The 288,358-nt window shown below is 38.3% G+C and overlaps 5 protein-coding genes across 11 annotated transcripts; 2 read left to right on the forward strand and 3 right to left on the reverse strand.

Annotated features, from left to right (window-relative positions):
• Positions 1-3,031: 3,031 nt before the first annotated feature.
• sugct (succinyl-CoA:glutarate-CoA transferase) lies at positions 3,032-143,643 on the reverse strand. Its single transcript, XM_081352417.1, has 14 exons — positions 143,478-143,643; positions 142,790-142,841; positions 141,825-141,898; positions 141,255-141,340; positions 140,508-140,558; positions 140,251-140,371; positions 128,144-128,235; positions 125,679-125,822; positions 114,377-114,472; positions 89,636-89,707; positions 89,361-89,458; positions 85,640-85,742; positions 28,358-28,421; positions 3,032-4,154 (listed from the first exon to the last, which is right to left on the reverse strand). Exons 1-14 carry the CDS (start codon positions 143,593-143,595, stop codon positions 3,991-3,993), a joined length of 1,335 nt encoding a protein of 444 aa, XP_081208543.1. The 5' UTR covers positions 143,596-143,643; the 3' UTR covers positions 3,032-3,990.
• A 1,983-nt stretch (positions 143,644-145,626) lies between these two features.
• Positions 145,627-163,928, forward strand: gyg1b (glycogenin 1b). 4 transcript variants are annotated; one of them, XM_081353460.1, is made up of 7 exons: positions 145,627-145,814; positions 147,099-147,234; positions 147,315-147,489; positions 148,963-149,125; positions 157,626-157,752; positions 159,852-160,077; positions 162,166-163,928. In XM_081353460.1, exons 1-7 carry the CDS (start codon positions 145,712-145,714, stop codon positions 162,307-162,309), a joined length of 1,074 nt encoding a protein of 357 aa, XP_081209586.1. In that variant the 5' UTR covers positions 145,627-145,711; the 3' UTR covers positions 162,310-163,928. The 4 variants fall into 4 exon arrangements, with proteins under 4 accessions (XP_081209586.1, XP_081209587.1, XP_081209589.1 ...); XM_081353461.1 differs by having other exon boundaries at positions 159,867-160,077; XM_081353463.1 differs by having other exon boundaries at positions 145,714-145,814; positions 147,104-147,234; positions 159,867-160,077.
• Positions 163,929-165,440: 1,512 nt separating this feature from the next.
• bdh1 (3-hydroxybutyrate dehydrogenase, type 1) lies at positions 165,441-172,936 on the forward strand. Its single transcript, XM_081352488.1, has 5 exons — positions 165,441-165,702; positions 166,598-166,708; positions 167,458-167,593; positions 171,651-171,803; positions 172,348-172,936. Exons 1-5 carry the CDS (start codon positions 165,490-165,492, stop codon positions 172,812-172,814), a joined length of 1,080 nt encoding a protein of 359 aa, XP_081208614.1. The 5' UTR covers positions 165,441-165,489; the 3' UTR covers positions 172,815-172,936.
• A 4,529-nt stretch (positions 172,937-177,465) lies between these two features.
• nck1b (NCK adaptor protein 1b) lies at positions 177,466-241,902 on the reverse strand. 4 transcript variants are annotated; one of them, XM_081352484.1, is made up of 6 exons: positions 241,734-241,902; positions 201,930-201,981; positions 197,227-197,470; positions 182,292-183,010; positions 178,124-181,824; positions 177,466-178,007 (listed from the first exon to the last, which is right to left on the reverse strand). In XM_081352484.1, exons 3-5 carry the CDS (start codon positions 197,450-197,452, stop codon positions 181,624-181,626), a joined length of 1,146 nt encoding a protein of 381 aa, XP_081208610.1. In that variant the 5' UTR covers positions 197,453-197,470; positions 201,930-201,981; positions 241,734-241,902; the 3' UTR covers positions 177,466-178,007; positions 178,124-181,623. The 4 variants fall into 4 exon arrangements, with proteins under 4 accessions (XP_081208610.1, XP_081208612.1, XP_081208613.1 ...); XM_081352486.1 differs by lacking the exons at positions 197,227-197,470; positions 201,930-201,981; positions 241,734-241,902 and adding an exon at positions 191,375-191,501 and having other exon boundaries at positions 178,301-181,824; XM_081352487.1 differs by lacking the exons at positions 197,227-197,470; positions 201,930-201,981; positions 241,734-241,902 and adding an exon at positions 190,327-190,877 and having other exon boundaries at positions 178,301-181,824.
• Positions 241,903-247,568: 5,666 nt separating this feature from the next.
• slc35g2b (solute carrier family 35 member G2b) lies at positions 247,569-252,479 on the reverse strand. The gene is made up of 2 exons (XM_081352607.1): positions 252,345-252,479; positions 247,569-249,067 (listed from the first exon to the last, which is right to left on the reverse strand). Exon 2 carries the CDS (start codon positions 249,044-249,046, stop codon positions 247,802-247,804), a length of 1,245 nt encoding a protein of 414 aa, XP_081208733.1. The 5' UTR covers positions 249,047-249,067; positions 252,345-252,479; the 3' UTR covers positions 247,569-247,801.
• Positions 252,480-288,358: the final 35,879 nt, after the last annotated feature.

The following is a 288,358-nucleotide window of genomic DNA, read 5'->3' on the forward strand; positions in this document are numbered from 1 at the left end:
TATTGTAGTGATTTTGTGTCTTTCACGCTTCCTCAATACTGTTTTAATATTGCTGCTAGTCTATTGAGTCTAAGAAAAACATCAATTCTGCCTTGGACCAAGGAGCGTATCAGTGGTATGTATCATCGTCAGGGGAAGGGATTGGAGGTAAGAGCTTTCTGAATTTGTGCAAAGGAGAGGTGAAGGCTTTCATGAGGACAATCTTAATCTAGAGTAATTGCAGCTAGGTGAGATTGACAAGGGTTTGAGCTAAACTCTGCAGGCCAGATTTTGAGAAACCCAAAAGTGATCAGTTGAGTTAAAAATTGAGGAAATTATTAAGTAAATAAACTGCATGCTTAATCGAAAAAATTAAGTTATGTGGAATTGTCAAGTTCTCATAACTTATTTTTTTTTTTCAATTAAGCATTAAGTTTTGTGTAAGCGAACAACACTTTTTACATAGTGACACCTGGAATAAAATTTTCTGACTCATATCTGCGCATCACAAAATCATGCCAACTCTAATATAATGGCAGCAAGTTCTACCAAGGCACAATGTCAACTTCAGACTGAGACTTCCAACCTGGTACCTCTGACCTCAAGTGCTCAAGGAATCTCAGCGCTCCGAGGAACAAGTTCACGCCTGCTCCAGGCTGCCGTGCAGATGGTTTTCCAATCCTTCTCTTCAATTTCTTTGTCCTCCTTTACTTTTTCCCATCTCTAAAACCACAGGTTCACTCCAGGTCTGCTTAGTTCATTTCATTGCTCGCCGGTTGCTCCGGAAACCATCCGTCGGCATGGCAACGGCCTACACAGGCAAAACTGGAAGTGACGGCGGCATGGGTTCCTCCCATTGGCTGAGGACAGAGAGGGGCAGCGTGGGATGCAGGAGGAGGCTAATGTCATGTGCAGCTGGCCGGGCTGGATAACCCGTTTCCTTCTCCGAACGTGTCAGCGGAACACAAACTGAAAACAGGAAAGCACTTCCCAGAGCTCTCCCTGGACTTCATATCCGGGCATCCAGAGATTCGCCGTGCAGAGCGACGTCAAACATAAACAAACAACGGTTTCGTGGCGATAGCAGAAGAGATTGAGTACGGTTATCGTAACCTTCACACCTCCACCCGCTTTGGTGGGGAGTAATTGGCCTCTTCGTGATGCTACACTTCTAAAAGACAAACTCGTTCGAGTTTTTCCAGGGCTCTCCAGGGACGCCGTTGGAAGATGGCTGACCTTTGCCAAGTTCTGACCTTTACCATTACCGACACTCTCCGTGGCTGTCATTAAGACTGCCAACTTAAGCTGGAAAGTCTTCCCCAGCGAAGCCTTGGAGAGCTGACATCTGTTTCTTCATAGACACTCTGGGATTTGATCACACCATTATTATGTCAGCAAAAGGTTATTGGTTTGAGTCTTAATTGTCCGTTCTAACTAAATGGAAGGACCTTAGGGCTGAGTACACGACCTTGTGCAGATTATGATTTGAGAGTTATATCATCCAAGGGACTTATTTAAAAAATTCTCGGGTGAAATGAACTGGAACAGTATAAACAGATGACTCATTCAGGAAAACTCTCTTTAACTCTGGACTGAGCCGGGCAGCTTTCTCAACATGCCGTCAGAACGAGGCTCGGGACCTCAAAGCTTTCCAACCTGAGCAAAACATCGCCATCAAAAACACATTTGCACACCCTGCACCCGAAAACACGTACCTGCCCGATAGGATTTATGAAACAGGAGACGGAAAGTATTTGGTGACGTTACGTACTGCATCTGTTGAGATTCTTTGTGCGCAACCAGCTGACAGATTTTGGTATCCCACAATCTTATGGGATCCATCAGACTCTAAAAGCTTGAAAAATAATCATTTAATGTGTAATATATTTTTCTGGTTAAAAAAACATTTGTTTTTTTGTTGAATGAGTCTTAAATAGGGTGACCATTTTGAACTTGAATACACCTGATAAACTACAAGATGCTAGTCCTGTTTAAAAACAGCTGAACACAACTGTCATGCTACTGAATGTGGTTAAGTTAGTAGCACTGACTGTTATAGTCTAAGGGCTAGATTTACTAAACAGGAGAACGCAATTCCAAAACAGCGCCGACGAGAGTGGAAAGTTCCGCACATGATCTACTGACGATTCGCAAATTAAAGAGCACAAACACAGCCGGGTCATTTCCATAATGAACAACACAATCTAACAAGAGCAGTGCAGATTAGCGTCTGGTTTAAGACATGCCACTACATCGACTGCAGCAAACCTTTGTAAATCACCTTGCCTGATTCATTTAAATGCTACTCTAAATTTTGCGTCTGAAAGGGAAACTCCTACAAATGCATATGCAATAAGGTCAGCCGCAAAAATAACCCTGTCCGCGCCTTTTCGCCGCTAATTTTTCACTGTCTTTAGTAAATCCTGACAGACGTTTTTTTAAAGCCAAAAGTGGGTTTGCACTGACGCAAGCTGTAAGTAGATCTGGCCCTAAGACTGCTAAATACTCAAAAGGCTCAGAATGCAGATATATACATTAAAGTTGCGATGAAACTCAAGTAGCGGTTTCATGCATCGGTTGTTGATTAGATGGAAGTAGATCTGAATGTGAGCTTGCAGTCAGTTGTAATAAAGAGGTGGGGTTTAGGCGGACTAAATGTTTGGGGAAATCAAGGTTAAAAAATTAAACTTGCACAGATAAATCGTTCACTGTAAAAAGGGTGAATTTTCATTTCATGCCGACTAAGTTGAACCTTCTCCTCTGCGTTCACTCTCATTGCGTTGTTCTGCTATGAGTCAGTGTCCCAAGTCGCAGGAAATCGGACATGAAAGATTTGGCAGTTAGACATCAGAAATGGTGCTTATTCCTCTGCTCAACTAAACAACTCCACCACACATTAGTCCAGAGCTAAGAGCCTTGATAGGACTGTGAAGTGAACTCGTGCCTTGAACTCACACCTGCGACGGCTCACTACGGCCAATAAACGGGAATAACATCCTCGATGGAAGATAATGGCGCTTCTGGATCATTTCAGATTCAATGAGCCACAGATAAGACACATTGTGATTTTATTGAACATGCAAAATTTACTTTGTTAAATGTTGCATTATTCAAAAGACAAACGTTTCCAGAAGGCCCAAGATTTAAGATGCTGTAAAGCAAGGAGAATTAGTTTGCTTGCTGTCTTCTTTGCCTCTAATGTAAAAAAAGAAAAAGAAAAATCACCTTATCAAATTGGAAAAGGTGCCGTTTAATGAAATGATCTCAAATGTTTTATAACAGCATATTTTTTTACATTGCAAGTTGTTGAGCGTATGAAAAGATTGCTGAATAATTATTACAGTAACGGTATGGGTGAATCTCACAAATAAATGTCTCGGTCTTATTTCACCTCATAATGAAAACAAATGTATTTTTCATGGGAGTTTACCACATTTTCACAAATTCTGTGCTGTACTGTACATATGCTTACCATGATATATACTTAAAATTGTACAGTACACTTTATTATATTACACTTTAATTTTTATTTAGTTTTTTTTTTTCTTGCTACTGCTGAGAATAGTATGGTGCTGATGACATCAGAATGATGTCACAATGAAAAAAAAGCAAATCATAATGGTATTTAATCTTAAACAAAAGCACTTATGCAATAATTTTACACAATATGTATTCCTTTTGATTTCCGGGTTAAATCTGGCATGAGTTTTCGCGAGTAGTTGATACCATTATCCTGAACACGCAGTGCGGATATCTGCACGTTATTGATCATTTGAAGAAGCGCATCATTTGGCAGCGCACAATCTTTCGTGTGAACTGAATGCGTCGTTATGTCATTATTTTTACTTTTGCAGTTTCCTCTCTGATGGACATTCATCAGTTTAATCACAACCATTATTTCCACTGAGCCGAGAAGGAAGGCAGTATTTTTCTTTTCCCGCCTGGCCGATCCTGGCAGGATTGTTCAGAAATGTTTATCCCAGCCTGAGGAGTTCTCCCGTTTGACGTCTCTCACCGCACCTTGTTCTGAGTGACGGCCCGTGAGGCTAGCAGTCGGTCGATGACATCATCGCTGTACCCCAGGGTGTCTCGGAGAACCTGGACCGTGTGCTGGCCGATCACAGGGGGAGGGACCGGGCTGCGGGACTCAAAACTACTGAAGCGCACAGCAGGGCCTGTGTGGGAACAATAAATCAAGTTACTTTTTGATACCAAAAACCTCCAAAATCTCCAAGATCATTCAATAGACACCACTGTTCAAAAGTTCGGGAGATTGTGTAACATTTTTTAAATAAGTCTCTTCTGCTCACAAAGGCTGCATTTTTTTTTAGTACAGTAAAAACAGTAATATTGTGAAATATTATTACAATTTAAAACTTTTCCATGTGAATATATAGTAAAATGTAATTTATTCCTGTGATCAAAGCTGAATTTTCAGCATCATTACTCCAGTCTTCAGTGTCACATGATCCTTCAGAAATCATTCTAATATGATTTGCTGCTCCCCCCCCCTACATACTATATGTAGTCCATATGATTATTATTATTATTATTATTTGATACAAGACTGTATGAAGATTTGATTTTTATTTCTTTAAACTAGGCATACCAATAAACATGGGGATGACAGCCCTAAAAAAATACAAATTGATAATATATACAGTATATATATATATATATATATATATATATATATATATATATATATATATATATATATATATATATATATATATATATATATTAAAGAAAACATATCATGCTTTTAAATCATTCCTTTTTACATATAAATCATACATTTGTGGTCTATATAAAGCGGAACTGCAATGCTTGGGTCTGAATTCCTCATTATTATAGCTCCACAGGCCCCTTTTCTACCCCTTTTCTGATGTGCGTCTGAGAGCAACTCGTTTTGGTGCGGTCTCTTTAAATGCAAATGAGACACGTCATACCCCGCCCCCTCTCCAGGTTGTAGCGGTGACACTCGGTTCAACTCCACCCCGTTCGGCCATTTTTGTAGTTTGATAGCAGAGATACGATTATCTAGCGGCACAGAAACTTTTGGACATCCAAGATTTGTCAACACAGAAAACATTTCATCATTGGATAGTTTTTTCGTTTTATTAAAGTGTTGTTTTATGTCAGCTTAATGCCTGGAACGCTTTTCAGAAAAGATAAGGCAACTTATTTAGCACAATTCACACGGTAATTCAGGAAAAAAATATCTCCGAAATGCTCCACATGAAACTTTGGTCTTCCGACCTTTTACCACCATGTCGATTTATTTTGATTAATATGTGCACGAGAGAGAGAGAGAGAGAGAGAGACCGGGTCTCTCTCTCTCTGCTCGTTCTTTCAGTTAAACATGCGCCCTGTCACAAGCGCGGCAGTTCATCTACATTACTCACCGATCAAATAGGACTTTGGCAGGACAAAAAAAAAAAAAATCGCTTTGGCGGGCGCTAAAACAAGTTCAATGCAGGAAAAACCCTGTTGTTGCTGAAGTAGTTATCCTTGAAGTGCTTCGCGTTCGCGCACACAAAAATGACTTTATGGGTACATTTCCATTAAAAATAAAACTCAACCAGGCACTTCGAAGAGGTTCTGATGCTGGGAGACGGTGTAATGAAGCGTGTGGGTTACTACATCCAACAACCGAACATTTTGACCCTCTCGTAAGTTCTGCATCTTTGAGCTTGGACTACAAAATTGCAGCGAGAAATAACAATGGCGGATTGCTCGAAGAGTCGAGCCGGTAGTCGATGTCCTTATTTGGCAGTTCCGCTGCAAATACTGTGACGTAATTGTTCACAAAACGTCATAGAGAATAGAAAAATCGGAACAGGTTGAAAAATAAGGCCAAAACAGAATATAAAGATATCAACGAAACACCTGAAGAGACTAATTTCAACTTTTCTGTACTTCTAAACACTAAAAATATACAACAAAATGCATTTAAGGGCTAAAAAAGTGGATTTAGTATGATATGTCCCCTTTAAGTTTGAAAACTCCTGGCCTATGCCACGATCTGGCACAAAATAAGTGAAATGGAGCAGGAATGTGGTTCAACTTCGTTGTGGATCGTTCTAGCCCAATTTACCTCCTGTTAAACAGCATGACAGTCAGAATGCAAAACATTTACAATGAATTTTAAACAAAAACAACTAAGAGAAGTGTAGGAGGGGCCTTTGAGGAAATGGCTAAAAGCTTTTACTCACATACGTCAAACCTGCAGGAAAGTCCATAAGGCTACTGACTTACAATCATTGTGGAATATAAACACAGCCTACATATCCAAATGTGGCATTTACAGAAAGATGATGTCAAAATGGATGAGTAGGTCATCTGGGTGAGTCACTTCCTCAAAAACTTCAGATATTGCTATCATTAGGCAGTATTACCATTTCCTTCCCTTTTCTGGCTTCTCTTTTCTTCTTGCAACTACAGATAATTTCACAGAAACTAATTGTTTTTCCTCCCCCATGATTCTACGACAATTTAACCGATGCTCGTTCCATGAAAAAAGGAAAGAGACATTAACATTCATACACTGTTTTATGCAATAAGGGACATATACACCTACACACTTCACACGTTTGTTCCTCGTAGCGTTCTCCTACGCAGCTACAGGTCACATTCCCCACGAGTGCCGAAGCCAAACGCATCCCATAAATGTGTCTTGATTGCTTAACCTCCAACATCCAGAGCTTTTTCACATGTTTTCAAGGGCCTCACACAAAAGACATGCGGTTTTCGAAACAGAGACGGTGCGTGTCGACCAGAGGCGAGGCCTGACGCTCGTTATTAATGGCACTTTGGAAAGTCTCGTACTTCAAACGGACTGGAGAAAGACATGCAACAGATGACAGACGGCACGGATAACTTGGGCAACAGAAGCCCGAGTGAGAGCGCGAAATCACTTTCTTTCTGGTAAGATTCTGTCTCTAGTCAGGCAATACAGTACACAACCATTTCCACATGTTCTCTTTGATTTCAGTGTGCTTCTGATGAGACAAAGATGAGCATGAGACAGCCTGACGTTTAAAACTGTAATTTCTGGAGTGTCGGCCATAAATATTTGAATGCTGAAGATGCACCTAAATCTTTATTAATGGATAAGACATAAAAGTGGCATCTGCAAACAAATGCGGCATGAACTAACTTAACTTTCAGAGTCAGTTTTGCAATGACTTTTAATCAACTAGTGTTTCAGTGGATGTACTGTATGAAGTCAGATCTCCTCAAGCTCACACAGGAACTACCAAATGTCCAAATATTTCTTTCTTCATTGTCAACAGTACACCGTCTAATGTAGATGAACTGCCGCGCTTGTGACAGGACGCATGTTTAACTGAAAGAACGAGCAGAGAGAGAGACCCGGTCGCGCGCGCGCTCACTCTCTCTCTCTTCAGAGCCAGGCGAAAGTGTAAACAAGACTTCACCGTCTCCAAATTAGACGCTGTCTTACTCTCTCTCCCTCGCACATATTAATCAAAATAAATCGACACGGTGGTAAAAGGTCGGAAGACCAAAGTTTCATGTGTAAATACAGTACACACCATTGCGATACATCCATATGAAGACGTTGTTCTGCAGGTTCGTCGTCTTCATTTTCATCTCGCTCCGGCTCCGACTCTGGCTCGAACATGTAAGGCTGGCTGGACAAGTCTTCCGTTGTTGACATTTTGTTAATAACGTGTGACTAAAAAGTTTCTGTGGGGGCGGGGTATGAAGTGTCTCAATTGTATTTAAAGAGACCGCACCAAAACGAGTTGCTCTCAGACGCACATCAGAAAAGGGGTAGAAAAGGGGCCTGTGGAGCTATAATAATGAGGAATTCAGACCCAAGCATTGCAGTTCCGCTTTATATAGACTACAAATGTATGATTTATATGTAAAAAGGAACGATTTAAAAGCATGATATGTCTCCTTTAATACTCCAAATAGTTTTTGTTTTAAAAAGGCTTGGTTATCAAATGCCACTGTATTTTTCTGTATTCCACAGTCTCAGAAAGTTATTTTGGGGAAATAATAATAGGCAAACACAAGACAAATGAAAGTTATAAAATGAATGTGGATTATTTGGTTAAGAATGGTTGAAATTAAATAAGATTATTGTTTCTCAGGAGGAGGAGACTATGAAAAAGTACTTCCCTGTAGTACTGGGCTTGAACAGTCAATTACACACACTTATATGTCAAATTGCGCGTCTTTGTTAGTACCTCATAAACACAGTTGTTTTATGTTTTAAGTGAACATAAATGGTTGAGATAGAAAGCGCATGTATATCAGTATATTAGATCAGTACATTCACTCTTAAAGGGACAGCAGCCTAATAAACCCGCTTTGCTCTATCATAGTTTTTTTATTTCTAGTGCTTAAAGGTGCATTGCGCACAGCGGCGGTTTCTTCATTAGGGCGATCGGGCGACGCACCACCAAAGTGTGAAAGGGACTTTCTATCACTATCTCATTCAACCACAGAGTTACGCTAGCAGCAGAGAATGTCTAATATGGTTAGCAGTCACTCATTGTTGTTCTGCCTCTGGATATAGTCCAATCAGCGCCGAGTCACGTTCTGTGGAGTACCGCCTCTTTTTGGGCGATTTCACTCTGCCTGAGAATCGCCCAGAGTCTTCCCATAGACTTACATTCATTCATTTTTTTTTTCGAACTGCAGGCACTGCAATGCATTCTCTATGGGTTCCGGGAGGGCTCGCACTAACGTGATTTCGTCATCATACGTAACCTTAACTTGTGCAGCGATTGGTGGAAACAAGTGTACCTCTATTAGTATTTAGCCATAAGCTGAAGTGACATCCAATAATTTCCTCAGTGCATAACTTACATTTCACGGACATATTCTCCATCTGTAAATGTTAGAAAGTCCAGTTTGCTGTCATGAGTGGGCGAGCTTTCTGCAAGCTATACTTCCGTGAACGAGCGCCCCCGCGTGCATGCGCGCCGAACAGACGGAGCGCAATAGAATAGGAGCGCAATTATTCTGACTAAAATATACATTAGCACTAAATTATAAATATATTTATCTAAAACATTTGTTGTTGAATATTTGTTGTTGTTGGTGAACATAAATGTGCTAGATAATTTCAAACCTACCTGTGTATTTTTATGATATTAGCTTTTTTTTTTTTTTTTGGTTTAGAAAATTTAACTACTTCTTTAAAAAACATTTATTTTGTTTTTAGATTGTAATGTTGCAATGTTAGAATGTAATGTGATTCATTTGACCCCTTTTTTGGATAGACTGCAGATAGACAGCAAGGTTGCACTATGTTTGTTTTTATAACCTTCAATATAAACATTGTTTGTAGGACAATATCGATCAGGATATTAAATATTAAAAAAAAAAATTAAATACAGGGTTTTTTTTTATTCAAATAGAAAAATAATAATTAAATACTCAGATTATACCATTTATGCCATTTAGCCCAAAAATTCAGATTTATTTGGCAATTGGCTATTTCCCAACCCTACCGGCTGAAGTTTTAGCTAAACTTTAGGCTTATGATAGCTACATTATTATCACTGTTAAATTGTTATTTAACAATAAGCCTACATTCAGTCCTGAATTAAAAATTCAGTTTGTTGTGCCCCCCCAAAAAAATTTAGCACCAGCCGCCACTGATTGCGCAACATTTCATGTTAAAAATACCCGTTTTTCTAACCCATACATGCTTAAACAATTGCCTGATGGGCTGAATGAGCCCTTCTCTGATCACTGCGATTGCCTCTATAATCCTGTACAGTAAAATAAATAAGAGGGATTCGGGTCGGAATTTGAGACTGGGCGTGACGTCATGCGCGTTCAGTTGCAGTGTTGCAGTTTCGCTTGTCGCCAGAGGGGGCATAGTTCTGCAAAAACTCAGAGACTTGCGCAATGCACCTTTAAAGTTTTTATCTATTTAGATTTTTATCTGTTTTTTAGTCTCTTTATTTGTTCCTATTTTATCACTGGCTGTTTACTTGTCTTCAGTGAGTTTGGGGGGGGGGGGTATTTATTTTTTTACTTATGTTAGTTAGCCTAGTATTAGTTTTTTTTATTTGATCTTAAAATTGGTAATGAGATTCATTAAATTTCAATTAAATGTTCTATATCATAAAAACTTTGTCTAAAGCAAAAATAACTAATGTGATATATATAGTTATCGTGAAATAAAATTATTCACATCATGATATAAGATTTTGGTCATATCACCAATGCAGACAATGGTAATGGCGATACGACATTTTACAGTAAGATAAGAAATTCCAGTCAGTCGTTGGGAAAACTCCGCACAGGAAATGTGCCATCATGAAGATGAGAGTCAAACGGCCATTTAAATACAAGAAACATCCAAAAAAGGAGGGAACACCAGATCTCCAACACGATTGTGTGCGTGTGTGTGGTTTCGCAGCCTCAGCAGTTCGAAGCAATGCCTTCACCACATCCTCTTCCCCCCTCCCTCGCTTCTGATCGACTGGCCACAGGCTCCCACATCTGCTTCTCCTCAGCCGGTACCGAGGCGAACGAGGGAGCGGGACACTCTTCTCCTCCGCAGGCATGGTCCAAGGTTTTCCTCTCGCTCTACCGCAACAAAGCCCACTGTGTTCTTTCCTCCCATTCTGAACTTTATACATTCACTACTCCTGCTCTCCACTGCACACTTCAGAGGGCCGGCCGGATAGACACGCTGCTCCTAACATACAAAAAACTTAGGGCCCAATTCAGTTCGGACTCTTTTGTGGATGGGATTTCAGGGCAAAACCCTGTCGCTAATCACCCACACGTCAATTACAATGAAATCTGGGTTCTTTGGACAAATTCTTTAAAGGGGGGGTGAAATGCTATTTCATGCATACTGAGTTTTTTACACTGTTAAAGAGTTGGATTCCCATGCTAAACATGGACAAAGTTTCAAAAATTAAATTGTACGTTTGAAGGGGAATTTCTGTGCCAAAACCACTCCTTCCGGTTTGTCACAAGTTTCGGAAAGTTTTTTTCGAGTATGGGCATGTGTGACGTCAGATGGGGCGGAATTTCCTTATATGGGTCCTAAGGGCACTTCTCCCGGAAGGGCGCGCGCGCACCCGTAGACCAGAGCAAGAGAGCGAAAGCAGTTCGCCCATCAAAGCGCTGTGATCGGCTTTAGGGAAGTCAATGTCACCAAAGAAGTGGGTTTTTGGTTGCCAGGGCAAGACAACCCTGCACAGATTCCCAAAGAACCCAGCGTTAAGGGACCAGTGGATGGAGTTTGTTTTTCCAGAGCATCAACGGAGTTGTGCAAGTGTTCTTGTTTGTTCCCTGCATTTCGACGATGATTGTTTTATAAACAAGGCGCAGTTCGACGCCGGATTTGCAGATCGTCTAATGCTTAAGGATGGAGCAGTCCCAACGATAAAGGTTCACGGTCATGCGTTGGAACCGCAGGCGGTGAGTAAAACTGCTTCAAATGTCTGTGTGTTGTTAGCTAACGGCGCGTAAGCACAGCAAGTAAACAGTGAACAGCGCTCGTGATTCTTTAGCTCCGCCCACACGGCACACCTCCAGCCTATCTTTCTTTTATAAATATAATAAAACTAAAGACTTTTTGGAGATATGATGGATGCAATACTACTCTATAGGTACTCAAGATTAACATGAGATTGACTGAAACTGAGTGTTTCGCCCCCCTTTAATGTAATGATCAGTTCAGCATTAAATTAGATTAGATTAATAATGTAATAATGTTGTTTATTTAAATTGATTGTTATTATGAAGTGACACCTATGGATTGTTCCAGGGTTTCCTTTTAAATCATGAGTGTGAATTTGAAGTGAATTGGCCAGACCACGGTGGAAGTTAAATTGGAATTGGAAGAGAAAGGAATGCATTCTGGGAAATAATGTGTTTCATCCAAAACACTGTTAAAACAATTGCGGTCAGCAAGTACTGTAAAATGGACATTTTTAATGGAATATTGCAGTATTTATTATAAATGTTTAATCGGTGCAGATCTTTTCTTTTAAATGTGCCTCATAATCTTTCAGCAAAATAACTTCCCCCTCCCTCTTGTCTTCTCTGATGACGAGGGCGGGGCAACCTGTCACTCACATGAGATCAGCCAATAGCAAACCACAACCATTCAATCATCCAGTGAATTCGACATGGACAAAACCAAGTCCCGCCCTACATTTTTTCTTGTTCCAGAAGACGCGTCACTCAGATACCCGTCACAATAGAGAAGAAAAGACTTGTGCAATTTCCGTTTCATGATGACTTCAATACTTTTAATTAAGCAAGGATGCATTTAATTGATACACAAATCTGAAACCGCACAACTGTTTTCAACAATAATAATCGTAAATGTTTCTTGAGCAGCAAATCGTCGTATTAGAATGATTTCTGAAGAATCATGTGACACTGAAGACTGGAGTAATGATGCTGAAAATTCAGCTTTGCATAAAATTTTATTTTAATTCGTAATATTTCTCAATGTTAACGCTATTTACTGTATTTTTTATCATGAAGTCTTGGTGAGCAGAAGAGACTTCTTTCAAAACTATAATACAATCTTACTGACCCCAAACCTTTGAATGGCATCTATGGCCTATAAACAGTAAAACAAGACTTTGTCAATCCAACATAGCCATTTGAATTCATTTTAAGTACACTTCTTCACATTCAAATTTTAATTGTAATTCTGCACGCTGTTTCAAAACCAGGAGCTGAGCTGGAATGTAAAAGCCCTTCTCAGTTCAATTCTACTCAAATTTCATTCAGCATGTTTAGAGTGTGTTTGGGAATAAACAATGAAAAACAAATGTTCCAAAAGGGGGTTTTCACAGTGATGCCATAGAAGACCTATGAGAACCTTTCAGTCAACAGTTCTTAACCTTTTTTTCTTTTCTTAGTGTGAATAACATTTCTAAAAATCTAAAGAACCTTTTTCTACTATAAAGAACGGTTTGTGCAATGGAAAGATGTTATGAATGTTAAAGGCTCTTCATGAAACCATCAATGCCAATAAAGAACCTTTATTTTTAAGAGTGTAAACATTTTTTTTTTTTTTTGAATGCCCTGCACGTAAACATGTTTGGCTGGAACAGCTTAAAGTAAGATAGTTGTGAACATCAGTACACAGTTCAGAGAGATCTCAGACAGTTCAGATTCTCTGGGGGAGACAGGATTGAAAGATTACGGTAAACCACACTGACATGCTAAATATACAATTGTATCGCTGAGCTAAATTGCTTCTGACGTTTTCCGAGAGATATGATGCATGCATCCTGTGGGCCTCTGATTGCATGTAAATATCATCATCCAACCATAAAGCGCATTTTCCTTCCTGATTGAAAAAAAGATTGAACTTTGTTTTCCGGCATTTCCATGAAGATTCCCCTGAGCCGAACTTCATTTCATACAGCAAATATCAGTGACGATCGGACCTCATTTCCATTCCCTCAAAGATAACCGTTTCCTTGCTTCAGGAAAGACAAACCTGTTAAATCTATATCTAATATACACCACTTTATCTGACAAATAAAGGGAAATGCAGAACACAGATAGTTCCGGCTATAAGATCTGATGGGATGAGTCACATCTGAAGCCGAGATTCACACACCTGTGACCGCACACATCAAATGAGTGCTAAATTAATGCAGCAAGTTGCTTAGCAACTGTAAACGGTCTACAAGTTGGCTATGAACTTGGTGGGAAAACTGTTTATTAGTTTAGCTTACAAAACTTAGTGGAAAACTATCATCAGCTTCTCAAAAAAAAAAAAAAAAACACTTATAAAAAAGTCAAATAAATATGCATGGTTTAAAAATGTATTGGTCGATGTGAAAGTTAAATATATACAGTATACTTCAAAACCTTGCAGAGTTTTTTTTTTTTTTTTTTTGAAAGACTAACACTTTTATTCAGCAAAGATGCATTACATGGATCAGTGGAGAAATATATAATGTTACAAAAAAAATTTTTTTTCAAATAAATGTGATCTTTCTAAAAGAAAATATATTAAGTAGCGCAACTGTTTAACATTGATAGTAAGAAATGCATATTGCAATATGCATATTTATATACTTGTTCTGTCAATCAATAAAAAAAAAAAAAACGAATTAAGCACACATTTTCTGTAATTAATAGCGATTATTCGCACCTAACATGAACTGTTTTTTTTAATGCCATATGATATTTTTAATAATATCTCCAAATTAACAACATAAAGACGGGTTGTTTTAAATATGTTTAATGGCATCTTTCTAATAAGAACTATGAATGAAAGCCAGTATCACTAATGCTTAATGTTTTTATTAAATACATATTTTTCCCCTCAATTGAACCATTAATTATAGCAATTCAACATTACGGTATAATAGAAAGTCATAATTTTTAAACATCTAATAGGCTCTAAATAATATAACAACTTTTGATTTTAAGTGAACTTAATCCAAACTTCACATGAACCCATTATAATAGAGTGAAACAGTCAGGTTCTGGAAGTATTTATTTATTTATTTTTATGAATAAAGACAACCTTAGTTGTTGGTAATCGATGGTATTTGCTTCTGTTGAAGCTGCCAGCCTGCATTATTTCAGTTTAGATAATAAAAATAATCATGTTTAACAGCAGAAATCTTGGTGAAAAACTACATTACCCATGATGCTGTACAAAAAAAAAATCCACCAATCAGAGAGCTGAAAAAAGCAAAACTTGCCAAAAGAGCTCTTTAGCTCCGGCCACTCCCATGAAGCACCGCAAATAATACAATTGAGCCTCTCAAAATACTTAACTATTTGAATATATATGCATATTTTGCAATAAACCTGAAATATATTGTTTTATATATGTACCTTTTTGCTTCAAATAAAAGTTTGTAATGTAATGACTCGCCTTGAGCTGATTCGGTTTGGTTCATGGCTTAAAAAGCTTTAACAAAGACTTTTTTGAAATCCCTATGGGAGAAAAGAATGGAAAACACTTCCGGAACCAACGCGCTGTAAAAGTGGACGAGCTCTAATGCACTATATAAAGCAGGGCTCAAGACTTTTTTCTTTTACTGACCCTGTTGAGCCGGTTTTAGATTTTTCCTTACCCTGCCAAAAATTAAATAAATAAATAAAAAAGCTATTGTTTTTACTGTTTTTGACCCATGTAACCTTGTAAACAGTAACATTCAGGTAGGAAATATAAAGTAAACCACTAAATCACAGTCACTATACCACCATAGCAAGTGCGTAGCACTTTTCAAAAAAATATAAATAAATTGGAAATTCTTCCACTCTGTGTTGGAAACTCAGATTTACAACAGTCCAATTAATCGCAAATGTGTTCAGCGTCTACGGGTTTGTGTTAACTTTCTGTATGTAATGTGTATGTGAAGAGCATCTCCAGCTCTGCATGGTTGACAAAGCAGAGGAAAAGAGGGGAAGAGAAGAAAGAGAATTTCCCAGTGGAGATCTACGGCGCTGAGTGGAGTGAAGTGAAGAGAAACAGGTCTCAAACGCAGTGGGGACTTGAGAAAGAGTACAGATCATTTATCCTGAGTATTGTAAAAGAGTGATGGGATTTCTACAGGCAAAGCTATTACACATAAACAGTTCTCTAAGTGTACAGCATTTTAATTAGTTTTTTAATTAATGTACAGTTGTAATCGAAATTATTAAACCCCCATAGCAAATCAGGTTTATTGGCAAATTTTACAGACTTTCAGCTGTTTGCAATGAGCAAATCAAACAAAAGTAATTGAAATAGCTCAACACAACAAATTTCAAGTGGTTTCACAAAATTCAACTGAAAATTTAACTTTTAATGACTCTGCAGTCTCAAAATTATTCAACCCCCTGAAGAGAATCCCTCACAAACGCACAAATCTGCAAAACAGGTGTTGTCAAGCACACATGATGCAACTAATCAAGGGCTTCATTAGTTGCACCAGGTGTGCTTGAGCTAGAACACGTGAAATATCTGAACTGGCTAAGGTTTGTTGAGTGTTACATTTGACTGCATGTTAGAAAAGTAAACAAAAAATGGACCAAAAAGTTAAGAGAAGATATCATCGCCCTTCACAAACAAGTAACGGGATCCAAAAAGAAAGATAGCGGAGGCACTGAATGTTCCTAGAGACACTGTTAGAAGCATAGTTCGCAAGTTCAAAGTTAAAGGAACGGTGGTTCCACTACCTGGACGGGGCAGAAAAGAAGAAGCTATCAACGGCTGCAACCAGATCTCTGAGAAGGCAGGTTCAGAAAAGCCCTTCAGTGACAGCAAAAGACCTGCAGCAAGACTTGGTGACGACCGGCTCTGAGGTTTCAGCTGCACAGTATGGTGCGTACTAAACGCATGCGGTTTCCATGCCAGAACTCCAAGATGTACACCAATACTGACCCAAAAGCATAAGAAACGGGCTCAAAATCACATAAATAAGCCACAGAAATGTTAGGATTCTGTTCTGTGGAGCGATGAAACAAAACTGGAACTTTTTGGCCCTATGGATCAGCTGTATGTCTGGAGGAAGAAGAATGAAGCATATGCTGAAAAGAACACTCTGTCTACAGTAAAGCATGGTGGCGCTCGGTGATGCAGCCCCAGAACATTAAAAGTTGCATTTTCAGTTAAATTTAGGGGAACCACTTGAAACATTTATGTTGGCTATTTAAATTATTTCCGTTTGATTCGTTTATTGCAAATAGCTGAAAGTCTGAACATTATGCCAATAGACCTGATTTGCAATGGGGTTGAATACTTTCTATTACAACTGTACATATAGGCTCATGGGAGTCGTTAGGTGTGCAGGACCTGCAACTATGTTGTGACATTCATGCTCATCTATCTATCTATCTATCTATCTATCTATCTATCTATCTATCTATCTATCTATCTATCTATCTATCTATCTATCTACAGTATCTATCTATCTACAGTATCTATCTATCTACAGTATCTATCTATCTACAGTATCTATCTATCTATCTATCTATCTATCTATCTATCTATCTATCTATCTATCTATCTATCTATCTATCTATCTATCTATCTATCTATCTATCTATCTACAGTATCTATCTACAGTATCTATCTACAGTATCTATCTACAGTATCTATCTATCTATCTATCTATCTATCTATCTATCTATCTATCTATCTATCTATCTATCTATCTATCTATCTATCTATCTATCTATCTATCTATCTATCTATCTATCTATCTATCTATCTGTCTGTCTGTCTGTCTGTCTGTCTGTCTGACTGTCTATCTGTCTGTCTGTCTGTCTGTCTGTCTATCTACACTCACCTAAAGGATTATTAGGAACACTACACTAATACTGTGTTTGACCCCCTTTCGCCTTCAGAACTGCCTTAATTCTACGTGGCATTGATTCAACAAGGTTCTGAAAGCATTCTTTAGAAATGTTGGCCCATATTGATAGGATAGCGTCTTGCAGTTGATGGAGATTTGTGGGATGCACATCCAGGGCACGAAGCTCCCGTTCCACCACATCCCAAAGATGCTCTATTGGGTTGAGATCTGGTGACTGTGGGGGCCATTTTAGTACAGTGAACTCATTGTCATGTTCAAGAAACCAATTTGAAATGATTCGAGCTTTGTGACATGGTGCATTATCCTGCTGGAAGTAGCCATCAGAGGATGGGTACATGGTGGTCATAAAGGGATGGACATGGCCAGAAACAATGCTCAGGTAGGCCGTGGCATTTAAACGATGCCCAATTGGCACTAAGGGGCCTAAAGTGTGCCAAGAAAACATCCCCCACACCATTACACCACCACCACCACCCTGCACAGTGGGAACAAGGCATGATGGATCCATGTTCTCATTCTGTTTACGCCAAATTCTGACTCTACCATCTGAATGTCTCAACAGAAATCTATATCTAATATATCAGAAATCGGCCCATTCTCCTCTGACCTCTAGCATCAACAAGGCATTTTCGCCCACAGGACTGCCGCATACTGGATGCTTTTCCCTTTTCACACCATTCTTTGTAAACCCTAGAAATGGTTGTGCGTGAAAATCCCAGTAACTGAGCAGATTGTGAAATACTCAGACCGGCCCGTCTGGCACCAACAACCATGCCACGCTCAAAATTGCTCAAATCACCTTTCTTTCCCATTCTGGCATTCAGTTTGGAGTTCAGGAGATTGTCTTGACCAGGACCACATCCCTAAATGCATTGAAGCAACTGCCATGTGATTGGTTGATTAGATAATTGCATTAATGAGAAATTGAACAGGTGTTCCTAATAATCCTTTAGGTGAGTGTATGTGTACATGATGACCCTCCAAGTTTGATTAAACTATCAAAATATGAGGAAAATTATTTATATACTTTAAATATTTAAATATGAGGGAAGTCATATAATATGTAATATAATATGACTAAAATGTTCTATTCTGACAAAATTATTTGGCAACAGATTTGAGAGATAAATGTGAGATTTGAGAGATTTGTTTTACTATGCAGATTTAGTTTTTGCATGTGTTCATAATTTCTTTGTATGACAGCCTGGACAAAAATTATGTCTACACAATTTGGCATGTTTCATGGCATTATCACAAATAAAAGAATCGACTCCAATCACAGTTCAGGTCTAGCCTGGGAGAAGGGTTTCATTTCCCAAAGTAAGAAGCATTGTTAAACCCCTCTTAATTGTTTGAATCCGTATCCATTATCTAAACAATCAATTTTATAATTCACAATGCAAGCACACACACTCTAAGTGACCTGTAAACAAGCTAATACATCCAAATATTTATTTATGAAAATCATCTCTCATGCTAAAACATCCACATTTATCTCTCTTCCCATGCTGTTTCTAGTTTGAAATGAAGAGAAGGAGGGGAAGACAGAAAAAGAGTGGGTGAGATTGAGAGTGAATTCTCCAGCGTCCCGGAACGGCAGGCTTGAGCTGTCAAGCGGAGATGAACATCTTCATCTCCAGTGCTTTGAGCCCACGCGACAAGCAGCACCTCTCAGTCCTTTTATTAAACCTTTCAGCTTCTTTTTAACTACTCGCTGCATCTTTAATGGGCGAGGGAGAGAGATGATGACTGAAGTAAAAAAAAGGAAGCGCTGTCGGATAAAAGAGCCGAATGTGAAACACACATAAGAGTGGGAAACCTCATTATATTATGGCATGAGGAAAAAGAGCAAGGAATTCAGACTAGCTGGCAAGTACTCCTACTTAAATATGAATAAAATAATGTACGAGAGGTGATGCCTTTGTACACAGAGACGGCAAAGAGATGGTAAAGTTAGAAGCTGATCAATTCATTCAAAATCCCTGGAAACAATGAGTCACAGCTGATTCTTCTTTAAAAAGGCAGAAACAAACTTCAACTCATTCTGGCTGGGTTTGTATGCAACGACCAAATAAGAGAATATGTTAAAAAAATCAGTGGTAAAATCATTCATAAAACATTATGAGCCCCATCACTGTCCAAGTCCACATCCAGAGAAACCTGATGAGCCAAAACACATTTCCGACATAAAACTACAAACTGGCACAAGACGACACAGTCTAAGCCCTGTTTCAGGTTCAATACAAGTTAAGCTCTAACTACAGCATTTGTGGCTTAATGTCCATAACATTTTGTACCCAATTTATCTTTTTATTTTTTTTTTTAATGTGGTTGCAACAGTGCACTTACAATGGGGAGTCTATGAGGCCAACAGAAATGTGAAGCTCGTTTTAAAGCAGCAAAAAAGTCATCCTCTGTGATGCTGCATTCAAGCCTAACTAAATCATGTCTGCTTTGACCATCAAATAATATAATTGCTGTATAAATGCATTTATGCCACCTCCGAGCAGCATTAAACAGTCTGTGTAAAGACAACTACATTTCAGAAGCGGTTCTGTGCCATCTTTGCACTGTTAATTTGGCATATGTGAATGTCTTCTCTTAACTTGACCACAAATTCTCTGGAGTGAGCTTGATGTGAACCTTGTGGAAAAGCCCAGAGAGATGCTAAACTGAATACAAAAGTAAGATAATGTGTATCATCAGACCTGTGAGACCTTGCCACGCGACACACACACTCTCTATGAGAATTGGAAGGTGACCTGAATGCTCCTGAAATCAAAACAGCCTGAGGGAAAACTAAGCTTCTGAAAAAGAAATGCCAAGGCTTATGATTTGAGAGCAGTCCCTGCTGCATCATAGATGTTTATAGTGCATACTTCACTAAGTCTACAGGGAGAATTACGGCAATATCAGCGCTAACAACCCAAGATAGCTGGCTCAGGGTGACGTCAAAGCAGCTCTGTGTTTCAAGGGGATCTGACAGACTGTGAACATAAACGCTCTCATTCACACAAACTCAGGCCCCAGAGACATCTGAAACTTATCTTTGATGTGAAAAGGATCATCTGCAGCTTTACTGATCTACCTGTCATCTTGTCAGGGAGCCTTTGTGTCCGAAACGGCGTTTCCCTCTTGAATTCTTTCTGAAGAGTAAGTTTGTGTGTTCTAGCTGTGCGAATAGGCCATTAATGTACATAAAGCTACGCTAAATTGAAGAAACGATTGCTTTTATCTTCATAAAAATTAATTATGAATTATTTTATGGTCACACACACTCACATTTAAGTATGGGTATATGGAAAGTTTAGAATATCAATTAGGGATGAGAATCACAGGGTACCTCACGATACGATACATGGCTCACGATACCGATAATAACACAATACAGCAATTCTGCTATAGTCAGTATATATTGCTAGACAATCTAATAATGATAAATCAACATATCCGTCTATGAAAACAAAATGCCTGTGAAGTGCAGGTTTTCTCTCTTTATTCAAGCCCAAACTGTTAGAAAACAGCACAAAAAGTTTTAAGCTTATACTTTTTAAAAGCTTAAACTTTTCTTTGTGTGTAAACTGACACATTTAACTGCTTATCGACTTTTATATCATCTCAGTGTTTACCAGCTTCCTTAAAATAAATACCAAAATACATTTGGTATTTAAAAATTTTAAAATGTGACGATACCAGCATTTCCCTCTAACATTTCGAGCGCTGTTGAGTGGATTCGTAAACACCTCTGATTGGCCATTGTGTTCATGCGCTCAACATATATCTCTCTGATTGGCCATTGTGTTCATGCGCTCAACATATATCTCTCTGATTGGCCATTGTGTTCATGCGCTCAACATATATCTCTCTGATTGGCCATTGTGTTCACACGCTCAACATATATGTCTGTGATTAGCCATTGTGTTCACACCCTCAATATATATGTCTGTGATTGGCCATTGTGCTCACACGCTCAACATATATGTCTGTGATTGGTTACAATGATCATGTTGTAATAGACTTCTTTGACGCTCTTCACTGAGCGCTTACACACGGGAGTGTTTGAAAGAAGGCGTCTATCAGCGGATATACAGTATTAGGGATCCTGTTAAAAAACTATTTTTCTTAGGCTAGTTAACTTTTGTTCACGTTTCCCTCATTCATGTGTTGAGCGCCACCTCGAGGAGCCATGAAGTACTGTAGTGACGCTGTGAGCAGGGAAATCTATTTAGAGCGCCTTCTTTTAATAAATAAATAAAATCGATATTTGGCGCCAGCGTATCGATTCTCATATCGCACGGAGAAGGACAACAATATATTTTGTCCCAGCCCTGATATAAATACTATACGTTTTCCATCCACATGGGAATATTGCAAAGTGTAATTGAGACAGAAGTTGCGATAGTCTGTTGTTACGTATATCTGAGTGAAATGGCTTCTAGAAAAATACAGGGCAGGACTTAATTTTGTCTGTATGGAATTGATTGGATGGTTGTGATTTGCTATTGGTCGATCTCAAGTGAGTGACATGTTGTCCCACCCTCACGGACAGTGAACACATTGTAAACTGGTTCATGTTGCCTTCAACTAGCAACAAACAGGAAAAAATGTCCCATAAAGATTGCAATGTCACAACAAATGCTGAATAGTTGATCAGAACACGAAGCACAATGGGTTATACTTTATTTCAATAGTCTACTTTGGACATTTAAGTAACTTTTCAAAAACATGTCAACTAACTCAATAATTTGCAAACTAAGGGCCCTATTTTAACCATCTGAATGAAAGTATCAAGCACGAAACGCAAGTAACTTTGTGGGCGGGTCTCGGGCGCTGTTGCTATTTTCCCGGCGGGATAAATGACTCTTGCGCCCGACGCAAATCTAAAATGGGTTGGTCTGAAGTCGCTTCATTACTCATAGGTGTGGTTTGGGCGTAACGTGAAATAAACCAATCAGAGCGTCATCTCACATTCCCTTTAAGAGCAGGCGCGCTTGTTCCATGGCGGATTGCTATTATAACGGCGGATTTGCCATTTTCACAGCCGAGGAGACCGACGTTCTCGTCAGGGCCGTAAAACACAGACAAGTGACATTGGGGATGGAGAAACACACCCAAATTAGCTTCAGTTAAACAGGCTATAATAATTTGGGTAAATGTGTAAGCTAGATTTATGCCTATTTTTTCACATCTTCACGAACACAACAATGATTTCCCTCATGTGTTAATATTTTTCCTTGTAATAATGTATGGTTTTCTAAAAATGAGAACTGCTGCGTCTGTGTAGATGAGATAAGCAAAGTGTATGCGTGTTGTGCACACGCTACATTATGGCCAAGCATGCGCCCTTAAAATAGCAACATGGCGGAATTGATTTCTAAACCTGCAAAATACATTTGCGCCGGAACACGCCTCCTCTTTCTGCTGAACCGCCCAGGGAGCGCAAGTGTATTTCCTAGTTTACCGACGTGCGTCTGTGGAGGGAAAAGTCCACTTTGCGCGGGTGCAAAATAGGAATGATACATGCGTCGGTGTACAAAGTCAATTGCGCTGGGTGCAAGATAGGACCCTAACTCTGTTAGGTTAGGGTTAGTGTTAGTAGACAGAAAAGTTAGTTATAGTCAGAAGAATGTCTGTTTGGTAAACATCATAATGACAAGCAGGACTCCTTTTTGAGACCTGACCTTTCACCTGTCAATTCATATCACATTTCACTGTTGACTAGAGGAGACCGCTGGGGGAGTTTGGGAATATTACGTCAGACGAGATGTACTTTGCCTACAGCCTTTCTCACCATCTCATCTCATACCTTCTCATTCATAAAATTTCCCTCAGGACTACATTCCTACATCCTGCCCGGCTCCGAGATGGAGGACGGGGAAACTATGGGGAAATATGGGGAAAGCAAGTATGTTGTATATGTTTCAATAAGGTTACAGATGACAGCCACACATCTTGACAAATCATCTGAAGCCCACATATTATCAGTTCAGACCAAACTAACCAACCTCACTGCACAAGATGTGGAAACGACTGTAGGGGACATCAATGTTTATAGTATTACTTTCAGGACCCTTGACATCTCTTCAAAAAAGACTGTATACCTTAATGTGCTACTTTACTTCAAGAAATCTGAATTTATTCTTTCATGCATACAGTCACATTCATTTGTGTGTCATTTTTTGAAAGTATTACTTAGTACATTTATTTTAATGAAGGCTATTTTTATAATCACATCACAAAAAGGATAAATGTTAGTATTGACTGCAGTTGATGAATTTTAGATGAATAAACAAAGCAACAGGTTAATTCTATACAAGGAATAATGCACAGTCAGATGGTCATTCTTGTTAAACAAACTCTTGACAGGGTGATTGTATGACACTGAAGGGGTTTATTTTGTGATGAATGACTGACTGTATATTCTGGACACTTATTACACAACTATTTACCAAATAAATAAATAAATGGACATGGGATATATTACTTTTAAATGAACAGAAACTAAAGCAGTCTCACTGCAAAGCACACAGTCTTTTCACACTTGAGAAAGTTTAGATGTAGCGTTCAGAGCTGGCGTAGTTCTCTGGGAATGACAACTAAAGAGCATATAATGTGCATCAGCGTTTATGTGTTCTTGCGGAAAACATAGACAATTACATAGTGTTCTAGAAGATGGTAAAAATCAGTGTGTTATTATGGAACACATCAAACCCTCTAACGTCAGGAAAAGAACAATTCACAGCAGTGAGAAACTCTACGGGGTGGGCTGATCCACTGAACCGCTCTATAAAACCACACGCCAAGAACTGTAGTAGCAATTACTCTGATAACAGAATTACAGATGGTTAACTTTAATTGGTCATGAATCCTAACCATTATTTGTATTATTTGCTGACTGTTACTATAGCTCAAGTGGTGAAGACTTTTTAAATCAAACTTGTTCTTTTTTGGACATTATTTACTCGCCCATGCCAGTCCAAACCCATATGCTGTTGTTGTATGTTTTTTTTTTAGTGGAAAACTTTTGTTACACAGCTCTGGCCAACACAATAAAAGCCTGTTCGCTCAAAGCGTGATCATTACAGTGATGACTATTAACATAAACTTGAGAATTGTTGTAACTCAGAGAAAAGAGGAAGTTTAATGCCTGGTTCAGATTACACGATTTTAGCCCGATTTTGGCATGATCCATTTGACGTAGGGTGTCGTGGGGATTCGTAAACGACAACGGGCGTCGTGACGCAAGATTCGATCGTTTCATCTCGTATAGTGTGTCATAGTGTGTCATGTGAGTGCGCGAGAGAGTGAGTGAGTGAGTGAGCGAGCGAGCGAGAGAGAGTGTGTGTGTGTGTGTGTGTGTGTGTGTGTGTGTGTGTGTGCGCGCGCGAGTGAGTGAGCGAGCGAATGAGTGAGCGAGCGAATGAGTGAGTGTGTGTGTGATTGTGTGTGTGTGCGCGTGTGTGTGTGTGTGTGTGTGTAAGCGTGTGTGTGTGAGTGCGTGTGTAATATATGTGCGGGTAAATGTGTGTGTGAGACGGCTCGCGATGACTGGTCGTAAAGCAACGTGTAGTCTGACATGTTTCTTGTCCACAACATGACAAGATTTTTAGGAGTCAAAATCGTGTAATCTGACACAGTGACTATCGTAACAGACAAAAAAATCGTGTAATCTGAACCAGGCATAAGATATATTGCACACCTCCAGCAAGGACAGATTCTATGCCTCATCCAGACTCCAAAACAATGTCTAGACGCAGTTAATGGCAGAACGGCATTAGTTCAATTATGTATTTACTTAGATTCTTTCATGGCTAGACATTTTTGTGTGTGTGTGTGTGTCTTTGGGGGATTCACTCAAATTTCTTCACTTAATGTATGACTTGCAATATACATTAGTACAACAGTCATATAGACCACTTTTATAAAACTTTTGATAACACTTTATTTTGATGCTCCCCTTTAGATATTCTGTTGACTATACATAACATTGCTCTTACGTGTTAACTAACTCTCATTTGAGTATGTCTGTCTGCTTAATATCTGCTAACACTTTATTTTCATTGTTCACCAACAGACATTTTACTGACTAAGTAACTTTGCTAGTACATGTCAACTTATTCTACTAACCTGAACCCTAACAGTCTACTAATACTCAATGAATACTCTAATGAGAGTTAGTTGACATGTAGGTGCAACGTTACAACAGAATGTCTAAAGTGGACCATCAAAATAAAGTGTAACCAAACTTTTATGAAATTTAATTATTTATTGAATATTAATATGAAATTTAAAACAACACTTCCTATAGCTTTCCTACGGATATTTTAATGACCATTAACAGGAACAGATTCAAAATATATTCCTAATTAGTATGTTTTGTTTTATTACTTAAACATTTATCAATGGTCTCAGATATTAAGACCTGTTTTTAGAGAATATATTTTGAATTAAGTGTATCTTATACATGTTTGCCTCTGAAGTAAATTTATATTTAAGGATGTTTACATATTTCTTACTGGAGAACAGAAATACTGATCAAATGATATATATATATATATAAATATATATATATAAATTCAGTGTGGGAGGAAGTCACACAAAGAGTCTTTTGCAATATCGGACTGATTTATGCTTTAACTCTTCTAAAGAAGCAGAAATACTCTCTTAACGTTCCCACATCGTCAAATGTTCACCTTAGCTGGTCAGATTCCAGAGAACCGCAAACTCAGCTAACAAGAAGCTTCTGCCAAGGGCCTTTGGTTTAAATAAAGGGGTTTATTTTGGGAAGTGCCTCACAATACACTGTCCTGCACAATCGCTAATGAGGCAGCTTCTCGCAATCAGCGGCACAAAAACATCCTCTGAGCCCTTTTCGCTCTCGCTCTCTGGTGCCTTAAAAAAAGCCGGACGATGTTTCTTAACATGCATTCCTGTAGTTTTGCCCACACAGGCATCACTGTGAATGCCTGGTCATTAGCAATTTGCCGATTATGTAATCTGATAACCCTCATTGCTGTCCAATTGTTTAGTAAAAAGCCATTTTGGTCTCATTCAGCTCTGATACATGCACCCCTGACATCCATTACATAATACTTGCTAACAGTCGACGGCAGCTAATGGCCAATTTCGTGCAATTCATGTTGTCCGGGGCTCCATTTTGGGTTCTTTAGTGCCTCACATTTGATGTGAAGAACCACATTGGGGTTTAGAGGTAATAAATAGTGAGGTACAGACTGCAGTGCTCAAAAACGAACGGCTTATCTACTGTGAAATGTTTGATAACATCACAAAGTCACCAAAGGCGGGAAACGCTTCACATGTGCAGCTGCTGCTGAGAAAAAAAACATCTGAAAACATGGACAGACAGTGATGTTATGTAAATAGCTGTGCAAGATTAGAGGCCTCGAGTATGCGTTGTGGTGTTACAGCAAATTTATGGGTCAGGGACGAGGAATGCGGAATGGAAAAAGGTGTTTGTTGTGGTTTCTGCCCCTTCTTTTCTGAGAAATTCTTGACAATCATCCTTGATTTGGTTCGGATGGAGACAACAAACATGCTAACAATGAACTGGTAAACAACCGTTCGAGGCCATCAAAGGACCCGCCTGATTATCCCGGTATCACTCCAGAGACAGTTGACGAGGAATGCATTTGTTTTGTGGTTGTGGAAGCATGCAGAATTCGCTGGAGAACATTCAGAAACGTTTTTGGCGCACGTGAAAAAGATAAAATTGGGTGGGCGGCGAGGATGGAACTTTAAGGACTCTTTGTATAAATAGACAAAAGGATTAACCAACTAGCCATGACAAAACCATTAGCGGTCCTTTCCAGCCAGTTTTTGCTTTTTAGTCACTGAAGGGACAAAGCATAGATCATTAGCAGGGGTCGTTCACTGGTGTCTACGTACTTGTGTGTTTACAGAGCTGCGAACCGCAACTAAATTTACTGTTAGTAAAACCACCTGTCTGGAGTCAGTCCATCAGGATATGACATTTGAAGCACCACGAAAACAGCGGGAATCGAGTTGTTGAGAGAAAAATGACTGTACATTGTCTTGGCGACAGCCAACATCTGCATTTAACCTTTCTAAAATGTTGTCTTTCCGTTCAACATTGTTTTCTAGGGGCAAAAAGCTCACCAGACCGCAGACCTGTCCGTTTTGGGGATCAATAATGGCTTGTTTTAAATATGTGGACGATCAAACGAAAATTCGAGTTCAGAAAGCGTCTCTCTGGGACTCTCACACCGAAGAATGAAAGAGCATGGGGTAATTTTTAAGTCACCGGAGAAAACTTTACTTCATTGAACGGACAAAGACAAGTCAAAACAAAACATCAAAATAAATGTTCGATACAAGAGAGTCGCAAAGGGAATTAGACCTCTTCAAAGTCCAAGGGTCTGGGTGATGAGCGTGTCTAGGGATGACTGATAGGTGATTGTTGGAGAAATAGTATAGAAAAGCAATTGAAAGTTCAAGTGTAAAGGGGTTAAGGGAAGAGTTCACCCAAAAATTTAAATTATGCTTTTATTTACATCAACCTTATGTTGTTCTAAACCCGTTTGGTTCAGAAGACTTGGAATATACCAAAAAGGTTCAATGGGGTTCTAAATAGAATTCTAGGGCTCTTGACTCAATTTTAAAGAACGCTTTATGCCAAAAAGGTTCTATGTAAGGAGAAATGTGTTTGCATTGCAAAATATTTTCATGTTTCACAGGCTATTACAATTTTTTCTAGTGATAAAGTATGTTTATGAGCTGTTTTATTCATAAAATGTAATGACTGGAACCCCTAAAAAAGTTCTGTGTATGAAGTGCCTGACAGAACCCTTTAAGATTCTATATAGAACCTTTTCTTCAAGTCGTTGAATCTTCTAAAGATTTTCCTTTTGTTTTGCAGTAAAAAAGTTGCATACATGGTTTGAATAATGATAAAAGAATAGAAAGTTTTGCGCGAACTATTCCATAAACTGGATGCGTTCCCGATATGCCCAGTTCCACCTCGGAAATAGGTGCTTAAAAGTGATCAGACTGCAGGGAATGTTTTGCACTTCAGCGACAGCAAATTCTATACAAACCTGGCACTGCTATCCTTCCTGATGTTGGGTGGTCCATTTCCAGAATAAGGCCATTGTGAGCAACCTGGGAATGGAGACAAAAGAACGTGAGCCAGAGACAATTACTCATGCCATGTTTTTACACTCCTTTTCTTGAAGCTATTAACTTACTGTCTTCTCAAAGACCACACAAATTTGCCATCTTACCTTTGACTTTCCTTTTAACATCGACACATCTTTGAGTTTACCCAACAAAAACAAGGTTAAACTAACAGACATGATGACTCAAGATTTATGACCCTGACTCAAGATTTATGACGTGAAAACGCGTATCACGGTTTCCACAGAAATATGAAGCAGTGCAACTGCTTTCAACGTTGATAATAATAAAAAATGTTTCCTGAGCAGCAAATCAGTATATTAGAATGATTTCTGATGGATCATGTAACACTGAAGACTGGAGTAATGATGCTGAAAATTCAGCTTTAAAATATATTTCAATAGAACATGGTTATAGGGATAGTTCAACCAAAAATGAAAATTCTCTCATCATTTACTCACCCTCCTGCCATTCCCAAAGTATATGACTTTCTTTCTTCAGATGAACACAAATTAAGATTTTTAGGAAAATAATGAATCCATCTTTGAATCCATATAATGCCTTTGGAATGGCAGGCGCTCATTTGACGCTAAAAATCACACACAACGACAATGATTATGACAACGGTTACAATCCACGTGACCCCAGTGGATGAATCAATGTCTCGTTCATACGAGCGATCATGAGGTAGACGATGTGGCACGTGACGCAAGGACATTGTGAAGTTTGTGTGAGAAGTAGCGTGGAAGCACAGAGGACTGCCATTTCTCGCATGAACTTGAACACACTTCCGCCACAGCGTCACCCTCGTGATAACAGTAGACAGAAAGCATTGATTCTGAAGACATTTAGAAGACATCATTAATTCATTGGACTCACAGAGATGGATTCTTTTCCTAAAAATCTCCGTTTGTGTTTTTCTGAAGAAAGAAAGTCATAAGCGGTGCATGAGGGTGAGTAAATGATGAGAGCATTTTTATTTTGGGGTGAACTATCCCTTTAAGTTGTAAAACTATTTCAATAATATTTCAAATAAATGCAGCCTTAGTAAGCATACGTGATTTCTGAACAGTAGAGTATGTCATTATTTACTCATTCTCATCGATCCAAGCAGATTAATTTTTTTCTGAGAAATGCAAACGGTAAATTTTTGAAGAATATTCTTTTCCATATAATGAATATAAAGGGGACTGGGGCTGTCAAGCATACAAAGGACAAAAAACACCATAAAAGTGGCACAAAGCTTTTATGCACCCATATTTCTAGTTCAGCGCTTTATACAAAATAGATTGTTTCAATGCAGACATGCAACTCACACAATACACTCAGAGTCTTTTTAAGCCATACAAAAATACAATTAATGCCATTATTCTCCTGAAATTCTGCAGTAGCAAAACATCAGAATACTTGAGTATACACGAGTCATATGGATAATGTTGTGCATGTTTTTTTTTGCTTTTTTGTTGCCAGTTTGCAGACAGTATCTGTCCCATTTTATTTTCATTATGAGATAAACAGTGGCCAGGGTATTCTCAAATTCCAGTCTTGGGCTCCACGGAAAAACAAAGTCAAACAGGTTTGGAATGACACGAGGGTGAGTACATGATGACAGTCATTTCATTTTTGGTAAACTATTCTTTTAATCTACTGAATTGTGTGTGGTTGAAGATGAAAGGAAATGTATATGAAAACAGATGATGTGCCTGAGTTGGCATCTTTCTTTGTTGTTTGGTTCCGCTCATGAGACTCCAAATGCCACTCAAATTCTGGCATGTGTCCCAACAGAATCCCAGGCTCTATGTAGTCTGTCAAAGCGCATTAGCATCATTAGTACTATAGGTTCTCATGTCACTGAGCTGAAGCCAGACAGTTATGTAAGATGATGTCCAGACCACCAGACGTGGATGACACCCTTGTGCTCTTCCTCCCTCACTCTTTTCTTTTCTCCTCCACAATGTTTTCCCTCAATGCTCTGCGTACTTCTCTGACCCTTCAGGGGAAAGTTCCAGAAAGTGAGCGATAGAAGCTCTGCATCATGTCATGCTTTATTTAGAGGCAGTTTGGGTGTGTGGCAATGATGCGTTCATGGGTGATGTTGAGGATGGGGCTTCTGATTGGAGAGCCTTCTCCTCTCTTATATTTTTCCTCCAACCTTCCTTTCTTCAATGCCTCTTTAGCCGGATTTACACTAAATAATTTTTTGATGTCAGTTATGATTTTTGCTTGTCAAGATTGTAACGTAACATCTAAACATAAAAGGCATTTGAAAAATTATTGATGGTAAAAAAGTAAGTTTCATTGTGACCTTCATATAACAAAAAGGAATTGCTAAATGTGAAGAAACACTTGATTATGTAATCAACTGTGATTTTTGTTTTTTAATTTTTTTTCAACAAATCTCTTTCTTTAGTTGTTACCTGATAAATAGTCTTGTGTATCCAGACATTTGACTGAAGGTCTATGACTACTTCAGTTGGCCAAGGGCCGTCTAGGAAGAGGCCACCTGACTGACACATAAAGTGACCAAGCACAGTTAGCTTTGCTGGAAAGTCAGCATATAAGATTTAGACATTTTTTGGCTACTGCTGCATTATACATGAGTGTATGAGTGTCAAACTGCAGGAATGAGACCAACACATTTTGAGAGATGTCTGTCAAATGACAAGAGTAATTGCAAAGTCAGATAACATGCCATCGATGAGCATGCCACACTAATTCAATCCAAGACTTCCAATTTTGCTTTTGAAAACAAATGGTCAATGGTTTACAAATTTAGTCTCAGATGGCAAAAATCACTAAAAAAGTCCAACATGTGTGCTTAATGCTTTAGTCAGCCTGATCATATTCATCACAAAAGGCCCTGGGCTCATTTTGCGTATGGGAACAGTTAAATCAAGCTGAATCATTGGGCTCTTGGCTCTGAGCGTCCAGCCACCCGCCATACATTCATCTACCTCAGTCCAGTGTGTGCATCAGCCAAAACATCCGCCGTTTGCCTTTGAAATGCAAATAGGTGAAGTGAGGAAAGAGAAGTGGAGTAGACACACGGCAGCAGAGCTATTTTGTGGGCCGCTTGGATGATGCCCAGAATGGACACAGATGGCTCTGTTACACAACTGGAAGGAGAGATAATGGGGGAAAGCATAGAGTCAAAAAAGAAGAGAACAAGATGATGATGTGTTTTCCAGGGAAAACTTAGTAATGGATCTGGTGGAATGACTCCTTTCAGGAAAGAAGATTCTCCACAGTGCCAAACTGATGAAGGTGACCATATATATACACAGTGCTTGAGTCCATGAAGCTCTCAAAACTCTCTCTATTCTTTCTCTATTATTAGGACATGTATGTATGTATATATGTATGTATGTACAGTATATACTGTGCGCATCATGGCATAGTAAAACATCATCTGGTCCTTGGCAGGTCTTAAAATTAGGTAAATATGAAGAACAACAACACATGACATATTACATTGTGTCATTGTTTATTTGACAAAAACTAGGCCAAAATAGGCCAAAACCAAGTACACACTTACTGCTTCTATAAGAATGAAGAGGGTTAGTATCAGTCAGGCTCTGCTAATCAAACGCCTTTGATTAATTGATCATCAGCAAGCGTGACCAACTCTATAAAAGCAGAAGTTTTGCCAGTTTCAGGTGTGTTAACAATACCAAGGAGGAAAGACATCAGCAATGATCTTAGAGAAACAATTGTTCCTGCCCATCAATCTGGTAAGGGTTACAAGGTAATTTCCAAACAAATCGAAGTCCATCATACAGTGAGGAAGATTATTCAGATGTGGAAAACGGTCAAGGCGGTTGCCGGACGTCCCAGCAAATTCACCCTGAGGTCAGACTGTAATGCTCAGAGAAACTGCGAGAAACCCAAGAGCTACATCTCAGACTCTACAGGCCTCAGACAGCATGTTAAATGTTAAAGTTCATGACAGTACACTTAGAAAAAGACGGGACAAGTATGGCATGTTTGGAAGGGTTGCCTGGAGAAAGCTTCTTCTCTCTGAACAGAACATGGCAGCACGGCTTAGGTTTGAACAGTTGCATCTGACACAAGACTTTTGGAACAATGTCCTTTGGATAGACGAGACTAAAGTGGAGATGTTTGGCCATAATGCACAGAAAGCTAAACACAGAATATCAGCACAAACGCCTCACACCAGCTGTCAAACACTGTGGTGGAGGGCTGAGGATTTGGGCTTGTTTTGCAGTCACAGGACCCGGGCACCTTCAGTCGTAGAGTCGACCACAAACTCTGAAGTCAAATGTGAAGCTCGGCTGAAACTGGGTCCTGCAACAGGACAGTTATCCCAAGAACATCAGCAAATTTACACCAGAATGTCTGAAAAATAAAATAATCAAGGTGTTGCACCGGCCCAGTCAAAGCCCAGACCTCAACCCGACTGAAATATTGCGGCGGGACCTTAAGAGAACTGTGCAGAAACAGATGCTCACAAACCTCAGTGAACTGAAGCAACATTGTAAAGAAGAGCGGGCCAAAAGTTTTGTTAAATAAACAATGACACAGTGTAATATGTCATGTGTTGTTGTTCATCTGATGTTGTATTTACCTAATTTTAAGACCTGCCAAGGACTAGATGATATTTATTATGCCCTGATATGTAAATCCATATAATTCAAAAGGGTGTCCTTTCTTTTTCACATGACTGTATATACTGTGTACAGACTGGCTCGATTAAGTCTGGCCGTTCTCCTCTGACCTCTGGCATCAAAAAGACATTTTCGCTCACAGAATTGCCGCTCACTGTATATTTTCTCTTTTTTCGGACCATTCTCTCCATCTCTCTCTCTCTCTCTCTCTCTCTCTCTACATGTATTAGTACTATCAATTAAGCATTTTGGTAACACTTTACCATACGGTTCATTAGTTAACAACCTTAGTTAACGTGAACTAAGGAGGAACAATACTTCTTCAGCATTTATTAATCTTAGTTAATATCAATTATAACATTTACTAATACATTTTTAAAATCAAAGGTTGTATTTGTTAACATTAGTTAATGCACTGTGAACTAACATGTACAAACAATGAGCAGCTATATATTTATTAACTAATATTTACAAAGATTAATTAATACTGTACTCATTGTTAGTTCATGTTAGTTAGCACATTAACTAATGTTAACTAATGAACCTTATTGTAAAGTGTTACACTTTTTTGTAATTAATCGTGATTAATTGTAACTACTGTACCATTACAGTTTTTATGTTGTAATACTTTTTAAATTGAATCTCCAAAATGTAGAAACAACAAAGACAGTATATTTAAAATATTTGTTAAATAGCATCTTTTTACTAAGCACTATCAATGAAGGCCAGTAGATTGCAGCATAGTTAACTAATGTTTCCAAAACTACTTTTTCCAAAGAGCTTAACTCTAGTTTAGCTACTTTACATCAAGTAACTTAGTTTAACAAGCTACAATTTCTAAGTAGCCTCCAATTAAACTGAATTTATGTAAGATTACAATGTGCAAACAAGGTGTTTAGCGATTCACTGAACACAACATTAATAGTAAATCTCAAAAGCTGGCATAAAATGAAACTAGTCGTATTCCCAGTAAACAAATCCAAAACGTGGAATAATTCAGGAACTCATTAATCACACATGCTCACACATTACAAGCTGAAATTATTTCAGGAACAGACGTGATTCTGTCATGGTTTTAAAAGATAAATGGTTGGAAAGTTTCCTTCAGATGAGCTGATGTGCCTTTCAGTCTGTGAGAGAGAACAAGATTGCTTGCCACATCCTCCCTTTGCAGATTTGGAGGCTGGTTGGGTAACTTATGGCTTTTTCTTTATGAATTATTCGGTCAGTGTGACTTTCCCTAAGTATATGACGACCTGAGTGACGTCAGAAGCTCTGTGGATTGACATGTCAGTAGGAATAGATAGAGATGTGAAAGCTTCGTGTGCTCAAGCTCTCCAGAGTCATTAACTCTATGAGAGCTCACAGACAAATGAAGGAAGGATCGGATCAGATCAGAGGTGATGATGGCTGATGGATAAGAACAGAGATGGAAATGGAAATAAAGCACTCAAAATGCAGAAGAAAGATTCCTTGCTTACGTCACAGAATCAACTATAACATACACTAAACATTAGTGGTCTTTTTAAGGTGTTATGGTGGGTCTCCAGGCCATTGCTACAGAGGCGTCATGCCCATTCAATCCCACACGTGCCCACTCAGATTTATGAGCCAAATGGATTTTGAATGCGACTTCCAAAAGACTAAAATATTTATTTTTACATTTGATAATTAGGCTCCACAATTATTAGAGCCACCAAATCCGTCACCATTTAGTCATTTCACCGCTTTGATGCCAAAATATGTAGTTTATGTGATTCATGCAGGAGTTTTTGCATATGGGTGGTCGGCGGAATCCGTCTACAATTTTACAAAACATTCATTTGTCAACACAACACAACCTAAAAGTCGAAAAACGCTGCCTCCGCAAAAAACATATGGAGTTAGGAAGGCAAATACTTATCGGGCTTATGCTACTCTGAATAATGCCTGAACTTTGTATCTCGAACACTTCTTGCGTTGTTTTTGCCTCCTCATGATGACTCGCTTAATTTAGTCCTAATTTGGATAAAAGCGTCTGCTAAATGACTAAATGTAAATGTAAATAGGCAAGTCTGAATCCAATGTTAGCTTCACTTCCTGTCTCCGTAAATATGTATAATTTGTTGGCTTTGATATCCCACAATCCTGTGCTTCCATTCTATGACAGGTAAGCTAAAAAATAAAGATGGCATCTGAAAGTTGCGGTTGGCAGAGTCGGCTCTGTTTCAAACAAACAGTCGGATAGCCGAGTGCTGTAAAAGCTCTCACAAGCTTAATCTTATCAGCGATCGCATAACATTGTGTCCAATTGACATCTGGGTAAATTCGGACAGTCTTTCTTACAGCATGGTGGACCGCAAGTAGGATTTCATCAGCCGCAGGCATGAGATATAAATATAGAAGATGAAATGGTGGAAAGAATTTAATGAAACTAAAACTGCCAGTAGGTGGTGGCAAATCATTGTCTTAACGAGCGAGTCATTCAATCAAACGATTCCCTCAAAACATGGACTCATTCGGTTGCTCAGAGACGCGCAATGGCTCTACTGTGGATTTGTTGCAAAATAGAGCAAAAACAGAAAAGGTTAGGTCTAGTTAAAATGTAAGTCACCTGAAATTAACTACTTGTTTATTGAACTGTTGTATAAAATCAATAGGCTATCACATTTGCACTCTGCTGATATTCGGGAAAACCTCACTTTATATCCTATTATAAATATTAAAAACTCATACAGGGACTTTTTTGCCCCATATATGTTGCATTTTGCCCTTAATTTTTGTGACGGTGGGGGGCGGAGCTCTTTATCGAGTGCAAGCAGACGGAGGCTCCTTCTGATGTGAGACATTTCAACTGAAACGGGTGAAACATAGCAAAGGCATTTTTGACCAACGTTTTCCACTTTTGATGTAATTTTTACAGAGAAACTAGTATCATAGTAATTAAATATTAATTTAGTCATCACCAAAGCTCTCTCTATTTTGTTGTAGATCAATAAACCGTTACGCTGCCTCAGAACTTTCGTGAGGTCTCTTCATGCGCAAATGCTGCTTGCAAAGTCACTGGGCAGCAAGGCAACAAGTGAGCAGCCTAAGCTTTCAGACGCAGCCTGTGACGCAGGTGCCGTGCGTTTCTCTGAAGGGATACAAAGAACAGCCTCTGATTCGCAAAAAGAGCTTCCAAACACAGAGATAAGGTGTAGTTTAGCCTTGCGGTTTCCAAAACGGATTCATTTGTCACATTAAGCTACAAAAAACTTGGAAAACGGACTTTTAATGTTCTGGAACAGCGACAGTAAGCATTAAAAAGGCATGATTGATCTTGCTTTGGTTCATAATTCATAATTAAGAGTTAAAAATATATAATTGAACCTGAAAACACTGTAGTAATTATTACTTTAGATAATTATTTTAATGTGGGGTAAGGTTTTTACAATGACACAAATCAAAGTCAAAAAGTCAAATTTGCTGTTTTCCATTGGCAACATGAAGGGCGATCAAAAACATAGGCAAAACAAGGGCGATGTTTTGCTTGGGTTCATTATAAGATTCTTTCAAGATTTGAACCCAGTATCACACCACTATCATGTATCAGTCAATGCCAGAACGTCAATGGTGCCCTCTCAAAAAAAGAAAAAAAAAGAATAATAAACAAAAACACATGACGCCCCTGCCTTGCTAGGTGTTTGTTTGGGTGTTCTAGATGGTTTTACTAATCCATAAGTCTATATTCTGGTTTTGTGTGAGGGGTTTGAAGCTGGTATACACTAACAAGTTTCCCTTGATATTCCAAAAACAGCTTTTATTGAAACCAAGGCCAGAAAACGACAGGATCTGAAAAGTGTGAAATTATGACGTCATAGTGCAGCAAAAGACCGCCTTTGCAGAAGAATATCAACGCCTACATCACCATGTCTTTGGACAGGATCAATACCATTACCTACCAACGGATCCTAATGCTAGGGAAGTGGGTTTTCTTTCAACAATGCGAGTGTCTCAGCAGTGCATTATTTGTTTGTATTCGGTACATTTCTCTGTGGATTATTTGGTAAATCAGTCGCAATTTCGGCGCAGGCTTTGCAAACAGACTTTTACGATATGGATCTGCCAGCAACGCCAAAAACATGCAAGTAACCATGTTTATTCTAATGCCTGATCCGTGATCACTTATTTCTGATGTGCAATTATTCAAGTTAAGACAGATTTCCTTTCTCTCAAAATCGTTCAAAACTGTTTGTGCATCAGTAAATCAAGCCAGTGACTAAACTGATCAACTGTATATCGTTTCTCTTAGGATGAAAATAATCTGTTATTTAAACTGTGATTAAATTATATACAGAAAGCGATCAAAGACCACTCCCTTTACAATCGCCCAAGCTGTCAATCACACAGCGCAAGTTTATCTGGACACTTGCCAAAACTCCCGTTATGTAATCAATGACGCTGTTACACTGCAAAACGAAGCTCTTACTGTAGTTACATTGTGTTTTCATTGTTATTTGGTGAAAGCATTCGTGAGTGCGCAGAAATTGCATTGCAATGATGAGATCACTGCATTCACGTCATCTGCTTAATGCTCATTACCGCAACCTTTCATGTGATGGGAGTAGATCTAAATATAATGCTATAATCAACACTTTTCACGATTCGTTAATCTTGATCGATGATATAGTTAAAAACATAGTAAAAGATTTCGAGAGATTTCTACATGAAATTAGCTAGTTATACTAGCTATTTCACATGCAAACATGTCCACCAATCACAGCAGTGGGCGTTTACACTGAAGTCTTCAAACAAAGCATTCAAATCAGAGGGCTAAAATCAGGGAAGGAAAAATGCCATTTATTTCTAAATGATGACCATTTTCAATGTAAAAATCATACTAACATTATAAAGGCACCCCAGGAAACATCATAAAATAATAAAATAATCGAGTTCATGACCCCTTTAAGTGTCACTGGAGAAAAAACACTGAACATCCCAAATTATATTTTCATCACTCTGCCTGCTTGTGATGAAAAATCTGTTATAACCACAGGGATACAATTATGTTTCTCTGAACTGTAAAGTGGCTTTGACCTCAAACAAACCTCAAAATCAGCAGCCTTTGTAGCAAACGCTTATAAATTTGCAACTTAATCATAACTAAATATTATATCTGACAGTGGCTTCCGTCTTCTTGGTGGACAGCACTAAATAATCAAACGAAACTGGCGGGACCACAAAGTCATTTCAAGTTTTGTGAGACATGTGGACACCAAATCCGAAGCCCGAAGCCTGCAACCGTCTGTTAAACTCTCATTGTGCCGAGCAATAAAGGCCCATGTGCCAGCGAGCGCCTGGCACAGCAGCTCCATATGTGTGCCCTGTTGCCCCTGCGTGTGGTTTAAACCAGATCACTGTGTCTGTGCGCCGTAAAAGGCCTGTTTATTTGTGTTTCTCTCACGTTTAATGGCTGCCTCCGAGGCCTTCTTTCATCCACAGAACTCTTTTCTCCTCCCCCCGGCGCTCTGCGCTTGAAGAGACTACGCTTGGCAGTGCTGTGGTGGCGTAGGAGTAATAAAAAAATAATAAGGCTCAAACGTTGATCGATGGCTTTAATTTAAACATCATACATGTGTTATTTTTGGTCCATCAGAATTTATTACGCTTGCACTTTCCATTTTATGACAGTCAATGCAGCGCGTACGCAACCTGACATGAAAGTTAAAGCAATCAGCTCCTGCCTATGGATAGGAGGAGGAAGGAGCTATTACAAGGAGCCATTAGGTGTCAGGTTGTCAACCAGTAGTGATATATGCTATACTGTTCGCATGCTTGAGTTATGGGATTCAGAGTATTAAGTTGACTAGTGGAGGCTGGGAATTACAAAGAAAATTTGTTTTGTAACGTCACTTTAATGAGAGTGCTTGTGTGGCAGGATTGCATTGATATTCGCTTTTTTTGCAATTCATTTAGCTGGAAGCGCTTTACATAAAAATCTTTATGTAAAAATAGAATTGAATACATCTTATAATGCATTATTGCTTCAAGAAAAGTGTTAGCAAAATGCATTATAAGTATATTTAAAGCATGAATTAAGCCTTGTAATGCACCTTGTATGTATTGTAACCACAGTTATAGTACTTATCTATTCACTGTTACACCTTTAGAAAGTATAAAGCATTAAAACACATGACAAATTGTAACAAATATTATAATGCATTTTAACTTTGGTTACAGTTATTCATGACAATATACAGTATAATGCATTACAAGGTACATTATGAATACTTTATAATGCATTATACACAAATAAAGTGTTATAATTTCTCCAGGGTTATTTTTATTTTACTTTTAATATTAAAATCCAAACCGAATCTGTGGTGCCGCATCTAGAACTAAGATGAAACTTTGCCTGCCCTTTCTGAAAACAATGTAATTGTAATGACATAATCTAACACAGACGGACAGTGACTCACAAATGGAAGACAGTTCAAATTTAGATAGTTTTAACATGGACGGTGTGGTATGGAAAGTTTGCTTCAGAAGTGGGCATGGAGAAACAATTAGCTAAACCACCGGTCACTGGCAACGGATGAAATCAACACTGACAACGAGCACTGAAGGAAAAACACAAAAGATTTACATTGCCAGGGTGTTACCATGCAGCTGATTCCAAGGTGGTTGAAGCAAAATCAAAAAGCAGGGTTTTTTTTGACGACCAGCTAACATTTCATTTAAAAATGACCCATATCACAGATCTGCATTTACACTATCCATTTGGAGAATGTACTGATCAACATAGATGTACTGATCCAGAAAAGCTTAGGCCGAAAAGGAAGTAAAAAACAGTGTGATTTGCAATGGACACTGGTGAAATGATAATACAAGCTTTTGCTTTCTGCACCATCTTTAAGAGTCAGAAACACATTGGGCTGAACCTCCATCCTCCGTTGTGCCATTTAAAACAGTCATGTGAGTTGATGTCATTCGCCGCCATGGCTTTTCAATGACGTTCAACTCGCATTGACGGGAATATCAGATCTGTCCACTTACACGGGAGACGCAAATGCACATATCCGATTCATATCAGATTTATTTCCACATATTAATGAGGCTTGAAACCCATCTGAGAATATCAGAATCTATGGGCTTTTTTCCTGCTTACATGTTCGCCAGTCATTTCCAATCTGTGCCACATGGGAGGAAAACAATCAGAATTGGGTCACTTGAATCATGTATGCAATGTAAATGCCGCCCAAGTCTCTACTTACACTCGGTCACTGTAGTTGATTGATTATTCAATCATGAAAAGACCAAGTGTAAATGCTCTACAAGACACATTTGAGAAAGATATCAATTCAATCACTCAAAGCAGTCAAACTCAGGATGTGGTTAGAGATGCGTACAAGACGTGACTTGGCCAAGTGTAAATACCTTTGGTTGTTCAGGCCACATACAGTACATAAACTTTACATCTCCCAAATGGAGTTACGTCAGCGTTCTGAAGTTTGGGAGCCTTGCGCTTCACAGATGAGCAAGCAATCATGGATGAGACAGTATGGAAGGAACAACACCAATTGTCACATACAATGAATGTCATCGGGAAAGTCAAGACGGTCGAGGATAAGAGTTTAAAAAGGCCGGTCTCTAGATTGGCTTGAGAACTGACTTCAATAATTAATCTATGGGATTTGTTTCATGGTTTATCATCCACCATGCAAATACTGAACATCTGATTGCTTAGATTATGAATAGTGCACCTCTCCTCAGCAGTAAGCATGATTTGATGAATTGTTGATATTCTATTGTTAATGTTGATATTGTTGATGTTCTTAATTAACTAAGTAATTGACTAACTAATAAAAGTATTAATATTCACTGAATTAAAATGAACTTGCTCATGAAAATGGAATCTTCATAGATAATTTATCTAAAAAAAAGTTATAAAATATAAATAAATACCAATACAGATTACAATTATGCTAATGGGGTTTTAAAGTATCTTAAGTATCCATATACCATATATCCAAGTATTGGTATCACCAATGCTGCATTTATTTAATCAAAGATGAACTGTAATTTATTCCTGCGATCTAAGCTAAATTTTAAGCATCATTACCAGTCTTCAGTGTCACATGATCCTTCAGAAATCATTTTAATATGCTGTTTTGTTGCTCAAGAAACATTTCTGATTATTATCAATGTTGAAAACAGTTCAAGCTGCTTCAGATTTTTGTGGAAACCATGATACATTTTTTCAGGATTCTTTGATGAATAGAAAGTTCAAAAGAACAGCATTTATTCTAAATATTTCTTCTTTGTAAAATAATAAATGACTTAACTGTCACTTTTGATCAACTCAACCAGTCCTTTCACAATAAAAAAATGTATTTCTTAGCAGAAAAAAAGAGGAATACTAGAGTAAAAATGTCTAGGCTCAAAACTGTCAGATGTGGTTTTGTACAGTGTATTACCCTGTGAAATTTAGAACATGTTTGTTGCATATTTGCATGTTTTTTAGAAACCAAAATTTTATGAGCAAGTTACAAAACATGCAAGCATATGATTCAGCAAAAAATAATGTATATTTAATAAAACAAAAACAATATATTTTTAATGTTTTGTCAATTGTTTGCTTATTAGGTCATAAAATTATTCGAGAGAAGTGTAATCGATTACAGGTCATGCCTGGATTATAGTGCCACGCTAAACTGTATTCAGCCCGGGCCTATTTAACTAAAGTCCTGAGACCATCAATTATTGGAATGAAAACCTAATATGGTCCAGATGTGTCCTGCTGGTTTCCAGAGACGCCGTACTGAGCACAGATTCTTTTCATCCTCTCTAAGCATCAAACTGATCAGACTAGAATGAGGGTCTAGCTAATTATGATAAGTAAAAGAGAATAACATGCAAAGCTTACTCAAACAGGGTTGCATTAAAACCCAAATCAAACCCTGATACGGCTTAAAGTGGTTACGCATCATTTAGATTATATGGTTTTAATGCTCTTATTTCGGCCCATAATACATGAATCAACTCCCCGGCACAGTTCTGACAGGCCTAAAGATCACAGATAACATCCAAAGATCTAGATTTCAGATTGAGACATCATATTAAGAGATAAAAGGCTGCCTCGTAGCATTTCGAGAGACCCCCCCGTCCCCGTTCTCCCTCCCTGCAAACGTGTCACTCTAATGAATTCAATGAATCACATTTACAATAGTTTACAACCCTGATTGCACTGTAATCCAAGTTGGAATTTGATCCAAACGCTTGTCTAAACCAGCCTCATTATATTTCTTACAGATGGCCCACTTAAGCTCCTGTTACATTTAATTGCAACCGTATGAATACGATGTGTCATGAATACATCTGTTGAAAGCGCTCAAGATTTTGACCTGCCAGGTGTTGTTGAGGTTTGGGCACTGGTTCGGGACGAGTATATGGTACCGCCATCGTACGCTCTTTTATGTCGAAAGTTGGTTGCTTGTGCATCCTGGATGAGACAACACAATGATGAGAACATCATGTTGAACGAAACAAGCTAAAACCTCCACTTGCATTTGCTCAGTCAGTCCAAGTTCATTCCTGTTTCATACTGATTTCAAGTGTCAAATCGGCTTTCACTTTCTTTTGATATTAAGGCATCTTATATGAAATGATTAATCTGCATGGTCCTGGGAGCCTTAAAGATGGATATGATCAACAATACAAGAAGGCAGCTTGTCAGCGATCCATGTGGTCATACTGATCAGGGATCCTGAAGAGAGGTTCTGGGACTTTAAATTCAGACCCTTTTTGTGCTGAAAAATGTGCCATGTCCTGGGACAACAACATTTGGATTTCATTTGTATGCCAAACAAAACAAAAGCTCACAACAATTCTGCCTTTTTATTTTGATAGCCATGATCCTCCCAGTGTTGAGGAGGTTAAATCTGAAGCAGACACCCCGGTGAAGCTCATTTGTCGGTCTGTGTGGTGCATGGCTTTGATTGCATCTATAGGCTCTGTAATGACGATGGCTTATCTCCGGGCTGAATGTCTGACAAACACTGCTTCGCTCAGGTCACGAGGAAGTGTTCACCGCACTCTTCTGGATGAAAGTGAATGGGAAATTTTCCAGGCCTGCGAGCTCATACGTCTCCACGTTTGATTTTAGCTCATTTCCTCTGCTTTGACGGCACATGCGCTGGACATTAGCCTCATCAAGGAGCTCGTGTGGTGGTAAGATGATATTTAAATAAGGTGGGTGATGTTTTAATCTATGCGGGAGTTTAAACTGCGGGGTTTGATGAATGCCAACATGAGGGTGTTTAACACAAAAAGCACATCTTTATTATGAGCTCTTTTTGTTAAATTGGATCAGTTACTTTTTTGTGGTATTTAAAGTTACAAAAATGTACTCTATACTCTAAAAATAAAAGTCTAATTGAAAGCAGTGTTTTAGAGCCATTACAGCCGTTTGGTAATTGAAAGCTGAAATAAAATATAAATATAAGATGGAAATGTTGCTTTGGCAACTAACTAAAATAAAGAAGTTTAAAATTATTAAAACTAAAACTGGAATAAAAATAAATAAATGTAAGCTATTCAGAAACATAAAAAAATAAAAATAAAACTACAATTACACTACAAATATATAGAATATATATTTGAAAATAGTAATAATACTATAATAGTAAATAAATAATACTAAAATAACACTGATTAAAAAGCAGTTTAACAAAGGTTTAGAAATAAATGTAGTCAAATAATATTATATATATATATATATATATATATATATACATACATACACACACACACATACACACATACATACATTTAGACATTTAAAACAATAAATCAAAACTTTACTTTTCAGAAACTTCAGGCACAACTTAAATCCTTTTTATCATCTGTCATTAGCTACGTTTACATGGACACCTTTTGGTTCAATCGGAATGAAATCAATACGATTGATGAATCCGAACACGGTGTTTACATGAACGATAAATAAAGTAATCGGGTTGATGCGCGCGTTTATGTGTCACAAGTTTCAAATCGGAATAGTTTTTTGACATGCGCACACTGCAAAAATTTACAGAGTTTCCCGCTGTTCGCGCATAACTATTACTGTAACTGTAATTTTAATCCGTGTCTGGTCATGATTTGGAGACAATGAGCATATTAACCGTTTTGCCGTGCTGCTTATATTTATCACGCAGTAAAAAATACCCCTCCCCGCGGCTAAAACCAGTCGTCTGTGGATGAGAATCCAAAACAAGGACTGGTGGGCCGTTGTCCTGCTTCACTTCACAGACGCTGAGTGAAATGAGAACTTTAGAATGACGGGACACTTATTTATGACACTTTATTCAACAGGAAGAACAGCTCGACCCGCGCATTACGCTTTTTAACGTCATCACACATGCGCAGTCCTTTCAGTTTCGGTTTTCAATCCGATCAAGTGTTTACATGTTCTCTCGATCGGATTACAAAAGGAATAAACCACCCCTTTCAATCGGATCAAAATTTCATTCGGATCGAGCTCAATCGGATCAATTAAGGTGTTTACATGAAGGTTACGTTTTTTAGCCCGATTGAGCCGTCAATCCGATTATAAGTGTCCATGTAAACGCAGCTATTGACTCATGTACACTTTACAACATTACTCTGAAGCAATAAAATGAAATGTTATTTGCTAGAAAACGTATAAAAGTGGTCATCTGATGGGTACATTTACGTATTTAACTTAGCCGTGACTTATGAGCAAAACAATAAGAAATGGAGAAGACATGTTTGTTTGGTGTCATGTCAGCAAGACTAACGGCCTGGAATAATAAAAAGCCAAGCATGGACATAATGAATTAAAGCTCCTCCACTGCAGCATCTGAATGGATGCCAACCCTGTGAGGAAGATTTAAATATTTGTTCAGTGGAAAATGCGGTTCAAAATTTGGAAGTGCTTTTTAGCAATTCGAAGCAAGCGTGATTGATAAATGTTCCTAAAGAATATAAAAGATATTAAAATTCTCAGAAACTGCAAGTCTTCCAACGATGAGCTTATATTAAAATGGCCCTGACTGAGTTTTTTGGACAGACAACCACTTGTTCCCCAAGACGGCAACTGATACTTCCTATTACATCTCCAAAGGCCTACAGACAACACACAGCCCTAGTTGGAGTAAAGCCCCAGAGAAATGCCTGAGGTCAGGCCATACTGTCGAATCATACAATTTACCACACACACTTCTTGGGCCTTCTGCTTTCAACCCGATGACATTACAAACAGCCCGCAGACGGCTGGGTTGACCTTAGCTGGGCTCCGAAGGGAGTGAGCAACGTTCGGGAACTCCAGCGTCAGCCCTGATCAAGTGCTTCACAGCTTCTCACCTCTCACTACCAAAGGAGGAGCCGGGATGATTTTATCTGAGCCAGCAACTGAATGTGAGTCTTGGCACGAGGCTCGGGCTTTATGGACGACTGGACGACAGCTGTCTGCAGAAGCATTACTGTAACAGCACCACGCTGAGGGAAACGGGTTAAGGTGTGTTGAATAAGGAAGCTCTTATGATTAATGACTGTCAAAACATCATTTGATATCAATGCATACATCTTCAGTTAGGATGTGCTGATCCGAATGACAGAAAGGAAACCCCGTAGTCATGGGGAATCAATTGATGAAGCACTTGTGAGCAAGGCATGCGTCTCGCACTGAGTTGGACTTGCGTACTGAAAATGCATCCAAGTTTACAGGTATTAAAAGAATTCGTGGTCTCTCATCATCAGCCAATTCCAGAAAGGCTTATAAACTCATGAAGGGATCCATAATTTATTGGTAACATTTGTGTTGAAAGGACTCACATATGCACTTCTATACACTGACCAATCTGATTCCAGCATATAAAGATGATGTTACATCTGCACAGGAGAAAAGCATTGAGATATAAATCATACTTATGCCCAATGAACATCAAATATTTGGAGTATACAATGATCATAAAGAATATAAAGTAACAAAAGCCGATGCGGCGAGTACATTTCAAAAGTAGAAAAGGAACAAAACAAATGTTGCTCAGGGGAAAGGGAGGGAAACCCCTCCGTCAAGCTGAACTTCCTCAAGTCAACGTGCCCAAGAAAACAAAAATGGCTGAATGTGTCCAAGAGGCCATAGCACAGACAGGATCTACCTAATGTTTACACAGGTGGGCTTCTATTCAGTCATGTGGCTGGCAAAGAGAAAGGCAGACTGGGATAGGAGAGTGTGATAAAAGTCAAACAGAGAGAGACAGAAGAAGGGAAGAACGTGGTGTTGCGACAAAAACAATTACAAGGAAGAGTGATTGATTGATTGACATTGGCAAGAAGTTCATTGGAAGAGGATTGTTTGGTCCTCTTTATTTCAGCCCACAAACGTGATTCAGAAGGCTAAGTGATAAATAAAACGTGTGCTTTGGCTGTGTCATATACTTTCAACATCAAAATCTACAAAAGAAGTGAAAACTCATGAAAAGGTCAGCAATCTTAAAGGAACACTCCACCCATTTGCATTAAGCTTTGCATTGTTAGAAACCCAGTCATAATATTGAATGGTCGTGCAACACTCTCTCATTTTCCCTGAGACGGGAGAAATCCGTATTTACCTCTTACACTTCCTCCCACAATGACGCAAAAATCGTCATTTTGCGTCATTGTCGGAGGAAATGTAAGAGGGGGGAATTTCTGTTGAGACTACAAGCACTAGTTCCCACCCTTTCAAACCCGCCCATAGGGGGTTGGACCTAATGCGCTAACAGACCTATCACAGATCAGTGCCAGTGCGTTTGATTTCCAATGCCATCCTCTTTTTCACGGACATCTCCAGCCGTCGAGATCGTCCACAATGTCCGGGATTCGGCTTTTGCTTTCTGCTGTCGCCATTCATTGTTTACATGCACACCTTTTGTTTCAATCTAGCTGAATTCATTCCGATTGGTGAGTCTGAATGTAGTGTTTACATGAACGCTAAACAAGTGATCGGTTGATGTGCGTTTTAACATTGCTAAGAAAATTCCCGCTCCTCTGTGAGAGATGCGAGACCCGGTGCGTCTCAGTAATCACGCCACCGTCCTCGCATCATTCTCCCGCGGCCCTCAGCCTCGTCCTGCTCACCACAGTGAACATAATGAATGACGACTGTAGAACGCAAAAGCCGAATCCCGGACATTTTGGGCGATCTCGAAATCCAGGGCAAACTCATCACGGAGACTCGCTAGTAGCTTAGCTTTGTTGTTTTCAACTGCCCTCTCTTACCGGTAGGCGTGGCTTGGGAGTGGCCTCCTAGGGCAGCGAAGCAAGTGCATTCTGGGAGTTGTAGTCTTTCATCCACATCATAAGCCAAAAATACATTTTCTGGCTTTTCTTAGTCTAGAAAGCTCCAAATCCAAAAATAATTTCACATTTCTTCTACATAAATGACCTATTTTAAATACACATTCATCTTTCCAGAGGTGAAGTATCGCTTTAAGCACTTAAAGGGAACAACAAACATGACAACACAAGTATAATTTAGTAGTAAATGAAGTATAAACCCAGTAGAAAGAAAGCTCAAATCAGTATTCTGCTGAGACGTGGATTTGTTTGTTCACGTTCATGTTCTCACAACATTGCCTTGTTAGAATTCATAAAAATGTTACCGGCCAACTGGCGATTGACACCGTTTCATAAACTGTGTATTTATAGTTAATCATACATTTACGCAGTTTCATTTTTTAGTTAAATTATTTTGATAATTTTAATACAAATATTTAAAAATGAGATATAATCAGTGATTACATGCACAATTATTTAATAATTAGATCTGACATAATGTTGAGACATAAATCATACTTGTGGACATGGTGCCGTAGATGAGATAAAGACATGACAAAATAAAAATAAACAATTTTTAAAAACTTTATAAAAGTTATTTTCAGAGCAAGCAAGACATGCTAGTCTATATGTTTCTGTGATAGTTTATTTATTTACTATAAATTCAGCAAATTCTGACAGCTAGGGATCACCCTTAATTTCAGGGTTCGTACACCTATTCCAAGGTCAAATTCAAGCACTTTTCAAGCACTTTCCGAGTCCATTTTAAAGCTTTTTCCAGCACCTTAAACCACCGTAAATTACATACCAATACATAGTCAAAATGATTATTTTGTGTTTTTATCACATTAAAGCATTGGTGAGCTTGCGCGCACGTTGCGGTCAATGTTACAAATAGTTCAACTTTTGCCGCTACGCTCTGTGATGATTACCCAATAAAAACTGGGCATCCAAACAAGCGCGGAAATCAAAATGAAACCTACTTTTGCTCTGGCCAGCGTAGCGCAAATCGCTCTGTATCTGAAGGGCTACATTTTATTTCTCCATTTAATAAACAAACAAACTATTCAGTCAGATAGGTATTTGTTGTCAAAGAACTACAATTACAATTTCAAGCATTTTCAAGCATTTTATCCAAAAATTTAAGCACTTTTCAAACCTTGAAAACACAACATCAAAATTCAAGCATTTTCAAGGATTTCAAGCACCCGTACGAACGCTGTAATTTTCATTAAAAGAGAGCTTTGACATTTTAATAACTAATTTTGTCATATAAAGAAGATTGTACAACTTTGATGTGACATAGTGTGGATACATCAGGACACAGGAATGTGATTTCTGCCAAAGCGTTTCAGAGAAACATCTTTTTTTCAACTTAATTATCATAGATATCACAGAATTATAGTCACACTCAGTTTTAACGGGCATGATGTTTCTGGCCAAGTCCATGTGTCTTTAAACTCCTGCCATGTGTTTGTGTGGAGAAAGAGAACGGCCCGCTTCATCAGTAAGTGACTATCTTGTGCAGCCTCGATTTACTTCAGAGAAAGTTCTTTTGAAATCTCCAATTACATGCTGAGATTCTCTTCTCTGCACCCGTGACAGGGATTTTGCCAAGTAGGACATATCTTTTGTTGGTCCTAGAACAAGGTAACTGTCAAACACAGGTCTAACCTATCCCTAACCCCAACCCTATCCGTTAACTGACCCTAAAATCCGAGTGATCTGACCGCTTGAAAGAGATGTTGTTCAAAGACCAACAGGGATGCTGGTCTAGAAACCTACTTTATCCTACTTGGCAAAATCACAGTGAGCGCTCCGCACCAACCATGACAATCTCAGAACTAAAGGCCGATAGTGGCTCAATGCCTCATTTTACACAGGCCCACACTGAAATGTCTAAAATATAAAGGATATGGCCCAAAACAGTGTTTAGTTTTTCTTATTTTAATCCAAACCTCAGTATTTAATAAGAGCTTTGGTATGTGTTGACTTCTAACATTACATTTTTGTTGTAGTTTAAACAAGGCTTCCCAGTGTAATTCAGCAAAATATTAGTATAAGAAAAAGTTATTGGAGAGAGAAGAGTTTAAAAAGGCACGATACCATTTCTGTTCTTCTTTAATGGAGAGAAGCCGTTGTGTCTCATTTAGAGGGAAACAATATTATTTATACCGACATTATGAGACAGTACAAAGTTAAGCATGGCATCCTTGACCCAAGAGTAAAGACAGGCCTCTGGAGATTATACAGAGTACGTTCATAGAGCATAATGCCCAGAGCAAGCAGAAAAAAGCTAAGTTAATGTTGTTAGAAGAGATAATTAAGACTTCAGGGATGTAATTTTGTGATAATGTTGCATTATGCACACAACACTCTAGCATCATGTACGGGCAACAAAATGAAATGACTAGTAAAATAAAAACAAAACACTTCAGCAACCGCACAGCAATGCTCTGGCAACCACCCACAACACGTTTAGCATCTTGAACAAACCTAACAAATAGAAATGAAACAAAGCAAAACAAAACCTGTTTTGTTCTTGTTTTTGAGCACTTCAGCAACTGCACAGCAACACACTGGCAAACAACCACAAACCTCAATCATCTTGCAATTTAATGTTTTATAGGCTTTTACAAAAACTGCTAACAATATTTAGGAAAATTAGCTCTCAAAGATAATGCTGCGCCTCCATGCTAACATACTAAGGACATCGACAGATGACGTTTAAAGATAATGGTCAATCATTTTCAAGCTGAAGATATTGCTACCTTCAGCTCCAAGTGTCACAGCTCTGCCTTCAGGCAGTCTATGTTCCCTATACATGTGTGAAAAGCTTTTCTTCTGAGAGAATGATGATTAACATCTCACTAACACAAGAAGTCAGACTGGAGATTGACAAACAGCTTTCAGGAAAACAGACCTGATTTTCAGGCTTAATGGTAAGTCAACACTGTCTGTGTTTATGATGTACAGTAATTTGACTATTGATCTCCCTTTTTTTTTTTAAACATCATTGTGAAGAGTTTAAATGGGTTGCTTATGACTGTAAACCTCTCCTTCCACATAGCTTGGCATTATTTAACACCAATATTTCTGTGATGTACCTAAACTAAACTAAATGCTTTTACCGAATTTTAGTCACATTTAGGCTATGCTCACAGATTGTTGATGTCTATGTTAACATAGCCGCTGTTCCCATTAGTCTTCCGGTCAATGGAGAATTGTTGCATATGTTAAGTTTATCTTGAATCCAATTTGACAGCCCAAACATGTTATCCCATCACTACAGGGAATTACGCATGCTACTAAAGTACTAAAGCAAAAACAGTTCTGACAAAATTTAACAAAATGTCCCATTCCATTCAAAGGTGGATTTAAAGCTATTCCAGTGTAATGAGCCGTTTAATTGTGTAAACGATTCCAACAGAACATGTTTCTGAATCTTTAAAAAGCATGTAGGATCATCTGTCTCGTAAGCCACAGGACGGACAGTTCCAACTCTCAAATGTTTTTCCCCCTCACAATTACTCTTTTATTAGCATGTAAACCGCCTCTTTCTGAAGAAATGGGACAATGTTGCATTTCAAAATACATTGTGTGACAAGCCACAGCATGCTGCTTCAAACAAAGAACAGGCCAAACCAATTGAAAATATAATATTCAAACAAAATGACTTCACTCACGTCATAATCACTCAAGACATATTGTGTAACAGCATAGACAAGAAGTCTTACCACCTGCTTACTGAGGATACCTAAGGCTTGTGATATTGATACCTCTGTGAACAAATCCATATGCAACACTTGATGTTTGATGTTTTGATTTTGATGTCAGATTGCATTTCTCTTCTCTTTCACAGATGACAGTTTGGACTGGGTCACAGTGGCTAAATATCATATCATGATATAAGATATTAAGGGGTTAGATTGTACATTTTGTTGTTACATCATTCTTTCCCCTGAGGTCTACTTATACATTTTAGTTATGTTTTTATGTATCAAACACAATCATACTGTATTTCAGTTTGAGATTAAAGGAGAACTCCGGTCAATTTTAACATTGAGCTCATTTTTTTGTAAATTTGGAGTGCTGTCAGTACAGAGAACAACGACAAAAATCGGTGTTGCCTACACCGTGTTATCCTCTTTTTAAAATTTGCACCCTGTTGACTTCAATGGGGCAAGTTTTAAACCTGCTTTTAGCCTCTTAACATCCTTGATGTGTCATTACAAGTGCACAGCTAATGTGAGTGATTCCTTCAGAGTGAACACGGGTGAATCTGACTGCAGTAGATGTGAAAGATATGTATAAAAGTGATGTTAATTCAGCCAGCGCACATACCTGTATTTTCTTCCTGTTTTCGGTCGAAGTCCACAGTAGTCGATTGTCGAGTTCATGTGCGTGATCATAGGTAACTAAACCTTTTAAAAAGAGGATAACACGGTGTAGGCAACACCGATTTTTGTCGTTGTACAGACAGCACTCCAAATTTACAAAAAAATTAGCTCAATGTTAAAATTGACCGGAGTTCTCCTTTAAAACCTTTCCCTAACCCGTACAATTAAACGGTTTGTTTCGTGCTGTGCTTTGGTGCTCAAACAGAAGTCAGTTACTCTGATGAGCCAAAACATTATTACAAGTCACGGGTCAAGCAAATATCGTTGATCATCTCCTAACAAGTCCACATATTTAAGTCAGGGTAGATTAAATGGTATAAGCAAACAATCAGTTCTCATAATCAACAGGTTGATGCAGGAAAAATGGGCAATAAAGATCTGAGCGACTTTGACAAGAGCCAAATTGTTATGGCGAAGCGATTGGGTCAGAGTACCTCTGAAACAGCAAGTCTTGTGTGTTGTTCCCGGTCAGCAGTGGTGAGGATTTACCAACAGAGGTCTGAGGAGGGACAAACCAAAAACTGACGACAGGGATGTGGACACCCAAGGCTCATCGATGCATGAGGGCACAAGTCACACTAAATTTTAATAATAGTTGTGTGTTACAACGCACAGTGCATCACACTCTGCAGCTCCATGATGACCCCTGTCCACCATCAAAAGTGCCTACAATGGGCACGCGAGCGTTGGAACTGAAAACTTGGAGCAGTGGAAGAAGGTCGTCTGTCCGTAGAGTCCCTTTTCTTTTACATCACGAGGATGGCTGTGTACATGTGTGCCGTTTCCCTCTAGAAGTGATGGCACCAGGATGCCCTGTGGGACGACAACGACTTGCTCTGGGCAATGTTCTGCTGACAAACACTAGGTCCGCCCATTCATGTGGACGTAACTTTGACACGGGCCACCTTCTTAAACATTGTTGTAGACCAGGTCCACCCCTTCATGACAATGGTGTTCCCTTGTGGAAGCGGCATCTTTCAGCAGGATAATGCACACATTGTTCAGGAATGGCTTGAGGAACATTATGAAGGGCCTTATCATACACTCGGTGCAATGCAGCGCCAGGCACGACGCAAGTGTTTTTTGCTAGTTTCAGCCTGACGCAGTTATCATTTTCACGTCCTGCGCCAAGGTGTTTAAATAGCAAATGTATTTGTGTGTCCATGGGCTGCTGGTCTGAAAAAGAGGTGTGTTCAGGCGCACTGTTGGCGCTTTGCTATTTTGAGGCAACTGAAATAGACTGAGCCATTGACCAACTGAAACCTGGTCTAAAGTCAAAAGTTATTTAAAGAGAGCGTTAGTAATGTGCGCCTATAGGCGGGTCCAAAACACGTGTACACTTTGTCATGTAGATGGTCTGTCAGTCCGCGATTCCTGAATACAACGCAAAATCAACAAAATGTCCTATTTTTTTGCGATCCTGCATAATTCCTAATTTAACTGCAAAATAAATCACAAAACATGGATTTTATGTGGATACCACTGTCTATGGTGGATACAGATGTTGAAATGTTTCTATAGTGCGGCCGGCTATGCAATACTCATTCCCTACTCTCAGGGAAAGTAGTTCCCTTTCGAACGGTCACTTCGTATTGCGTTGCTATACGCAGAGGGGACGCCATGCAAAACGCCGCACTAAGTAACTGGTTGCCTACTGCAGCTCTGAACCCCTCAACTCAGGATTTACACACAGTTCTACAGTATAAATTACTACACCTGCTGTTAATATTTACATAGGTCAGGTAGAATCTGTGCCCATTGCCCGTTGCTTTAAAAGTTAATTTGATGAGAATTTAATTAGACCAAAATAAACAAGCTTTATGCATTTTGTTTGTGATTTGTGTCATGTATGACTATTGTGCATCTGACATAATTCTATTATGGTAAATGTGATGTCCTAATTATAAAATATAAAAATGGCACATTTTTTCACACATTTCTGGAAATTACCACCACAAAATCAGTAATTTTGATTGCAAAAATCACACAAAAAAATAGTGAAATCATGGAGGGACTGGTCTGTTAGGTAGATCCGTTTCCTCGCTAGAGAAGCATTCAGTCTTTCCGCTTGCAAATTTCGCCATGTAAATAGTGAATCCGCCATGGCGTGAGTGCAACTGGTTTTTAAAGGGAATGGGAAATGACACTCTGATTGTTTTTTTTTTTTTACACATTACGCCCAAAACACACCAATTACTCATTAGGAGAATAGGGACAACCCCTTTAGACCATGTGCCGGGTGCGCCAACCATTTTTCCCATCGTTAAACAAGCAATGTTTCGGACATGCCCTCAGTGCACTTGAGCTGTGCGTTTTAGACCATGCGCTTAGATCGTTAAAATAGTTCAAGGTGTTGTCCTGGCCTCCAAATTACCCAGATCTCAACCCAATTGAGCATCTGTGGGATGAGCTAGACCAACAAGTTCAATCCATGGCACCTCAACCTCACAACCTACAGGACTTGAAGGATCTGCTGCTAACGTCTTGGTGCCAGAAACCACAGGACACCTTAAGGGGTCTTGTAGAGTCCATGCCTCGGCGGGTCGGTGCTGTTGTGGCAGCTCACGGAGGACCAACAGCATATTAGGCAGATATTCATAATGTTTTGGCTCATCAGTCTACAGTTTTTAAATGAACTATTTATTCCTATTAGCCTGTGAAAGCTTCATAAAAAGATTCATATTGTTACACTGTGATAGATTCATATTAATCCATTGAAATGCAAAAAACAAACAATCAAGATTGAATGAAATGATCAAAATCCTTGATAAAAAGGAATTGCAGCCAGTTGTTTCTGACATGGGGATCATTCGGAAAGACGCAGACTGGTAGATGTTACACCGGTTTGACGGCTCATTTCACTCTTATAGTGTTAATGTAGATATAATAGCATCTATTTCCTCTGTTCTTCTCATTAACTTATCATAACTGGGCCGGCCAAGTTTGTGACCACGGAACAAACATCACTGATATTTAAATGTGTATTTTAAAATGTGTATACTCTGATTCATTGGATTAATTTGTCTGACAAAGTTCAGAATTCATTCTCTTTTTTTTTTTTTTGGACTGAGAACAATGTTTTGAGTTCTAAAAAGTTTACAGAGTACATAAATTATGTTGTCATCATACGGCCAGTTTAAGCTTTTTATAAGTACTTTGTCAGCAACAAGTAAAACACTGATGAAAATAACATTAAATCTGACACACATACATTCTGCACTGGATTTTGGCAACTGCGGGACAGTCTGTTTAAGAATGCAAATGCACAGCGAGCTGTGGAGGTGAGCTCAGGACAGGAGACTGACCCAGATACAGGGTAAAGCTCGTTCTGGGAGGCACTCAGGCCACAGCTCAATGAATGTGCAGTGCACTGAAAAGAACAGATGACGGTGGACTCAAGGTGGTCCACTTTCACCTACAGGAAGTGGAATGTGTTAATCAAATTAATTACATGAAATGCATCACATTTTTCCATGAAACTAGAAAGTGCACTACTGTTCAAATGTTTGCAGTCAGTTTTGTTTTTTGAATAAATTTATACTTTTATCTAGCAGTGATCATTAAAGTTATCAAAAGTGACAGTAAAGACATTTACAAAAGATTTTAAATGAACACTATTCATCAAACAATTGAACAAAAATGCATCATGATTACCACACAAAAGTATTAAGCAGCACAACTATTTAAACTGTGGTAAAAATAAATATTTCTTAAAGGGCTCTTGATATGAGAAACCAAATTTGCCTTGATCTTTTGGTATACTGTATAAGAGGTCTTTGTACCATTAAAACTTCCTGCAAGTTTCATAGTTTAAGACATCCTCCCCATTATAAATGAAGCATTTATTTACTCAAGCTCTAATTACAGCTCGTTGGGGATCTATGGTAAGAAGTGATGTCACGGTACAAAGTGACGAACCAGTCGTTTGCATATGACCGCCTCCAGCGCAAGACAACTACGCGTCATTTCATATCATCGCATTGTTGTCACGCCCACAGGTGTTCGGTCGACGTGCAGCGAGTGTCTGTTTACAGAAGATCGCGATGACACAGATGTGCTGTTCCTGGCTGTGGACAAACAAAATGTTTGAATACGCTGCCGAACGATCCAGACGTCAGGGGAAAATGGATGCAGTTTATTTTTTGCAGACATCCGAGTCACGGCAGTGTTAATTTAAGCGTGTGTTCTCTACATTTCAAGGATGACTGTTTTGAGAACAAATTGCAGTATGATGCTGGCTTTGCCAAAAAACTTTTGCTTAAAGTTCAGGCCGTGCCGACCATTCTGGGCCCAACAACGACGCCGCAAACTGTAAGTAATGTATTTCAACTTAAAACTACTTTTGGCCAATGATGTTAGCCAATCATAACAGTGGGCGTTAACACTGAACTCTTAAAGGGGAAACACCCCCAAAACAGACTGTTTGAATCAGAGGATGAGAAACAGGGTGGGAAAAGGTCATAAATCACTCAAATTTAAGTTATTTGTCCAAAAAACTATAGTAATAGTATAATTGCACCTAAGGGAACATAATAAAACAAAAACAAAAACCATGTCATGACCCCTTTAAGCAGCAAATCATCATATTGGAATGATTTCTGAAGGATCATGTGACACTGAAGACTGCAGTAATGATGCTGAAAATTCAGCTTTGATCACAGGAATGAATTGTATTATAAAATATATTTGAACTGAAAACTGCTTAATTAACTTGTAATAATATTTCAAAATATTTCTGTTTCAGTCTATTTTTGATCAAATAAATGCAGTCTTGGTGAGCATAAGAGACTTCTTCCGAAAACATTTTTAACCCCAAACTTCTGCTTGTGTAAGTCTATGATTGGCCTAATATCCACAGCAATCCATTGTTTGTCAGTTTGAGGTACGCAAGCGCCATTCACACAGGTCATTCTTGCAACAAGTTTGTGCGATATACTGTATATATATATATATATATATATATATATATATATATATATATATATATATATATATATATATATATATATATATTTACATTAAAATCTTTCATTAAATCATTAAAGTCTTTCATCTATAGCGTCCCATTTTAATTTTCTTTAAATGGCTCATGCCATGAGCTACATGTTTTTGTCATCAAGTTAAAAGCAAATTTTCTTTTAGATTAGATTAGATAATTTAACATTATTTATCATATAACTGAAAAATATAAAATTAGTTTTAAGCAATCATTTATCAAGTGTGATGTTATGATTTTACACAGTGCCTTGTAACAACACAGTGCCAGATTGACAATGAAAGTGAAAACCAATCCCAACCCATCCAAGTGAGGAGCAGTGAACACACACACACACACACACACACACGTACGTTTAGTTAGCTATCTAAATGGGACATTCCATAGACGTAATGATTTTTATACTGTACAAACGGGACCCGCTCCTCTGCACATTTTGTATGTCTCCCTTATTTAACACACCTGAACCAGATCATCAGCTCATTAGGAGAGACTCCATGAACTGAACTGAGTGTGTCAGATAAGAGAGACATTCAAAATGTGCAGAGCAAGGGGTCCCGAGGACTGGCATTGAGAACCACTGCCTTACACTAACCCAGGGGTCTTCAACCTTTTTTCATTTTAAAGCTAAAAATGAAAGTGACTACTGAGAGCTACTCATACTTAGATCTCTGAAATAATGTCTCATAACTCTCATATTAACAACTATCCAAACTGTTTTAGACCTAAAACTGTTTTAGTTTAATTTCATGATTATAGTGACCAAAATGATCATGGTTATCACAGAATCCTGTTCAAAAAGTACTAATACTACACAATGAAATCAATTCACCAAGTTTTGTGTCGAAAACCAGCAAATAACAAATAAAATTAGCATCAATATGCACTTTTTGTTTACATAAACATTAAAACAATAACATTTAAAAGAAGCAGCCAGATTTTAAAGGAGTGTCTTGGCCACGAGCGATGTTGGAGACCCCTGCACTAACCCTATCCCTAAACCTACCAATCACACAAAACTTTCTGCATTTTTACATTTTCAAAAAGCCTTGAATTACTTTATTTACATACCAGTTTTACAAATGAGGACGTCTCTAAGGGGAGGTTTTTGGAGATTTTGATCACTTCTGGGTACAAATTTGTCCCCAAAATATAGTTAAGTAGGTACACATACACACACACACACACACACACACAGCAGTGGGCGATTAGGTATTGAGAATCGAACCCGCAACTTCGGGTTACCAGTCTGGCTCCTCTGAATGATCAACAGAACAAAACATTCTTTCAAGTGAAAACAATTTTCAAAATGTATTACAGTTAAACACAAAACATCTGTTTACATACGCATTTCCCCCTTCAAGTCAGCATTTAGTAGATGCTCCTTTGGCAGCAGTTCCAGCATTGAGTCTTAGGTCTCTATCAGCTTTGCACATCTGGCCACTGCAGTCCGCATTCATCTTTGCAGAACTGCTCCGGCTCCGTCATGTTGCATGGAGAATGTGAGTTAACAGCCTTTTTCAAGTCCACCCACCAATTCTCAATTGGATTGAGATCTGACTTGGCCACTCAAGGACATTAACATTGTTTTTAAGCCATTCCATGGGCTCGAGGTTTATACTTGAAGTCATTGTCTTGCTGGAAAACAAATCTTCTCCCGAGTCACAGGTGTCTTGCAGACTTCCATCGGGTTTCCTCCAGTTTTTCTGCATTCATTCGACCCTCGAAAGCCTTCCAGACATCCCCACGGCTTGATCCTGGATTCAGGATTCACAGTGAGGACAGGTCATCTCTGACGATGCACAGTGTTTAACTTACGCCAAACATGGCATTCGCTTTGATGACCCAAAAGCTCGATTGTGGACTCACTGAATCAGAAAACCCTCTTCCAGATGGCTTCAGAGTCCACAACATGCCTTCTGGAAAACTGTAGGCCAGATCTCACATGACAACAGTGGCTTCGAACTGGGCAACAATGTTGCGTGCCCATTCTCTCCAGTCTCAGTCACAGAAACTTGTAACTGCTTCATTGGAGTCTTAGTGGCCTCCATCTTCTCGTAAAGCCGCTTTTTGAGGACGGCATGCGCTAGGTAGATTTACAGCTGTGAACATACTCTTTCCATTTGTTAATTATTGATCTAACTGTTCTCCAAGGGATATGGTGTAAGTTCTGCCATAACACTGACTCACCAGAAGTTGGTCCTTCCAGAGAAATGTGTATTTATACTACAATCATTTGAAACCTCTTGAGTACACACAAGCAAACTATTTATGTGACTTCTAAAAGCAATTGGCTGCATCGGTGATGATTTAGGTGTGTTGGGGTGAATACTTGTGAAATCAGTTATTTTGGAATTTGTTTTATATTCGTAAATATTTTGAATCATTTTGAGAACTGTTTTCACTTTGCCATTAGACTAATTTTCTGTTCATCAGTGCCAAAAATTCTAAATTAAGTTCAGTCAGTTACAGTATATTTCTATGTGTGAATTTGGACTAGCATAAACTAGTTTGGACCAGCATGGGAATTCAGTTAAACTGGTCTTTCCAGCGGTGTAGTCCTCCATCAATATGAACTGTATTACCATGAAAAATAAAACAAATTGTAAGGAAAAAATGCTGCTTGTTTCATTTACTTCAGTAATATGAGGTAAAGCAACACAAATGCTGAACATTTGAATTATTTTACAATTTAATTTCATTGTTTTCAGTCCACTCAAACATGGACATTTAAAAGAGTTTCAGTTCTTTCATTCGACTAACATGTGATAATGTCAGAGCAGTGACACTGAAAATGTATGTCTAAATTAATTTATATTGATTTTTGTCCAAATTTTAAGTTTGTAAAACTTGACTTGGTTAAGTTTTACTTAATTTAATTTTTAGTTAAGTTACATTTTACTTAAAAAAAAAAGAAGTACAAGCCACTAACTAAGTTAAATATTCATGTATAGATTATTGAGTTTTCGCGTATATTTCACACAGATTTTTTTTTCAGTGTACATCTGCAGTTAGGATTTGCCAGATGATGAAACCATTGTCTGAGATGCTTTAAAACATTATATTTGTAGTGAATCCTTCAAAGCATATTTGAGGTTCAGAAAATCCATTTTAAGAAAAGAAAAGCTTTGTTTACAATATGATGCAACATCTCTCAAAATTTACCCTGAAATTGTTGGTCAGCCCTGAGTCACTGTAAAAAGACTGGTATAACAAAAGAAACAAAAGACAGCAGTGCCACACCTGTTACGATGAACTGCTTAAGTTAACTATCAGCCGGTTCATGAAATAGATCAAAAATGAAGGTTTTTTTTAGACTCAGATGCACACGACACTCAAAGGATTGAATAAGTTTAGACCTTTGACTATGCAAGCAATGTTGACAAAGTTCCTGACGTAATAGGATTGGTCTGATGAGTGGAGCCATACACACAGGATGGGTTCCTGCACTCAAAAACAAAGTTTTTTAAAGCTTATGTTTATTAAAAATGCAGTGCTTATAGCGCGAGAATAAGAATAAACAATTAAAACACGAGTGACAAAGGTTAAAGACGTCCATCTAATGCATGTTGTTTACATGGGGATACAATTAATTGTACTGCAATAAACAATAAACCTCACAGTCAGATGAAATAACATGTGCTGTGTAAACGGCCCCGTACCAGACCAGGCCTCTAAATAGCAGCTGGTCATCAAAGCATGAAGCCAGATAATAAGATAATTAGAGCATGAACATACTGAAGTCCTGAGACTATATTTTAAGTAAACAATGGAAAGAGTTGTCTCCATTTGTCATCAATAACACAAAAATAATTGTACAAATTGCAACTGTGTGGAAAAGGTCCTCTGTAAGAGATTTACAAACCTTCTGTATCTCTATGGTTCCCACTTTCCCAGATATCTAGTCTTGGCCTAAGAGTGCCCACAGGCCAAACGCAGTCTCTGCACTGACCGTCTGATGCACAAGAGAAAAAAGAGAAGAAAAAAAGCCAAGAAGTGGCTGAAATAATTAGTTTTTTATTAGTCTGCCAGGAAAAGCACCAGGGGTGTGCATAACTACTGTCACTACTGTTTTGGTTTGTCCAAATGACTAATCAGTTGTGAATAAGTTTCCTGTGGCACGTTTCTTAGGGAATGTAAAATAAAAGACTTATTCTTGCGATTGGAATGTCCGTTAAGCAGAACACACTGAAAACATGATAATTCAAGAACCACTGAATATACATACACACCGTTTTCCACTATAATGAACCTTTTGTGCATTTGAAAGGTACCATGAATGATAAAAGGTTCTTCATGGAAACGTATGTGCCAATAAAGAAACTTTATACGCTTCTACAAAGTGGTATTGATAAATCAACCAATCAGCATCCTTCAAAGATGCTTGTCTTTGATCCTTATCTAGGAACAGTTTCAATATACGATCTGTTCAGGAACTGTTATTTTTGATGTTCTGCCTAATGAGAGGATGCTAACTTTGACTAGAGAAGGGGATTGGACTGAGTCTCTTGGAAGCGCCATTGCCATGTTCCCACGGGAGGCGGCTGGAACACGTAACAAGCTTTTAAGTGCTTGGAGATCGTGTAAGGTTCATCTGTCAGACCACAAACATTCGGGACAGGGGAAGCATGGTGTGCTGTACAGACAAAAATACAGACATACATAAATCAGGAGAACTTTTAAAAATACTCCCAATAAGGGTTCCAAACTTAGCAAGAATTATCACTTCTCTTTTATCCCTAACAGTAAAACTATATTCTTAGCAAAAAAAGTTTTGTAAGAAAGTTTGTTCATAATTACATGATGTGACTCGACACGAGCATCTGGTTTGCTTCATTTTTACACTGAATGGAGTTTGTTCCCAGAGTGTGGCTTTGTCACAATGTACCAATAATGATTACAGCTTTAGCAGGGAAGAGCTTGTTTTCAATAATAAAAAAAATTAAAATTAAAAAAATTAAAAAATAAGAATGACCATAAAATATAAGAAACCTAAAATTCATACATTTGTCAAACCCGAATAGTCACTAAACCTCTATAGACCGGTTTCTTCTTTCCGACATTTAGTTCAAGACCGCAAAATGTCTCCATGAATGGGATTAGAAACGCTGCCAAAACCAGAACTCTCTATGTGTTCAAAACATATTTGATATTGACAGGCAGATTTCTGACCATCTTAACAATTATCATATGTGCCAAGAACGAGTGTATTTAGTCTAAGGAAGCTATTTCTTTGGGCCATGCTGTGATGAACTATGTTTTTCAATTACGGGACACATGAATATAGGGATACTGTAGGGTGTGTTTTCTTCCAAACCAATCACATAAATCATGTCTAATCAAAATATTGTCCATGCTTTTTATCCACAGAAATGAATGGCATTATGCCACAAGCTCGTGGGTTTGGAATCTCAAACTCAAATTTAATTGTTAAAATGCATCACTGCAAGCTCATTGAGTTTGATTTGAGAATAATTTGTAAACAATAGCCACACAGTGAGCAGTGTTCAAGCACTGGCCAGAGACTGACCGACAGACTGTTCTGAGCAACAAGCTGAACGGCCAGTCATCGGCACGGCACAAAAAACATGATGGGAAATCTCTGTCTCATGGGTGATAGGAATCCTTCCTCCCTGTGGGAAAATCAATATTGTGGTCAAATGTAAAGAATGCAGAAAGGCTGCAGGCACACTCATCTCTAATTGTGAACGGATGAAGAATCAAAGCGTGTCTGTTTAGGCCATTCTTTGGAAAAAGCCAGAGAATAAACTCTAAAGATTCTCAGACAGCTTTGCTAAACAAATTTAAAAAATGCGCCTAAAAAAAGTCAAATTCATTTTTTATTCGATAAACAACGCGTATAAACTATGATAGAAACACATTTACAGAATAAATCCCTCAAAGCGCATCATGTGACTTTGCCGATGGGGCGGAATGACTGAACCAACCAGCGGACCGATCTCGTTGCACAGGATCTGAAATACTGTTTTGGTTGTTCTGAAATGCCTGAGGAAAGTCTAAAAGATTCAGTATAATTACCTTTAAGGACTGTCTTACAAGACTGCGTTCCCAAACAGCAGCATCCGCCTCCGAAAGCAAGATAAAGTGTTTATTGTGTGTCGACTGCACGCTCTGAAACGCACGTAACGTATTACATATGAAAATTATTTTTACTTTTCTTAGTGATATTAAGCGCCAGTTTATCAGGAAGTGACAAAACACAGCTTTTTTTGCAAATGTGAAGTTAAATAAGTTAAATTCGCAAGTTTGGATGGAAACGTACCTAGTGTTGTCTTAAAGGAATAGTTCACCCAAAAATGAAAATTCAGTCATTTATTCACCATCATGATGATCGAAAACGACCTGAATCTCTTCCTTCCACTTTCAAGCTTAGAAAAGGGTTCAAAAGAAACATCACAAAAAGTCCACATGACTCATGCACTATATTCCAAGCCTTCTGAAGCCATACGATTTTGAGTCATTATTGAGTGAAAAGCTTTTTGAGTGAAAAAATAAATAAATCCAAAAGCTACCAAGGATGGAAATGTCCATTTGTAAATGGATATTTTTTTGAGTCAGATATTTTCAAGAAATTGGTTCATGAAGTTGTAATGATTCATTCATAAATCAGACTAGTTCAGTTCCTGGGTCCATGTGGACAACTTTTTGCGCTTCACTCCTTTCCAAATGCATGAAAATAGCATTTGGTCCATGGAATCACATGAATGTACATTTTTGGGAGAACTTTTCCTTAAACTGGGCTCGATGTTCTTCCCTTTCTTATTTACTCCAGCCTGTGGTTTTGCCTCATTTAAACATAAGTTAATTTAATTCAGCTGAAGAGCATATTGGGAACCAGTTGATCTTGAAAATCTGAAAGATGATCCTGTAAAGAACGTTACCTCACAAAAAGCCCATTGTCTATAGTCTATGAATAAAATCTACCTAAATAAATAAATGGTTCATATCTCTGATGATTCTCTGACAGAGCTGGTATCCAGAGCAAAGGGGACCTCTATAGACAGAAAACCAGATTACATCTGCAGCACATAACAGTATAGTGAAATATCAGCATCCCTTTACATCTTAGAACTGAAATATAATAAGCATAAACACAGTAGACCACACCAAAGGTTTACAGATTAACAATGGTAAACAATATAGACAAGCTAAGGCTGCTCTAAAACAAAGGTACAATGTCAATAATTGTGTACCATACTACATAGACAGCCATAAATTAAAACCAATTTCCAGAGCTACTCTTTCATCTCATAAAAATGCAGTGTAAAGTTTACAAAATGCATCAAAATACAGAGCTTTGAGAGCTGCATTCAAGAGACAAAATCAGAAACCTTTCCCCTAAACAATCCTGTTGTTGAGATACCTGAAAAAGAGTTCTAAAAGGTTTCAAAGATGTTTGTTGACATGCAAATGTTTCACAGGTGCCATGTGAAGCAATTGTGAAAACAACAAGCAATGGTCCAGTAAAGGTCATTCTGGGACAGTTCCCATGAACAAACAAACTCAGATGAACACAAATGGTCTTGCATTAAAACAATTACCGTGTGTGATAATTGCTTATCATAGCCAACATCTTGACCTCACCTCCGTGAAGTTGGCACCCCATAAAACATAACAATCTCCAAAACTATGCCATTCGTTTGTGCTGATTTGTGCCACAAAAATGAACGTTTGTGCTGGTTTGGTGTTAGAGATATTGAACATTATTGTTTTTGTTGTGTGACGTCACTCTCCACCCCATGTTCAAATCGCTCCAACCCGGTGTCATCCGTTTGTGCTCGGTTTGTGCCGTTAAAACAAACACTGTATCTATTTTCCTTTCACAAATATAACAAATTTCATTCGGGAGCTGTGACGTCACTTTCCACTCCACCTCATCTAAACCGCACCAAACCGGTGTAGTTCGTTTGTGCTCGATTTGTGCCGGTTGGTGCCGTTGAAAGAAACATTGCAACTACGATCCCCTCTTAAACATAAAAAAAAAAGAAAAAGGGGGTAGAAAGACTTTAAATGTCTGTAAGGTGTTAAAAGTATTCAGAAAATTTAAGACACTACACAATAAAAAAAAAAAGAAAAAGAAAAAGATTGGTTATTTTATTTTGTTTTAATACAAAATTAAAGCATCAGTCACACGTAGCCTACAGCCAGAGTAGTGACAGTACATTACATCATAGTGCATTGGTGATTATATAAAGCCCAAATGTCAATATCTAGCACAAATCTAAAATAAAACATTCCCATATCTAAAGAAAAGAACACTGACAGCAGCGGCCCTTTGCGAGCACAAACGAACCAGACAGGTTTGTAGACGAGATGGATGGAGAGCACGGCTTGCTTGCGTTACGACACTACTCCTCCAAAGATTTTGTGATGTCTAAAGAATGGAATAATTTATGATGGTTCTTTCTACGGCACAAAACAGTACCATGGAAATCCAGAGTTCTCGCGAGAGCACAAGTTGAATTTGCTCAGCGAGTTACTCTGGTGTTGAGTAATGATGCTCATTAAATATGCCCCTCTATCTGAGCTGCACCAATCACATGGGGTTATCTGATATAGGCGGGCCAGAGGCGAGCTAAACAGAAGACGACAGCGCTGTGACGTCGAAGTCATTAGTAAACATTGAAAGATGCCTATGGATGAACACCAGTTGTTTGAAACGGCTTTGGCCGCTACAATGAACGAGTTAGACTTGGCTTTTTATCTAAAACAGGAACAGAAGACGCCGTTCGAATCGTTCCTTTGCAAGAAGGGCGTTTTTGCTGTTTTGCCGACCGGATACGGCAAGAGTCTAATCTACCAGTTAGCTCTGCTGGTAGCTAAGCGTATGGGGCTTGTTGTGATTGGTCGTAGTGTTATCCAATTGCGTGCAGTGAGATTTTCAAATGCATGCTTGGTGCCGCCCCTCGAGCTGGCCGATTTTAATTAGTCGACGCCAGACCATTAATCTTTCAGATTTAGGTCTGGATTTCCAGGCTAACAAAACAGCACAAATCGAGCACAAACCAAAAGCACCGGTTTGGGGCGATCTGGGCGGCATGGGGTGGAGAGTGACGTCACTGTCCCGAATCCAATGTGTTATTTCTAAGAAGGGGAAAAAGATACAATGTTCATCATAACGGCACCAACCGGCACAAATCGAGCACAAACGAACTACACCGGTTTGGTGCGGTTTAGATGAGGTGGAGTGGAAAGTGACGTCACAGCTTCCGAATTAAATTTGTTATATCTGTGAAAGGAAAATAGATACAGTGTTTGTTTTAATGGCACAAACCGAGCACAAACGGATGACACCGGGTTGGAGCGATTTGAACGACATGGGGTGGAGAGTGACGTCACACAACAAAAACAATAATGTTCATTATCTCTAACACCAAACCAGCGCAAACGTTCGTTTTTGCGGCACAAATCAGCACAAACGAATGGCATAGTTTTGCAGACTATTTTGTTTTATGGGGTGCCAACTTCACAGAGGTCTTGAACCTCATGTGCATCAATAGTCTATATTGCATTTAGAGTCTCAGTCTGAACATGAAATAGTGTCTTCAAGGACTTTAGGCATTTCTGCAGTGGCTAGGGATATAAAAAAGCATCTGATAATTACAATTGTAATAATCATTAGAATTATTATAAATTCATACAAAATAAAATTCATTTCTTATCCAAAACACACAGTTTGTGGCCTAAATTACACCAAATAAGAACATCTGAATGGCTGTTAGATACTGTTTGACTTTCTTCTCCATTAAAAGTGGGTGTTAAAAACAGACAGTTGCACAGGGTGAAAGTGGTAGAGACAGTATTTTCATTTAGCTGTCAGCTGTTTTTTACACATTGGTCTGAACAGATACATTGCATGCAAAAATCAGAACATGCATGTGAACAAGCCATGTTCCAGCCAAGTCATTCAGCCAACTCATTGGCGAACATTTCAGATATGTTTTATTAAGTTTGTTTATGTGCAGATGTGGACAGTCCATACCCTGATTCAATCATTACTCACCTACATGACGCATGAGTTCCCTGTATTTTGTATTAATGTAAAAACGTATTACGGACTCAGATGATGTCCTACTGAGCCAACTAATAATAACCTATTTCAAATGAGCAAGGAGTCCTCAAGTCTTAAAATGCCCTGTACCAGAAACCCTCAAAAAGACGGAAATTCTTGAAATTTAAAATTCTGCCAATATGTTAGCAACTCAACAAAACATTTGGATCACAGGGGTGTTTTGACTCATTTCTCACATGTGAAGATCGCTAGATGTTGCATTCGAGGTGAAAATATTGGACTCACACTTTACAGTCTTAAGAACACCCTTCATTTGTTACAGATGGTTTGAGGTCCACAAAGCAGATGAACACAGACATATGAGAGGATTCTGTGCCAGCAGGGTCTCATGACCGACCAGATTCTCATTTGGGAATTCATTAGGCTCGGGCCACTGCTCTGGGCCGGTACTTTTCCTCTGTTCTTCACCTCTAGAGGCCCAATGGCCATATGGGGCAGGTAAAAGGAAGGACACTCCATAAATCAGCTCCCTTTCTTTGTCCATCCCTTTATCAACATCTTCAAGTACACATGCAGAGTGTCCCTTCATCTTAGTTCTTCTCACACATCCCTGGTTTTTGAGATATGCATTTAAAAGTGGAACCAATGTGCACTAGAATTTATTTTAGATGATCAGACATGACGCCATGGATTCTTGGAAGTCTGTCTGAAAGCAGTATCCATGGGACGTGCTTTCATACGTGAAGTCATTGACTGACTGGGCAGCTGCTTTAGGTTACAGATGATCATCAGTTGAATATCTCCACCTGCAGATCATCATATGAAGACGTGCACAGCTGTGCTGCTCCACACCATCACCCAGGACCATTAAAGAAACGAGGAAGTTGAGGTGATGGCTTGAGGACAAGTACAGATTCACAGCAAAGTATCCATAACCGCTAGAGGCGTATCAAAAGGGGCATATCAAAATGCCTTCCAGCTCATGAACACGCTTAAGGGCCAGCACATGTGTAGTGACATTTATGGAGCCGTGTAGACATACAAAGTTAACTTTCGGAGCAGGGTTTCCTCCTTTCTCACCATCGGAGGATGGCAGGATGTTTGGGGACCGTTTGGACATATAAATGTCCTCCCACAAGTCAGAAGGCATAAATTATTCCGTATAACAGTGCTATCACAATACATCAGGAGATGCTTTTAACTCGTGTCTGAAACTTTGATACTTCCTTCTGGACGGAAACAGGCTCAGGCTTATGGAGTGGAGACATGGTGAGCCTGTTTTGTACTCAGATGATGCAACTCTCAACCTCTGCTTTTAGGCTACGTTTAGACTGTCAGTCCAAATCTGAATTTTGTGCACATCCGTTTGAAATCTGATCAGACTTAGCATGTGAACGGCAAAAAAAAAAAAAAAATCACATGAAATGTGATTTTTTCAAATCTGTTTCAAGCTACATCCATTTGTGGTTTGAAATCCTATTCAAATCGCATTTCTGGAAATCCGTTTCAGTCTGATTGCTCTGATCAGATTTCACATGGTTTACACCGTGTCCTAACCAGACGTAATGCGATAAGATTCCAGCGACAAATAATGTGTCTGTCCACACTAGACGTGACGCGACTGCGATATGCGTCAAAATCAATCAAAACCCTCAGCCAATCAGAACGGCGTGTGGGCGGAGTCTCGGGGCACCAGAGAGTAATCTTGACGGCACTCGCAAGAAAATGGATAAGTAGCTACATAATCAAATTCACAAATATTACATAATTTAAACATTATTAAAAATACATAGGCTGAGTTACTAAAACAATCTTTGTCAAGGAATACACTTGTTTGTTCACAGTTTTAATGTTCTTGTTTCCATTTGTTTCATTTCAAGATCTGAGGTGTATTATCCATTGTTGCTTTTACAGCTACAAAGCTGGAGCACTAAATGACATTCAGAGTCACATAATTACATGCTTTTAACATTAAATAAAGCACATAAACAGTACGTGAGATTATCATTGCCACACTTTGTGTTTGTTGTTCCGGCTGCGACGTCGCAGAAAAATAGAAACCGTTTCTAAAACAGAATAGTTGCGTGTGGCCATCAGGGCTGGTTATGACAAAAACTATGATTAACATGGAAAAGAGCCTTTTATCGCGTGTAGTTAGGACACGGTGTTATGTGACTTTCTCACACCACGTAAAACATAAATGCCAGACACTGTTATAGGAAACATGCTGAAAGTCGCTGCCAACACAATGCTGTGTTGTTCCAAAGTGCCGGACGAGCAGAAAATGACAATATAATGGAGACATGTTTGTAAAGACGAAAGCACAGAATAAAGGCACTCATACCAGCCTCTGGTTGTGCCGCTGCCTCAGAAGACGCATAGTCCAGTGAGGCGGCTACACATTGTCATGTTGTCAAATTTAAATTAGACAACATCTCCATTGCAAACCCCTACATGTTGCGGTTGTTGTTGTTTTTGGTGTATTCCTACCAACGCAACGTCACTGCCATAGAAACCAATGCAGATATTCCAGAAAAAGAAGGAGCTGCATGGACACACAAATCAGATCTGAACAGTTGTGATACATAGTGTGGACATCAATAATATTAGATCAGATTCCAATCGGATACTCAAATAATCGGATTTGGACTGACAGTGTGAATGTAGCCTTATAGTCACAATGAGAGTTTCCATTTAAAGATACTTATATATTTAGAGTATATACTAGTATACTAGTACTAGAGTTCTTTCATAAACTCAGCTAACTACACTGGAGTTCAGACTTGCATATGTGATAAAATTATAATGTTATTTATAAAATAAAGGAATAAATAAAGGAATTAAGATAAGCAACAGTAATATTTAAGAACAACGCAATTGCGGTGTCATACAATATGTGTTGCAGTGTGAACCAACTATGTGAATAAGAATAGCGCCACATTCATTGTTATTAGAGAGATTGTTTAAGTGAGGATGTGGACAGTGCATACTCTGACTCAATCATTACTCACCTACATGATGCATGAGTTCTCTGTAGATTAATTATTTATTCATGTAAAAATGTATTATAGACTTAAAAGATGCCAAAGGCCTACTGAGCAAATAACCTATTTCAAAGGAGTGAGGAAACAGCTGCTGAAAATAATAAATTCTGCCAATGTGTTAGCATGGATTATCAAAACCAAAAAACATTTGAATTACAGCAAAGATGATATTTATAAAATAAGGGAAGGAATTATGATAAGTAACATTATTGCACACATTAGATATACATCTTTGGCCATTGCGTTCACATCTTGTGTCTTTTGCAGCATCTCGTGCATGACAGCGCTCTAAAAACATGGTGCTCAAGTTAAAATAAGTTCAGCTTTTAAAGGAGACCTAGCATTTTTTTCTCCATTCAACTGCCCTGCGTCTTTTTTTAATTATGCTTTGTGGACAGACCCTTGCTGAGGAGTCCATGATCGGATTTCATTTTCTTTTTACATCAGATGGGATGTAAACTATTATTCTAACCAGCATAAGGAAAAATTATTAAATCCATAATCAAGGTGCAGGAGAAGCGTCAAAACCACAATCAGAGAAATTCCTATTCAGATGGATTAGATTTCTCCAAGGACTCCAGAGTTAGCCAAAAAACATTAGGTGATTTGCTCCGTAATTTTTAACTGAGGTTGTGCAAGAAAAAGATAGACGTGTTTACAGGATTATAATCACAAAACACATCTGTGAAATACTATTTGTTTAACCTTCTCTAGTTCAGTCCAAATAGGGAGCCCAATAGGGAGAGGGGAAATGGGAATGGGATACAATATGGGCCAGAATTAAATCCTGGTTTCCCAAACGAGCACTACAACTTGATGTGTTTTTGTGAGCATGTGTGCTAAACCCTAGACTACTGTTCTGACAAACATCCTTATTCTTTTAAGTTTTAAATATAATTTAATTGAGCACTGGAAATGAGTCTGAAATGTTCTCCTGATAAGACTGTACTATAGACCTGTGAAATACCTGGACAACCTATATCAGTGATTAAAGCAACACTAAGTAACATTTTTTACCTTAAAATAATGTTTCCAAAATGGTTTCAGTGGTTCATTAAGTCGTAACAGGGTGAAAGGCACTTCTGGATTTGCTTTGCAGCCCTATATCTGCTATAACCGCACTATGCAAGTTTGCCAAACCGGGTCGCGTTTCTGTAGTTCGAATGAGACATACAGTGTAAGAAAACTACAAATTTGACTTGCTTTACGTCAAGCGTTACAATAGTCATTATTTAGTTTTTCTTCGTTTCTGATGTCGCAATACATCATGCTTTCATGAATACATGCAACATACTCTACCTTGTCTGTGGACATCGTTCATTCAAAGCCGGTGCTGGATAAACAGCGACCGTGTGTGTGCGACGGTAGGCTGCGGGGGGCGAATTTATTTACGACAGCGGTAATGGACAATTCCTTTCAGGCTCAATAAAGGTAGAGGGACACCCCTATCCTATGTAGGACTCTCACTTACATAGAGTCTACATAGGACGCGACAAATGTCACAACAGCTTCAGGCTGGATGAAACAAAATGACCACTGCAAATCCATTTGTTTTTCAAGGTGAGAGAGTGCGAGCACTTGAAATACGTCAGAAATTGAACAGATCATCAGTTTACTGTTGGGAATTTGTCGTATCGGTTTGCACCACGCCACAACCAGTGTAGACAGCATCACTGACTATAATGGGTTCGATTTGCTTTTGTCTGGTGTTGACAGTGTTAGTTGGGGTTAGGGCCGGGCTGTCCAATCCTGCTCCTGGAGGGCCACTGTCCTGCTGAGTTTAGCTCCAATACCAATTTAACAAACCTGAACCGAGGTAATCAAAGTCTTTGGGATTACTAGAATCGTCCAGGCAGGTATGTTGAGACAAGTTGAAGCTAAACTTTGAGGGGCGTTGGTCCTCCAGAACTTGGACACCTTGGATTGAGGACTCTTAGCCAGTTGGGCACCATTAGGCTAGTGTACTTCTACTTCTATATTGTAATTCTACAATATTGGGCCTATTCCACAACCCAGTAAACTGCCTCCTGGTCTCTATGGAAATATCCTAACTGAAATTGCAGCTCATTCATGAACGATTTGGAAGGCTGCACACAGACCACACAAATAGCGCTCTACATGGGAGACTTTGAGAAACTTTACATGGGAGAAACTGACTGCAATAAAAGGTATCAAACAAATAAAATTAACAAAGCAATACTCAAATTAACAAAGCATGCACATTTTTTGAGTAAAACAGTCAGTTTTATATTATTTTGAAAGTTACTACTAAACTACTATAGTTATTTTAAGTATTGAGTGGAATATAATTAGGGATGCATCAATATTAAAATTCCATCCAAATTTGTCATATGGCCGGCGATAACCAATAAATGGCAGCTATTAAAAATATTATATTTAATGTTTAAATTTGATGAAGGCAAATGCAAACCACATGTAAAAATAAAGGAAGCGAGCATGCAATTATCAAATAAGTGATGTTTAAAAAAACTCTAAAATCAGCCTAACCAATAATGTATAGAAATATAAATAACAATAAATCAGCTTTTATCTAATTTTGCCCACCATTTTGGATGAAGTCCAACCTTAAAATAGAATGTGAAAGGAACTGGTATAATGGTTAGTGTAACAAGTGAAATAACTGGTTCACTTGTGTTGTTCCAAACCTGCATGCTGTTATTTTTTCTGTGAAACACACACACACACACACACACACACACACACACACACACACACAAAAATCTATATATGTCTTTTGAAACTATTTGATAGCTTTGTTGCTATTCCGCAGGTTTAACACCATGATGTTTGGTCACAAGGCAAGAACCAATGATGCTTGATGTTATTGATGTGTTACTTGCACCAAAATTTTGCGCAGTGTCGAGAGCTGCATAAAGACCTCCATGATCAATCTAAGAGAAAATAACTGGCATTTCAGTTGTTCATTTACACAAAGCTATCACATAAATGTATAAAGATGTAGAATGCAGCACTGCTGTGTGGAAAAAAGCTGTGTGAAGATTCTTTTAAATTCACACCTTTTTGTTCCACAGACAAAATAGTAGTAAGAGGTTTGGAATGATGTCATTTCCTTTACACAACAAAATATTTGTATGTGTGGTACACTGGGAAAAAGGTCAGTCTAGCCGTAAGTCATGCGATCTGGCCACCCCCAGTGAAGTGATTCAACCATATGAATCACCACATTGATTTTCATTTGATTTCATTTCTCTCTGATCCTCATTTGGAGGCGCATTCATTCGGAAACGTATTTGCTCTCTACAGCTACGAATGCTGCTTAGCCTTAGTTTAACTTTTTTGCTAGTACTTTAATGCAGACCAGATGTCCACTTGTACAATTCACTCTTAGTGAAGCCCACTCCAGTCAACAGCTGTTTAGTTTAATTGACTATGACCACCGAGTGGATCCCATTGCACTGTTCATGTGAAAAATGCACCACAATCACGCTCTTCCCTTTCATTCACTCTGCTCCCGGGGAGCTTAATCCCAACGAAACAAAGCAAACAGTCCACTGGCTGGTCAAACAGTACGGTACAGTGACTCAGAGAGATGAAAAGAGAAGGATGGGGTGGAGAACGGAGTTTGCTGTCGGGACAAACGGAGAATATAACATTCAGCAAGCTCACAATGTTCTGTGGTAGATGCTAGAACTTCCTCCAAGATGTGCAAATGAAGGATTACCAAAAAAGCATTTGACACGATATTAAGGACTGCCAAGGATAAAGAGAAAAGTTGTGGTTAAGCAGACGAATGTGGAAACTGTTCCACGAAATATTGACTGAGAAAATAAATTAGTACATCTTGTTTGACTGACCTCAGCAGATTTGCAATTACTTCAATTTATACTTACTTGTACTTATCAGCGGAATTTGTAAATCAACTGGGGGGGATTTTATCCCACAGATGGTTACTCTATACAAAAATATCAAAGATGGGTGGACTTTGGATGAAGACCATGGGAAAATCAGAGGCTTGGGAATTCACACTGTAATTTACACCAGTCCTTTCCCTGACATTCACACAAAGGCTCCAATAATTTTTGTTACCCCTGGATTACCCGTTTATTATTGCTACAGAACTGTCCAAGAGTAATACCAGCAACCATAAACCAACATCCCATATAAGTGTCATCTAGGTTATGTTCCTGACATTTATTGACTGCAAAACGACGTAAACTGACTATTCTCTTTTGTCGTTTAGTTACTGCTCCTCTTGTGATGAGAAAATCAAATCATTTAAATGTACCAATCAAAGTGGGAGAGAGTAGGGAAAGGTGTGTCTCCCCTTTAAACTAGCACTGTAAGATATTTTTCTCATGTGACTATTTAGAAAGAATTAAAGTATTGAGTTACACATGAGAAAAGTGATAGAGAAAAGCTTTTTATTAAATTCTAAATGGAGGTGTAAAATATATTTTATATATTTAATTTTAATATGTAAAATTATTATATTTATTAATATATAAATAATCATACAGCATATATATATATATATATATATATATATATTTGTTGTCTTTGTGCCTTGGCAACTAACTGAAATAAATTACTAAAACTGGCAAAAAAATAAAATAAAGTACTGTATATAGACATTTTTAAAAAGACAGAAGCACATATAATTACTTAATGTCATGATTTGGTCTCGCCTTGGTCACGTTTCATGTCTTTAGGTATGTTCGACGGCTGCGGCGGGATGTAACCGATCGGCGAGAGTAGGCGCGTCCAGGCGGGGAGGAGCTGCAAACGGAGACGCGAAGTCGGACACTTTCTGGTTCCCGTAGTGACCGCTCACATGGTGTTTGCATACTTTACCACAGCTGAAGTGAAATAAATGCAATATTTGCCAAATAATACACAGATGTTTCAGAGACATTTTCATTCAATACTTTATGAGGAACTAAAGGTGTTCGAATAAACACGAAACACACGTGATCATTGTCATGCGGTGAATCCGGCCAATCGTGGAACAGCTGTGTCGTCATCAGAGCTTGTGCAGCCCAATGCAGCCGCTATTGAGAAGCAAGTTGACGCTGGCTGAGTTCTCCGGCTACTCTCGAATCGCTCTCGCGGTACTTTGACGGCATACGTCACAGTCACGTGGCGTCGTCGCTGTATCAAGTCGGACAAAATTTCTAACCGGCATGCACTGCTTCAAGTCAGCCGCCGTTCGGTCTGCACAGAGCTGCATGAAGTCGAACAAGCCTTTTGTCATGTTTCATGTCTGTCATGTGATCCCCTGTTCAAGTCATGTGATCCTGCCATGTGTTTCCTTGTCTGATGTGCCATGTGTCTTGTCATTGGTTAATTGTCTGATCATTGTTCACAGGTGTCCCTTGTCTTGTCATTAGTCTTGTGTTTTTAAGTCCTCATGTTTGCCATCTGTTTTGTCAAGTATTGTTTCCAGTAGTCCACTGTTGAGTCTATGTTTGCGTTTATGTCCACGGTTTTGTTTGTTGCCATGCCACGCCTTTGTTTTATGTTTAAATAATATTTAAAAAAAGTTTAAATCAACTGCACTTGGGTTCTCAATAAGCTTGCCTCCAATGGATACATTACAGAATACTTGAATGTCAACAATGAACCCAGCAGTTGCCCTCCTTTGTCTTCGTCAAGACAACCGGGCCATCAAGGATTATGTGGCAGAGTTTTGTGAACTCTCTCACCTGTTGGACTTTAATGATTTGGCCCTCAAGGACATATTTAGGGTAGGTTTGAATGAGCCTGTTTGCTCCCAGCTGCCTGGGGGGAAAATTCATTGGTCTCTGGCACAATACATAGACTATGCCCTGTTATTGAGTGGTTCCTCATTTACTGTGGGTTTTGCAGAGGAGCCCAGAAAACCTGCAGTATCCGCCAAGCCTGAGCTACTTCACGTCATGCCTGCCGAGTCTGAGCCTTTTCACGTCATGTCTGCCGAGCCTGAGCTTCTTCACGTCATGCCTTCCCAGCCTGACACGGTTCACGTCATGCCTGCCCAGCCATAGAGCCGTGCCTCTATGGCTCCCTGAACTGTCGGACCCGCCCTGGCCCCCTGAACTGCTGATGCCACCCTGGAAGCTTCATAGCCTGCCAGGTCCGCCCACGCCATGCCATCGCCCTGGCCTGTCCATGCCAGACCATGTCCCATGTCCTGTCCCCTGTCCTGTCTCCCTGTATGGGCCTGGCCCACCATCCTTCCCCCAAGACCTCCTCCGCTACACAACCCTCCTCGACTTTTGTTTGATTTTTGGTTTTATTGGGCGTCGGGGGCCGACCTTAAAGGGGGTTCTGTCACGATTTGGTCTCGTCTGGGTCACGTTTCATGTCTGTCATATGACCCCCTGTTCAAAGTCACGTGATCCTGCCATGTGTTCCCTTGTCTGATGTGTCATTTTGTCACTGGTTCATTGTTTCATTGTTCACAGGTGTCCCTTGTCTTGTCATTAGTTTTGTGTATTTAAGCCCTCATGTTTGCCATGTGTTTTGTCAAGTATTGTTTCCTGTAGTCCACTGTTGAGTAAGTCTATGTTCGTGTTTATGTCCATGGTTTTGTTTCTTGTCACGCCACGCCACGCCTTTGTATTATGTTTAATCTTGATTACTTTAAATAAACTGCACTTGGGTTCTCAATAAACTTACCTCCAGTGGATCCATTACACTTCAACTAAAAGTGAAATAAAAGCTGAAATTGTTTAAAATATGACAATACAAAATATTAATCAATACTGTAATATAAATAATACTAAATTAACATATATAAAATAATATATACATAAAATATATATATATTTTTTTTTTAAAGACAAAATGTTGAAAATTGTTGACATCCTGCAATATAATTCTGTATTTTAATTTTACCTCATTATGCCTATGTCAATACAGGTAGAAGTAGTTTTATTTATATAGCACCTTGCTACAGCTCAAGGTCACTTTACATTGTGCATTACAATACATTTGCACACCCACATACACATTGAAAACACATAAGGCAACACATGGCCACATTATCCAAAATACATATTAAATAGATATGTTTTTAGCTGAGTCTTGAAGGTAGACAAAGATGATATATTACGAAGTGTAAGGGGTGGTGAATCCCATAATTTAGAAGCATTAACACTTGAAATGACCTTCCACCTACAGTAGACAACCGGGAACGAGGGATGGACAAAAGACCAAGCTCAGGGACCGGGCAGGGCAGTAAGAGTAGAGTAGATCAGATAGATATGGAGGTGCAAGACCATTTAATGCCTTAAACGTTAGAAGTAATACCTTAAAGTGAATACGTGATGCCACGGGTAGCCAGTGAAGATCATGAAGCAGAGGAGTAATGTGAGCAGAACGGCTGGTGGAGACTCCTGCTGCTGAGTTTTGAACATACTGTAAAAGTTTTTTGTGCAGACCAAGTAATAGTGCATTGCAATAATCCAGACGTGATGTGATTAACGCAAGAATTAAGATTGCAGCATCAGCTAAAGTGAGAGAAGATTGAAGATGTGCAATATTACGAAGATGGAAAAAAAGATTTTTTAACAACAGAAGAAATATGAGAGCGAAAAGATAGAGAGTTGAGTCAAATAAGACACCAAGATTATGGACAGATGAAGAAGGCTTAACACGAACCCCATCAATATCAAAGGACAGGTCCATTCTTTTGACTGAGGTAGCAGAGCCAATCACCAATATTTCAGTTTTGTTATTATTTAATTTAAGGAAATTCAGGGACATCCAATGCTTGATGTCCCTGATACATGCCGTAAAAGAGTCATGCAGGGATGGCCAACAGAACTGGTGGTAAGGTAAATTTCAATGTCATCAGCATAGCAGTGAAATTGAAGTCCATGCATGCGTATGATGTCACCAAGTGGATATACTGAATATAAATGATGAACAATAGTGGACCAAGAACTGAACCTTGAGGAACACCCTTGCATGGTGATATAACACTTTCTGTTGCTGATGTAGGAAATGAGCCAGGAAAGAGCTGAACCAGTGATGCCCATATCAGAAAGCCGAGAGATCCTTATTTCATGGCAGACTGTGTCAAATGCAGAGTTTAGATTGAGAAGCATCAATATGTTTATTAACCCTGAATCCATGTACAGAAGAATGTCCTTAACCACCTGAAGAAGAGCAGTTTCAGGGCTATGAGATGTGCGAAATCCTGACTGAAAAGGTTCAAAAAGTGGCACAGCTTATCCTACGCTCCTCATTCAATAATTGCTGGAGTCGATCAGCTCGTCAATCTATCTTTTCCAGATCACAATTCCATACTCAACTGAATGAGTCAGTAACACAAATACTAAGGTATTTTGAGGTTACTCAAATTTTCCAATAGTTTTCCTCCCACCAAAAAAACAGCAGTGAACTTCTCTTCAACTGTTTCTGTGCTCATTCATTGTAAATACAAGATCCACGAGGAGCAAAACAGTTAGTAAGGAATGAAGTTTATCATGTGCACTAGGATCCAAGCAGCGTGTGTGTGCTGAACCTATTTAGTTACAGTACACGGGTCTGTCATTTTCACAAGGGCCCAAGGCCATAACAATGGCAAAGATCCTTGAGTATTCAGCCAGGAAAGTACAACTGAAGTATATGCTTTCAGAGAAAACCTCCATTACTCACACTCTACAGTGACGGAGACAATTCAACCTTACTGGACCTTCTCACGTGACTGGACCAATTACTGTAGCAACAGTCTTGGACCTCAACAGGAGACTGTAGGACCTCTGTGACCTGCTGCATTGCTCCTTGCAACATCTGTTTAAGCTCCACTGCTTGGCTCTTCTCTCATTTGGGTGCATTTGAAGGTCCACGGGGCCCGGAAACATCCCTTTACTTGTAAACATTTGGTGGAAAACTCTGCTGTGAGACAACACCAAGGTCGGTAATTATCAGTTATTGTGTGCAGCTGGTTTACTCCATGTTCACATCCACTCGGAAATCACAGAGAGACATATTGCAGGAAAACTAAAGGTCATCATTCATTCTGAGTCACACTTCATTTTTTGTCAGCAACTAATGTCGTCCTTAAGGCATTACATTTATTTCCATTCATAAAATTCATAGAGTGTTTGTGGTTTCTTGGCCTTTCACAAATACAATACACTTTGATGTCCCATGGCCATTTAAGCAATAGAGGCACACATCAGATGTTTTTTTTTTTTTTTTTTTTTTAAACTAATATATATCGAACATAAAATGAAGCTAGTTTTAAACATCAAATGTCTATATCCCTCCTTAAAATAGTGATTTTTAACCCACTCCATCTCATAGATCTTGACCTTTCTGACTGTAACCAACAACTAAAATCATGCAGTGAAATGAAATGACAGTGAAATTGCTCTGAAAGAACAGATTAAGGGGTTGGGGGTCATTTTGTTATTTATGAACGCACTGACAGGGGCCCCTAGACAAAGTTTTTTTTAGGGTCCCCAGAGATTTGGCATGCATAAGGCAAAAAAAATTACGAAGTTAAATGATACAGATTAAAGCTATTCAATGTGGTTTAGCAGTCATGTAGATCTAGTGTTGAAAAAAAAGGAAGACCAAGAAAAGAGCATTTCCAAAAATATGTTTTCAAAAGGATGATAGCTTGACCTCATAAGTCACAACAACCTGGAGATCAGGGCGGTGTGGATTTCACTCTGAGCCCTGCATGGATCGTTGGAACAAACTCAGGCTTTTTATGCAGTTCAAACAAGATTCAGATAAACAGGGTTTCATTCACACATGCACGCACTCAAACAAAACAATAACATCCAGTTATTCAGTTCGACTTGGAAGCTCAAAAAAGGAGTTGACTCTTCTCCAGAAATTCTTCTCCTTCCTTTTTCTTTTTTTTTTCTTTTTTTTTTTCATCCGTGTGAATACTCAGTATTCAACCATGTTCACATCTGGGAGCCATTTTGTCCAAGTCCAACATCTGTGCCTGGCACCTGATACGACAAGAATGATGCTCTGGAAAATCCAATATTAATATTAATATTTCACCGGACTTAATCCAGGTGTGTGGCTCAGCAGTGAAACGGGCGATAACCTGTGCATTTTTGCTACATTCAGACAGCAACCGGGGACCAAGACTGACGGCCAATAGCTCCAGACCAAAACATAACCCGGCTTTCACGGATGTGATTTTTGAAAATGAAGTATAAGCAACCTGATACTGCGTGCCTCGGGAGCATAGAGGAACAAGTCAATGAACGTCAAGCAAACGTCACTGGAAACTAGAAATGGGGCCAATAAATATCTTTAAAAAAGTTCAAATGGTTAAATTCTTCACTTGTTGGATAACAGAGATCCAAAAGAAAAGGTCAGTCAAAAAAAAAAAAAAAAATGACGATGGAAACTCTACAGACAGTCTGAGACGGCTAACAACACGTTCCCTATTCATTTTTCTCCAACGTTCAATGGGTTATAAATTAAGCTGTAGTAATTTTACCAAAACCCAAACATGCTTCAAAGGACCAATGGAAGATGAAAATAATGAGAGGCTCAACCAGAAGTTCTCATCCGTGCATGCCAGGATAATTTCTTCAATGCTCAAAAACCGACTTCAAATCCCATTTGGAAGAAAAAGATCTGTGTGGTTGATCAGTTTCCATTGATGTAGAACATTGTTTATTTGTGTATCATAGTCAAGTGAGAACTGCGTAAAAGTGCATGTGAGCACTTAAATGTTCACAGTTGTTGAAATTACATTAAAATACAAACATCCCCACCAGGCTTCGGGGAGGCCGACATGACTGATAGTTGAGAAATCCTGAATAATGCTTGTGCTAACTTGGTAATTCTCTAGAAAAACAGGAAGAGTTCAAGTTATGCATGAAGAAGGAAGAACACTGAATTATAGTGTTTCAACAGGCCAAAGTTATGGATGAAGGTCACCCGAAAAAATGGCAGATTTATTGACCAGGTTTAGTTTCCATCTCTGGTCAGAAGTGTCCAACCCCTACAACAGTTCATCAGGTCGCATGACCTACATGAGTTTCATTGACTGCCCTACCCATATTCCATCTGCTTTCCTCATTTGTCTAGTCGTAGCACTCATCCTTGTCCAATAAGTCTTAATATCACCCACTCTATCTTGCTCTAATACTAACCTCCCCATCCATATCCTCTCCATCTGGTTTTCTGTCCTGTACATGTGCAGCTGTCCCTTCTCCTGAATCATCTCCTTAGCTCGCTCTTCACGTCTGTCTGATAATTTCCTCTGTGCCCTTGCAGCTACTGCTGATTTCTCCAGTGAACGCTGGATGTTTTTGGTTTCGCCACTCGGTCAAAAGGAACAATGGCTAACAGATTTGTGTTGTCCTCTGACAGATATGATCTCCAGATGGAATCGTCAGCTTCGGCTGTCAAAAGTTCAACAGAACGCGATTGCGCTGGCTGTTTCTTGTGAAACTTCAGACGATAAGGACGCAGGATGTTCAATATGTCTTCAAATGGACAAATTGCTTGCAACAAGCCGTTGGAGATGAACGAACCAGATTTAGAGTTGTAAAAACACTGAATGCTGAGACTATTTTAGGGTTAGACAAGTCAATAATTCTTAAAAAATAACGAATATGTTATCAAGTTGTATTACATTATTGTTATACTACTGATATTGTGATTATGATATGATTAGTTAGCCTGGCAAGCCAGACCTACATCAAGATGTTAGGTCTGGAAACTCACCATAGACACGGCTCAATCCGAGGGGCGGGATAAACGGCTGTCTTTCAAATTCCCTCTGCACGCAATAGGACAGCGCTTCAACCAACCAGAGCGTTTTCCCAACAGCGGAGCTAACGTTAGTTGATAGATTCAACTTTTGAATCTGGACGGCAAAACTACGAACACATCTTCCTTTTTTAAGAATGACTTAAGTGCCGTTCTTTGCTCTTTTCTCAAAGAAAAACCTAACTCCAAATCCTCCAGAGTCGCGGCCAAAGCCGATTCGAAAGACTGTTCTCCAGCAGCAGCCGCCATTCTTTGTTTTCAAGTAGCAGGGAACCGTCGCAACTCTGCCGTCATTATATTAAGCCCGCCCCGCCTACTCAATACACGATGTGATTGGCCTGACCCAATTTAGGTTTTTACAGCTCTGAAAGTCAACGGAGAGTTGCTAGACTACCCTGGCTGCAAAATACATTTTGCTGCCGCTAGGGTGCGTCTAGATTTCTAGGCTAATGATTAGTTGACTCAAGAAGAAGTGACAACATGTAGAATGCAACAGGACATTTCTAATGGTTAGTTGATGTAGCTGATGTGTAATTATATTCTAGTCATTGATTAGCATATTCTGTCTTGATAATCTATAAATCGTGTTCAGGGGGCGGGGTTTATGTAAATTCTAGGGTTAGTGATGTCACTAACCTGGGAGGAATGTGGTGTAGTCTCTACCAGCCGTTTGTTGCAATTTCTTTAAAAGAAAATATCTCCCTTTGCTTTGAACTTTGAGCGTCGTAACTTTGCAGATGTTGTTTATGCTCAAACAGCAACATTACACACTAACTAAAGTTAGAAAAGTGAAATCATAATCAACCACCCCTTCTATATGTCAACAGACATAAAGGTGTTTTGACAGTTTAGCGCAGAGCTGCGGCACATTGATTAATGGTGTACTATACTGATTATACAAATTATTGACAATCACTGACATCTATGGTGTAGACCTATACATGTTTTTCGTACAAATGCTAATGTTGACAAAAATAAAGGCAGACATGAAGAACAAAAAAACTGCATTTCCAAAACTGCTTAAAGGTGACATGCTGCTTTTTGGTTGCTTAGGCCTTAGTGGTCCCCTAATACTGTATCTGAAGTCTCTTTCCCGAAATTCAGCCTTATATACTAACCAACGCCACTATATAAGTCAGACCTCTGCCACTATTAGGAACAAAAAAAAAAAAAACTTTTGTGTTCATTTGCACATCCAAACACTGAACAACTGCCATGCTTCGCTCGTTTGCAAGCCTTGATTTCTCTCGAGGAAAAACCAATATCGCGCTCGCGTAGCTCATTTTCTCATGGGCGGGCCAAATTCTCTGGGCAGGCAAAGCAGAGAAAGGGGAGGTAACCTTTCCCCTTATGACGACATAAGGGGAAGATTCCAGATTCGCCCGTCTAAGCTTTCATTTTCTAAAAGGCGGAGCAGGATACCCAGGGCTTGGATTACACCCATTGCCGTTTCTAGCCACTGGGGGACCATAGGCAGGCTAGGGGAACTCATATTAATGTTAAAAAACCTCATGAAGTGACATTTTCATGCCATGGGATCTTTCAGACATTATCATAGTATCAGGTTACAATATTATTTTATTGATTTTAAACAACGAGGACGGAATTAATATGCACAAATACGTAAGTGATTCTACAACTACAGACACTTTTGATGTTGATTTATATTCATTTTTATTGTTATTATTATAATTATTATTTTGAATGAAGAACAAAATTCATACTTTCTTTGATTTTTTTTATTTTACCTCTTTATATTTTTGATGAAAATATTAGAATGCATATTAGAAATGATAATTATGTAATTTAAGTAAGTGACAATTATTTATTAATTTATCAATCAGTCATGATACACAAATTTATGACTTCATTCATTTCCATCATGACCAACAATTTTGCCTCAAAGTTCTCAGAAGATCCATGAAGTATGAAGTATTCATTAAAGGCTATGAAATTAGCATTATTGAGACAAAGGAGTTGGCCTTTTTATTAAAAAAAATATTCAAAGTAACCATGAAATCAAAGTTGACAATTTCTTTTTTTTTTTTTTATGAAATAAGTATTTATAATTTATAATTCATGTGCCTCCTAATCTTTAATCAGAATAACTTCCCCTCCCTCTTGCAGCGACATCTGTGATGATGTGTTTACTGGCGTGAGGAACCAGTCACTCACATGAGATTGACCAATAGCAAACCAATCAATACCAAATATACTAAATGAAGCAAGAATGTAGAGTTATTTTAAGGCATGAAGAAGGGGGACTTTAAGAAAGTTTCTAAAAGTTTAAATGTGCCTATAGATAATATAACAGGACAACATGCCAAAATTCAATAATTGCAGTATTTCTATGCATCACAGATAAGGATGTGACGTGGTCAGTGGTACTGTGAGAGAAAGTTTGTTGAGAGAAATGTGTATGTTCTTGCAAAAAAAAAATTGTAATCTAACACATATACTTGTTCTCTTGTTGTTCCTTGGCAAAAAACTGCCGAAACGTTGAAATGCCTTCGATTAGGCAACTATGAATGACTAATATGTTTTCAAATTCTTTGAGTAAAAGTATAGCGAAAGGCTAAATATAGCAAACCACATAGGAACAATTTAATATTAATAGTGTTTCAAATCACCAAGGACAAAAACAATAGCTGCTAACTCTGATCATATGATGTGGTAGAGCGAAAGCCTCCACACACTGATGGGATCTTTAAAGGCAAGCACTCGCTGTACCAACATGTGGTAGGAATTAAACAGTGTGTGTATGTGTGGAAGGAAACTTCTGCATCTTTGGTGTACAAAAACGGGTTCAAATTCCAGCAGTGTTAAATTCCTTGCTCTAGGGGCCTGTACATATGATAGTGTTTCACTTTTCACTTTATTAGCTACTGATGTGGATCAAAGAAATGGTCTTGACTCTTGTTTTGTAACTAAGCAAGTTTTGCTGATCAGTGTTATCACGGCAATAATAATGGACGCTTGTTTTGTAGATATTACTAGACAATCTATTACACTAATTGTTACCCAGGGGAGTTACTAAGTAGCTAACAGGCAATGCTACTAACTTAACTACTGTACAGTTTTCAGTAGCATGACAACAGAAACTTTTCCACTAAAAACCCGCCAAGTAGCGAAAGATGAGACAAAAAACAAAACAGTCTAACTTATATTCAGTATTGAAAAGATGGATTAGCTTTGGCAATAAGTTCTCACAATTCATGCAAATTAACAAGATAGGATGTATGTAGGAGATAGATAGATAGATAGATAGATAGATAGATAGATAGATAGATAGATAGATAGATAGATAGATAGATAGATAGATAGATAGATAGATAGATAGATAGATAGATAGATAGATAGATAGATAGATAGATAGATAGATAGATAGACAGACAGACAGACAGACAGACAGACAGACAGACAGACAGACAGACAGACAGACAGACAGACAGACAGACAGACAGACAGACAGACAGACAGACAGACAGACAGACAGACAGACAGACAGACAGACAGACAGACAGACAGACAGACAGACAGACAGACAGACAGACAGACAGACAGACAGACAGACAGATAATGCATTACTAATGTAACATTAATTAATGTAAAGTATAACCAAAAAAATAGTCTATTATTCTTTTATGCCCTAAAATAATTATATATATATATATATATATATACAATTTAAATAATTTAAAATGTATAGATTATATGTTATTTTTCATATTATTATTATTATTATTTTTATTATATAGCTTCAATGTAGTGTTGCGCAATGTATACAAATAACAAAATAACAATAATAAAATGCAATGAACCATATAATTGTGCATATTGCAGTTAGGGGGGCAAAATAAAGTTACTTTGTCATTTTCTAGTTATGTTGCAGAAGCAGCCAAACTACAATGTCAACATGGACAGCTTAGCCTTGACAACCAGAATATTAATACATTTTTGTTTCCTTTTGTACAATAAACACTTGTCTGTAGCGAGTTGAGTCGCCACTTTAGGTCCAACGTGCAATCCGTGTCCTGAAGCAAAACCACTGCTTTAGCAACACTGATGTGACCTCAGACTAACCTGAGGGTTGGAGAACACCTGCTGAATGTTGTTGATAGGGCCACAGGGGACACCGGTGCCTTCGAACCGTCTCAACCACTCTCCAGTCGTGTCCTCCATGAACCTGAGGGAGGACAGAGGCATGAATGAAGGTAGGGGTGCTGGAAAACGGCACGGACGCAATAACATGAGCTCAAATGCAAGTCATATGTGGCCACTTCCTCGCTCTGTCCCTTCAGGACAACAGCACTGTGTAAAACCACCAACACTCTTTTGAAAGATTTTCCTTAATATGCCCACTACAATTAAAGTTAACCCAGGCTTCTTTTTCTACATATAAGGTTTCACATTTTAGAAACATACTCTCACAAAGCATGTCTTCAGTGACTGACGCTGATTCACCCAGTCAGAATGTACCATTTGAATTTTGTACAGACTTTAAGGTATTTCGGTTCACAGCAATCCCATTGTTGGCAAAAGTATTAAGGATGGCTTGAGGGTGTGCGAACAAAATGTTTCAATGTCAAAAAACATTCATTTAGCTTCTTAAAGGAAAGCTTCTGCAGTTCTCACACACTGACATCAAAATGCATCAGACGGGCCATAGTAGAAACGTAGCAGAGAGAAAGGAACATTTTTGGTTTGTTACTTTAAAGATCCACAGCTATTTCTCCAGCATATAACCAATAATGTTGCCAGCATCAAATGTTTGAACATTTAAAGACAATTAAATGGTATTACTCATTTTACTTTTGATTGAGATTGTAAAGATGCAACAGAATTTTAGCATATAAGGACTTACATATTAGTCTATTTCTCAGATAAAGCTATCCTATGCTTCGGAAGATTATACATATAGCTCATGAGACTGCGTGTATGGTGTTTTTACATCCTCAAAACAAACAAACAAAACCAAAAAAATAACAGTAGGAAATTATATAGAGTGGACCCCTGGTGTGTCAAGGTCAATATGTCTTAAAATATCAGGTAGAAATATAATGATAATTATGGATTCATTCATGAAATATTCTGTCATCATTTACTCACCCTCATGTCTTTCCAAACCTTCTTTCGTTCATCTTCGGAACACAAATGGAGATCTTTTTGATGAAATCAGAGATTTCTGTCCCTCCATTGACAGCTACGCAACTACGACTTTGACGCTTCAAAAAGTTAATAAAGAGATCGTAAAACTAATCCATATGAATTGAGCAGTTTAGTCCAAATTTTCTGAAGAGACTAGATCGCTTTATATGATGAACAGATTTAATTTAGGCTTTTATTCACATATAAACATTCATCAGATCACACATCTGTTGTGGTAAACAGAAGCTCAAGCATCTTCTCTTGACGTGCGAGAACCAATGAGGTTCATTCTCGAGTTACGCATCACGTTTGAGCTTCAGCGAGAACCAATGAGGTTCATTCTAGTGTTACGCATCACGTTTCAGCTTCAGCAAGAACCAATGAGGTTCATTCCCGTGTTACGCATCACGTTTGAGCTTCAGCAAGAACCAATGAGGTTCACTCTCGTGGTACGCATCACGTTTGAGCATGAGCAAGAACCAATGAGGTTCATTCCCGTGTTACGCATCACGTTTGAGCTTCAGCAAGAACCAATGAGGATCATTCTCGTGTTACGCATCACGTTTGAGCTTCAGCAAGAACCAATGAGGTTCATTCTCGTGTTACGCATCACGTTTCAGCTTCAGCAAGAACCAATGAGGTTCATTCTCGTGTTACGCATCACGTTTCAGCTTCAGCAAGAACCAATGAGGTTCATTCTCGTGTTACGCATCACGTTTGAGCATCAGCAAGAACCAATGAGGTTCATTCCCGTGTTACGCATCACGTTTCAGCTTCAGCAAGAACCAATGAGGATCATTCTCGTGTTACGCATCACGTTTGAGCATCAGCAAGAACCAATGAGGTTCATTCCCGTGTTACGCATCACGTTTGAGCATCAGCAAGAACCAATGAGGTTCATTCTCGTGTTACGCATCACGTTTCAGCTTCAGCAAGAACCAATGAGGTTCATTCTCGTGTTACGCATCACGTTTGAGCTTCAGCAAGAACCAATGAGGTTCATTCTCGTGTTACGCATCACGTTTGAGCTTCAGCAAGAACCAATGAGGTTCATTCTCGTGTTACGCATCACGTTTCAGCTTCAGCAAGAACCAATGAGGTTCATTCTCGTGTTACGCATCACGTTTGAGCTTCAGCAAGAACCAATGAGGTTCATTCCCGTGTTACGCATCACGTTTGAGCTTCAGCGAGAACCAATGAGGTTCATTCTAGTGTTACGCAACACGTTTCAGCTTCAGCAAGAACCAATGAGGTTCATTCCCGTGTTACGCATCACGTTTCAGCTTCAGCAAGAACCAATGAGGATCATTCTCGTGTTACGCATCACGTTTGAGCTTCAGCAAGAACCAATGAGGTTCATTCTCGTGTTACGCATCACGTTTCAGCTTCAGCAAGAACCAATGAGGTTCATTCTCGTGTTACGCATCACGTTTCAGCTTCAGCAAGAACCAATGAGGTTCATTCTCGTGTTACGCATCACGTTTGAGCTTCAGCAAGAACCAATGAGGTTCATTCACGTGTTACGCATCATGTTTGAGCTTCAGCAAGAACCAATGAGGTTCATTCCCGTGTTACGCATCACGTTTGAGCTTCAGCAAGAACCAATGAGGATCATTCTCGTGTTACGCATCACGTTTGAGCTTCAGCAAGAACCAATGAGGATCATTCTAGTGTTATGCATCATGTTTGAGCTTCAGCAAGAACCAATGAGGTTCATTCTCGTGTTACGCATCATGTTTGAGCTTCAGCAAGAACCAATGAGGTTCATTCCCGTGTTACGCATCATGTTTGAGCTTCAGCAAGAACCAATGAGGTTCATTCCCGTGTTACGCATCACGTTTGAGCTTCAGCAAGAACCAATGAGGATCATTCTCGTGTTACGCATCACGTTTGAGCTTCAGCAAGAACCAATGAGGTTCATTCTCGTGTTACGCATCACGTTTGAGCTTCAGCAAGAACCAATGAGGTTCATTCTAGTGTTACGCATCACGTTTGAGCTTCAGCAAGAACCAATGAGGTTCATTCTCGTGTTACGCATCACGTTTGAGCTTCAGCAAGAACCAATGAGGTTCATTCTCGTGTTACGCATCACGTTTGAGCTTCAGCAAGAACCAATGAGGTTCATTCTCGTGCATTGAGCATATACAGTTGAGCTTCTGTTTATGTTCACTGATCAATGTTTATATGTGAATAAAAGCCTAAATTCAATCTGTTCATCATATAAAGCGATAGTGTCTCTTCAGAAAATTTGGACTAAACCGCTCAATTCATATGGATTTGTTTCACAATCTCTTTATGAACTTTTTGAAGTGTCAAAGTGGTAGTTGCATAGCTGTCAATGGAGGGACAAAAATCTCAGATTTCATCAAAAATATCTTCATTTGTGTTCCGAAGATGAACGGAAGTCTTACGGGTTTGGAACGACATGAGTGTGAGTAAATGATGACATTTTTGGTGAACTAACCCTTTAAAGTAGATTAGCCCATACAAGTGGGAAGGAGACGTCAGTCGAAAAAAGTCAAGTGGAGCAAGCTAATACATTTTGATAAATGTTTACAAAGTTATTTTTCCTGAATTATTTACTGTCTGGAATAACGTGCACTGATGAATGGTGCACATCACTCACAGGTTTGGTTTTGATTTCATGTTGCCTTACCTCTCGGACAGAATCTGCAGCAGCTCTTTGCGGTGCTGAACTCTTAACTGGTTGCTTTTGTACTTCGGGCTGACGGCCAGACCATTCACGTTCAGGACCTTGGCAAACAGACACGTTCGATAACAGAACTGTTAGGAAATGTGAAGCCTTTTCCCATCAGTCAAAACAAATGCACATAGCTATAAAATATGACTGTGACTGAAATGTACAAATAAAGCTTGGTTAGATTTATTAATATGCATATTTTGAGTCCATAATAAAAGGTCTCTGCTTACTTTGCACACTTTCATAAATTGCTGGTCATTTCCCGCTGCCACAACCAAATATCCATCTTTGGTCTTGAAACCCTGCAAACATAGAGATTTAATAATACAGAACAGACTGCCAGATAAACTGTTTAAGTAATAAAGAAAAACCTCACACACCAACTGCCATAAACAGAAACAGAACGACAACATTGAAAACTTTGATATGATCAAATGTATTACTAGTGCAACAGTATTTCATGCAAATCTGCATCTAATGTTTATTTTCTCTAGGGTTCTCCCACTTAAAGGAATAGTTCACCAGAAAATAAAAGCACAGTCATTATGTTCTCATCCTCATTTTATTAGAAACCCCATTGCTTATTTTCTTCAGTGAAACAACAAGAGGAGACATTTAGCACAATATACAACTATGAAAGTACATGTTGACCAGTGGTTATCAAAGCTCACTAATCCACATAACCACAACTTCAAATAATGAAACAAGCAACCACAGTTTATGCCACGAGTTTATTATGGCATATGTATAGTAGTATAAAGTAATTCATTTTATGGACTCATGGGCGTCGGAACCATTGTATATGGGTGGGACAAGACCCACCCACTTTTTAAGACCAATGATATTGAACCCACTTACTTTTACTGTCTCTGATTTAGCGCATTTGTCTTTTCATAGTGCAGTCAGTCAAATCCTTTCCACCTGAGGAATTCCCTAATACATTAAACTCCATTTCCGCTGAATCGCTACATTATATTTCTCAACGAGCCGCAACTGACGAAAGTAACCACCGTACCCTTCCAGTCAAATATTGCGTTGCAAACATCAATAACAGCTTTAAGTTGTCATTGCTGGCAAATTACCATGGTATTAGCGGGATAATCCACAGATAGCTGTGCATTTAATGCACGACGTCGAGGCAAAGAACCGCCCGACGTGAAGTGAAGTTTAGTTTACTTGTTTTAATTAAAAGGCACCAGAATATATGAAATGGTATTTAACAGTTACTCCAGTAAACATTTTTCTGGGGGAGGACCCACCCACTTTTTTTTTTCCTCCGACGCCCATGCATGGACTCATAAAACTTATCATACAGGTTTAAACTAAACAAGAGGAAGATGATGATGATGGCAAAATGGACCCTTTTCACAGACTGTGATTCCACAGTTATCAACATCGCAAATCTAGTATTTTTTTTATTAAAAATTAATAAACATTCATAACACTATACTTTGTTTTTGCAGTGAATGACAAAAAAACGCTGCTGTGAGGGTGTTTCTAATACAACGGCTGAGAGAGAGCTGGCAAATTTGACATCTTTCTCTCTTCTGACTGCTGTAATTAATATATCTCTTTTTTCCCCTCTTTCGGAAAGTCATATTGACACTATCGCATTTCTTTTTTTGTTTCTACTTTTAGAGCAAATGCAATTTTTTATTTTTTTTTTCTTGTCAACTCCCATTCACCACTATAGAAGTTTACCCAACAATGACTTCTGCTTCAGAGAATCCTGGAAATATGAAAAGGATCCATATTAATTTAGGGCCAGACACCACAGGTGAATAGGGTAAAAAAAATTACTAAAAGATATCACCATAATTCCCCAGCTGATTAATCAGAGTACCTACATTAAGACAGTTGTTTTGCATTACAAGTTTTCTCAAATGTTTCATTATGTTGCAAATGAGGTGATATCTAATTAAATATGCACTAATTTCCATACATTTCCAGAACAGAAATTTGAGTTTCGTTTTGTTGACATATTAGAGATAAAGGTTTTTCGAAGGGATTTTGGATATCTCAATACCACTCCATATATCAGATAATTATGGAGCCCCAAAAGGGACAAGTTGAAGGAAATAAATATGAGATGGAGGAAAACTATTTGTCAATGGTTTTGCTTTCGCTAGCACAAACGTTTGCGCTCCCCCAAGAAACTTTGCATTCGCTCGCAAAGAGCTCAAAATGTTTTGCTAGCGAAAGCAAAGTCTCTCAGGAAACACAAAACATTTGCGTGAGAACGCAAAAGCATTGATTTATTTACTTTTTTTCCACCACAATGTCCTTTTTAAGGGGTCCACAGATAATACTGTCAAGAGCAAGAAAAAAAAATCACCATGTTTTTAAGAATAATATGTTATATAAATCAGGCGAATGATAAATGAACAAACCCCTCTGTAAAAAGCTTCAGAATACAGATTTCTGGCTCAGTGGAGAATAACTCATTTTGGCCTGTAAAGATACGTATTGTAATTGAAATCTACAGGCGCAAATAGATAAAGTGCAATAAAAGGAATACTCAAATGGGTATTATGGATGTTTTCTTTCCACTAGTCTGGAAGAAGACAAGTTATGGAAGCCAAAATACCAAAATTGACTATTGCATGAAAAACATTGGTTTTGTCTTGCCTTAAGGGTAATGTCAGAGACATTTTGTGCTTCTCAATGACTAATACAATTGAAGTTGCCTCAAATCTTCGGGGGAAACAGAATATTCAATATGCACATTAGCGGTTTAATGGAAAATATTTCAATGAAAGATCAGGCCACAAATTCTTTAGGTTGAATTTTGCGGGTCTGTGCTCCCAGCAAAGACGCCGATTCATCCATTCCAACGAAGCCTACTCCAGGCCCAATGCCTGCTGGTAAAAGTCACATATTCACATGAAAACAGCCAAACCAAGGCTTCAAGCAAAAGCTTTTCGCAGAGGTAGGATAAACAATAATCCACAAGATAATAGCACCTCTGGGACGATCTTCCGATGCCAGTAAAGCCACACTGAACGGGAATCAACCGGCTTATGTCAAACACAATGATTCCTCTCACAGATCATTCCCCGTTTTCATCACGTGAAAGATAACAAACTGGCCAGAGCATGCAGACAGGCACAAAGTCCAACTAACGTGACCTTCTCAAATGCAATCCATCAGCTTCCATTGGACCAGACCATCTGCATGAGTAAATCAAGACATTGCTAATCGTCTTTTGGCCACAGCAGCACACCTTAGAACAAAGCGTGCATTCATGGCCACAGCCGCTCTTAGCACAAGCGCTTTGCTCTATGTGTGTTTATTCTGGTGCCCCATGGCAGTACAATAGGTCGAACGAGAAACAAAGTGCATGGATCACAGTTAATGAGACAGTGTTTTGACAAAATGTAACCCATCAGATTAAATGATTTCAAATGAATAAATCAAGCACGGGCCAAGAGGTCACATGCCTGGGGGAGTCCAGGAAACAGCAGGAAGGCAAACACACACACAGCAAACACACAAACACTTCATCTTATTGTGGGTCCAGTGTGACTCATACAGCGACAGAGATCAAGCCCAAATTGTCCTGCTACCGGGATGTTTCCAAACTCGTGCAAAGCACCCTGGGGCTCGCTGAATGCCACTTGCATGAGCAAGGAGCTTGATGGCGTTCAACCTGACATCTTTTCCTGTTGAATGCAGGGGCCAAAATTAACACTCGCCAAGCTCAATTGCGGGTAAAATTGGACAGTAGCTACAAAACATGAACTCAGCCTTTAGACAACCATTTACCCTCTGTGGTTTTTCTAGGATGCCTACATTTTTTTTCCTCCAGGTCTTTATGTGGCGACACACAGTGGGGTTTAAAAGCCTGAGACCACATAGGAAAGTCATGGAAAAGTTTTGGGGAAAGTTACATTTAAAAGTGATGCATTATAATGGTAGTGTTGCTACCTAAAAAAAAAAAAAACTAATTGCGTTACCTAGTTACTTTTTGTGGAAAGTAATGAGTTACTTTTCCTCACCCACGGGCTGAGCTTGCTTGTTTGTTGGTAAATGTACATTTTTGGTAAATGTAAAGGCTCCTTCACACCTGAAGGAAATACAGAAGGAGAATAGGACGCAGGAGAATAAAGTTCATCACTCTTACTTCAGCAATAATCAGTGATAAATATCTAAAGTCATTTTTGCTTATTAGTATGGCTGAGTTGGAGAATCGCAGGTCAACAGCAAATGCATTGGTTAATAAAGTGAGATTAAATGCATAAAGTATATTTGTGTTATTTAACATTTCATTGCAGGTTTGCGTAATAATCAAGCGTAACTTCAGTTCTGGCAGGTCACGTTAGTCAAGCTCGCATCAGCTGACACTGATCTGATCCACGTCTACCTACAGTATAGGAATACGACGGCCATTACTGTATACATATATAAGCTCCTTCAGTATTATCAGCAGCTATCGCGTTCTTCGGAGCGAATTACCCTCCTCCCTCCCCAGCTCCTCCTCTCGTCAGTCAGGATGGCATTCAGATTCCCCTTGAATCTGAATAAATTCTCGAATTATGTTGTACTTTAATATGTACTTAATGATATCAGCAATACATTCATGTTGGTTCTGTTCTGTTTACCCTAAGGGGGGTTATTGCTGCTCTTATCCATGCTAGGCTGCACGGATGCGCAGGGAGTTCTTGCCCAGAACAGAACCATCCCGCCAGTCCTAACTGTGTGCTAATTGTCAATCGTATTTGACGACAGTGGTCATGACAGAATTCTGAGTTTATTCATTTTGAGGTGTACTGAATGTGTTTTTGTGCAAGTGAGATGAGTAAATGCATGCACACATTTAGTCTAGAACTATAACCATCATGTTTACACAGCGCACACAATGCCGCATGTGTAAACCCTCATAAAAGCTCACTGAGATGATACAGACAGAACAAGACAATCAAGTTATCACGCAATTCTTCTGGCAGGATCTTTTTATTTAGTAAAATATCTCCCCATTCTGGATGCGTCCAGATCGCACTCACTCACCATTATATGTTTGGTCTAAAACACGACTGCTCTCATGTTTTGCCGCAGGACAGCAAATGTGAGTAAATTCTGTCATCTTTGCAGGACTGTGATATGAAGAGTGTGCAAAGTAACATATTTTAGCAATTGTGTGGAAGTGAATAGCACATCTATGGGTTCAATATGCGTTACATGACGAAACTTACGTCATCGTTTTCAAATACAATGTGAAAACATATATCCATATATATCTCATATCCACTTTGGAGAACGTTTTCAAAAAGCTTTGTTTTCGTTGCAAAAGATGCCGTCTCAGTGTGGACGGAAGGCCAAAATGGAGAGAAAAAGATGCGTTTTCAAACAAAAATGTATTAGTGTGGACAAGGCCTAGAACTTGGGAGAAAGTGATCGGCGCGCGGGTGTGACGGGAGAGCCTGGCGTGTCTGTGATATCGGGTTACTGTCTTGGACCCCACTGTATGTCGACTATGCCACATGTTTAGGAACCAATATTACAATTCTGGCTGATTTTGATAGGCTGATAACAAATTGTCAAACTATTTTGTCAAAAAAAAAAAAATAATAATAATAATAAATGCTACAAATGAATTTAGGCATCACAACCTTATAATGTTAATTTTACGAAACGTATGAACAATTTTGTTAAACAGTGTTATTAAATTATTAGTATTTTTAAAATTAAGAGGGCATTAGACGATGATCAATGTGTAAAAATACGGGACATGAGCATGCACAATTATCCAATAACTAATAGAAGCATTTAAAAATCCCATTTGTCAATACAATTGATGAATTATTTCTACTACAATTATGCCTGCTTTCTATGAGGAAAGGCAAAATGTGAATAGTCAATCAAACAAACATTTAACAATGACTATCAGATGAGAATGACACTGGCTACTGCCTTTGGGCTGTTATTATAATGAGTCTGATATGGGGGAATGTGTAACTTTTGAGAAAAAGGATAATGATATCCGGCATGAGACCGTGGTTCCAGTAAGGAGCCTTAAAACTTAATATTATCCTGTTTTCAAGCTGTGTCCTGCTCTCAAGCTGAGATGGTTTGATTTGTTCCACTGAAGTTACATTTACCAAACTCAATTATCATCAACTGCAACACCTGCTACTTAATTCAATGGTCTGATATTATACTGCAAATACTGATATAAAACCAGAAATGTAAGACCCAAATATTGAGGGTCAATCTAAACTGACTTTATGTATAAAAGGAATGTCAAATTAAATAAGCTTTTGGAAGTTAAAAAGGAAAAGAAAACACTTCCGAAATCTTTTTACAATTAAATATAGACACTGAGTCCAATCAAACACCACAGTATTTTGGCACAAATTTCACTTGTTAATAGGGCTAAAACTAACGCAACATTTAGTCTTTGTTTTGTTCTGATCAAACATTAGATCAATCAAATATTTTATTGTATATTCCATAGTGTGTTTCTCTTTGTTTCTATTGTTTATGTTTCAACATCTAGGTTGAAAAAGTGTCAAATTAATAGAAACTAAATCTCAGATAATACACATTTATAATCTACACTTATATACACATATCTGACATATTTGGGGAGCCCATGTGATCAAAAAGTTTGACGACCTCGGTTCTAGAATAGAGAAGAGAATTTTGGTCGAGCCCCTCCCTTGCTTTCCCAAAGAGATTCTCACATCAGAAAGGACAATTAGCACACCCTAATTGAGCCCCAATCTGAAAGTAACCTAATCAGTCAACATTCATTTTCAGTTCTGATTAAGTACTGGCAGAGACCTGCAGCCTTCGTGTGACCCTGCATGGAGAAATGGAGACATGAATAAAGTTCTCACGGAAGACAAAGCGCTAAACAGTCTATGGTTTATTCATTACATTATTCATTATATCATATTATATAAATGGCCAATGAGATGAAACATGACATCCCAAACAAGTGTCCGAACACTAGAACGAGAAGGTCTTTGATACGAATATTCACCTAGCATTATCAAAAGAGAGGCTCGCTTTGGGGAAGCCAAGATCCTCTGAGTGAATAACCATAGCAAACAATAAATGATTTAAAAAGACAAACCATTTCCAGAATCTCGATGAACCACAGCCACATTTGAAAAGAAAAACATTTGAAAACCACCGAGAGAAAAAGGGAAAGAGCAGTGCATGAACACAGTAATTGTTTTAAGTTTTGGCAGCACCCCACGTCCATGTGGTTTCCCCTCAAGAACATTCTCTTTTTACATTAGCCAGCCTATCTAACCATAGAGCTGGTAAGTCCCGCCCATCCGTAAAACCCCAAGTGGACCTCTAGGTTGAAAAATCGTCAATGCAAGTGAATGTGAGAAAATAATTATTTTCTGGTCTCGTTTGAATTGTGCCATGAATGTGAACATATGTTGTCTGTGAATTTTTTATATAATTTTTCATGTTACGAGTTTGACAGTATAATGTATGATTCTTTGGCTAGCAGTTGTGGAAAAGACATAACGAGAAAGACTACATGTCGCCTATGTGACGTCACCCCATAACGCATTTTCCCTCCACTTGTCAAATCACGGTGCAAATGCTGCGATAATCTATGGAGACAGATCGAGATGCCTGTGTGTTTTGTACACAAATGTCACCATTCAAACCAAATGGGCTGTTCTTTCTTCAGATTCCCGTCTGACGCAGCGAAGAGTTGTAGTCCACAACGTGCTCTCACACAAAGTCTAACCGAATCAAACTTCTACCCGCTAAATTGTAGCATTCTTCACACGAAAAATTATATTAAAAATCACAGACAACATATGTTCACATTCATGGCAAAATTCAAACGGGACCAGAAAATAATTATTTTCTCACATTCACTTGCATTGACGATTTTTCAACCTAGAGGTCCAGTGGGGTTAGCGGAAGGGGCGGGGTTTGATGGGACTTCTGTATCATATTTGATACGCCAATTTCTAAGGCCCCCTAAAAGATCAACATGTTTGCTGAAAACCTATTGTACACAGTCTACAATATGCCAACTTTTTTTTGTTAGCAAGTACAAGGCATTTATAATTGTAAAAATGCCCCCCTTCAGGGTGTGGTTCACATGTCTTTTTGCAATGAAATCTTAATTGATTTTTATAAAGTAAACGTAAGAATAACTGTTATGTAGTTAGTAACATTTCAAGATGAACACTTACTGGATTGCAACAACTTAGGTTTACTTGATTATCCATAATTTTGTTAAAAAAATAAATTAAAATCATGTTACTTTTTAGAAATATAACTGCAGCAAATTGCATGTTTATGTTTAGTTTGGACCTTTAAATAATAATAATGAGTTGTCTTTTTCTTATATTATATGAGCCATAAAAGCCTGATGTATCAAATATGACACTCAAAAACATATGCAAACTTTTTATATAGATTTTGTCTAAATGTTAAATAATTTTTTTTAAATAAACAATTTGTCTGGCTATTATTTCATATGACAGGCTGTACAGGGTTAACCAGAAATAATTTCTATGTGGTACAGCCGCTAAACTAGCACATAACCCAAGTCTGTACTGGGTCTACTCTTTTCAGCAGAAACCGCAACATAAAGCCTCACATTTAAAGAATCAGATGATTTCATTACATATCGCTATACGTCGAGCATGGGAAGGCCTTGTGTTGGATTAGTGGTAGGGCTAATGATATCTGTAGGTTTCGTGGTGTAGTATACAGCTTAGTGTGGCATGAGGCAGAACCATAGACTGTAAAAAATATGGACAAAGCGTCTGTGACGTCACCCACAGACTTTCTGAAGAACGGGTTTGAAGCCGTTTGGGTGGCGCCATCTTGTAAAATCTTGGGAAATCCTAACCCCGCCCACCTTCAGACGCAGCGCGCGTCACTCAGCTCGCCTGCTACTCCGGTTATCTCTGTGTATATTTTAGGCAACGAAATATGTCATAAAACACCATACTAACTCTTTTCGTTTTCATTTAAAGAAATCTTAAACATTATAGCCACACAAATGTGGTTCAGGCAACGCATATTGATTATATTCACTGCACATAACGTTTGCCTATTTATAACAAAACGAAATATAAAACACAAACCTGCCTCTTTTCGTTTTTAATATAATATAAAAATATTAAACATTTTAATATGGTCCAGGCAATATGTGCATTTGTACTAAACAACAGATTTTGCAGTAAACACATTTACAGATCATCTTCGACAAATTAAAATTTAAAATGACAAAACTCAACCCAGTCTCTTTTTGTTTCACTTTTTTCAATTTCACTTTTATCAATATTAGCCATTATAAAAGTATAAGTAAAAGGTATAAGAAGCTATACAAATAAAGCAAACAATTCAGTCAAACATACAAAGTCAGCGCTCTAGTCTAACCATACAACGGTAAAGTTAAATAGCTTATAAAGTTATGAAACTTCCCCACAGCCAAAACGATTGCCCAGGGACCAAATTATAGATTCACAAGACCAAAAATCGCCCATTAGATATAGACAAGACGAATTATATCTCATGTTTAACCACTATAGAGACGCCAGAGTCCGCGGCAAACGCCAGAACGACTGCCGAGGAAAAGCTGTTCCAGGCGGGGTACATGCGCCGAGCGCCCGGTCATCGCTGGATCTCACAACTGGATCAAATTTTCATAAATCTTTAAATAAACCACAGATTTGAGCTTTAAACAACTACATTCTCGCCTGAAAAACTCTTAAAACTAAATTTCATGATACAGAAACAGTAGTATTATATTTCAACTGTGTTAAAAAATGGCGCTTCTTATGTTGTCATTCTCCGTGGCGCAGCCTAAGCTGTCAATCAAGCTGTCAATCAAATATAACCACGCCCTTATTTGTCATTCATTTTATATCTAAATACGATCTAAACTAACGAGTTAGAAAAAAATTCACCCCCCTCACAGTTGTCAGGCACTCGGAAGCTATCGAAAAATACAATAAAAGTCCATGGGACCAACCTGTAAAAACATGAATTTATGCTGTGAAAACGGACATTTTAACATGGGGGCTATGGACATTTGCTCCCTTTTGGGACCTGCCCCTAGCGGATTTTCGATGTATTGCAGTTTTTCGCACTTCCGGGTAGGCTTAATTTTACAGATCAGAATGTTGCCGCTTGGGCAGAACAGAGAGTTTGGTTTGGTCTGGGCTGCTTTCTTTAAAGTCTGAAAGCAAACCGCTAGTTTTCTGGCAAGCGTCTGTTCAGCGAGAGTCCCTCGGCTAGACTAATGCAACACAGCCCCACTGTGGCTGAGATACAGTGTGCTTTGAATCATTATCTGATCTGCAGCTGAAGAGTAAGGAAATGACACACATTTCATTGATGATTCCCAGCAAACACTTGAGGACAATACAAAGTCAAAATACTCAACAGTTTAACATCTTGTCCTGCTTCGATTTGAAGAGACTGCCACTGTCTCTTGTCAAGATGTCCATTTTCTGAGCTGACTAGTAAAGCACTACAACTTTTCAACACTTTCTGAAGTAAATGTGAGTGATGCTTGCGGTTGCTAAAGCGTTACAAATTGTTTAGAGCAGAGGTTTTCAAACTTAATGGAGTTTCCCAATCCTGTTCTCGGAGGTAGACCAACACATATTTAAACTCTTCCTAATCAAACACACCTGATTCAATTCATCAGTTCAATAGTAGAGAGAGTCCAAGACCTGTAATGGATGGGTCAGATAATGTGCACTGCTGGAGTGCCTCCAGGAACAGGGATGGGAAACACAGATTTAAAGGTGCTCTAAGCGATGTTTGGTGACGTCACTTCTTGTTGATGTTCGAAGTATTGTCAAACAAAATGGAGGCTAGCTCGGCCCTCCCTCCTCCTCATCCCCTCCCCTCTTCCTGAAACAGGCTTTTCCGATTTAAATTCGTGACTTTGCGCGTTCCTTCGCTTTTTCGCTCTTCTTTGCTATTTGTTCATCGGAACGTCGTCTCTTTGTCCGTGTGTCGGCCATATCAAAATTCAAGAGAATATTATTCTAACGTTAGTCGTTGTCTAGGACATCTCTCCTCTAGCTAACTTCCCTCTTCATGCTTCTCTCTCCTCCACTCCCCACACCCCCCTTCATGTGCACGCGCACTAACTCCCCACCCCCAAATCATTCTTGTCGGTTATTGGCTGGAACAGTTTGTTATGTTTCGTGGTCCAGGCTGGGCCAGTTTGTTTTTGTTGCTGATTGTGGAGCCTGGGCTGTCTACAATGACCGTGTTTTTTTACAGTGTGTTCAGGGGACAGCAGCTAGCAGATAGTGAGGAGATGTTTGCTGTGACAAAAAATGTTTCAGCCTAAAAAACACGTGACTTTGCTTAGAGCACCTTTAATGAATATAGGGAAATATTTGTACTTAAAAAAATTTAAACAAGCTAAAACTTTGTTTTATTAAACCCAAAGAATACTTCGGCCGTCTGAGTTCCGCGCGCAGTCCACGTGATGTAATTTTCATCATAAGGAGGGTCCAACTTTTGTGTCAGTGTGTGTATACAGTGTGTATACTACAGCGCATGTGCAAGTGATTTGAGTGATTAAAGGTATGGTTCACCCAAGAAGGAAAATTCTGTCATTAATTACTCATGCCTGAGCTTCCGTTTACCACAACCGATGTGTGCATTGATGAATGATTATATGTGAATAAAAGCCTAAATTAAATTTGTTCATCCAATAAAACGATCGATTCTCTTCACAAAATTTTGGAACTGCTCAATTCATATGGATTAGTTTTACGATCTCTTTATGAACTTTTTGAAGCGTCAAACTGGTAGTTGCGTAGACTGTCAATGGAGGGACAAAAATCGCTCAGATTTCATTGAAAGGATCTTCATTTGTGTTCTGAAGATGAATGAAAGTCTTACAGGTTCGACATGACAGCGAGTAATTAATGACAGAATTTTCATTTTTGGGTGAACTATTCCTTTAAAAATGTGACCCTGGATCACAATGTTCTTATGTTGCACGGGTATATTTGTGGCAATAGCCAACAAAACATTGTATGGGTCAAAATTATAGATTTTACTTTTATGCCAAAAATTATTAGGATATTAACCCTCTGGAGTCTGGGCTGTTTTTGGGGCCCTTGAGATGTTCTGACATGCCCTGACATTTGTGCTTTTTTCAGTTGCTTATAAACATATTAATGGCAAAGGTGTAAATTCACTCTATAAAGCACAAACAGGGCTACCATAATATGTGAGCCACGTGAATGTACATGTTTTCATTTTTGAGAGAATAATGTTTATGCATGGATATTGAAAAAACTAAAAACTAAAATTTCTGAAATAAGGCCACAAAACAAATAGTAAATATGTGTCAATAAGACTTTTGACTAATGGATGTCCTCGCCTAGAATTTTTTCTTCAAAATTATGTGAAAATAGTCTTGCTTTATTGTTCACATAAAACCATACATTGATTTAAATTGATGTAAAACAGGTTTTGCTTGAAAAGCCAATATGCGAGGGGGCGTGAACGAGGAGTGGTTTACACCTGAATTACCACCCACTCTGCATAATGATGAGCCATTCACACAGGTGTGAAACTGGCTGAGCCACAATGCTTGGACAAAGGATATTTAGAAGAAGACTTATATTGACCATTTAAGATTTTGCTTACATCTATCTTGTACATATGTTTTGCTATTTTGTTAAAAAGGTTACAATTACAACAATAATTACAATTTCAACAATATTTAAAGTGTACTCTTTCTTTGTAAAAAAAAAAAAAAAAAAAGATTATAGGCCTACATTTTATCTATGTATTCATTACTTTGAATATAGCCAACAAACATCTTAGTTGATGACTTTATTTTTGACAAAAATAGTAGGCTATTTTATATATAGAAATTGCTAAACAAAAGCTTATTTGATGTGGCAGTATATTCTACAGTAAAAACTGTACCCAAATCTACTAAACCAAGTGTTGTCTTTCATATTTCGCCTGACTGTAATGTTGTTTTCATGAAATATTAGGGCATATAAATGTTAATTTGCAGTTCACGTTGCTTATACAAATAGCCTACATTTTATTTCAACATATTTCAGTCGATTTTTACTCATCTCAGTATAGCAATACAGTTTGCTAAAAAATCATCATTCGTTGACGATAGGCTCGTGATCTTTGCAGTAGGCTAGTGAACGCACCGGAGAAATGCACATTTATTATACATAGTTTGTTTTGGATGGTTTTGTGTAGAACCAGTTTTCTGTAAATATATTTCACATTTTTTAGACATGTGAGGCGAGTAGGCTCATGATTCATGATGATCTCCAGTTCAAGCACCATGTTGTGATTGCTAGCCTATATTTACTTTAAATCCAGGAAATTTGTTAATGAAAAAAATTTTAAAATTAAGATACAATTGATACAAAACGAAATTCGTTTTAAAGAAAGGATTTGTACTTTCTGTTTTGAGGTCTCTGTGAAAGTTTTAGAGCGCTGGCGTCCATAATGGAGAACTGTCACGTATTATTGTTTTTTTGCCAGCTGTGGTAAACAGCGCGCATCTATGCCGTTCGTTCATTCATAAACAGAAACCCGAGAAGGAAAAACTTACTAGTATTCCTCAGCTCGTATTCCTCGTATTCCTCATTATTCCTCACAGCGCTGCGAGACGGTGAAGTAATGTTCTGAATAAACTGGTGTTTTGGTTTTCTCATGCTGATGATAGGGGCGTTCACAGGATTGCGCGGATTACCTCAGCCATTTGCGTTTGAATAGCACACGCTCTCCGTGGGCGGAGTCACATTACATTTGAATTAGCTCTAATGAGGTTGACTGGAATCGCTCACTTTTAATACAGATTTCACAAGATGAGAATATTTGTTTTTTATATAAATTACTTCATTAAAAAGAATAGAATTCAAGCTTCATGCCTGTGTGTCTGAATGCCTGTTTGACTGCGTATTCACTGAGATATTGCTCATTTTCGGACGCGTTTCAGAATGGACTACAAGGAAAGAGAGAAGGCAGAACTCGCTTCGTGTTTATTTTTCTTTATTTGGCAAAAAGCACAACACTTTGTTTTTATTGTGAGTATACACAAAAATAATACACATTTAACAGAATCGATTGATGTATGAAACTTGTTTTGTAAAATCAAAGTCAAAAGAGAATTTTGGGTCTCAATCAACTCATAAGGAAAAAAAGCGAGCAGATCACGCCGGCGTGATCTTCGACCTCTGAGGGTTAAGTAAAGATCATGTTCCATTAAGATATTTAGTAAATTTCCCACCTTAAATATATAAAACATTTATTTTTGTGAATGGATGCAGCACTATCGCCAATAGAAATGGACTACTTTAAAGGCCATTTTCTCAATATTTCGATTTTTCTGTACCCTCAGATTCCAGGTTTTCAAATAGTTGTATTTCGGCCAAATATTGTCCTATTCTAACAAACCATACATCAATGGAAAGATTAAGTATTCAGCTTTCAGACGATGTATAAATCTCAATTTTTTTTAAATTACACATAAGACTGGTTTTGTGGTCCAGGGTCACAAATAAAAGTCCACTAGATAGTGTGCATGCATCAAAAGTGTCTTTCCACGCTTACAGCCAAAAGAGTATACTTCGAAAAGCTCAACTGTGTGTGAGACTGAGTGGAACGCGTAAAATGAAGTATACCCGGGCCTTTAGTGTGCCAATAATCCCTTGGGAGAGTTACTGAAAGTTCTTGGACTTCACAAACTCTCTTTGAGCCCACCGTGACACCTCAGTTAGACACCATCCCAATGAGCCGGACTCATGCATTCCCACAGTGAACAGAACAAGGGTGCTGAGCCCCGGTTAACCAGCATGCTTCCTCTGTATTCTGTGGACAGAGCACAAAGCACACTGAAACTATAAACCAAACCACTGCTTGCTCTTTAGCCCAGACAGGGAAGCAGGGAGGAAACTGTTGGTGGACGTGATGCACAAGTAATGCGGTCAGCTCACATGAGTGATTGCCCCAAATCTACTGTCTTTAGGACACAACAGCATGGTAATAACACTTTTTATTTTTTTAAATAATAATAAATAAATAAATAAATAAATAAGTATCGAAGATTGAGAATCAAAAAAGTCAACATTATGAGATTAACGTGGTAAAGTAGTAAAACACTTTTTTTTTTCAAAACTATAAGAATAAAGTTATAGTATTACAAGTAACGTAACAAAAAACTAATATATATTGTTTATACCAAGAGTTTTAAAACTTTTTGATGCCAAGGAGCAAGGACTCCTACAAGGGACCCTCTTCATAAAATATTAAAGCAGCAAATTAGGTGTGATATATTTATACTTTTGATACCGGTTAAAAGTTTGGAAACATTACTATTTTCAATGTTTTTTGAAAGAAGTCTCTCATGCTTATCAAGCCTGCATTTATTTGATAAAAAAAAATAAAATTAAAAATAAAATAATTTTTTATCAATAATCCCTGTACAGTACCTATAGAGTCACAGCCTGTTACAATGTTGGAAACAGTTGTGCTGCTTAATATTTTTTATAACCGGTGATGCTTTTTTCAGGATTCTTAAAAATATTTTTAAAAAGACTTTTTGGTTACTGTTAAAAATCAAGGCTGTCAAAAGAAATATAACTGATTAATCATGATAAGTAATGACTATGAGTTATAATATTAAATTTGGTAAATATGGTAAAAAAAAATTGCTATATAAATGTTAACCTGGACAGCCCTAAAAAATATATATATTTTTTTAAACAAATACTTTGGTTTACTGACGCAAATAAATAAATAATAAACCAGATAATCCTTCTCAACAAGAACTGATAAGGATATGAACAAATGCTGAAATTCCTCCTCTGTTCATCCAAGGTTTGTAAAGGCAAAACGGATCCCCCTCAGAGGACCTAAACTGAGACTTGTGTCGTCTCTCCAGCTCAGCACCGAACAGACTGAGAGGATTACATGTGTCTCTGCTGTAACTGCGTCAAACACTTTCAGCTTAAGGGCCTTTTGTCTCGGAATTAACAAGGTTCAGGTAACAAAGAACAGTCAAAAACAATAAAAACACAAGCCATATTAAAGAGACCATTTGAAACAATGAGATCAGATGTTTACAGCATTGTAATCCAGCATTTTCTTCTTTCTTTTGTAGTAGCAGAAACATTAAAGCTATCCTTTATTACTTTACTAACGATTGTTTGTATGAGCTCATGATGCTTTGCCTCAGAAATGGTGTGAAAGATCACGTCACCCTTCTAAATAAAGTAAAATAATAATATAATAATAATAATGTTTATTAATATATCAGCATGATACTACTATAAGTCTTAAAGCCAGTGACACAAGATTGCAGTATATAAATAAAGCATGCACATAAGCAGATTTAAATGCACTGGTTTTATTCCATCTGTGCACATTAACCTCACGGTATCTCCAGATGGGACTCGCTTTGACCTCACAACATACTTTCATTTACCCTTAGAGTGAGTTGATAAGTCATGTGAGGTAAAGAGCCCGGCGCACACAGGTCAGTGAGGACTTATGTCACCAGATGAGCCGCACAGAAACAAATGTGCACTTAATAAGCGTTTCTGCCTGATAGTGCTGTTGAGGTACTAATGAGATTTGGCATGAAGCCTAGACACTGAGGTACCATGTTTGCAGGGGAGAAACTCAATATCCTGAATGAAACAGATGCCATAGAGAGGCAGCGGTGTGACTTCAGATCTTTTGGGGAGCCTCAGTGTTACTGGTGTGATGTGTGGGGTGAACTGACCCTTAACACGAAGTATAAAATGTTGGCACATTACTCGTTTCATGGACATGAGTGATACCTCAAATCGTGTGGCTTGTTGGGGAGAGATCGCGATCAGATTTACAATTTTAATGGGTAAAAAACAATTAATAGATGTGAGCTCTTTTGACATGGGCCTGTAAGCAAACACACCAGTAAGGCCAAGGCCACATGCATTACCCCTCAGGACACACTCGAGGTGGTACAATTGCGTCAATTGGCTGAGATTTGACTATGCTTTTATATTGATATGGAGATATGTTTGAGTCATTCATCTCAAAACGAATCCCATAAAAGCGGATGTGTTATGTTGGAATTCTGTGTACTCCCCGTATGGTTCGGGTCAAATTGACCCTAATTGGATTCAATACAATTCCTCAAAAATCACACTATGAAAAAACAACAAAGATGCAGGTACAAACTGTAAACTTTTAATATCAACATTTGTCAAATATTTCAAAAAATATATATCTGAAGACATGATTTAATGAAAATGTTTTTAACCATTTTTTAAAACTGTTTTGTTTTGACAAAATTTGAAAATAAACAGTATGCTGACTTGTTTTGCATATACGTTTTTTAACTTTTTTTTTTTTTTTTTTTTTGCTTAGAACATCATAACGGAACAATTAATCAATTAATCTGAGCTCATTTTTCCTGCTGTCTATGTCGAAGTCTCAAGATATTTCAGATATCTTGAATATATAAATGAGAGATTATTTTACTATCTGTGTCTGTCAAAGATTTTCATTTCATTGGGTCAAACTGACCCGCGAACATCACGAATGTAATAGTAATTTTGTTTGTATATGTCAAAAAACACCAGCATGTTTGCATGCATGTTCATGATGATAAATGAGAAAAAGTCACAAAATATCAAGAAAAAAAACCATAGGTTAACCAGTATTTCCAACAACTAGAAAATCTAAACGGGTCAAATTGACCCGCAACATAACACAAGGGTTAACATCTTGACATTATTTCTTTTTTCTCCATTACTTTATTTCCCCAATGACTCTCTTGACTCTCATTGAACGTTCAGTGTTCAGACAGCATTCGAGATGCTACTGTAAGTTGAACGGGACATTTCGAGACTCAAGTAAATGCGGTTGTCAATCCCAAAAACTGACAGTGGGAACGTAGCCAAAGTGTAACACCATGAGTATAACACCAGTGACAAAAAAGAGAAATATATCTTTTTTAATTATTCGTATTGACGAAAAATTTTATTTTGCTCATTTGCAAACTTAAAAGAACTTGCACAAATGCTTGTTTTGAATGAATGAATGTATGACAGTAAAGTCATCTGTGAAGTATAGGACCTTTTTCAGGCACTTTCACAAATATGTTGACATTGTCTTTTGTCTACAGTATATTTGTCAATTTTCTTTACTGTAATAGAAAAAAAAGACTAACCACACTTTGAATAATGTACAAATCTTGACAATGTGATCTTTACGTTGTCCTCATCACATAATCATTCACAAACATCAGTGAAGTCATTCCTTGACATTCACCCAGTGTAATAAATCCATTTGCACTTGAAAACTTATAGAGGCCGTGTTACACAACTCAACTCTACAACTTTATAGTCCTCTGAGCAGCGAACAGGCCAAACATTCAGCACTTCACCACAAATATGGGAGCGATTAGGAGTTCTTTTGAAACCGACAACGTGATTAAAACAAGATAGGCCCTGGTTCATCGTAAATCTTGCATTTCGCCAGACACCTTTGCTTCTATTCTCGTGCTGTTCTACAACCAGCGCTCAAGATAGAAGTGAGAGAGCTGAAGCGTAACCAGCCTTTTAACTTTCAGCTAGAAAAATTAAGAAATAAGACGTCACCCGTTAAACAGCGAGGTCGACCGGTAGAAGGATAGCTGGAAGATAAATGTTTCTTCAATGAGCGGAGGTCCATGTGGTTGGCCAATAGTGCCTTAAGGACTTACTGAGAAAAGACTGTTCTTAGTGTCCCGCTGCGGACGAAACTACACCCTAGCCACTCAAGACGTTCCACTGGTCGCCCCTCGTCAATAAAACGGAGAAAAATCAAACGGACGACATTGTACGTCACACTGTGAACATCTGCCGACCAGAGCCGACAACTAATTCAGAAGCTGTCTTCAGTCTTCCTGTTTCATACGTGTTATATGATGCGATATGAACGTCTGCTGGGTGCGAGTGGCGTGAAAACGGGGTCTGATGTTTATCCCGGGACAGCTGTCAGAACATGAAAGGCTCGTAGCTCGTTAAACTTAAGTGAAAATAAATGAATTGTTGTGAATGACAACAGAAGAACGTCTTTGGTCTTAACCAACAAGTAAACTGTTGTGACCAACTGATTTTTGTTCTTTAATATTATGACCACAAGACTTTATTCCTGTAGGGTCACGTTTGATTTGGTGACGTTGTGGTAGTTTTATTGCCGTGACCGTGCTGTATAGATGCCACATGTCAGTGTGATTAAAAAGAAACAAATATATATAAATAAAATAGCCGAACTCCCTTTGAAGAACTTCACTGCTCATAATCTCGACAAGAGGATCCACCAATCGGAGCCACGGAAATGACCATCACGCCAGCAAACAAATCAGTAAACCGCTAAATGACGCAAGTCACTTTCCTACATTTTTAAACTACTTCAAAACTACCATTCAAAAGTCTGGGGTCGGTAAGATGTTTTTGAGAAGTCTCTTCTGCTCACCAAGGCTGCAGTTATTTGATCATAAATACTAATTTGTGAATTATTATTGCAATTTAAATGAATCGTAACAATTTTTATATATTATGAAATGCAATTTTTTTCTGTGTTCAAAGCTGAATTTTCAGCATCGTTACTTCAGTCTTCAGTGTCACATGATCCTTCAGAAATCATTCTAATATGATGATTTGCTGCTCAAGAAACATAATGATTATTATCAAAGTTGTGCTGCTTCATATTTTCTTCATATCCTTGCTGAATAAATGTTTTAGAATAAATAAAAAACGTTTGAATGGCAGTGCATATAAATTTGTACATTTCTGATTGTTTTGCAATATATTTAAAATATTTTGTTTTTATTCAAAAGTTGGATATCTTCCATTAATTACAAAATGTGTAATGCTTTATGGCATGAGTACTTCATTTCCTCAAACAAGTCTAGTAACTTTGTCTTTGGGTTGAAGCAAAATTATAAACAAAATGTTTCAAATAGCTTCAAATCAAGTTTGTAATGTAATCTCTGTGGAGAAAATGAATATGAAACAATACTTTAGTACTAAAATACAGTAACACATACTACAGTAATATGTTAAGATAAGCAGAACTGAAACACTGATCACCAACAGGTGCAAAGCGGTTAGAAATGCCAACCAACCCTGTTCATGACAATTCGTAAGTATTGTACAAGACATTTTGTAAAAAATATGTACAATCTGATTCATATGAAAACAAATGATTTGTAGGTAAAACTTCACAGTGAAGGTCCATCCCTAAACTTAAAGCTACACTGTGTTATTTTTTTAATTGATTCGTGGCAAAAAACACTTAGTTCTTTCAAAAATATATGTGCTAATTAATATATATTTACTTCTTTCAAGTAATAAAGTATTCTCGTAAGTTTATAATCTGCCTTTGAAAGTACATACGGGTGAGGGGTTCGAATGCCGGTCGCCATGTTGCCCCTCCATCTTGAAACTACATTAGCCAAAGAGGGACATACCTGTAAATTCAAGCTTCGCCTTTCACGCTTTACACTCAGTGACACAGAGACGAATGCAAGGGGGAGGTTACAAACCTAAATTAAAATTAAAACGTCAACGCGACAGGCAAATCAGCAAGACCAAAGTCAATACTGGAGTAACTTTTCCCAGATTTCCCAGATGGAAAGAGTTTATGAGGAGCAAAGATTTTAAAACGGACGCTGAAGTTGCCTGCTTTCTTCTCGACAGGTAATTCAGCCTAATTGTGAAAATTCAAAGTTTTATTGTTGCTTGTCTAACCATAGCATGGTTGTGCATAACGCCAGAACGACCTCTAGTATAACTTGCGTTACTTTTCCTCATGTCAATGGTGAAAAAGTATTGTTTACCTTGTAACATAAATCTGTGCTGCGACGGATCACAGGTGACAGTTTTAAAGGCGCAATTGGACAAAGTCGAACTGGAAGCCATGCTAATCTTGGAATAATACGCCACCGTAGGAGTTAAAACGCCCTCGAAATTGAAAGGAACAGAAACTAATATTCACTGGGTAGTCAAATACAATTTCACCGCTAGATGGGGGAAAATATCACACAGTGTAGCTTTAACCCTCAGGGGGCAGATCATAGAACAACGTACAAATGACTGTAAGATTTAGCAACCAATTCACCAAATCTAATGATTTGTCATTAGCCTGTGTGGATCGTAACATTATGCCGAATCTGACATGTAGCATCATTTCTCTCAGTGAAGCTGAAAAGCTTTCAGATTCAGAGGCAAAGTCACTCTCAGCACGACTGGAAACGTCCTACTGACATGTCAGCTCATGTCCATTAACCCTAATATTATTATGAAATATATGTATAAATATATTTGTATGTGTATGAGATTAATGTGTGAACACTCTGGCAGCATAATCTCATATAGAATATGTGATCATGTTTTTATTAAACTAAAAATAGAAGGAGAAAAAGGGTTACTTGTTCGTGTACCAACAGCAATATTTCAAAATAATCCACTTCAGTGACACTGAGAGCATTAATATAATATTTTCTTTGCTTCCATAGATTGCTGGCCTACTACGAGACGTGGGAGTTTCCAGACTTGACAGCTCTTTTTTTCACTCCTCGCCTGACTGTACGTACCCTCACATGCTTTAAAGCTGAGCCGCTTGGCATCTCAAATGAGCCTAATACTAACAACAACAATCACCACATGAGTACAAGCAGCTCCAGAAAATAATTACACATTAAGTAAATGCAGTTCATTTGTATTAATCACTTGGATAAACAAACAGTAAAATGAACATTGTAAAATAAAGTGAGTCTGTTTTCCTCCGAGAGCGGATAAAGACGTGGCGTCTGGCAGAACGAACACATTCAATACCAGAGATGTCGTCATCCGACAAAAATTCAGATTATCAAAAAAAAAAAAATCCTCCTCACGAATAATTGTCAAAAACAAACAAAGGTTTGTATGTTTGTATGCACTGGTCAAACGTATGCACCGGTCAAACAAATGTTTGTATGCACCGGTCAGTCCTTTCTAAAACATCATTACTCACCGCAGAGGAGTGGCGACACATAACCGGACTAGACTCGACAGAACTTCACAGAAACGCTGTATTGTGGCTTCATTACCATGTATTGACTCAATAGGGCAAACGAATGATGATGATACATAAGCAATAAGGTTCTGAGAGATCAAAGTGATCAAAATGGTCTTTTTTTACTTGAAAATTCAATTAAAGAGGCAATTTTATGCCCTTGTACATCATAATTTGGTTTTTGGGCTCTACTAGAATAGGTTTTCTTGCTTGAATGTTCAAAATAACACACATTAGCCCTATTCAGACGGGACTAGTTTTCCAAACGTAGTTTGAGTTACAAGTCTTATCACCCGGCGTCTGTGATTTCATGTTCATGAATCGAGCAGGACTAACATCTCTGCGTTTTATTAGAGAGGTGGGAGTGTGTGTGTTTTCTGTGGGCGTTACAGAAGGTCATCTGCTGTGCTTGCATTGAAGTATGAAGTATATGTTTTTACTTACAGTATTGATATAACTTTTATTTATCATTAAAACCCATTTTAAATAGACTTCAAATAGGTTTATAGAAGTGGCTGTTTATAATAAACCCACATAAGTGAGCAGAGACTCAATGTATCTTACCCGACACATATTAAAGGAGAACTCCGGTCAATTTTAACATTGAGCTCATTTTTTTGTACATTTGGAGTGCTGTCAATACAGAGAACAACTACAAAAATCGGTGTTGCCTACACCGAGTTATTCTATTTTTAAAATTTGCACCCTGTTGACTTCAATGGGGCAAGTACTAAACCTGCTTTTAGCCTCTTAACATCCTTGATGTGTCATTACAAGTGCACAGAAAATGTGAGTGATTCCTTCTGAGTGAACACGAGTGGATCTGACTGCAGTAGATGTAAAAGATATGTATAAAAATGATGTTATTTAAGCCAGCGTAAATACCTGTTTACATCCTGTTTTTCGGTTGAAGTCCAAAGTAGTCGATTGCCGAGTTCACGCGCATGATAAACCTATACGCGTGAACTCGGCAATCGACTACTTTCGTGTTCACTCAGAAGGAATCATTCACATTTTCTGTGCACTTGTAATGACACATCAAGGATGTTAAGAGGCTAAAAGCAGGTTTAGTACTTGCCCCATTGAAGTCAATAGAGTGCAAATTTTAAAAATAGAATAACTCGGTGTAGGCAACACCGATTTTTGTAGTTGTTCTCTGTATTGACAGCACTCCAAATGTACAAAAAAATGAGCTCAATGTTAAAATTGACCGGAGTTCTCCTTTTAAACAGATATTCAAATAATTAACATTCTTTGCCATTACTGCAATTTAGCTCTATTTATTCATTTTCTAATTAAATTTTTTCTTCAAATACCATCCCTGTTGAAATGAAATGAAAGCATTCAGAAGATTAGTGCGCAAACGGTAGCTCAGGTAGGTCAAAAAACACACGAGGAGAAGCGTTCGTATAATACAATATCGACGGGATTAGTTTTCTCAGAGGACCGTTGAGTTTGCCGAAAAGCAGTAGGCAATTTGCCCTGGAATTTTTACTGAAGTTGTGTGAGAAAAGCACAGACTTCGAAAGTACGAAGTTAAAGTACGTCTGAAACACAAATTTCTGTAATGTCCCTCTGGAAAACTAGTCCCGTCCGAATAGAGCCATTGTTGCAGCTCCTCTCTGCCCAGTCTGTCAGTAACGCTCTGTTTAGTTCCTGTCTCTATGAAGCCCCTCCTTCACACTGTGCTCTGATTGGTCGGCTGCACCAGTGTGTTGTGATTGGTCAAGCGCTCCGAGTGTGTTTGGAAAATGTCCCGCCCCTTATCATAACTGTGAGTTTCAACACACTACTAACTAACTCAGCCAGGCCTCGTCCCTTCATTTTGCGTATGCCTTGGTCAGGAATTATTTAAATAAGAATATTGTGACGTGTTCATTCCCGGAAGAAAACTCAAGACTACAATGGAGGCGTTTCCGGGAGTTTCAGGAAACAGTGCGCAATGATAATATTAACAACTCCCTTTGGAGTGACTTTGTGTTTTGTAACTTTGTAAACCTTTTTTCATGTTCAAACAGCAACATTATACAATAAAGAAAGCTAAAAAGGTAAAAAAAAAAACACAATAAGTTTCTTTCTTCTTTTTGAGGAAAACATTTCAGGATTTTTCTCCACACAATGGACTTCAACGGTAACCAAATTGTTGAAGTCCAAATCAGTGCAGTTTCAAAGGGCTCTGCACAATCCCAGCTGAGGAATGGGGTCTTACCTGGCGAAACGATCGGTCATTTTCTAAAAAAAAAATACAAATTTATATACTTTTTAAGGACAATTGTTCGTCTTGTGCTGGTCTGCGACACGCCAGGCATTACGTAATCACGTTGGATAGGTCATGTGTCACGTCATCTATCTATCTATTATATTTGTTTGTGTTATTTGTCTGTGCACTCCACTTCAAAAAGGTAGGGAAGGGTGAAAAATTCCATCTCATTTTCTCCTCCTTCTCCATGACTTCAAAATCATCCGATATCTTTGTTTTAATTTATTATTATTTTAATTTTTTCGTGACCTTTCCAACGTGGTGCATCTCAGAGATGGTACAAGACGGGCATTTGTGGTTAAAAAGTATTTTTATTCCTCAGCTGGGATCGTGCAGAGCCCTTTGAAACTGCATTGATTTGGACTTCAACCATTTGGTTACCGTTGAAGTCCATTGTGTGGAGAAAAATCCTGAAATGTTTTCCTCAAAAAACGTAATTTCTTTTCCACTGAAGAAAGAAAGACATGAACATCTTGGATGGCATTGGGTGAGTAAATTACCAGGAAATTTTCATTCTGAGGTGAACTAATCCTTTAAAATTAAATGACTCCATTTTTAATCTTTCAACATTCGCCATTGAGATATCACAGGCAGCAACGAATACTCAAAAGCATTACAACTTTAAGCTTATGATATAAATGGTAATATATTTGGAAAAAGATAAAGGTACCTGATAAGGGACAATGCTCCCGTGGGCCGTTCCCCATCGTCTGGCCTCTAGGCCAGCGTTGAGGTAGTTGGCGGCGATGTGAGTTAGACACGCAACCTGGAGACATATTGAAGGAGACAAAAGAAAATAAAGTTTTAAATCTTGAGAACTGTCAGTAAGCTCACTATACCCTGCTGTTCTGAGTTTTTTGTTCTGTTTTCGTGACACAGCAGTTCATGTAGCCGTGCCATGAAACGTTCCTGGAATCCACTGTTTGTTATTCTGGAAAACTAACCAACAAAAACTTTAAGAGATGGACTAAAATCAAACAAACATTTAAAAAAAAAAAAAAAATCATATAACATTTTCAGATTCAGATTCAGCAATCATCTTGGTTGCAACATTTGAATAAAGACGTAAAAAAAAGGCGTAGGCTTTTTTACGATGCCCAGGTGATTTCAGATCAGAAGCATCGCAGCTGAGACAATATTTTGCGATGTATAACGGTGTACCGAGACGACGCTGAGAAAGTTAAGGGAGGTGGAATATTTTGTCAGATCAAAGCATGTCGGTGATGATTTAACAGTCTGGACACAATTGTTGTACACCTTCAGCTCCACACATTCATCACTTCCAGCAAGTTTATTTCCATGACGTCTTACACTGAGGCGTTTGTTTACCAAAACATTGGTTTCAGTGTTTAAACTGCAGGAAGCGATCTCATTTTTGTCCATATGCAAGCATATAAAAATCATTTACTAGGTCAACACTAAATCACATCGGTGACATTTCTTAAATCAGGTAATACAGTGCTGTGAATGTTTAGCTTGGGACAGTTTTGATATGTAAATAAAACAGATATCCTGTAAAAATCTAGAAGTATACTCATTTATTTATTAGGACTGAACCAGAGACAAACTGAACAATGTATAATGCGTACAATCCACTTGGATTAAGTTCATCTCATTAGATAATCAAAAACTTGTGTTTAAAAATCAGGTGTTTTCTTGAGAAATCATTGCCATTATTAAGAATATATCAAATTATATCGTGCACATAGACAGGACTGGTTGCCCACTGAAGCAGGGTTGAGTCTGGTCAGTAACTGGATGGGAGACCTGGGAAAACAGGCGTTATTGAGGCCAGCCTGTGGTCTGTGTGGGTCCTAACGCCCCAGTATAGTGATGGGGACCCTATACTGTAACAAGCACCGTCCTGGTGCTGACTCTCTGTGGTCATTAAAAGCCCAATGGCACTTCTTTAACACCAGTATATGAACCTGTAAGGACTCTCAGATCTTCTTTTAATAGTACCACGAAGTAGAACTAAAGATTCGGTGATGCTGCTTTTAGCCGATATGCTCCCCGCCTCTGGAATAACCCTCCAGAGGAAGACGTGCTGAAAATATGAACAGTTTTAAATCTAAATTAAAAACATATTTCTTTAGTCTGTAATATCTTATAATGCTTTTTATATATTTCACATTTTTTCTTCATTTTTAGTTATTTTAAGCCTTAGTTAATCCTTTATTTGTCTTCCTGTATTTTACTGGGTCTATCTATTGTTTCTTTTTTATTTTTTTGCCTGTAAATCACTTTGAACTGCATTGATTTGTTTGGAAAAGTGCTATATAAATACAATTTGCTTGCTTGCTTGCTTGTAAAGAGTAGGGGTGTAACCTCGGTGTCCTAGCCAAATTCCCTCCATTGGCTCTTGTAAATGATGGCCTGTAAATCCCCATCAGTCTCTCTGTGTGTGGCGAGCGCACTGCTGCTGTTGTACTGTGGATGCTCACACTGATGGTGGCTGAGGAGAGATCCCGGTAATGATTGTAAAGTGCTTTGAGTGTACAGCAGTATATAGTAAAACGCTATATATACACACACACATCCATCCATCTTTACGCCAGCTCCTTCGTGCACCGCAAGCTTTATTTTGTTGTGGCTTCAAAAAATAATAATAAAAGAAAAGATTTATTCAACATAAACCACCAAACATAAGCTCGCATTGCATCGTGTCAGCACCAAGTATCTACTAGATAAATTAATACTGTATTTTTTGCTCATTGTTTTACTCACAACTGTGAATATTCAAATAACATGAATTCTCATTTATTTTATTTCCCCCTTTTTAACGTACTCTGTTTTGACAGTACTTCACAAGGTGGGTACACAGTGTTATTTATTATTTAACACATTATTTATATACTATTATAGTATTTATTAATATATTAACATTCATTTATTAATATTTATTCATGATTTTATATTTTTAATAATTAGCTTTTATTTTTATGTTCTTAGTTTTTATTTTTAAAGTTTTAGTAATCTACACGGTTTGTCATTTAGTTATTAGTTTTTATCATATTTAAATCATGCCATATGTATTCGTTTTTTTTAAGTACTTCCATTCAACTTTTTTACTTAAATTTGAAGTTTCGTAATTTTAGTACTTCAGCCTAAACTTTTTACTATTTTACTTCAAGTTATTTCTTAGTTTTTATCTAACATTGTCTATTTATTTTAGCTTTATTTCTCTTGTGAAAACAATTGTAAGTGTTAGTTTTAGTTAACACTAACAACACTCCCAATGGCTTTATTAATGAATGTGTCACCTGATATGTATGTGCATAAATGTATTTTATGTATAAATTAAGTTTCAAAGGTGCTCTTCATTTTAATTTTTTGACAATTTTGACCAGGTTTGTTTTTTTCCTCATTTAAGCCAATGAGAGCTATACTTGTATGGCCTGGGAACAGCTGGATCCGTTGGAAATAAGGCCACTGACTTGCGTTACAGGGACTGAACTCATGTTATTTCCCAGCAGACTGCAAGACAAGAGGAGTCAACACTCTACACAACACTTCTACGCAACAGAAAGATAGAGCCAAAAACATGAATGAGTTGGTATAATATCAAAGGCAAAAAGGCAAGTAGCATGTTGTTACACTCATAGCACCTCGTGTGAAGTATTCACCACAGATCTTTCATTTAACCTGCGATAAACGTTTACAGGGTAGCAAGACGTCGCTGAATATTACTGTTCTCCAAATCTGCTACACACATGTTCTTCTATCCAGATATTTTCCAATTAAAACACTATAGAGTAGCGCATCTCAGTCTTCTCTCCTGGGCTCGGAACTTGTTCTTGGCACAACATCTAAGAAAATGTGAAAACTTTCCAAGCTGTTTCACTCAAAACAAAAACCAAAGACATACCCAGCATAATCGTCGATACTTCTGTTACCTTACTCTACCCAGGTGCTGTTTCATTAGATAAAAAAGTGCGTAGTAATAAAAAAAAAACTGTCTATAAAATATTTTCTCATATGTAATTTATTGTTAATAAAAATACTTTTATGAGTTCTAAAGTCTCCGTTTCACATTTTTGTCTTTATGTTGGCAATTTGACTTTTCAACAAACAGCTGTTTATGTTACGATTGACAGAATCGGGCGTTCAAAAACACAAAAAAGTGTTGTTGATTTTTTTTATTATTATTATTTTTAAATCAGTTGCAAACTCAAAGTACAAAAATGCATTCCAGAAGGAAAAGTCTGAACGTGCACATTTCCCTGCTACAGATTATGTAAAAATTATGACGTATCGCATCTGCTGAGATTCTGAAGTGTGCAATCAGCTTAGTTATCGCATAAGGCCAAAGGAGATGATGACCAAACAGATTTAAAAAAACTAAAAAAGCTCTTTCTAAGTGTAAGTGCTACAAGCAAGTTGTTGCTCATGGTTATTTATGAAACATACAGGTCAAAGGTCGATGCCAATATGGCAGACGTACTGTAGTATAAGGATAGGTGTTGACCAATTTCACAAGCTTGCGATTTGATTCGTTTGTTTACTAGCTGTTTTATTGACGTTTTTCCACAGTTGAAACACGGATTGAACGATTACATGAGACAGGAAGCATTTCAGTGAGTTGTACTGTTTCTTTCAAAATACCTTCTGATGTTCATTCATGTTTTTTTGCTATAACTCGTAGTAAAGCAATGAGATGATCGTTCACATGTCACTTGAACTGAGGCGCTGCAGCGATCTGTCACTCCACAGTAAAGAGCGACAAATAGATATTTATTTCAATTTTGTAATAAAACTGACAGGGTTTGAAAGCTGAGACTTGGGTTCATATCAAAAGTAACCACAAAGCTTATTACGATTATTGGATGGCAGCCGTGCTGCAAATAATATTTGATTACGTTTTGTTCAGGCATTCACTGAAAACAGCAAAGACTAAAAGATCGATTCCTGAGTTTTAAAGGGTAACTATTTTTGTTAATCTACCCGAGGCAAACATTTGTTTAAAAGCATAATCAGAATGGAAATGCCAACTCACTGTCTTTGTGTCCGCCGGCATTTTGACAGTCAAAAATAGTCGATCTCCGAATGTGAATGAACTGACTCTGAAGTTTAGTATTGTTTCTTATATGAGGATCCTTTTTCAAATACAAGGTCAATATTGATTTTCACTAACAAAAAAACAACAAATCATCCGTGAATTTATATGGAACTAAGCTTTCCAGGGCTCCTCCCTGTTACGTTGCATTCGGAGATCGGCTATTTTTGACTGTCAAAATGCCGGCGGACACAACTACAGTGAGTTGTTCACAATCTTTCTTTTTAGTAAACTCTGTGTACAAAAAACAATGTTCTCAATGCTGGAGTTCATGTGTAGAGCCCCTGGTGATACTGAGAGCAAAGTTTCATGTTGTGTCGAGCCTTCTTAGTGTTTTAAAAATAGCGATTTTTGATGCTATCATAGAAGTGCCCCATTCACTCCCATTCAAAAGGCAATTTGACTGAAAACGAAAATACAGTCAAACGTAAAAGTGCAGTTTCCATTCTAATTATGCTTTTAAACGAAAGTTTGCCTCGGGTAGATTAACAAAAGACCCTAGGTTGCATTTTGGCGAGAGAGAATTACCCTTTAAGAATCCATATCGGTTCATCAAAATCAAGAAATCGATATTGTCAACCCAGTCGTACTGTAGTATGTCAACAGTCATAAAGTGCTGCCGTAGAGACATTATATAATTGAGTTCAAGAATAATGATTTCCAAACAACCTAAGGTTTTAACAGGACACAAAATGCTGCCCATAAATACCAATGTTTGCATCTGGATTAAAGGAAACCGTGGTGTGGTTATCTAATGCCCTCAGTGCTTTTGCTATTTCAGAGAACCTATTCATTTGCTGAAGGGTTAGATTCCTGCGACCACAAGACGATCAGTGAGGAATGTACGGAAAGAGGCGGAACACACTTATTTCTGCCAGCTTAGGGTCTACCGCCACAACCGTGACCCATCGGCCCTTCAGCCCAAAGATAAGACACATGCATCCCATAAATTCCTGCCAGCCCCTCTGAATCTGATGTACATGAAGACACTAAATCCAGCACAGTCATCGAGCAGAGCCTGGATTTCATCCTCCTGAAATTGGAAGCAATTAAAAACGTATGAGGGGTACGAAAAAAAAAAAAGTTCCAAGAGAGAATGTACTTGAACCACAACAGACAATCACAAACAATCGGATTATTGGAACCATTTCTGGAAACCACATCCTTCGTTCAAGCTGGTATCATTCAGGGGACGAGCGTTCTTACTTGTTAGTCCTGCACAAAGGTTTTGCGGTCTCATGTCAAAAACAAGAGTTGGACGTGTTGTGGATCTTTTGAGTGATCTTTCCGGAAATCTAATGGGACAAGATGACCGACTTAAAAACACAGCTCTTCACGAGGCCAGAGCAGGACAACAGATTTAACTCAGATGCCTGATTCTGAACCCTCTATTCGTTTGCTAGGTTTATACAGAGTCCAAGGCTCTGCTCCAAAGCACAGCTGCCCACCGGCAACACTTTAAGGCCTTTGAAAATACCTTCTTTTGGCCAGAATCTAAAACTGCATTGCATGTATTCTTTGTGACAAGCTCAGTAAAAAAAAAAAAAAAAGACAATTACAATTGATGCAATACCGATGTGTAAAGATAAGAAGTTCAATCTAATTAGCCTGGAAATCCAGACCTAAATCTGAAAGATTAATGGTCTGGCATCAACTAATACAAATCGGCCAGCTCGAGGGGCGGCACCAAGCGTGCGTTTGAAAATCTCACTGCACGCAATTGGATAACACTACAACCAATCACAACAAGCCCCATACGCTTAGCTACCAGCGGAGCTAACTGGTAGATTATACTCTTGCCGTATCCGGTCGGCAAAACAGCAAAAACGCCGTTCTTGCAAAGGAACGATTCGAGCGCCGTCTTCTGTTCCTCTTTTAGATAAAAAGCCAAGTCCATATGCATCCATTTACTAATGACTTCGACGTCACAGCGCTGTATAATAACTGCACGCTATTAATCATTAGTTAAGCATTAGTAAACAGTTAATTCAACATTTATAAAGCATTAATAGACATTAATAATCAGTTTATAAATACAGATATAAATGCTTTGTTCTTGATTTATAAGCATATCTATAATGTGTTTAATAATTGTATTTTCATACTTTATTAATGATCAATTTATCATTTCTAAATGAATTATTGCATTATTTACAAACCAGTTATTTAGGAGTTGTCAGTGGTTCATAAGATCACTTAGAAAGTGTAAGTAAATGATTAATAAACTGTTTAAATACATTTTATTATTCAGACATATAGTAATAGTTACTTAGTGTGTTAATAAATGCTTTATTAACATGTATTTCTTCTGTAATTCAGGGTTAATTCAGGTAGTTAAAGCATTTAGTAGTGGTCAGAGAACTATTTTTGTGAGCTCATCTAAAGTGAGGACTATGCTTTGTAAAGCATTTATAAAGGAGATTTAAAAGCTGTTAATATTTTTATGTTCTGTATCACTGTGTGTGTTTGTTTCCTTTTTCTGTTTAGAAGATAACTGAGTCTTTAAATCTCCTTTATAAAAGCTTTACAAGGCATAACTAGTCCTCACTTTAGATGAGCTCACAAAATAGTTAACTAACCACTACTAAATGCTTTATAGCTACCTGAATTAGTACATTTACTTACACTTTCTAAGTGATCTTATTAATCAATGACAACACTGTTTGTAAATAATGATAATGTAACCGGTTTGTAAATAATGCTTCATTTAGAAATGATAAATTGATCATTAATAAAGTATGAAAATACAACACATTATAGATATGCTTATAAATCAAGAATAAAGCATTTATAGCTGTATTTATAAACTGCTTATTACTGTCTATTCATGCTTTATAAATGCTGAATTAACTGTTTAGTAATGCTTAACTAATGATTAATAATTTGCAGTTTTTATAAAGTGTTACCCTGTCAGCTTCTGTTTAGCTCGCCTCTGGCCCGCCTATATCAGATAACCCCATGTGATTGGTGCAGCTCGGATATAAGGGCATATTTAATGAGCATCATTACTCGACACCAGAGTAACTTGCTGAGCAAAGTTACTGTTACCAAAGTTACCAGTCCCTGTTGGTAGACGCATTAACTTAATTTAGGTTGAGGACACATTAAATTGTTTATTTTGTTACAGAAGATTTCCATTTAAAATAAATGCTGTTCTTTTGAATTTTCTATTTAACAAATAATCCTGAATCACGGTTTCCACAAAAACATGAAATAGCACAACAGTTTTCACCACTTATAATAATCAGAAATGTTTCTTGATCATCAAATGATTTCTGAAGGATCATGTGACACTGAAGACTGGAGTAATGATGCTGAAAATTCAGCTTTGAACACAGGAATAAATTACACTTTACTGTATATTCACAGATAGAAACCAGTTATTTTAAATTGCAATAATTTTTCGCAATATTACAGTTTTTACTTTTTTACAGTTTTTTATTTTAAAAACATTAAGAAATCTTACGGTCTCCAAACTTTTGAATGGAATTATATTATAATATACCAGTATTATTCTTTTAACAAGAGCATGATCTCTTTTTGTGGGTCTTATGATTCCCCGTCAGCTGCTTTCAACACCGCGGCTCAGGACAGTTGCTAACGAATTTCCTGCATTTCAAGAGTGATTAGTCACAGGTAATTACGGCTCATCATGAGCCAAAGACGGCACATTTCCGGCATACTTCCGGCAGGTCCTGCATCTCCCGAGTGAGCACATTCAAGAAGAATCCTAACGGATATCCTCCCTGCAACAAACAAAGCATGTTGCAATGTTTCATTAGCCTGATTTCTGAGGATATTAAAAGATTAGAGGCCAAACAGCAAACACCCTTTTGGCATTAACAAACTATTGTCGGGATTTACTAAATACACAAAAGAATTTGCGCCGAAAAGCCGTGCACAGGGTCATTTTTTGCGGCTGAGCTCATTGCGTTGATCATTATGGAAATAATCGAGTTGTGTTTGTGTTCTTTAATTTGCACATCGTCAGTAGATCACGCACAGAACTTTCCATTGACTCCCATCGGCGCTTTAATGGGATTGCTCTCTTACGCAAATTTGTCCTGTTTAGTAAATCTGTCCCCGGTCTAATATTGAAGGATTTTTTTCTTACTTGCCTTACAATTCTCAACTGTAAGAGACCAATTCATAAATAACATGGACACAATAATAGCTCCTCAATCCCTCCACATTCTCAGTGATCCGACATGGTTTCAAATGTCGAGTTACAGTGTGTCATACTGCAAATCTCGAAGCGGTTCAGTTCAAATAAACACGGCTTTTGAGTTGTGGACACTTCTAATGCGTGTTTGCTTCAGTAACCCTTAACAGTTATTACATGACAAGTTATCCTCCCTTATTTTATTTTGTGTCAAAACACAATGAGAAGCTGATTGGCGGAAACACTTTTGTCATTCTGCATAAAATGAAAAACATGTATTTACAAATATTTACTGTATCCATCAAGACTTTAGTCATTCTAGAATTTCTGCTCCGAAACCAGACGCAGCTGAAGAGGGTATTTGAGGATTCAGGTAGTTACTATGGAGAAAAACTCAACAAAATCTTGTTAAGTGATCCTGCAGATGCAAAAGTCATTTGAAAGAAAATTGCCGTACTATACGTCTCCGTCCCAGCCTTTAGGTTTTCAGTAAACACACGCACAGCCTGGTAATTAAGAAACAAGAAGGGAATATAAAACATTCACCAAGTGAACCAATGTCTTCCCTCAGATTCATCCTGGCCGTAACGAGCGGTGAAGTCTGTTGAACATCAACGTCAGCAGACAGCCACACACACACTCATGAACATGTAAACTTAGCGTCTCACACTCCATTGATTCCCATGATGCTAAACTCTTGGCGTCTCAACCGGCTGCTTGCGGTGCTGACGTCTTCTGTGCGAGAGCTGCTATTTAGATCCCTTGTAATCTTGCATTTCCTAGCAGGACGGGCAGACGAGCCGTGGTACGAGCGGCATGAAAGTTTTTTTGAAGTCGCTCGTTCAAAGAGGAAAGGGAAAATGGCAGGCGCAAATTATTCTCAATCACATTTGTAAACGGTGTGCTATTTCCTCACGCATGGACAGGTCTCAAAAACTGATTTGTTCATGAAGTACACCGTGGCATGACAGGAAAGCCTACTGCTACTTACAATACATTTAATACTTATGAATTAGCTTTTAACGTGCCTACCAAACCAGCATTACTTACGACAGGGACAAATTGAGTTGAGTCACCCCTTATATAAAGAAAAAAAACAAAAAAAAAAGTGTTGAAGTCCAAGTTTAAAGCGACCACATGAGTTGGAAACTTCACTTGAACTTTACTTAAAAGCCGTGAAAGTTGTATATTTTACACTAAAACGATATTCAAGGTGAAAGATCGTAAGGCATACCGTACAAACATTAAAACATATTTGAGGCAAAAGTATGACAAAAACCACAAAGTCAAAACTATCAAGCCATCACGGAAAATTAAACAGCGCATGCTGAAGTCTAGTAGGGACCACGATTGGTTTATACGCTTATGCCGTTATGGAGAGCTGATTTATTTATACTGTAAAGTAAAACTTCCATGTTTTCTCTGGAGTACTGAATGGGTCAGGTTAAACTCACTTCCAGGGAACTGCATTCTTTCAGGCCAAAGACACACACAAAAAAGAGTGGTCTGGTTCAATTTAAAAAGTTCATTTCATGCATTGGGCAAGAGACAATAACAACAGTCCTGAAATCTGAATAAGCGATACTTCTAAGAGCTGAATATTTCATCATATAGATATTGTATGAAGTATTAAATACATCAAATGTAGTCAGTGTTATTGAACTGTCAGTTTAAGAGCATGAAAGTGAATTGATGTTCTATATCTGCAATTCATTTCTACTCTCAGGTGTCAGAAAATGACCGAATCATGTTAAAGAGGCTTTCAATCTTTTCTTCTTCTATGTGCCAAGCATGTCTGCTTCTATATACATTTCTCATTCAGGCAAATATTTTATTATGTTTTATTGAATTTATGGAAACTCTTTAAGCTTTTGTGCAAATGCCAACAAAAAAAAATTGCTGGAACAAACCTGACTTACATTACTATACATTATTACATTATCCCTGGTTAGTTACCGTTCAAAAGATTAGGGTTTGTAAGTATTTTGTGCTCACAAAGGCAACACGTTTGATAAAAAAATACAGAAAAAACAGTCATATTTTGAAATATTATTTAAAATAACTGTTTTCTATGTGAATATATTGTAAAAATTATGTATTCCTGTGATCAAAGCTGAATTTCAGCATCATTACTCCAGTCTTCAGTGTCACATGATCCTTCAGAATCATTCTAATATGAGGATTTGATGCTCAATAAACATTTATGATTATTATCAGTGTTGAAAACAGTTGTGCTGCTTCATATTTTTGATCGAAACTGTGCATTTTTTCAGGATTATTTGATGAAAAGGATGTTCAAAGGAACAGCATTTATTTAATATGGAAATCTTTTGTAACAATGTAAAAGTATTTACTGTCACTTTTGATCAATTGAATGCATCTTTACTGAATAAATGTTTTAATTCTTTCCAAAAATAAATCTGACTGACCCCAAACTTTTGATTGATAGTGTTCTTACAAAATAATGTCATTAATGGAGGTGAAATATTGATTTGAGTTTATTTTATTATGCGAGAATAAAGCGACCGCAGAGCAATCAGTTGCCTGGAACTAGACTCAATTATACATTTTACAAGAATATTTGACTGCAGAAACCTTTTCATAATTACATATAGCTTTTGAAAACAAGTTAAATATTTGTAAGCATATTTACAAGTTATTATTAAAAATGCTTAAATTAATAAGGGCATTATTAATTGTGTTATCAAATACTTCCTTATATTTGACTTGTATAATGAATGAGTGTTGTATTACCTGTGAAGACAGAAGATTGCAGTCTACATGAAGGCCTCGTCCTGTCTTCTGTCTCTGAAGCAGAGCAGCCATGACGGCTCCCTGAGCGTACAAACCAGTGGCCAGATCTGTCATAGCGACCCCTGGTCTGACTGGATCCCCATCCTTAAAGAAGAAGCAGTTAAATAAACAGGAGATATATGACCTAAAATAGTGTGTAATATTTAAAGAGGGCCTATTTTTCTTTTTTACATTTTCAACTTTCTTTAGTGTGTAATGTTGCTGTTTGAGCATGAAAAAGCTCTGCAAAATTACAAAACACAAAGTCCTTCCAGTGGGAGTTCTTCTCTATATCAGTGTCACTGTTTCTGAACTCCCTGAAACGCCTCCATTGTAGTCTTGAGTTTCTTCCGGGGTGGGAATTAAAGGGTTAGTTCACCCAAAAATGAAAATTCTGTCAGTAATCACTCTCCCTCATTCTGTCAGTAATCACTCTCCCTATGAAGGAGTGAGACAGCTCTCAGATTTCATCAAAAATATCTTAATTTGTGTTCTAAAGATGAACGAAAGTCTTACGGGGTTGGAACAACATGAGGGAGAGTAATTACTGACAGAATTTTCATTTTTGGGGGAACTAACCCTTTAAGGATCTTTCACACTAAGCGATTAAGCGATGCGAATGTCCGTCGCAATGATGCTCTTGAATCGAAACAATAGATCCCTATGAAGCAATGTGCCGATTTTTTCTCCGTTGCCCCAAGATGAAACGAGCCGTCCAATTAGATTTGAGCTTAACCGAGCCGCCGCGGTTGGTGCGGTTTTAAAAACCTGTGTAAACACTGAAGAAAAGTATTCCAGAAAAGTCTTCTCAGCGGATGTTGAGTTTTAATTTAAAAGTTTTAATTAATTCTTACATGTTCTTTATATAGATTATCATTTCTATTCATTTTCCACTGAATCGTGCCATCTGAAGAGCTGGAAGCGACGCTCAGAGCGCAGTTTTCCTCCGTGCGTCAGTTATGAGTCAAAGAGCTCATTCGCTCTAGAGCTGTCAATCATATTATGTGATCATAACTCCTGACTTTCCTCGTTCTGAGTTCTGCACATAAACCACTGAGAGAAGTGTGTCTACAATTATGTTCTGCATGTGTTTTTCATGCAGCTCGGGGTATTTTTATAACGATAAAGAATGAGAAATGCTTTCATGAGAAATGCTAAGCCATAGTAGCATTCAGTTTATTATAAAACACTACAAATAATGCACGTCTGCCCATTATTTATCCAGAATCCACTTTAGATCGTAGTCAGAAGTTATTACATGCACTCGATGATGGTTTCTGTGTAGTACCAAACTTTATTTATTTACCATTGTATGTTGTGCAGCGGATGAGGTTAAAGCCAAATGGGAAAACCTACGAGACACATACATGAGGAACAATTATTTAACTTTTAAGCTTTATCGCGTTGCACTCAGTGTGAAAGGGCCTTTACACAAAATAAAGGGGCGAGTAAGTTAGTATTGTGTTGAAACTCACAGTTTATGGTAAGGGACGAGACATTTCCCAAACACGCTCAAAGCGGTTAACCAATCACAACACACAGGTGCAGCCGACCAATCAGAGCACAGTGTGCTTTTCAGAAGGAGGGGCTTCATTTAGACAGGAACTAAACAGAGCGTTACTGACATGCCTTGTCCAAAAACCCACACTTGCGGTCTTCGCACTTGACCACTTGTCTACTTGCAAGATGTATTTCCTCAATTTGGCCCAAGTGTTCAAGCAGGCATAAAGACTGCAAGTGTGTGTAGAGCTTTTGATTACTCGATGGGACACACTTATAGTCTTGCAAAAAAATGCAAGTGTTCACAGAGCTTTTATTTATTATATTTTCAATACTTTGCATTTTAAAATAAACTTCTATGTCCGTTCTGTAGTCGCTATGTAACTAACAGACGACCCAAATTTAAAATAGTAATGCTTTTAATTAAGTGATAAAAACATTTGCTAAATAGGCCTACACATACCAGACTCATATTTGCATCAATAAAATGTGCAACACTTCATGTTTTTACTAACAAATTATATGTATCTAATTCATTTAAATTACAGTGGAATGTTGTTCTTGACATCTCGCAATTTCGAGGCACATAAGATCCCGAACATAATGCATGATGGGATACTGCTCCGAAGCAGTATTCGAGATAGTGAGGGTTTAGTGTGCATTAAGGGCACTGCACTTTGGCATTTTTAAGACATGGAGAATATGTGAAAAATAATGTGAACATTCAAGCATGAAAACCTGTTCTAGAAGAGCCCAAAAACTAAATCAATATGGTCTCTTTAAGACGAAGTGTGTGGCATTTTTTCGATGTCAAAATCAATACTGAGGTTTGGGATGGTATTTGTTTGCTCGACCGATATTTGGCACTTCGGTGATGCTAGAAATGACACACTTCACCTTTAAGGACATCAGATCATTGGCCTCACCTCAGGACCAGTGATGTGCATCATACCAGACACCGCAGACGCAATGGAGTCATATCCAGGCTTGGGAGACTCTGGGCCCGTCTGTCCATATCCTGAATAAATTAACAGACGTTGTTAGTGATTATGTGTGTGAATGATTATCAGATGGAAATGTGCATACAGCTCACAGTTTTGTGTAACATGAGCATGTCAGAGCTACAATCTCCAGCATATTCTGTTGCCAGTAGGGTTTGATTCTGGCCTGTGTGCGGCTCTTAGAAATCCCTACAGCTGAGCACACACGTCCAGAGAGAATGTGGGCAAAGACCCGATTACATTTCTATTATCACCAGAGAAGTCAGATTAATTCGGTTCTAGGAACTCCACCATAGTTCTAAGACTTTGACTCACTGGAGGTAAACATCCATGGATGTGTTTATTTCCTTGGCAGAGGTATGGGTGGCTTAAGGAAAATCTGTCATGCTCTAGTATGCCTTCTAGTCAGAGTTTGTGCAAATACATTTCATAAAACCAGTATCACTTCATAACATTATCCCTCTCTCTTTGCTTTAATTAGTTGAGTTTGCTAAGGCAACCATCGCTATTATTATTGCTCATACTCAAGTTTAAGTATGCATATATTGTAGTGTGTATATTATATATATAAACACTATTATTAACAGGGGTGCAAATAACTTTTTTTGGTCTGGTTCTGAAGGGAGCACATGGAGAGCACACTTTACACGGCACACTTATCCTACAAGCTGTCGTCATCACTTTCCTCCGGACTGCTCTTCTTTTCTCTCGAACAGGATGGTTGATGATGATGTTTTTTTTTTATTTATTAACATTAATGACACAACAGCAGGAATATTAGGCTGCTGTCACTTTAAGACTGAATGCATGGACGAACATAGACACACATCCGATTTCTTTCTCAACTATTCAATTATGACATAACCGAGAGAATACTTGCAGAGACGGGTATTTTGACATAATTTTGGTGTATGTGTTGGTTCAAGCGCAAGTAAACACAAAAGAGGAATCAATTCGGTGTTCGAGCGCTGTCTGAAACACGTCTCTCTCTCTCTCTCTCTCTCTCTCTCAAAACACATCCAAATGATAAACTTTCACTGTATGATGGTTAAACTAAGCAGTTAATCCGCGAATCACATGCGTGCCGAACCGTTGGACCTGATCCCTACGGATCAACTGCGATCCGTTCCACCTCTAATAATTAATGAACACACTTATCATCATGATTGCTATCTTACCAGAGATGGAGAAAAATCCTACTCCAGTAAGTAAACGTGTTCCCAAAAATGCCAAAAATTTTGGGCTTCCTTCCACGTCTTCTGCTGCACATCGTTTATTTTTGACCACACACATGCAATTGCTCATCACTTATGAGCACCCCTGATTATTAACCATTTGTGCTACACAGTAAAAAAAAAAAAAAAAAAAATTAAATTTACAGTAAAAAAAACTGCCATTTGTGGTTGCCAGAAAATATTGTAAAAATGCAACTGATATATTGTTGTTAATATACCAAACTTTTTAGCATAAAAATTCTGCTTTTAACGCAAATGTACTGATAACCACCATAAATAATAAAGGTGTTAAAATAGAAAAAGTTCATCATAAGAGGCCTGTCCATAAAACATACACACAAAGCACCATCAGGTCACATGACACTTAAATAATGCAATTAATATTAAATAACAGAAAATGTACAAACTGCTAGAATATTTATTTATACAAAACATCATATGTGATGTTCTTTTACTGTTTTCACCATAAACTATATGGTAACTCATAGTTTAAACTTGCAAAACAAATATTGATGATATTTTTCAGTTAAATTACATGTGATGTTAAAATATTTTGAATTGGTCATTGTTCATGGTAAGGTAACATACAGTTAGCCAATTACCCGATTTTTATAGTAGAATTTTTTTCAATATTTTTCTGTACACAATCACCCAAAATACCCTAGCAACCACCTGTCAATGCCATAGAAACCACTGAAAACACCTTAGCAACAGCTTAGCAACATGCTGAAACTAATCAGGGGTGCGTTTCCTGTACAACGACGTAACTCACTGCTTCACTACCATAGTACGATAAATCGTTGAAGAAATCAACTTGCTAGTCACGACTGTTTCCCGAAAACATATTGTTGCAAAGTGGTCGTTCAACCACGTCGGTTTATGTCACGCACATGGTGGAGTAATAACTACTTTTAATGAAACTGTTTGAGATCGAATTAACTCTATGGGCCCTATTTTAACGATCTAAGCGCATGGTCTAAAGCGCACGGTGCAAGTTCACTTATGGCGTGTCCGAATCCACTTTTGCTAGTTTAACGATGGGAAAAATGGTCTGCGCGCCAGGCGCATGGTCTAAAAGGGTTGTCACTATTTTCTTAATAAGTAATGGGTGTGCTTTGGGATTTACGTGCGTTAAACCAATCAGAGTCTCATCTCCCATTCCCTTTAAATGCCAGAACTTTGTGCTCGCGCCATGGCAGATTCGTTATTTACATGACGGAATTTGATAGTGGAAAGACCGAACGCGTCTCCTGAGCGCAAACGTATCTGCTCATGCACGAGGTAAAAGTGCGCAAGCAGATCATCTACGGGACAAGCCGGATTCCACCATATCTTTATTAAGACAAGAAATAATCTTTACATTGTAATCCTTTTATTTTAAGTATTTGGCATGTTTGTGTGCTGCTGTGCGTTCCTGTGTGTGTAATAAGCAGAGTGTACGCGCATTGTGGACCCGCCTATAGGCGCACATTACTAACACGCTCATTAAATAACAAAAAAATTATTGCGCCATTGACTTTAGACCAGGTTTCAAATGGGCGCAAATGCATTTGCTATTTAAACATAAAATGTTTTGGTGCAGGACGTGAAAATGATAACTGCGTCGGACTGAACCTAGAAAAAAACACTTGCGTCGCGCTTAGCGGTGCATTGCGCCAGGTGTAACATAGGGCACTAGATGTTTTGATATAAATTTCAGACAAGACATCTGAGGAGTGGACTATTTAAAAATGTTCTTAATTATTTTGCTTTATTTCCAGATTGAATCATAGGCTCGTTCACACATGTGCACTCTTCAAAAACAACACTTTTTAAATCTCTTACCCAGGCCGCCACTCACACCTGTGGCAGTGAGTTTTATACAAGCACTGTTAACATTGTCTTCAGAAATAAAAAATTCAGTTATATTAGATGTCCATCTATAAAATGTGTTTCCAAGAGAAAGTTATCATTGTATAGATCTAACAGTGGGCCTGCACTTCCTAAAAAAAAAAAAATAATAATAAAAAAGAGAAAATGATTCAACCATTCACTGTATAGTTGTGTTTTTGAATTCACGTCAGACAAATATACAGTTTATAATACAAAAATTTAAATCGTTATCATTTATTTGCAGCCAAAATGTTGAGGTGTGTCATTATACCATCACAGAACTTCAGATGCAATACCCTTTTTATAGCACACTACATTCATAACGTCTCTTTTACTACGGTGATGTTACAACCACCACAAAAAGGGACGCAAAGATATTTGGAACACAAGTAAACAAAGAACAAACATCTCCATAATTACCCTTTCTGCCAGGCATAACCACACCAATATTAACAGAATTCTGAGAACAGGAATTGTTACATTTTCTAAAAAAATTATTTAAAACGCCAGAGCTCTGTTGCTGTTTTAGCACATTATAAATTATATTTAGGGTTTCAGATCCTATGAAAAGTATAAACACAAAACATTGTTCTGCTTGTTTGAGAATCCTGACCAGCCCTGGCATGATTTTGGGGTAGGGCTATCTTTTTATCTGACCAATGGCAGAAGAGTGTTTGTGAAAATTGTATGAAAACAGTCCTAATTTTTGCCATTCTGTTCGCACAAATTACACACTTTATCTTTAAAGTCGGCATAAAATGAAAATTCACCCTATTTAATACTAAATAGATGTTATTAATCGGTTACATCCACCAGCTGGAGTGCCCTTGATTTCCACCAGAAATGCACTACATTTCTGATTACTGCCACCTGTTTTCCATTACCCTTGTTAACTCTGCCGATACAAGCCCTGTTTATTCAGGGTCTGTTTACACGACACCGTTTTCAACTAAAAAACGGTCGCACTTCAGCCGTCTCCTCTCCAGCCGTCAGATCATAATTGTACCTGATTTAGATTCTGTTATGTCTTTTCTTTTTAGTGATTGTGTTTTGTAGGGTTGATCTGCCCTAAACCAGATTATACACCCACTGGTTTATGTTACTCTGGAAATACAAAATTTTACTTATATGCTTATCTTCTTTATCTTAATAAAACGTTTATAGTTTTTCTTGAATTCTGGACTCATTGGTTCATCTTTTGGTCTGACGACTGGGCGTGGGAGTCATGTTTATTTATTTTTGATTTAACCTAGACGGATCTTAATAGGCTGGTTTCAAAGTGCAAGTTTTTGAAAATTGTCTCTTTGTAAAGACGATGACGTCATGCACATGCATATTACGTGTTCAGTCTATAGTGTTTCATCGCCATCTAATGGCCTGGCAGCAGAAAACAGGGTTTTTAGTCGTTTTCGCAGATCTGTGTGAATGGGGATCGTTTTGACAAAGGAAAGAAAAAACGTCTCTGTTTTAAGCATATCGTTGTCGTGTAAAAGTACCCTCAGTCACTCATTGCGAAGTCTTGTTAAGTGTTGTAGGTCTGAGGAAATGTGTGTAAAACTCTTTACTGCCCTTGTACTTCAGAAATCCCTTTAAAGTATACATGTGAATTAAACATGGCACAATGGCCTTCATCATCACAGTATGCTAATGCCTATCTAGTGCAAGGGATTGATCAGTATGCTGACTGAGGACTGTTGGGACACTCAGGCACAGGATGGTTCTGTCTGGAGAGACCGAGTCGTTTACACCTCAATAGGAAGAATAACAACAACTTTAATGTCAGAGTCAGATTAATTACAGTATATTGGATGGATAAATAACTGAATTATGCATGTCATACTTCAACTGCTTTTTGTTCCGATTATTGGCTTACAATAGCAGCGCAAGCTTCCAGCCTTACAGTGTCACATTACATTTCTGAGCACTTTATCCTGTTCCCGTGCTATAGTCTCAATCTTCTGCCCATTTCCCTGGATTTTTGTTTGTCTGTGTCTTGGACTCTGTTGTTATCTGGATTGTTTGCCCTGGGGTCTTTTGACCTTCTGCCTGTTACGATGGATTACTATTTTGAATTACCCTCAATAAACTACTGCACTTGAATCCTCAACCTTTCAGATGAGTTACGTGACATGATCTTATTGGGCATGTTTTTTAGCTCAATTTTTTACTAAAAATTACTCTGATCTTCCAGTGAAACGACTTATCCAATAATTTAGTCCGCTTAAACCCCGCCCCTGCAAGCTTGCATACATCAAACTCCGCCCACACATCAAAATCCAACAACTGATGCATTGAAACAAATCCCAGTCCCACATTTTCTTATTTCAATAATCTGTTCCAATGGAATGTATGTCACAAAACGGAAGAAAAATATTGGTGATATGTTTCATTGTGACATTTAGAAACTATAAAAACCAAACATTGCTTTAAACGGACAGTATGGGATTTTTCGCCACTAGGGGTCGCTAACCTCTTACAATTACAAAGGCGTAGTTTGATGACGCAACATTTGCTAAGAATTATGGATCTTGTCAACGTCAAGCCGACCGATCTAATAATGTTTATGGATGACTGAATACATCAATGTTTTTATCATGACTGTGATATGAAGCAGTTCGGGATTGCTAAGAGACAGCTATCAGCTCCACACGCGACGCGAGCTCCCGCGGATATAAAAGGAATATGGACATTTCAGTCTACCGAACTACACGCAGAATTACTACTCACAGGTCAGTTTATTAGACAAATTAAACTTGTGAGGTAACGCAGCGCTGTTTCACCTGGTCTAACATTACATATCACACTAAACTGCATTTGAATGTGTTGAAATTAATGTGTTAGTCTGTCTGTATGAGACTAGCAGTAAGCTAGATCAACATTAGAATAACATACAGATCATATTCTAACATTTTATCATTGTTGAACTATATAACATTGATTAGTTTTATGTAAATGTGCTCACCTGTTTAATAAAGTACATGTAGGAGCGGTCGAAGTCTCGGACGTGGAGCTCTCGTTTATATACTGTCTATGGGAGCTCTCGGCATCTAGAAAACACCGCGCTGATATTGATTCTCGTTTTAGTTCTCCTTTTTTATCCAAAGTCTGCTTGCCATGGTCCATAATGTTTGAACGAAACAACAACAGCGTGCAGATAGACATTGCGAACTACAAAGTTGTCTGCGTCTGTCGCCTTGGTTACTATCAGAGGGCTCTGGTTCATAGCTCTGGTTGCTATGGCAGTACGAGCGGAAACCAGGGAGAACGCGTATATGACGCCATTGACGGCGACAAAACGGAAATAAAGAAACAGGACGTGTCTTCTAATTAAATTACAAATTTCTCCTGGTTTGAAAGTTGCTGGAAACAGTCGGGATAATGTAAGTACACAACTAAAAAAAATATATAACATAGATATAGTGATTTTTGCTATTTTTAAAGCAAAAAAGTTACATATTGTGCCTTTTAAAGAAACACCGCTTCCTGTTGCCCAATTACTTTAATGAGAAAGCAAAACTAATGACGATATTTATTTTAGCAATTATTCAGCAAAATTAGAAAACTGGTTTCTAAGAGAATTCATAACACATTTTAAATCAGCATTAACTAGTAGTGGTGCTGGATTAACTCATCAAACAGCCCAGGTTTCTCACCGCCAGCTTTGACACAATGTGAAAGGCATCCGATGCCAAACCTCAACACATTTGTGTGTGGGGGCCCATCTAATGAAGGACACATGCTGAAAATAACTCGCGTTCTCAGACGCCACTTAATCCACTTTAATATGCTGGAAAGAAATTAAACACCAATAATAAAAGGAAACAGGGAGCTTTGTCGCTTCTGTGGAGCGCCGTGCGCCATTGAGACCTCAAACATCTCCAGAGGAACAGGAGTCTGTGGTTCATGTTCTCCATAGACATCAGTGTAACCGAACCTGATTATTCCACGTTAACCAGACTAGACAGTGCGTGTCTCGCCCTAAAATGTTCCTTCACTATCTGCATGGACAATAATAGACATGATGTACTCTTGATAAAAACAGTGTGAAATTAAAACCACCTTTTTGTTGGTTCACATGGAGAAACTGAATACATCTGAAGGGTATTCCGTTGTTTCCGTTTGTTGCTCACATGCCGAGTGATGTGTTTACCATTTTGTTGAATATACTTATAGACATTATGGTTTAAAGGAAAGACTGGTTTTGCTTAAAAAGTGGAATTAATAGAAAATAAAAGGGTGACTTGGCATTAAATAAGAGAAGCCAGATGAGAAAATCCAAACACATTTTTGTCAACTGGCTTTAGACAAGGAAAAAAAATAATAATAATAATAATAATTCAGAGACAGTTGTGTACAAGACATTCAAATCAAAGCATAATGTTCTACTGGCGCATCCAAAAACCCAAATGACTCAGAAATTCAAGTCATCCAAAACCACAAATGTTAATATTGTTGACGAAAGGAAGAGTATTTCAAGAATTCAATGAGCACACCGAATACTTTAACGCTGCAGGAAGAAAACTTCATAGCAAAAAAACAGATTTGTATATTTAACGCTCTCAGGTCTAAATTTGGTCATTGTTACGCCAGCTTTGGCAAATACTGTGGTTCCTGACAATGCTGAGGTCAGCATCTGATTAATCTCCCATGTATGGGTCCTCTTTTTTTTGCAGCACAAGGCGAATTATGTCTCATATCAAAGACATTTCTAGTCTGCCAAGTCATGGTTTTAAAGCCTCCTCAGGGATTTGCATGAGCAATCACAATGTATAGGTTATGCAGTGCCGTTTCCTGATGAAATCGGGCCAAAATAAAAAATGGGTGACTCCCAAATTGCTACTGGACTACAATTTTGCCCCCTCAGGACTGAAGCAATAAACCGAAGGATGTCGATAAATCAACTGACAACATGACACTGCAAGGCCCATTACAAATAAATTGGACAAGACTGCAGAACTGCTACAGCATGTGAGATACAAACCAGCCATAAATGAATGGCTTCCCTTATTCCTGATTGGGGTGTCTAATTAATCATAGTTCATGTGGTGGGGCAGGAGACTGGTAATGATATTTTCTTAAAGCAAAGATTTAAAGGCTTCAACAAGAGGGCCACACCAGACCTCTAATGCTGAATAATCTAACAAGCACAGCAACATATACATATCAATCCACACAAATATATATAATTTAAAATTAATAGCGTGGTCTTGAGCTTGACAAATGCAGTCATTTTGAGTAATAATTCTTTTTAATTATTAAATTATGAGATCATTTAAATAAAGGTGACAATGCAAAAGCAGGGTTAAATGCACATTATTACGCTTTAGGGGCTAAAAATAAGTACATTATTGTCACGTTGTTGTATTGTTTTAATTATTACAGTTGAGGAAACTCGACAGTGTTGACAGCTTGTTGACAGTGAGCTGGACACCATTTTAACCCTCTTCTGTCATTAGACAAATAAATTACGTGTTGTTTTTTTGTTGTTGAATTTTTTACTTCTTCAGAATGGTACTACAATTTGGTAAAGGATTTGGCACTTTCAATGTGAACACAAAAATCATGGACATGATTCAAAAAATCTAAAAAATAGTCACACTTGGCCTCCTTGACCGCATTGGAAATGAATGGGAAACGAATTTCATCTAGTGGAAACGTTTGGTACTGCAGCCAAACAAAATCTTACTGAAAGCTCGTTTTTTGAGTTATCAACCTCAAATGTGGAACTTAACTTGTTTAGATTTATGGCTTTGATTTTCTCACAGTTTTATAGTAAAACATGTTTTGAAAAATATATATTTCATATAAAAAAATTAAATAGTATTTTTGTTCTATAACTTTGTTCACTTTCTTTCACTTCAGCAATAATTTGTATCTAAATCTTTAATAAAGTATCTTTTTTTAAAAGAGATCAAACTTGAGTCTGAGCTACAAAGCATTCACGACAGATTTTGGATTTTGTCGGAAATTTCATTTTCAGGTATATGCTCAAAACGTGAATGAATGGATTATAACAACTGCATAAATACAATTTAGTACCATAAAAATCCCCTAAAAATACAAAACATTAAATAAAAAAAAACGTATCAAACTAAAATGCAGTACATTCGTTTCATTTAAATAAAAATAGAGCCCCAGAATAAGGAAATGAACTGTGTTTTAAAATAGCTACTCTTCATGCTATGTTAATTTCATGTTAGAGTTCTCTAATAACTATTAGTTTATCTCCCCAAGGAACATCGCATTATGGTCTTTACTGCCTTAAGTAATGCGGCATTACACATTTTTAACCTTGGGTCAACACAAGTTAAGACAGATGTTCACAGTTATGTTCTTATTTTTACAAAAAACTAATGTCCCAATGTTTTGTCAAACAGACATGGCTTCAGTTTGAGAAACATGAACATCATATCTACCGTATCTATTACATTAAATATAGAACAAATTAAGTTTAGCCTAAATCTAATTGAGAGGGAAATGATCGCTTTGGATTTAATTTGATCTAATTTGATAGAGTTGGAGATTATGGTTCCAGGAATTCTCTGGGGAATGGATACGAGTGGAAGACTTTTACTCTATTTCATAGATACGTTTAAATGGTTTCATCCTCTTTAATACTGACATCCACAGGTTTAAGAGTCAGCGAAACACACAGAAGGCACGATGACGACAATCAACTAAAGAGGCTTGTCCTGAAAATCCCTGTCAAGTGAACATTTGAGTCTGATAAATCAAACTGCACTTGTTGAAACTAAGCATTCCAGACTGATTTTACACTCGAGAAGAAAGTGAAAAATCCTTTCAGAAGGGGGAAATTAAACGATACAGGATGAGCACAGTAAATCACTCCAATTTAACTGTCCAGCATCCACAATTTAATGCGGTCTTGTGGGTTACGCCTCCAGGTCTTTATAAGCGGCGCGAGACATGGGAATTTGGCTGTGATTTGCGATCTTACAGAGAACAGCTGAGAAAAAATGCAGTCTTTGAGTTCACTTCATCGTCAACCACAAGAGATGCCACTGAAGTGTTGACACGATGTAACAACTTGCATGAAATGTATGAGCAATGCAAACATCAGACTACCGTTTGCTGAACTTCTTTGATGGGTTTGAATTTTTTGCGTGTGGATAGATGTTGTAATTTTACTTTACTACTTCATGTTTTCATTTAAACAAAAGCAGACATTTCTCAGTAGTTCTAAAACAGTATTAAATCCAGATGCATCGTGTAGTAAAAAATATTATATACATACAAAAGTAAAAAAGAATGCATGGCAGTTTGAGCAAAACGGGCGTCTTTTTACAGCCCTGACGAGGGTTTATGAAAGGCAGCGCACACTGAGAGATGTGTAACCGGCTGCAGAAATGCTGATTTCCATTTCCTTATCAAGTGCGAGTTGACTGCAGGATTTATGGGTGCCTGACACGTGAAACCAATCACCAGAGCAGCCAGCGTGGTGACAATGCCCATCCGCTTCAGATTAGCGTGGCTACAGAACAATTTTCAAGTAAAGAGTGGCTTCCTTTATGAGTGTGATTAAAAAAAAATCAGACAGTAAAGTAAATTAGCCTTTTCATAAGGGCCATACAGCTGAAAACATTAGGGTTTATGGATTAAACGCAGGCCAGATTTAGAATCCCAAAGGCACGTCTACAGTACTGAGATGTAAACGTGATGAAGAACACATCAGCTTTTTGTTCCCGCTGTCTTCCTCCAATTCTACAAACACACAACTCTGTTCATTCATGTAATTGAGCGAATTATTATACATAGTAAAAGAGAAAATACTACAAATGCATCTAAAACCTTTATAAACGTACAGAACGAGTGATATTTACAGCTGTTCTGCCTATTTTACTGGGCAAAAATCCCATTTCAATTGGAATCCACACAAATTTCGCATGAGGGTGAAAGATTTCTCAATGCAAGTTGGTCAGTCGAATTTGTTGCATTCATTAAAAGAAAGCTGTTTGTGCTTAGTTTGAGAGTGACTGTGAAACTGCACACACAATTGCTACACTCTTGCCAATTAACCTTTTTTGCACACAAAATGTCAAATTTCACTGCTAATGTGACCACACCTTGATAGATTTTAATTAGAACAAGATTTTATATTTTCTTCTGTGTTGTGGGCGGTTGCCAGGGCGTTCCTATACTGTTGCTAGGGTGTTTTGGGTGTGTTTTTTAAAGTTTTTTTTTATTAGTTTCTTGAGGTTTAATTATGTTATTTATAAAAAAAAAATTGCACAAAGAAAATAAAAAAAATATATATATATGCGAAAAAACATACATTTCTGTCTAAAATGACCCATTTTTAACCCGCGGCTCCTTTAAAGTCCCCCTGTAATCGATCATTTTATACCTTTAAACTGATCTTTGATCACCAAAATTACATATTTAAACTTTTTTTCTTTGAAAAAAAATTCTTCATGCCTTAAAATATCTTGAATGTAACTCGACACACTTGCTTTATGTAGTATACGCAGTTCTATGAATATGCAAATGAGCCCCGCCTCCACTCACTCACTCAGCTCAGAGATCCCCTGGCTGACGATCACACGTTGATCTGATTGGTTACAAGGTAGTTTGTGACGTCAAAAACACCAACGATTTCAAAGCGTGTTTTTGAGACTGTCTTTGGTTCACTGCAGTTTTAAGGTGGAAATACTCAGCAATGGTGTCGACTTATGAATACACACATGGTTTGTCTTAAAGCAGATTAAAACACCACATAGACACATAAACAACATTAAAAGCTGGATTTTCACCACAGGGGGACTTAATTTAATATCTGAATTCCAGTATTTAGTACTCCCAATTTTTAATTAAAAATGTGAAAACAAGCAGCTTTGTCATAATTACAGCAGACATTGTGGTAATGGCTTATATCTGGGAGCCTTTGCCTACAGTGAATATCGTCACCTGTAATGGAGCAATAGATGAGCCGAGGGGCTTCCTCACTCAACTCCTCGTACCCGAGTCCCATCTCACTCAGGTTCCCGGGCAAGTAATTCTCCACCAGGACATCACAGACTTTGGCAAGCTGACGAGAGAGAGAGAGAGAGAGAGAGAGAGAGAGAGAGAGAGAGAGAGAGAGAGAGAGAGAGAGAGAGAGAGAATAAAGTGTGACAGACTACGTGTTTAAGCCAAACGTTATTTAATGCGTTATGAACTTTTACCTCAGTTACAAGTTTGGTCCCCTTTGGATCTTTCAGATTAACAGCAATGCTCTGCAAGACAGATGAATGAGGAGAGCAGTTATAACGGCAGAAGTCACGATCCTAAGAGTTTTAAAAACCTGATATAAAGAAAAAAAAAATTTTTTTGGTGTTATATGAAAAGATTAATCGCGATTAATCGCATCCAAAATAAAAGTTTGTGTTTACATTATATATGTGTGTGTACTGTGTATAATTATTTTGTATATATAAATACACACACATGCATGTATATATTTAAGAAAAATGTGTTATATATATATATAAATTATATATATATATATAAATTATATATATATATATATTTCTTAATTATGTACATGCATGTGTGTGTATTTATACTGTATATACAAAATAATTAAACACAGTACACACACATATATTATGTAAACTCAAACTTTTATTTTGGATGCGATTAATTGCGATTAATCTTTTCACAGCCCAAAAAATTATTAATATTGTTTAATGCAAATTAGTTTCTAAATGCTCTTTAATGCGCTGAATTATGGTAACAAACCGAACTCTGACATTAAGAACAAACCCCGCTTTTAATAAAACTTAACAATATGGCTTTTCTGTAATATTTTAGATCATATGCCAAGCAATGGTGTAAGGAACCATGCCATGAGGTAAAAGAATCACTGAATCAGTTTTTGAACAGGTTCTTTGAAATGAATTGTTCATAAAATCGAAACTCAACAAAAATACCTTTTTGTTCCTGTTCACACTCAGAAAATAAGCGCTCTCTTCACCCACAAACGGAGGGCCCCAGGCTCTCGTGTCGTCCCCGGAGCCTGCCACACATTCACATCTCAATACCGTTCACTGGACTTCATTGCTCACTGCAGTCAGACACTGTTTAGATCTAAACTCAGACTCATTTTTACAGGAACTGGCAACATGACGTGTTTAATATGATAAGTGTCACTATAGTGCAGCTGTTTAACATGGAAACAGGATTACCCACCTCAAAATATTCGCTCTAGAGGCACGCTTGGTCATATATTACTTTAAAATATGCAAGCAAAAGTTAATGAAAGGGGATTTTTTTATTTGTTTTTTTTTTTTGGAGCTTGAAAGTCCCAGTCCTAATTCAATTTCATTATATTGAAAACAGTGGCAGGGAATTTCTTTAAAATGTAAAAATGACAGTGAGGAAATAATGGTAGAATTTCTATTTTCGGGATAAACCCAACCCTTGAAATGATGCCAACATCTTCTTAAACTAAAATTCAAGCAATATCTCTTTAAAAGAATTCACATTTACAGAAACCTCACCTGGTCGCTCAACTTTGATCACTTCTGCTCCCAAATCTCCTAATATCATAGTAGCAAAAGGTCCAGCCAGAACTCTGCATTGAACATCATAATGATAGTGTTTAATATTAAACCTTTACGAGCATATAAAGAGCTTACACTCCGGGGCAAAATAAATAAATAAATAAATAAAGATTGTGCCAAACCAAGAATGGCTAAATATTTCTTGATTTAAATGGTACTAACAATTTTAATCACAAATCACTGGTCAGAAAATTAGCAAGAATTGCACAAATACAGTAGATAAAGTAACTTCGCTTTAAACCTTTCTTTTAATGTTTAAGCCATGTTGGTAAACTTGCAGACAGCTTTTTACAAGGGAAGAAGAGTCAATGTTGTTCCACTCAATGTTAATTGTCTCCCAGTCGGTCTGAGTTTAATGTGAGATCAAATATTCACTATATCTGGACTCTGATCAGGCCAAAACATTACCCGACTTGTTCTCAAGCCACATCTTAGTTGTCTTTGTGGACATGAGCTTTGTCATGTTAAAAACATAGCATCTGATCATTCCTCTTTAGATAACCACTTTTCAATAGAGGGAAGCAAGCCATTCTGCTCCAAAGCATTAAATGACTTTTCCCAGAGAAGAAGCAGCTAGAAACTCTCTTCCTCCACGCTTTACTGTGGTAGAGATGCATTCATTATTATATCTGTCAGCAGATTTTCAGACAGCGCTCTGAAGTATCATCATGCAACTCCTGTTCAATTGTGATTCATCACTCACACACAACTCAAACTTCATATATTCTGCCAGAAACTTCATTCTGTCTTTAATGCAGTAGTGCATTTGCTTAAATTTAGCTACGGCAATCAAAAGCTGAGTGTTTTACCATTTTGGGGCTTGGCTCATTTTTTTTGACCAGGAGTGTAATTTTTCCATTTTATTTTAGTGGCCACTCATAACATGATATAAATGCACATACCTTGTCAGATCTAAGACTTTAACGCCATCTAGTGGTCTGATCTGACCTTCACCTGTATTGGGGAATGAGTTTGCATGATTATTATCATTAACAATACAGGCAGGTAATTAATTGTATTCTGAAAATTCATTACAAATAAAATATATATATATATTACAGCTACATAATTCTGTTTTATTCAGCACAAAAGGAGTGTTGATCCCTGGATCAACGTTCAGCTTGATTATTATATGATTAACAAAAGACTGGGATCATACGTTATCTGGCTTGACAAAGGGCCAGTGGGTTAAAAAGTAACTTGTTGATCCTTTAAGAAATCAGTTGTAAACAAGTACAATATTTTAGGATTGTTTACCATTTACTTTAGTTTTTCTTTCAAATACAGGAGTTATATAGGTGCGCGTACACGTGCCACTACAACATAAACACGCAGGAGTGAAGAGTTTACATTACAACAAACCAAGTGTTGTATCGTGTTCATGAAGTAAACAAACAGGTGTGCATACATCTATTCACAGCATAAAATAAAGCACTATAAACGATTGTAAAATTCATTTAGAGCACTAAAATGTTCCTGAAGGTATGATGATGATGATGATGATGATGATCACAACCAACTGATGTGTCGCGCGCGTCTGTTACACTAGCGGGATAATAAACAATGGTCGGATTAAAATACAGGTGCTACCTTGCAGCTTGGCAGTGAATGGTCTTCTTATATTCACATAGCTCGTCTTACTCGATTGTAGAAACTGTGATGTTCTGCTTAGATAAGATAAAACTCTTATAAGCGCGCTTCCCGACATGTTGACGCAGGCAACGCAACGCGACGTCTATAAAAGCCCCGCCTCCACGCGTACATTTGGACAAGAATACATGATGGAGGAATCTTTCAAATCTTTGCAAGTGATTTCTGCGGTTATGTCGACACATTTGACATCACATATGATTCAAGACAGAAATGGCTACTAACTGCTATGAAACACTAGCCTACATGCAAACCGACTCCTTCATTCATTGGAACGCATTAGGACATGTTTTGTCTTACATTGTGTGTATTTGTTTAAATCTATAAATTACAGTAATTGTTACCAACGATACAAATTAAAAAATGTCCTTTTCCTGTAAAGCGACTGATTTGGTGAATCTGGTGTAGCGCTGAGAAAAGTAACATCTATCACGTGACCACACAACTCTTCAGCGGCGGACTGATGAGTGACTTTAATAGACGTTGAATTAACACTACATAACGCAAAGTAATACAATATAGGCTATTATTACATATTCTTACTATATAATATTATAGTATTATATAATAAGGAAATAAACCGGGATTTTCCTTTCGTTTTGGCCTACAACTTGACGTCATCACCGAAAAGCCACGAGGTTTTAGTAGGTTAAGAACTACATATCCCATAAACCACCACGCAATGCGCATTGAACCACAAAAACGTCAACAACTTTTCTTCTACTCATTTTAAAATAAAAATAAAAGAAGATATTTTGATGAATATGGGCACCATTGACTTCCATGGTATTTCCCTCTCCTCCATTTTGTGTTCAGCAGAAGAAAGAAATTAATTCAGGTTTGGAACAACTTGAGGGTGAGTAAATGATGACAGAATTTTCAGTTTTGGGTGAACTATCCCTTTAATACATTACTTTTTGAAAGGCCTTGTTGCAATTATAATAATACTTCTTAAAATTTCTTAAAAGTGGTTTATATTTTCAAACAAAGGTACACAATGTTGTAATGCTACGGTATTGCATTCACTCGAGGAAAAAAAAATCTACTCTGTTTTTCTGAATTAACGAGTTAATTATCTCAGAATTACGAGAGAATTTTTCATGGAAAAAAGTTTTTGCTCTGTTTTTCTGAATTAATTACTTAATTATCTCAAAATTATGAGATGTTTTCTTAAAATAAAAATATTTGCTCTGTTTTTCTGAATTAATGACTTAATTATCTCAGAATTATGAGATAAATTTTCATAAATAAAAAGTTTTTATTCTGTTTTTCTGAATTAATGACTTAATTATCTCAGAATTATTAGATAATTAAGTCATTAATTCAGAAAAACAGAGCACATTTTTTTAAATAAAAAATTATCTCATAATTCTGAGATAAGTCATTAATTCAGAAAAACAGAGCAAATATGTTTATTTCAAGAAAACATTATCTCATAATTTTGAGATAATTAAGTCATTAATTCAGAAAAACAGAGCAAAAACTTTTTTTTTCATGAAAAAATTATCTCGTAATTCTGAGATAATTAAGTCATTAATTCAGAAAAGTGCAATAGGATGTATTTATGATGTATCTAGTAGGCTATTTCTGATTTTTAGAAATAAACTCTGACCAGCAGATGGCACAAGACACCAATCTGCTCACACTGTATATTTACAGTGAGTAGAGCCTAAAAACAGTCCTCATATCTTCTGCTGTGTGTTATCAGCAATCATTAGTATTTCCCCTCTAACTCCCACTATTTTAGAACAGCACAAGTATAGCCTACACTTTATATTAATATTCAATCCGATAACATTAGATAGAAGTATTAGTTATTAATATAAGTTATTATAAGTGTCATGAAGTTTAAAATATGGATTATACACATATATTTATTATGGAATATAAAACTGTATACATATATTTCTATTTTTTTTTGCACAAATATACATATTTATGAAACAATATCTACATGTAGCCTACTTCTGCCATTAAAATGTAAAAGTATACACTTGCCCTTTTACATTCATATAAATTACAAAAACTTGGAAGTTTGTCAACCACACAAGTACAAGTTACATATATGAAGCCACGCCTCAAACATCACGAGCCAATCGCGTGCGTGTCCGCAGAGCGCTTTCTAGTCACGTGACTGACAGCAGTATATATGGAGAAGGTCCGCGCTGGTATAAATGAAGCCAAGGCGTGAAACAAAGTCTCTTTTATTGAAGTGTCACTGCTGCTCTGGGGGAGTCCGAGCTACAAAGCAGCTTTTACTAATATCAAGCATGGCAGGTATGTGACAATGATTACACTTTGTATATTAAACGGAGCTGTTGACGTGTAGGGGTTGGACCATCTCGTGCTGAAAAGTACCTGTAAATAGCTGCGATTTATTTACATGCTATATGCTGAGCTTTATACATATGTAAATAGCATCAAAAAGGTTTTAAGGACAGTGCATGTTCTTTGCATTCCTCATATTTCTGCAGGTGTAAAGTGTGTAGCTAATATTTGTTTATATATACTGGCATTATTACTAATATCATTGTTTTATTATCCAACGATTCGTTGTTGAATCAAATCCAGGCGCTCGAGTTCATTGAACCGCCTTTTCGAATGTGTTCGACTCGCAATTATCCGAGTTAACAACTAGATTCAGCGAACTCAGAACCGTCTTTTTTAAATGAATGGTTGTGTGTGACTCGTAATGAGCCGAGGAAATATTAAATGCCCAAAACAATTGGTTTAGCATTTAATTAAAACATGCAAAACTTTTGAGTCAGCCCGGTCTCACCCCAAAACGTCATGTACTGACGGGTCTTGACCATACGGCAACATACGACGAAAAGGGTACCCCTAAAACGTCCATATGAGACGAAGACATAAGCGCACCAGCAGCGCCTCCTAGCGGTACCCTAACGCATACCTAAACCTACCCATAACCCGAATCGTCACATATGGACGTTTTAGGGGTACCCTTTTCGTCGTATGTTGCCGTATGGTCAAGACCCGTCAGTATGTGACGTTTTGGGGTGAGACTGTGTTATTTGAGTGGACAGATATAGGCTGCCTGTAAAATAATTAATATTGTTTAATGCAAATTAGTTTCTGCGCTTTTATGCGCTGAATTATGATTACAAACCGAACTCTGACATTAAGATCAAACCCCCCTTTTAATAAAACTTAACAATATGGCTTTTCTGGAATATTTTACATCATATGCCAAGCAATGGTGTGAGGAACCACGCCATGAGGTAAAAGAATCACTGAATCAGTTTTTGAACAGGTTCTTTGAAATGAATTGTTCAAAAGAACCGATTCTTGTAATCAAATCAACTCATCAAAAAAACGTACTTTTTAAACCATATTAAAAAAAAAATAACAATATTTGGCTTTTCATTTGTGTTACAAAGGCATATAACTGTCTACTGTTTGTATATTAAGCTTTGTAAGTTATGTGGGCAAATCTGCATCATTGATCTGCATTCATTCTGTCATGCAATCAAATTCATAAAACTGTCATCTGTCAGTCATGCCACATTACGCCAATCTGTAACCCTCTCGTTTCCTCGGCAGAACAGGCATTTGTCACTTTGGCCACAAATGATAGCTATGCAAGAGGAGCAATGGTGCTCGGAAAATCCCTTAGGAACCACAAGACTTCAAAAAAGCTGGTGGTGCTCATTGGACCCCATGTGTCCGATCAGTCAAGGTACGACATGTCACGCCACTGTAGAAGTGTGTTGCAAACCCGTCTGGAACACAAAAGAAGTTGTTTTTGAATGTTTTTAGGGCAGTGCTTCATAAGATCTACGATGAAGTCAGGCTAGTGGATGTGCTGGACAGCGGGGACACGGCACATTTGGCCATGATGAAGAGACCCGATCTGGGTGTCACATTCACCAAGCTGCACTGCTGGACTCTCACACACTACTCTAAATGTGTGTTTATGGATGCAGACACGCTGGTGAGTGTTGAGTTAAGCTGTGCCTTGTCAAAACGTGCATGAAATATTTATAATGCGGTTAGTCCGTGTGGTTTGTTATGTCACTTGAATTACATTGTGCCTCATTAACTCAGTGTGTGAATGTAAGCCTCTGTGTTGCGCTTAACTTGTTTAACTTGCACCGATGTGTATGTGCACCACTGAATTGTACACAATAAGACCACAAGTATTTATGCTCTCCTCCCATACCTGTAACAAATCCTTCCCGGACCCAAAGCCCTAATATACTTATACATTTTTTTTGTCCAGAAAGCTTGTATCATTGCATATATATATATATATATATATATATATATATATATATATATATATATATATATATATATATATATATATATATATATATATATATATATATATATATATATATATATATATTAGGGCTGTCAAACGATTAATCGCGATTAATCGCATCCAAAATAAAAGTTTGTTTTTACATAATATATGTGTGTGTACGGTGTATAATTATTTTCTATATATAAATACACACACATGCATGTACTGTATATATTTAAGAAATATTTGCATGTATATACTGTGTATATATATTTATATTATATATAATTTATATTATATATAAATATTTTATATATAAATAACACATTTTTCTTAAATATATATGCATGTGTGTGTATTTTTATATAGAAAATAATTATACTCCATACACACACATATATTATGTAACACAAACTTTTATTTTGGATGTGATTAATCGCGATTAATCGTTTGACAGCCCTAATATATATATATATATATATATTTATATTTTAGAAATAAAAACTTTATATTATTTCTAAATTACTAGATTTTACGTGTGTACGTATGTGCGTGTGTACGTGTCTGTTAGTGTGTTCTGCATTCGGGATGTTCTAAAGTCATGCCTCCATTTATGCCAGATTTTTTATATTCTTTTGACAAATAAAATAAATCCCTTTTTTTTCATGTCCCATTCATTCCTATAGGGGTCAAATTGACCCGCGAGGAAAGGATTTGTTACCATTTTTATGAAAACCACATAAACCCCTCGAATCCAGTCGGAAAAAAAAGTGTGTGTGTGTGTGTTCCGAGTTCAAGTGCAACAAAAGTCTTGGAGCACTCCGATGAACAGTCAATTTAAAAAAATAATAATTATTAAATTAGGAGAGCATTTTGGGAATTTTGACGGTAACACTTTATTTTACAGTGTCCTTGTTACATATGTTACATGTACTTACCATAGTAATAACAGTAAATAATGCATTATTACATGCAACTAACCCTCAACCAAATCCTAATCCTACCCTAACCCTATAGTAAGTACATGTAGTTGCTTAATATTACTCAGAACTTAAATATATAATTACACGGTAACAATGACACCTTAAAATAAAGTGTAACCTTTTTGACTTTCTGTTGACAGTTCTGAGAAGTTTCACACTTATTGTTTGGATCTAGGTGGTGTCCAACATAGACGAGCTGTTCGACAGAGAGGAGTTGTCTGCGGCGCCGGACCCCGGTTGGCCTGATTGTTTCAACTCGGGTGTGTTCGTGTTTCGCCCGTCCGAGGAAACCTACGGAAAACTTCTGCAGTTCTGCACCGAGCACGGCAGCTTTGATGGTACGCAAACCACGAGCGTCATTCATTTTGGGGTGTTTTAGAGCATTACACTACATTAGCATGCACACCAGCAGACAATAGTGTGCTGTTTATTATAAGCACGCGCTGCAGTTTCGACATCTGCCACTTTAAATGATCAAGCTCTTTAAAGCAGGATGGATTCTGATTGGCTGTCAATATGTTTATGGTTCGTCAACTGGACAACATTGTTCAGAAAGTGATTCCAACTATATTGTCCCACTGTGTTGTTGTTGTTGTTATAGCTGTGGTGTGGCATATTCTCACAGAATTAGAATTAATATTTTTATAGTTATCAATAGTTCCCATCCTTGGTGTGAACTATTATATATTGGTAAGTGATTTTTTTTTCCCCCAAGCTGGAGGGATGAGATTACTCACTTAATTACTTAAAATATTTAAAATGAGAGATTGTGAAGAATGTTCCCGCTGCTCTTTTCCACACAATGAAAACTAAACAAAAAGTTACCATAGGTCAAAAGGCACTATTGAAGTAGTTCATATGACGCATGCATTATATTCTGAATCCAAATGTTATGTTGAATGGCTAAGGACAGTAAAGAGCAATAATTTTAGTAAATAACAAACATTTCTGTTTCTTAAAGTTATTGTATGACTTCAGAACACATTGATATGGTGCGAGTCATATAGACCAGTGGCCTGATGTATAAACGTTGCGTACGCACAAAAGGCATTGAAATGTGCATACGCAATTTTCCAAGCACACATCGGGATTTATAAAAAATAAACTTGCCGTAAATGTGTGCGCACCGTATAGACACTCTAGACCGTGTGTACGCACTCATTTACTGGAGTGAGCGAAGTAATGAAGTGAACATAATTATTTAAACTCTGTTTTCCATTTGAACATTGCCATTTCTACATTTAGATTTAATATGCCAATCTCAGTAATAGAGTTAAGCACTGAAATTACATGAAATCATTATCCAGAAGTTACAATGTACAATTTAAATAGAAATATTTGTAGTGGATGCTTTGCTTTTGAACACTTTTCCTGTGGCATGCTGTGTTTTAATGTTTTAACTACAGCGAGGATTGCTTGGCACTTGATAATTCTGCTTTAAATTGTGTTAAAATGGCAGAACTCATGTTTAATTGAGGATATTTTCGCACTAATAATGATCAGTGATGCACTTACTCTGTCTAGCAGATGGCTTAGCAACATAATGGCGTAATGACAGACACCGAAGGACTCGCTCCGTGATCGGACGGTCCATTGGCCGGTTTGAATGGGTCTGATGACAGTAGTGCTGTAAAACCTCATATCCGTGTCGTGCACAGACCGACAACAGCCTAATGATAACTCCTTTTGTGCTCTTCCCAATATTATGAACAATTCAATTGTATTTGAAGGAAACCATATCAATGTGTTTTATTTTTAAAATGTTTTGTCCGTGACGTGCTGAGTCAGACAATTATTTACACTGCAAAAAAAAAAAATTACACTGCTGTTTCCATTAAAACATCCTAAAATATATGTTTATTGTATAAATTTACACAGTACAGTACTATAGTGAGTATTTAAAAAAAAGTAAACTAAATATTTTCCAGATATTTATTTTTCACAGTGTAAATTGGGGTTTTTACATGAAATCATAGAGCTGCCTTTTTAAGTTTTAGGGTGATCATAAAGATGATCTTGTTTAGGGGTCCGTGGCGTCCGAGGGTGCGTTTACACAACTACGAATATAGTGGAAACAAAATGTTTTACTTTGCTTTTTTCGCGCACAGACGACAACATTGTCAAAACATTCCCCGTTCACACGGATCTGTGAAAACGACTAAAAACGCTGTATTCTGCTGTCAGACCAGTAGGTGGCGATGTCATTTTGTAAAGAAACCATAGACCGTAAAAGAAATGGACACAGCGACCCCATTGGATTCAACAGAGAAAAGTGAAGTCAATTAGAAGCTCTCACGTCCTGATGGCTGAGCGACTGCACAGACTCACACTGAGCTTGACGATGTAGATGTGACGTGAGCAACCCGTCTGTCTTCTAGCAGCTGTGCCAAAGAAATCTGAATCATTCCTTTCCGAAACTTGCAGAGACGGAGAGTGTGAATAGGAGCTGTCCATGAGCTAAGAGCAGGAGAAACTTTTGCTAAGTATTCTGATTAATTATTTTGTCATTTTGCCTCCACGTCCCCCCGATTGCCCGCAAGCTTCTCCTCCTGTCCATACGGTAATCTCTCTACTGTGCGATGGAGAGTCGCGTGGTTATGATGCAATCGTTTGCCTATTTTTACAAAAACTGCTTCTACAGGGCCATAACATAAGCTACAAGGTAATGGAGCCTTTTATACATTTTCATGTTTCTTTAGAAATAAATAATGGACAAATGGAGTCTTTAAACGCCTCAGATGTAAAGTTATTCGCTGTCAAAGTGACGCCAAAATGAATGGGAGTCAATGGCATGCTAACAGCAGGGGATGGTCCGCTAATCAATGGCGGCGCCCGGGGAAGCTTCAGTTTTTTTTCTGAAACATTACCCCCTTGAAAGAAACCCTATACGCCTATAAACTGAACATGTAATACACATGCACATGACCTCATTTGCGAGACTATAACGGTATCATATGAAAAACTTGCACTTTGAAACCCGTTTTCAAAAGTTAGCATTTTCAGGCCCTCAAAAGGCTGTTGTTGTGTAAATGAACGGCCAAAACGCATATATATATATTTTTTTTTTGTGAAAACGGTGTCGTGTAAAATGCCCCTGATATAGACCAATTGCAGGATCGGACACCCCTGGTCTCGAATAGATCGTAAACTGACATTTGTTTAAGCAGCTCTTAAGTCTCTCTCTGGTGATTTGGGTGCTTGTCAAGGCCAGACGTGGCTAAATAATGGAGGCATCTTCCTTATCATTCCAGTCGAAACATCTCGGCAGATAATCACACACCCATCAGTTTGACGTGTGCTCATCTTACACATAATGTCAGCGCAATTAACCCGCCCTTTCTTGTTTGCATCACAAAATTACCTCAAGCAAAAAGTTGCCAGCAGAGCCTCCCGAGTATTGCCCAACACAGCTGGTTCAAGAGCCCGGCGAGAGGAATCTGGCACAAGCGCTCATAGCGAACAAAAGCCCTTTCAAGGCAACCCTCTTTTTCCTTTTCTTTGGGAGCCAAGGGCCATTTTTCTACAGCCACCTCTTGGCAAAGTTGCGTGTTACGCAACTTTTATGGGTTTTCGTAATTTGGTTAAATGGCTAAGCGGACGAGCATGCATGTTTCTCTTTCCATTCACTTTGTTTTTTATCTTTTAGTTGATAAAATGCTGGATGAATAATTGTTTGCACATGCCAGCTTGTGCGAGAGAGTTTCAGGAAGTTTTGGACCTGTTTTCAGCTCGACGACACAGTGAACCCATTCTTACACGAGTTTGAGTGCGACCGTCGAGGAACCAATTAGATTGCAGCGTTTTGAGGGAGGGCTCTGATGCGGTTTCTGAAATTAATTGACACCGTTTACATTATGGAGACTGGCAGCTTTTCAAGAGCCTGATTATTGTGCTTTTGTTCTCTTTCTGGGCTGTCATACACGGCCTGTGCTTATTGCAGGCCGTATAAATGCTACACAATCTCGTCAGCTTGAATATTCAGTCTATTTTTGAGAAGTGACCATCCTCTGAACATCCTCTGCCCTGTTTAATGACACGGCAATGCTCTAATGGTCTGGTAATTTGTAATGATTGCTTTATTTTTAGCAGGGCTAGTTTGTCCGTGGTCGTAACAGGAATAGTTTGAACTCTTCATGACTGTTGCCATGTTGTCTCATGGTATTCTCTGCTTATTGAAACTGAGTTTGGGAGGGAAGGAACTACGAAACTAGATTCACATTTTGGAAAGAAAATGTCAGTGATGCTTAAAGCTTTTCTGTGTCACTTGTTTTGCTCACTTCCAGAGTGTTGGGGGTTTAAACTAAAGAAATTCAAAGAACACTGAGTATGTTCAGTGATAATCTCTGTGATCAGCAGTTTCAATAGTGTTTTGTAGGGGTGTCACAATATATCGCAATACAAAAATGCATCAATAGTTATAAAATTACTGTGTGAGAAATTAAAGTTTTCAGAGTTTTAGTGTCAGTACTACATTAAACTAATATGTAAGGGATAATGTAGAGCGAGGCGGTGATCAGCCTGAAGGGGTTGTATTCGCTATAACAACCCCCTCGCTCTACATTATCCCGCTTATTACATGGCTACCCACCAAATAAATCAATAATTTGACAAGGAATATTGATTTAAAAAGGAGTTTATTGATTTAAAAACGATTGTATTGCTTCCGCTAAACAAAATAGTCCGTTCCGTCTCTACGGTTAGAATCCTGCGTCCATAGCAACGCTCTGTTTTTCATGGCAACGGTGTGTGTTATCCTTAGCAGCGAAATATTTTATTATCAAGAAATATCAACCAAGCCATGTAATAAATAATGTATAATAATGCAATGGGGGAATATTTGTGGGCCCTGATAATGCCAAATGTCTTGTTACCAGTAAAAAGTTTTAACAGTAAAAAGCACTTAAAAAGTAAAAAACACATTATTTGTCACATTAAAAGTGCAAGCATATTCGTCTAAAATTATGTATTTTCAGCTGCAGGATCATGAATATTTTTATTCTGGTGTCTCTATTGTCCTGTGCATTAGGCTTGGACTTGGAAACCTATTCATTAACTTCTTTTAACCTTTTCTCATATGTCTTGGAGTACCTGTAGAGTGAAATAGGGCATCAAACAAGTATCTTTCCATTTCCTCGTTTATTACAGTCCTGATGACCTGAGGCTATCATGTGGACTTGTTCTCATCCTCTGCCAATGTAAACCAGCGTGAGACTATGTGCATTCCTGGACCGTTCAGATCATCCCGTCAAAATGAGCGCTTCAAGACTGCAGTAATGTTTGTAGAGCCACATGCAGAAGGAAAGCCCTGGGGGCCGATTCTGAACCCTGTTTCTGACGGCACGCCCAGATAAACTGGCTGTGGATTGGTTTAGCTGGTAAACCAGCATGCTTTGCAAGCACGTTATTCTGAATGCTCCAGCATGTTAGATAATCTGTTTAGGGCACGTAGCATTATTTGAGTTTCAAAAACTCTCTTTTTTTGGCTGGCAGTGAGGATGCTGTATATGGTTTGTGCCGAGTCTATATTAATTTCCTCATATCGTGCACATGGCCTGTCCTGGAGCAAACATTCATGTGTTTTAGTGCAGAGGATGGCAAATCTAAGCGCAGTCCAGCTTAGCTCACGGCTCTCTCTCAAACCAGCTTTCTGCAGGCCAGCACAGCAACTTGAACATGAGCAACATCTTTTTGGGCCAATGTTGCCCTCACACAAAACTTAAGATTGTGCAGATTCATAATAAATTAACTGGATTTTGCCTGCAAAATTCCACCAAGCGACAGTAAATGCAATGTACAATGTGTATGATTCTTTTTAACTCTTTTCCCGCCAGAGTTTTTGAAAAGGTTGCCAGTCACCTCAAGCATTTTTGATAATTTCTGATCATTTTTAATTTTCATGGCCCCCAGAATATGAGCACATTTGTTGTATGAATGTCTGAATATGCAGACCCTCTGCTTTTAGACAACCAAAGAAAAAAAAGTTTTATTCTATCTTCATGCATTCCTTTCTTATCAACACTTGAATGTGGGTATGTTTTTAAGCAACTTGAGCAAAAAGCTGAGAATTGCGTTTTTATCAAAGACCACGTCTGGATGGGATTCAGAGCGATGGTCAAAGCACAGATGGAGTCGATTGAGTCCATCAACACCCCTAATGCTTCATAGCTCGTCCTGGGTCGACACTTCATTCAGAAACATAAGTTTTGATGATCGTTATTTTACACACAGCTACGCAACTACCACTTTACGCTTTGCCGCTTTACCACCCGACATGAGGGTGATTAGATGATGACAGAATTTTCATTTTTGGGCGAACTATCCCTTTAAAAGGGTCATATAATGCCATTTTTGTACAAGCTAATATGATTCTTTAGGGTCTAAATGAAAAGTTTGTAATTTACTTTAAAAATGCTCATTAGTATTGTAAGAAAACACTCATTTTACCTGGTCAAAAACAGCTCTATTTTCAGCACGCCGTTTCAGTGCATGTGTCTTTAAATGATAATGAGCTTTGCTCACCCCGCCCCTCTGTTCTGTACACACACCGTTTGTAACACAATAACACAATAACCATAACGCGTTGTTCATTATAAACGTGGGATTATGAATTATATTGAGAACGTCGTACATAGAAAACATGCCATAATGTACCCTGAGTGTAAACAACCACATTCATCGTGAAGCGTGCAAGCGATTTGCAAAGATTAATATAAAGATTAATATAAAGGTCAATAAAACGTTACACTCACTTGTTCTTCCGGAGGTGCAGCAGGAACACGAATAGTTGGTACTGATCCTTTTTTCTGGAGCAGCTTCTTAGCAAAAACAGCTTTATACTGACCCTCATTTGTAAAGCAGTCTGGTGCGTGAAATGATTCGCGCAAACATGAAAGCATTGACGTTGATCGTGGGGAATATTCCCTTCGAAAAAACAAACTCAGCCACTGCGTCTTCAGCGGTTCGGATTTAGGAACATCAAAATGACTTCTGTGTTCATTATTACACCCAAGAGCAGAACACCACAATCGCTTAGACGCTGTTCAGCTCATAGACAGTGCTCCAGCGTATCAACAATGACCGCGCCTTCTATGATTGACAGCTCGCTCACGAGCGAGGGCGGGTCTGTGTTGAAACGCTGCTGTCAATCAACAATCGTGGGAGGGGCGTCCGACCGTGTAACGTCACAAAATCGAACGGCTTGATTTGAGAGAGGGGGAAACATTATAAGAAGATTAAAAAAAGACCACGGGATGGATTTTTATCATTTTATGATGGTTGTGTACAGGCACTGCCAACACACACTTCAGTACAATCAACTTGTAAAAGTGCATGTACCATTATATGACCCCTTTAATGTTAACCAGCTGTCTGTGTGTCTTCAGGAGCGCTATTAATATTGCCCGTGTCCTCCTACACTCCTGGATTCTGTGTCTGTATAGCAGACACCTGATCTCAATACAGGCTTATTAAACAGCCTTTCAGTGCTTGTTTTAATCGTGTCAGTATGTGTCATGCTGTAACATGTATAGCCGTGTCTCTGTGGTGTGTGTCCTCGCTGACCTTTGAGCAAGCATGCATGTAGGCTGCTCTTTGAGACCGGGATCTCTTTTAGATATGTAGGGTCTTTTTTCAACCTGGGCACATTCCTCGTATGGGAGTAAAGAGCCTAACTGGTCTTCATATGTTTTTTTTTTTTGTTTGTTTTTTTTGCTGCAGTGCTATAAGATGTGGAAAAAAAGTATTGTTGGTGTTTGTTAATTTCATTTTAGGTAAAAAAAAAACACAACTAATAATAAAAAACCGCCACTTGGGACACAACATACTGTATGCAGTGCCATCTGCGCAATATTGTTTGCAGCTGAATCTGAATAATTAACTAATTTTCATTCCTCATTCACTATGTAGTCTGCAGTTCTGGGACGCCTATGTCGTCCACACTGACAGCTACTCTGAGCAAACAGATCAGGTTTCATCACATACAAAATGTCAGTAGGAGGTTAGAACACCTTAGAAACAACCAAAAAGACTGATAAAGAATACTAAAAGCAACGAGGACACCTTAGCAACCCCATAGCAACAGCCTGACATAACATAGCATAACAAAGAATTCAAAATGTAAATTTTATACTTTATTTTTCTGAGTTAAAACAAAATCAAGGTTCTAAAAGGGAGTTTTCGCAATCATTTTCAATCATTGGGTTCCACAAAGAACCTTTTAGTGAACATATTTTTTTTCTTAGTGCAAAGAATATTTAAATAAGCAATTTGTTTATATTTATTCATTTAATTGTTTTAATATATTATTTATTTAGTTTTATTTGTTTAATTTATTTTTTTATTTAATTTATTTAATTATTCATTTGTTTAATCAATCTTTGTATTCATTTGGTTTATTTATTTTTGTTAATTGGCTTTATTTAATTGTTTTTCATTTTGTTAATTATTTCTTCATTCTATTAATACATTTCTTTTAATAAATTGTTTTTATTTACTTATTTAATGTTGTTTAATTATTCATTTTAGTTATTCATTTACTATTTTTAGTTTTTTTTAATTTTTAATTAAATTTAATTTAATTTAATTATTAATTATTTTTAATTATTTATTTGTTCGTTATTTATTCATTTATTTTTAGATATTCATTATAAATTTAATTAGTTTTATTAAATTATTTATTCATGTTTTATTAATTTAATTGTTTAATAATTCTCTGCAATTACACACTTTAGCTTCAATAAAGGCTTAAATGAAGTGCTTTTAGTGTTCTAAATTATATTGATAAATGAAATAGAGTTAATTCCATTTTAAGACATTCTTTATTCATTGTTTGTCCAATAGGAGGGGACCAAGGAGTTCTGAACGGCTTCTTCGGCGACTGGGCAACAGCCGACATCACGAAACACCTTCCTTTCATCTATAACATGAGCAGCATAGCCATCTACACTTACCTTCCTGCTTTCAAACAGTAAGTGCGACTCCTCGACTTCATCAGCGGCCCTGTTTGACACCATATCATTGATCTTGGCATGCGCTGGCCTTCAGGATGGGACAGTAAGAGGATACACACAGTCACATGAGTTTGCTGCTTATGCCTCAACATCAGGTTACAGTAGATGAGGAAAGAAGAGTGTGAGACGGGGCTCAGAACGAGTGTCAGAATCATTTCAGGAGACTCTCTAATTCGAAAATGTTTTCAGCTGCCAGTAGTAATGGTGTGGATAGTATTTTTTATTTTATTTGTTTAGCACAGTTTTACACCATGTACCATATATAAATAGATTTAGCTGATTTCAACCCACAGAAAATGTGACAAAAAGTGAGAGCAGATTTCAGTCCTTTTAAACAGTTAAACCATTATGTATTACTTGACCTCAAAGCAATAGACACATTTTAATGCATTTAAATGCATTCATAAACCTTATGGACACCTATCACACATTCCACATGAGAGTGGAAAGTTCTGCGGATGATGACTAAAAACGACTAAAATGCTGTATTCTGCTGTCAGGCCAGTAGGTGGCGATGTCACTTTGTAAAGAAACACTACGTGTCTATAGACTGAACACGTAATACATGTGCATGATGTCACCGTTTTCACAGATTCATGTTTTTGTAGTTTACACAGAGACGATAACGGTATCATTTCAAAGTTTCATTTTAAAACCCATTTTCAAAAGTTTGAACGGCCAAAAACGCATACAAAAAGGCCTGGCCTGGCCTGGTCCTCTCTCATCCTTCACTGTCGCCGCTCCTCTAATGCTCTGAAGCTCCTCCGTGAGGTACGAGACCGGTGCGTTGCACAGGTGACGCTCATGATCAGTCACACCGTTCTCTCACGGCTCTTGGAGTGATTTATACACTTTTTAAAGTCACGTTTTGTAATATTTGTTTTATTTTTGAAATATAGATTATTTTCTCATCCAGTTTTTGAGGAGGCACTGCCTCCCTTGCCTCCTGGTCTTTAGGAATCCTGACAGTAGTTTATGCTGGCATAAGCAGTTCATAAATCTTGCACTTAAAGGGATAGTTCACCCAAAAATGAAAATTGTCATCATTTACTCATCCTCAAGTTGTTCCAAACCTGTATAAATTTCGGTTACATTTTATTTTAAGGTGTCATTGTTAGTGTAATTATATATTTAAGTACTGAATAATCTTAAAGGGATACTTCACTGATTAGCATTAAGCTTTGTATCAGTAGAAACCAGGTAGTATTTTCGAATGACCGTGCGTCCCTCCCTCATGTCCCCCTGAGACGAGAGATTTCTGTATTGCGTGTCTGGGAAAAAACCTCCGATGACGCCAAAATCGTCATTTAGCTCATCAGAGTCTTTTCTGTCCAGAGGCGAGAGACTCCAGCCAGTAGGAGGAGCTCGTCCCGCATGTCTTCAACCCGCCCATAGGGGGATCTCACCATAAAACGCCGTCTTTTCAGTTTCGAGTTGACTAGTAGCCTAGTCGTATCATTTCTTCCGGTAGCCCTCTGTAACCGGTAGGCGTGGCTTGGGCCTCGTAGGGCAGCGAAGCAAGTGCATTCTGGGAGTTGTTGTCTTTCATCCACATGAGCCAAAAATACATTTTCTGGCTTTTCTCAGTCTAGACGGCACCAACTTCTAAAATAATTTCACATTTCTACTACATAATAAATGACCCAATTTAAATACACATTCATCTTTCCAGTGGTGAAATATGCCTTTAAGCAACTACATGTACTTACTATAGGATTAGGATTTGGTTGAGGGTTAGTTGCATGTAATTATGCATAATTTCTGTTATTACTATGGTAAGTACATGTGACATATGTATAAAGGACACTGAAAAATATAAAGTGTTACCTACATTTCTGTCTTCTGAGCATGAAAGATATTTTGAATGTCGGTTGATGCGCTCCATTGACATCCATAACATTTTTTTCATTATCTGGATGTCAGTGGGGTCCATCAACTGTTTAGTAACCCATATTCTGTTGTGTTCAGCAGAATAAATAAATGCAAACTGGTTTAGAACAACTTGAGGGTAAATAAATGATGACAGAATTTTAATTTTTGTGTGAACTATCCCTAGTCTTTCTGTCCACAGATATGGTGCAAATGCAAAAGTCGTCCACTTCCTGGGCCAGATGAAGCCGTGGAGCTACACGTACAACCCCAGGCAGAGGCGAGTGCGCGGGGACGTGACGGCGGCGGCTCACCCCGGCTTCCTCCTGGAGTGGTGGACGCTGTACAGCGGTGAGGTGGTGCCCATGCTGATCCGAGAGTACGGAGACCAGCCCTTCTGCTCCGGCTGCGAGGTCAGAGCCCACAGAATACTATACAGAACCCTTTCATTGAGTCTTCATGGCCGTGTCACAATTCTCATACTTCCACTCAGGGACTAAATTAACACTAAAGTATATGAAACTGTGTCACTCGCCAGTTGGCTGGTAACATTTTTATGAATTCTAACAATGCATGAACGTGAACAAACATGAACGGCACTCGGAACCGTTGAAAAAGTCAACAAAAGCCTTGACGATTTAATTATTCAAGCGTAAGAAGACGTGAAAGGGAACTGATTTCATTACTCGTGTGCTGTGTGGAAAGCGCGCGCCCAAACAGCCGTGTATCTGACAGCGCGTGAACACGCTCTCTTTCACGTCTTCTTGCACTTGAGTGGACAAATTCCCACAAAATTATGTAAATAAAAAAAATCTAGTATCCTAGTAAACCTACAGTCTGTTATGTCTTAAGTGAATGTAAACCGTTGAGAAAGTAAACGCATGCGTGCAGTATCAGTATATTAGATAAGGGACAACAGCCTAATAAACCTGCGGCTGTCTGTTTTTAATGTCAATCACAAAGGACAAAGATATAATCACTCACTGCTCTTGACTGCATAGTCTTCACTGTATAAATGAAACATCCTTATTAAAGGTAAAAAAAACGGTTATTCAGTGTCAATTTACATTTGCTTGCTTTTATTTCTGCACCTGGAAACTACTGTTAGACCAACCTGAAAAGCACGGTTTATTTCATTAGTATCTTTGTTTTATCGTATTTATTTGTGCTTTTGCTTGTAATTTGATCATTTGTTCTTATTTTATTAAACCAACATTTAAGATACCAGTGAAAATTCACAATTATATTATATAAATTTAAAACATTATTAAAGACAAGTAATCTCTTTAATAATGTTTTAAATTTATATAATGTAATTGTCAATTTTGCAAAAACAGTTTCATGGCTGGTAAAAAATCTTAATGGCCGGTAAATTTTCACCGGTCATTAGCAGGTGTGGCAAAAAGTTAGTTTTAAGCCCTGCTTACACGACAAGCTGTGAATAATGTATCTTAACAACAAAACGCCATGTAAAGTCAAGTCACCTTCATTTGTATAGTGCTTTTTACAATACAGATTGTTTCAAAGCAGCTTTACAATTCATTTAAATGCATTAATTGTAAATCTTTACGAAATTAATTTAGTTAATTTATATATACAGCCGCTCTGGAGACAATGTCATCATCCAGTTCAGTTCTCATATAATGGTGTATTTTTTTTTTTTTTTGTCAAATTTTATTTTACATTTACATATAAGCATCTAGCTAATTTGCTTTAATAATTTAGAATTATTATTATTATTATTATTATTATTATCATTATTATCAATCTAATTTAATAAAATTAAATCTAATAAAAAATAATAATATTTTATAGGTATATAATATTCCAACAAATATAGGTTGGAATAACGGGAAAATTATTTATTAGTGTTTTTTTTAATATAAATATACATGACCAGGTCTAAAATTTTACAATTAGTCGACCTCATATTTCCAGGTTTTTCAAGACTGTGGGAATCCTGATTCTTCAAAGAGGGTCATGTTGTTTGGAATTTACTGGATATATATATATATATATATATATATATATATATATATATATAGATATATGTATGTGTGTATATATATATATATATACACATTTATGTATATATATATATATATATATATATATACATTTATGTATATTTCAATATATATTTTAAAGATTTATTTTTCATTTCTAGAAATCACAAAAAAATGTGTCTGCCTCATATATCCACTATTTTCAAGATTGTGGGAATCCTGGTTTTTCAGAGAGTTAAAGTAAGAAATATCTAGATGTGTAGTAGTTTTGGCTTATTTTAATGCTTGTTTAGTCTGATCTGAAATCATTAAGTCACCCTGAGGCTCTTTGGTTGAGAAGCACTTCTTCAGTTTCTAAACTGCTGGCAGTCTGTCCTTTATCACTTTTGATGGCTGTGATTATTTCAAACTGTACAGAACTTGTAAGTTTACCCCTTTTTTTTCATTAGTATTAATTGAATGTCTTAATTGCCTGTATTCTTCTCTCACCAACAGGAGGATGCTGGTGAGAGCGAGCCGGTCCAGACGCTCATGTCCTCAGCCGAGCGCAAGCAGAGATGGGAACAGGGCCAGGCCGACTACTTGGGAATAGACTCTTTTGACAACATTCAGAAAAAGCTTGATGTTTTCCTTAAATAGTCACAATTTTAAACACACTGAAACTCAGCTATGCAAGTGCCTCACATTGCGATACGCTAACTCCTCACACTCTTTCTCTTCATACAAGCATTTATTGCCTGAACTTTACCTTGGAACCTCATGCAAAATGTGAATGAAATATAGTTAGCAATTTTTATTTTGATTTATAAAGGGAGTTTTAGGCCTCTGAAGTGTCGGCTTTCTCTTTCACTAGCTCAAAGTTCCAATAATGGTGTACTCGCCAGTGTTGCCAAAAGTTTTCAATGGAAAGTAGCAAAAACCTGCTCAGTCGTTTCAATGTCACTGGATGTAATGTGCCGACTGTCAGCACTTTACGTGTGTCCTCTCCTGACCTGTGCTTGCATACACTGCGTCCGAAATCAAATACTTCTCTGCTATATAGTAGCCTATGTGAACAAGAATATGCCAACAAAGTAGAATGTCTGAATGCATAATATTTGGAAAAACAGTATGTGCTTTTATGAAAAAAGTAATGTAAAGTCGCATTCGCTGGACAATGTCCGGCTGTGTCCGAAATCTCACAGGCTACTCTCTTGAGTAGGTAGTCTACTTATTTTGAATAATTACTTCACAACCTCTAAAAAAAGTATGTTCTATATAGTATGGATGTGTGCAATGTAATCTGGACGTACTACATTCGCCATGTTGTCATTATGTAACCTACCAGCATCAGTTGCATTGCTTCACTGTCATTCATAAATCCTGTCCCGTGGCCTCATGGGATAGTAAAGTGTTCATCATATGCTCACTTCAGAATCCCGCCTGAAAGAAGTAGGCCATCCGGGTATTTTTTTTTTTGCCTTCTCTTTTATGAGTAGGCTACTGTGAATTCAGACACACACTGCTTTTCACCTATAATACGGGAAGTATGCGATTTATGACGCTGGTAGGTCACGTGACCGTAACATAACAACATGGCAGATGTAGCCTATACGTCCGAATTTCATTCATAGTATAGAACATTCTTCTTTATAGTTCGCGAAGCAAAAATTCAAATAAAGTAGGCCTTGCCTACCTACTCAGACAGTATGCGATTTTGGACGCAGCGATACTGTATTTTTTCGGACAGTGGAACGAGTTTGATAAAATGACTGACTACATGTTAAAGTCGATGCATTGGTCTCTATAGTCGCTTTAAAGTCGCTAAATTGGTCTCTATAGTCGCTTAATGTCTCTAAAGTGTTGTGAAGAGTCGCTACTCTATAGGCCTGTGAGAGGCCGTCAGTTCGAGTCCCGGTTCATGTTAACAATCTCAGCACTTAAATGAACTATTGGCCTATAATTCTCGTTTAAAGAAGACAAACACTTTTTTCTCCACCTATTGTTTAATCTGTGCATTAGCCTATAATGTTTCACTTTTCAGAGGCGTTTGAGTGTTTTTTTTTTTTTTATCACCCTATATTATTCACATGTTGGATGGTGTATTTCTGTTTACATCTGTTGTGTTATCACTTTGCAACCAATTGCCACTTGTTTTTCCTCATCTTCTTTTTTTATATCTTTGTATTTTTTTCTTCTTTCTTTTTTGTATCTGTTTCCTTTTATTCAGTGTTACAGGGCCTTGATCCCCGGCCATAAAATAAAGCTTTTGAAATGATCGTGTGTGTTTGATAGCCTGGCAAATTTACTGTAGGCCTAGCCTAATGCATAGATAATACATAGGCAACATATAATAACATGTGGCCTCAACCAGAACCGGGTTTGTAACTGAAGACTTCTTAACAGATAAAGGCATATGAGTGTGAATTGAAAGTGTTTACAAAACAACAATCCAAGAGAGAGATAAAAAATCATGAAATTATTCATTCATAAATTATATTACAGCGACACCCTGTGGTTCATGGTGAAACTATCTTTGCATGCATTATTTTAGTGTTTGTATTTTAATTATCGTCTTCTTTATAAATCCTCATCATGCAGTTCTTAAGTTCTTATAAACTGTTGGACAGGGTACACGGGCACAAATGATTCATTTTTAATAACAAAGAAACAGCAAACGTCACCCATATCGAAGTATTGAGAACAGTGGTTGCAGTTTACTGTAGCCTACTAAAACAATAAACAAAATTATAGACTATAAATACATAAATATTTTATTATTATTTTGAATTAACAATGGACCATTTAAAATATGCTTCACTGAAACATTGTTCACTTTTGGGTTACGGTAATATAATCATTATCATTAAATACATTGATATATATATATATATATATATATATGTGTGTGTGTGTGTGTGTGTGTGTGTGTGTGTGTGTGTGATGCTCATCAATCCTGCATTATTTGATAAAAAATACAGAAAAACTGTAATATTGTGAAATATTATTACAATTTAAAATAATGATTTTCTTTTTTAATATACTTTAAAATTGTAAGTTTATCTAATATAATCTTTTTTAATAATAAGTTAAAAGAACAGCATTTATTCAAAATAGTAAAGATTTATATTATTAGAAAATATTATCACTTTTTATCAATTTAACACATCTTTGCTGAATAAAAGTATTATTTCTTTCAAAAAAAGAAAGAAAAAAATTACTGACCCCAATCTTTTGAACTGTAATGTATATTGTGACAAAATTTGTTGTTCTTTTTTTTTTTTACTTTTTAATCATCGAAGAATCCTGAAAAAAAAGTATCACAGGTTATACATAAATATTAAGCAGAACTGTTTCCAACACTGATTGACAATAAATCAGCATTTTAAAATGATTTCTGAAGGATTATGTGACACTGAAGACTGGAGTAATGATGCTGAAAATCCAGCTTTGCGGCACAGAAATAAATTATATTTCAAAGTTTAAATAGAAAACCATTATTTTAAATTGTAATAATATTTCACAATATTATTGTTTTTGAGAGACTTCTTTCAAAAACATAAAAAATATACAATGTTTCTAAACTTTTGACCTACTGCTTGCCTGTTGTTTTGTATTCATTAGTTTGTTGACAGAAGTTTGGTAGCCGAATAATAAAACGGAATATTATCATAATGTATGCCTGTGGCACCGCCCCTTAACCGTATTCGCTCAAGTTTTGAATAGGTAAAGATACTGTAATTTGCGTATATTTGCATAATTCATAAACTGTGCGTCCACGGCCCGCCTCCTCCGCCAGAGCAGTGTGTGAGCAGTGAACAGTGAGCAGTGCTGGTCAAGATGGCGGCTCTGCGGATGCTGAGAGTGGCGCTGCTCGTCTTCTTCTCGGTGTTCCTCACGCTCGTCCTCGGCTTCGGCCTGCCGTCAGTGCTCAACCTGTGCGCGCGGGCCTGCGGGTTCCCGGAGACCAGCGTCACCGAGTGCATAGTGCTGGTGTACGCGCTGTTCGTGCTGTACGTGGCCGTGCCTCGACTCCCCCGCGGGACACTGACGGTACAGTACACTACACTACACTATAGTACAGGTAAACTCACACTGGAATCAATGCTGCTGTTATATAGTATGTGATATAGAGATGTATGCACTGCATGTGTGGTATAAATGGTAGTCTACATTATGCAACACATGCCATAAAATATATTGATAATTATGTATCTTTGCTTGTTATTTATTTAGTTTTTTTTTTATGTAGTTAATCCATCAGCTATAAAAATAGGTCTCAGTGCACGCTATATATATATATATATACAATGTAAATGCATAATTTAATATTTTTAGTATTTATTCTTTTCATTTCAGCCTCGATAGTGTGAATGAATGATAGAGATATCAACTATAAAAATGCATGCAGTGTGTGTGTGTGTGTGTGTGTGTGTGTATATTTGTAATCTTAGGGACAGTTTAAAATATATATATTTTAGGTAATGTAAAAATTATGAAGAAATAATGTAATTATAAATGTTATATTATGTTTTATGTTGTTTTGTTATATTGTATAACATAATTATATAAAAAATAATGTTTTGTTGTTATTATTAATTATTTTATTGAAATTAATTTTAGCTAATATAAAATAAATAATATATATATATATATATATATATATATATATATATATATATATATATATCCTAATGTATGTTAACACAATAATTTGAGTTGATTTATCTTTTAAACTAAAGCCGGTTATTTTATTCATGACTGATTTCAGATCAGCTGATCACAGTTTGAAAACCACTGATTTAGTGGGAAATGATATGAATCTGCGCTCAGATGAGGTGTTGGTTTCTCTCTCACTGGGCCAGGGGATTGTTGGCACACTCAGTTGCAGTTGCACAATAATGCTGTGGCTTTATGAAAGTAATATTGTATAATATTTCCTCATTAGGCTGAAGGGAAAGCCGTGCTGGTGACTGGCTGTGACTCTGGGTTTGGATTCGCCTTGGCTAAGCACTTACACAAGCTCGGCTTCACTGTGTTTGCAGGTTGTTTGTTTAAGGTAATGGTTCAACTATTCCTGCGATGTGTGTGTGTATGTGTGTGTGTGTACGTCAGTTGATAAATAATCAGAAATATACCGTTGGCATAAAGTCAAGATGATGAAATATATTTCACAAGATTCTTGCGAATCATTCTTACATAGTGGCAACACACTTCTGTGTGAAACCTTTTCATAATTCTAGCAGTATGACCAACTTTTCATATCACGGTTATTTATATATATTATTATGATATTGTTATTTGTGGCTGGAAACTCAATCTAAATGTTTTATATATGACATAAGCATGTACTTACTGTGTTTCAATTCACACATTTGTATTGCGCTTTTCACAACACACATCATTTCAATGCAGCTTTACAGTAAATGCATGAGTCCACATTACAATTTAGAGTGATCTGTTATCAGACGTAACTGTCTAAGTTATGTATTTCAGAAATGTACATATACTAAATCACAGTTAGTGAAAAAGGTATTAATTTAAACTAATAATTTAATGCAGAAACAATGAGCTCATTGAAGTAATGAATACTTGTTTGTTAACAAATGATTATGACATTTAGAAAAATGTTGATTCAGAGTGTACATTGTAATGGCGCAGCCTGCAGCGTATGTAACGTCATGCTGGTTTATTGTGTGTGTGTGTGTGTGTGTGTGTGTGTGTGTGTGTGTGTGTGTGTGTGTGTGTGTGTGTGTGTGTGTGTGTGTGTGTGTGTGTGTGTGTGTGTGTGTGTGTGTGTGTAATAAGGATGGAGAAGGTGCGCAGGATCTGGAGCGAGTTCATTCGGAGAGGTTAAAGGTCGTCCAGCTGGACGTCTGCAGTGAGGAGCAAGTCTCTCAGGCGCTTCAGTTCGTCACTGACAACCTGGAAGACTCGGAGAAAGGTGAGGGTTGGTTGTGGATGATGAGTTCAAAGGTCATTTCAGAGAACCAGACAATACTGATGAAAAATAGGGACATCATTTTGTATTTAATTTGATTTAGCTTTAAAACGATTAAACAAACGATTAAACGGTAAACGATTAAACAAACCCACTTGACGGGTTTAAACAAACCCACTTGACGGTAAACGATTAAATAAACCCACTAGATGGTAAACGATTAAACAAACCCACTTGATGGTAAACAATTAAACAAATCCACGGTAAACGATTAAACAAACCCACTTGACGGTAAACGATTAAACAAATCCACGGTAAACGATTAAACAAACCCACTATACGGTAAACGATTAAACAAACCCACTTGACGGTAAACGATTAAATAAACCCACTAGATGGTAAACGATTAAACAAACCCACTTGATGGTAAACGATTAAACAAATCCACGGTAAACGATTAAACAAACCCACTTGACGGTAAACGATTAAACAAATCCACGGTAAACGATTAAACAAACCCACTATACGGTAAACGATTAAACAAACCCACTTGACGGTAATCGATTAAACAAACCCACTTGACGGTAAACGATTAAACAAACCCACTTGACGGTAAACGATTAAACAAATCCACGGTAAACGATTAAACAAACCCACTTGACGGTAAACGATTAAACAAATCCACGGTAAACAATTAAACAAACCCACTTGACGGTAAACGATTAAACAAATCCACGGTAAACGATTAAACAAACCCACTTGACGGTAAACGATTAAACAAATCCACGGTAAACAATTAAACAAATCCACGGTAAACGATTAAACAAACCCACGGTAAACGATTAAACAAACCCACTTGACGGTAATCGATTAAACAAACCCACTAGACGGTAAACGATTAAACAAACCCACTAGACGGTAAACGATTAAACAAACCCACTTGACGGTAAACGATTAAACAAATCCACGGTAAACGATTAAACAAATCCACGGTAAGCGATTAAACAAATCCACGGTAAACGATTAAACAAACCCACTTGACGGTAAACGATTAAACAAACCCACTTGACGGTAAACGATTAAACAAATCCACGGTAAACGATTCAACAAATCCACGGTAAACGATTAAACAAATCCACGGTAAACGATTCAACAAACCCACTAGACGGTAAACTATTAAACAAACCCACTTGACGGTAAACGATTAAACAAACCCACAGTAAACGATTAAACAAACCCACTTGATGGTAAACGATAAACGATTAAACAAATCCACGGTAAACGATTAAACAAATCCACGGTAAACGATTAAACAAATCCACGGTAAACGATTAAAGAAACCCACTAGACGGTAAACGATTAAAAAAAAAGATGTTACAAAATAGAGATGCAAAAGTTTAGATATGATTTACATGTATTTAACACAATAATTTTGAACACATCATACAAAATCATTCTGATTTCTAAAGACTGACTGAAATGGGAAAACATTGCATCAACTAATCAAATCGTTTACCATCAAGTGGGTTTGTTTAATCGTTTACCATCTAGTGGGTTTAATCGTTTACCGTCAAGTGGGTTTGTTTAATCGTTTACCGTCAAGTGGGTTTGTTTAATCGTTTACCGTCAAGTGGGTTTGTTTAATCGTTTACCGTCAAGTGGGTTTGTTTAATCGTTTACCGTCAAGTGGGTTTGTTTAATCGATTACCGTCAAGTGGGTTTGTTTAATCGTTTACCGTGGATTTGTTTAATCGTTTACCGTATAGTGGGTTTGTTTAATCGTTTACCGTGGATTTGTTTAATCGTTTACCGTCAAGTGGGTTTGTTTAATCGTTTACCGTGGATTTGTTTAATCGTTTACCATCAAGTGGGTTTGTTTAATCGTTTACCGTCAAGTGGGTTTGTTTAATCGTTTACCGTGGATTTGTTTAATCGTTTACCGTCTAGTGGGTTTGTTTAATCGTTTACCGTCAAGTGGGTTTGTTTAATCGTTTACCGTGGATTTGTTTAATCGTTTACCGTCAAGTGGGTTAGTTTAATCGTTTACCGTCAAGTGTGCACACACACATTTTCATGTTTTATGTAGACTTTCCATAGACATAGTGATTTTTACACTGTACAAACTGTATATTTGCTCCCCTTACTCTAACCCTACCCCTAAACCTGCGCATCACAGAAAACGTTCTGCAAAAAAAAAAAAAAAGTGTAGCAGGTTTTTTTTTTTTTTTTTAAAGCCAGGGACACACTTAACGACTGTAAGGCTGATTATGAATGTAATTTGATACTTATGACTGATCATGCCCAAACACACTGAGTCCACTGAGTCAGAGACAGTTGCGTTCAGTCTCCAGTCGATGGAAACAGTCTGTAAGTGTGTTCATTTCAGTCTTACAGTGTTTCAGCTGGTCGTTAAATGTGTCAACGGCGTAAGCCGTTTGGTTAATGATGACACAGGAAGTGTAATACCCATGTCATTATACACACTTATGTCGTCATAAACCGCATATACAAGAACACACACACACACACATCAAACACACAACTGCACCTGATCCTTCAGTGATCAGTTTATAAGTGTCTTCAGTTTAAATATGATTTATTTCATCATATTCAAGTGTTTAAATCAAGGAGAAACACAAGGATCAGCTTCAGTTTTGAGTTTATTATGTTAGTGAAAATTAATGTGCTTTGTAAACTAGTCAACTGTTTTATAGTGATATGCCATAATTTCAAGGAAACATATGCTGCTCGTTATTTTTTATATGTGTCTGATTTTTAGCTCATGGATCTAGTCATATGGTTTATAGCACATGTGAAGAGTGATTACCAGCCATTAATCTGAAGGGTGCTATGGACTATTAAACCTCATTTGATTAGAGAGAATAATGACTCCGCCCCCTGCTGTCAATCACTGTGCCACACCCCCACCACACACACACCATCTACGGCTGTGTAGACTCAGAGAGTCAAACGACAGATGGCAGTGCAGAGGAAATATGGAAATATCAGAAAGATATGGAAAGATCCGCAGTGAAGAAGATTGTCAAAATAAAATAAAAATCCTAATAAATCAGATTTATTAGTCTTTTTTTATTGCTCTAACATTGATAATTAAACCCACCACAGAATAAAACCTGCTGTCAGCTGATTTCTACTTGTAATGTTTTTAAGATGATCGACAATGAAAATATTTTTCAGATTTTCAAAAGTGAGTATATTTGTTTTCATAAGCTATTAGATCTAACAGTTCAATATGGCAGGCAAAAAAAAAAACATTTTTACACTGGTGATCAAAAGCTTGGAATAATTACGTTTTTTCAATGTTTTCTTCTGCTCACCAAGACTGCGTTTATATGATCAAACATACAGTAAAAAACAGAAATAGCGTGAAATATAATTACATTTGAAAATAACTTTTCTATTTTTCTACAGGATTCTCTGATTAATAGAAGGTTCAAAAGAACAGCATTTATTTGAAAGAGAAATCTTTTGTAACATTATAAATGTATTTGTCACTTGAATCAATGTAATGCATCCTTGCAGAATACACATATTAATTTCAATTTAAAATTACCCCAAACTCTTTGATGGAAGTGTTTCATAGTTTAAATATGAAGCAGCCTAAGTGTTTTCAACATTGATAATAATCATAAATGACTGGAGTTATGATGCTGAAAATTCAGCTTCGATCACAGGAATAAATTACATTTGACTCTATATTCACATAGAAAACAGTTATTTTAAATTATAAGATTTCACAATATAACTTTTTTACTGTATTTTTATCAAATTTTGCCTTTGTGAGCAAAAGAGACTTCTTTCAAAAACCAAAATATCTTAAAAATCTTGATTATTCCAAACTTCTGACTTCCAGTGTGTATATATATATTTTTCACAACTGTCTGAATGTGTTCAGGATGTCTGCTCATCTGAGTTACACAAGCCTGAGCTTGAGTGTGTGTGTGTGTGTGTGTGTGTGTGTGTGTGTGTGTGTGTGTGTGTGTGTGTGTGTGTGTGTGTGTGTGTGTGTGTGTGTGTGTGTGTGTGTGTGTGTGTGCAGGTCTGTGGGCTGTGGTGAACAATGCTGGCATCTCCACGTTCGGTGAGGTGGAGTTCACGAGCATGGACACGTACAGGCAGGTGTCAGAGGTCAACCTGTGGGGAACCATCAGAGTCACCAAAGCCTTTCTGCCTCTCATCCGCAGGGCTAAAGGTGCAGTAAACCTATGAGAACGCCGGGCATTCGTTTTAATCAAGAGAATATGTTATTTGGCTCAGATTAACTCAAAAGTTGCATAGGAATGTTAATGTTTTTGTTTCTGTTAATGTTTCCCTGAATTAAAGGAATGTTTGGATCTGAATGGATCAATGATTAAAGCAAATGGACTTTGGGGTGTGTGGCCTGACAAACACTTTTGTGTTTTTTTTTTTTTTTTTTTGCGATCCAACATTTTCAGTGAATTTTTATCATTTTTAATTGTTGTAAGGATGCTAAAAATTCAGCTTTCATCACAGGAATAAATTACATATTAACTCTTTCCCCACCAGCATTTTTGATCATTTTTTTGATCAGGAGATTCTGTACTCTTTCAGAAGATGTGTAATAGCGCCCCCTAGTGTATAAAAGTGAAAACACGGAAAGCCGAAAATTTTCGTCAATGGCAAGGAAAGAGTTAACATATTTGAAAACAGTTATTTAAATTGAAATTGTGTAGTCCTCTGCACCGCTCCTCACTTTTTTTGTCTTTTGGTCACAGGTCGTGTGGTGAACATCGCTAGCATGTACGGCAGAATGGGAAACGCTCTCCGATCCCCTTACTGTGTTTCCAAATACGGAGTTGAGGCTTTTTCTGACTGTCTCAGGTATGAAATGAAGGCTTGGGGCGTCAATGTTTCCGTCATTGAGCCCGGAAACTTTATCGTGGCCACGGGCATCCTAACACGTGACATAGTCACGACAACAGCAGAGAAGCTGTGGAAGGAGGCGCCCCCTGGTGTCCAGGAGGACTATGGGAAAGCTCACTTTGAGCAGTACATGGCTCTTATGCGCTCCTACTGCAACAGCGGCCAGCGAGAAGTCGAGCCGGTTCTAGACGACATCACGGATGCCATCATGTCCAAACGGCCATACAGACGGTACAACCCTATGGAACCGCACTGGTGGATTCGCATGCAAATAATGACCCACTTTCCAGCGGCCATCTCAGACAGACTCTACTTCTGATGAGATGCCAACTTCCATCAGTTGGTTCATCAATGGTTCATCAATGGATTGTTAACATATGCCATAATGGTGCAGTCGAATCAGTATACAACTTTAATTAAAAAACAAAAGAATCACACAAATCTTAAAGTGCCCCTATTATGATTTTCTTTCAGTTATTACCTTTCATGCAGTGTGTAATACAGCAGTTTTTGAATGTAAAAGGTCTCCAAAGTTTCAAAGATCAGAGTGCAGATTAATGGAGTTATTGTCTCCCAAAAGAAAGAAGCGATTCTGAACTGCCTGAAACGAGTCGTCAGTAATTCTTAATTACTTCCTGCTGGAATCTACGTAGCAATGTAACAAATTTGCATAATGCCCATTGGCTGCCTGTGAACAACATCTACTTTGACCCTTTAACACTGCAGTTGTAGCTGAGACTGGAAGAGTTTGGTTCATGTCAAGAAAATGTTTTTTTCTGCACAAATCTACTTTGCTGCACTTCCAAAGGATGAGGACTCGTGCAGGAATTGATACGGAAAAATCAACGGCATTGTTACTGTTCGTATCACTGTGTTCAAGTGCTGGGGAAGATGCAGAGCTGAAATTTGCTTTCCAACGTGCTGTAAGCAGTCGACCAATCACAACAGACTGGGCCATCCGACCAATCAGAGCAGAGTAGGCCAATCACAACAGACTGGGCCATCTGACCAATCAGAGCAGAGTAGACCAATCACAACAGACTGGGCCATCTGACCAATCAGAGCAGAGTAGACCAATCACAACAGACTGGGCCATCTGACCAATCAGAGCAGAGTAGACCAATTACAACAGACTGGGTCTTCTGACCAATCAGAGCAGAGTAGACCAATCACAACAGACTGGGTCTTCTGACCAATCAGAGCAGAGTAGACCAATCACAACAGACTGGGCCATCTGACCAATCAGAGCAGAGTAGACCAATCACAACAGACTGGGCCATCTGACCAATCAGAGCAGAGTAGACCAATTACAACAGACTGGGTCTTCTGACCAATCAGAGCAGAGTAGACCAATCACAACAGACTGGGTCTTCTGACCAATCAGAGCAGAGTAGACCAATCACAACAGACTGGGCCATCTGACCAATCAGAGCAGAGTAGACCAATCACAACAGACTGGGCCATCTGACCAATCAGAGCAGAGTAGACCAATCACAACAGACTGGACCATCTGACCAATCAGAGCAGAGTAGACCAATCACAACAGATTGGGTCTTCTGACCAATCAGAGCAGAGTAGACCAATCATAACAGACTGGACCATCTGACCAATCAGAGCAGAGTAGACCAATCACAACTGACTGGGCCATCTGACCAATCAGAGCAGAGTAGACCAATCACAACAGACTGGGTCTTCTGACCAATCAGAGCAGAGTAGACCAATCACAACTGACTGGGCCATCTGACCAATCAGAGCAGAGTAGACCAATTACAACAGACTGGGTCTTCTGACCAATCAGAGCAGAGTAGACCAATCACAACAGACTGGGTCTTCTGACCAATCAGAGCAGAGTAGACCAATCACAACAGACTGGGCCATCTGACCAATCAGAGCAGAGTAGACCAATCACAACAGACTGGGCCATCTGACCAATCAGAGCTGAGTAGACCAATCACAACAGACTGGACCATCTGACCAATCAGAGCAGAGTAGACCAATCACAACAGATTGGGTCTTCTGACCAATCAGAGCAGAGTAGACCAATCACAACAGGTTGGGTCTTCTGACCAATCAGAGCAGAGTACACCAATCACAACAGACTGGACCATCTGACCAATCAGAGCAGAGTAGACCAATCACAACAGATTGGGTCTTCTGACCAATCAGAGCAGAGTACACCAATCACAACAGACTGGACCATCTGACCAATCAGAGCAGAGTAGACCAATCACAACAGACTGGGTCTTCTGACCAATCAGAGCAGAGTAGACCAATCACAACAGACTGGGTCTTCTGACCAATCAGAGCAGAGTACACCAATCACAACAGACTGGGCCATCTGACCAATCAGAGCAGAGTAGACCAATCACAACAGACTGGGCCATCTGACCAATCAGAGCAGAGTATACCAATCACAACAGACTGGGTCTTCTGACCAATCAGAGCAGAGTAGACCAATCACAACAGACTGGGTCTTCTGACCAATCAGAGCAGAGTAGACCAATCACAACAGACTGGGTCTTCTGACCAATCAGAGCAGAGTAGGCTCTCGGAGAGGAGGGGTTTAGTGAGTCCGCTTCAGGCACTGTTAAAAGAGCTGATGCTGCAATGTAGATTATAAGAAAATGAAAGTGTTTTTTGACCTGGGATGAATGTAAACCTGTTGTTGGAGAGTTCAACAACGGGAACCTTTAAAATAGCACAATAGGGGCACTTTAGAGGAGTATTCTGGGTAAAATACAACTAAACTACAGGCGCCATGTACGGCCTATACAGGAAATAAGGTCAACTTCAGACGAATCAACATTATTTTGCCCCAGATATTCATGTTTTAATGAAAACATTTAACAGTTTAAATGTATGCACTTTGATTCACTTTATCATATTTTAATATTTCACAAATGTGAACACTTTACAGTATTTTGATCTGGTCGTGCAGACATGTGTAGCGAACGATCACAGATAACCAGAGGCAGTGAAGCGTCCCGGTGGACTGGAGATGTGGCAGGAGTGTGTGTGAGGGCTGGGGAGAAGTGGCAGGAGTGTGTGTGAGGGCTGGGAGAAGTGGCAGGAGTGTGTGTGAGGGCTGGGGAGAAGTGGCAGGAGTGTGTGTGAGGGCTGGGAGAAGTGGCAGGAGTGTGTTTGAAAGGGTTACAGGTCGAGACATATTCCCTTCCCTTCCAAGAATCTGGATCTTGTGATTATGAGATATGAGATCATGTGGGCCATCCACATCTATGAATAAACTTTTGAATGTTGAAATTAATCGTGTGTTCGTATGCACAATCCCAAATTGCATACTTCTGCTGTACAATAAAATGATGTCCTTTGCAGGTGAGGGTGTTTAAAGACTGGCTGTGTTTAAAATAGCACACTAACACACTGTTCTTACTGTTGCTGCCGTGTGTGAATACATATTCATGTATACACAAAAAGTTGAATATACAGTAAAGTGTAATGTATTCCTGTGATCAAAGCTGGATGTTCATCATCACTACTCCAGTCTTCAGTGTCACATGACCCTTCAGAAATCACTCTAATATGATGATTTGATGCTCAAGAAACAGTTGTGCTGCTTCATATTTTTGTGTAAACCATGATACTTTTATTTCTGGATTATTTAATTATTTGAAATAGAAATATTTTGCAACATTGTGTGATCAATTTAATGTGTCCTTGCTGGAAAATAGTATTTTTTTACGGTGCACTAAAAAACCTAACATTTTAAAAACACAACATAAAAGTGAAGGCGCCACTGAATTAATGTGACAAGATCATATTACAACAATGTAATATAGGCTAATACAGTTAAAATGTGAGGAATAAAGCCTGTTTTACTTGCTCTCTGAAAATATACATATAACAATGCATACTGAACAGTAGTGAGCTATTTTGAACATAGCCAGAATGCTGGAAACAACCACGCCATAAAAGTGTGCTTGTAAACATGGACATCTAGCTCAATTTATTAATTTAATTGTATTATGGCTTTAAGAAGAGACATGTATTGACTGCTGTGGTGGTTTCGGCCTGGGATTACTCGCTTTTTTAAACGATGAAATTAATTTGAGAATCATCACGAACCGCTACTCTTTCCGTACCGCAAACACCTAAAGAAAATCTACTAGAAAAAGAAACACTATTTGAGATTCACTAATACTGATTTTACAAACTGAATGTAAATGGGTGGATAGCATGTGAGCTAGTGTGATGTATTAGCATGTGTGTAATGCCTCATGTTGGCCACTGGAGGGCGCAGTTGAGCTGGCATCTTTATAGCCATCAGCCTCTTTCAGAAGGCGAATCCACACTAACAGTATCAGCAAATGGTGTAATGAGGAATGTCTTTGCTCGTTTGGACATTATGTTAGTGACTAATAAGGAATGACAGTGTTTGCATGGCTTTCTGGCTTGATTTCCTGCGAATGTCAAAACAAGTAAATATGCGAGTTTCAGTAGCTCTACATTCCTTAAGACTAGTTATGATGCTTCCAGTTCCATTACATTTTTATATGCAACTGATGTTGCAATCAAATGTAAGCTAATAATACACTATTGGTCATCTGCATCTAACATTTTAGGGAGTTACACTGGTTTTGGTTGCAAAATCATGTAGAGTACATTTTTGTATTTAGGGAACTACATGAATACGCTAGTCATTTATCACACGGTGTCCCTACTGTTCTCTCTCAAGTCCTTTCCCTTCCTATAGCTGGAATGTTTCAGTATGAATATTGTTTCTTGTCTTAATTGTCTCACGCACAGCATGAGTGAAGTCATTATAATTCCCAGCAGGTCTTCATCAAATGCCATCAATTTAATTTCCATAGCAGTGGAAGCCAAAATCATGCAGGTTAACATTTCGAATGACATTTACTCATATTGTTAAGCCTTTATATGTACTTTTTAACCATTAAAATTCTGACACGCCATATTTTTCTGCTCTGGATGACATAAAAGAGATGATAATATTGATTTATGTTGTTTATTTCTTCCTTTGTACAGATCAATAAACTCCTATTACATAAGAGGAATGGTATCATTTTCTTGGAGACAGCGAACATACAACTACATTTCATTTTCACAGCACCTCCGGGTCCATCTGTGGAAACGGAGCCTCGTTCAGACTGTCAGTCCAGATTTCTGTGCATATCCGATTGGAATCCGATCATATTTAGCGAGTGTGAACGGCGCTTACGAATCCGCTTCGAACTACATTCATGTGGTTTTGCGCATGCGCATTTCTGGAAATCCGTTTCAGTCCGACTGCACTGATCGGATTTCGCGTGGTTTGTGAGACTTTCTCACGCCTAAAAAGTAAACATGTCATACATTGCTATAGGAAACATGCCGAGTCGCTGTAGAAACAAAACGGTGTTGTTGCAAATTACACACCGGAAAACCAAAGCGTTGCGATACACAATGTGGACAGTCAATCATTAAGATCAGATTTCAATCGGATACACAAATAATCGGAATGAGTTTCCTCATTAAATCTTGCATCGTTGGCCAACTATGGTCGCAAGTTCATCGCAATGTCCATTGAACTCTATTGGTAACGACGGAACTTGCGACCATAGTTGGCCAACGATGCTTTCGGGAAACGCACCCCTGGTCAATTCAGCCCACTAAATCTATTATGCTCGAATTCGGTAGAGATGATTGAATTCAGAATTCATCATTTTGTAACTAAATTAAGTTGATGAGGGCACTGATTTCTCGATTTATCCATTTTTCTGAAAGCTTAAATAAAAATCAAAAGGTTATTTTAGAAACTTCATCCACATTTTTTTTACTTAAATTGGCCAAAACATAGTACAAGAGTTAAATATATCATTGTAAAAATAAAATAGAAAATTGTCCATGCTTTGTTATTATGCACCTTGCATGAACATTCAGATCAGACACAAATAAAGTTTTCAGTCTTTACGGTTCTGTTCAAAATCAGTAAACACCACCATGCTCCCAAAAGAAAGGACAATCAAGTTATTTGGTCACAACCCAAAGAAAAAAAATAAAAAATAAACAAAGCTTTCTGGTTGGGTCTACATGATTGATAACCACCTCTTTCAGTTCTTAGCTACCTCATAAGCTGATCGGTGTATCTAGCGGTTTAAAGCTGCCTTCACATGCTATCAGAATTATCGTAAATATGAGTTTCCCAGTTAAATATTGAACATGAACGCACTCTCAAGCCGTGTTTACCACTGGGAAACTCGGGGATGGTTTTGATAATTCCAGAGATGGGCGTCATAACCTTCAAACATGGCGGAGGGAAGAATGAGTGTTGCTATTCTTTATTCATTTTTTCCACGATCGCTACATCACCTTTTATTGTCGTTAAAGTAGTGCATTTGTTCATATATGAATAATCATTTGAAGCATTGTATGTTTCATACACAGCAAAGCTAGCCTGTATTTGACAAAACTTCCAGAACTGTCAGCAAGCCGGCTACAGATAGGGTGGTGAATGTTTATATGGTTGTCAATGAATGGGATGCTAAATATTTTGGCTTAAATACGATTTATAACCCTGGTGTCCTCCATGGTTCCTGTTCTTTCCGTCAGCTAAGCACTTGAATGCGACAAGCTCGTAATCACGACTTCAGAAGTGGGAAGTGGTAAAGTCCTGATAGCATGTGAAAGCAGCATTACGCACAGGTATACTCATATCCAGCACAGACATTATTAGGTAACCATGTTTGCTAGGTCTACTCACCTTAGATCATTTTAATGCCATATTTAATTTGAAGCAAATTAAAACAAAACTGTGAAGCAATGATGTAGTTTTTTTCAGCAAGGTTTATGATTAACACCATTGTAGACAATGGTATAATCAGGGGTGTTCAATCCAGCTTCTTGCATAATTTACTTTTAACCCCAATTAAACACTCTTGAACCAGCTAATCAAAGTCTTTAGGATTACCAGAAACTTCCAGGTGTGTTGACGCTAAACTCTGCAGGAAAGCGGACCCTTCAGGAGCAGGATTGGACACCCTTGGTTGAACCCACTGAGCTGGCTTTTAACCTGACTAAGGTCCATATGGTAAGGTCACTTCAGTCAGGAGGCAAATCATGATAAAGTTCCCCAATGGGAATGTTTATATGGCCAGGACACGGTCCGTGGACATTAGTCACTTATCAGGGATGCGTTGCGCACATGCAAAGTGATACTCAAATAACAACGTGCGCATCTTAGAATAGCGAAGAGGAACACCAAACCTTTGGTTCCAACAACTGAGATGAAGGCACAAGCTATGTGATAAGACTACACTAGACATCCCTCATCCAAAACAAGCGGATCTCAACTGGTACGTCACAACCCAAAATTGGGTAACAGGGTTGTTCTGATAAGGTCTTGCGGGATGTTATCCAACAAGGTCTGGCTGCTTGGGAAAAAACATCAACGAAACTACTAAACTGAATTATAAAATGTTTTGTACTGTTAAGTCATCACTTTGTCCTGAAGCAAGACCCACTCTCCTAAACACTAAGTGTCATATTGATAGACATCTGACATTTCCACTAAATCCAAGACTAAAACGCTCGACCAAACTCTGCATGTCTTGGCGATTTTTCCACACACTCCTCAAAAAACCCATTCCTCAACTCTTGCCTCAGTCCGGCTCCAAACAGCTGGAGAAGTAATCATGGTAATAGCGATGGTCTCCTGGAGGAGAGCCCAGATCATCACCCTCCTCGTGAGTCTTGAGAAAAGAAACTTCCACATTTTTCCAACTTGAAACAGAGACGTGTCCAGGGAAGTGTCTTTTCCATTGCCTGGTCCACCAAACGTACTTATCTACGAAGTTTTACATAAAAACATCTGATCCTCAATGGAGCATATCTCACCGTTTATCATAACCTGATGAAAACTACAAGGAAGCAGCACTGCAGATCTTGATCGCCAAGCGAAGCAGATCCTTCCTTAAACCTGAGCTCACAATGCTGCCTTCATTCATCTTCTACGCTACAATACCTGCTTCATTTGAGACAGTGAGACACCGATTGAGTGCCAAAGCAAAGTCAAACACCTAATTAAGCTTTAAACCAAACGGCAAACGCCATTGCCATCGGTAACAAAAACTACACAAAAGTCACACTCGTTTTATCAAAAGGATTGCGGCTTTGATCTTGAAAGACAGCTTTATTAGTAAAACACTGAATGATAAAAGACCTCTTGTGTGCACCAATGTAGTTTTATCTTCTTTAGTCATGGCATTGCAATTCAGGCTCCAATGAAGATCTGCAACTCTTGCACAAACTCCCAGGTTCATTCAAATACATGTCTAGTAGAAGACATCAATCACAGCTAAGCTCCTTGAAAATTAGATTATCATCAAAACATCATATTTATGGCATAGCATGGATTCTAACAGTTCCAAGATGTGTGGATAACAAATTAAGCACTAGCTGGCAAGCCTCAATAATATGCACCTCGATTGTCAAGGAAGTAGAAATTCAGCAACTTTACCCCTCAAAAATATTGTTGTCATCCTAAATGAGACTATAAGCTTGATATAAGTTTGGAAACATTCAGATGCAAGACTTCCATTATTGATTGCAGTTCAAGTTTAATCTGATTATGCCTAAATCTGAATATTCTTGCAAATCCTTGTGGTAACTCACTTTTATTGTTTGAGCATTTGGCAGAAAATTGATTCCTAATAAATATAGCAGATTACGTCAATTTCAATAGTTCTGTGTCATTCAGGCAATGCAGGCATTAACAGACAGTATGTGAGACCTTTGAAACACGTTGAGCAAAGTTCTTCTGCAGTGAGGACTTCAACAGCAGACACTTGAAAGGACAGTTAAAAAAAATTGGCAGGGAAGTTCAAGAACAAATGAACAATACATTTTCGAAATTAATGAAAAGAATATATTAACAAAAGACCTAGTTTTTAATTCTAACACGTTGACATCAAAATACATTGCATCACCTATGGTCTAAACACTGTATTTTGATACATTGGGCGTGTCCCTCAACGAAATGAGCAAGTTTCCGAGCAAATGAACGGGAGTGTCATTGTCCATCTCTCCCTGTACCTCCCTTTCATGGAATGCTTGATATTCCCAGTCTGTCTAGAAGTGTAGTCCTTGTTAACTGGATATTCTTTCTACTGGGATCAGGAGGAAGCCAGAGCCTTGACCAGGTAGAGTTTGTCGCCCTGTTCGCTGGTAAAGATGGGCGCCTTTTTGTAGTGTTCCACCAACTCCTCCATTGTGTTAAACTTGCGCTGTCCGATGCAGTACAGGTTGTCCTTCAGCTGGACTTTGAAATGCTTGTTTTTGGACTGAGCTTTCAGCGATATTGAAAAGTCATTGGGCTAGAAAAACAAAATATAAAGAGAAAGGGAAGAAATTGTTAATTTAGACTCTCATGTTATTTACTCTGTCCCAAAACACAGTGAACTACTAAGACAGCTGGTATGATCTAAGGTAGCATCGTCATCGACAAGCTCATAAAAAACAAGGAAGAATTGACTCACAATTGATTCCAAAGGATTTTGCAGTTTATCATGTTGCTAAGCTAACATAATACTCAAAAACATAATGCATGGGTAGCTCAAGACGCTTTTGAAACAGAGGAAGTGCGTATGCTTTTGAAAATTAAAAAAGGAACTATGACATTTATGGTGTAATGCTAAACTCTCCACTTTAAAAATAACATTTCAAAATCGTCACGCTGACCTTCGACGTACTAAGGAGAAGGTGTTTTCCTCAAATGAGGACTGAACTATGGTACTTAAGCATCTTCATGAGAATATGAGGAGGAAGATGTCAGTCTACTCACAGAGGACTCGCTGTCCCGAATAAGAAAGTCTCCCTCTATGCCCCTCAGGTTGAGTGCCACTTCTGCCTGATGGCGCGTCACCTTCCCGTAGTACCACTGCTTGCCAGCGAAGCGTCCGCTGGATGAAGGCTCAATGTAGTCACAGTCAGGTGTGGGCGGCCCTGCCATGCTGGCCGAGTTGTGCGACTCCTGCAGAACATTCACGTAGTTTTTCGGCACAAGTCCCATCTGCCCGTCGGATTTGCGACACTTCCACCACTCCGGGTCATTTTCTGGCTTCTCCACAACATCCATAACCTCACCCTTCTCAAAGTTCAGCTCTTCGTCGTTGCCCGAGCTGAACGGGTAGAGTGCCTGTACTGTGTGCAACACTCGGTTGCCGTTCACACTATGAACAACCGCAGCCAGCTTCTCCGACAAGCCAGCGGAGTCGTTGCTCGCCGATCCATCCGCATCCTCCGTCACGTAGTTGGATGGGAACCATCCCGAACGGCCATTGTAGCTTCCCCTCCACCAGCCATCGCTGCACTTCTCCATGACGATGACCCTTGTGCCCTTGACCAACGACAACTCATCTTCCCGCTCGGCCGCGTAGCTGAATTTGACGAGCGCGGGAAGGTTTAGGTCATACAGACGTTCGCTGTTGTCTGGATTGAAGTCCGAGTCCGAGTTGGAGGCTGTTTCACGCATGCCTGTTTTCCTTTTCACCTTACCGATCCCTGCATACATACAGAAAAGAAGTACAATTAAGGGTTTTCCGAAATATACAACAGGTGTTGTCTTTGCACTCAACTACTTACCACTGAAAGCTTTTTTTTTTTACAACAATGCCACAAGAAATTGGCAATACGACAAAGTTGAACAGAGGGCAAACAAACGCAACTCCCAGAGGAACTGCAATGAATCACCAATTCCATTTAAATTGCTAGCAAATCAAAACTTTTTTTTTCAGTGAGCTTGTTTCTGCATTCTGGGATTGCCTTCTCCATGAAGAATTCCTGAGATAATGCTTTAAAAAGTAGTCAAAACAAGGAGGCGTAATTTTAACTGCTAACCTTTGTGAACACGGCGAACCAAGTGTAACTCCAGACTCGGTTTCACACTGACTAGGTTCTGGATCAGTTCTTTTGTATCCTGAGCAAAAACTCATGCATTAGCTTAATGACATTGTCTGCACAACTGTCTGCACCACTTTAAATTAACACATTTAACAAAAGGTATTTTCAATGGAAAATCTTGATTGGAAATGAAAAATGAGTTGAGACAATCTCTTCAGGGGGTAATTTCATCACCCCGCGCCCTGTACTCTGTACACCCTGTATCTGTGAAACCAAAGAGCATTGTATTTTGATACAGGCACCAACAGGCAGGGCATGAGTGAAAGGAGAACTTGTCCAAACACATGTTACAGTGCAGTGAGGCTTGTGTTTTCACACTGACAGGGGTACAGTAGCTATCAGCTCCCGCCTGCTTGAGCAATGTGTGCTCTCTTAGTAAACACGGGCGCTGGTCCAGTTTAGAAACCACCCAATCACAACCAACTAATCGTGTTCTCACCACTCACAAATCATATGACAAGCCGTGCATCTTTGCCTTCCTGCTTGATTATGGAAATTATTCAATTATGTCCATGTGAACAGGCATGTAAGAGCAACAGAACAGTTCTGCAAACCAAAATGTGCTTGCTTTATGACAATGCAAAAAAATATTGCCACCATGATACTAATGTGTGAAATTTATTCTCAGAAAAGATATTTATAATTTTCCCCCGTTTCACTCATTCGCAAGACACAGCTGTGCGGTTTAGCTCTATTATTCAGAGAAAAGTACAATTAACTGCAAAGAGACACTGGAATGAAAACCACACCCATCGTCCTCCTCCATGGGGAGGGAATGAGTGCGGGAGTGTAGGGTTAGGCTCACAGATACCGTTGAGGATTTCGGCTTGTCCGACCACATTAGGTCAAGCCAAGTGGGTCGGTCTGCAGGATTAATGGAGAATATCTGACCCTGAGGCCTTTCGACCATGTTGGCGGGTTTGGCAAAGGTTTGTGAATAGTGTTGCTATACAGGAATGTCCACTTGGCAGTGAAGTTTGTACCGGCCCAAGGACAGATAAACACATGTTCTCTTTAGATACCTTACAAAAATGTACTGAAGCAACAAAATTATTGTATTAGATGATAATACTATGGTACTGTATACAATACAAAGTACATGGTTCTTCAAAGAATACCATGCTATTACAAAAGGGTAGTTTTACAGCATGTATTCAATGTGGGTTGCTGGTCTGAGAAGGTTTGCTCAAAGTACCACAAACCACCCTAAAACTATCAGGCCAGGCCATTCTTACCAGGAGATAAGCATTTGGGCCAACTAAGTCCACCACAGCACCTTAGGCTGTTTATGAGGTTTTTAAAATGGATATCTCCAAATAGCCATGCTATTATTAACATGGTACTAAGCCCCCAAAAAAGAGGTAAAACACAGGATTCATTTTGTTATCAATCTATCTGGGAAGGAGGCAAACTCATCCTTTACCATTTTAACTTCATATACCTGTAGGCAATACTTAACAGGTATGATTTTTCTAAACTTGACAACCGAGAAGCAGCTGAAATCTTGGATCTACTCTTAACTAATCTAAAAGGAAATCACCCAATTTACTTTATGCTTACTCAGAGGTTAAAGGTTAACTGAGTGAGAACATAAAGCTTTTCCAAGAGCCCCTTTTGCTCAGAGCAAGATGCTTATCAAAGCTCAAGGCCAGAGGAATTTCTTCTGTGCTTGCGGATGCCTCTACTGCCTGATTTGCATTACAAATACATGAAATCTCAAACCAAGCTATTTGCCTCTGGCCCCTAAGCTATGTCCGATTGAGGGGGGTGGACATTTGCATGGTCAATGTGAGCAGGAAGTAAACGTGAAGTTGTAGAGCAATAGTAACTGGAGCATTTAGAGCTCCATGCGTGGACGTGTTGGTGCACGTAACCACGGGTGTGTGAACCTTCTGACAGCACAAGGTCAACTCATGATCATCCACAAATTCAAAAGATATTTCTTAAAGGGATAGTTTGCATCAAAAATGAAATAACTAGATTACGATTCATAAAGGAATCATTCAGAAAGGTTGTGTGAACCAGGTCAATTAATTCATTGAAAAGATCAAGAGTAAATAAAAGGTTTGAGCATTGCTAGTTTAAAATAGTAATATCATCATCAAATATTTGGGTATCTTCATCACACAAACATATATGAATTCACAAGACTTGAAATATAGTGGGAAAAGTTGTTTGGACTCTTTTTATAGGGCTTTTCTGTTCAATAGAAGAATATTATAGGGGTTTGGAAAGACTTTTCACTTTTGAGGGATCTAATTCTTTCAAGAAAATAGAAATTTGAATAAAGAAGTGTGAATAAGTGCAAATCTGGACTCAAATACAGGCTAAAACATACAAGAATTATAAAGGAAATTTCAAGTTTTCACTTGTTAAAACGAGCAACTGATCTTGGGTGTGTGAACGTTCAGACCAGTGGTGGTAGTTTTCTCGAGCGTAATATGATTGATGTTGCTTCACGAGACGAAAGGTAATCCACCCACTCAGTCATTGGATTAGTCAGTCTACATGGTCTCTTAAAAGGTGACATGGAGAGTTTCCAAAGTTTTTTCAAATCTCTTAACTAACACTCTCAGAGAATAACCAACCACATCAACACAAACACAGTTTCCCGAATAGGCTGTATCACACATGGGTCGCCGTCATTTTGCCAAGACAGACGTGTTCCATATCTTGTTGATCCTGGAACAACATTCCTGTCTGAAAATGTAGTCCTAACCTTATCCCTACCCATAACTTATCCCTAAAATCAGATGGAAAATGATAGGTGAATAGAAGCACATAACCCTGCTTATAAGCCTAAACTTGACAGAAACTGTAAACGTGTCCCTTAAATCTGATTGGCCAATTGGAATTCTGTTCCAAGAACATGTTGTACTAGGGTGAAATCAGGTTTCACCATCACATGTATGTATCCCACTTAGGAATATGTTTTTTTTTTTTTTTTTTTTTTTATAGTTGGAATTGTACTTTTTTCTAAACGAAATTTTGAATTCTGAATAAAAATCTAAATGACGCTTGTCAAATAACAAAACTCGCCACCATAATGCTAGGAGGCTTTGTCCGAACCCAATGCTCTGATAATCTGGTCTCTATATGTGTCCATGGATGTGCTGCTAATAGAACAAAACACATTGTATGGAGCCATGGTGTGTTTCCTGAATACAGGATAAGGAACGTTCCTGGATTCCTACAGAGGATGCTACACACTTGGCATGGCCATACCTCAACGTGCATATATCTATGTGTTTTTATTTTCCTCTCTAATATTACTTGTAAAAGTTTTTTTTTTTTTTAATCAAGTTTAAGCAAAATCTGCCATCTGCAACTAACTGGCAACCATTTCAACATGTAAAAACACAGCAGAGTATGATTCATATAAAGCTCCTATTCCACCCGCCCAACAGACTGCATCCACTTCCCTTCCCTTCTTTCCTCTGAGTGCAACTTGGATTAGTTGTTTCCTCTGGTGAGTTCATCCTATTGTTCTCCAATATAGGGCTGTACTCCATTTAAAAGCAACCTACAGCCATGAAAAGGTGGATTTTTAAATTGCAACTATGCAAAGTAAATAAATGCAATGAAACCCTTGTCAAATGGACAAACATACATAAACTGTGGTAGTACCATAGAAATGAGATTGTATCAGATGTTAAATATTGAAATGTGTACTGAATAAGACACCATTATCATATTCATACACCATTGTGTTTACACAGTTGCTTCAAGGCACTTCACGAATACTTGTCATTGTACAGTAACAGCTGTTGTATAGTTGCCTACAAAAATTGTGCAAGACAGAGAGATACTGTGTAAATAATCACAAAATATTCTTATGACAATGTACCCAAGAGTACGAAAGAGGGAGATACAAGCAAAACTGTGAAAACAGGAAAGAAAATCACTTAATACTTCTAATCTAAAATGCTGGACTCGAAGCCGAGCGGAAAACGAGACGTTCTTTCAACTCAAAAAAGGCAAGACATCAAAAGGCCTCCAATGACAGTGACTGTAAACCACAGAGCTCAAGGCTGTCTGTGCACATCACATGCTCGATCGATGCACAAATAAAACAAAAACTATCTGCAAAGAACAGACCTCAAAAATCATTTTCATTTCCCTAAATGAAGCATGCAGATGCTCAACAACAGCTTAAAAAACGCAAAAAACTGATCTAGAAATCGTTAAATTTCACAACAAAAATATAATATAAATATTTAATCCCAAAATACAATATATAATAATAAAATTTAATTAATGAAATAAGTTTTAAACACAATAAATTAAAGTTTGGCACTGGGAAAAACCAACCTAATCTCAGATTGAGATTATTTTGTCTACAATCCATAATTTAAGATGGTAGGTGTCGCATAATGTTGTAATGTACAGTATTAATTTATAGATTTGATAAGGGTTGTATTTAACGTCATATAAAATGTACATTTTATGATTCATATGGTCTTCAATACTGCATTACTGTAGTGAAAATACTTTTTCCCAGTATACAAATAACACTGTGTTAATTCCTTCTTTTGATTTTGGGGTGAAACGCTTTGTGACATTCCCCTTTCTAAGAGCTGACGCTCAGTTCTGATGCACGTACTGTGATGACGAGCTGGTCTAAACAGCCTCTGTCACACATCTGTGCTTGTTTGGCTAGCGCGGGTCTGTCGAGAGAGAGAGAGAGTCAAACGGGGGTCACTGCTCATCCACGTACGCAGAACCAGCCGAGCCTGATGTGTGTTTTAGTCAGGAACACTCCAGAAAGCCATCAGCACTTCCGGCCCTCGTCTTGTTTGAGAGGCACTCGCATTTCAGTTCAAGCTTGAGCGTTTGTCCTTCTCACAAAGCGACGTTATCTTGTGGTGCTTTCCATCAGAGAGGAAGAGTTGAGTGGCTTTATAACAAAAGTGTCGGAGTGGGAAGTGGAGGAAAACAGACGGATGGGCTGACGCTGCAGTGAATCAACAACCCGGTTTCCTCACTTCCTCCCTCACAGGCTCCAAAGATCTGAGGAGAATCTGTCTCAAATTAAACCACTTCCGCTACGAGCGAAGGCTGAACCACAGGAAAAGAGAGAAAGGGTGAGGCGGAGAGTAGAGAAACTGCCGAAAGCTAAGACCACCTCACAGGGCAGATTGACGTAATGGATTTAAGGGACAAAAATCAACATTTCACTCCAAACTCGCATCACTTTCTTTCTTCCGTGCAACACAAAAGGAGATATTCGGAAGAAATTCCAAGCTGCTCTTTTCCATGCAACATTTGTGTTTACACACATCCAAATACGCCACATCCAAATACTCTAGTTTAGCGCCAACTAGAGCTGTCGATTCTCTCTCTCTATGCCTCCCTACACTCATATTTCCAATGTGATTCATTAACCAAAAAACAAACAAACACACAAAGTTAAAGATGAATTTAACTTCATACAACTTTTCCAAAATGTATTTTGGCCATGATAAGTGTAGTGAAAATCTATAATCATGACAGCCCTATCCTCTAAACCCCGTTTATACTATAGTCGCATGTCATTAACGAAGCATTAAAGGGATAGTTCACCCAAAAATGAAAGTTTTGTCGCCATTTACTCACTCACTGAAGAATGTTGGTAACCACAGTTGATGGTAGTTGACTTCAATAGTATTTTTTCTCCTACTATGGAAATCAATGGCTACCTTTAACTGTTTGATTATCCATATTCTTTGAAATATCATCTTTTATGTTCATTAGAAGAAAGAATCTCACACAGGTTTGGAACAACTTGAGGGTGAGTGAATGATTTTTTGGGTGAACTATCCCTTTAAGGGGTTGTTCACACATAACGTGATTTTTCTATTCCACTGTGCAGCTTTTCCATTGTTTTTCCGATGTAAACGCAACATAAGTTCAACTTTTAAAAAACAAGTCTCAAGACCTGAAGTTTTTTTCTGCTTCACTTCACAACTTGAACCGATATCAATAATCTGGCTGAAACCAATAATCATTTTCATGTTATGAATAATCCTAATCCTAACAATCAAAACTGAAATCAATTGTTTAAAAATTCTACAATGGAATTTAGACATCACAGCATTATACATGTACAGTATAAAATGCATATATTATGAGCTTTGCTATTAAATTAATGTTTTTAAAGATGAATTTTAAGCGAGTGCATAAGTATGTATGTCTTGTTTCCAGACCAAACATCTAAAAATTCTTAAATCAAGATGTATTTACTAAAGTAGTAAAATGCCATAAGATATTAAATCTTGTTTAAGCAAAAACAAAAAAACAAGATATAATATCTCATGGCATTTTACTACTTTAGTAAATGCATCTTGATTTAATTTGTTTTTTAGATGTTTGGACTGGAAACAAGACAAAAATACTAAAAAAAAACATATTTTGCAGTGTGTTGCATGATGGCAAAGGTAATTTAAATGTAAAAATAGAGGATATGAGCATGCATTATTCAATATCCAACACTGTTTGATATACACATTCAAAAGTTTAGGTTCGGTAAGTTTTAGTAATCGTAAAGTAAAATATTTATAATGTCACAAAAGTTTTTAAAGTTTCTTTCCGTTCAAAGAATCCTGACAAAAATGTATCGCGGTCCCCCCCCCCAAAAAAATCAGCTACACAACTGTTTTCAACATTGATAATAATAGTGTTTCTTGTACACAAAATCAGCATATTTATTTTACTGTATTTATCTATTAAATGTAGACTTAGTGAGCGTAAGAGATTTCCCAAAAACATTTTTACGACCCAAACTTTTGAACAGTACTATACAACCAATAAACGTAAGAAATCTCTAATAATAGCTGATAACCAATATGGTATGGGTCATATGTGTTTAAGTACAAAATACAAACATTTCAACCAATCAATCCCTTTAAGACACTTATTTCTCAAGCACAATTACATACCCAAACACTTCAAACACGACCACATCATGTCCTACGATCCTTCGGTATCTGTTAACACATCTCAACAACCCAGTCTCCGTTCGGTGTGTGAATTAAAAAGCCTAGATGGACACTGAACTGCACAGCTACAGAAAGAGGAACATGAGGGGAGTCAGTGAACACATGACTGAAGAAAGGAAGAATATATTCCAGCAGCAGCAGTTGCAGTTCTCCCAGAAGAGATATGAGCTTCATCAATCAGCTCCAGATGACACAATGCTCTCAGTGTTTGACCGGAGAGCTGACGTCGCCCAACTACGGCCCACTGGCACGAGGAAACCCCCACGACAGCAGACCACAGGAAAACATCATCGTGCTGGACCAACAAGAGCCAGTGTGCTTCAAAAGCTGAACCTGATTAAAGGAGGATCGGGCTGGGAAAGAAAATTCCGGTTGAGTGTAACAGGAGAGTTTAAGTGCACAAAGAGGAGTGGAGGTTCTTTACACTGTTGATTGCAGTGTGTGCGTGTGTGTGTGTGTGTGTGTGTATGTGTGTGTGTGTGTGTGTGTGTGTGTGTGTGTGTGTGTGTGAAGTGCAATTACAGGCTTTTCAGAGAACTGCCCGCCCAGCTGCTCGACTAACACACAGAGAACGAGGGGAAAAAAGGAGACATTTCCTAACAAACTTGTGTTCGCTCATAGTTGCTTTCCAATGACATAGAAATAAATAAAAAATAAATAAATAAAGAGTGTGTGTGTGTGAGTGTGTGTGTGTGTGTGCGTGTGTGTGCGTGTGTGTGTGTGTGTGTGTGTGTGTGTGTGTGTGTGTGTGTGTGTGTGTGTGTGTGTGTGTGAGAGAGAGAGAGAGAGTGGGGGTTACTGACAAACTCACACCCAGCTCAGCTCAGAGGGGGAAAAGCCTTTCAAACTTCCCTAATCCCACAACTAAGAATGTCTCAATGCAAACTCAAACAACACAAGCAATAAGTCCAAAGCCACAACTTTCAGCAGTGTCAACTTTCTAGACTGGTAATATAATAAAGAGGAGAGAAAAGGTGGCAAAACTCACGGAAGAAGTGTTTGAAGAGGTTAGCCATATCCATTTTGGGCTATCCCGGCAACTGGGCTCTTCCCTCTGCAGCTGTGCTGCTATTCCCTGTGAAACACCCTCCCGCCAGTGAACAACCCACTGCCTACACCACAGCCAGGCGGCAGGACATGTGACCAGCGTCAGCCAATCAGAACCCAGTGCTCCTTTAGGAGGACTAGTCTGTCCCCCCACCCACACACATAGCTCACTCATGGCGCATATGGGGACTAGCAAGTTTGTTTCTAAAATATATATATATATATTTTTTTTTTCTTCATGTTTTTGCAGCCTCAAAGGATTCATATTCATTGACAGAAGCAAGTTTTCACAGAAAGAGTCATGAACAACCGGTCCGTTCACACTAAATCAAGCATGTTTGGACATGTTATTAATGTAGTATACTTTGAAGTAGCCTACCATGAAAATAGAATAAAGTACTATATTATATAAAATGGTATAACCATCTGATACCAGCGTAAAAAAAAAAAAAAAAAACAAGTTGCAATGTTGCATAATCAACTCTTTCCCCTCCAGCTTTTCAAAAGTTGCCCTCAGCCAGCATCAGCTTTTTTGATCATTTCCACAAAACTTTCGTGGCCCGCAGATTTTTTTGTTGTATGAATATGAGCAAACAACATATCAAAAGAAAGAGCAGAGCCTCAGCTTTTAAACAAAACAAAAAGCTTCATGCATTGGTTTTTATCAACACTTGGCTGCACAATATATGGTTTCAACATTGACTTCGCACGGTCCGCATCCGCGATAGTCACATGGTAGGATGTACGATGTCAAGTAGGTAGTGATCGTAGTTGATCCGTATGGACCAGGCCCCACGGTTCAAAACACACGTGATTTGCAGATTAATTGCAAAGTTTATCATTTGCAAGCGTTTATTAAGTCCTGTCATTTTAAACAATCAAACGAGATTAAAGCAAAAAACAAATTCAGTTCTCCTTCTTGTCTTTTTATGCTTGAACGGACACATACACGGAAAACTGTCAAACTGCCCGTATCCCCGTAAACACAGCCGCTTATGTGAACCTAAACAGTGGAGAAAGAAAACCGGTGCACATCATTATATTGGATCCGTGCATTAGGACTTAAAGTGTCATTAATGTTAATCAATCAACACAATACAAAGAGGAAATAACTTTTGTAGTTAACAGATTAATTATATGTGACCCTTGCTGGCAAAATGAATCGCAATGAGCATATTTTCAAAAATGAGTTATTGTGATTTTCACATTCTCTATTAAAAAAAAACTTCAAAAGGATGGTATGATTTGTTGGAATCAGACAAAAAATAATTAATGAGCTACAACTATTAGAAGTCGATAAAGTCAGCAAAGTCAATTTTGAGAAAAATCGAGTTAAAGTTTTCTTAATGTTCCAAAATAAAATCACCTACCAAACCATACCTTAAAATCTCTGGTAATAACAACAAATTTGGCACACAAAACCAAATATCTATAGGAAAAATATATATTCAACTTTTTTTCCCCATGACACCACAATCGGTTGAATAATATTAATGAAACAGACAGCCTGTATATTCAGACAATATATATTATAGTAGCCTATATATTCAGACAAAGTTGGAATGATGCGCTTTACAACGATCCCGCACTTGTGCTGAGAGGAAGAGACAGTTTTTTCATGGACAAAGGAAAGATCAGAAAACGCACAAATTAAGATACTTTTAAATGATTAATTGCTATTTAGAGCTTTGTGATCGCTAGTCGAGAGTTAAATGAACTAATTTTTTGTGAAAAACGTACTTGTTTTGTCTGTAGCTCGTAATTAGCCCGTGCGCACTCACATTCATTTTGCCAGCACGGTTCATGAAATTTACAGAAAGTGTTATTTTACTTATTTAATTGTTCTACCTTAATACTGTTCTCTTGTATTTATCTATGCTTTTAATTTGTTTGTTATTATTTTCTATGCACATTCATTCTCCTACAAAATCACCCCAATCGTTCCAGAATCATTCATTCTAGGGCTGCACGATATTGAAGAAAAACTCATTAAATAATGCGATATGCGATACAATAATGCTTAAAGTCTGTAAAATAAACTTAAATTATCAAAAAAAATATATATTTATATATATAACCTACATGCGTTTCACATTCTTTTTGTGAAAAGAAAACATCCCTACAGCTTCTGAAAGTGAACAGCAGTGTTTTCAACAGAAAATGAATAATCATATGTAAAAATAAACAATGCTTAGTTTTCACTGTTATGAATTAAATATATACTGATTTTTATTAAAGCTACAGAAGTTATTCAGCCAAGAGCAGTGAGTGATTTTCTCTTTGTCTTTTGTTCATGACCCCAGTTATTGCAAGCTGTTGCGATATGCATATCGCGATATATACATTTGCGATATTTCGGTAATTTCGATATATTATGCAGCCCACATTCATTCATTCTGAATAGAGCTATTCAAGTCATCTAGTGAAATTTTATTCATATAGCAATACATATCACCAAAAAAAAGTAAATATTGCAAAAAAAAAATTTTTCCCCAATATCTCGCAGCCCTGAATGTGGGAAAGTTTCATTTAAATAAAAAAAAGCAACATTTTGCACAAGAATCTGAGAAAATTGTGGTTTTTGTCAGACTTTATGGTGTGCAAGCAGACATAATCTGGCAGGAAATCTGTGCACTGCACAAGGCTGGGGAGGAAGAGCACATAAAGGTGAGGACACATGCAGAACATAAAACACAACAGATAAACAACCTCAACACCAACAGAAAGCAGACTCAAGAAGAGAGACTGTGTGAATGAGGATTTTCAAAACGGCCGCAAAGACAGTGGTGGAGAGATTGCCATCAGCGCACACAAAGCTTCCATTGTACAGCTCGAGGCCAGACACAAACCCCTGCTCCAGTGTCCGACAGCTCAGACCCAGCTCAGCGAGACACCACTGACGCTTCAACACTACACCGGCTTGAAGATTAGATTTGAGAGCAAACATGCGTCTAACAGACGTGTGCCTGCAGTTCCCAGGACGCGTCATAGCAAATATTCACTAGCAGAAACTGTCGCTTTGAAAGGATGCTTAGAAAATTTCTATTTAATAGCCTATATAATTGCATGCTTTTATTTGTAATCATGTTTACACATACACACACACACGTTTAAAAATGTCTATAAGCATGCACACACATACATAGATATAATGTGTGTATATATATTTATTGCTGTCTACATTGTATGTGTATATGTATTATCCATATGTATGCATTATACATGTTTATACATATGTATGTATGTATTATACGTATGTATGTATGTATTATGCGTATGTAAGTATTATGCGTACGTATGCATGCATGTACTATATGTATATGTATGTAGGCATGTATGAATATGTATATGTATATATAATTCATATATCTATGCATACATAATATACATGCATATATTTCTTTTCTTTCCAAAACATGATAGCTTCTATGGCTTGGCTTACTTATAACTAAACCTAGTTATGCAAAAATATTTTGAATGAGGCGATTATAAGGGCGATTTTATTTTCACGATATTGATTCACAAACTTGCAATTAGTTTCAATTCAATATATGGATATATAACATGGATATATATCAGGTACACTACACACACACACTAAAACAGATATTATGTTAGAAACTGAAGTATAACATTACAGTAGGATGCGCTGTGTCCTGTTGACAGCTCTGATATCCCTCACACACACTACAGGATCAGAACCTCCACTGTGAAGGAGACGTCCTGAAGTGTGTTTTCTGAGGGGTCCAGGAGGTCTTCAGTTGTGCTAAACATGTGCGCTAGTCTGGACAGGAACATGATGAGCTAATCTTTCGATCTCCTCCGTTTCTCTTTGTCTAGCTTATCTCCCGACACTACGCCTCGCATTCCAGTGTCGCAAACACTTCCCTCACCAACATCTCAAATCCTCTGAACGCAAAAGATGTCCTTAAAGCCGGACTGGAATGAAAACTCACACTTTCTATTTTCTAAATGCGTGTTGCTGATCTTATTGCAAGTGATTCATCAGTGCATATATTTAATTTTGCATTTTTAAACTTATCATTTTTTATTAAAATATCATAACTTGATCTTCCAGTGAAACGACAGACTTCTTTCTTACAGTCGACTGCAAGCTCGCACTCTGATCGGCCTCCATCCAGTCTACAACCGGCGAATAGGACCAAGTCCACGGCCTACATTTTATTTTATTTTTCAAAAATCAATTTAACTCCGATAGGGGAGAAAAGATCAGCTGCTACTGCCATTACACTTGATATCGCTAGATATATTTCAATTTCATGAAAACATCCAATTCACATTTCACACCAATATAAAAAAACAAACATTTTGTATACAAAAATTGAAGCCGTTTGTAAAAGCAAGAATTTTGCTCACATTATTTGTAGGTCTGTATATAGATATAATTATAGAAATTAATAACAGATGTAATTACATGCAGGTTTTTTAATAGAAGTAAGATTTAAAATCATGTTCACAATAAGTGCATTGTATCAAAATTATTAATTTAAATGTAGATAGAGACATTGAATATTAAGTGAGACCCAATTTTTGTTTTATTTCTTACAAAAATACACTACTATTTGTGGAGAAGTTTTGTGACTAAATAAATAAATCTATATCATTGTACAGAATTTATTAAATGTAATGAGAATCTAATGACAATTACTTGCTGTAAAATAAAAAAGCCATCATATATACAACTTTACAACTCAAATAACAAATTCAACTAAATTACAGATTATTTAACAAATATAGATTTTTAGATAAATTAAACAAATATATATCGTCACAGTTATAAGGATTATGGGGTGGGATGTTTTAATTTCAGTGAAAACAATGCAAAATAAATCTTTATGCTCCATTAACTTTATGCACAGAATTTCTTCATTGAAGTCTAAATAAAACCCGTACACGATCTCTACAAGTTTCACCGCATTTATGCTCAACTTAAAGGATTTGACAATACAACGAACACAATGTTGCCAATCAAACTTTTTATGATCTACGCAAACAAGTACGTCGAAGAGAAAACTGGTCTCGGCTTAAAAGATTACCTTGCTTTGACGTCGGTCAATGCAAAAACAATCGTGTTTCGCTCAGAGTTTGAAACAACAGAAATGTGAAGTACAAGACGTGTACTCTACCTGAAGTGACTGACTGAAGGTGTGGGGTTCTGGGAGCTAGCGAGCAGCTGAACGCAGGAGGTTTCTCAAACGAACGCAGTTATTTCAGGCTTCTAACTGCAATACTGTATCTTCCTGTGTATCTAAGCACTAAACATTGTTGTGGTCAAAAACAAGACTCCTCAGGAAATGACAACGAATTTGCCCTACATGCTGAACCACACACATTACTCAATTAGAAACAGATATGTACGGACCTCTTTATAAGCAGAAGTGGGCTCAAATATCTGTTAGCAAACTGTTATGTTCCTCACACAACAGTGAAAACTAAAACTCTGCCATCTTGACTCACTCTCATTAGATTTTAAGCACTCTTGTATGCAACCAAAGTTATTGCCAGATTTAATTGAGAGATTTTCAATGTATAATAAGATAAATGTGTGTCTGTCTGTCCCTCACATAAAGCCATTACACTGCTTCAGAAAACATTGAACAAGTCACATGGGCCACATTTAGGGCGCATTTCTGGAACATTCTTTTCTTGAATTAAAAACAGTAGCCAGTATTCTGTTGAGTAATTTCTTGAAGATTCAACGCACACGTCATGTGGGTTTTGAGCAACACGGGAGCAAGTCAAGTTGGAGTAAAGCAGAAGTTGGGGCTTTACCTAAAGTGTCTTTGAGGTTCTTGACGATCGAGGCTTTCCTGGCACTGTTCTTCCGCTCGACGTAGTTGGAAGGCACGAAGCCCGTCTTGTTGGTGGCGTTTCGTACGCGCCACCAGGACTTGGAGTCGTCCAGGAGCCAGAGACGCTCGTTCTTCTTGATGTCCAGCTCCTGGTCCTGCTGGGCCATGTAATCAAACTTGGCGATGACAATCACCTCTTCCGTCATCTTGGATTTGTTTCAACACTGAGGAAAGATGATAATTGAATTGAGGTTACATAGTGGAACAAGACTTTATTTAGCAAGTGAAAACAATGATGAAAATGTTATGGTATTTAAGAATAGGTTTAAGTCAAGTCAAGTCACCTTTATTTATACAGTGCTTTCTACAATACAGATTGTTTTCAAAGCAGATTTACAATGATAACAGGAAAATAATGCAACAGCGTTTGTTTCTGCTGTACAGCAGATCTAGAAGAAAACAGCGTCATGATCCAGCTTAAGGCGAGACACTACAGGTGAATAGGGTAACATTTTAAAATAATAGATATCACCTTGAAACATCCTCAGTTGATTACTTACACAAGTATATAACACAAATGTATTACAAGTTTTGGAAATTTGTATGTTTAATTATGCAAATTAGGCATTATCTCATTAAATATGCACGATTTTGCATATATTTTCGGTAGATAGATTTTGTGAAAACAAGATGAAAAAAAAAAGTTCTGATGGTTTTTCAGGATATATGCTTTCATTACCTAGGAAATCAAAATATACTGTCCATAGCATTAAAAAAAATTGATTTTCGCCATATTTTTTTTATTAAAATGTCACATAAATCAGGCCAGGAATGATTTATTAACAAATCCCTCTGAAAATATCTTCAGAATACTGCTAAGTGTATAACTGGAAAGTTTGGTGTACATAGGCTGAGATGTCTGTACTAGAGAATGACAAAAAACTAATTTTGAGAAAACGGCAGTTAAAGGTTCATGAGATTTCGTCGTTAGCTTTAAATCCCCCTTTGGACATTCACGATTGGTTACTGAAAGAAAGGAAATGCCCATATTTGGGTTACATAGCGTTGTGCAGGAGACTCAGAGCTTTACAACGATCCCGGTCATGACAGACTTCAGTAAACAGACGGAGCTCGGCGTGTCGCGTTGGAATGCTAACTTCTTGGTAAATTCGGGGAAACTTACCGCCGCAAGTACACAAAATGTAATAAAATAAACATCGTAATGTATATTTTCAACGTTTTCTTTATAGCAGCTTGAAAGAACACATATTGAAGGAGTAAACTAGCCCAAAATCTCAAAACTGACCACTGCAGGAAAATTCGATGTTTTCGCCTGCCGCGTCTCGCCTTAAGTAAGTTCAGTGATGGTTCATTTTGGTTGTAAAAAAGTTATTAATTTAGTTTATTTATATATACAGCCGCCCTGGAGAAAACAGTGATGTCATCGTCCAGCTCAGTCCTCATATAAAGGTGTCATTGCAACCAAAAGCGAAAATCTCTTCCAATGTCCCATTTCAAGGTCAGCTTGCTCTTTGGAAAACCAACACAAAGACTTCAACCGACCTCTGTCCTAACAAACAATGACATTTGCCAGGAACAATCTGGAGTTAAAATGGAAGTTGTAGAGATCCTGTTGTTCACTTGGATGACTAAGCTTGAAGTGATGGATCTAAAATGACAATTCTGCATTACAACAACAACAACAGCAGCGAACTGAAGACCAATCAGTGCATGAAGACCTTTGAGCCTAAAGGACATGACCAGGTATAGCGTTCTCAAGAACACAGTGTTTCTGATTGGCCCACAGGGCTCAGGACAGCAAACCTGGCTGTCGGAATAGATCAACATCATTGTTCACCTTCTCATGAACATCTCTATGCCACAACAGAGGTGACCTACTTTCTAAAGGTCTTTGGACTCATGTTTTCATTACATTAAACGAATCCTGTCCAACGTTGCCCTACACGAAGACATGCAGAGTATACTCAAAAGCATATAAATTAATAGATACATAAAATATTCGAAAAAAAGCATTTGTTGAAGAGCTTGGAAACACAGTGACCACATGATCTACAATCTACAAATAAGTCTAGCATCATGTGTCGCGTCGCGCCGCAACAGCTCGAGGCTGTCTACACTGGACTCGACAGATCAACCTTCGCAAATCGTTTGTTCTTCATGTCGCGAGCGCTTGGATTACGTCAGAAATTGAACAGGGGATCGATTTATCAATCAATCAATCGCATTTATTTATATAGCACACACGTTGGCCAAAGTGCTTTACATACAGCCCAGCACATACAATCTAAGATTATAAAACAATTACAAAAATTAATTACAATTAAATGCAAGAGAGAAGAGATGAGTCTTTAAATGAGATTTAAACGCATCAAGGGTGGCGTGAGATCTAACATGGAGGGGTAAACTGCTCCATAAACAAGGAGCTGACACAGAGAAGGCCCTTTCTCCTTTTGGTTTTAGTCGAGACGAGGAATGGTTAGCTGAAACCTTCGTACAGATCTTAAAGGCCTAGAGGACGTATGTTGCTGAAGAAGTTCACTAATGTAACACTAATGGTGGGGGAAAAAATTGATTCTGTTCAGTATCGCGATATTTTGTGCATGCTATTATATCGATACAGTAGCGCAAAGTATTGCAATATTTAATAATAAAATTATCTTTCGGGTTTTCTCCATTGGTTTTCTCGAAGTTTACTCTGATAATATACATTTTGCGTATTACATCCGCTTTGTTGTCGTGCATTCAACAGCAAATTCAAATGAAAATGGCTTCATCACAATCGGTTGTACACGACGCTTCTTTCAAATCGAAAGTGTGGGCATGTTGACCAACTCCTTTTTCTAAACAAAAATGCCAATATTCCCAAATTAATTTTGGTTGATGACCTTGCAGCCAACAGGACTGGACTCTAACAGTACACATTTGTGTTTATTTTTCTCAAATTACTCTTATTTGTGATTATTCTCAGGTTTATGCTACTCTATTTTGTCTGCTTTATGTTACTCTATTGTATTTAAATAATTTTGTTATGTGCTGGGAGCTCACCATTCATGTGAGAGGTCTCCTATTCAGAGAATAATTACATCCTGTCCTGTAATAAGGTCCTGTATCCTGAATGTTCAAGGACAAAGTGTAGAAGATAATGTTCACAGAATTAAATGTGACATTTGAAGTGAGTTGGAGCAGTCTTTTTTTTGTAATGCCTTTAAATAATATGGGGGACATGAATCGCAATATATCGCAGAATCGAATCACAACACTTGCTGTATCGCAATATGTTAAGAATCGCAATAATATTGATTCGTGGCCAAAATATCGCAATACTATTGAATCGTCACATTTTTGCCAATTCTTACCCCTAGTAACTTGGTGCCATCCCATTTAAGCCCTTAAAAACAAATAATAACATCTTACACTTAACCCTAAATTTGACTGGAAGCCAATGAAGGGATACTAGTACAGGTGTTATACTCGCATATTTCCTAGTCCCAGTTAAAAGCCTAGCAGCAGCATTTTGAACCAACTGCAGACGTGAAAGTGATGCATGAGAAATACCATAGTACAATGAATTACAAGTGTCCAATCTGGACGTAATAAAAGCATGCATAACAACTTCCAAATCATTAAAAGACAAAAAAAGGTTTCAATTTCGCTATCTTCCTTAATTGGAAGAAACCACCTTTAAACACTGAATTTAAATGCTTATCAAACTTTAACTCGGCAACAAAAAGAACTCCAAGACTCCAAGCTTGATATGTACCTTTGATTTAAAAAGGCCTAATTGATTAATTCAGGTTTACAGTCTGGGATCGTGTCGCATTGCGCCGCTTTCCAGTGTAGACAGCGTCTCTGTTTATAATGGGGTCTATTTGCTTTTGTCGCGTCGCACCTATTGTGATCTTACGTGATAAACATTACCTAAAATGACAGAAAATATATTTGGAAAACATTTATTTGAAGTGTAATTTGATTGTTTAGCTTGGACCACGTCCCATTTGTTTACATGGAGAGGGTGGGATTTGTGAGCTATACTGCATCCAGCCACCTGGGGGCGATCGAGAAGCTCTGACAAACACAACACAATTATGCCAATAGATTGCATATTATGATCTTCTGTAGATGAATAGAGACAATGTTTACTTCATGATGTTTATATTGTAATGTGTTGTGGATGGTTGCAAGAGTGCATTTGGTTACACTATTTTAAGGAGTCATTGTTACAGTGTATTTATATATTTAAGTACTGAGTGATTAAAATTAACTGCATGTACTTACTATAGGGTTAGATTTTGGTTGAGGGTTAATTGCATATAATTATGCATAATTTACTGTTATTACTACGGTAGGTACATGTAACATATGCAACAATGACACTGTAAAATAAAGTGTTACCGTGCATTTTCCCCCTCATCTTCTTAAATGAGCAGCCGGAAAGAGCAAAGACATTTCAAAATAAGAGTCCCCGTGTACTTAAGCTTAAAGTTGGTTATTATTGGTATTCTGATTACACAAACTTAGCATCTATCCACCAATCTCTCAAGTGTTGTCGAACTAATTAAATCAGAGTTTATCTTGCCAAAGTTTCCATTTGGTACGTAAAATGTTCAACCAAATGCTAAACATAAAACATCATGTATAAATGTTGTTAATTGAAATGCTTACCTGTGCTGCATTAAAGCTGTGGATATCTTAGTAGAGATGCTCGAAGGCAGACCTAGAAAAGAAAGACAATCATAAGTTCAACAAAACTGCATGTTCTCAAAGACAAAAAAACGAGAAAGGAAACCACTAATGGAAACAGACTGCAATGACTTTGAAAAAAAAATCAATGTGTTACATCTCCCGTCCGAAGCGTCTGGCATGTACGCTGGCGACGGCGTTGTTGGGAACACCCTCAGATGTACGCAGGGAATGTGCCTCTGTTTACTCGCCAAAGACAATCATCTCTCCAGCGATTGTGTGCCATTTGGCTAAATAAATAACTGATGAAGATGACTATTGTTTTAGGGCTTCAATTCGACGACTGCCAGAAGACAGTTTATAGTCAAATGATCTCCATGCAGTCAGAGCAAGAGATCACTTCCTCTAGAATGATGGCCAGCGATTGTCTATTGTCCAGGGTGAGTCAGGAAAATAGTGGGGGAAAAGGCAGATCCAAAAGTAGGGCACAAACAGCAAAAGCAGGATATGCCGTTTCATTTGAAATGCATCACCGGATACCAGGCGTGTGGTGAAAAAAAAAATGAAAAAAAAAAGGTAAACCTGTGCTTTCAATCTATAATCCCGACATCATACCTGACAAACTGAAAGCTGACTTCAGTAAAAGAATCAGAAATACACCAAAAAAAGTGACTATGCCGGTAGATATCGTCTTAATCCTGTGATCATCAATTGTCCGGTCCTGCCTAAATCGAGGGTTTATATTTTTTACTGCAGAATACATGAAAATCACACTACTCCAATGAATGAACCCTGGAAGGTATGGTTGAACTGCATATGGCAAAATTACTTCATAAAAATAATATCAAATAAGCAACGCCAAAATAAAAGTCCTGCCTCCGCAACATTGCCCAAACAGAAAAGCTGAAGGGTTAATTATTGGCAACTGTAAATATCCGTAGCCTCACAAATTCATGCATGCAATAATTCAGATTATGCAAAGTTTGATTTAAAAGTATATATTAAATGTTTATGATTTGTAAGGTGCCTATTTCCAAGAGTCATTACAGTAAGTCAACTCACTGTACAGTTAGAGATGCAGAGGACAAACACTGATAATGTAAAACGTCTTACTCAAACATGGGCTCGCCGTCTCTCAGCCCAGTGCTATTTTAACAAGACATGTATTTACATATTATTTACATTTACAGTTTGACCTTTAATAACTGCACCACAGGCTGTTGTTTAATCAGTGGTTTATATTACAATAAAACGCCAAGATGGAAAACAAATCATACAACTATAGGCTATAATGCCACACTATAAGAGACACTGTCATTTTTATTTAACTTTCAGATCACTGCAAAGTGGAATTATAATTATATTATGTGGATTATATTACTAATTTTAAGTGTTCTAGTTTACAAGTGGATTTGATAAGAGTAATTTCTAAACAAATTTTATAGTTTAATAAAAAAATACCAATGTTGCACTAAGTGGAACTGTTAAGATTAATTGATAGGAGCCATATATTGTGTTTTATAATACAAATATAATAAATAATAGTGTTTATTTTGCAATGCTTAATGCATCGCAGAGCTATTTAGCTGTGAAACATAAACTGGATTGATTGTTATAACTTCCGGATCGGGGGCATAAAAGCCCTTTGAGTTTACGAGAATGAAACGCCCTTCGATCTCGTGGAAATCACCGATAAGTGCAAGCGAAGGCCACATCAAGTGTGCAATTAGAGACACTGATGCATGCAATGCTGCTTCAGATTTTGACAAGAACAAAGAATCTTAGATGCATCAAGTGTCTGACTGCCTATGAGATGCTGCACAGGTTAACGTATGCATTCGCAAGCTTTCGGAAACAGAAAAACACACTACAATCCAACGATGAGACACAGACATCTCACGTTCATCTCTAACATGCACATGTCTGATGATTAACTCTGCTGCACAGTAATCTAGATGTATGTTATGGGCTCTATCATGTGGTATTAGGAACTTCAAACCTCTCGCAGCTTCACTAATTAGATGAATGAACGCTGGGAGGTAAAGTTAACAACAGTGCAGAGACAGTCTGGCAGACGGAGCCGGTTCACTCCCTCCGCATAGCTGGAGTTCAGCGAGTGAAGGCCGATCACACGCTAATCTAACATCGCTCTCCTCAACACCCCAGTCTCTTCATCACTACTTTCTTCTGAAATGACTGTCACGTGTCCGGCTCCTACGGTCGTCTTCTTTACCTCCTCGTGTCACTGCTGAAAAATAAGGAACTCAATACAGGGGTCTGTGTTTCTTTTTGTTTGTTTTTTAAAGAAATCAACTTTTATTCAGCAAGGACACATTAAACTGATCAAAAGTGACAGTAAAGACATTTATACTATTAGCAGCACAACAGTTTTCAACACTGAAAATTATCAGAAATGTTTCTTGAGCAGAAAATCATCAAGATAACTGAAGGATCAGGCTGAAAATTCACAGAAATAAATTACATATTACAATCTATTCTAATAGACAACAGTTAATTTAAATTGTCATAATATTTCACAATATTACTGGTTTTACTGCATTTTTTATCATGAATGCAGTCTTGGTGAGCAGAAGTGGCTTCTTTTAAAAAACATTGCAAATTTTGGAACGATACTGCATAATATAATGTAATATAATATAATATAATATAATTTAATTTAATATAATTTAATATAATTTAATACAATTTAATATAATTTAATATAATTAAAGGTATAGCGGAGGATCTTTCCGAATTTTAGATAAGACCCGCCCTCTCCACTTTTTGAAAAGTTTGATTGATTCACCAGAATGATTGACAATTAGGAGGACCAATAGTATAGGTTACCCACCCGGAAGTAAAAAATCCTCCGCTATACCTTTAAATTTAATATAATTTAATGCATTCATTTTAAAATAAAATAAAATAAAATTTAACATAATTTAATATAATATAATGCATTAATTTTATAATATAATATAATATAATATAATATAATATAATATAATATAATATAATATAATATAATATAATATAATATAATATAATATAATATAATATAATATAATGCATTCATTTTCTGTACTCTACCAAACCGTAGAAAAATTGACAGAACTAGAAATGCTTTGTCACTTTGCAAGACAAAAAATGAAGGGTGTGTGTTCATACTTGGCATGTTTGATTGGATTAAAACGAACTCTGGTGCGATTGCTCTGTTAGTGCAGTTCATTTGAATAATTGTGAATGAGTCATGTGAACCATTTGCCATCTCAAATATTTGGTGGCACCAAACAGGATTGCTGAAAAGATGAGTCTGGGTCCGCTTCTACATGAACTCTGGTGCGTGTAAATGAACCGAAAACAGGATGTGTCACCAAACGCGACCCTAAACATGACAGAATGCTCTCTGCACACTAAAAATGAACAGTGTCTGCGTTAATCACTACAAAAGTCACAGAAGTGCAGCGCCTTTATGCTGCCGTCTGACAGAACAAACAGAAACCTCCAACCGTCTGCATCTGTGCTCTTCAAGCTTTAGCGATGCTGGTTTCAGAGATGCACTTCACAGAAGAGACTGTGCTAGCACAATAAAACATCTGCATCTGGGCTGGTGTCACACGATTGAGGTCATGAGAGCTGAAGAGAGCCTGATCCTCCCTCTCCATCTGTCTCTCAGCCCTGAACTCCTCCGTCCCAGAAACCTTTTCACTCGCTGAGTTGGCGCAGATGCGTTGGGTTCGTCAGGTTCGTCCCACAGGTTCATTTACAGCATGTGTGTGAGTTTTACAAACCCAAATGTTATGTGCTTAGGGCACACTGAACAACTAGTCATGAGATAAAGAAGTATGTTTATAGTAATTTAAATATTGCGTGTTGGAGATAGAGATGTAAGCAGTAAGAAGCACTAAAGGGGAACTTTGCTACTATTATTTGTACAGTACACCTATAGTATATTATTGGGGGCATTATGGAAGAAGAAAAAACATGATCACGATAATTGTTTCCATATTGATTAATATACATCATATAATTTAATAATGCTGCCCGCTTAAAGAGTATCCTGACAATGACTGAAGCCTGGAGAAACTTTTTCATGATGTTGATATAATATGATATAGTTCATTACCCAGCCCTGGATTTGACTAATACTTTCTCATCAAAATACTTTTTTTTTTTCTTCGTTTGTTTGTTTTAATTTATGGTCTAAGTAGCAATGATTGAACCAACTAGACTACACCATTAAACTGTTGTAAATAATTTTATATCTAGGGATGCAACAATATTAAAATCTGATAATTATTTTCATTCTATGGCTGTTAACCAATAAATGCATTCAATCAAAATTGACCCTATTTACTTTGTTACCACACATTATTAGTCTTGAGGTGGACAATTAACCTGAGCAAGTTAATCCACACACACAAAAAAATGGTTTTAGTAATATTTTGTCAAAATCTGAAGGTTTGCTTCCCCTCGGGAATGCCGTTCCTTCCCTGAACACTCTCAGAAAAAAAGGTACAAAAGCTGTCATTGGGACAGTACCCTTCAAAAGGGCACTAATATGCACTCTTTATGTATAAAAGTGTACCTTTTGAAAAGGTACCGCCACAGTGACAGCTTTTGTACCTTTTTTTCTGAGAGTGAATGTTCTTCTTCCAACATTATATTCAATTAGCATTTTTAAAAGTCAACAACATTAGGTGCGAGTAAGATTTTTACATTACAGCTAATAATCAATATGATAATGCCAATATTCATTGGCAACAACAATACATTTAAAAAAAAAAAAATTCATGCATACTCTCACAAAATTAAGTAACTGACAAAAGTCTGTTTTGCATGTTTGTAACCTGAAATGTAGACATCATGTGTGTCCAAACATCCATGTTTGTGAATATAGGCCTATATCCAGCTGTGAGGAACACACTGTGATGTTATATAAAATCCAAGCAAAAGCAGTGAAAACTAGACCAACCTGGGGAAGCGTGCTTGCTTTAATTCCTCTTCCGAGCCGGAGGAGAGAATCTGACGACATCTTTTCAACATCCATCAACACTACACTAAAACTCAATAACCCTGATAAGATCGAGGAAACGCAGAGCCGATCTCACTCTCCTCATGACGTGCATCTAGTGAAAGCTACAGCTGACGTGGTTAACTGATGGTTAAACAAAAATAGTCACATGCAAATGTTATGAACAGGCCAAAACCCACAACATATCTAGGCTATAGCATGTATATAAATGGCAGGGATTTCCTGGGCCAAAAATGGACACAGTCATCCACACACACTTCACAAAGCAGCCTATGTGAACAATAAATCCAAAATAAATGCAAAGAAACAGTTTGCAATACTTGCATACACCATTTATGAAATATAAAAATAAATCACTGGACAGATCATAAAGCAGTGCTTGGTGACTGTTTACATATGATTTTGTGGGTTTTTTTTTATATAAAATAGTTCTGAGTGACTGATTTGAAAAGTTGTGCACGAAATAAACAACAAAGTAACATTACATAGAAAAAGTGGCAGGTTTATTTGCATTTACAGCTAAACTTAATGCACAAACCATTTGACGTGTTTTGTCCCTTCCATTGCTATAGTTATCACTGTCAATCTGATTCAATTGTGCATTTAATTATTATTTGATTATAAATCACTGAGGCTGTCAATTACAAGGTGACGTACACAAAGCTGCACTCTTGAGGAAACTCCTGTTATAATCACTGAAGCCGTCTGCGCTAATGGATCTCTTATTGACATTGTTTATATTTAGTTATAAAGAAAGGATTCGACAGTGCCTTTGCCGACTCTAACGTCAAACGAGTCAAGTCTTTCTGCACTACATTTCACAAGAAACATTGTGTTTAGGGATGCGTGCTTCAGTTCATTATCCTGACGATAACCAGCGTTCATTAACCGGTCATTAAACGACAAGATTAGAATGATAAATGAGAATTAATGAGATACATTTCAGTTACGCTTTAAATAAATTCGTTTTGGCTTGAAATTTATGTTGATCATAAAGAATTTTATTTAAAAATTTACTATAATTTTAGCTACTTATATTTTTTTATTATTGTTCTGTTCTGCATACTGGTAAAATTTAAAGGACTTTTTGTCGACTTATACGCAACTTATCTGTGAGTTTTTTGGGGGTTTTTTTCTCAACGCAATTGACATATGTGGGATTTATTTTTGCAAACGTTTTAAAAATAGCTTGAAAACTTTTTTTTTTACTTAACTATTTAACAAAGAATTAATCGTCAAAACCCTTATTTTCAGTTAACAGTTAACCAGTCAATTATCATCCCTAATTCTGTTCCTTATTATTTTATGAACTGAAAATCTAGACCAAAATCTCCAAAACTTGAGCAACGTCCGATTCATAAATGAAACGTTGAGACAATAATTTTCAACGAATCTTTTGAATCGGTCCACAAATCACACTGAATAAGTCCTTTGTAAATTGAACTAATCCAATCGCAGCTATTTCCAGAAAATGTGATGTTAATTAGCCTGCTAATCTGTTACCTTAGCGACATGCTCACATTAAACGCTACAGGAATGAAAAGCAATCAAAAGTAAATTTTACTTTACTACATTTAATAAAAGCATACCTTTCCTTATTTTGTGATCAACTTTTTATTGGTTTTATATTAAGGACTGCCCAGATTCTCACCATGAAACAACAAAAAACTAGCTAATAAAGCTAATAAAAAAAAAAACAGAACGCAGGATTTGTGAGCGAAACATTCTTTTCAAATAACCTGAAAAGAGATAACTCTTTTCAAATAACCTGTTCGCACTGAAAGAATTGTGATAGCTGTTTTTAGCATTTTCAATGTTAATTCGAATACTGAGATGTAAACTTAACGACATCAAACGTTACTGCATTCAAAAGCGAGTCGAGACTCTCGTGCAGAGCTTTACTTGTGTGGTAAAGAGATGCTAATCAAGGTCCCATCATGGTTAGAACGCCGACAGCAACACAGAAAGCTCTTTAGGCGAGTGACGACTCTTATTTTATGGGAAAAGTGCTAATAAATAATTTGCCTGAGGATCAACCAAAAACTGGAAGATGTCCCACCTTATCCGAAAACCACAGCTTCATTAGTGACGTTTTCCGGTCTTGGCGTTGACAACAACTGCGTGACATTATATCCTCCTCTTTACGTTCATGTTCCTGCTACGAATCTAAAAAATGCTCATTGGTTACCAGGTAATCCTGGCTCTGCTCTTGTAACCCACTGTAGGGTTCACCACTCCCCTGAAACCTGTTACTATAACCAGAGCATTGAAACAGAAGAGTGTGCACTGCAAACCTGAAACAAATGAGGTCTACAGATGTCTTAAGAAAGCTGCAACCATTGCGGGAATCGAGCTAGACCGCACCTGAGAGATACTGCAGAAGTCTAAGAGTGCACAGCTTCCTCTCTCCATTGTGTCTAGATGAAGAGGGAGGGTGATTGAGTCGCTCGCCACTTCCGCTGTAACATCTCTGCCCACCACCAGGGCCTGACAAGCACACAGCGACTGAGAACTGATAAATCCTGCGTTTGTAGGACTCAATCCAAGGTCGGATGGCATCAAGGCTCGTCTGAATGCAATGTTAACTTCCCTTCCGTCTCCTGAGAACCTTCATCTGATCGATTTCTGAAGGCAGCATCGATCTATCCTTCACTGCCTTTGATATCCCACAATCCTGTGCGTTTCATTCGGTGACAGCTGAGCTAGAAAAATAAAGATGGCGTCTGAAAGTTGCGGCTGATCATCGGTTTGTGTGTAAATGTACATTTTTGATTAATGCTTTCCACTTATGTCATTTCAAGCGAGAAATCACTATTGCAGTCATTAAAGGTCCCATTGCATGGATTATTTTATTATTTTAGAATGTTTCCTGTGGTGCCTTTATAATATTAGTATGTTTTTTCGATCAAAAGTTGTTTAGAAATAAAAGGCATATTTTCTAGCCTGATTTTAGCCTCTGATTTGAACGCTCTGTTTGAAGGGGCATGTCTGCTGAGAGACTTCAGTGTAAACGCCCACTGCTGTGATTGGCTGCTGTGAGACTTCAGTGTAAACGCCCACTGCTGTGATTGGCTGCTGTGAGACTTCAGTGTAAACGCCCACTGCTGTGATTGGCTGCTGTGAGACTTCAGTGTAAACGCCCACTGCTGTGATTGGCTGCTGTGAGACTTCAGTGCAAACGCCCACTGCTGTGATTGGCAGAAATGCTTGCATATATCTCACATTGCATGTGGAACTCTCTCGAAAACTTTTACTATTACAGATATTATGTGTTTTTACTATTACAGCTATCGGGATTAACGAATCGTGAGAAGTTTTTTAAGTATTTAGATCTATTCCCATCACATAAAAGGTTGCAGTGATGAGCATTGAGCAGATGACAGCCTGTTGATCGCGTGAATGAAGATCTTATCACTGCAACGCAGTTTCTGTACTCTCATTAATGCTTTCACCAATGCAAACATGAGGTAAGTACAGTAAGAGCTTCGTTGTGCAGCGTAACATTGCATTGATTTCATAATGAGTTTTGGCAAGTGTCCAGATCATAGGTCCAGATAAACTCGCGCTGTGTGATTGACAGCTTGGGCGATTGGAAAGGGATTGTTCTTTGATCGCTTTCTGTATATATATATATATATATATATATATATATATATATATATATATATATATATATATATATTAATCACAGTTTAAGTAAGATTATTTTCATTATTTCAAAACTTCATTATTCTGGCTTGATTTACTGATGCATAAACAGTATTGAACGACTTTGAGAGAGAGATTGTCTGTCTGAACTTGAACAATTACACATCAGAAATTCACATAACCCACTGGTTCTTCAGAGGCTCGGATGAAGGAACTAAAAAAATACTTGTGTGTTCATTTGTACATCCAAACACTGAGCAACTGCCATGCTTCGCTCGTTTGCAAGCCATGATGTCTCTCGAGGAAAAACCAATATCACGCTCGCGCCGCTCATTTTCTCATGGGCGGGCCAAATTCTCTGTGCGGGCAAAGAAGAAGAAGGGGAGGTAACCTTTCCCCTTATGACGACATAAGGGGAAGATTTCTAGATTCGCCCGTCTGAGCTTTCATTTTCTCAAAAATACCCAGGGCTTGGTTTACACCCATCAAAACGTCTAGCCACTGGGGGACCATAGGCAGGCTAGGGGAACTCATATTAAGGTTAAAAAACCTCAAAGTGAAATTTTCATGTAATGGGACCTTTAAATATTCTCTTAGTTTTCACCGAAGCTCGCTCTATTTTGCTGAAGATCATTTAACCGTTTCGCTGCCTCAGAAATCTGTCCGAAATCTGTTTGGTGAGCAAACGCTGTGTGGCGAGTGACAGGCTTGGACCACCTCAGAGATCTGAGAGAAGCTTTTATCAGAGACACTGGTGATCCTGAGAGAGGGGAGTGATGGGTAATGATGAATGGCAGAATTAATGAGGGTTAAATTACAGAGCGATGCCACTTTTCACGGCATGGAATGTACGTTTTTTTGCATCAATCATTGTGTTATGGATATACATTTCACTGAAGGATCAGTAAAGTATCCATCCATCAGTACTGATCACATTGAACGTCTCAAGGTGTCTAGACAGACGTTCTCCTCCTTTTAAAAGACAACATAAAAAAAAAAAGCATTTACCTTCCCTAAGGTCACACACTTCAGAATTGAACGGGTGGGACTTAAATGATTCACTTACTTTGATATTACTAGCACCTATTTTACAGATGAATCATACATACGATCTGGGACATTTATTAAAGTGGTCAATTTTGATTTCATGGCTACTTAAAACTAGGTTTTTACATTTAAACAGTGTTTACTTCAGTGTTACTTAAGTATTATTTATATAAACATTTTTGATTGCTTTTATTTTTAAAATCAGTTTTCAATTTTCATTTTAGTTATGGTAACTTTGTGCTTTTGCAAGTTTTTTATTTTATTTTGCTATTTCTTAGTTTTAGTGTTAGTAATTTATACTTCAAATTTCAGTTAGTTGCTCAATGCAATATTTCTAATTTCCGTTTTTCATCTAATATTTAATAATCATTTCATTTTAGTTTATTTCAGTTAATAATTAACACATTTTTAAATAGTTTTAGATGATAACTCTGGGTACTTTAGGAAATCTAGTAAACTTTTCAATCTTCAATACTTTAGATTATTTGTATTTTGGGAAACTTACTTAACTTACTAGAAGTCCCCCTGTGGTGAAAATCCAGCTTTTAATGTTGTTTATGTGTCTATGTGGTGTATTTAATGTGCTTTAAGACAAACCATGTGCAAATTCATAAGTCAACACCATTGCTGAGTATTTTCTCCTTAAACCTGCAGTGAACCAAAGACAGTCTCAAAAACGCAGGTTGAAATCACAGGGCTCATTTGCATATTCATAGAACCGCGTATATTAAATAAAGCAAGGGTGTAGAGTTACATTCAAGCTATTTTAAGGCATAAAGAATTTTTTTTCCAATGAATTTTGGTGATCAAAGATGAGTTTTAAGGGATAAAATTATTGACTACAGTGAGACTGTACATACAAAGCACAATATATTCACAATATATCACCAGCTCCAAAAAGCAAGAGCAATGTCCGATTTGTCAATGAATCAATCTTATGGGCTGATTCTTTTCAATAATCCTGTTGAATCAGTTCACAACTTGCCCTGAACGACTCAGGTCAGAGCAAGCCTCCACTGAACTGGTCATCTCTGACTCAAAAAGGGTAAAAAAACAAAAACCAGGAGTTATATGATCCTCAACCGTGCGGAGAATTCGACTGACGCCGTAATAGTTTATTAAAGGAATAGTTCACTTTAAAATGAAAATTCTGTCATCATATACTCACCCTCATGTTGTTTCAAACCTGTATGAATTTCTTTCTTCTGCTGAACAGAAATGAAGATATTTAGAAGAATGTCAGTAACCAGGCAGTTTCTGGGTCCCATTGACTTCCATAGTATATTTTTTTCCTACTATGGAAGTCAATGGGACCTTAAAATTTTCATTTTAAAGTGAACTATTCCTTTAAACTTAGAATCTCTGTACCAACATACAAGTCCACTGATTCAAGAATACATCATAAAACTTCAAATTCCACTTCATGTCTAAATACTGACCCATCAGACTGGATTGGACAGTGGTTTATGAGGAAGAACTGGTCTAATAGACACAGTACAGGCCCGGCGCGAGCTCCTAGACGCTGTAACATAATGCCTCTGACAGGCAGCTCAAATCACAGGGCTCTGGTGCTGGAATGCAATCCGTGTGTTTTCCCCTCCAGCACTGCCTCACTTCCTCTGACACATCACACACACACGGCCTTAAACTCTCCAGCATATCCGCAAGATTTAAAACACATTTAGACAGTGAAACCTTTAACAATACTCTACAGGAGGTATAGCCTACATTCTGTTTTAGTACACTTTCACTTTATCTGAAGCCCACTCATTTAGTCAGGGTTACTGTAACCACAAAAGAGTCATTTGTTTTGGCATGTCCATTTTACTCCCTCTATCGGTCTGTTCGGACTAAAACGATGTTTGTGCTACTGCACCTTTAAGACTGTTTTATGTAAATTACTTATTTTATGATTGGCTAACACTTTCACATGTGAAATAAGTATAAGGTGCTGATATGTAAAAGTGGGCTCATGATTGTCACGTCAAAAGTGTTCAGTAAATGCTCTGGGTGGGCTGGAGAGGGAACTTTGAGATGTGAAAACTTGCATATGCATTGCACAGAAACTGCACAATTAAAGGTATAGTTCAGCCAAAACTGAAAATTCTGTCATCGTTTACTCTCCCCTCTGGTTATCCCAAACCTGTATGAGTTTCTTTCTTCTGCTGAACACAAAAGAATATATTTTGAAGAACGTCGGTAACCAAACAGTTGATGGACCACATTGACTCCCATAGTATGGGGGAAAAAAATAGTCCCATCAACTATTTGGTTACCGACATTCTTCAAAATATCTTCTTTTGTGTCCCACGCAAAAATACGATCAGCTTTTCCACCTTACTTTTAAAGAGGTGGTATAATGCCCTTTTCACAAGAAGTAAAATAAGTCTCTGATGTCCCCAGAGTGTGTATGTGAAGTTTTAGCTCAAAATACCCCACAGATATTTGTTTATAGCATGTTAAAATTGTCACTTTTTGAGGGTGAGCAAAAAACGCACCGTTGTGTCTGTCCCTTTAAATGCAAATGAGCTGCTGCTCCTGGCACAGGGGGCGGAGCTTCAGAGCAAGAACAACCATTTTTAACTCAAATGTGTGAGCCTTTTGGTGTCAGCCGCTTAGTTATTTTAGCAGTACAAAAACAGTCTTAGTCTCAGTTCACATATCGCGTCTTCTGCGCGCTCAAGTCCGTTATTTCAAATGTATGCGCGCGGCAAGCACGCTCATAATGGAAGCGACACGGTCCCGCTGAACTTTGCTGCTTGATGTTGCAAACTGGTATTTACTGTATACCAGATTCTTACCGTAATCAACACAATGGTTTGTTGCGCAAAGAGATTTACCTTTTACTGCACTTTGTTGTTATCTAGTTATTTACTTTAGAGGTCTGCTACCCGAAAAACTCACGGGTTTCGGGTCGGGTTCAGGTTAATGTTTAATGAATAGCCTCGGGTTCGGGTTTGTAACTTAATAAAACTAGGCTATACACATAGTTAGCGTGCCGTGTGCTTAGCTACTTGCTGTGTTGAGTTTGTAATTATACGTGTACGCGAGAAAGTAGGCTCGTGCGCGGTTTCAGCCGTCCTCCTCTGATTGCTGTGTTGTGGCCGAAATGGTGCGCACGGGAGCACATGCGCAAAACAGTGTTGTAAAATGATATGAATCATTTTTATTTTATCATATATCATCTTACAAAACTGTTTTGTGCTTCCGCGCGCGCTATTTCAGTCACAACACAGCAATCAGAGGACCGTGCTGAAATCAACTGGTGATGCTGCTCTCTTCCTTCATAACTCGTACTGAGAAGGATATTTGTGTAAATATTTGTGCAACTGTGCAAACTTTGTTTTGAAGTTTAATGTTTGAGTTCCAGGGGAATTAGTTCACCTGTTCAACCACCTCAAAGTTTCGTAATTAGTAGCATAAGTCCAGGGTTCTCAAGTTTTATCAAAATCTTGGAGTGAGATCACATGCGGTTGGGGGAGGAGCCCTAATGGAGCCCCGCCCCCACCTGTCCCCGCCCCCCAATTTTACCCATTGTTCATAATTAACCAGCACAAATTGAAAATAACAATTGGTAAATCTGATAAATGACAGAGCAATTAATCACATCAAATATACTCTTTAATGTTATATTTCAAAATTACAATTAAGTTACAAAAATTACAAAAATATAACAAATTGCTCCAAACAGTTTGGAAAAACAAATATTTTTGCATTTTGAATGTGTCTAGTCGAAATGGTATAATGATTTATTGTGTGGTGGGACATTGAGAACAAATGACATATTATTAAGGTATGTTAGTGTGTGTGTGTGTGTGTGTGTGTGTGTGTGTGTGTGTGTGTGTGTGTGTGTGTGTGTGTGTGTGTGTGTATGTGTATGTGTATGTGTATGTGTATGTGTATGTGTATGTGTGTGTGTGTGTGTGTGTGTGTGTGTGTGTGTGTGTACACAAGAGTACACACTCCAGCTTATGAAATGTGTTTTGTGTTGCAAGTGTTTGAAAAATACAAATGCATGGCAATCAATGATTAAAGTAACGTTATGTTTTAACAGGATATAAAATATTACCCAGAGCACAGTACTCTGCTTTAATATGTATGTAGCCTTAATGTAACTCGAAATACTATTAATACAGTATAATATATAATATAATTTAAAATAAAATAAATACATTTATATTTATTTAAAATAAAATGAAGAAATACATCTTCATTCCTTCCCATACCCACTAACATTTCCCTTAGTTTCAGATAATGTAAGCTAGCCAAACTGAGCCAAAGCTTCTGGCCTGGTTGCAAAGTAGTTGTAGAGTTTTTGACTGCATCAATAATAATGTATACGATGGGCTATATATTAAAGGTCCCGTTGCATGCGATTCCATGTTTCAAACTTTAGTTATTGTGTAATGTTGCTGTTAGAGCATAAATAATATCTGTAAAATTATAAAGCTCAAAGTTCAATGCCAAGCGAGATGTTTTATTTAACAGAAGTTGACAACAAAAAACGGCTCGATTGGACTACACCCCTCTACATCCTGCATTAGTGACATCACCAGAACCGTTTCTTGACTAAGCTCCGCCCACAGGAATGCTCCCTCAACTCTACTGGCTACTTGCGCACTTCTTATAACTTAGGCTACTGTGTTTACTCAGCTCTTACGGTGATTTTCTGAAGTAAAACTGATGCTTCATCTTTTGTGTGATGTACAATAAACTTTATTAAACTCATCAGTGCATGTTTGATCATCATTCAGACAGCAGACTTGTAGGCTATTAATAAATAATGGATACATAGCCTACAAGCAGATGACAAATACGTTATAATAACCGTAATTAAACTACTAAACCATACCTGTTTCATCTCTATACAGCACTCTGACTCTGTAGGCATTATTGTCCGACTCGAAATGAACGCCGTTACTGAGAGTTTCTGATATTATCATCATTGCGTGAGACGAAATTGTCCTGAGAGACTGAGCACGAGCTCATGAAGCTCCGCCCCCTGTGTCGTCCAGCAGCACCTCATTTGCATTTAAAGGGCACACACTGAAACGGCTCGTTTTTCTGAGCCCCAAAAAAATTCAATTTAAACATACTGTAAAAAATGATCTGTTGGGTATTTTGAGCTCAAACTTCACATACACACTCTGGGGACATCAGAGACTTATTTTACATCTTGTGAAAAGGGACATAGAACGGGACCTTTAAATGTTCTAGCCTAAAAATGTTAGACGAGCTTTCTTCCAACTTACCTTCTCCATCACGACGTGTGTTCGCGCGATGTTGTTGGTTACCTAGTAACGAACGTACGGTGGCCGAGAATGTTCCGTCAATTTCCGTGTGTTCGCGCATCTATGTTGCCTATTAACGAACGCAATCTGGCCGCGAGATACGTGCTGGCGGCAGGAAACTTCACTTTGTGTGCCCGCGCCTCGTATACAACAAGCTTGTAGGACAACTTGGTTGGCATTGCCTTTTCAGCGTGAGAAATACACGGTGTGGCGTGTGAGCGTGTGAACTGGTTGAATTGCGTGTGTCTCACGGCCAATGCGTGAGACTTGAGAACCCTGTAAGTCCGTGCTTTTTCTCTTTTTTTTTTCTTGTGTGCTGACTGATGAGGGGGCCGCTGTGCTTTGGTGAAATGGTGTTTGTACATATAGCCTATTTTTTTTATTATAGTTGCAGCAATCATAAAATACAGCATATATAAAAAAAGGTATTTACTGTGAGAAACGGACCTCGGGTCCGGGTCGGGCTGGTGCTTAAAATATACCCATAATGTTCGGGTCAGGTCGGGTCAAATGATTTCGGGTACGGGCCGAGTTCGGGCACTAATTCATTTACCTACAGCAGTTAATGATTCAGAAATCTCGTACATTCACAGGAAATAGTTTACTTCTGTTGTAAAAACAAGTTGGAAAGTGCACAAGTTGTATGTTTTGGATGCCTTTTTAACTATTTGTAACTTGACAGCTCAATGCATGTTTTCATTGTATGGGAAAGAGCAGCGTTAGGGCTCGTTCACACGCGTTTTTGCATTTTAAAAGTTGAACTGATTTTAACTTTCGCAGTGTTTTTAGAACGCCATGTCATGTGCGAGACAAAAGACGTGAGCGCAACAGTTATACGTGTCCGTCTAGTGTGCATTTACATAGAAAAACAATGGAAAAGTAGCGCATTAGAATGGAAAATGCGTTCTGTGTGAACGGCCCCTTAGCCAACTTCTAAATATCTCCTTTTGTGACCCACAGAAGAAGAAAAAAATCATATGGTTTGGAACAACATGACGGTGAGTAAATAAATGACCATTTTCATATTTGGGTGAACTATCCCTTTAATTCAAGAGAGCAGGGAAAACCTGTTTTCCATAGGCACTCGTCCTATTTTCCAACTTGCACAACCTTAGAAAAGCTCAAGTTTTAAAACCAATTCATCATCTTTAAAGAAGATCTCTCTGTGTGTGTGTCATCTAAGACCAAGGTTCAGACATCTCATACCCCCTGTCAATGAAGACGACCATATAATATCAAAGCAGCTGAACACACAAAACTTGATCATCCAATAGTCATTTATGTGGCGCTAATGTTGACGTGAGGTTTAGAGGAGAAATCCAGGCCTGTTGATTTAGGCAGAGTTGGAGACCCGTGCTGCTTACGCAAGTGTGTTAAACTGGATGGCCACACTGAAACACACATTCAGTTCATCAGCCTTATATAGGGCTTCGTCAGGGGATGACTACTTGAGACAGACTAGAGCAAAAGTCATACAAGGAATCTGCTCTCTTCACAAAAGGACCTTAATATCTTTGGGCCGAAAACTCCCCCAGGGCTTCCTTTGACATTTTCCATAATAAAACCACTCATGATCAGACTTATGATCGTGCTAACAGACCTCCAGTGTCTTTGAATAGTTACTGCAATTCATATTTTAACAAATCCCTTACCCCAAGTAAACTTCAGCATCATTTGTGCTGAACGATACCTCAAATCACGTGACAAAACATTCACGATTACACAATAAAACTGCAAAAATCCCTTGAAGTGCCTTAAACAATGAATGCACATCATTAGCATTAGTTTGCATGGACACATTTTCTTCACAAAATGTAAAAATATAGCAGTATTCATAATCTAATTTATAGTCAATCGCCAATAAAAGCACTAATAAATGGCAAGTTAAACTTTTCCATCTCAATCTTGAGTCTTTTTAAGGCCCTTTAGCATTACAAACTAATTAGACCAAATGCATTACACTATGTGGTAACAGCATGATCATAATTTAACAAGCCATTCCCCCACAAGGCCTATAAAATGAATGATCCCTATCCCTATTTGTGAATACACGTCCCCGCCTTTTTGCAGAGCCATATTTTTGCTTACTGGCATAAAGCCAGGTAAATCAGTCTTTAGGCAAGAAGGCTTAAACAAAGTGGTAGCTTATCAGTTTAAACTGTTTACTGTCAATTCTAAAAAATAAAAAATAAAGTGTTTGTGGTTAGTTTTTTTTGGTCAAAATCACCTGGTTTAAAAAAGGCTGAAAGACACTATACAGTATACAACCTTTAAATTCTGAATAGATTTTAAAACTCTATGCAACATCCATTTGTAGACTGTAAAAGTTTTTTAGTAAGAACTATCATACAGTAAACAACTGAAGTCTGGAATACACTACACAGTTATTGCCCAATCTGCAATCTGGATGAGTCAACTCTAGCTGCCAAAAGATGCTGAGTTGACAGATTTGATGACCACAAACAAATTATTTTCTTCAGGTTTTACTTGACTGCATCTGGTCAGAGGATATCATACATGTTTGATATTTTGAGGCGATTTTAGAACACTTTTTTCCCCATCTGTCATGTGTCTCCTTGCAACAAAAGCACATGTTTCTGCATGAGTTTGTGTACGGAACAACTTTTGGGGAAAGTTTGGTGGTGTGCAATCCTTAGTTGTTTAGTCTATGATGCCCAGTTTTACTTCAGTAATCATTTAGTGTGCAAATTCGATACTGTGTGTGTACAACTACAAACTACTTAAACGGATCAAACTCAGACTTTCAGTTGACTCAAAAAGTGAGCCTGAAGTGAAAAAGGACACAGTTGTTGTTCTCGTTCAAGTATGTTTAAAAAAAGAAAAGCTGCCTAAAGGGATAGTCCACCCAAAAGTTAATTCTGTCATTAATTACTTTCCTTCATGCCGATCCAAACACGAATTCCGTTCATCTTCGGAACACAAATGAGGATTTTGATGAAATCTGAGTGATTTCATGTCCCTCCATTGACAGCTACACAACTACCAATTTGACACTTCAAAAAGTTCACAAAGAGATTGTAAAACTGAATTGAGCGGTTTGGTCCACATTTTCTGAAGAGACTCGATCCCTTTATATGATGAGGAGATTTAATTTAGGCTTTAATTTATCGAGCAAGAAAAAAACATGTAGGGTGGGGATTTGATTCTGTCCATGAGGAATTGTTTGAATGGTTGTGGTTTGCTATTGGTGGATCTCATGTGAGTGACAGGTTGCCCCGCCCTCATGCCAGTAAATATATCATCAGAGAACAGATGTCACTGCAAGAGGGAGGGAAAGTTATTTTGATTAAAGATAATGATGTGAAAACAATGATGTGCACAAATAAGTCATTTATGATACTGCAATATTCCATAAAAAAATAAGACTACTCAATTTTGATTTAATGGTGACTTTAAAGAATGGATGATAGCAAACGATAGGAATTCACTGCTGCACTCAAATCTACTAATTTGTAAACCACAGAGATTTCACATCTAGAAAGCCAATGCTTTTAACAGGAGAAGTGTATAGTAGGCTTGGGCGGTATTCGAATTTTGATACCGTCAAACCCCCTCCCAATTTTACCGGGGTATACGGTATTACCGTGACTAATTAAAAATGATGACATAATGGGCTCAGACGGCGTCACCAAACTGTTGGTTTGTGCCTACACAGTTCAGAAACTGAATGCCAGATCGGGCAAAAAAAAAAAAAAAAAAATCAAGCCGTGCACGTTGTGTCTGAGTCCGGTCGACGGCATTAACTGTTATTATGAGCCCGAGCCCACCATTATTCAACATAATACTGTGTGCGTGCAACAAGCAAGAAGTGCCTTTGTAATCCGGTGACGCGTGTCCATTTGATTTTTAATAAAACTTTTCTGTAAAGGTGGAAGTTGACGATCGCCATCTCTGTAGTGAGCGCGCATATAGAGAGAAATGCACATCATTGATTAATCAGACTATATTTCTTTTCGTTTTGAATTGTTTCGTTTAAAGAAATTGACGATCACCATCTCCATAGTGAACGATAGAGAGAAATGCACATCATGGATTACAGAGAGTAGGCTAGTCTATTTCTTTTCGGTTTGTATGGTTTCGTTTGCTGAAATTGATGATCACATCTCCGTATGAACGCGCCTAGAGAGAAATGCACATCATGGATTAAATAATCAGAGTGGCCTTTGTCTTTTCGTTTTGAGAAATTGACGATCGCCATCTCTGTGAACGCCATAGAGAGAAATGCACATCATGGATTAATCAGAGAGTAGGCTACCCTATATTTCTTTTCGTTTTGAATTGTTTTGTTTAAAGAAATTGACGATCGCCATCTCCAAGTTTCGGTTAAAGTGACCGCGGCATGCCATCGCCCATCATGTCATGATTATATTAAATATATAGGCAATTGGTTGATGAAAAATTTATTAAAATTAAGATAGAATTTATACAAAACGAAATTCGTTTTAAAGAGGCCTTTTACAAAACGAAATTTATTGAAGTGGTCAAATCGTCTGACTCCCGATGCATCCCATCTTATTTGTGCTGTTCACTTTTCATAATCAAGAAAGATGGAAAAAATAACATTATAATATTTTAACCAATACGAAACAACGCGCTTATTTAATGAACTCGAGAACAAAATGCATCCTGGCAGCAGTGAGTGGGTGGTAGTTTCGGAGATGCGACATTAGGTTAGAGGTGTTTACATCTCTCGCGGTCACCTTTTTATGGAACAATTTACAAATTGCCTCATCAGTATTTACCGCCTCTCCCTTCTCATTCGGTTGGAACCAGAAATATTGCCAAACTGCAACCACACATAAGCATTTTTTAGCCAATAAATAAATTATATATATTATAGGCTATATAAGTGCCGGTAATGACGGTATTGAAACTGATACCGGTGCTATTTTAAGATCCCGCGGTATCCGATATTACCGTAATACCGCCCAACCCTAGTGTATAGCGGCTTTATCTTCCACTGTATCCTCTTATTTCTAACAGGTAGCAGTCACTAGCCGCGTTTCCATTACCCTTCAAATTGCGCAAATTGAAATTGCGAATTGAAAGTACGGCCAATGGAAACACGTCAATTTTGCAAAAACTCCCATTTATCGCAAAAAAGTTTTTTCCGCTGGCATGAGGGGGTTTTCCAGGCAATTCGAAAAAAATAAATATTTCGCAAAACTGCAATGGAAACAGTTTTTGCGCATTTCCAGGTCACCTGACGTAGATGACGCGGTGTGTTTGGACTGAATACGAGACAGAGTTCTTTATTAAATTCATAAAAGACAAAAGAATTACAGGAGGATTCTAAACAACAAAGAAATGCCACAATCAAAACCACAGAACAGATATTAGTGAGAAACACTTCATATGTGCCGCTCACAAGTATATGGCGCTTTCCTTGCCATTAATGCTTGAATAACACATACATTTCCTTACATTAATAATAATGGCCATTGGCCAGTGCAGTGGCTGGGATATACATAAACCTACTAACATCCGTCACCATGATTGTTGGAATAACCGTCATTTCGCAATAGTTTTTTGTCGACATTTAGGAGAAATTTACAAAAGTTTTGCGCAAATATGTAATGGAAACGCACCTAATGACCCCTGCCACAACAGCAAACAAGCTGCCAGAACACCTTACTAGTGCACTGAATCCTACTAGCCTGGCTAACGTCAGACCTCTTTCTCATTGAGACGTGGTCTGGGAACCACATGTTCATTTTATCGTATTTGAGGCGTGGTTTACGAATGCCCAGAGCCGTTTATTGGGCGCTACGAATGTCTATCAAATGCGCCTGTACGTAGCTCATAGCCAATCGTTTCAATTATACCAGATGTAGACAGAAATTCGACGAGGAAGAAGACGAAATAAACTTGCGTTCTAAACTACTTAGAACACTATCTAAGGCTGCATGGAAAGGTAACTTCGCGTCTGATGCCATGTTGGATCCATAGATATAAACAAACTGCTTCGGTGTGACGCATAGACGTCGTCATCGTCTTGCTGCTCCCTCCCCGTTCTGTGATTGGTCCCCTTTTTGAGGGGAAAATCTGGTCCATGGTGTCCAGGCTGCCTAGCAGAGTGAATAAAATCGCGCTATGTGCAAGGCAACATGGGGAAACCCAGGCTAGAATCCTACAGCAGTGCATTCAAATTCATCCTCATCACAAGAGTGAACAAGATAAGTGGAAAACAGTCATTTCACACGCCAAACACCTGTTTTTCTCTTGGCCTATTTAAAGATCAAGGTCATATGCTAAAATATTTCAGTTTCTCCATTTCTCCCGCTCAAACACACAGGTGACGCCCGGTTTCATGCACGTTGATGTTATACAAACCCTATAGTACAACCCTATAGTACACACACATCTACTTGAAAGTCAACATGAAATGTTAACCATAGTTGTGACATAAGTAGGGATGTGACGTTATCAAATTTTCATATCATGATAATTGCTGAAGCTTTTATCACGGCATTATCGCGATTCACAATTAGGGCTGAAACGATTAGTCGACATTGTCGACAACGTCGACAATAAAAAATTGTCGACAAATATCTTTGTTGTCGAGTAGTCGTTTGATCCCACGTGACCTAATGTAAGGCCTGCAATATCGCGATTTGACCGCTACGGCGCTGTAGCGCTAGAGTGTAATGCAGCCGTTACAAATGCTATTGCGGTAGAAGAAAACACAGCGCGCATTATGACCAGTGGGTAAGCGTTTCATATTACTTTGAAGGTACCCCCGGGAGCCGCCATTGGCTAACAAGCCTTCACCTGCTGTTAGCATCCCATTGACTCCCATTCATTTTGGCGTCACTTTGACAGCGAATAACTTTACATCTGAGGCGTTTAAAGAATTCATTTGTCCATGGTTTATTTCTAAAGAAACACGACAATGTATAAAAGGCTCCATTACCTTGTATCTTACGTTATGGCCCCGTAGAAGCAGTTTTTGTAAAAGTAGGCTAACGATTGCGTCATAACCACGCGACTCTCTGGAAATTACCGTAGAGACAGGAAGAGAAGCTCGCATGCAATCGGGGGGACGTGGAGGCATAAAGTCCGATAAAGTCAAGGGAGAAGGCCATAGAGAGTCATGACGTTGCTCCTGCTCCTAGCTCATGGACAGATCCTACTCACGCTTTCCGTCTCTGCAAGATTCGGAAGGGAATGGTTCAGATTTCGTTTGGCACAGCTACTAGAAAACTTACAACTGTCAGGCAGGCTGCTCACGTCACATCCACGTTGTCAAGCTCAGTTTGAGTCTGCGCAGTACGCTTGGCAATCAGGAAATGAGGGCTTCTAATGTGCTTCACTTTCTCTCCGTTGAAACCTATGGGGTCGCTGTGTCCAGTTTATATACTGTCTATGATTATGACGGAGTGCAAACGAATCCGAACTAGTAAGGTGTGTGAAAGTTCCACAAAACTTCAAACCAAGAATGCTGTCGTGTGCAATACATGCAAGGCGGAACTTGCTTTTCACGGGAGCACAACATGCATGTTTAAGCACTCAAAGAGGAAAAACCGGGCACAAGAAGAGCCGGTGAGAGGTGAATGTTCTCCAGCTGGAGCTAACGTAAATAACTAGCAGTAAATCTCTTTTTAGAGAATGCAATACTACTAATAATAGCAATAATATTAACAATAATAATATAATTACAGTAATGTGATGATTATTATTCATAGAATAAAGCTTGATCGAGCTTAGGAGACAGGGCTGTTTTTATTATTGTAACTATTAGTTATTACAGTCTTATCACTTGCCTGTATTTTGTTCCATATTCATGAAGACTTACAAAAAGAGATGTTATGAAGAATATCATGTCAGTTATTTTTTTATACTGTAAATTAAAAGGTGAATGAGAATGTCTCTGTCAGCTCAGCTGTCAATTTTTTTTAAATTGTGTTCTTATAATAATTGTTTGCAGTTTAAGTATGTCTGTAATGCAGCTGATATTTTTTTTTGTTTATTTTTTTTCTATTGAAAGAGAACCATACCGAATATTTAACCAATGCTTTTTGCATTTATGTGTGATTTGAGTTGGACAGAAATCTGAAAACTTAAAGAGAATGACCTGTTTAGTTGGCTCAAAGTTCATTAAACCAACCATTTCAAAAGCTGAGGTGATTTTCTTTTTTTATATTATAGTTAGAATATGTATAACTCAGTGTTTTAACTAATTGAAAAGGCTGAATAATCGTTCCAAACTTACCGATTAGTCGGCGAAATAATCGACGATTAGTCGATTAATCGTTCTAATAATCGTTAGATTAATCGATTATCAAAATAATCGTTTGTTGCAGCCCTATTCACAATATTGAAATAAGTTGCAAAAGAAGTGTTGTCAACAGTTTGAATAACGTTTTTCTTATAACAAAAAGAGCAAATTAACATTTAAATACAAAAAAACAAAAAGATGTTTTGAAACAGAAACAGATTAAAATGGAAAAGAATTATAAAGTTAGTTAACGTTAGTTAATGCATTCACAATGACCAATAACTATTTGTTACAGAAGTTATAATCTAAGGGATAATGTACTGTTATCTCAAAATAAACCCCAACAGGGTGATGAGGACGGTCTTGCATCAGCCTCGTTTATTCTGAGATTATCTCATTATCCCACTTATTACACGGCTACTTGACACACAAGTAAATAATTAGACAAAATATTAATCAGAACGAAATATTTTATTACAGGTAGGTCTTTAAACGCAAAGCTTCTTCCGCGGAGAGAGCAGTTGCTAGCGCAGCAAGTTCAAACTAGACGGACATAGGGATACAGTACAGTCATACCACTAATTACACATTGCCATATAAATAATTATGGGGATAAGAGATATTGATTTAAAATGTTATCTTATATTCCAACAGTGTACAAAACAATAGTCACAAAATGGCAGAAGCTGCATTTGTATGAAAAAAGAGAGAGCGAGTCCACAATACTGGATGGCATAATTAAATAACTGTACACAAAATATTTATTCGACTGAGTTTTAATATTTTATTAGCTCACCAAAAGCAAAACTTCCAAGAAAAAAACATTCCTAGCAAAGTATCGCTGTTTTCAGTGGTCGTTAGAGGAATAACATACCGCTGGATGGCGCGATTGACCAATCAGAATCAAGTATTCCACACAGAGCCAGGTAATAATCTTTCTTAACATTAGTTAAAAAATACAACTGATCATAGTGAGTTCATGATAGCTCAGGTCCAGCTGATTCTATGTTTCCTTCAAGTTATCTGAAAAGATTAGTCGACATTATCGACAATATAAAATTGTTGACATTTTTATTGTTGAATAAGCTTGTGATCTCATGTAAGGGCCTGCAATAGCACAGTTTGACCAGTGGGGCGCTGTAGCCCAATGTAATGCAGCCCACATGAAGACAATCCAATAGACGAAAAGACAGCACTTCGGAGAGCAAACGAAGCCGAACCAGCAAAGTTTAATAACAGACAAGACAGAGCAGGTTACTTTTGATATCAAACCAAATTCTGTCAATTTTACAACGAAATTCAAACAATAAATGTGGTTTTGGCACTCTTTAATGTGGCGTGACAGATCGCTGTCGATCGTCTCTTCCTCTTTACTACTAACATTAGTTATAGCATAAAATAAACACAGATGAACATCAGAAGGTATGTTGAAAACAACAGTGCAACTCACTGAAATGATTCATGCCTCATGTAGGCCTAATCGTTCAATCAGTGTTTTAACCACAGAAAGACGTCAATAAAACAGCTTAAATATAAGATGCCATGTAACATTTACCACAGGAAACCCATTCAATGACCATAAACTTGACGCTAGCTAGAAAACCCCAGAGAGGAGCATTTACCAAAGCTGAATAATCCACCCCTATCTGACAAGAGTCTGTGAGTGTTTACAGGCTCAAATAGGCGATGAAGCAACACTGAAATATAAAGAGGAAACGACACAATGTGACTCGTCCATCATGGTTTTAATCAAACCACAATAAACTATGAGATGCTTACCAATCGAATCTCTGAATACAGAAGCGAAAATCGCTTGATAACCATAAATACATTTTCTATTACCACTTTGTTCTCCATTAATCCTTCTTTAAAACATGACAATGCATAAAATTAACTTAAAACTGTCTGTTAAAACAGTGTTTGTGAAACAGCTTCACAGTCTTTTCAACCACACAGTATCATAGTTTCTGTGTTGCAGATATTAATATGATCACAGAAGTACTGGGATAAAAGTTTACAGCTTGGATATATAAACTGATGAGGTCTACAGAAGCGATCAAAATAGAGCAAATCACCTTTTGAAAATGACTGGTCGCTTCAAATAATGATTGTATCGATTGCATTGTTGTGCCACCAGGGGGCGACAAGTGACTGTTAAAAAATATATTTGTCATTGAATTCAACAGATTCGTTAAAAAACGCTGATTCATCCAGTAATGAAACAAGTGAAGTCTTTATCAGTGAGTCATTGATTCATTCATTCAAACCAATTTTTTTAAATAATTCATTTCAAATTAATTAAACATTTTAGATAGACTGCAGTACTTAACATAGTCAAAACCTGTTTAGTTGTCTGTTCAGAAACGTGGGAGAATCGTGATCTCAGTTTGAAACAAAAAAAAAAATCATCATTCTCCATGATTCTCTGATTTATCCATAATCGTGCAGCTCTACTAAATAGACATAAATAATATTCCAATATTTACTTGCATAATTTGACAACATTACAGGTTGATTGGAAAATTACGCACAATAAAATATTCTGTTCACAAGTTATATTTACCTGTTTTTTCTTTATTTTCTTCAAACATCACGTCTCACATCTCAAGCTCTTCTGATATTTATCTTCTTGGTAAAGAAGTACACAAAGATTTGGTCAAATATTAGAGGTAAATGAATGGTCATGGTGGAAATGGCAACGACTGAGTAATAATTTGTGTAAAAATGTATAGTATAATTTTTCACGCAATAGATATATAAATGGTTAAATGGGTTCGGTCTATTTGACTGTGCAGATCATCAGTTTTCAAAATAGATTGGATTTCAGTCAGACAAAAGTAAAACATAATAAAAATCTATAAATACAATGTATTTGAAAAGTAGCAGAAAAACATTTGTAAAGATGAATTGTGACAATCGATTACATAACATACATAATCGTAATCGACATAATCGATTACGTAAATTAGACAATTTGCGTGGAATGCGTCGATTTATTGCGCTGTTATGTTCATTGCTCCCGGGGACACTGAAAACCAGCCGTTATTAAAAAATATGGAGTCCGATCTAAAGTGTGGGATTTTTTTAAACTGAACGAATAAAATAGTGCTCTGCACGCTCAGTAAAACAGAAATGGCAACCCACACGGCACAACTTCTATGCAGGAGCATCTGAAGAGAAAACAACCCGGGGCTCTCGTACCTCAAAACGGCGAGACGGCACCGTAAGTATTTGCACTATTACAGTGAATTGTTACACAGCACAAGAAAACATTTGTCAGTCCCATATTTTGTGCTTAATACGGCTGCGTTCATACAGCATTGTGTTTTCGACGAGCTGCCGTGGGTGTTAAGGCTGCGTGTTGTCAAAAGTACGGACATCGGTACTGAAATGTAAAAAATGTGACGATACCAGCATTTCCCTCTAGCATTTTGAGCGCTGTTGAGGCGGATTCTTACACCGTGTCCTAACCAGACGCGATGCGATAAGATTCCAGCGACAAATAATGTGTCTGTCCACACTAGACGCGACGCGACTGCGAGATAGGTCAAAATCAATCAAAACCCACAGCCAATCAGAACGGCGTGTGGGCGGAGTCTCGCAGCACCAGAGAGTAATCTTGACGGCACTCGCAAGAAAATGCATAAGTAGCTACATAATCAAATTCACAAATATTACACCATTTAAACATTATTAAAAATACATAGGCTACTGGGTTACTAAAACAATCTTTGTCAAGGAATACACTTGTTTGTTTCCATTTGTTTAATTTCAAGATCTGAGGTGTATTATCCATTGTTGCTTTTACAGCTTCAAAGCTGGAGCACTAAATGACATTCAAAGTCACATTACACGCTTTTAACATTAAATAAAGCACATAAACAGTACATGAGATTATCATCGCCACACTTTCTTTGTTGTTCCGGCTGCGACGTCGCAGAAAAATAGAAACCGTTTCTAAAATAGAATCGTCGCGTGTGTCCGTCACGGCTGGATAGGACAAACACTCTGATTAACATGGAAAATAACCTTTTATCGCGCCTCTGATTGATAAGTCTGATACATGTGTGTGATTGGCCATTGAGTTCACGCGCTCAACATTTATAGGGGCTTTTGCACCGGATAGTTCTAGGAACTTAGTTATAGGAACTATCCACCAGGGTGGTTCCCTGAGAACTAATGGTTCCCATAGGAACGTTTTCCTGGTAGCATTCGCACCACCAGTAGGAACTCTGAGGTGACGTGAGCCGCGCTCGATATGACCTTTATTTTGACGGCGCTGGGAATGCTAGAGCCTGAGCAAACAAACAGAGCTCGCATTCTCCGTGTTCATTAGTTTACGATCTGTCTAACAGTCCTGTCTAACACGTTATTAGATAGAACTGTTATACATAGAAAGTAGACAGTAATGAAAAGCATAATCATGTTTAGCTTGGTCACCTCAAAGTCGCGTTGGATTTTCTCCTTAGCGTAAAGGTTAAGAGGCCCATCTATCACTGTTTCCCATGTTCGTAGAGTTTGTTTAGTAAATATATAGGTTATATATTTGTTTAAAAAAAGGCGGATGCTGGTGCTTTGTGTGGGTTCGGCCAATCAGCGTACACTAACGTCATGGATAGTTCCTATAGAGCTGGTTTAGATCAAAGTAGGAGCTAAATTAGTTTCTCCAAAAGGAGTTCCCAGAACTAAAATCTTTCCTAGATCCTGCGGAGCGAACGCACCAAAAACCAGGAACGTCCGCCAATAGTTCTAGAAACTATGAAAAGGTTCCTCCGGTGCGAAAGCCCCTTATGTCCGGGACTTCGGGACTTTGTGACTTCTTTGCTATTTGTTCATGCGTCGGCCATATGAAAAATCAAGAGAATATAATTCTAACGTTAGTCTTTGTCGTTGTCTAGGACATCTCTCCTCTAGCTAACTTCCCTCTTCATGCTGCTCTCTCCTCCACTCCCCCTTTCATGTGCACGTGCAATAACCCTCCACCCCCAAATCATTCTTGTCGGTTATTGGCTGGAACAGTTTGTTATGTTTTGTGGTCCAGGCTGGGCCAGTTTGTTTTTGTTGCCGTTTGTGGAGCCTGGGCTGTCTACAGAGACCGGGTTTTTTTACAGTGTGTTCAGGGGAGTTTAGTCCACTGAAGGAGTGTATAAAAACGAGTGAGTGAATTTGGACACTGAGTGCCTAAAGGGCTGCAGCTTTTGCATGTTTTGTGCTGTTTAGTTAGGATGGATGGATGGATGGATGGATGGATGGATGGATGGATGGATGGATGGATGGATGGATGGATGGATGGATGGATGGATGGATGGATGGATGGATGGATGGATGGATGGATGGATGGATGGATGGATGGATGGATGGATGGATGGATGGATGGATGGATGGATGGATGGATGGATGGATGGATGGATGGATGGATGGATGGATGGATGGATGGATGGATGGATGGATGGATGGATGGATGGATGGATGGATGGATGGATGGATGGATGGATGGATGGATGGATGGATGGATGGATGGATGGATGGATGGATGGATGGATGGATGGATGGATGGATGGATGGATGGATGGATGGATGGATGGATGGATGGATGGATGGATGGATGGATGGATGGATGGATGGATGGATGGATGGATGGATGGATGGATGGATGGATGGATGGATGGATGGATGGATGGATGGATGGATGGATGGATGGATGGATGGATGGATGGATGGATGGATGGATGGATGGATGGATGGATGGATGGATGGATGGATGGATGGATGGATGGATGGATGGATGGATGGATGGATGGATGGATGGATGGATGGATGGATGGATGGATGGATGGATGGATGGATGGATGGATGGATGGATGGATGGATGGATGGATGGATGGATGGATGGATGGATGGATGGATGGATGGATGGATGGATGGATGGATGGATGGATGGATGGATGGATGGATGGATGGATGGATGACTTCTAATAGTCGAGGATTCGACGATTCGATTCGGAGAGGTCTGATTCGACTATGAACCTCATAGTCGAATACATGGGCGTCAGTTTGGTTTGAAATGTGCTGGGGACAGAGACGCATTCGCATTTTCAGAAGGGCTGGGTACCATTTTTATTTTATTTTTTCAGGTCATGTTTTGAAAGACGATGTCCTGTAGCTTACTAATGTAAATAAATAAAAATGTATTCAAAAATCTGCTTCACATTTTCAGCAGGGCTGCGGAGCGGCTGTGAGTTGACTCCACACGGTTCTCATGTGCGTTAAAAAGCTTTACATGGTTTAATGTACCTAAACAATGATAACCAAATTCCCCTCTCATGTTGCTCCACATAACCACTTAAAATGATAAAAAAAAATCGAACCCAGAGTCCAATTATTATGGACGTTATCTGATATTAAGCGTTTCTGCTTCACATTTTCAGCAGGGCTGCGGAGCGGCTGTGAGTTGACTCCACACGGTTCTCATGTGCGTTAAAAAGTGCGTTAAAAAGCTGACTCCACACGGTTCTCATGTGCGTTAAAAAGCTGACTCCACACGGTTCTCATGTGCGTTAAAAAGCTTTACGTTGTTTAATGTACCTAAACAACGATTACCAAATTTCCCTCTCATATTGCTCCTCATAACCACTGAAAATGGTCAAAAAATCGAACCCAGAGTCCAATTATTATGGACGTTATCTGATATTAAGCGTTTCTGCTTCACATTTTCAGCAGGGCAGCGGAGCGGCTTTGAGTTGACTCCACACGGTTCTCATGGGCGTGAAAAAGCTTTACGTGGTTTAATGTACCTAAACAACCATCACCAAATTTCTCTCTCATATTGCTCCTCATGTTTATGAAATGTTATGATATATGTGTGATATATATGTGTTTTTTAGCTCTTTTGTTTGAAATGGAAAAAATCTAGCTGCTATCTAAAAAAAAAAAGAAAAAAAAAAAGGTTCGACTATCAGTCGACTACGGCAAAATCTAACGAATCAGATTCGACTATGAAAATCCTTAGTCGAAAACAGCCATGGATGGATGGATGGATGGATGGATGGATGGATGGATGGATGGATGGATGGATGGATGGATGGATGGATGGATGGATGGATGGATGGATGGATGGATGGATGGATGGATGGATGGATGGATGGATGGATGGATGGATGGATGGATGGATGGATGGATGGATGGATGGATGGATGGATGGATGGATGGATGGATGGATGGATGGATGGATGGATGGATGGATGGATGGATGGATGGATGGATGGATGGATGGATGGATGGATGGATGGATGGATGGATGGATGGATGGATGGATGGATGGATGGATGGATGGATGGATGGATGGATGGATGGATGGATGGATGAGTGGATGAGTGGATGGATGGATGGATGGATGGATGATGGATGGATGGATGAGTGGATGGATGGATGGATGGATGGATGGATGGATGGATGAGTGGGTGGATGAGTGCATGGATGGATGGATGGATGGATGGATGGATGGATGGATGGATGGATGGATGGATGGATGGATGGATGGATGAGCTGCGAGCGCCATGTTCTGGTCAGACGCGGGAATTTATTCAACGCGCGACTCTCACAGTGCATTATGGGTGTTCTCTAGCTGTTGAGTAAACTTGTTACTGCGGTGCATTGTGGGATTGAATGAATGCACTCTGTAATGTCCACTATGGTTTCAGACACCACTACAAATGTCTGTACCCTCAAATAGTGCACGATTTAAGGGTATAGGGGACGATTTCGGACACAACCACATTTTTTTAAATTTCATTACCGACTTGGTACCGAAGTCAAAACGATTTTATCCAGTTGATGAACAATAAAAACAACGACAGCCAATCAGAATCCATCCTGCTGTAACGAGCTCGAGCATTTAAAGTGACAGACAAGCGTGAGCTTAAAGGAACAGACAGATATCGTCCGTTGGTATATAGCGGTCTTTATAGTTATCGTTCTTGGTATGAACGGGCCTTTATGGACTCCACCACGTTTGATACTGTCGTTATGGTTAGTTAGTTAGCTAGCTAGAATGCAGTTGTGGCTTCAGCTATTTGGGTTAGGAAAATAATCATTAGATTATTCGAATAAACGAAAAAATAATCAATAGATTAATCGGTTGAAAAAAAGTTCCAGCCATAAATGTGACCTTCATATAAACACACACAAAATTATTTTTAATAAAAAAAATAATCTCTGTGATATAAAAGTGGTCACGCATAAGAGTTTCTCCCCTGTGACCTCATTGTGTTTGCTTGAGCAGCTTTAACTATGTGGGCTTACTCAAGCAAACAGCATTACTGTGAAACAGAGAACAGAAACACGTGTTGAGTAAATGAGGGCAGATTTAGGTATTGCAGCAGTTTCCTGATACATAATACTTCCACCTTTCTGTGTCTGACACTTGCTTTTGTTTGCCAGAAATACAAGTAAATATACATAAGGGCCAGTGCACGCCTGCAGGGTCATTGTACACCATTAACACACGTTCTGGTGTTACTGCGATCGTCATAAACCTCAGTACTCAAGGGGGCGATAGAGTTGCCTTCAAATGTCTGTCCCATTAAACCAACGTGTTATTTAGGCAGTTAATTATATAAACATGTCAAGCAAGATTCTCTTTAAAATGCTGCTCAGCCATAACAGTAGTTACTGTACAACAGACCACAGAGGGCGGTGAAACTTTGTATTTAAAAAAAAAAATTACAGGGAAAATAAAATAAAATTTATGCCGTTGGATTAAAAAGAAAAATATTTCCGACATTGGATACAATGCAACAACCAATAACAATTTCTTTGCATGTATAAAGTCACAGTGAAACGGAAGTAGCGACAGATCTCTTCAGATTTTTATTATTTTCCATAAAATTAAAATTTACTTTTTTCTCAACATATGTTATATATCTTATTGTGAACTATGCATCCAAGCAGATGTTTAATTTAAATAAAAAAACATAAATATACATATACACATATCTACATATATTATATTATATATAATAATATAATATATGTAGATATATATTATATTATATATACATATATATATATACATATACATATACATATACATATATATATATATATATATACACACATATAAGAGAGAGAGAGAGAGAGAGAGAGAGAGAGAGAGAGAGAGAGAGAGAGAGAGAGAGAGAGAGAGAGAGAGAGAGAGAGAGAGAGAGAGAGAGAGAGAGAGAGAGAGAGAGAGAGAGAGAGAGAGAGAGAGAGAGAGAGAGAGAGAGAGAGAGAGAGAGAGAGAGAGAGAGCGAGAGAGAGCGAGAGAGAGAGCGAGAGAGAGAGAGAGAGAGAGAGAGAGAGAGAGAGAGCGAGAGAGAGAGAGAGAGAGATTCATAATCTTTAATTAAAATATAATTTCATCCACTTAAACCTAGCCACTTTTTCAGAAAAACAAAAGTAGAGAAAGACTGGTTCTACCAATCGGTTGATAAAAAAAAAAAAAAAGTGCCTCGGTTTAAAGTGGATGAAATTATATTTTAATTAAAGTTTTTGAGGTCAAAATACATATAAATATGTTTTTTTTTTTTTTTTTTTTAAATATTTTATTTTTATATTAAAATAATGTATTAAATCCACAAGAAATATTTATAACATGTGCAGTTATCATCATCCAAAAAGCAAATATTCAGTACAGACAAAAAAACAAGGCACAGCTTCAGCAAACTTCAGGCCCAGAAATGTAATTCTGCAGCAGCGTTTGGCTGAGTGACTGCACTGACAAAAGCAGAGAGAGACGGACACGTGTGGCAAATCAATGCCACGTCACTGAGCGCCTGAACAGCAGGTGTTGATCCGAGAGCCGGGGGTCGCAGGCCCTGAATGAGGCGCTGTGTTTCAGGAGCACGTTTGAGGAGAGGAGACGAGTCCCCGCAGACCACAGACACATCGTCCAACTTCTGTGAATGCAGCTCATGGGGTGACTCTCCGCTCATGGAGGAAATGGCAAAATATAAATAGCTGCTTTCACCATTCTCCCAACCCTTTCTCCTTGATCCCGGGCCCCTCAGCTCAGCGGGATCTGGGGCCCCAGACAAAATGTGGGAGACATTCATCTGAGTTTGCTCTCTAGCTCTCTCTTTTTTTTTTTACTTAATGAGAGGCTGTGGAGAGACCTGTCAGTGTGACAATAATTACAGAAACTCACCAGCTGCAACTGGCCCCGGGGCCCAAAACATTCATACACACAACTGTGAGGTCATGGAAAAATCAGGAAAAAAAAAAACCCTGCTACTGTATCTCGGCCGTCTCACAGACAGTGAATACTGGGTTACTTTAATAAGACTACAGTACAGAATCAAATAACAGTAGTTATGACTGTTCATCCCTATAATTCAGATAATGTCATGCTCAGTCATACTGGCCACCAGATAAACACCAAACACGCCGGCTGACAGCACAGAGAGGGTATATTAGCAGCTGACTCACTGGCTGGATCAGGTGTGTGTGTGAATGTGTGTGTGTGTGTGTGTGAAGAATTAAAGAAAGAAGGTGTGTCACAATTTGCATATATAACATATAACATATATAACGTAGTCAGTAGTCGGTACACCAATGCCAGTAAAACTGCAGCTCTCTGTACCAGAGCAAAAACTGCTGAATTAAGTACTTTAAAATGTCCCGTTCTGTCTCGTCCATTGGTTATCACAGTCAATCATCGCAGTTTCTGATTCAATCTTGCATTTAAACGTACACTATGTAATTTTTTCTCGCCGCTAGGGGTCGCTAACCTCTTACAATAACAAAGGCGTAGTTTGATGACGCAACATTTGCTAAGAATTATGGATCTTGTCGTCAACGTCAAGCCGACCGATCTAATAATGTTTATGGATGACTGAATACATCAATGTTTTTATCATGACTGTGATATGAAGCAGTTCGGGATTGCTAAGAGACAGCTATCAGCTCCACACGCGACGCGAGTCCCGCGGATATAAAAGGAATATGGACATTTCAGTCTACCGAACTACACGCAGAATTACTACTCACAGGTCAGTTTATTACAGGTCTAACATTACACTATCACACTAAACTGCATTTGAATGTGTTGAAATTAATGTGTTAGTCTGTCTGTATGAGACTAGCAGTGAGCTAGATCAACATTAGAATAACATACAGATCATATTCTAACATTTTATCATTGTTGAACTATATAACATTGATTCGTTTTATGTAAATGTGCTCACCTGTTTAATAAAGTACATGTAGGAGCGGTCGAAGTCTCGGACGTGGAGCTCTCGTTTATATACTGTCTATGGGAGCTCTCGGCATCTCGAAAACACCGCGCTGATATTTATTCTCGTTTTAGTTCTCCTTTTTTATCCAAAGTCTGCTTGCCATGGTCCATAATGTTTGAACGAAACAACAACAGTGTGCAGATAGACATTGCGAACTACAAAGTTGTCTGCGTCTGTCGCCTTGGTTACTATCAGAGGGCTCTGGTTCATAGCTCTGGTTGCTATGGCAGTACGAGCGGAAACCAGGGAGAACGCGGATATGACGCCATTGACGGCGACAAAACGGAAATAAAGAAACGGGATGTGTCTTCGAATTAAATTACAAATTTCTCCTGGTTTGAAAGTTGTTGGAAACAGTCGGGATAATGTAAGTACACAACTAAAAAAATATATATAACACAGATATAGTGATTTTTGCTATTTTTAAAGCAAAAAAGTTACATATTGTACCTTTAAACACAATTGTCAATCCAGTAACTTTGCAGTGTACTTAGCAGCATGACGATTTTAACTTGTATTCAGACTGTAGATGGATAATAAACAGAAAGAAAAAGAGAAACCCTCCCTTTACAATCACACAGAACGTGTATTTTCCATCTTTGCTGAAGTTGAAGTTGTTCCATCAATTTTTTTTTTTTTTAGCACCACTAGGTTTGACAACCCTGCTACTTTTCAAATGTTTTTCATTGTAAACAGCCGCTAGACGGATGCATTTAACCGTCGCGCTCGCATCTTAAGCAGCATCTCATGCATGACAGCATTCGAAAAACACACCTATCAGGATAAAAGTTCAACTTTTAATCTCTAGTCTCACGTATTTAACCGCACAAATGCATCCTGTGTGAAGCAGGCCAAAGTCCTTTTGCAGTATAAATAGTTTGTTCAAACCAAAATTCAAACAAGAAAAAGCGCACTTCAAACGATGCACTTATCCACGATTATTATCGTTAACTAAAACTAAAATGATTAAAAACATTTCTGTTCATTTAAATTAAGTTGAAAAAAAAGATATGAATATTAGTTGAAAAACTTCAACTAAACAAAAATTTGAATTGTTGCCAGCAATAAACTGAAATAAGTAAGTTTAAGAATTAAAATTATTACCTGGAAATAAATAAATACCTATAAAACTGAAATAAAAACAAATTAAACGTAATTTTTTTACATATATATAAAAAAATATATACAATTATATATATATATATAAATTCAATTAATAAAATGAAAAAGCAAATAACGAAATTACAAAAGATTTAACTATAACTACCATGAAAACTAAAAACTAAAAGCCAATTTAAAACATTAATAAAAATATAGGCTATTAAAAATAAAATAAAAACTAAAATAACGTAAAAAAAAGCCTGAAGTATGGAAAGTTGGACACTTCTTGCAGCTTTCCTTCCAGAAGTATCATGACAAAATAACCTTATGAACCTCGAACACTAGATGGTTGAGTACACAGTGCTTATGACATTTGGGACACAACTAGAGAGATAAAGTAGGCTATACAAGAAAAACAGGAGCAGGAGATGACACTGTGACACTGTGACGGGGTGAAGTGTGCAGATTTCTGCAGGGCAATGCACCGCACCCCACACAAACAACACATGATCAACTGAGTAAACATATCCTGTCACAAATATTGCCAAATAACTCTATTTATACTCTTCATGAGGACAGTTTGGCAATGCTGAGGAGTTCTGGGTGTGTGTCAGGGCATTGCTATGCGGTTGCTAAGGTGTTCTGGTTTTTAGCATGTTGCAATGCGGTTGCTAGGGTGTCTGAATGGTTAGCAAAAAACAAAAAAACGCCCACGCTCTCTATGATATTCAGATCTGTGTAGTATATGACTCAGGTCCCACCTTCTATGGTCTATGAACAAAGTTGCTCATTTTATCATCATGATCAAGCAAAACTCATCGCTTAAAAGAGTAATAGCACATCCCTCCTTAACATTCTGCATGATTTAGGAATATCATTCATGATTACACCACAGGGTATACAAAGCAAAGTACTTAATACTTGAAATATACTAAAATACTTGGCCTAACTAGACCAGAATAAGTGTTGCAAACGCAGCAGAAATGTATCTTTATAACTAGTTGGGATAGTTTGTAATTATTTATAAACTTATATTTCCTATAATTTAAAGAAAGGTATTTTAGCATTATTTCTTACAATAACTTAAAGGGGTCATATGATGTTTCTAAAAAGAACATTATTTTGTGTATTTGGTATAATGCAATAAATGCGATTTTAGGTTTAAAAAAAGTCATTATTTTACATATACTGTACATTATTGATGCCTCGCCTTTCTGAAACGCATAGATTTTTACAAAGCTCATCGTTCTGAAAAGCGCGGTGTGCTCCGATTGGCCAGCGATCCAGTGCATTGTGATTGGCCCAAAAATCTTAAGCGTGTGACGGAAATGTCACGCCCGTTTCCATATTTGGATCATCAGCTCCCAAAGCAATAATGACAGGTGATAACGTCAATTCGAGCCCATCGCGTCTGGTTAGGACACGGTGTTATACTTGCACTAACAGCTACATAACACACTGAAGAAAAAGGAAAACATGAAATCACATCATGTGGCCCCTTTAATAGGCTGAATGGTTGAGCTATATATTTTGACAGTACAATGCGTGTAAAAAAATATTAAAACATTGGAATGAGAGTTATTTCTAAACATTCATAATTGTAATGAATGTGAGGCGGGACAAACAAACCCCCCAATCCGCAAAAAAAAAAAAAAACGTTTTTCGTATTTTTTGTCATGTTTTCCAGGACAAATATCTAAACATTAAAGGGATAGTTCACCCAAAAATTCAAATTCATCATTTACTCTCCCTCATCATTCCACAAACCTGTAAGACCTGTAAGACTACATAACCTGTAAGTTCATCTTCGGAACACAAATGAAGATATTTCTTATTAAATCTGAGATTTCTGTCACTCCGTTGACAGCTATGACTACCATTTTGACGCTTCAAAAAGTTCATAAAGAGATTGTGAATCTAATCCATTTTATATCACTTTATATGATTAACAGATTTGATTTAGGCTTTTAAACATTCATCAGCTCACACATCAGTTTTGTTAAACAGAAGCTCAAGCATTTTCACTTGATATGCGAGAACCAATGAGGTTCATTCTCGTGTTACGCATCACGTTTGAGCTTCAGCAAGAACCAATGAGGTTCATTCTCGTGTTACGAATCACATTTGAGCTTCAGCAAGAACCAATGAGGTTCATTCTCGTGTTACGCATCATGTTTGAGCTTCAGCAAGAACCAATGAGGTTCATTCTCGTGTTACGCATCACGTTTGAGCTTCAGCAAGAACCAATGAGGTTCATTCTCGTGTTACGCATCACGTTTGAGCTTCAGCAAGAACCAATGAGGTTCATTCTCGTGTTACGCATCATGTTTGAGCTTCAGCAAGAACCAATGAGGTTCATTCTCGTGTTACGCATCACGTTTGAGCTTCAGCAAGAACCAATGAGGTTCATTCTCGTGTTACGCATCACGTTTGAGCTTCGGCAAGAACCAATGAGGTTCATTCTCGTGTTACGCATCACGTTTGAGCTTCAGCGAGAGAACCAATGAGGATCATTCTCGTGTTACGCATCACGTTTGAGCTTCAGCGAGAACCAATGAGGTTCATTCTCGTGTTATGCATCACGTTTGAGCTTCAGCAAGAACCAATGAGGTTCATTCTCGTGTTACGCATCACGTTTGAGCTTCGGCAAGAACCAATGAGGTTCATTCTCGTGTTACGCATCACGTTTGAGCTTCAGCAAGAACCAATGAGGTTTGTTTTCACGTGTCAATCAGGTTTGGTTGAGCTTCTGTTTATGTTTGCTGATCAATGTTTATATATGCATAAAAGCCTAAATTCAATCTGTTCATAAAGCGATCGAGTCTCTTGAGAAAATTTGGACTAAACTGCTCATTCATATGGATTAGTTTTACGATCTCTTTATGAACTTTTTGAAGTGTCAAAGTGGTAGTTGCAAAGCTATCAATGGAGGGACAGTAATTTCATCAAAAATATTGTATTCCGAAGATGAACGAAAGTCTTACGGGTTTGGAACATTAAGAGCATAATTAATGACAGAATGTTCATTTTTTGGTGAAGTGTCCTTTTAAGAATCTTTAGATATGTGTACTGGAACCAGACAAAAGAAAAGAAAATATATATATATATATTTTTTTTTTTTGCAATGTGGGGTTTGTCTGTCCCACCTCACATTTCATAAAACTATGAATGTTAAGAAATAACATTATATGTTCCTTTTCTATACAGAATAACGGGTAGATGAGTAAATAATCACATTCCAATGTGTCAATTACAAATTTTCATAATTAAATTTTATGTTAGATTTAAAATGTACTTTATTCATGGAAAGTTTCATTCAATCTTTTGTCATCTTGATCTGCCTGGAACTTCTGCGTTTGCTGAGAAATCTCACACAAATTTGATCGTAACTCACAGGTCAATGTGAAAGTAATGAAAAAAAACATCAGGTACTGTAACATTACATTCGATAGAAATAACATCTGACTAATAAAGACCGATTCCACACAGAAATGACAAATCAGATCACAAACCAGCTTTTCACACAGTCGATAACAGCGTACAGCAAATAACATCTAGTGGTTTTCTTTGTCTATTTGGTGTTTTCTTGATAATAGTTGCATAATATATCAGCATGCAGAAAGAAATTATCTTAAATCAGATAACAATAAAGAGACCACATCTAAACAGATGTCAGAGTCAAAAATCATAATCACATGCAATGGACAATGATCTTGGTAATGGACAATGAGAAGCAAAAAAACAGCCTTTTACCTTAACAAAGACCCATATAATGCATTGTGGTTTCAATGTATTTCAGAGTAAATTCCATAAAGGCCTGTTGAATCTAGACACTATAGCAGTTTGTGTATGATTCATGCTTTTAATATGAATCAATATCAGGCCACTTTCCAACATTTTCTATATCAATCTATGGAGTTAAAGCAGTTAAATCACAGTGTGAGGCCTGGACACAGCCTTTACACAATCCCCTTACAATTACACTGATTTATCCATGACAAATTTCTAGGATTGTCTCTTTCTTCTTATATTTCTATCGTTATGATGATAATTATTTATAGCTAGTAGACCCGCCGGATTTACTGCTTTAGCTCTAACCTTATACGCTACAATCAAACCATAAACTCTCATAAATATCTGTCATCTTACCATTAAATGATCCGATGTGCACCCCTGCCTCCCGTGTATCCAGCACACACTCGATGATCAGCACTATTAGATGTTTTTCAGCTACATATTCGCTGATGTGTTCCTGGGAAGGGTTTTCTCAGTGTATCCAGCGTGAGAACTGCGGCTCTACTCACCGCACTGCTGCGCTATCTAACCTGATGAAGAAGGCGGGGCTGACCAGAACATACTCGCTTAACCATTGGTTAACCAAAAGAGATCTCTTTGCTCATTGGTCAGTGCACACGTCCATCAATTGAATGTACTGGGCTAGTCCCGAGAGTCGCTACATATAGAAAACGGGGCAATGTAGAGTTTCGGTAGTAGATCAGTTTCGCAATTCCCAATTTATTATATTATATTATATTATATTATATTATATTATATTATATTATATTATATTATATTATATTATATTATATTATATTATATTATATTAAGTTTGACACAAACTTTTGGAGTTCATGTCAGCTTGAATGCTGCTGCTGTCAGTTAAAAAAAAAAAAAGACAATCTGACATTTTTTTATCTGATTTATCACAATTTTGTTTTTAATGTTGACAACTTAATTTGTAATGAAAACTCTATATTAAAGGTAAGGTAGGTAATTTTCGGAGTGGCTAGCAATGGCGAGTTAGCTTTGAAAGCATAAGTTCCTGGGAAAACCCAGACAACTTCCGGCAAATTTAGATTTGCTCTGCAATTAGTCTGGCAAAGAGCTCATTCAAGGCCAAAAATCGCGGCACCAATCAGAAACGTTGGGGCGGGCTTTACACATGACGATCGCTCTGATTGGTTTTAGGTCTATCCAATTGCGCCCATAGAGCGACGTCCGTTCGCAGCAACTTTTAAATGCATTATTATATTCAAATTGCAAACACATGAGAGGACAGTCTCCATGAAAGACCCACTGGCAGATGAACGTGCTACTACATTTCTCTCTGAAATGGTAGGAAATTAAATTAGATTTAATAGAGGATTTTAACTGTGACAAGATGATTGACAGGGCAGTTTACGTGACAGGATGCACGCGACAGATCCGTCCGATAAAGATGACGAAGTAGTATGTCCCAAAGCTTGCCTACTTTTTTGCTACACATTCAAAAGTAAATACATTTTCTTCACAAAAAGAGTACATACTTTTATGGCGTAGTGTAACTTAGGCGAATTGGGACGCAGCATATGGCTTTACACGATGACAATCGCTCTGATTGGTTTTAGGTCTATCCAATTGCGCCCAGAGGCATTTGAGCGACGTCCGTTGGTGACGCCCCTTTGGAAATGAGTTATTAATGAAGCTTTGCCAGACCATAACTCAGTTACTACTGAGAATGGTCTGGTTTTAACCAGGCTAAGTTCCCACCCTTCCTACACCTCCTTCAAAACACAACTGCAGATTCATTTCGACATCGATAGTGTTGCCATTGAAACGTATAAATTCGAGTCACGGGTTTCCATCTCTTTCAAATTACAGCAGTTATGACATGAACACAGTATAAGCTCGTTGTTTTGGCTCAGGAGGAACTGTAAGAGGAGGCTGCTGTTTCGGTTGTGGTGCTCGGTGACTGACGTCTGTCTAACTCTGTACAGCATGAAACACACTGATGACGTGTGATGTTTCGCGAGCAGGTACGTGGAGTTATGGACACACATATTCAGACCGAATGCAATGATTGGACAAACATTTTATGGTCCTACGCCTTCCACAGATGATATATATAAATACATTTAGACCACTTAACTTAGTGAATACTATCAGGATGGGAAGAGACTCTCAACCAGCATAACAAAAAATGTTTCTGGAACAAATCACCTGTCTTTAAAATAGAAAAATTAAAGCAGTCGTTTAAAATTTTGGACCAAACTGTCCCATACAATCACACAGACTGCATTATATGTATAATGACCAACCTTCTGAATTTGCAATAACCTTATCTCAAAACGAACCTGAATGAGTTACATTGATATGACCATATTCAAAGTCCCTCACGCATGGCCGATAGAGCCATTAGATGAGATGTGTGAGCAACACTGCAGGATGCAATCTGTTTCCTGTCCTAACAGATGGACTTTACCGTACGTGTCCTGAACCACCCCTGCTTTCTCCTGTCCATATGAAAACTGTCGACAGAATCCAGCATCCTCACACTTTTCAATATCCCTCACTACATTGAGAGGGAATCAGAGGTCTGAGCTCTTTTCAGACATGCATTATAGAATGTTACTTCAATCAATGGACTCAGATGACTTCATAGAAATGTAAAATTACTAATATTAACTGTTGCATTTTGAACTCTTTTTTCTCAAAACACTCAAATGAACCAAATACATACACTAAGTCATATAAAGCCATGCAATAGATTCAAAGGGGTGGTATAATGCCCTTTTGTAAAATGTAAAATAAGTCTCTGAAGTCCACAGAGTGTATATGTGAAGTTTTAGCTCAAAATACCCCACAGATATTGTTATATAGCATGTTAAAGTTGTCACTTTTTGAGGGTGAGCAAAAACGCACTGTTTTTGTGTCTGTTCCTTTAAATGCAAATGAGCTGCTGCTCCCGGCACAGGGGGCGGAGCTTCAACAGCTTGTGTCCTTTTACCTCACACAGACATGCACTGAACATTTCAAAAACTTTTAGCCTTTTATGTTCAAACCGGAGTCAGACAAAGATGGAAAGACTCAAGAAGAAGTGACAATATGTAGAAGCAACAGGACATTTCTGAATGGTCAGTTGATGAATTTATGTAGCTTATGTGTAATCTTCTAGTCATTGATTAGCATTTTCTGACATGATAATCTATAAATCGGGTTCAGGGGGCGGGGTTTATGTAAATTTTAGGGTTGGTGATGTCACTAACCCGGGAGGAATGTCATGTAGCCTCTACCAGCCCTTTGATGTAAAAATAATTTCTGTTAAAGCAAATATCTCCCTTTGCTTTGAACTTTGAGCATCATAACTTTACAGATGTTGATTGTGCTCAAACAGCAACATTACACACTAACTAAAATGAAAAAAGTGAAATCATAATCAACCACCCCTTTAAATATAGTGCACATGTTGCAGTGGATTTTTTATGGTGCTTTTTGGTCTTGAGAAACTGTATTGAAAAGAGCTGCGCAAATTCTCCAGATTCCCCCTTTTGTATTCCTAAAACCCCCCATTATACATTTTTTGGTTAAACTATTCCTATCCTTTAAGAGAAAAATGTCTCCGAAGTGCCACCTTGTGGAACACTAAAGAAATTGCATGCTCTGTCATTTAAAAAATGTATTACAAAAATATCTCTAGGCCCTGCACACAAACCAAGCAGCGATTCATCATGGCCACAGCTTTCATATGCCTGAGGGAAACAATGATTACTTTGCTCTAAAATGTTACCTTTGTGGTAAGGTATAGACAAAAATGAATACAATTAAATGCCACTGAAAATGAGGCTGTAAACAGTAGATGGGGTTATTTAGAGTGGGAGATTCGACCACAGACCAGTTATATAGCCTATATATATGTTTTATTTACAGGCGTTTTAGTGCCCTCATATAGGAAGCTGTTGGGGAGAGATGGAGGATCAGATTCAAAACACTGTCTCCGTGAACCTGTGCACAGCAGCTACAAAAATCATGATGAAATAATATCAGATATTTATCAGATGGGGAGTTGAATAAGTTCACTGAAGATGTAGTTTTGTTTCTGTAGTGCTGCAAGGGTCACAAAAACTTCCTCTGCACCAATAACACATCATTTGTGGTTGCGTAAAATCTTATCAAAGGAGGTATTCTTTCAAGTCTGATGAGATTAAAAGAAGAAAAAAACAAAAAAATACCATGATGCCTAATTCAAAAATTACAAATTCCTCCATCACTCAGGCAGGGATTTGAATCGATCGCTTTGGCATACCGAGACAGAATTGAAGAAAATCAATACAATGTAACATTTTACCATGGTTTCTGTTTACTTTAGATTGATAAATATGGATGAGTTTATTCTAACCGAAAGGTCAGATTAGAGATTTTGATCTTGACTGCTGGGTCGTGACCTGAAAAATGGATAGGAAACTATGAAAAAACAATGTTAAAATAAAATCCAACAAACCATATATTCATGCAGGATAGCACAACAAATAGAGACTGTTAAAAGACAGTGAACAGAAAAATCTTTCTCATATTTTTGTTGTCAAAAGCAAATCAAACACAATATTTTGGTACAAATTCAACTCTCATTTGGTTGAAGCTGTGCTGTGAGATATTGGATTAAACATACAGTAATGTTTGGGGTCAGTGGGATTTAAAAAAAAAAACATAAAGAAATTAATACTTTTGCATTAAATTGATTGATCAAATATATGCTGTTCTTTTGAACTGTTTTTTCATTGTTCTTTTATTGTTCTCCTTAAACTATCAAAGAATCCTGAAAAAAAAAAGTTATTATAAATTGTAATAATATTTCACAATATTACTGTTTTTACTGTATTTTGACCAAAAAAATGCTGCCTTGGTGAACAGTAGTTTATCTATCTATCTATCTATCTATCTATCTATCTATCTATCTATATATATATATATATATATATATATATATATATATATTAGTCTCTACTGTTCACCAAGGCAGCATTTATTTGGTCAAAATACGGTAAAAACAGTAATATTGTGAAATATTATTACAATTTATAATAACTGTGTATATATATATATAATTATATTATAACATGTTACATTATAATATATTATATTAAAGGTCCCGTTCTGCGTGATCTCATGTTTCAAACTTTAGTTATTGTGTAATGTTGCTGTTAGAGCATAAATAATATCTGTAAAATTATAAAGCTCAAAGTTCAATGCCAAGCGAGATATTTTATTTAACAGAAGTTGACTACAAAAAACGGCTCGATTGGACTACATCCCTCTACATCCTGCATTAGTGACATCACCAGAACCGTTTCTTGACTAAGCTCCGCCCACAGGAATGCTCCCTCAACTCTACTGGCTACTTGCGCACTTCTTATAACTTAGGCTACTGTGTTTACTCAGCTCTTACGGTGATTTTCTGAAGTAAAACTGACGCTTCATCTTTTGTGTGATGTACAATAAACTTTATTAAACTCATCAGTACATGTTTGATCATCATTCAGACAGCAGACTTGTAGGCTATTAATAAATAATGGATACATAGCCTACAAGCAGATGACAAATACGTTATAATAACCGTAATTAAACTACTAAACCATACCTGTTTCATCTCTATACAGCACTCTGACTCTGTAGGCATTATTGTCCGACTCGAAATGAACGCCGTTACTGAGAGTTTCTGATATTATCATCATTCCGTGAGACGAAATTGTCCTGACAGACTGAGCACGAGCTCATGAAGCTCCGCCCCCTGTGTCGTCCAGCAGCACCTCATTTGCATTTAAAGGGCACACACTGAAACAGGTCGTTTTTCTGAGCCCCCAAAAATGTAAATTTAAACATGCTGTAAAAAATGATCTGTTGGGTATTTTGAGCTCAAACTTCACATACACACTCTGGGGACATCAGAGACTTATTTTACATCTTGTGAAAAGGGGCATAAAACGGGACCTTTAATAATATAATATAATATAATATAAATGTTGGTTGGATTAGTAAAGTCTGGGTAAACCAGTTCAATACTAAAAACAAAAAGTGAAACATCCAAAGTTTATTGTGGGTCGCAGAAATAGCAATGCTGCAGTCTGATTTATCGGTCAGAGTATAATCCCGCCGTTTATAGATCTAGACCACTGCATCTTACTTTTGTTTCAGTGACACACAGAAAAAAAATCAATGCTATCCGGGGAGCATTATGGATCACTGTTTATTTTCACACATCAACAGTTAGCAAAGACATTACACCAATGGCACTCCTCCAACGACACGATTCGAAATAAATGCCGAAGATCCAGACATTCAGTGATTGCACTATTGTAAGAGAAGGGAGCAGGGAGACACTGCACACACACACACACACACACACACACACACGCACATATACATGCCCCCTCATGCGCTCAAGTACACACGCATCGGCGCGCTCATTTGATCGGTGAGTCCAGAATCTCCTGGTAATCTTGTCGGATGGCGCGGCTCACCCTGTAAAGCTTGAGCCCCGTCAGGACGAACACGCTGACCATGATAACCAGCGCTCCGAAGACGTCGTACACGGACGGGATCATTCTCAACACGATAAGCTGAAGAAACATGGCTACCACGATCTCCAGATGCTGCACGGTGCTGACCAACGCGGGGTGGAACTTGTTGAGGGCGTAGTAGACGCCCAGAAACGCCACGGTGGAGCAAATGCAGATTCCCGTGAGGTAGCCCCACGTCTCGGCGTCCAAGGGAATGATGGGTTCTTGCATGATGAACATAGTGGACGCCCCCCACACGGTCCCCGTCCAACCGAACGTGAAGAGCGCGGCCCACATGCTGACGCGCTCTTTAATGGCCCGGTACACGATCATAGACAGGGCGGCGGTCAAACCCGCCATTACAGTCATGGTGTACCCAAACGCTTCTTTCCAGAATCCCAACGGGGACTTTTCCTCGTCTGCGATGTTGGGGATCATCACGAGGCACAGTCCGAAGAGACTCCCTACGACCGCCACTACGTCCGTGTAAACCAGGCGTTCGTCTAAGAGCAAGAAGGCTAAGATGGCGCTGAAGACTGTAGTGGTCGCCCGCCACATGATGGTGCCGTTGCTCGGTGGAACGATGGCGAAGGACGTGTACGCGCACGTGATTGAGATGACGTTGCAAATCCCGTAGAAGAACAAACGCAGCCGGTAGCCCTTCGGTCCAAAGGGAGCTTCTTTATAGTAGAGGACCACCAGGACGGACAACACCTGGATCACCGAGCGGATGAAGATGAGCTCTAATGAGGGCACTTTGGAGCGGTCGGCCGCCAGGCGTGTGATGAGAGCCACGCATCCGTGAGCAAGAGCCGCCCCGAACAGAGCACCCCAGGTGACCCGCGACGCCAGGACCGAGGCCTCGCCGAAGCTCGCGAGCTGCCCGCCGACTCCTTTCTCTCGCTGATCGGCCTTGGGACGGGAATCCATAGTGCCGAATAAAGTCCTGCCTTGCCCGCTTTCTGACACCAGTCTCTTGTTCGGGTTGTTGTCCATGAACGAGCCGAAGTCCTCAAAGGACGGAGCGTCATCGTATCCCTCGTCGCCCGGCTGGGGGAAGTGCGTGGCGTATTTCACCGTGACGGTGTTGGGATGAATTTTAACCCTTTTTTTGGAGCCGTACTGCTGTGCTGTGGGGGACGGATCCATTTTCCTCAGCCTACAGAAGAGCTGCGAAACACACAAACATCACAGGATTAAAGGTGCTGTATGTAACTTTTTCACAAAATACCACAATATGTTTGCATATATTGAGGAAACATGCTAAGTTCACATACTCGCTTCTCTGAAAAACACTTCTACAGCCAGTTATTTTACTTTGAAATGTGAGTTTCCAGGCTGGAATCTTTGTTTTTGTTTTGGTCTGCGATACTACACGTCGCCAATTTGCCAATTTTCATTGTCCATTGCGCTCGTTGCTGTTGCGTGTGCTCAAACTGGCAACCCGCGTGAGCGCCGTCCAGTCTGGGAGAAACAACGATCTCCGATATTTTGAATTTGGACTGCAGTACCTATTTTGACCACTAGTTGTCATTCTTACAGACTGCACCTTTAACTGACGGTGTAGACCAGGGGTTCTCAACACTGGTCTTTGGGGGTCACTGTCCTGCAGAGTTTAGCTCCAACCTTGATCAAACTCACCGGCCTGTCATCCTGAAGCGCTTAATAAGCTGGTTCAGGTGTGTTTGATTAGGGTTGGAGCTAAACTCTGTAGGACCGTGGCCCTCGAGGACCAGGGTTGAGAACGCATGGTGTAGACACATGCAAATGTGAAAACAGAAGATATTGAAAATGTACAGTACTTGGTTGTCAGATCTAGTTTCTTTTACCTTCGTCTCTTAGCCAAAACTAAACCTTTTTTATCGACTGTTGACATTGAGAAAGCAATCTCTGCGGCTGTTTTCTCACAAATGGACTACAACTCTCTTTACTTTGGAATTGACAACAAAGCATTGTTATTGTCTATATGTAAACTACAAAAACGCAAATTTGTCAAAAAAAAAAAGGTGACGTAATGCGCATGTGTATTATGTGTTCAGTCTATAGGCATGAAGTGTTTCTTTACAAAGTGAGATCGCCAACTACTGGCCTGATAGTAGAATACAGCGTTCTGTACGCACAAAATGCAAAGAATAAACTTTTCTGTTTTAGTACATCATTGTCATGTACCCTTAATTATTGTCTATCAAACATCACCAGAGAGTCAAAACATCTTGTTTAAACATTACGAGGTCAATTTAAGGTCAAAAGTAAGCATAAAAGCACCATAAAAGTAGTCCATGTTACTTTTGCACTGTATTCCAAGTTTTCCAAAGCCATTCAATAGTTTTGTGAGAAGAACAGACTGAATTTTAAGTCATTATTTGCTTTAACTCTTCCCCTGCAGTTGCTTCCCCGCTAACAGGGAACGTTTTCTGGACTTCGGCTAACGTTCTCGCAATGTTCTCTCAAAGTTATGAGGGGCACTAATCTATACATCATTCAAAGAACTTTTTTTAAAAAAATTGTTACTACTTGTTCAGAACATTTGGAGAACATTCAAAAGTAACATTCCAATAATGTTGACAAAATGATAAAACTGAATGTTCCCTTAACATTTAAAAAATGTTCATAGAACATTCAAGAACAACAACAACAACAACAAAAAAAAAAACAATTTCAAAAGTTAATATGGCCATTAGCAATACATTATTTAAATATATATTTGGTATGAACCATTATGAATCACTGAATCAGTGAGTTGAATCTGAGAACCGGATCAGTCCATTTTGTTCAGTTGAATTTGTGTGCTCAGAATCTAGTGATTCACTGAAAATAACTCGCTTGATTCTCATGATCTGTTCATGATCAATAAGACCTGAAATGTAGGCTAAGTGATTCAATAATCCATTCACAGAAGTTTACAGGTTAACAATCCACTGAAAGATACACTTTGACCTGTTCCTCGCAAGTGTATCATAAGATTTGGAATATAGCATATACTTTTATGGTGTTTTTGTCCTTTTTTGAAGCTTGACAAACATGGTCACAATGAACTGTTATTGTATGGGGAAAAGCAGCATAATTTTTTTTTAAAATTCCTCCTTTTATTTGGAACAAACAACAGCATATGGGTTTGGAATGAGGATGAGTAAAAAATGATAGAATTATAATTTTTTTCAAAACTATAACATACTAAGATCAGCACATTGTAAAAGGATGTTGATATCTTTAACAGTGAACAATATGAGCATATTTTTTGCCAACTCAAGCTTGCATTGCACAGTGGATTTCACAGTTCAAAGGTTTCACAGAAATGCAGAAGAGAATTTTACATAATTCATAACTCGCTTCTTCAATGGTCTTCTCTCTCTCTCTCTCTCTCTCTCTCTCTCTCTCTCTCTCTCTCTCTCTCTCTCTCTCTCTCTCTCTCTCTCTCTCTCTCTCTCTCTCTCTCTCTCTCTCTCTCTCTCTCTCTCTCTCTCTCTCTCTCTCTCTCTCTCTCTCTCTCTCTCTCTCTCTCTCCTGCTTCCCCGTGTGTAAAGCCATTTCTATATTTAAGTGCAGTAGCGCTTGCTCAGATAAGCAGAATTTGATTCAATGTGACGGGACTAAATTATATAACAGGGATCAACCTCAAGTATAATTTTAGCATTAGGCTATTAAATAATGCTAAAATGTGCTTTTACACGTAAAATACAAAACACTATATATGATGATGGATTTATTTCTGTGCATCACATTTTTTTTTTTCACCCGATTTAAAGCAAATAACATTGCCAACAAGCAAAAGCCCCACCAGGGGGCAACAATATCAACAATATCCTACTGATAAGAGCCCACCTATTGCTCTTACCTCATAACTCGTAAAAACGTCATATTATATGGTACAGCTATTCGAAATCATAATGCATATTGTCCCCGTGGCACACCGTGAGACTGCAGACAGGAAAAATCATGTTGAGGAAAGAAAGGATGATTTATTGCTGTTCTGCAGGGAGCACAGCCTTTGAACCATTCTCCATGATATCTGTAATAAATCTCCTGACTTATGATAGATCATATGCATTTATCATTGTTAAAATCAACAGTAAATAAAACAGAAAGAGAGAGAGGCGGGGGGGGGGGGGTATAAAATAGAAATATAGGAAATGAAAATAAAATGTTTTACTCTATTTATTTCCTCCGCAAACGCTCTCCAATGCATGTTAGTATTATTATTTTATATTTATTTGCATGCAATTTCGTGCAAATCCACTAATTACAAATTTTACACGCAGCTGGAAATACTTTACTTGCAAAAAATAATTTTGGCATTGCACTATACGCTTTTAAACACTGTTGCGCAAAAACGCACATGCACCGTTTCTAAACGCGTCATATTTCCTTTTCTCCTGCAAATATCGCTAGCGCAAATGCGTCTCCACATTGCGCATCAAATGAATGAAATCAAGCGGTTTTTACTCACCACGCTTCTATTAAAGAAAGGATCCGGATGCCTTTAAAGCTCGTGGGAATTTAACACAAGCGTTTTAATTCACTGGCGTCAAGATATGGAGAATTGCGCTTGCCATGTCTCCATCCTTTCCTCATGGACGCGCTGGACGTCTCCAAGGTGCGCGCATCCTCCACGCGACGCTCCAAACACACACACAGACACACACACGCCTCCTGATGCGCGTGTTTCGGCTGGGGTGTCAGAGAGAGGCGATGCCCCCTTGTCTTCTGTCGGATAGCAGAGTGAGGGTGGGGTACACCATGTGAACACTGCTTCAACATAACATCATCATCTTCATCATCTTCATCGTCATTAGAAACACAGGCATGCTCTTATTTCTATCTGGGCAATTCCACGCAAAACTGTCACATCCATAACGCCAGCACAATGCCATTGTATTTAGTTGGCGTTATGGATGTTACAGTTTTGCGTGGAATTGCCCATCTCTCATCTCTTATCCAACGTCGATTAATTGAACTGAATTGAATCATTCTTCCCAGTGTACCTCATTTTGCTAATCTACATTTGATTTAAAATTATTTGCCTACAAATAGAGCAAAAAAAGATAAGCTTTTCACACTGATTTAACATCTTTTTATATGTGGAGCTAAGCAACATTTCACACTTGTCATGTGGAATTAGGGTTAACGTCTTTTGAACCGAGTATGAAGCCCTGAAACGATGCACCAGGAGAATATGGGCATGTTTCACAGCACACAACCAATCAGAAACGCCCTCAGTGCTCGCCTTATTAACTATTCATGATTTTTGTATACAATCACAGAAACGTTCATGCATGGAACCTCATTCATTAAAAACAAGCAGAATACATGTGTGTTATTTGGACATATACTGTCCGATTTCAGTGTAAATTGTTGAATTTATCTGTTAATTATTAAGTTATTCTTACAATAAACGGCTAAATTTCAGATTAAATCGTTCATACAATTATTTTAATTGGAGAATATTTTTGTAAATTGTTCAGATTTCTGTATAAAATATAAAGCAATTCTTTCGTGACTTGTCAAATTTCTGTGTAAAATGTAAATGAGTTTTGCTAAGGTGTTCGGATGTGGTTTTGAACATTGATGTTATGGGTGGGTTCTTACAGGATCAAATCCAAAGATCCCAGAGAGAATGTTTATGGCTGAGCTGGAAGACTCATATCTACTCTTCATGGAGGAGGTATTGGACTGTTCCAGCTTTGAGGGTGTTGATGGACTTCATCCGCATCTGTGTTCTGATCACTGTTCTGAATCTGAGTCTTTGACGAAAACACAATGTTCTCAGCTTTTTGTTTAAAATGTTTTTTGTTATAGGGTTAGCTTACCCACTTACTTACCCACATTCAAGTGTTGATAAAAAAAAAAGCAATGCATGAAGTTAGAATATGTTGTTGTTGTTGTTTAAAAGCAGAGACTATGTTGCTTCTTTAGATATACTGTATGTTCAGACAAAATATTCTGGCGGCCATGAAAGTTTTCTGAAAATTATCAAAACTGCTGGCACTGACTGGTAAAAAATAAAATAAAAATAAAAACACTGGCAGGGAAAGAATTAAAGTACAGTTAAAGGGACATTTCAAGTATAAAAAGTAATACCTAAATAGGAATAATATATAATTTAAGTGCAAAAATAATATATAAATAGTGAACTAAACTATGATGTTAAGTTAACTTGAAGAAAATGTTCAAGTACACAGTATAAAACTACTAAACTAGCCTATATTTCAGAAAGTGTACTTTCATAAACAATATTTAACTAGGTATACCCATAAGTTCACTTTTAGTATAGTTGCATTACAAACGAAAACATTTGTTAACTAGTTGTGTATACTACCTAAAGTAAACTTAAAATATACTTTTACACACTAAAAAGTGGGCCAATTTACTACCAAGAAGTATTGAAATAGCACTCTTGACAAGTACAAGTACATTGAAATTAGTTTACTTACTACATAAAGTATACTTGATACTTAAAATAAACTTGAAGTGTACTTATTTTTGTAAGGGTCTGCATTGAGAGGCGCAGCTTCGAGACTTATCGATCAGGTCCCCCTTCAAGTCTCTAGTTTATGGTTTTGTTTCATCGGTTTTTGTTTTTGTTCACTGGGCTGGAAACTGTTCAGATCATTTATCCTCCGTATGAGCCGCAGGAATAGTGATGCCAGCCTTTCTCTTGAGGAAAGCCCAGTGAGGAGAGGCATTATTCATCACGCTGGGAGAGCACCAGTGAAGCTCAGACTGGTTGATGTAACTCGCCGTCCCCACGGGACACTCACTCCTCCGGATCCCTGCTTGCCCAGACACAAGCGTCAGTCACATGGCTAATTCTGGTGGGATGTATTCATAACTTATGCCTGACTGACTCCAGCATTTTCACATCATTCACAACTTTAACTTTACTCAGCATTTCTGACCTTTATTTATTATTGTATTTGCCCAATGCCATTGACTAAAGTGATGAATCGTGCTGATATATTGCTCGAAACGGACTGATTTGTCAGTAGGTCAGGAGCTGTTTGTTTAGAATTGAATGTTTTCCCTTCAGAGATGAGTTTGTAATGCCTGTACTGAGAACACAAGTTCACTTCGGGCTCTGCGCAGTCGCCGTGTTTCACTTTTTGTGGACTTTTAAATGAAAAAGTTCCAGGAAAGTAAAGAGATTTTGTTTGGTGTATCAGGATAACTGGACACTGAAGTTTGTGTCTGGAAATTTTATTAGAAAGTAGATCTATCATTAATCTTGTAAAATATGTCAAAAATGAACAGTGAACCACTTTAAAGGAATATTATGGGTTAAATACATAGTATAGGCATAGTACAGTAACAGCTGAAACAATTGTCAGCATTTGATAAGAACAATGAATCACTGCAAATTCATACGTCTTTCTGTCGTCCAAAAGAAAAGAAAAATAGCACAATGTCCAAGCTGAGAATGAGTATGGAAACCGTAGAGCTTCAGATTCACCAAAAACACACCATTATAAGGGGGTCATGTATTGAGAAATCAAAAATTCCTTGATCTTTTGGCATTTAGGTCTTTGTACTATAAAAAATATCTTGTAAGTTTCAGAACTCAAAACTTCTTATGTCAAAAAACAGCTTTTAATGAAACCAAGCTGCCCACCCAAAAGACTTGTTTTGGATTTAGTCTCAGAATGACGTAATTTTACAGAAGAAGATCAACGCCTACTTTAAAACGTAACTCTCGCCAAAATGCAACCTAGAGTATTTTTGTTAATCTACCCGAGGCAAACTTTCTTTTAAAAGCATAATTAGAATGGAAACTTTTAAGATTGACTGTATTTTCATTTTCAGTCAAATTGCCTTTTGAATGGGAGTGATTGGGGCACTTCTATGAAAGTTTTCAAGTTGTTTTAAAACACTAAGAAGGCTCGACACAACATGAAACTGTGCTCTCAGTATCACCAGGGGCTCTACACATGAACTCCAGCATTGAGAACATTGTTTGTGTACACAGAGTTTACTAAAAAGAAAGATTTTGAACAACTCACTGTCTCTGTGTCCGCCGGCATTTTGTCAGTCAAAAATAGTCGATCTCCAAATGCGAATGAACTGACAGAATTTCAGTATTGCTTCTTATATGAGGATCCTTTTTCAAATACAAGGTCAATATTGATTTTCACTAACGACAAAACAACAAATCATCCGTGAATTTATATGGAACTAAGCTTTAGGAGCTTTCCATCTTTACTCTCCCCCCTGTTACGTTGCATTCAGAGATCGACTATTTTTGACTGTCAAAATGCCGACGGACACAGAGACAGTGAGTTGTTCAAAATCTTTCTTTTTAGTAAACTCTGTGTACACAAACAATGTTCTCAATGCTGGAGTTCATGTGTAGAGCCCCTGGTGATACTTCCAGCACAGTTTCATGTTGTGTCGAGCCTTCTTAGTGTTTCAAAAATAGTGATTTTTGATGCTATCATAAAAGTGCCCCAATCACTCCCATTCAAAAGGCAATTTGACCGAAAATGAAAATACGGTTAAACTTAAAAGTGGCATTTCTATTCTAATTATTCTTTTAAACGAAAGTTTGCCTAGATTAACAAAAAGCATTTTGGCGAAAGCGACCCTTGAACATCATTGAACGTGTTGCCTGAGCCACATTTGTGTGGCTATTAATACGTTTAAGATTTTTAAAATGAAAACAAAAAGAGGCAGGGTGGTGTACATATTTCATTGTATTGTAAATATACACAGATAAGTGGAGTGGCCAAGGCGAGGTGAGTGACGCTATCAAGAACTTGGCAAGTCTGAACTATCAAAGATGCAACACCGAACTTTGCATATTGTTTTGGGTTGGTGCATATGCATAAATCCGAGTCTGAGGACGTCTCGGAACGAATGCAATGATTGGACAAACATGTTTTGGTCCTGAGACTTCCACATTAGACATTGTTTTAATATTTAGACCACTTCTATCATTGTAATCAGGATGTGATTCAAAAGGTGTTTATGAGAAAAATTGCCAACTCTAGATTTAGATACTCTTTATGTCATTTAAAAATTACTTTTATTGTATTTTAACATCTCAGATTAGACAGATGTTCAGCCTGAGGAACTCTATAGGCTATAGTAAATAAATAAATAAAAGAGCAAAGATAGGAAACTGACCGTGTGCCACAATCAGCAGAGATTGAACAGAAATGAACCGTTTTCAACAGCTCAGATAGGCAGGCAATTGACCAGTCTATGAAATGTCAACTAAGCCATATTTTATAATGCAACCATTTACGAAGGTAATTCCAGCCTGGCGGCCCGTGATGTGTCCCGTAATAATGACACTGCAGTTTGAGATGAGATGAAATGGCTAGATGGTGTTCAGTTCAGTGATACATGTCCTGAGATAAGTCATGTTCAGCGAATCGAAAACTGCAAGCGACTGCCACACACATACAGCCGTGCCACATCAACGACATGCTATCTGAGAACACTGGGAAGTTTGAGACGGTAAGAGATTTGGAATAAGAGATTATTCAGATCCATGATTACTGTCACGCACTTTCATTTACCACAGGAGTTTTTCAGAGGCGGCACAATAACATTCTGACATGAAGCCATGAGTTATTCTGCAACAAGTTGGTGTTCCTGTTAGTGGTTGCCAGAGCATTGGTACATGATTGCTAAGGTGTTCAGGGTGGTTTTTAGTGTGTTGTTATGAGCTTGCTAAGCTGTGGTGTCATTTACCGTCGTGAAATCCGAGTGCGAACTACAGTCATTTCAATAGAAATCCTTGCGAAAATTTCCCCATGCAGATTTGGCTTGTGTTTATGTTGGCTATGAGCACATTGACCAGAAGGCATGCTTGGTTTGAAAGTGACTTCTGTGTGAGCTGTGCTTTATATACATTGATACACTATTGACAATAAAGCCCATCTTAAGTCTATGAGATTTTATAAATTGCTTTATCATCTACCAGGTGAAAATCATCAGATCACTTTAAAAGCACACCTCTCCTCAGCAAACCACACAATTTGACATATTATTCATACTGCCATCAAGGTTCTGTCACTGCGTTCTGGTTTATTAGATACGTTGTATGTGCAGAGCAAAGCCACTTTAAGGCAAGCCTGGTTAGCATAAAAAAAACATAACGCCTGCTAATACTGCGGTACACAGGGAAGGAGACCGGAGGCCGTTTTTTGAATGTATGTCAATGGAGGAGAGGCTTCACTACACTGTGTAACGGAAAGCAGATGATCAGGTCTGCCTTTTTGTTGATTAATCAAATCTAATCAACAAACAAAAGGTACTGATTAACCCCTCAAAACAAAACAACAGTGTTAGCAGATGCTCGGTCAGGTCCCCTGAGTTAATCTCATCAACTCAAGAAGATATTCACACTGAAAACGAAGGACAAAGTTCGCCACGCGGTTCCACGTGTGCACGACTCTGCATACACACACACAAAACACAGACTCCTTATCATGCCCGACCACTTGTGGTCAAAATTACCTTTTTAAAATGTTTAAAATGTATTTCTTGCTGTGCTTATGACCCTTTTACCCGAAATACGATATCTATAAGCTTTATTGATATGTAATCAGTTTAATATGCATGTAATCACGAGAAATCCTGTTTCTTTGTGTTGTTGACTAACAGAATTGTCATTCGCGGTATTGTTTTGTTCAGAAGAACACAACGGTGTTGAATATTTAGCACAGAATATTAGAGGATGCATTATTTGATTAATACCAGTTTTATAAATGTTTATGAACGAAGTTTATTCCGCCAGCATTAGTTAGAAGAGGCGTGTACCTTTCCAAATGAAAGGACATGACCACAATACGTCCTCCCAGGCGATTGGTTCACGCACGCAAGGGGGCGTGACTTGAGCTCCTTCAAAACACAGCGGGCTCTCTCACCTCTCTCTCTCTCACCTCGCTCTCATCCTTCCTCCTCTTCTACCGGCGCGACGCTTCCCCGAGGAACATCCCGGAAGGCCTCGGACAAACACATGTTCGAGTCGTAGCAGCCGTTCTTTTGCAACTAAGTTATATTTGCCTCTTCCTTCACGGAAGATGAAGACGAACTTTCTCAGTAACGTTACATTTCAGTGAGCCTTTTCAAGCTTCCCGCGACACCGGAAGACGCAGTCGAAACAGGACCTCGTCCGCGCTTTCAGCATCAACCAAACAGAGAACAGACGTGCAAGTATATTTATCTGATAAAAGCTGCTTTTCTGGGGTCCGTCGTTTAGGTTTCTGTATGTAACAATTACTAGCTTTTCCCTTCTATCTATTTCTCTCTTTCTTTCTTTCATTTCATTTTATTCTTATCACGTATGTTATTATTGTTTAAATGTTTGTTTGTGTTTATTGTTTGCATTTTTATGTACGTTTCTATTCGTAGCTCATATAATCTTTAGTCACATTTATTAAAAACCATTTATACTTTTCACTGTCTCTGTGTTTGAAAACCCACCATTCTAAAGTCAATGAAACAAAAGATCCAGCTACAAGCTCGATATTAGACTACATTCAGTAGTTTTAATTAATAAACTCATAAAGTTTACTGTTCGTGGCCAGAACCTAAACTTTCTTGGAGTTTGTAAAGAGATAACCCTTCTTAACTGTGATAATCTCACCGTTACTCGCTGGACGAATAACGATTAGATCAGTTACAGAACCAGTTAATCTCTATAATTGATAAAATAAATGTATATGCGACTTATGAATTATGACCATGAGTCATAATTATTAATATTTCCAAAATTCCCTATATTATTGAGCTAATTCAAATTTACCCAAAGTCGTATTCGCTACAACTGAATAAACTGCTTTTGTGGGAAAATGGCTTATCATTTAATGAATCGACAGGCCATCGGCTAATCTTCAACATGTTTGCATTTTGGAGATCCTGTTTCATGTCACGGACAATCGGGTGACAGTTAGGATTCAGTTTACGGCACTTCTCATTCATTTCCATGGTGTCCGCAAACGGTGACTGACTGTCGCACAACTCAATGACGTCAAGGTTTGATGTGATTAGTTATCAAGAAACACAAGATCCATGTTATCCATTACACTTTCTCCAATGTTAGAGCCACAGACCTCGTATCTCTCAATAATAAGACCATCTCTGGTGTTCAGATCACAACACTTCTGTCTAGTTTGGTTCGGTTCAGTGTCAGGCTTTCATTCTCCATGTTTTGACACTTGTGAGCACGAGTATTCATTCACTCGCCGTGCGCTCTTGTCTCATGTGTTCTTGTAGAGCACCTGGTTTGTTTTCATTGGCCAGGTGTTCTTGTGTGGACACGCAGTCTGTGAGCTCATTGGCTGAGTGTTCATGTCATGTTTTATGAGCACATGGCTTTGTTTTGATTGTTTTGATTGTTTCTATGTGCCATGTGTCCCGATGTTTATTGTCCAACCCAACCCAGTGTTTCTTTTGTGTCCTGTGTCGTGCTTTTTTAATGTTCCATTCCATTCTATTCTATTCCATTCCATTCCATTCCATTCCATTCCATTCCATTCCATTCTATTCTGCCCTGCCGGTGTGTTTTGGATCCAGATTGTTCCCTCTACATGGTAGTTTTTGTTTGTTTTTGTTTAATTTTATAATTAATAAAAAGCCTATTCTATTCTATTCTATTCTATTCTATTCTATTCTATTCTATTCTATTCTGCCCTGCCGGTGTGTTTTGGATCCAGATTGTTCCCTCTACATGGTAGTTTTTGTTTGTTTTTGTTTAATTTTATAATTAATAAAAAGCCCATCGCCCTGCACCTCATCCCTTCACCTGAATCTTGACAGTCAGTGGCAGTTAAAAATAAAACTTTAGAAGTTAAAATGTTAAAAATCCTACAGCTAAGTTTAAACAACTTTGATAGTAATTAGCAAAAGTATATAGCAATATCTAAAAGTTCCCAAATAAACATATCTTTTTTGGGCTGAGGATTTAAAATATGTTTTATTTATCAGGGTAACATGTCAAACTTGTTCTGACTGAGAGTGTCACGTTAACTAAAGAAAACTAAGAGAGGACTCAAGTGCAAAGGAAAATAATATTTATTGGAAAAAGAAACACTTAAACACAAAACAAAACCCACGAGGGGGAAAACATTACTGAATACCAAAACAACAACTTCAAAAGTGAACATACCAAAACGGGTCACGGGGAAACGGGAGACGTGTACAAGACAACGAACCAGCACAAGACTACAAACACAAGGAGGCTAAATAGGGGAACAAACAAAGGAGGGTAACGAACACAACAGGTGGGGCAAATTAACCAATAACTGGATAACAAGATGGGAGGGGCTAAACGACAGACATGAGCACATGGCTCAAAACAATAAAACACCCATGTGCATAACAAGACAGGACAGGCATGTGACATAACCCCCTCCTTAAGGAGCGGCTACCAGACGCTCCACTAGGACAGGAGGGACGGACCAGGGCGGGACGGGAGGGACGGACCAGGGCGGGACGGGAGGGACGGACCAGGGCGGGACGGGAGGGACGGACCAGGGCGGGACGGGAGGGACGGACCAGGGCGGGACGGGAGGGACGGACCAGGGCGGGACGGACCAGGGCGGGACGGGAGGGACGGACCAGGGCGGGACGGGAGGGACGGACCAGGGCGGGACGGGAGGGACGGACCAGGGCGGGACGGGAGGGACGGACCAGGGCGGGACGGGAGGGACGGACCAGGGCGGGACGGGAGGGAGAGACCAGGGTGGCCAGGGAGGAACAGACCGTCCATCGGGCGACCAGGGCGGAGACTTTCCCTCGGGCGGCCAGGGCGGAGACTTTCCCTCGGGCGGCCAGGGCGGAGACTTTCCCTCGGGCGGCCAGGGCGGAGACTTTCCCTCGGGCGGCCAGGGCGGAGACGACCCCTCGGGCGGCCAGGGCGGAGACGACCCCTCGGGCGGCCAGGGTTCAGGAACAGACACTGGCCCCGGCTCAGGAACAGACACTGGCCCCGGCTCAGGAACAGACACTGGCCCCGGCTCAGGAACAGACACTGGCCCCGGCTCAGGAACAGACACTGGCCCCGGCTCAGGAACAGACACTGGCCCCGGCTCAGGAACAGACACTGGCCCCGGCTCAGGAACAGACACTGGCTCCGGCTCAGGAACAGGAACAGGAACAGACATCACCGGCTCAGGAACAGACACTGGCTCTGGCTCCGGCTCAGGAACAGACATCACCGGCTCAGGAACAGACACCACCGGCTCAGGAACAGACACCACCGGCTCAGGAACAGACACCACCGGCTCAGGAACAGACACCACCGGCTCAGGAACAGACACCACCGGCTCAGGAACAGACACCACCGGCTCAGGAACAGACACCACCGGCTCAGGAACAGACACCACCGGCTCAGGAACAGACACCACCGGCTCAGGAACAGACACCACCGGCTCAAGTGTGTGCGTAGCCCACACACACCACATGGCTGTGGCCATAATGGCCAGTGTCGCGGTCACTGAGGGCTCAGGCTCAGGAACAGACACCACCGGCTCAGACACAGGCTCGACGGCGGCCATCTTGTCAGGGGACACAGGCTCAGCAGGCGTGACGTGAACAGGCTCGGCGGCGGCCATCTTGTCCGAAGACACAGGCTCGGCAGGCGTGACGTGAACAGGCTCGGCGGCGGCCATCTTGTCCGAAGACACAGGCTCGGCAGATGTGACTTGAACAGGCTCGGCGGCAGCGACGACCATCTTGTCCGAAGACACAGGCTCGGCAGACGTGACGTGAACAGTCCCTGGCTGGGCAGACGTGACGTGAACAGTCCCTGGCTGGGCAGACGTGACGTGAACAGTCCCTGGCTGGGCAGACGTGACGTGAACAGTCTCTGGCTGGGCAGACGTGACGTGAACAGTCTCTGGCTGGGCAGACGTGACGTGAACAGTCTCTGGCTGGGCAGACGTGACGTGAACAGTCTCTGGCTGGGCAGACGTGACGTGAACAGTCTCTGGCTGGGCAGACGTGACGTGAACAGTCTCTGGCTGGGCAGACGTGACGTGAACAGTCTCTGGCTGGGCAGACGTGACGTGAACAGTCTCTGGCTGGACGTGAACAGTCTCTGGCTGGACGTGAACAGTCTCTGGCTGGACGTGAACAGTCTCTGGCTGGACGTGAACAGTCTCTGGCTGGACGTGAACAGTCTCTGGCTGGACGTGAACAGTCTCTGGCTGGGCAGACGTGACGTGAACCGTTACGGAGGGAGCCTTTCTCCTCCTCCTGTGTTTAGGAGCCACCGGACTCTGGACCACCTGTACTGGGACCACTGGGACCACCGGCGCTGGGACCACCGGCACTGGGACCACCGGCACTGGGACCACCGGCACTGGGACCACCGGAGCAGTCACAGAGGGGTTCCTCCTTCTCCTCCTCCGTCTGGGATGGCGAGGAGCAGGCTCCAGATCGGCCAGGAACCACGATGAAGAGGGCTCTGGGTCAATCATCAGCGGCTCAGAGTCGATGAAAGACTGAGGCGAAGAGTGGTAACAGATGTCGTCTCTAGACCCTCCTCTTCTGTGGCCACCACGGGTACCAGAAAATCTGGCCAGACGGGTTCCCTCAAAAGATGGTTCCCTCTTGATGGACTGAGATTCGAGGGATTTGGCCATCTTGATCTCCTCCGTCTGCTGGGCCCATAGCGCAAAACACTGGAAGATGTTCAGACGAGGCTCCAACTTTCCAGTTTGAGAAATCCCACTGCTAGACATAGTGTATCCCCTTTTGCGGAGTCCTCAAAATGGCTGGTTCGTTCTGTCACGTTAACTAAAGAAAACTAAGAGAGGACTCAAGTGCAAAGGAAAATAATATTTATTGGAAAAAGAAACACTTAAACACAAAACAAAACCCACGAGGGGGAAAACATTACTGAATACCAAAACAACAACTTCAAAAGTGAACATACCAAAACGGGTCACGGGGAAACGGGAGACGTGTACAAGACAACGAACCAGCACAAGACTACAAACACAAGGAGGCTAAATAGGGGAACAAACAAAGGAGGGTAACGAACACAACAGGTGGGGCAAATTAACCAATAACTGGATAACAAGATGGGAGGGGCTAAACGACAGACATGAGCACATGGCTCAAAACAATAAAACACCCATGTGCATAACAAGACAGGACAGGCATGTGACAGAGAGATGCTCATTATAGGCCTATACACAGAAAAGATAGAGAACGGATGTTTCTTTCGCATAAATTTTGAATGAGGAGTGAGATCAGACCAGTTGTTTAGAAAAAAGAGATACGTCGAGCTAAAAAAATGAAGAAACTTGTCTGATATTCTGGTCTCCAGCTTTTGTCCTACTTAACAGAACTGTAAAATGAGGGATTCGTTTTGAACATGGTGAATCAAACACATGAAGGACATAAGCACATTAAAGAAGGCAAAAAAAAAAAAAAAGACGGTTTATTCCAACTGTCTTAAAGGGAAAGGTCCAAAAATGAAAAAGTCCAAAAATTAAAATTGTTTTTCCACTGAAAAAAGAGTTGCACATTTGAAAAAAATACAGACAAAGTAAAACATTTTTGGGTGAACTATCCCTTAAAGACTAGGTTGTGTAACGGTCTCTGTATAGCGGCAGCGACCTGTGTCTGCTCATATCTCTATGTAATGAGTTTCATAGATCAATGAGCGTCAAGACATTGGATGATAGAGGGACGTGAGCTCACACATCTAACCTCAATTACTTCACGCACACCATTGTTATCCTTTTTCAGCTTTCCTGCTGTCTTTAAAGACTCTCTGAGCGCATGTCACATCCTGCAGATTTACTGTTAATATTGATATGGATAGCCTTCCTTTCAATGACTAAACCATTTATTGATTCGCTTCTTGAAGCGTGACACTTCTGCTGGTCTATACAAATATATATAAAATAATGTTGTGGTGAAAATAATCAATGGCAGTGAATGAAATATTTATGTATGTGGAATCATCTGTGCTGTGATCACTATGTATAGAGTATACAAAAGCTATTTCCATATTTCCATATTTCCGCCAGCAGCCATATCACCCTGTAGCCCAAGACTGGTCTCCCACTGAAGCTAAGCAGGGCTGAGCCTGGTCAGTACCTGGATTGGAGACTCCTGAGAAAACCAGGTTGCTGTTAGAAGAGGTGTTAGTGAGGCCAGCAGGGGGCGCTCTCCCTGTGGTCTGTGTGGGTCCTAACACCCCAGTGTAGTGACAGGGACACTATACAGTCAAAGACTCCTTCGGATGATGTAAAACCGAGGTCTTGACTCTCTGTGGTCATTGAAAATCCCATGGCATTTCTCGTAAAGAGTAGGGGTGTAACCCCGGTGTCCTGGCCACATTCCACCCATTGGCCCTTACCAATCGTGGCCTCCTAATAATCCCCTTACATTGAATTGGCTCTATCACTCTCTCTCCGCTCTCCACCTATAGCTGGTGTGTGGTGAGTGCACTGGCGCCGTTGTACTGTGGCTGCCGTCGCATCATCCAAGTGGATGCTACACACTGGTGGTGGTTGAGGAGAGATCCCCTGATATGATTGTAAAGCGCTTTGGGTGTACAGTAGTACATATGAAAGCTCTATTCTATTCTATTCTATTCTATTCTATTCTATTCTATTCTATTCTATTCTATTCTATTCTATTCTATTCTATTCTATTCTATTCTATTTCTGTTTCTGTTTGTCCTTTTATGGACAGATAATATAATAAAAGTCTCTTATGCTCTCCAAGACTGTATTTATTTAATAAAAATACAGTGCAACATTATTATTGTGAAAAATAATTACAATTTAAAATTGCCGTTTTGTGGAAACTGTGATACATTGTTTACAGGATTCTTTGGCGAATAGAAAGTTCAAAAGAACAACATTTGAACAAGAAATTTTATTTGAAATGGAACAATGTAATGTCTTTAGAATAAAATTATTAATTTCTTTCAATAAGATTTTTTTCTCATATTTCTTTTAAACAACTCTGAAGAACATTTGAGTAGTGCTTGCAATGCAGTTGTTTAAGTTTGTTAAATGGCTTTTAACATGAATAAATGTTGTGATGATATTTCCATGAAGAGGTTTTTGAATACATTTTTGGTGAAGATCTTGTATTGAGAATGCAAGAGTCCAGCACTCTGTAAAGTCTCCTCCAGCACATCCCAAAGACTTTCAATGAACTTAAGCTCTGGACTCGGAGGAGCCGATTCATGTGTGAAAATGATTCTTCATGCTCATCATAACCATTCTTTCACAGTTTGAGCCTGATGAATCTTGACACTGTCATCCTGGAATATGGCCATGATGTGTTTTCCTACATGGTTGTTTAAGAAATGAAAAGCTACACACTCCATCAAGTAGAGTTAGAAGAACTGTTGCCAAACATATAACATGATAGAAACATAATAATCATTGCAATAATGATGCAATCATCGACTCTTAAGCATTTGCATATTTAAATCCAATTTTTTTTTTTTTTTTGGCAGGGTATGTGTCTAACAGTATTGGATGCAGATCACTCTTTTAAAGCCAGCAAACACATGATACGACAGCTCATTAAAACAGTACAATAGTTTCAAAGTCCAATGAAATGTTGTTTCTAGCACTGTTTTTCTTTCTTTTGAACTGATTTAATGAGCTATGGCATCATGTAGGCCTACTTATTTGTTTGTTTCAACAAAAGGCAATTGTTACAAGACAAACCTCATTCCCTTTTCATTTCTAGTAAACGTCCATTAGAAATGCACCATTTATTTATAATAAGAAAAACATTCCAGCTCCCTAATTTGTCTCACATAAAGAGCAACATCATTCAGTGTTTACATCACATTACAAGGCATTTTTATGAGCTTCAGGTAGAAAGATCTTCATCCGTTCTGAGGCAGTAAATGTTCATAAATGAAATGAGCATGACAGTTATGGACATTTCTATCCAAGACATGCTGTAAGCATTAGACCTATCACAACTGACTGGGCTATCTGACCAATCAGAGCAGAGTAGGCCAATCACAACAGACTGGGCCATCTGACCAATCAGAGCAGAGTAGACCTATCACAACTGACTGGGCTATCTGACCAATCAGAGCAGAGTAGGCCAATCACAACAGACTGGGCCATCTGACCAATCAGAGCAGAGTAGACCTATCACAACTGACTGGGCCATCTGACCAATCAGAGCAGAGTAGGCCAATCACAACAGACTGGGCTATCTGACCAATCAGAGCAGAGTAGACCTATCACAACTGACTGGGCTATCTGACCAATCAGAGCAGAGTAGGCCAATCACAACAGACTGGGCCATCTGACCAATCAGAGCAGAGTAGACCTATCACAACTGACTGGGCTATCTGACCAATCAGAGCAGAGTAGGCCAATCACAACAGACTGGGCCATCTGACCAATCAGAGCAGAGTAGACCTATCACAACTGACTGGGCCATCTGACCAATCAGAGCAGAGTAGGCCAATCACAACAGACTGGGCCATCTGACCAATCAGAGCAGACTAGACCTATCACAACTGACTGGGCTATCTGACCAATCAGAGCAGAGTAGACCTATCACAACTGACTGGGCTATCTGACCAATCAGAGCAGAGTAGGCCAATCACAACAGACTGGGCCATCTGACCAATCAGAGCAGAGTAGACCTATCACAACTGACTGGGCCATCTGACCAATCAGAGCAGACTAGACCTATCACAACTGACTGGGCTATCTGACCAATCAGAGCAGAGTAGACCTATCACAACAGACTGGGCCATCTGACCAATCAGAGCAGACTAGACCTATCACAACTGACTGGGCCATCTGACCAATCAGAGCAGAGTAGGCCAATCACAACAGACTGGGTCATCTGACCAATCAGAGCAGAGTAGGCCAATCACAACAGACTGGGCCATCTGACCAATCAGAGCAGAGTAGGCCAATCACAACAGACTGAGCCATCTGACCAATCAGAGCAGAGTAGGCCAATCACAACAGACTGAGCCATCTGACCAATCAGAGCAGAGTAGGCCAATCACAACAGACTGGGCCATCTGACCAATCAGAGCAGAGTAGGCCAATCACAACAGACTGGGCCATCTGACCAATCAGAGCAGAGTAGGCCAATCACAACAGACTGGGCCATCTGACCAATCAGAGCAGAGTAGACCAATCACAACGGACTGAGCCATCTGACCAATCAGAGCACAGTAGGCCAATCACAACAGACTGGGCCATCTGACCAATCAGAGCAGAATAGACCAATCACAACAGACTGAGCCATCTGACCAATCAGAGCACAGTAGGCCAATCACAACAGACTGGGCCATCTGACCAATCAGAGCAGAGTAGACCAATCACAACAGACTGGGCCATCTGACCAATCAGAGCACAGTAGGCCAATCACAACAGACTGGGCCATCTGACCAATCAGAGCAGAGTAGACCAATCACAACAGACTGGGCCATCTGACCAATCAGAGCAGAGTAGGCCAATCACAACAGACTGAGCCATCTGACCAATCAGAGCAGAGTAGGCCAATCACAACGGACTGAGCCATCTGACCAATCAGAGCAGAGTAGACCAATCACAACGGACTGAGCCATCTGGCCAATCAGAGAAGAGAAGACTAATCACAACTGACTGAGCCATCTGACCAATCAGAGCACAGTAGGCCAATCACAACAGACTGGGCCATCTGACCAATCAGAGCAGAGTAGACCAATCACAACAGACTGGGCCATCTGACCAATCAGAGCAGAGTAGGCCAATCACAACAGACTGGGCCATCTGACCAATCAGAGCAGAGTAGGCCAATCACAACAGACTGAGCCATCTGACCAATCAGAGCAGAGTAGACCAATCACAACGGACTGAGCCATCTGGCCAATCAGAGAAGAGAAGACTAATCACAACTGACTGAGCCATCTGACCAATCAGAGCAGAGTAGACCAATCACAACAAACTGAGCCATCTGACCAATCAAAGCAGAGTACACCAATCACAACAGACTGAGCCATCTGACCAATCAGAGCAGAGTAGACCAATCACAACAGACTGAGCCATCTGACCAATCAGAGCAGAGTAGACCAATTACAACGGACTAAGCCATCTGACCAATTAGAGCAGAGTAGACCAATCACAACAGACTGGGTCATCTGACCAATCAGAGCAGAGTAGACCAATCACAACAGACTGGGTCATCTGACCAATCAGAGCAGAGTAGACCAATCAGTACAGCAGCTCTTGATGAAGAAAGTCATTGTCTAGCTTAAGAACGTTTTTTAATTGATTAATTTCTGTTGTTATTAACTTAGGGGCCGCTTACACGACACCATTTTCAACTGAAAACAGAACACTTTTAATGCGTTCTGGCTGTTCATTTACATGACAACAGCGTTTTGGTGGCCTGAGAATGCAAACTTTGAAATAGGTTTCAAAGTGCAAGTTTTTGAAAACGAGTTTTGAAAGCAATACCATTATAAGTGATGCGTTATAAACCGGGACACCCGTGTAAACTTCAAAAACTGAATCTGAGAACGGTGACGGCGTGTACATGCGTATCACATCTATAGGCATACGTGTTTGAATGTGTATGTGCTCGGGCACGTAGTCTTTCTTTACTAAGTGACAATGCCTGGCATACATAAAACGCCGTTTCATCTGATCTGGATACGGCCCGGATTCTGTTGAGTCCGGTAAACCTCAGGATAAACAGAGAGACTAATATTAGCGTAGATGCCATTCTTCTTATGATGTAACAAGTGCATCAGGTGTTATAGAAAGTGTCCCCGGTTCCGGCTGACCTAATTTATGCAGCCTGTCAATCATTTTACATGATTTCATTTTTCAACTGGCCGGAATTTTGAGATCGCAATAGACGTGAAGGACTATAATGCATTAAGAGATCGCTCAAGCACTGCGGAGCTAAACCATGTAGTGCTTTGTAAGTAATCAGCAATATTTAAAAATGTATACAATGTTTAATAGGGAGCAATGCAGTGTTGACAGAAACTCGAGCTGCTGCGTTTTGGACCAGCTGGAGTTTGTTTATTAAGCGTGCAGGGCAACCACCCAGTAGAGCATTACAATAATCTAGCCTTGAGGTCATGAACGCATGAACTAACTGTTCCGCATTTGTCAATGAGAGCATATGGCGTAATTTAGATATATTTTTAAGATAGAAGAATGCGGTTTTACCAATCCAGGTCATGTTTGTAAATGAGAAGTGGTTCTCAAACAGTTTACCTGGATAAATAAAGGTAAAAAAAAATAAAAAATTACAGATGCTAGACGCGTGACTTTCAAATGAAAGATTGGCATCAAAGAGCACACCCAGGTTCCTAACCGACGACGAAGACTTAACAGAGCAGCCATCAAGTGTTAGACAGTATTCTGGGTTAGTATGTGAGGAAGTTTGTTTTCTAATAATTAGAATCTCTGTTTTTTCATAATTAGCAGGAAATTAGTCATCCATTTTTTTTATATCAGCTATGCATTCCGTTAATTTTGTGAATATTAGTATTTGTATATATGGTTATATTATGTATTTACTTATATTTTGAATAGCTTTTATTTTAATAGTTTTTTTAATATTTCCATTCAGCTTATTTCTGTTTTAGTAATTTTAGAACTTCATCTTATTTTATTTTATTTAGTTGCCATAGCAACATTTCTTTTCTTTTTTTTTGTTAAAGTTTTAAGTCTAATTTTTGTATCTAATATTTATATTTTATTTCAGCTATATTTAAATTATTAAAGTTTTTTTATAGTTTTAGTTAACAATAACAACATTGCTTCAGAGATGTTAAATTTAGCAAAATGCATTCTAAATTGTTATACACAATGTCTCTTTACTTTTCTTTTTTACAAATACAAGGAAAGGAAATGTCAAAGAGTAGCTACACTATAGATAGCCTGACGATTCCACTGATAAAAAAGTGGCTAATTCGTACAAATTCGTACGACCTCACTTGTACGACCTCACTCATACGAATTTGTACGATTTGTCTAAACCCACGTGATGGGTAGGTTTAGGGGCAGGGTCAGGGTATGAATTCATACGAATTGGGCAATTCGTAAAATATGTACGATTTAGCAAAAATCTTACTAATTCATACGAGTGAGGTCGTATGAATTCGTACGAATTAGCCACCTCGTAGAATTCGTACGAATTGCCGTGAGATCAGGCTGTATGATTTCATATGGTCTTTAAGAGCTTTGATTATTATTGTACTGTATATAGAAAATGCAAAATGATGATACAAATATTGCAAGCCAGATTTCTTTGAGACTAGATTATAAAACTAATATTGTGCATGTTTCTACCCCTGTGCTTTTGAAATCCCAGTTTCTCAGGAACAAACCAATGATCCACAGAATAAACACTGTTGTAACTGTATTACCATACAATTTCAGATGAGTCCCGGACGCACACAGCGAACTAATGAGCCGATCTCGCCTCACATTCACTGTGTGATATTCTCATCACCCTCTCCAGATACATAATAATAATGCTGCATATATAGAGTGTGACTGACAGAAGGCAGTTTGATGTGCACTGATTATACAGCACACTTATATCACCTGAACAAATGTTGAAGATATGACTGGCTTTTCGCTCTGTACATAAGCCAAAATGAAATCTGTTCATCATATAAAGCGATCGAGTCTCTTCAACCGACTGTTATTTTTACAGTCCCTTTATGAACTTTTTGAAGTGTCAAAGTGGTAGTTGCGTAGCTGTCAATGGAGGGACAGAAATCTCACAGATTTCATCAGAAAGATCTTCAGTTGTGTTCTGAAGACGAACGAAAGTCTTACGGGTTTGGAAAGTCACTCTCCCTTTAAGCGTGTTTAGTTGTCTGTAGGCCTATAGCTGGTGTTGCACTGCATGCTGACTTCAAAGGAGAAGTGTGTAATTTCTGTGCCACTTACAGAAGCAAACAGAATTGCAAAGATTACAGGGTTGAATAAATAATTAAAAAAAGTCTATGTTCTGGGCAGTTGCCTCACTTTTGTTATGTTTGGCTGAATTTCTCTTGGTTTAATCTCTCTAGCCCAATCAATTTCAATTTGTTCAGTTCCGTCTCTGCATCTTCTATTCATGACCTTTGCAGGCGAGTCTGATAAAACTGGATTTACATTTAAAGCTTTTAGGTTGGCTGAGCAAAAAGGGACTCTGCAGTGAACAGTGCGAGTGTTCGAGAGCGAGATGTACGTGTGTTCCCTCTGCAACCATTCAGTCTTTTCCACTTCAGTGCAGTATCGGGCCAGCATCTGTCTCCATTATAACATCAGACAGCTCTGTAAGACTAATGCCAACATCTCAGCGGAGACGTCTTCTTTATATCTCAAGCATATTTATTTCATGTGCACTCCACTTTCTTGCTTCTTTGAGTGTCTGGGGATGAAAGGAAATATGTGTGCGGTTTTAAAGGAATATTTTGAGCAGTGTTATTATTTATTATTGTTAGAAGTTATATTATTTTAGTATCATTGTGGTAGTACTATTATAGGTTTAAAAAAATTGACTACTGTACTCTCTAGCATACTATACTACTCTTGAACATTATACAAATGTACTATTCAGTGCATGCAAATTATCCATATGAATAGAATGCATAAACTCAACAGTATAGTATACTTACAGCAACAATAGTAAGAGTATAGGGTAACGCTTTAGTTTAGGTCAAATTCTCACTATTAACTAGTCGCTTATATTAGCATGCATATTACTAGCATATTGGCTGTTTATTATTACTAATAAAGCACATATTAATGCCTGATTCTGCATGACCATATTCTATATCCCTTAATCCTACCCAATACCTAAACTTAACAACTACTTACTAACTAATAAGCAGTAATTAGGAGTTTATTGACTCCTGACATTAATAGTGAATGTGTTCCCCACACTAAAGGGTGCAGGAGTCAACCAGTAGCGAATCCCTTTCATTTGACCAATTACAGTTACCAGTTAAAGTAACCATGTTTACATGATCATGACAGTTCAAATATTGGATAAAACTTTGCACATGCAAAAGGTTATTTATTGATTCTAGTCTAAAAATAACAAGTTTAATTCATGTGTTTTCCATTTTAAGTGCATTTGAAAAGCTGCAGTTTGATTGTTTTTAACCATGATGATGAGACAAAATGATTGTGTGCGGTAATCAACACAGGTGTCCAAAGAAAGAACATTTACTGAATCTGAAACGATCCTTGTAAACACAGAAGAACCAGAGAAACCGCTGTTCATACATCTCAAGTATGCTAAACTCCTGTAAAACTCCATAAACACACTTCAAATGTCATTGTCGAGCTGATTAACATTACGAACACTGTTGATATTAATTCTGTAATATTCTCATCGGTTTCCATCAACTGGGATTACTGAGGTTATTACATGTCAGAATTTGCACATATTAACTTTTCCAGATGCATAATTCATTTCATAATTCATTAGAGATGCAATTATTTCAGCAAAATAGGCCCTTATTGAAGTGCACTGGTGATATATTGTTTTATGAGCTAATTTGACACTTGATTGAACTTCTGCTGCCCAAAGATTCCTGAGAGGATTTCTCACCAGTGCTGATTCATAAAATACACGGCAGTTTAATCCAACGCCTCTTCTGTTGAATTAGCAATTCAAATCAGTCAATTCGCCTACTTTATTCTCTCTGACTCTCGGCTAATCAGCAAACCTCCTCCTATCTGGGGTTCCTAAAGTGATGGAAAGAATCTGATCTGTCATTTTGAACAGTACAAATGAAATCTGTCTGAACAATTTTAGGCTGGAAATCAATCCATAAACAAGGGTTTGTTGAAAAATGTTATTGAACATAAACCTAAATGTTCTTGCCAAATGAGGGAGGGAACGTTCATAGTACAGTATATCAACAAACTTTATCACACAAGATATTGTATGGCAATTCAGAAGACTTGTTTACTTTTTGTCATTTTTGTGGAGCTCAACAACATCAGTCTTAATTCAGTTTCATTGTATGGAAAAGAGCATCCAGGACATTATGTTATAAAAAAAAAAATCCTTATTAAAGTATATATTTTTTAACTTGAATAAAAACATTAATTTTGTTGTTAACGCATATATTTTTCTTCACAATATATCACCTGATCATTAATTGCATAACAAAAGCTTTGAGTAGTTGCACTGATCATGAGATTAAGGCCAGTCTTTCTTGTTTTGTTGACTGTCTGTCTCTCAGGATTTGTCTTTTTTCCCCCAGAACCATTTGACAGCGTCTTTTTAATTTCAGACATTGAGTCTAAAAGGGAGTGAGATTCATTTTGATTTAACAGCATGATTCTGGTTAATCGGCTCTGTAATCTCTACTTCTCTATGGAGGTGGTTTCATAGGAAAGACCAACTGGTGTGTTTTCATCAGACGCTATTGTCAGTCACAGCTGACAATATGTAAATTGTGCTGGGTCTAAACTGAACATGATCAAAACTACACATCTCTCAGCATCATAAAATGACTCACACTGATGGCATAATGGAAGAGAGACAGTTGGAATGAGGTGAGGAAAAGACCCTAAATCCTTAAAGGAATTTTTTTTTTTTTTTGTCATACTTAGACAAAGTTTGTCATACAAAGTGATCATAGATTGAACATTTAGATTAAACCACAGAGTTGTACGGATTACTTTTTCCACTACCTTTATGTCCATTTTGGAGCTTGAAACTTTTGGATTCCAATTGGACCCCATTGACTTTCACTGAATGGACAAAAAAAAAATCACTTGATAATATTTGTCACTGTCAATAGCAATATTTTTACCATTGAAAAGTGTTGAGACCATAAGTGGAAGAAGAAGTTTTATTTATCGACTCAAGGTCGCTTTACACTGTACATTACACTACATTTACACACCCTCACACACATTACAATCACATAAGGACACATACAGTATAATCACATTATCCAAAATACATGTTAAATAGATATGTTTTTAGCTGAGTCTTGAAGGTAGACAAAGATGAGATAGGGGTGGTGAATCCCATAATTTAGAAGCATGAACACTACATGACCTTCCACCTACAGTAGACAACCGGGAACGAGGGATGGACAAAAGACCAAGCTCAGGGACCGGGCAGGGCAGTAAGAGTAGAGTAGATCAGATAGATATGGAGGTGCAAGACCATTTAATGCCTTAAACGTTAGAAGTAATACCTTAAAGTGAATACGTGATGCCACGGGTAGCCAGTGAAGATCATGAAGCAGAGGAGTAATGTGAGCAGAACGGCTGGTGGAGACTCCTGCTGCTGAGTTTTGAACATACTGTAATCTTGTAATAAGTTTTTTTGTGCAGACCAAGTAATAGTGCATTGCAATAATCCAGACGTGATGTGATTAACGCAAGAATTAAGATTGCAGCATCAGCTAAAGTGAGAGAAGATCGAAGACGTGCAATATTACGAAGATGGAAAAAAGAGTTTTTAACAAGAAATATGAGAGCGAAAAGATAGAGAGTTGAGTCAAATAAGACACCAAGATTATGGACAGATGAAGAAGGCTTAACATTAACATCAATATCAAAGGACAGGTCCATCCTTTTGACTGAGGTAGCAGAGCCAATCACCAATATCTCCGTTTTGTTATTATTTAATTTAAGGAAATTCAGGGACATCCAATGCTTGATGTCCCTGATACATGCCGTAAAAGAGTCAGGCAGGGATGGCCAACAGAACTGGTGGTAAGGTAAATTTCAATGTCATCAGCATAGCAGTGAAATTGAAGTCCATGCATGCGTATGATGTCACCAAGTGGATATACTGAATATAAATGATGAACAATAGTGGACCAAGAACTGAACCTTGAGGAACACCCTTGCATGGTGATATAATACTTTCTGTTGCTGATGTAGGAAATGAGCCAGGAAAGAGCTGAACCAGTGATGCCCATATCAGAAAGCCGAGAGATCCTTATTTCATGGCAGACTGTGTCAAATGCAGAGCTTAGATTGAGAAGCATCAATATGTTTATTAACCCTGAATCCATGGACAGAAGAATGTCCTTAACCACCCGAAGAAGAACAGTTTCAGGGCTATGAGATGTGCGAAATCCTGACTGAAAAGGTTAAAAAAGACCATTAACATTATATGATCGCAATTGCGAAGCCACAACCTTTTCAAGGATTTTGCTTAAGAATGTTAAATTAGATATTGGCGTGTAATTGTCCATGTTTAGATGGTCAAGGCCTGTTTTTTTAAGAATGGGGGTCACCGCAGCTATTTTTAATTCTGCTGGGACAATGGCGGAAGCCAAACTACAGTTATGTGTTATGAAGGGTGCAACCTCGAGGACACACATCTTAAGCAGAACAGTAGGTGTAGGATCAAGCCGGCAGGATGTGGAATTAAACTTCACAATTAGATCACGTATGGCAGCAGGAGTAGTCAGAGTAAAAGCAGAGAGAGAGTTTGTTGAGTGAGCTGAATCAGAGAACATCAAATGGACATTTGAGTCACTCTTATGAGAGGTGTCTTTGGTGATGGATTCAGTGATTGACCTCAATTTGTCTGAAAACATTTGGGAAAAGCTATTCACAAGCACCCCAGAGCCCGAAATAACATATTGTGGTGGATCAGTGAGTTTGTTAACCATAGCAAAGAGTGATTTGGGCCTGCACGAGGAATTCCTAATGGCAGAAGAGAAATATGAGGATCTTGCAATGTTGAGGGCTGTACGGTAGATGAGCAAACATTCGTTTAAAAGCCAGAGAGTGCACAATGAGTCCAGTTTTACTGAATAGTCTTTCTAGGCGGCGACCTTCAGTTTTCATCGGTCGAAGTTCAGGAGTGAACTAGGGTGAGGCACGAGTAGATGAACCAGGCTAGTTTTAACAGGATCATGCCTCTCAAGTATATGAGAAAAAGCATTATTGTAAATGCAGCAGATTTCTGACGGACAGTTAGATAGCAAATATTCTGACAAGGTAGAAGCCCTTATCCAAACAGAGAAAGAAGATGGATTCACAAAATTGATTTTACGATAGGTGAGCATTTTCTTCAGTGGTGCTATAGATATTGGAAAACTGAAGTTTATGAGTTTGTGATCTGAGATCGATTGACCATAGACTGTAAAAAATGGGTTGAGACTCTCTGGAGGGTGAACTTGATCTTCAGCCTCCAACAAGTGGGTGCTGGTGTTTCCCTCTACAATCCACTGCAAACCCACATTGATTCAATCAGGTATGTACCACACACACTTTTTTTCTACCATCTAATCAGTTCCCAATAATAAAATCCAGTTCCTGGCTGCATTTTTTCTTGCTGAATATTGTGTTTCACTAAGAAATACATCACACAATATATATGTTACGGTATGTGGTGTATAGTGAAAACCACGATGAAGACGGAGAATAGGAATAAACAGGATTTAATACAAAACTCAGGAGAACTCTCATTTTAACACAGTATAACATTGACGCTGACATTCAAGAGAAAAGACGAAGACTGAGGGAGAACACCGGGTATAAATGCATGGGCAAACAAAGGGAGCTGATGAGTGAATGACAAGGAACAGGCGAATGAAATGACTAATCAAACAGACTGGGGAAAACTAGGTCACAGGACTAAATCAAAATGAAACATAATGAAGGGAGGAACACAGAACATACATGTTGCAATATAAATATGGACATATTTATAAAGGCTAGAAATTAAAATAAAATGGTTGCCTCCTCAAGGCAGGGTTATGGTCAATCCGTTTGTGCTGTAAAAGACCCTTTGTCAGATATTGATTTTAACTCTTGAATAAAGTGGAAGATAAATGAGTAATATAAAATGCTCTTCACACCTCAATGAGCAGTCTAGAAAAAATATCCTCCCAATTATCTAATATTTTTTACTCAGCACATAATAACTGTTTTGAAAATCCGCAGGGTGTTGCAGCCATAAAATGTTTTGACACATTGCTGTTTTTCTGTTAATGCAACAATGTGATAATGGCCATGGGTTTGAAAGTGGTTTGAATCAATCGGGCAATTACAGAGCCTGTCAGACAGAATGATCAGAGAAAGTTATTCAAATACAAATTCATGAGAGGCTTAGAAGCTGAAACGATGAGGTATAGCAAGCCAGCCAGGAGAGAAATGTGATTTATGATGGCAGAGATAAAGCATTTATGTAGTTATTAGATTCAATCTGCTGTGGGCTCTGTCCTAATATCAGTCTCCACATATTAAGATTTACTTGTATATGATAGCACTATATTGTCATTTTATTATCTCATATTTTGTTATTCATATACAGCAGGATAAAAATCAGCAGTATGTGAAAATATAAATGAAAATGCTCCCATGAGGGGCATTTGCTGAATCTAAAATATGAATGTAATGCACAGCTTGCTTTTTTGCAAATGGAAAAAACAAGGGTCTGAAAAATTGATTCCAGGCCAGCGGTTTACATTTGTCTTGCTGTGACTGACAGTGAGTCAACCTCATCGTCTCCTCTGAGACAAAGGGTAATTGATCTACACACTCGGCTTACCTGGAGAGAGATGCTGTGACATCTCTAGGGAACGTGTAACCCGTTGTTGAAGCAATTGGCTGAAAAGTATTTCCTCTCCGTTCCACAAGACTTGCAGTGAAAGGACAAGATGCTAATTTAAACACTAATAAACCTGTTTCTGCAACACAGCCCTGACAGTTCTGTATTAGTTTCTATGCACTCCTGGCATGTCTTTGTACAACCTTTTACAGTATATTTAAATGTGATGTGTTAATTTTTTCCCCTTTCAAACTTTGAGCATCCTGACCAGTGCAACACATATCCCTGAATTCTGCTCCTACAGCAAATCCTCTATAAACAAGTCAAGAATGTCAAAACAATACATGACAAGAGTTATACATTGTCTTGAGACATTGTAACGGTCAATAGTTAGGTCACATGGTTAGGAAAAGTATTATAGCACATGCACAGAGATGCGTTCTTGTTGCCTTACTCATAAAGGGTTTAATGTGACTTTAAGGGACTGATGTTGTGTGCTCTAATGTGAAAAGAGGCATAGACACAACATATATTTCCCCAGAGGACCATTTAGAGAGCTATTTGGTTTTAGGAGACAATGAGTGTGCAGCGCAGATGAGCTTCATGATTGGTGTTTGGTGGAGGCACTTTGGGGTCCCAGGTGAGGTGGCCAGTGACTGTGTTAGATTACTGAGTGTTTGCATCTCAGATCAGTTGCCAGCTGTATCAGGATGGGAGCATCATGACAGTCCGTCAGCACTGATGTTGGCTGACCCTACAAACACTTTAATGACCACAATTGCAGTTGCATCTGAATGATGAAAGGTATATAAATTACCGTATCAATGCACTGCTTCTTTGTTTGTTGCCTGTCCTTTAATCAATCCCCTGATGGTTTGAAAACCCATGTAACTGGTATTGGTAGACCTAGGGGCTTTTATTTGAGGTTAGCAGATAGTTGAGCCTACCTGAACTCCCTAAGCAGCTTTTGGAGACAAAGTAGATGGCCCTGTTTACACCTGGTATTAAGATGCGTTTTGGTTGATCAGATCACAAGTGGACGACGCTACAGGTGTAAACAGGGTCTAAAATGTTTTGAGCTTGCCCACTTTCGACCACTTCCAGAGGTAGTTGAAAACACATTCGACCAGATTGCTTTCGTAGTGTAAACGCTCATGTGGTCGAATGTGTTCAAACAGCCACAAAAGACCATTAACTCTCCGCCTACTGACCTAATGTGTAAACATTATGGGAAACGCACTAGCCAGACGAGATTTAAACTTTGTCAGCTGGGGACAAAGTGTGGTTTGAAGATGAAAAGTGTACCAAGCACAATGTTCTCTCACCATTCCTGATTTCTAACACACACAGTGTTCGGGCGGGATCTTGCGGCTTTTAGAGCAGAAACGAAACCTGCTGCTCTCTGTATGTTTTTCCATCGTCCATCGTCAAATTGCGCAAGCTTATTTTGTCCATTAAATCGAAAGATCTGAAAAAAGTCATTTACCCGCCCATAGACCCATTGTCCCGAAGAAATCAGGACAGAAGTGGTTGAGAATGGACAAAAGAGATGGATTAAAACACCAGGTGTAAACGGGTATGTGTCTCCCTCATCTACTTGTGATCTGATTGACCTCTGGGACACTTTCCAGTGTGTTTTTTTGTAACACCTCACTTTACTTCATGCAAACTGCCAAAGGACTTCATATATCTGGAAATTACTACACAATGGAAGATGCCAAGTTGCTCCAGGAGCTCCTGATCTACAACAGACACACCTTGTCCTTTACAGCACGTAGCATTGAATAAAAAGTGGTAACGTGCAGTTGTCACCTTAAGAATCTACTTAAACTAATCCTTAAAATTACTTTAGGTGGATTAACTAGGCAGTAATGTAGTCAGGAAGTTTAAGTTACTTGATTTGAACTTTTTCTTTTTTTCTTTTTACAGTGAGCATGCTACATTTAATTTCAGGGGTAAAATCAAAACTCTCAAGGAGTCCACCTGTGTGCAATGGATAATGATGGTCTGAGTGCATGAATCTTCGAACCTTTGTGACAGCACAGTATGAAGAGAACATTTGTAGTACTTCTACATTACCCTTCTCCATTGATGTGCACTTTTGGTGCATGAACTGTCCAAACCAATCCCACTAAAGAAGCAATGGCACCTCATGTCTTTTAGGACGCCATTGGCAAGTTGCCCAGCTTGACTGCAATGGTCACTGGCATTATTAGCACAATAAATTATCTCACAATTGAAATGAGATTGGGATATTCCTAATGCTAATAGTGCCCATGGATTAAATTGTTGGTTGGGCAGGCAAGAAGGTTTCACTGGTCATTACCTTCGACTCCACTGAAACTCTTGCTGGTGGGATATTGTGGATCCTGCTGCCAACTGACCAAGCTTGTCCACAACCCAAATTGGTGTTGGCAGGCGTTATTTCATCCACTGTGCCCAGTGTCATGGTCCCCCTTTCCACTCTCATTCCTTCACCGTATCTTCATCCTAGTTCTTTGTCGGGCCTGGGTTTGTGATCTCCGCAATTTAACTATCGATGCACAGACTGTTACAGTTGCCTGCATCCAAACTAGAATAAAAGAACGGTCAGGCATGAAACTAGGCCACACACCAGGGGTAGACCAATATCTCTTCCATCAGCCTGTCATGATTTTCAACCAGAAGGTTTGCAAGCAAAGAGTAAGCATGGCGCATCTCCTGCGAGGAAGGGTGCAATAATCCATTCTCCTGCTAGATCCAACCTCTTCTCTCAACAATGACCCTGGAGGTGTAGAAATAGCATCCAGCACTCTGTCAGAGATTCAGTAGTGGTTATATATACAGCTTCTTGTCCAAATTGTAGACTGCAATTTTCTCTAAAACCCTTTCTCAGCTGGACATAATAACAAGAGACAAATGTTGTTACAAGAGACAACACATATAGAGCTATTATGTGGTCTTGGGCTCGCAGCACAAGTCAGTGAAACTATTCAACATTAGCACAATCAGAAATGGTAGTTTTGCCAGGGTACATTCTACATTCACTAATGGCCATGTGTTTATGGCTGCTGTATAGTGAGAGTAAAACATATGCTTTTGAACCCTGGAATAGCAACACACGGCAATAAAAGTGAGATTATTATCCATTTACAAATCTCGCCCACGTCTTCATCACTATGGAGAGGAATGAATTTCAAACTCAAAAGATGCAAACAGAAACGCAAACATTTCAGCTTCTGTCTATTTTTTGTGTATTTTTAGCTTGTGAGTCCTAGTGAAGGGGGATGGTCTCTTTTGGCACAGCTAGAGGGATGAAAACAAACCCCCTCTGAGTCATAATACGAGATCACAGCCTCACGCGTGTCTCTGCTGTGCTAACTCTAGTGGGTGAGCACAGTTTGAAATCTCATATGAGAGGTGTAAGAAAAAAAAAAAGATGAAAACAGAGTAGATAAAATGAATCAATTTAAAAAGTTAATAAATATGCATGTGAATTGAAAATTCATGGAAGTTAATCTTGTATAATAGCTGAAAAAATACATGAATGAACAATTAGTATAGTGTGAAGTCAAATAAAATGTATAATACATAAATGTAAACAAGTTATTTTTGTTACTTCTGCTCATGAATTATCCTATATATTCCTACTAAATGGTCCAATGCAATGTGTTCGACTTGACCTTCACCATGATGGACAAACTAGATGTAATCAGCCATGATTGTTAACATCTGCTTCTTGATTATTTGGTCAGACTGCCAAATGCAAGGATGATAACATGACGGTACTTATTGAATTAAAAATGCTATGTTATGAGTCATATGACAACACAGTAGCATAGTATCATTTTAAACATTTAAATATTGCTATCTGTTGCCCTTGTTGTTGTTTTTTATAATAACAATATAATACACATTATTCAGCAGAAAGTAGTACATTTAATTCCAAATATATAGCCATTATTTTAGTGCATAGCATGCAAATTGTGGCCAGAGTGTTTTGAACTCAAATTGCAAGGCAGATGTGCCTTTATATGTGCCTTTATTTATTCATTTATTTATTTCACATCAAATACATTTTGATCGATTTTTGGTTCTTCCACCCCATGTGACTACTAAGAAGAAAACTGCTCTGAAGTCAGCAACTGTAACACACACACACACACACACACACACACACACACACACACACACACACACACACACACACACAAATAGGAAATGACATGTAACCACAGAGATGTATGCTTAGCCTAATTGCATGACATTAATTACAAGATGGAAGCAGGGATGCTCTATTTTTCTCTCGAAGGTCTCTCACTACAAAAGAACAGCCTTAATTTAATCGTGGTCTCTTTGGAGGCTGATAATTATCTGGCTGCTTGTTATAAAGTCTTTGAATGCTGGCTATTACAGGACTAACATGGATATACAATTATAATGTTATGGTCTTTGCCTCAGTTTATGATCAATTGCTCATTTAAATACACCCAAGTAAAAATATGAAATTATACATTGAATTTGGTTATTAATCTCTATTAGGCCCAATCCCAATTCTACCCCTTACCCCTTCACTTTCCCCTACCCCTCTGTTTTGCACGTTCCCATGAAGGGGTAGGGTTGTCTCGATTCTCTTTTGTTTGGAGGGGTAGGGGTAGGGGTAGGGGGAAGGGCCAGATAGCCCTTGAAACGAAGATTTTTCGGGACCACACTTCAACCGAAGGGGTATGAGAAATGTACCTGCATACACCGGCTAAAGAGGCAACGTGGCTGCCAATAATCATTTTCTTTATGTCACATTCAATCTTGTGTTCATATTTACGGTCATGTTCTTCAAAGAAACGTTTGCAAAAAAATCGCTGAAGTTCGCTAACGATAGTCCCGCAACATATTTTCATGTCTGATAACTGGTGAATGTAATTGCGGCAGGGAATTGGCTTATCTTTTATCTTTTCTTGTGGTTATATGTGAACACGATATAAACGAACAGTGCTTACAGTTTTGTGCTTTTTGCAACATGATCAACCAGTCTTGGATGTTCTTTTTATCAAACAGGGACATCTGAGGAAACCCGGAGGCTCATTCGTTTTCGCGCTGACAACGAGCAACGTTTCCTGAAGTCCAAAAATACTTAGGCGTCGAAGATATTGTCATCTCTGTTGTTTTCTGCGAACTTCAGAAGAAAAAAAACAAAGAACACAAAAAAAACAGCTGTAACCCACGCAATTGAGATGACTACAGCTGACGACGACATCTTGGAAGTTTGTGATAACATTGGCGCATCTCCTGTGACCTAGGCGCTAGCGACGACGTATAATGACGTGTAACGGTGTAGTAGTGGTGTCCCATTTCTTAGGGGAATATTTTCACCCCTATGCCTTGCCACTCTGTTTCAAGGGGCAAGGGTAAGGGGTAGGCAAAGGGTTAGGGGTAGGCGAAGGGTTATGAATAGAATTGGGATTGGGCCTTAGGCAGTCTCTTATAGGTATAAAGGCCCTTTCACACTGGACGCGATTTTGACGCACAAATAATTTGCGCGATGGGTTTATTTTTTGATCAGCTGTTTGTGTAATGAGTGCTTCCACACCGAACGCGAATGTGCTGCGGCGAAAAAACGACTTTTATTTTTTTCGCTTCGATGTCGATTTTTTTTACTTTTGCGGCGACAGAAAAGGCTTCAGCCAATCACAAACTACAAGGACAACGATTTGAAAGACAATGTGTGGCGTAGCATTGCCAACCAACTCGGTTATCTCGACTGTGAGTATGTTGTGTGATAGTTTTAGTCGTTGTATAGTCCTGTGCTGTGTAGGCTAGCAGGCTAAACTACATTTGGGATAGAAAGCTAACACTATTATCGTCAAAGATAGAGACAGAGACCGTGTTTACTTTGAACATGTAACAAAATGTAGTGATCACTACATGTAATAGTCTCGAGACTATTTAGGGCTGCTTTTAGTACTCTATACATTCTATGTGTGATATCTACAGTTTCTAGTCGAATGATTTTAACTTACTTCGTGTGTTACATGTAATGTGTAGTGACATTACAAAACTCACCGTGTTTAGTTGAAGACACAAAAAAACCTGTGCACATTAGCATACTCCCCTTCAGACTCTCTGTTCTGTAAGATTGTGTGCACCCAAAACCTTCTTTTCTGTCTTTTAAAGAAAATGAAAATCTCGTCTTCACTGGATGATGATGATGAAGTGTCCATGTTTTCTCAGCTGTCGGCGCGAAAGTTTTGGAATGTTGAAGCTCTCTGAACGTCACAGACGTCGCAAATTCGCATCGCGGCTGATGTGAATGGTTTTGACGCGAACTATTCGCACACAAACTATTCGCTTTTTCGTTACGCATCCGGTGTGAAAGGGCCTTAACCCATATAAAAATCACAATTTTACAATTTTTGTTCTTCTGCTGAAACTCAAACTAAGATACTTTGCAGAATCTCTGCGCTGCTCTTTTCCATACAACAAAAGCACAGTATTGTTAGTAAAACCACTTAACAATGCAAAGCATTGCATCATGCTAAAACCAACCCAAACACCTAAGCAACTGTACATGGCAAGCATTGACAACAACCTAACATCATGGTGTGGAGTAAATAACTAAAACAAGTTCACAGTTATTTCTTTGGTAGTGGCTTCAACTAAAATGTGTGCACCCACTCTCTTCCATAAAAGTATTTCTCAATTATGTGCAATTACACAGCAATCATAGCAATCATGCCCTCTTGCCTGATCATAAGAGAGCTTTGGCAGATGAGCAAACAGTATACAATAGACTTAATGAGCCTTTTCCTGACAGGTGAACTCACCTTACCCCGCAGGCTTGATAAACGAGGCACAGGCGTATGACTCATGCATCTCTGACTGCTTCCTATAACAGCCGAACACGGTGAGCCGGAGCTCTTCTGGGAGTCGATGGGCATAACGTCAGCATGGGGAACAGCCTTGAGGCAGATGTGCCCAGTCTTCGGACACCACAGGGACTGGCTGGACCGCTGTTGACTGCCTGTCACAGACACAAGATGAAGCCCATCTGATAGTTTGCGCTCTGCTGGGATTTGTTCTATCTCAGTTGTCAGCAACATCCAAATCTGAGACTCTCAATCTGCATATATCAGGATATAATGCAGCAGAGAGTGAAGGAAGTGTGAGGCTTTGGTACGGATTTGGTATTTTTGAGAGGAGTGGGATTATGTCTTTGCGTTTGTGTGTTATGCAGGTTTGGGGATTAAACACACTTGCTTTTTTGTGCCAGCTACTTTAAAACTGCTACAAGCTACATATCATTTAAAGTAGTTGAACTACAGTCAAGCTAGCTCACTCACCATATGTTTGGTCTAAAACGCAGCTGCTCTCATGTATTGCTGCAGGACACCAAATGTGAGTATATAATGTCATATTTGCAGGACTGTGATATGAAGAGTGTGCAAAGTAACATATTTTAGCAACTGTGTGAAAGTTAATAGCACATAACAGGCACAATACCAATATAAACATGGATATCTATTGGTACAATATGAGTCACATGACTATGTCATCGTTTTTAAATACCTCGGGTTTCACAGTCCACATAACAATGCGAGAACAGCGTTTTAAAATGTATCCACTTTGGAGTGCGTTTTCAAAAAGCTTCGTTTTCATGAATAAAAACGCAGTCTCAGTGTGGACGGAAGGCCAAAACAGAGAGAAAAAGATGTGTTTTCAAATGAAAATGTATTTGTGTGGACAAGGCCTGAGATGGCAATCATGCAGAAGTTGAAGATGTTGGTGTGTGAACATCAGAGATAAAAGCGGTCTGAAAGGAAGAGAGAGAAGATAAAAGGCTGTGGAGGCTGGGCCCAAACACCACACAGAGAAAAGACAGACCAACCGCAGACTCATCCGCTGAAAAAGCACCATTATCACGAGCCACATGACTCTTTTCTCTCCTTCTCGCTCTCACAGCGTTCTTCTGCTCTGGACAGGCTCTGTCAGAGTAGGCATGGGTCTTACTGAGGAGGCTCTTGTTAAGGACGTTAAGCACATTGTCTCTAGAGGGCTACGAGATTTAATCAGAGCTGTGTGGGATCTGGAGGAAACCCGGGATTGCTAATGGACAAAGGAGGATCAATGCTGATGGATCTGCTGGAGTAAACCAGCATACGTCATTGCATTAATGGCACATGCTCATCAGTGTCATACAACACAAGCAAGAGCAGTTCCCATTATGGACAAGCTTAAATCCATTGTCAAGAGTTTCCATGGCAACCACAATAAAATTTTCAAAAGAACCAGAGCACCAGAAAACCATGCCAATGGTTTGTTTCTATACATATAGCAACAAACTACACACAAATATCACATACATTTCTGCAGCTAATATTGGCTGTTTAAAGTGCCCCTATTGTGCTATTTTAAAGGTTCCTGCTTTGGAGTCTCCTACAACAGGTTTACATGCATCCAAGGTCAAAAACACTTTTATTTTCTCATAATATACATTGCATAAATATCTGAAATGATTCAGTCTCCCTAAACCCCTCCTCTCTGAGAGCTTGCTTTGCTCTGATTGGTCAGATTGCTAAGTCTTTTGTGATTGCTCTGCTCTGATTGGTCAAATGCTTACAGTGCGTGTCAGCAACCAAACGGATGTTACCATATATCAGCTCTGGATCTTCCTCAGCACTTTAAACACACTGATACGAACAGTGACTATGGTGTTGGCTTTACCAGATCATCAAAGTGGATTTACTTTCGCAGTGTCGAAAACAGCATTTTCTCGACATGAACAACACGAACAAAACTCTTCCAGTCTCAGCTACAACTGCAGCGTTAAAGGGTCAAAGTAGACGTTGTTTACAGGCAGCCAATAAAGACCACAGGCTGACATTATGCAAATGTGTTACATTGGCTTTCTTTTGGGAGACAATAACTCCATTTATCGTGCATTTTCAACTTTGAAAATTTGCAGACCTTTTACATTCAAAAACAGCTGTATTACACACTGCATGCAAGGTAATATCTGAAAAAGCATTCATAGAGGCACTTTAATACATTAAAATAATTAACATAATTATTGAACACATAATCATTTATGCTCACCTCGGCACATTCGCTCTGACTACAATTTTTTTACACAAAACAAATTGCACTGTGAACTGCAGGGAAAACACCCTGCACTCAGGACTCGTGGATGAATTATTGTTTTGGAATACACACCATGTATCACGTCTTCAGTCTTAATTATCATCTGACAGGTTTATAATATAAGAGGGGTGTTTTCTGAGGGCTGAGTGCCAAAATATTCTATTTCTGCAGGTGTGTTTTGTCATACAGAGCTGCCAGGCCGTTATACAGAAGACACCCGAGATGTGAAATGAAGATGTTAACCACAGGGGTGAGACTATTTATACCTTCCCATCAGACCTCAGTGTGAATATACATTTACGTGTGTGTGAACTGACAGATAGACAGACAGACAGACTTACAGACAGACCGATAGACAGACCGATAGATAGATAGATAGATATTAAGCATTTATATCTAAAACTGTTGTATTTGGATATTGCTTCAATTTCCAATATTATATTATAATAATCTCCACATATTTAATTTAATGCTTTCTGTCAATTATAGGGGTGTAACAATATATAATTTCACAATAATACAAAAATGCAACATGTATCGTGGATAGTGACTATATGTATCATAGATAGTTCACCCAAAATGAAAAATGACTGTGATAAAATTTAAGTTTACAGAGTTTTCGTGTCAGTACTACATTAAACTACTAGATATAATGTTGAATATAATGTATAATGATGCAATGGGGCAATATTTGTGGGTCGTGATAATGTCAAATGTCTTATGTTACCAGTAAAAAGTGGCCAACATTATTTTAAATATATCAAGTCAGTGAAAGAGTGCAAATATATTCATCTAAAATAATTCTGTATTTTCAGCTTCAGAATCATTAATATTTTATTATTGCATTTGGGTTTCCAGCATCAAGTCCAAGCGTATTCATTCACACCTACAATA

Source organism: Scardinius erythrophthalmus (assembly GCF_964197995.2).
Source record: "Scardinius erythrophthalmus genome assembly, chromosome: 22".
NCBI lineage: Eukaryota > Metazoa > Chordata > Actinopteri > Cypriniformes > Leuciscidae > Scardinius > Scardinius erythrophthalmus.

Bases quoted from the DNA above. Each gene is read 5' to 3' on its own strand.
- sugct (XM_081352417.1), bottom strand. From the start codon at position 143,595: ATGTCGGGAAGCGCGCTTATAAGAGTTTTATCTTATCTAAGCAGAACA. The intron at 141,899-142,789 runs GTATGTGCATTT...TGTTCAATGCAG, and splicing joins AAAGTCTTAGATCTGACAAG to AGTTCTGGCTGGACCTTTTG. The intron at 28,422-85,639 runs GTTAGTCTGAGG...CTCCATTCCCAG, and splicing joins AGGTGTTCTCCAACCCTCAG to GTTGCTCACAATGGCCTTAT.
- nck1b (XM_081352484.1), bottom strand. From the start codon at position 197,452: ATGACGGAAGAGGTGATTGTCATCGCCAAGTTTGATTACATGGCCCAG. The intron at 183,011-197,226 runs GTAAAGCCCCAA...GTATGTATGCAG, and splicing joins GAACCTCAAAGACACTTTAG to GGATCGGTAAGGTGAAAAGG. The intron at 181,825-182,291 runs GTGAGTAGACTG...TTGTTTTTCTAG, and splicing joins TTCGGGACAGCGAGTCCTCT to CCCAATGACTTTTCAATATC.
- slc35g2b (XM_081352607.1), bottom strand. From the start codon at position 249,046: ATGGATCCGTCCCCCACAGCACAGCAGTACGGCTCCAAAAAAAGGGTT.
- gyg1b (XM_081353460.1), top strand. From the start codon at position 145,712: ATGAAGCCAAGGCGTGAAACAAAGTCTCTTTTATTGAAGTGTCACTGC. The intron at 145,815-147,098 runs GTATGTGACAAT...TTTCCTCGGCAG, and splicing joins ACTAATATCAAGCATGGCAG to AACAGGCATTTGTCACTTTG. The intron at 160,078-162,165 runs GTCAGAGCCCAC...TCTCACCAACAG, and splicing joins CCTTCTGCTCCGGCTGCGAG to GAGGATGCTGGTGAGAGCGA.
- bdh1 (XM_081352488.1), top strand. From the start codon at position 165,490: ATGGCGGCTCTGCGGATGCTGAGAGTGGCGCTGCTCGTCTTCTTCTCG. The intron at 166,709-167,457 runs GTAATGGTTCAA...GTGTGTAATAAG, and splicing joins TTGCAGGTTGTTTGTTTAAG to GATGGAGAAGGTGCGCAGGA. The intron at 167,594-171,650 runs GTGAGGGTTGGT...GTGTGTGTGCAG, and splicing joins CCTGGAAGACTCGGAGAAAG to GTCTGTGGGCTGTGGTGAAC.